General features: G+C 39.4%; 1 protein-coding gene and 1 long non-coding RNA gene across 3 annotated transcripts; both read right to left on the bottom strand.

Annotated features, from left to right (window-relative positions):
- Window positions 1-71330: 71330 nt before the first annotated feature.
- On the bottom strand, window positions 71331-229741 carry LEKR1 (leucine, glutamate and lysine rich 1). Its single transcript, XM_088794630.1, has 13 exons — window positions 229642-229741; window positions 226459-226548; window positions 215352-215566; window positions 177064-177183; window positions 169284-169459; window positions 155818-156003; window positions 135400-135481; window positions 127516-127593; window positions 126966-127169; window positions 111906-111999; window positions 99337-99501; window positions 96446-96745; window positions 71331-82215 (listed from the first exon to the last, which is right to left on the bottom strand). Exons 2-13 carry the CDS (start codon window positions 226504-226506, stop codon window positions 81802-81804), a joined length of 2082 nt encoding a protein of 693 aa, XP_088650756.1. The 5' UTR covers window positions 226507-226548; window positions 229642-229741; the 3' UTR covers window positions 71331-81801.
- An 8100-nt stretch (window positions 229742-237841) lies between these two features.
- On the bottom strand, window positions 237842-244874 carry LOC148754747 (uncharacterized). Of its 2 annotated transcripts, none has more exons than XR_016019888.1 (4): window positions 244775-244874; window positions 243254-243305; window positions 241131-241225; window positions 237842-241012 (listed from the first exon to the last, which is right to left on the bottom strand). It is a non-coding gene; the product is annotated as an uncharacterized LOC148754747 (long non-coding RNA). The 2 variants fall into 2 exon arrangements; XR_016019887.1 differs by having other exon boundaries at window positions 241131-241209.
- Between the last annotated feature and the right edge of the window lie 22475 nt (window positions 244875-267349).

Raw genomic sequence — 267349 nt, 5'->3', positions numbered from 1 at the left:
TTCTGGGTTTCCACAGTCCCAACCCTGACCCCTCAGGGGATTGGTGAGTAGAGGTGACAGTCTAGTCTAGAACAGAGGGACTGAGAAACCTGCCCAGGAAAAGAAAGGAGCTCTCAGCAGAATGCCTTGGTCTTCTTGAGGCTGTGGATTCAGTACCTTTTTGGAAAGAGGACAAACATGGTGATTGAAAGCTGCAGAAAAAGGCTAATTCAACGAAGGCTTGCATTTGGAGGGTAGCCATGACTTTCCCCAGATTGACCGGTATATTCAGGAGCTCTGCCATAGAAGATGATTGACTTTCAGAACTGAAGAGGACTTTTAGGGTGATCTACTGTGATCCCCTCGTTTGGCACTGGAAGGGACTTTGAAGGAAATACAGTCAATCCCCAATGTGGCCCAAAGGGATGGTATGATTTGCTGCATGCCCCCAGCAGTTCGGAGGACAAGAACAGGAAGTCTTGATTTATGGCCCAGAGCTCCTGCTGGTAGATGACACCACCTTGAAAATGGAAAGTAAGGGTGACCTAGAGGAGTCCTGAGGAGTCTTGCTGAGGCCCATGGGGCAGAAGGTGCATAGTGAACCTCAATTTTAAGGCCAGACCACAAAGGGAAGTAGGCCATCAAAATGATGTGATTTATCGGAATAGCTGGAAAAATAAAACACAACCAGCTCAAGATCACATGATGGGAAGGTTGATGGGAAGAATATCTGTGACATGTTTCTGAGGTTCCTTCCATCTCCAGTGTTCTAAGACCTGCTGATCTAAGAGTCTGAGGATCCAGAAAGATTAGTGAGTCTGTGTGTCGACTTGAGAGGAGCAGGCCTGGGAGGGCCCTGACACCCCACAGGGGCTTCCCTGGACCACTCCGGTGGTGCTGAGTCAGCAGCCATTTCTGAGCAGCACTGTCACCCAAGGCCTTCAATGGTGATGCAACCGAAAGGAATAGGATGTATTGTCTTCTCTTGGAGAGACCTTTCAGCGAGAACCTCCCACCTGTGCTTTCCATGAGCCTCCTCTGTCTTTGGGAAAGTGGAGGGCTGCTTGCTTTCTTCCGAGGCTCCAACAGTATGCCTGGCAGAGACTCCTGGGCCCAGGCCGGGGCTGGGCGGCTGGCAGTGGGCCCGGAAGCATCAGTTTGGTTTCTGGGGTTAAGCAGCCAGATTTTCTTCAAATGTTTATTTTGCCAAAGACAAAAGGAGCATAGGGTTTAGATCTGGAAGGCACTTTAGAGAACAGTTCATTCTATAATTTCACAGATGAAGAAACAGGTATGGGTAGATGATGTGCTTTCCCCAAGATTACGCAGAGCAGAGCCTGTTTCCTCCAGGCCATGGCTAACCTGTAAGCAAGTGTGACGGGATTCCCTGCGGGGTGACCCACACATCCAGCTCATGTACATGAGCCTGTCCTATGGTTGGCAGAATAATGCCATACCCCCCCCAAGATGTCCATCCCCTAATTCTTAGAGCCTGTGAATATATCACTTTCCAGGGCAAAAAGCACTCTGTAAATGTGATTAAGGATACAAGATTCAAGTTACAAGATTGTTCTGGATTATCTGGATGAGTCCAGTACAGTCACAAGGGTCCTTCTCCATGAAAGGGGGAGGCAGGAGAGGCAGAGTCGGAGAGAGGTTGGCAGATGCTGTGCTGCTGGCTTTGAACCTGGGGAAGGTGCTTCCATCTAAGCAGTACAGGTGGCCTCTAGAGGCTGCAAAAGTAAGGAAACAGATTTCTCCCCAGAGCCTCCAGGAGAAATATGGCCTTGCCTACACCTTGACGTTTGCCCAGTGAAATCCATGTCAAAGTTTGGACCTCCAGAATGTAAGGTAATAAATTTGTGTCATTTTAAGCCACTTTATGGTAATTTGTTACAGCAGCAATAGGTAATTAATTCATAGCTCCTTACTTTTCCATCCCACTGATATTTATTTGTGGTTTTAAAGAATATGCTCAGGAACTAATTTGCCACCCCTTGATTTCTATTTAGTGAGATATAAAAATAAACAATTTGGAAAATTACAGTAAAATACCAAGTCCCTTTCATTCAGTAATGAAAGGTATTGATACTTAATCAAGTTGGACTCAGTTGGATATAAAAAATAAACAACTTGGGGCAGCCAGTTAGCTCAGTTGGTTAGAGTGCAGTGCTCTTAACACCAAGGTTGCCAGTTTGATCCCTACATGGGCCACTGTGAGCTGTGCCCTCCACAACTAGATTGAAACAACTACTTGACTTGGAGCTGATGGGTCCTGGAAAAACACAAATAAATGAAAGTTAAAAAAAAAAATCTGCTTAGCATTGGTATTGCTAAGGTGTCTTAACTTTAAAAAAATAAAAGAATAAACAACTTGGGGGCAGCCGGTTGGCTCAATTTGTTAGAGCATGGGCCCTGAACAACAGGGTTGCTGGTTCGATTCCCACATGGGCCAGTGAGCTGCGCCGTCCACAACTACATTGAAGACAACGAGCTACCGCTGAGCCTCTGGAGGGGCGGCCGGATGGCTCAGTTGGTTAGAGCGCCAGCTCTCAACAAGAAGGCTGCCAGTTCAATTCCCACATGGGATGATGGTGAGCTGCGCTCCCTGCAACTAAAGATTGAAAACGGCAACTGGACCTGGAGCTGAGCTGCGCCCTCCACAACTAGACTGAAGGACAATGACTTGGAGCTTATGGGCCCTGGAGAAACACACTGTCCCCCAATATTCCCCAATAAAATTTACTTTAAAAAAATTAAGTCCTCTCTGTTGATTTATTCTTCTACTTTCCTGGGTGAAATGCTGTGCATATCCTAAAGCTTTTCTGGTCACTTTCAGCTGTTAGTAAACATCTCATTTGGAGGTGTGGGAAGTCCATTCTAGTCTGATAGTAAAGCTTTAATCTCATGTAATATAATGCTTTTTGCGCCCTAGTTTGGGCCCGAATAAGACTCTGAACCCTGCAGAAGTGTAGAGGATGTGCTGGGGAGAAAGGTGGTCAACTACAGAATAATGGAATTTGTCATGTTTCCCTTTTTGCCTTAATAGTCAAGGTTGAGTTTAATACTTGTCTGAGTAGCTTCTCCTCAGCCTAGGTTTTGGAACTCCTGGACCTGACTATCCTTCTGCCTCCTCCCCGTTTTCTTCCTTCTGCTTCTGCTCATCTCTACTTGGCTTTCTTCTCTCTTCTGCTTTCTCTCTTCTGCTTTCTTCCCTACTTGGGCATTCCCTTCTGTCATTCTTCTGTCCTTGAATTGATGATCCTGTTGCTTGTTCACTTGCTTAAAAGCTGAGGCAAAGTTATCTAGAAGTAAGTGAGTTGTTAAGAAAAGAATTATAACATTTTACTGTACATTTTCCAGTGAATGGTTACACGAGGAAAACATGAGTGTTTTTCCTGGGAGAAGTTACAACACTGAAAACACACAGCTGGCATTTGTTTCACCAGAAGTTACAATGGTATTTCTCTTTAATCAGATGGTGAAAGATATATGACATTGGAGAAACATCTGATCCACAGAATTTGGAGAAACATTGAAGGCAAATGTTTAACACAAACATTTCTTATTTCCAAAAGAGAATAATGGCGGCTGAAGGAGCTGGAACAAGACACACGTACTGAAGAATTTGAGCGCTCTGGGGAGTTGCTCTATGAGAAAAAGAGGGAACTAGATAGCCATGCCTCTGAGAGTGTCAGAGTGCACATCAGGGGTCAGAGCAGAGTTATGAAGTCACTAGGAGGGATAGAGTGGCTCTATGGCTTGCGAGATCCAACTCCAACTTCCTGAACTGTATCAATCCAAGAGAAAGGCTGTGGCAATTTTGGGAAAGGGAACAGAACGGTGGGTGCAGAGAAGGAGAGTAACCAAGGCAAAGATGGCTGTACTTCTCCTACGACGTCCGGGAGAGGAAAGGCAGTCTCAGTGTCTGCGGGCCTGCAGCAGGGCAGCTCTGAGTGGAGAGATGCAGGTGGAGCCAGCAGCCAAGGGACTCTGGATAATATGGGCTCTGAGGAATTTAATATTTTTGGTTGATGGTTTTGTGACCCCCATCATGAAATATACAAATTGGGCCATCTAAGCTTGATGTCCTTCAACATGTAATAAAAAGACTTCTGATGAGGACTTGACTTAACCTGGGGCTGGGAGAGGACGAGCTGATGGAATCACAGCACATCATGCTCTACGGAGACTAGCATACTCGTGATTCACTGTTCAGTGTAAATGAATATTCAGGCAGGCTCTCTAGGTCAGTCTCAGTCTCTGGGCCTGGGATTTAGGATGAGGCAGTGTCATGCAGGGAGTGTCGTGCGGGAGACCCTGCTCACTGTGCCATTTGTCGTGCAGGGTGTCAGGCGGGGCAGCCTGTGGGGTCTCTGCTCCTGCTCCCCGCATAAGAATGCAGGATATGGTGAGGCCAAAAAGGAACACCAAGGGAGCCATAGATGGGGGAGTCATATTGCTGTATTCTCGCTGGTGTCTGGGTTGGACATACAGGAGGCAGGAGCCACACGATCCGCAATCTGCGGTCGGCTTCTCTGCCAACCGACCCCACTTACTAACAGCAATCTGCGCTTGCTAGCTCAGCCATGGCAGTTATATCAGTGGCCAATGGCTAACTGGTTACAGCTGATGGCCAACTAGTCACAGCTGACGGCCATCTACTACCGAGCCAGCACCTTTCCACATGAGGCTGAGAGCATGGAAACTGCTCCCTGGGCCTCTGTCCCCACAGGCAGTCTCTCAGAGCACTCCCTTCCCTTAGAGCAATGGTTCTCAGGCATTCGTGGACATCGGGTCACCCAGAGGACTTACTTTGCTGAGTTCTACTCCCCAAGTATCTGGGTCCAGGATAGGGCAAGCTCCGAGGTTATACTGAGCTGTAGTCCAGGGACCACACTTTGAGAACCACTAAGAACTTCCTTCCCTTCATGCCAGGCTACTCCCCAGACCAATTGAATCAGAATCTCTAGGGTGGAACACAGGGAACACAGGCATTAGTAGTTTTTAAAACTCCCTGGGCGGTTCCAAAGATGAACCCACAATCAGGTCTACCATTCCAAGTGTATTATTTCTAAGTGACAGACAGACATAAAAAACACCATCATTTGGGCAAGAAAGTAGCATTTCCTATCCTGCAATAAAATAATACTGGGATATAACTGGAGAATGATAGTTAACACGTTGAATGCTGATATTGTGTGAGGATTAACTAATTTGTTCCTTACAACTATCTCCATTTTATCGTTGTATGAAACAGGGACCCAGTGAGGTTAAGTGATTTGTCCAAGGTCATGCACCTAGTGACAGGGTTGGGACTTGAACCCAGGCATCCTGGTCTCAGAGTATCTGCATGATATAGGGCCCTGTGTGCTCAGTCCATGGAAGTGTATTAACAGCTGGGCTCTCTGTGAACAGTGTTTATAGTGAACATGGAATGAGCCCCACCATCTAGGAAACTGAGTTAGAATCCAAAATTCACCACTTAATAGTGATGTAACTTGAGCAAGCCCTTCAGCCCTTCTGAGACTGTTTTCTCATTTGGAAGAGGGGTATAAGCGTGTCTACCTCAGAGGCCTGCTGAGAAGGCGAAAAACAGTAGGCAAGTACTTGGTCCAGTGCCTGGTACATAGCTAAGGTTCAGGAAATGTTCACTCCCTTCCCCCTCTCCCTCAGCCTTTCCTCTAAGGCTCCTCAGAATCCAAGAGTTTTTCCTAGTTGTTACTGGAGTGACTTTGCAAATACTACTTTCCTCACAATTGGCAGACACCTTCGACATTCTGGGGAAATGAGAAAGTTTTCCTGCTGTATGGAAGGAAGCACAGATGTGAGGCTTTGTTGAACAATGAATTGAGCACTCACGACACTTGAAATTAAGGAAATCTGTGAGACTCCTTGAGGGAAAATAAGGAATGATTCACAAACCGTGGTGTCCCAGCCTATCTCAGAGCAGCTGCACTGCACCCAGGGTCTGGGCATTGGGTGGGGCACCCACAGCTCCAGATGTGCTGCGAGTCAGTTGTTACTAATTACAAAAGTACTGAAGCTTGTGAGTGACTCACTCATCACAGTAATACATCAGACTAGATGTGCTTTCTTGAGAGGAGAGAGAGGGGCAGAGCCTAGTATACAATTCTGGGTATCTGGGAGTCTTGCAAGTGAATGTCACCCAAATAGAGGCCAAAACTGAACGTGACTGCGTGTGCTGTTAAAGGCAGATTGAAAGAACGTTTTGAGGGAATCCAGAATAACTAATTTTCATATCCAATCATTTCTGGAAAGCGGTAGTCAATATCATGAAAGAGGATATAGGTACCTCAAACAAAGATGGGATAAATAAATCAGAGAAAGAAAAATCTGGTGATTGGGGAAAAGGGGAGATATAGAATGGGAACTAATCTAGAAAACCTAGGCTAGGGGGCATTCTTGAAACTGAACGGAAAATGAAACTCTGAGACTCTTGACAGTGAAGGCAAAAAGAACTGTACAGTGCATTCTGTGGCTTTCATTAATTGATTAAAAAACAAGCATAGCCAAATTTTATGCTAGCACTGAGGTACAAATGGAAATTTACAAGGTTTTTTTTTTTTTTTTCATATTAAGCAACATAACGAATGTCTATGGCAGTTTTACACAGAATTTAAAGTTGTTCTTCTTCTGACCATTTCTTAAAATGACATGAGATAAAAGTTTAGGGGCATAATGTTAAACGATCTGAGAAAACATCTCTATTGAGTACAAGAGTAATCTAATCCAGAAGGGAACACTGTGATTCCAGAGAAGGAAAAGTTTAGAGACTTGCAAAGTACCTTGCATGTTGCCTTTGCTGATTGTTTTGGCAACATCTAACCCTCTTTTAGATGCAAAGATAAACATTATTTGAGAGCACCATTTAACAGCTCTTTAATAAGAGTATGTTTGATGGTGAACATTTTGCTGTGTATGCAGGATATCTGAAATGCAGTCTGGAGAAGGAAAGAGAAATACAATTTTATGGTTCTATTTGGACAAAAGGTGTTGAGGCATTTGTGCAAATTCCAGAGATTTTCAAATCTAGAAAGACAAAACCTCAATTGTGGATTAAGTTCTATGTCGAACAAAAGATGGAATAGCTTGCTTTGGTTTCTGAAGTTAATAATAGCAAAAAGGAGACCTGTTTTGAATTTTAAAGGAGCAGGTGAGACAGAAGTTAAGAATCACCATTGTCTTCCTAAATTTATTATCATCAATATCATCACTAAATGTATTAGTTTCTTAAGGGTAAAGAGGGCTTTCAGATGATCAAAATTTACTTGCTAGTCACTGAACTGTGGCCCGGGACATGCTTCATTATAAACCCTGGCCTGAGGAAGCTTTAGGAACCTTCAGAGGTGAAGGCAGAACCCAGGGTTCGGCCCAAGCCACCGGCAACTCTGAGGGACTCCAGGACCTCCTGTAGTCCCTAATGCCAGCCTCTCACCCCCGCCCCCACCCACCCACCCAGCCAGGCGCCCACCACATGCAATTTCCCGATGCTGCTCAGATTGCCGAGTAAACACTGTTGTCTGCAAAAGTACAAGGGTCAATTTGTAAGTCAGGGAATACCAAACGCCGAAGTACAGGCACACGGGGCCCAGGAGCCTAGGCAAGGCTAAGGCCCGCCAGCGGCCGTTGGGGCCTCCGGGGATGCGAGGCACTCAAGCTCCTTCTGCAGCGCCAGCGCCTGAGGCCTCCAAGGGGAGCCTGACTCACGCTGCACCGGGGAAGGGAGGCTCCCTGTGACCCGGGCCGGAGGGTGGGTCCTGGTGGGGGATGCAGAGCCTGTCTAGCGGACCACGGACGAGGGAATGTGTCCCTGAGAGAACCCGCCAGACGTGCTGCGACCTCAGGCTGCCGAGCACACACCCGAGCTTGTTCCTGGTCTTTGGAGGCCGCGGGTCCTTAGGGTTCGTGGAGGGTCTCATAAATCTGAACACACCCAGCCGGCAGGTGCACCGCCTCCTCCAAAGCTGCGGCCTGGTCTTAGCCTTGTAGTGGCAAGAGAGTAGGGGGCTTTGGGCCTTGGCCACGCTCAGCTGCAGCCCTCACACCAGGCCAGTCACTCCACCTTCCTGAGGCTCATTCCTCTTCTGTGAAATGGGACTGATACCAACACTAAGCTTCCTACCCACATCAGAGGGTTATGAGGACCCTGTGAGACAATAAATATGAAAATACTTCGAAAATGGCAGCCTTGGTTGTCATAAATCAAGTCCCTTCTGAATCTCATTTCCTTCTTGACACCTTCCCAAAGTAGAGTTGATTTTGGCCATTGGGTTTTCTTAGTTTCTCTTTCCTCATATTGACTCTAATTTTAAATTTATCTTTGCTTCCCACACCTAAAAGAATCACTTGACCTGTGGTTTCATGTTTCTAATCTGCTGTTTATAAATTCCATGTCTCTTCAGGCCTAGAGGCCCAGGGTCAGATACAAAGTTTTTCTGGACAGGGCTTGCTTCAGAACCACTTTTATATTCTGTTCTCCAAACATTTAGAATTGGGGTGATGGTGAAAACAATTTCAGGTATTTTAAATTTCGCATAATAGTATTTTTCTTTTTTCTATGTATAAAAATAAGTACATAGTTGAGATTACTCCCCTCTATGTAGTTTAACTCATAGATTAACTCAATGTAATTTTGTACCCTACATTTTTCTTCAGTGTGATAACATAAATGTTAGTATTTTTCCACGTCATTTAAAAGTCTGTATGTAAATATCATTTGCAGAGGCCATTTCTACACTTTAGTAGACCATACCAGATTTTACTAACTCATTCCCCTACTGTTAGACATATGAGTGGTTTCCAGTTTTCCATTATACTATATAATACTGCAATGAACTTCTTTTTTCATAAAGCTTTTTTTGCTTTCTGTTTACTTCCTTAGAATAAATTTCTGTAAGAGGAATTCTGGGTCTAAGGTTATAAACATTTTTTGAAAGACTTTTTGATATAATGATATAGAGAGTAGCACTAAAATGATTGGAAGCAAAAGGGATTTCACCAACTAACTATGATTGATACCTGAAAAGATGACAAAAAGAAGGATGGCATGGGGAATCTTCTAGAGCATCAGGGTTTTGTTCTGAATAATGTATAGATGAGATCTGACAATTACATTCGCAATTTTGCCACCCTGCACTTACATTGGCAGCACTGTACAAGCAGCTTGGTAAGGTTTCATAACTTTGGTATATAAGTGTCTCACAGCTGTGTTCCTGTTGACATGTGGTGGTGTCTTGAGTGGCATTCATTGTTGTTGTTGCATGTATGTGTGTGCCATCGCGAGAATGTCTGAGCTTGAATTAGAGCAATGAACAAGCATTAAATTTCTTGTTAAACTTGACAAGAATTGAAGTGAAATCAGGGACATGTTAGTCCAAGTTTATGGGGATAATGCCATGAAGAAAACGGCAGTGTACAAATAGATTAAATGTTTTTCTGAGGGAAGAGAACTCATCACTGATGAAGCAAGGTCAGGGCAGCCAGTAACAAGCAGAACTGATAAAAACATTGCAAAAACTCTTGGAATTGTGCATCAAAATCGTCAGCTGACTGTGAGAACCATTGCAGACCAAGTAAAAATTGGTAGAGAAACAGGAAAATGTTAACTGAAAATCTTAGCGTGAGAAACGTGTGTGCAAAAATGGTTCCAAAGAAGCTCACCAATGAACAAAAGCAAAGGAGAGTCCAAGTTTGCCAAGACCATTTGGAGAGGCTAGACAATGTTTTGGGCCATGTTATCACTGGTGATGAATCCTGGGTGTACCAATACGGCCCTGAAACAAAGTGTCAAAGTGCACAGTGGAAGTCAGCCAATTCTCCACGATCAAGAAAGTTCTGTCAGTCCAAATCAAGAGTCAAAATGATGTTGCTAAACTTTTTTTGATACCAGAGGGATTACACATTATGAATTTGTACCAACTGGACTGTTAACCAAGTTTACTATTTGGAAGTGCTGAAAAGACTGCATGAAAAAGTTAGGTGAAAATGACCTGAACTTTTTGCTAACAATTCATGGTTCTTGCATCACAACAATGCACCAGCTCATACAGCACTGACTGTGAGGGAGTTTATAGACAGTAAATAAGTAACTGTATTGGAACATCCTCCTTACTCACCTGATCTGGCCCCCAGTGATTTCTTTCTTTATCTGAAGATAAAGGAAATATTGAAAGGAAGACATTTTGATGACATTCAGAACATCAAGGGTAATATGACGCTAGTTCTGATGGTTATTCCAGAAAAAGAGTTCCAGAATTGCTTTGAAGGGTGGACTAGGCACTGGCGTTGGTACATAGCTTCCCAAGGGGGGTACTTTGAAGGTGACTGTAGTGATATTCAGCAGTGAGGTATGTAGCTCTTTTTCTAGGATGAGTTTGCAAACTTAATTGTCAGAACTTGTGTGTGTGTGTGTGTGTGTGTGTAAAATTTTCATAAATATAAGAAATTATTGTATGCTTTAGCGTCGTATGCCTGGATGTTTAACCAGCTTCCCTTATTGCCTGTGCTTAAGTAGAAAGGAGAGTGCCTGGCATTGCGGGTGCCAACTGGGATTTCTCAAGCAGCAACGGGCCCCAGTCCGTGGTCATCACGGTTCTGGTGACTACAGAAGTAGAAAGGATCTTAGAGACGTCCATCTAAACTCCTCACTTTATAATTGAAGAAACTGAAGCTCAGTGCACCCAGTACAGTGGTTCCTAACCCTGGTTGCGTTATAATCACCTAGGGAGATTTTTAAAAGTCCAGGCTCTACCCCCAGATATTCTGATGTGTCTGAGGTGGGACCCAGGTATCCATGTTATACAGAAGCTCCTCGGAGGATACTCGTATGACCTAGGAGCAAGAAGTTCCGGTGTAGCAGGAAAAGTACAGGCTTTTGAATCACTAGTATCTGGGTCAAATCCCAGCTTTGCCATTTATTAGCTGTGTGATTTTGAGTAGATTAGTGAATGACCTCACTCCTCCTCAGGGTCCTCATTTGTACATCCTAAGATTGTCATGGGGATTAAATGAAATTACATATGTAAAGTGTGCTTCAAGGTTCCTGGCACACGGTGGGCATTCAGAAATGTTGGCTCCTTAAGTAGGTGCCTAACGTCTCATAGCTAGTTAACGGCAAATCTATGCTGGTCAGAAACATGCTGTGCACCCAGTAGGTGCTCAGTGAATGTTTGTTGACAATCCTGTGATAGGATACACTTTGAACATGAATATGGATGTTCCTGAGAAGTGCAAACTCCACATTGAGTCAATATTAGTCAGATCAGTAAGGCCTTACCTCATAGAGAGATTTATCTCATTTACGTGGCATTATTATAATTTACATCTTACTTTTAGTTCTTCAGCTAAAAAGGAGCCCATTTTTATTCTGATAAAACAATTATGTGTGAACTTCTGCTAGCAAAATAGTTATACTTTCATAATTACATAATGTATGAGAATGTTTATGTAACTCATGTAATAAGCTAAGGATATGCCAGTTAAAATGTCCTTTAACAAATTGACATGAAAATTGTAAGTAAAGCAATGAGCTGACTAATACTACTTCACTTTTCATTAACTTTAGCCTGAAGGTCTTTAGCATAATATTTTCTGTCTCTATCCTGGATGGATAGATAAATAGGTAGATAGGGCTGCATTTAATTTCTAAAGACCTGGGAGTGAGGCCTGGTTCTGTCATTCACTGTGACTAAACCTTAGATGACCATGTTTCTTTGCTCTTTTGTTTTCTCATGAATAAAATGAGGGTCTTCCAGCCTTGGCCTGGCTTTAGCACAGAGAGTCTAGAACTGTGATGCCGGTAGGACATAGTTTTAAGTATTTGTTAAGCACTTGCTGTGTGCCCAGCACGATGGTAGGAAGCCTGTGGGAATTACAAAGCCTGGACCTTTATGGGGAGTAGCTTGGAGTCTAGCTATAAGAGAAAAGTCCTACATATGAAGAACTACTAGAGACCTAAAGTTCCACCTAAGAGCTGTGATAAGTCCAGCCCAAGTGACTCATGCAAGAAATAAATGGGAACATTTAACAGATGACAATCGTGGAGAAAAAAGGAAAAGGGGTTGAAATTCAATTTCCTGCCTCTTTGCATTTTATTTCTCATCAGTCTCTGACACAAAGTCCTGTGTCATTCACAAATAGCCTGACACAAAATAGTTTTAAGCTAGTTGGAGCCAGGCATTTTCCTAACAGCACGTTCTAGCCCTTTGTCAATGTTCTACATCCTCACTACTTTGCCCGGTTTCCAGCAGGCTTTGCAAGCCCCAGTCTCGCCCCCACCCCTGTGCAGACCTCGTGTGCCTCATACAGCTCTCCACAGAGCCCACACTGTGTAGAGGACACACAAAGGGGGCACAGTATGCAAATGGCTGTGTAGGACGTGTGACAACAAGACTGTTTGAGCTGTGCCATCTCACACATGGCCACTGGGAGGGCACGTCCTGAGCTGTGTCACAACCCTTGCCAGGGATGAACAGCTGAGACTGGTGGACATTTTCGTTTGACCTCATTCTAAGCAACTCCCCAAGTACCTCAATTACCTATTTGTACCATTCTCTTCCAGCAGTCAGGAAAAACAAAACAAACAAAAAAAACAGTGGCAGCCTATATATGGAACCTCAAAAGTAAAGCTGTCTGGATTATGAAGATAGAAGAGGAAGTTTGAGAGACTCAGAATGAAAGGGTTTAACAAAAGCTGCCTGTGAAAGTGTTGATTCGGGAGCTCTGGGAGCATTGAAAATGATTTCCTTAACAACGGAAGGAAAATTGACCAGGGGCATGAGTGTTTCATTCATTTTTCAGATGAGTACAGCAGCATTGCCAAGAGAAAAAGAATGTCTGCTCTAACCCAGGGTTGTAGGCCTCGGCGCAGCCACGGACTCCCTGTGTGTTTTTGTGCAAATCATTTTCTCTCCCCGCATCTCAGTTTATCCATTGGCAAAACGATGGGTTGATCCAGGTTAAATTGTTAAGGTCCTTCCTGACTGGAACCTCCTGATGCTATGCAAGCCATCTTGAGGGTTGCTGAATTATTCATTGCTTCACTCAGAGAGATCTAACTTTGTGCAAGAGATGAATAAAGCATATTCACAGACTTTCTGACTAAGTGGGGCTGGAGCACCTCCATGCTGCTCTGCTGTGCTGTGCAAGTATGACGCGTCTCCCCGAAGGGAAGAGAGAGCTATTTTGAGGCAGGACTGATTAGAGATAAGGTGTCTCCTTTCCTCACAGGGCTCTGGCCCTGACTCACTGAAGTTGTTGGGTTTAAAGCTTAACCCTTGATGGATGGATGCAAACTAACCCCTCTGCTGGCCTATGTATTGGCGCCCAGCACACTGCTTCCTGAGCCCCAGCTTTATCAGTGTCCGTAAAGAACATTCTTTGACCAATCCTTGCTTAAAGAGCTTCTCTGAACTGCAGCCCTTGCTTGTAACCTCTCTCCTTGACGTCTCTTGTTTGCTCTTTCCTGTTAGTCCCAGAGTTTTCTGGGTTATATGAAGGGGACGTCTCAGTAATCCTCTTAATGGCAAAGAAATCCGGCTACCCCTCTTAGGTAGGGGGATGGACAAAGCTGCAAAATACATTTGCATGGGAAAGCCCAGAACATGAATGACACAAAAGACCACTAGAGTTACGCTGCTCTGAGCGCCAACAAAATTAAAAAGGCATAGTTATCCTAACATTTTAATCTTAAAACTTTAAAAAAATCAACATATGTATTTAATGTTACCATTGCTTAAGGTTTTTCTCCCTCCCCACCCCCTGCATTGATTTCTAGTCTCACTGTGTTATCTTTGACTGATTTGTTTATTTTTTTGGCTTGGGAATGTTGAAAGCACCCTTGTGACACTTGACATGACAGGACTGTGTGGCTAGGGCTGGGGCTGTGCCTGACTTTATTCAGTCACTTCATTCCTAACAAGTTGGATGCAGACGGAATGGTTAAAAACTGACTCATATTTCAGACACTTGAGAGAGTTCACCTCTTGCAAAAAATGTGCACTAAAGCCCTTTCTAATGAGAATAATCACTTTTATATTTGTTTTTAAAATTAAGGTTTTTGAATTTTAAGTTTTCTTGAAATAAGGGAGATAACCCAATGTGGAAAAACCACTGTTCTGGAGAGAGCTTTGGTGTCACAATGACCCAAGGCCATGGGAAAATTTTATTCACCTCTTTGAAGTTTTCTGTCTTTACCTGTGAAAATAGAGCCATCGGAATGTGTTGAATTCACAGCTGTGGAGCTGGATGGTGTCAGAGAACGAGGTCAGACTGGGCTCCAGAGCCTTCGTTGCAGCTTAGGTTCTGTCCTTGCCACCTGTGTGACCTTAAAGAGGTCATCGTCTTCTCTACACCTTGGTCTCCTCATCTATAACGTGAGAAGTTTGTACAGAGTGGTTTCTAAGTTCCTCTCAATTCTGATATTTTAGAATTTGAACAATTTATTGTTTGGAAGCAGCTACAAAAAAAAAAAAAGAAGTTGGTAGTATTGGTTTCAATTCAAGTTATGAAGCAGTTTGGGCACCTGTGCTGTGGTGGTGCTATGTAAGGCTTTGTGTAGGGTAGGATGTAACATTCAAGAATTCATTTGCTCAGCAAACATTTATGTGCACCTACTGTGTGCCAGGCATTGTGCTAAGGGACAGGAACACAGACATGAATAAAACCTAGCTCCTGTAGGGATCTCTCAGTTACACAAAGGAAAATAGGTACGTGAGAACTCATTTTGAAAAATAAGTTATTTACGTATTTAATCCATTAGACCCTCAGATCTTGGTTACCAAGTTATATACCAGCGAGACATTTTCACCCCACCACTCAGCTTTTTTTTGGGGGGGTGGGGGAAGGCACGGCCCACAGTGGCCCATATGGGGATCGAACCGGCAACTTTGGTATTATTAGCACCACGCTCTAACCAACTGAGCTAACCGGCCACCCCCCTCCCTCAGCTTTTACCTCATACCTCAGAGTCACTGGGTTCAGGTGAAATCAGGGCTCCCTGGTCATTGCGTAAAATTTTTATCATGGAAATTTTAAGTATGAGAAAGAGAGAAGGAGAAAATAGGAATACACAGAACCTTTATGTAAACATTACCCAGCTTCATCAACTCGTGACCAGCCTTCTTTAATCTGCACCTTCCGTCCGCTCCAGATTATTTTGAAGCAAAACCAAGACATTGTATTGTTTCATCTGTAGGCATTTAAGAATGTATTATTAGAGAACAACAGTTCTTTTTAAGAATGTACTATAATGCTTGCGGTGGTTTGTTTCTTGATCGTCAGGCTGTCAATACAGGTGTTTTCCCTTTTAAAAACTCATCACCCAGGAGGAGCGTCTACAGGTGTGCACACAGGCACGCACAGGCATGCACACGAAAGGGAGTTAGTGTGCCCTCAGAGGGCGTGGCCTCTGGTAAAGCTCTTAGTAGACATTTGGAACAGAGGAGAAAGTTCCCAGGGCTAGCTAGGGACCCTAGTGAAGGATTTCCCTGTCTGCCCACAAAAGGGCTGGCCTGGTGCTTAGCATCCTCAGAGCTACTCCAGGTGGGACCCCTCAGAGCCAGGTCCAGACTGTGTGAGTGTCTGGGCACACAGCCTGTGCAAACGCATGGCGATTCTGAGTAATGAGTGAAGACGCAGAGAAATGTAGGAAATGTATCTTTCTCACTAAGTTGTTTTCCTTCAGAGATTCCCATGTGCTCTATAATTTTTGTCTGGAATCAAAAGGCTCCCGTCTTGTTCCATACCCTCAAAAGCTTTGTGTGTGTTTCCGAAATAGTCAGGTATTTTACACTTCCTCAGCCACCACCAGCACCATCCCAACCCTTGAATTTTTCAGCCACTGGTCCAGCTTGCACTGTGGAGGCAGCTCCCTAAAGCTCCTTTCCCCACTGTTCTCCAACAATTCATTAAGGCCCAGCATTTCTGCTTGGGGTTGCCCTCTGGCCCCACTTGCTGCTGGTCCTCTGGTATCAGCTTCTTCAATAAGGCTGCAGTCAAAGCCAAAACAGTCCCCTCCCCACCCTAGGGTAGTTGGGAAGACCAAGGGGGATGACCAAGGCAATACACTTACCAGGTAAGTAAGTCTCAATCAGTTTGAACTTTTGGTATGAGTCCTTCTTATTATTTTTTTAAAATTTCTGTTGCAGGAAATTTTAACATCCACAGAGTAGAAGAGTATTATGAGGCTCATGCATTCATCACCCAGCTCCAGCAGTTATCAACTCAGGGCCAATCTTGTTTCGCCTATATCTCCTCTTCTCTCCTTCCTCCACCCCCCACTATCTCCTTCAACATTGTATGATTTTGAAGCTAATCTCAGGGAATGTAATTTAATTTTTAAGATTTGAGTTCTTTTTGAACAGGTAATATTGATACGACTCGAATTTAAAAAGTACAAAAGCCTATAAAGAGAAAAGTTTCTCCCTCCCTACCCTTGCCCCACCGTGTGGTGGTTCAAACCGATGGGCACTGTATTTTGTGAATACAGTGCCCATTGGTTTAAGAAACCCATTAAGAAATGGAATCTGTTTCTCCACCTTGGATTTGGACTTGATCGTGTGAATTGCTTTGCCCAAAGGGACTTTAACAAGTATTGTGCAAGTAAAGGCTTGAAAGTACGTGTGCACTGGGCTTGCTCTTTTGCTTCTGGAGACTCTGACATTACCATGTATAGAAGCCCCCACCAATCCAGCCAACTCACAGAAATGTGAGCTGGATAAAATGGTGGTTGTTTCAAGCTACTAAGCTTGGGCTGGGCTGCACAAGTCACCTGATACCCTCCCAGCTCCCACTCCCACTGGGGACACTCCTTCCCAGAGGAATACAATATTACCAACTTGTGAATACTTCCCAAGACAGTCTATGCATAAATATATATTCTCCTCCCTTCCTCACTCTCCCACCCCCCTTTTTTAAACAAATGATAGCTCACAGTTCTGAACCTAGTTGTGTTTGTTTGACGTAACAATGCATGTTGGAGACCTCTCCCTACCAGTGCATGAGGGGCTTCCTTTATTGTGTGCCAGTGTAGGCAGAAACTGGAAATTATTTAATCAGGTCTTTACTGAAGGCATTTAGACTGTCTCCAGCCTTCTGCTATTCCCAGCACAGCTGCAGTGAGTATTTCTGCATCGTGAATCTTAGCCGTGGCTCACAGGGTATGAGTGCAGTGGGGCCACACGTGGAATGTAATCTATATGGAAGTAAAGACTTCCTGTTCCTCGGGCGCCACCTTTTCTCTGGGCCACAGCTGTCCAGCGGCATACGCCCACAGTGTCCCTAGTTGTCTCTCTTGCTGATAGGGGTGAAGCCTCCAGTCGCAGCCTGAACCCACCTGGCCTGGCCCTCACCACCCCAGGACTAGCCCAGCACTCCATCGGCTCCACGGGGAGGGGTGGTCTGTCCCCTGCTCCCTTCCAAGCCCTAGAATGTGAAAATACTGACGTGTAAAGCTTTTGGGAACGGCATGCCTGTGATTCTGGGACAGTTCAGATGCGTTATCATTTATTAACAGACATTAACAAGGCCAGTGAAGGCATGAGTCCTTGCCATCTAATAAGTGGCTGGAGCAATAGGACAAAGGGGCTTGTGTGGAGTGAATTCTAGTTAAACACTACAGCCCCACCTCATCGCCCGGCCATTAACCCCAAGGAATACTTTGGCTGACAAACCTAAACAGACCAAAGCAGCAGTCAAAATGCAGTGTCTTTGCCTACTATGGAATAGGGAGGGGTTGGCACTCAGCAGCTGGCACGGTGTCTGGTGCCCAGGAGCAAAGAGCCCATGCCCACCGCTCAGCTTCCAGCCAGCTCCCTCACTGCCTAGTTCAGCCATCCCAAGACCCACGTCTCAAAAGATCTACCTGTGTTTAACTAGATCTCCCTGCTCCCTGGGAGGAGACCCGTTCCCGGAGAAGACTGAATCCCCACTGTGACCTGCTGCTCTTTGCTGTGTTCCCTCGAGGACCCAAGCTAGGGAGTTGCTGTCTTTCTCTGGCACCCTCCTCTCTCTCTCCTGCTTGGCAGAGCTCAGCATCTGCTCTGTTCCTTGTTAAAACACTTACGTAAACCTCCTGCTTCCTCCCCAGTTCTGGGCCTCATGGCTGCACTTGCAGACCCCTGTGGTCACTCCAGATTTGGCAGGGGCCTGCCATGTTCAGTCCCAGAGGTGCCTGGCCCCAGTGTGGGGAGAATCCTGGGCTCGGAGCTCCCAGAGCAGGGAGATGATTCTGTCCACACCTGATAAGACTGACGCCAAGGTGAGGTCAGAGTCTGGTGAGGAGGTGGCCAGGCCCGGGGACAGATAACCTGGGGATGCTCCGGGTCCTTGGTGGCTGGCTCTATGGAAGGCAAATACCTGCCCGAACAAAAAGCAAATTCCGGGGAAGGGGGAGAAAGGAACAGGGTGTGGAAGGGGACCTGATGTGGCCTCGGGGTCTCTGCCAGGGGGTGTCCTCAGGACCTCCATCTGCCCACACTCATGACCTTTATCTCCAAAGTTGCAGACACCCTGGAGCATTTTATCTCTTACTTCCTGTATCTCGGGTGCTTGAGCTGTTGGAGAGTTGCACAATGCCATGGGTTCTATTTACTCCCTGCCTAAGTCCCTCACTCCTGGAGAGGGTGGAAAAGGTTTCTCTCAATCTTCCTGTCTAAAAATAGATCTTTAATGAATACGTGTTAGTTCATGGCTTAAAAATCATGACTCCACTTCTTGGGTGGAATTTAGTTTGGATAATAATAAATGGCTACTATTGACCGAGCATCACCGTACTCCCATTAACCAGTCAAACCTCTCTGCAGAGTAGATATTGCCTCTATTTAGTGGGGGAGAAAAAGAAGCCTCAGAGAGGCTTGCCCAAGCTTACACAACTTGCAAGGTGTTGTGTGGGAGCTTGAACCCTGCCTGTAGGGCTCCAGAATCCAGGCTCCTTTCCCTCAGCAGACAAATGCTGCTATGAGGTTGAGTGGGGAAAACACTGAGGTCAGAACCAAAACACTGCCAGAGAACAAAATTTCCTCTCTGTTGCCGTGTTTCCCTGAAAATAAGACGTAGCCGGACCATTAGCTCTAATGCGTCTTTTGGAGCAAAAATTAATATAAGACCCAGTATATATTATATTATACCTTGCATTATGTTATACCCAGTATTATATTATATATTATATTATAGACCCGGTCTTATATTAAAATAAGACCAGGTCTTATATTAATTTTTGCTCCAAAAGATGTATTAGACCTGATGATCCGGCTAGGTCTTATTTTCGGGGAAACACGGTGTTTGTGAGTCGTTATCGGCCCCTGCACCAGGACCATCTCTGGGCATCATGTGAGGTAGGCATAAAAAATCCACTGCCAGTCAATATGAAGTGGGGGACAGCTGTCATCTGATTTTGCACATACCTGCCTTTCCCCAGAAGTTCACTGATGGGAGAGTAAATGAGTGCAAAGCTCTTTCCTACTCCCTTGGCATGAACTGTGGCTTGTTCTGGGTTAGTGAGAGGGAAGCTCACACAAATGAGACTGAGTATTTCTGAGGCTACTTAAATGGCACTAAAATGATAGTAAAAACAATAAACTGTCAGATTTTTTCCCCCTTTATTGTAATCCCAAAGCTCTTACAAACTGTGTGGCTGTGGGCAATTTGGGAAAGTTGTATAACCTCCCTGAGGCTCATCTCTTCACTTTTAAAACACTATAACTGTAATGTGCTATAAAACCCAGTGCTTTGCACAGTGTTTGGCACAAAGAAGGGCCTCAGTAAATGTCTGATGTTCAAATGAATGAAGTAGAGGAATTGTTCAACCTGCTTTGCGTCTCCTGTAGCACCTAGCATGTGCTGGACTTGTGTGTGATTAATGAATGCTTGCGATTTTGATGTTGTCTTTATAGTTAAGAATGAGGCCATACCCCATTTAAAAAAAAAAAAAAAAAAGAAGAACGCATTAGCTCCACTTAAACTCCTGTTAAGAGAGCCCGTGATTTGCTGCAGGACCCATGGGGAGTTGTGGTATTAGAATTAATAATAAAGATCTGTTAATTCTCTGCCTTTGCCCCGGCTGCCTTCCAAGACATGATGTGGAGTCCTGCTGTTTCTGCTCCAGATAAATCAATGATAATCTTAAACCCAGTGAGGGGCAAGTCATGGGGACGCACTCCTGTGTCAACGGCGCTGCTAAAATCAGATTTCTTGGAACGCATTTACAAGAGGCTTTGAATTTGCCAGATTGCTTGCTGCGCCTAAAATACTGCACACATGTGGTGACCTTCACTTGGCTGTTTCCATGCATCCTCTTTTCCCTTAAGCCATGGCCGACATTTCCAAGTCACACTGCAGGGATCCGGCTTCAGTCTCTGTCTTTCCACTAATGGTCATTGTCCAGGTCTGGCCCGTTCTCTGTGCCCCATTCACTTCCTGGCATTGATTCTACTCCGATGGGAGCAGAGAGGGCTGTGCAGGGAAGGAAGATGTAGGCTGCCCGTGCCTTCTGAGGGCTGAAGCTTTCTCTTTTCTTCTTGACTCCTATGCTGGGGCAAGTTTTGGATAGGAGAATGTTTTTCTTCCACCTTCCTGTCTATTTATCTATTTGTTTTTTCCTTTGTGTATTCACTCACTTATTGAAAATGCAGGGACTGAGTCCTGGTGCAATGGGAAGCATTGTGGTGGCTGTGGGAGGGCACAAAGAGGAGGTGAGATTCACACTTGGCTTTTGAAGAGCTGAATGTAGGCGGCGACAAAAGACATGAACCTAGGCCGTGATAACACCCCAAATGCCAACAGTGATTATCTCTAGGTGGCAGATTTAAGAGTGGTTTTTATTTTCTTCTTTGTGGGTGTTTGTGTTTCTAATTTTCCCTTCAATGAGCATACATTAGTATTTGTGTAATAAAAGTTATTCAAAAAGTGACTACATGGTAAACTGGTTCTAAGTGCACAAGGGAGGTACAGATGAAAATCCTGGGAGTGTAGAGAGGAAGAAAATGTTATTTTCTGCCATCACTGGAGAAGGTCATGGTTGAGTGGGCCTTGAAGTTGGAGGGAGACCTGGCAGTGAGGCCTTGGGAGGGTCTGCCCAGCACTGCTCTCTTCTCTTCTACCTCCTCTCTCTTCAGCCCATAAGGAGCTGCCTGGTTATCAGATGACCTCGCCCTCATTCCCACGGTATCGTGTTGCTCCTTAAGAAAGATCCTTGTCTGAAAGCTTAGAAGGGCTCATCTTGGAAGGAAGCGGGACAGCTAGAGGCACAGATTTCAGAGATGAGGCTTGGAGGCCCTCCCCACTGTCCTCTAATTCTATAGATGCTTCTGAGGCAGCTAGAAGCCAGGCCTTGGACAATTTCAGCCTTGTCACATACTGATGACTGGCATGCTCAAGTCATTTCCATATCTCGTCCTCTGTGCCCCATCCCAGCCTGGCTTCAACATCTTGTCTGCCCAGGAAGAGTGTTCGAAGAATCTCAACTGCCACACAGCTCAGGCACTTCTCCGCAGGGGGCCCCAACTCCAAAACACATACTCAGCCCAAATCAATGAGCCTGACTAGGGCTTTCTGGCTGAGATGGGGATTGTTTGGCCATGTGGGTGGAGGCAGCAAGACCACATGCGCTATTTTCTGTTTTATGCTCACCCAGTTACCTTAGCAACAGAAACCAGAGGAGGCAAAGTGCCACCTACCACGGCCTCAGTCAGTGGAGAAGTCCGGGGGGTGGAGGGAGCACGGGAAGTCAGGCCAGGTTCCCACCTGGCTCTGCTGGCCAGCGGCTGGCTGCTCCTCCCTGTACCTGTTCTCAATAGAATGGGGACTGAGGGCTCTATGGATGCCCTCAGGGTGCCCTGGAGGGACGCAATCCTCTGGGGAGAAGACCTACGGTGTCTGCTCTCAGTGGTTGCAGGGAGCAACCATCTGCCAGTCAGTCTCCTGTGACTTCACTGGTCACTTGCCACCTCTGTGATGCAGAAGTGTTTGCAGACCGTTGAGCTCCAAGGAGGCTGGTGCTCGGCAGGTCTCCCAGGATGGATATTCCTTTAGCCAGGGTAGGAGGTAAACCTGGCTTTGGTCCTGGAACGTGAACCTGTAGAAGAAAAGAGATCGAGGAAGTCAAACATAATGATGAACGGCTCAACTCTACAAATATCTGTAATAATAAAAATGATAAAAACAATACCTTCAGCATGATCTTTGGAATTTTCAGAGACCTTTGCATCCGTCCTTTTGTCACATTCTCATTACCATCCAGTGAGGCAGGCAGAGCGGACATTAGGACCTCTGTGTCGCAGTCGAGGACACTGAGATGCAGGGGGGCTGAGGGTCCTGGGGTGTCTTGGGCAGTGGCTGAGCCAGACCTGGACCCCTGTCCTTTGCCTCCTGGCCTCGGACCTTTTCTGGTGGACATGACTCATGAGAGCTATTATGAAGCAGAAGGATCTTCCAACCTTGTTTGTGGCCATGATTCTTAGACTTACATGTCAGACACCTTTCTGAAGAAAGAAAACCAAAATTCACTCATTTAACAAATGATTTTATTGAGCACGTACTATTTGCCAAGCTCTGGGCTGGGCCCTGAGGATTCAAAAGTGAAAGATGTGGTCTCAATTCCTGAACAGTTCCATCTGTTAGGCGCTTACTCGTGCTTAATTAAATCTCCCATGGTGACACTGGATAGAAATCACCAACCATGAGATCCCCAAATTGACACATCCCCCCTTGCCACCATTTTTGTACCCCAACAGAATTCCACCAGGCTGCATCTATGATAGGAAAAGGCACACTGCTCCTAAAATTGGTGGAAAGATAACCAGGAGCAAAGGTAAAAAAGCTTTAAGCAAATGTTAAAGCCACTGTTGGCTCAGGGGCCTGGCCTGGGCTGCAGGGAGATGAGAGAGGCTGGGTGAGGAAGTGCTTCCAGGAAAGCAGCTGGGGGCGGCCTCCTGGACAAAGGCTAGGGGCTGACAGGGAGTTGAAAAGGCAGCCTTGAGAACAGCAGGTGCAAATGGACGTTGGAGGGAAACCTGAAGCTCTTTCTTTGAATACACTCAGCCATTAAGTTCCTGTTTCCACAGCTGGGGACTTAGGGGCCACACCCCATCTACAGCAAATCATTTTCTGAATTGATGAGTAAAATCTTAAAGCCAGAGGCCTAAAAGTCCAAACCAGCTTGATGATGGTGGGGGTGGGGGGGAGTAAGGAGGAAGTGTGGGGGTGAGGGGGTGGGAAGGGTGAAGGGATGGGGGATGAGGTGTGGGGGTGGTCCATGACTAAAGTCTGAAGAAAACATTTTAGCATTTTACCTCTTTCCCTACCCTGGCCCAACCATGCCTTGTTCTATAAACATAAAAAGTGTTCAATCGTGTTTTAGACTCTCTTAAAGCAGCTTTTATCTACTCAGTGAAATGAATGCAAAGGGACAAATTTCCACATAAAAAACCCAGACTTTCCAGGCTTAAATAAGGTTCTAGTAATACACTCTTAACTCACAGCAAACAACCTCTTAGATTTCTGCTTTTCTCTACAGATTTTGTAGCCCAAACATCGACTGTGGGTTAAACTCAGCAAACCTGAAGACTCGAGTGAAAGGGATTCAGAAGAACCCATGGCTGAGTGAAGTCATGATACAAACAGAAACATCAGTAGGCAAATTAAGGCCCACATGGTTTCAGTTTTATTGTACAGGGACGTAACCCACAACAGAGGAAAATAAGTTACTTGCTTTATTTTGTTTTGCTGATTAAGATCACCTTTACATTAGCTCATCTTTAAAACAGCAAAGAAATGTTTTAAGAGCCAGACCATTTGTGCAAGTGACAAGTGGAGTTGAATTGCCCTCATATTATAAACAGAAAATTAGACCTGGAAATTGGACAAGGCTTTAGAAATCATCTAATTCACTGACTGTATTTTTCCATGAAGAATCTGAAGCCTCCATGGTAAAGATGGCAAGTACTGTTAGCTACCACTCTGAGTCTTCCACTCAGACTGTGGCATTTGTGGAAGGAACTTGTATTAGTTTGCTAGGGTGGCTGTAACAGGGGACCACGAACTTGGTGGCTTGAAGGACAGAAATTTGTCTCACAGTGCTGGGGGCTAGAAGCTCGAGGTAAAGGTATTGTGAGGGTTAGTTCCTTCTGAGAGCTGGATGAGAAAACCAGTTCTATGACTGTCTCTCCTACCTTCTGGTGCTCTGCCGGCAGTCTTGGGCATCTCTTGGCTTGTAGAACCATCACCCTGATCTCTGTCTTCATCTTCACGTGGCATTCTCCCTGCGTACATGTCTCTTCCCTCTGCGTCCAAACTTCTTTTTTAAATAAGGACACCAGTCATATTGGATCAGGGCCCATCCTAATGAACTCATCTTTATTTAACTAATTGTATCTGCAGTGATCCTATTTCCATATAAGGTTCTATTCTGAGATATTGGGCACTTCAACATATGAATTTGGCGGAGACACAATTCAATCCATAACAGAACTCTGCCGACATTGTATGTGGTCCTCACAGCAGGGCTGTAAGCTTGGCGTAATTCACATTCTACCAATGGGTCAGGTCCCAAGAGGTGGGCAATACAGAGGGGCAGAGCCAGGAGGATGTGAAGAGCGTGGACTCCAGAGCCAGGCTGCCTGGACTGGCAGCCCAACACCCCCTTCCATGAGTTAATGAACATGGGTAAGTTGTTTAACCTCCCCGGGCCTCAGTTTCTTCATCTGTAAGACAGGGACAATACAGGTCCACAGTTACAAAACCTTAAGACTCCAAATACCAAAAATTGTATTTGTAACTCATTGGGCAGCACAACCTAACTTGAAATAAGCTCATTTGATACAAAAACTTGTCTTGAGTTGACACAAGGCACTTATACCCTTTATTTATACAACATATACATGTTACTGCAGAAATAGTAGTGTGTTTGATTACAGGCCACTGTCGCAGATACTGCAGGTTGTCATGTAGTTTATAGTGCAAGTGCATACACTGTATTACCTTTCTCAAATCCCCAAATGCTGACATGCCACGCACTGCTGGCCCTAAGGGTTTTGAAGAAGGGACTGTGGGTCTGCAGTGTACATACACACATCACAGGGTTGTAACGAGGATGAAGTGAGGTAGCATTTGTACAGTGCTCAGAATACCACCTGGCACATAGTAAGCCCTTTGTACATATTTGCGACATAAAATAATAATAATAATAATCATTGTCTAAAGTCATCCAGGTGGTAAGCCAGGAAAGAAGGTGCTGGTCTTTGTGTGCCGGAATGTCTGACAGTGGAAGCTGTGCTTTCTGAGTAGGTGGAGCCACCTCTGTGCCTCCAGGCCTGGGGTTCATGTCCTTTGCTTCATAAACCAACCTTGTTTATACAATGCATTGAAGCCCTCTCTACCTTCTGAGACGACTGTCGACTGTCAAGTGAAAGCAGGTTCCTATTTTTATTCATCTGCTAGGACTGTGATAATAAAGGACCACAGAGTGGGTGGCTCAAACAACAGAAATTTATTTTCTCATAATAATTCACTCTCTCACCATAAAGAACAAGGTGCTGGCAGGTTTTTTTCTGAGGCTTCTCTCCTTGGCTTGTGGATGACTGTCTTCTCACTGTGTCCTTACATGGTCTTCCCTCCGTGAGTGATGTGTCCTACTCTCCTCTTCTCAGAGGGACACCAGTCATATAGGTTTAGGGTCCACCTTAATGACCTCATTTTAACTTAACGACACCTGTAAAGGCCCTGTCTCCAAATACGGTCACATTCTGAGGTACTTACTGGTCACTAGGACTTCAACATACGAATTTGGGGTTTGGAGCACAATTCAGCCCATAACACTAGGTTAAGAAACTCGATGAGTCACCAGTCAGACCAGACATATCTCATCCATTTGGAGACTTAGTTCTGCCCCAGAGTTTTTCCAAGTGTAATCCAGGGTCACCTGCAATCGATTGTCCTGGGACTTTAATAAAACAAGCCTGCCCAAGCCCCTGAGTCAGAATTTAGGGGAGGGCGCCACAGGGCCCCAGGTATGGAATGTGCTCGTTTTTTACATTTACTTGAAGATTTAGTTTAATTAAGGGGATTCAGGAAAAGGTAGATAGTAAAGTAGTCAACTCACTCCCCATAGCCACTGCAGGCCTCCAGGTAAGAGCAGGTGAAAGAGGAGCAGGGGAGAGGGAAGCAGCCCCGTGGGAAGTCTGAGTGGGGAGCACAGTTCCTTCCATGGCTCCTACGGGGCGGTTTACCCTGGAGGGTGACAATCAAACCTACTTTCCTGCTCAAAACTAGCCTCCCAGTACCGATGAGCGCCCCTCTTCAGTGCATATACACAGAGCGTTGGAGTACAGATACCAGCAGGGGAGGCCGTCCTCCAAGGCCAAGCCGGGCTATGGAATGCAGCCTGGAACAATGGGTTCCAGGCATTTCCCCTGGGCAGCACACCCGCCTCCCTCCCCAGCTTCCCCCGCCTCTGAGAAGGGCGTTAGACCTGAGTCTTGAATCATGTTGAAGGGAATGGCGGTGGTGGCATTTTCAAATGCTGAAGCAGGGAGCAGAGGTTGAGGTGGTTCAGGCAGTCACTGACTCTGCTCCCAAACTTCCCAGAATGTCATGGGAGGAGGTGACTGGCGGGGTCACGTGCCTCTCTGCAAGCTGATCTAGAAGGAACAGGTTCGCCATCCACAGGAGTTACAGTGGTAACCACAACCCAAATAACCAATGTGAGCCCTGCAGAGCGGGTGTCTGCTGCGGGTATACGTGACTGCACACACCCCCGTGGGCCACACCTACACTGGGGTGGCCTCCAGCCTCCCAGGTCAAAAATCCTAGCAAAACAGAGGTGCGTGAGACTCTAATTGAAAACAGCTTTCCCAGCACCATGACAAGACACCATCAAAGCTAATGGCGATAATCCATCCTTCACCTTTCTCTGTCTGTTCTGGCTTAGATTTCTCTGTGTCTTAAAATACTTGCCTGGCTGAAAATGCAGTGACTCACCTGGACTGGGATTGAACAGAACAGGCAGGAGGTGCTTTCTTCTGAAGGAATGTCAAAATCCAGCACAGCACCTGAGGTCTTTCATGTCACACATTGTTCCTGTCAAGGGGAAGACGTATTTCTTGCTCTCTTGTCAAAACTGGAGTTGTCAAAGAAAGTAAAGCAGTTAGGATGTGTCAAACTTTGGTGCTTGTATTAAACAGAGTTTCAGGAAATCAGGCAGGTTCACCTGAGAATCTCCTCCTCGTCCTCTACCCTGTACATGATGGGCCCCTTTCTGGATCAGGCACTGTCAAAGACAAGAAAGTTCATATGTAGAATCACTCAGCTCCATGCCAAGTCCTCTGGCGACATCTCAGTTGGTGTCCAGTTCTAATTGTTGGGATTTCATGTATCCTGAGTCCTGTAATGATTTAAGAACTCTGAAGCTAGTGATTTGGAAACTGTATGGTTTGTAAACTTGAATGAATAAAAACTAAGATCAAGAATTTTACTGTCAAAAAAAAAAAAAGAATTTTACTGTCAATTAGACTGTGTTTAATGGTCCTCTCTTAACTCCACCTGAATTCCATAGGCTATAAATTGTGAAACACTGGAAAATACTCTGAAGTCAGACCTGGATTCAAATCTTAGGTTAGCCACTTATTAGCTGTGTGACTTTGTCCAAGTTACCTACCTCTCTGAACGTCTGTTTCAACTGCCAAAGTGGAGCTGATATCATCTTCCACATTACATTGTAGTGAATGCTAAAAGAGATCATGAATGTGAAAGGTGCCAGTATAGACTCTGGCCCATAAAAGCTCATTTCTTTTCCTCTCTTTTCTGTGTTTTTCTGTTTTTTTGTTTTTTGTTTTTTGTTTTTCCTGCAGTTTGAAAAGAGCATCAACATGTCTGGCTAACTAACATTGTAATATTGGCACATTTCAGTGTGAGGCTTTGCATACTTCTAGAATGTCATAAATAAGACATTCTCTAAGGAGAATTAGAAATGACGGGATACAGACCCTGAGACCAGCAGTTGCCAAAGTCATGAGAGGTGATTTTGATGACCCAGACAGCCGTAGGAGCAAAGCCTCTGTTGTGACTTTTGGAGATGTGGGGTGAGTGAGTTGCAGTTTCCTTTTGAAAGGTCTGTAAATATTCTCTGTGAAATGTGACAAGCCTGGGCAGCTCCAGGGAACACGCAAGGCCCCCTGGGAGCCCATCCTCCCACGTGCTGTCTCCTTTCCTATACCCTCCATCTGGTTAGATCCAGCTCCAGGCCCAGCTAACGTCTGCCAGATGTTCTGTGGCTCTTCTAGTCAGAACCTCAGGTTTTAGTATTTGCTAGGCTTTCCCCTCATTGGTTTATTTGTATGGTTTCAGTTTCCCACCAAAGAAAGAGAACAGGTTTGAGTCCAGCTGTACCCTTCCTGGTTGGCATATTATGAATAAATGACTTAACCTCTTTGAAACTCAATATTTCCATTTGTAAATGGGGATCCTTCATAGTTTGTTTGTTGTGAAGACCAATGTGAATAAAATGCATATTAAAATATTTTGTAAACTGTAAAGTCCTGAGGAAGAAAATAATTCACTTCCCTCTTAGCATGTATACCTTACTGGCGCACAGGAAGTGTACAAGATTCCCTCACTTGTGTGGGGCAAATGAAGCCATGTCAAGGCTGATAATCCAAATGTCAGTTTGTTACCACCATCTTTCCCATAGAACTTAATCCCAGCAAAGCATCTTCCCCTCTGCACTTTTGGGGAGCCCCTGGGGTAGGATGTCTTACATATATTCACCCAAATCACTGCCTAGCACCAGGCACTGTCCCGCTCCCTGCACTGTGTCCAGCTCTGGCAAAGCTTCCTTGTGGAGAAGACGCCTTTCTCTCCTGTTCTGTTCATTTACGGAGGTTCCATCACAGTGACCCTCTACTAAAGTGTCTTTTAAAGTAGTTAGCAAATAACCCTGCTAACTTTTCATGAGAGCTCTGTTCAGGAATGGACCCAACATGGGGTAGGGCCAAGGCGAGATGAGTCACTGCTACCCCAGTGCACTCAGAACAGCTTCTTCCTCCGACATGGACTCTTTGCCATTTGGTGAGCTCACTGTGCTCGGCTTTGTACTTGGCTTAAGAGAGGCAGGTTCCCCGGCCCCCGTGGGGTTTTCCCACCAGTGCACCAGACATGACCAAATCCTAGAGCAGGCTCCAGTTCGCACCCTCCCACTATACAGATGAAGAAACGAAGGCTCACAGGGTCAAGAAACTTATCCAAGGTCATGAAGCCTACAGGTGGCAGAGATAAGAGCCAAACCCAGAGTGAAGTCCAAATCCCGTTCTTTCTGATCCAAATCCCATGATCAAAGTGGCAACATGACACGTTGTTCTAACCCTGATGTCCATATGGGAGAGTCACTGTTTGCCATATATAATTTTATCCCCAAGGGCTTACATCACTTTCTGCTTGGTTTCTGTTGGGGATTATGCTTTAGTCATGAAAAATTGGGGATTCCTTGTCATTTCACCTTCCCTACAATCCCTAGCTGCCCTCCCAATAGACCTGCAATTTATTTCAGTGTTATTTGGCTCATGGTTAAAAGCGCCATGGTGCTTATACAGATGACACAGCAAGCAAGTCTTGGCTACTGCAAAAAGCCGAGAGCCACCTAGCCTGTGTTAGAAGATCTGAGCAAAACACAAATCCCTTGACTTGGTTCCCAAAGCCCCTACAATCTGGCCACCTTACACCGACCCTCTGCTCCAACCTAAAGGTCCTGATCCAGAGTTCTTATTCTGCCCCCAGTTGTAGTCTGGTGCCCAGTGGGGGGTAAGGTGGTCTGTGCCCGCCCCCCCCGCCCCCCCACAACACAGCTGTCCCTCCCAGCCCATTCCAATGACCTGGCATCTACCCCCTTCCTGATTGACACTCCAGTTTCCAGAGGGGGCCTGAACCCTGTCCTGGCCTTACCCCACTTGGCCAGGGCTTGACCTTCTATCTTGGCTTTGCTAAGCCCTCCTTGGGGAGCTGGATGCCCTTTTGCTCCAAATGCTGCCAGAGGACCTGCCTACATCTAAACAAACCTTCCCCTCACCTCCAGAATAAATCACCCCATTTCCACTCCAGGATTGAGCTCCCAGACTCTGGTTGTACCAGCTCCACTCAGCAGATGAGAAAACTCTCTGGGGAGGGGGCAGGCACACCAGCCTGTGTTGGCCTGAGCTGGCTACTTCCCAGGAATTCTGCGGTTCGGTGCCTTGCCACTTTCTTTGGCAGGCTCCTAATGCACAACCAGCTGGGGTTCTTGGGTGCTCAGGTAACTGGGGGAACTGAGGCTTCAGGCTGGATTTCTTAGAGACCCTATTTTATACCATAGAACTCCCACGCCACATTCTCTGTCCTATTTTTGCTTTCTTTTTCTCCATAGCACTTACTACCATTTCGATATACTGATACACTCCCTGAGAGTTTAGTCTGCTTTGCTTGAACAGTGTCTGGCCCATGGTTGGTGCTCAATAACTATCTGTTCAATGAATGACTGGAACAGCCACGGCCTTGGCAGGCAGTGCCAGAGCACACATACTGAGGTGTTGGGCAAACCAGGCGTTCTCGTTTCTCAACTGTCACAGAGCCCAGCTGCCTCAAGGCTGCCAAAGAGGATTTCCAAACCTCCTCCGTCTTAGCCAGGGTAATAAAATGTCTACAAGTACTTCCCCAGCACCGCTCTGGGCACTGTGAGACATGCCAAGCCTTCAGGCTGCTTATTATTCCGGCTCGCCTCTGAGCCATCCGCCCTGCTGAAAACATTGACTGTTCCCAACTGCAAGTGCTCAGTACACCTGCACATCTCCGTGGAACTCAGTGCTACCCGCCTGTTTCCTTCCTTCGCAGACATGATCCTGTCTTACTCATCCTCACATCCCAGGTGCCCAGCACAGTGTGGAGAAGCTACAAAGGGTGTGATAAATATTTGATGAATGAATGAATGACTGGATTCCACACGCAGAGAAAACCAGCCCTTTCTGAATTAACTGTGTGACTCAAAGGACATGATGAATTTATTTCTCCTTATGCTGTGATTAATGATTTCTTCCCCCAAAGAGTTTTTCAATTCTGAGATTTAAGTTTTATATTGTAAATTTTAAGATATCCCTTATGGAATAATACTATTTCCAAAAAGACACAACATAACTTTTACAGTTAAATTGATGATCATGTTTCCTTTCCCTAGACCTTAAAGATCTCTTTTTACTTAGGGCTGATTTTTTTTTTTAATTATGTGGAGTGTTCTATTGAAAATAAAAGTGTTTCTATATTGAAAATGAAAGTCTGTGAAGAAAAGCTGATGCTGCCTTTACTATCTCTCCTGGAATAAATAAACTTTTTATTTATTACAAAAAGTTTCCCCCCCCTTTTTTTAAACAGGCAAAACCTACTGATTATCCAGTTTCTCTTGGATGGAGGAGAGGGTGATTTACTTTAAAAAGAGGAAATACTACACAAAGAAAAAAGAAAACAGTTGTTGTTTTCACATCCACACGAGGAGAGACTGAACATTTTCTAAATGGAACTATTTATGGATTGCGTTAGGCTTTAAACCAGGCTGGACATTTAGTTGATTTTATTTCTCAATTCAATTATTAAAAATTAATCACTGTGGTAAGAAAATTTAAGAGGAGGAAAAAAATCTTTCATTTATGATTTTTAACATTAGTTATCTACACCGATCAACCTATGGATAAGTGCTTAGGTGCCAATTTACTTCATGCTATGGAGACACTGCACTCATCCCTGAGAGTTTTAGAAAGTTAAACCCCATAAGGCAACAGTGGTGGGGCTCTTTTGTGCTTGCCTGACCAACAGCCAGTACCCCATTTTCTACTAACGGCATCCCTGTTTTCCTTTGGGAAGCCATGCACCTCTTCACTCTCAGTTCATGAGGTTAGAAATAGTCATGTGAACTGGGCTTGGCCTATCAAGGATGGGCTCAGAGATGGGTATGTGAATAAAGCTGAACCAATAAGAACCTGACCTGGGATTTTTGCTGTTGCTATTGTGAAAGGCGTGCTTTGACCTTTGGGATTGCTAACAGCTGCCTGAGAGTGAAGTCAACATAAGGGAAACAGAGGGGTGGTAAATTCAACTCACACTGTAACATTTTATGTATCAATAAAATGTAATTTCTCTGGTGTGTCCATAATCAATCTGGCTCTCCACTGGTTAGTAGGAGGAGAAACTGGTTTAAATCTTGATCCAATCCAATAATTTCAATATCCCCACAGAGAACATGCTCAGTTTCTCAGGTGACCTCCCGCTTCTCTTGCTCCTCCCTAAAGAAGCTGCTGTCTGGATGCATGGCTGATATTCACCTGTACACACCGTTATGGCTGACCTGGTTAATAAAAAAAAAAAAAGTGCTGAACTGGTTAATAAAAAAAAAAAAAGCACACTGAAAATTTCAAAACATTATCCATACTGTTCCTGACATTTTTTTTAAAGCATCTGAAATCTAACCATGCCTAAAGGCAGTCTACCCAGGTTAGCAAACAAATGCATTCCATTTTAGGTTTAGCTGGTTAGAGCTGGGTTTCAGGCACTTGCTACATGGAGTCCTAATGGACATGGTAATGACAGCATCTATTTCACAGTATTTGTGTGGCATTGGTCAGAGCTCCACATGCAAATGGGGCTGATTAAATACATTTGATGGTCAGATTGCTGCCATGGCTAGATCCTGACACAGGCAAAGCTTGTTTTGAAGAACTCCCCAAGTCTATTCCTAAACCTTCCAAGTGCATTGCCTCCTCTCACGTGGTAGAAGAAAAAGAACGAAGTAAGAGGAATCCTTCCTTTAGGTTAGCTGGAGTCGAATGCCCTCTCTTCCCATTCACTCCTGTGGAGGTTGTGCTGGGATCCCATCTTATTTCTCCCTGTTAAACCCTCCTGCTTCTCCCTACCCTAGAAGTATGTTTCAGTTTCCCATAGTACAAAAGACTGACAACAACACTCACCCAGCTTCCCAGCTGTAACTTTCCCTTCCCCGCCCAACCAACTCTTCTAAAGCAGTGGCTATACCCACTACCCCTGCTGCTTCTCCTCCCTGACTCTGCTGACTTCTAAGCCAGTGTGACTTGGTTTCAGCTCTCTTCTCCCCGCCGAAACTGGGCTTACAGGAATCATCAATGACTTCCTCATTGTCAAATTCAATGGGTACATTCCAGTGCCTGTGTGCTGGACATTTCCGTAGCATTTCTCGCTCTCACCATTTCCTCACCCTAGAGAATCTCTTCGTTTGGACAGCTTCATGCCACGTTTCCTTCTGATTTTCTTCCCACTTCCCTGCCCCCTCCTCAGGAGCCCTATTTAACCCTCGAAGCTGGTATCTGTCAGGGTTCCGTGCTCATCCATCCCTTGATCTTCTCATCCTGCTGGTTGTTTCTGGGCAATTTCAGACTCACCCCAGCTTCAGTGATCACCTCTATGTTGACCCTTCCCCAATAGGCACCCCAGGCGTCTCTCCTGCACTTGGCACCCAGGTTCCTAATTGCTTCCTGGGGTCTTTCCTGGACGTCCCACAGCACATAAAAAATATATTCAAACACACCATCTTCCTCTAAGACCAGTTTGTATTTCCCTACTTGCTCTCACAGTGAATGGTGTCACCATCCATGCTGCACAAAGAACCTGGGAGTCTTCCTGGATTCCTATATTCCTTTCCCTACTCCCTGCTTTCTGAGACAGAACCTTGTACCCGGCAGTGCCTAATGTATCACCCAAAGCTGTCTGTGTAAGTGGATGAATGAACTATGGGACACAGAAAACCAGGGCTCTAACTTGAGTCTAAAACTTGATGACCTTTTACCTTTCAGTTTTTCTTTGCTTCTTTATTAGCATGAGGGATCATCATTGCCCCAGATGGTCTCCAACTGTGATGATGTATGATTCCAGATGACTCTAACCTGACACCCGAGGCTCTTCACCACCATTCCTTCTATGTACTTAACCCCATTGCTCCTTCTTTCTGCCTGTCCTGCCTGGGAAGAGAGAAGAGAGAGGCCCCTGTGATAAAGTGGGACTTCAAACATAAATTACACCACCTTGCAGAACACATTTCACCCTGATAAGAAGTCTCCATGTATCTTTCCAGCCACCATGAGTCACAGTGAGAATTGGGAGGGGAGGCAGGGAGAGTGTGGGGGAAGGGCGGGAACAGCTGGAGGAAAGATAAACAGGCTATTTCCTCCTTTCCCTGTCTTGCCAGGTCATGCAACCCCGCCTGCATCTCCCCAAATGCAGCACATGGGAAAGTACCTTCCCTCTTCTTCCGCAAGAATTCTGTCTGATAATGTGTACTGTGATTGTCTGGTGAAGGCCTATGTCCCTAGCCCTTTCTACTTCTCAAGAAATTGCACGAATATTTGAGTGACTTCCACGAGCTGGCATTGTGCTAAGCAATATGCACCTTACCTCATTTAAACCAAGCAGGTAGGTCTTATTTTTATTTTCATTTTGCAGATCAGGAAACTAGGGCTCAGAGAGGCCCTTCACTAAGGCCATCCAGCTAGTAGTACAGTCCTGCAAATCATCAACTCAAATCCGGGTGCGTCTTATTCTATGCCCAAGTCTGGAGCGGCCATGGTAGCATTGCTTCCCCTGTATTCGTTGTTCTCTTGCATGGCATACATACATTTAGTACATAGTATCCAGGAGCTTGATAAATGCTCACTGAAGGAGTGCTTAAACCACGTCAATAAGAGCTGGATCTGATCCCAGCTGCCAGAATCCAGAAATGCAGCATTGGTCATTTCCCACTGCTTCTTGGGACCTCTATTTCCTCATCTGTAAAATGGAGGCATAAAGTAGGTGTTCTATAAAGAGCCTGTGCCTTTAGCATTCTGCGGCTCTCAAACAATGGTGCAGTGTCCCCAACCTGCTGCTAGGACATGGGACAGAGAGCCAAACTAATGCAGCTCGACTCTCAGGGAGGGGCCTCCGACCCTCCGGGGGCTTCACAGCTGACACATGCAGCATCGCCAGGCGAGGGAGCACCAGAGCCAGAGCGGACGCGGCCCTGCTCCGCGCATGCGCATGCCCTGGACGTCGGAACGCCTGAGCTGGATGCAGAGGCGACTCCTTCTTCCCGGCGCTGGAGAAATCTGTGCCTCTAGTAGGGTTGGGGTGATCCTGCCAGGAACGAGTTGGGGCCCACGGGGGAGGTGCCTGGGCCTCGTTAGGAAAAGCCAGATCCTCTCTCAAGGGCCCTGGAAAAGCTGTTCCCGGTGCAGGACAGCGTGTTCCAGCCTCCTAGCCTTGGTGTGTCGGACGTGCTGGGCAGCACAGAGAGGCGGTTCTTTCACAGCACAGATGAACCGGGCTCCTGGCGCTGCGGCCTGCGGTGTGGAGGAGGGGAGGGCCCTGCGCCCTGCCTGACTCGGAAAGCCGGGGAGCAGTTTCCTCTCAAAACGATACTGCTGGTTAAAGTACAAACAACGAAGGTCACCGAGGACATTTATCTCACTAGTGGTGGGGAATGGGAGGTGTGAGGCATCACCTACTTAGTGTAAGCTGCTAAAAGGCAGCGACCTCCGCAGGGAGGCCTACCCTGCATTGCTGCTGAAGGATGAATAAAACCTGGGCAGCTATTTTTACACTGCGTGAAACACGGAGCGCGCGCGTGCGTGTCTGTGTGCTGGGGAGGGGGTGACGCGCGAGGACGCGTGCAGCCTTTGCCTTACTCATCCCATGATCTTATTCCTCTTCCCACTGCAGAGTCCCTCCTCAGAATGTAAGGTTTTCTTTTTCCTTCCTTTCTTTTTTAAATCAGGGAAGGAAAAAGGATGGTAATCAAAAAGTTCCCTCAGTGGTAAAAATAAATCAGGTATCAGCATTCTGAATTTGCCCCTGTGGATCTCCTCAACTCTTCCTCCCCTTCTTTGCCATCTTTTGAATGTCCAAGTGGGAGGTTATCGAGCTGAGTTTTCTGTGCCCTCCTCAGAGAATGTGGAATGTCCTCTAGGAAATTTGGATCCGTGCGCTGGAGGAGGCAGGGGAAAGGGGAGCCCTTCTACCAAGATGCCATTCAGGGTGTCACTGTTAAGTGTATGACATACTTCTGTTAGGGCCGAAAGTTCTTACTTTCCAAACAGGGAGTTTTTCAGCCCGTGTAAGTGCTGGGAAGACAGAAAGTTGTCCAGAAAGGGTGGTTGCTTTGAGTTTTCAGCTAATCTGGGCCAGCCGGAGCCTCTGACTATGCTTTTCCTCTGTTAGAACAAATGCGGTGCTGCTGAACTCACCACTCCCAAGAGATGTGATGTGGGAGAGAGCAGCTTGGGGAATCACTGCTGACATCAGTTCACTTCACATGACTCAATTCACTTTGGTTTCAGTTAACTTCATGTTCTTCTCAAGCCCTGGGAAGTATGGATAAGGAGAAACTGAAAACAATTTAAAAAATTAAATAAGGCATTAAATAACCCCTAAAATGTAAGTGAAGTTGTAGAGAGTCACCATTTTAAGGGTTTGCTGAGATGACCTTTTAGCAGTTTTCCTTTTGAGAATTATGGAGACAAAAAACACACAAAAAAAAGACAACTGTCACCTAGGAGGAAAGGTTACCTGGAAAAGTCTTTAATTTGTCACTTCTACGATTCACCAGATCAGAATAAGAGAATAAGGATAGAGTGGGAATGTGTGATGTGTGTGTGTGTGTGTGTGTGTGTGTGTTAAATGTCGTTTTTCTGTCATTAATGTCTCCAACAATGAGAAGAAAGTAAAGGGAAGTTGGAATTCAAACCATCCTACCCCAGAAGCCACAACAGCCGCCTAGGTTCCAGCACAGCTGGGCTATTAGATATTCATCTACTTCTTCCAAAGGCAGGTTAAAGATGACAGTGTTTTATTAAGGAGATAATACAATTCAGGGGCTCTTTCATAGCAGAAAAAAAACAAAACCCCAAACACCCTCATTATCTGTATACCAGTTTCTTCTTAGCCAAATTTGAGGGGAGATCCCCAAATTATCATTATTTTTGTTTGCTTATTTTCATGTATATTTGTTTATTCTGTTTTGCTTTTAAAAATCAGAATTGCTATGTTTATGGATGCAGACTCTGAGAGCTTTCAGACCACCAAAAAAAGTGGGAGCAGAGCCACCGATATACATCCCAGGGGACAATTCTGCACTAGGCCCCTCTCCTCCACCTAGGGTTTCCAGGCGGGAATTCCGCCCATTCTCAGGATTTTTTTTACTTTCCTGTTCCCGAATCCTGAGATATAAACTGTTTTCTGTTCTCCACGATGAATTGTTTCCACAAAGTAATGGCCAATACTACCAACGACCTGGGTTCAAGGAGCCAATTTTCCCGATTTCCCGACCAACTTTTCTCAGGATTCGGGAATGGAAAAGCAAAAACATTTCACGAGAACGGGCGGGAATTCCCGCCCGGAAACCCTACCTCCACCTACCACAGAATATATGACATGGTATACTTCAAATGTGGGCAAGTTGCTCTGCCCCCCAGGTCACCTTTACTGACCTGTCACTCCACGTCCGTAGCAACTAACCCAAGTCTGAAAATCAGAAAAACAGGTTCCTGAAGAGGTTAGGTCTCACAAGATATTGGTATCAATAATCTGCCTTTGTGGCTCTTCTATCAGCAATCTCATTTATTTTTAAGAAACAAAAATCTAAACTGTAAGAGTGCAAAAATCACTTTCCTTTTTGTAATATAGTACAGGAGAAAGGGTTCCGGAAGTGGCAACTTAATTTGTATCTAATTTCAGCAAAATAATTGCAGACTGCTTCCAGCTTGAATGAGCAGAGAGGTATAGCTCCCAGTAGTTACTTATTTTAGTAGAACCCCCTCAGGATGAATGCCAGCTATTTTCAGTTGCATGTGGGAAAACCAAGGGCGCTGCCAAGCTGTGGCAAGTTGGCACCCAGTGTATGAGCTGTCAACCGTGATACTTAGTTCCACTCAGATTCATTTCTAATTTTTAGCTGGCGTATGACCTTTTTCTTGATTTAATTTGGGGTCTTGATCACTTCCTTTCTCTACCTCCCTACCGTCCTACCTATCTGTACCCACACAGGCGGCTTTTGGCTGAATCCATCTAATAATAACATCATGAGAGCCAAGTGGGTTGTATAAAATCCTTAGGGAGAGATGTGGAATGAAGCACACTGTTCTTTAGCGCTCCGAGGGACCACAGTGTACCCATCAGCAAAACACAAACTAATATGGAGTGAAATTATACGTCTCTGTCTATAATTTATGCAGAATGGGACAATGCCAAGATCATGCCTTAAATAGCTCTGGTGTATGTGGTAGGCCACCTCGCAAAGGGCCCCAATGATCAACACTTGCTAGTATTCATGCGCTGCGTAAACCGCCCCCTGCCGTGTGGGCTGGACCTAGTGAGTCTGTAACAAGCGGAATACAACAAAAGCAATGGGAGTCACTTCCGAGATGAGGAAAGACTATGTTCTTCCCTCTCGCTCATATTCCTCTCTCTCTCTTTCTGTCTCTCTGTCTCTCTCTCTGTCTCTCTCTCTCTCTCTCTCTCGCTCATTCTCTTTCTGTCTCTGTGCCAGCTGCCACGTTGTGAGCTGCCCTATGGGGAGCCCCATGTGGCAAGGAACTGATGTCTCCAGGCAGGAGCGCGGGGAGGACCTGAGACCCTCCAACAGCCACATGAGTGAGTGTGGAAGGTGATCGCCCCCCACAGTCAGACCTTGAGATGACTTCGGTCTGGCTGATACCTTGATTGCTGCCCGTGAGACCCTGAGCCAGAGGACCGCTAAGCTGTGTCCAGATTCCTGATCCACAGAAACTGTGAAGATAACACATGCTTGTTGTTTTAAGCACCTAAGTTTTAGAGAAATTTGTTATACTGCAAGAGAAATACTAATACTAATAGTCCCTAAAGCAGGTAGTTAAAAACCTCCAGTGACCCCACCAGAGCTCTGCCTCCAGTCTCACATCCTGCTACAGCCTCCACTGTTACCCCTGGGGCACTTTTTGACCACACCTCACTCCCAGGTGTCTTTGTATCTTGTATCTCCTGTTCCTTCAGCCTGAAACAACTAGTCTCCTCTTCTCCAATAAATTTCTGCTCACCCTTTGACACCTGCTCAGATGTGCCCTCTGGAAAAGCTTTCTAACTCAACCAGGCAGAGCTCCTGTTCTCTGCGTTGGGCTCCCACAGCACTTTGCCTCTGCCTGTGCTGTAGCACATCACTCTGTGCCATCCTGACTGGAAGACCTGCAAGGCTGCAACTCCTGGAAGGCAGGAAACTTTCCCTTATCTTCCAACCCCTGGTGCCTAGCACAGTGCAGCGATGAAACACCATTCCTGGAACGGATCTATGACGGTTTTGCAGAAGCAAGAATCCTAGGCAGAAGAGGGCTAGTTCCTCTCCCAGCTAATGCAGGAATCTTACCACAGCATCTTGTAAATACGTGGAGGAAGAATACTTTGATTAATTGGACAATGCACGGATTTGGAACACTCAGTCAGCAGATCTGGTGCTATAGCAACCCACAGTGTTGTAAAGCTCTGGTCCCCACCCCTCCACCCTTCAGTTAAGGTCATGGGAGCTTGGCAGTTGACAGTCCTGTAATCTGAGTTGTTATCATTTCAACCTATGACCTTTGAGTTGATATGTTCCAGGTGTCACGGACATTCTTTCCATTCATTTTTAGAGAAAGCTAGAAAGAAACCATGAAGGCACCCTTAGGGATGACCTGATAGGGGAAAATTGTATTGCTATCTCAGATGGTAATCTAGCCCATGAAGAGAGGGGCTCCTTGCAGGGGAGGTTGTTGGACGACTGTGCAGGTGTGGAATATTTTGTAAGCCTGTCTACTCCACCACCACGTCCTGGCAATTGTGCCTCCTAAATAGAATCTCTCCACTTTCTCTCCTCTGTTGCTCTTCTCCTAGTCTTGAACTCACCTGGAACAACTTCCTAACTGGTCTCATGATATCCACTTCTGACCCTTCCAAGCTTTTGTCTATAGGGAGACTGAAATGCACATGGGATCACATCACCTGCTCACTTAAACACGTCCGTGGCTCTCTGTGCATGGTCTGTCCTGAGTCAGCCTTGCGGTGCATCCTGCTCCCCTCGCTGACTGAGCTTTGGTCACATTTGCATCTTCTATGGCTTGGAAGGTGCTGGCCCCATCCCACCACATTGATGCCTGGGACCTGCCTGGCCTAGTTAATCCTATTGTTCCTCCAGATTTCGTTTCGCTCATTTCCTCAGAAATTTCCCTGACATCCTTTACTAAATCAAACCCCTTGTTATATACTCAGGGAACCCCACATGGCAATGTTATGTTAATTTGTGTGGGTATTTGATCAAGCTCCTCTCCTTCTCTACTGTATAAGTTCCACGGGGGCAGAGACCATGTCTGTTTTTGTCGACTTTATATTCTTGGTACCTAGTATGACCCATTCAATCAGTATTTGTTCAGTGAATGAACGAGTTATGGGGGCTACTGAGGGCACATGGAAGGAAAACAGAAATGCAGGAAGAATGAGAATTTAATGGAACCCAAAGCTGGGGCGCAGGAAGAGAATTTGAATGTACACAGTCTTAAAATGGGATATTGGAGTTTCTTTAGACTAATTACAAAATTTGCAGAGTGCACACCATTTATACTAATATGTAGCTCCTCTTCCCCCAGGCCACAACAGCCCCAGGGAAAACCAAGGATTTGGGGTCAATTCCCAGAAGGCCTTGGCTCTGCCTTCCCACCCCTTCTATCCAATCCTCCCTGGGGACTCAGGCCAGCTCTCCTTTGCAGAGGGGGGAAGGCCTGAGCTGGGGACAAAACCCTCCTGGGCCCTGTGTTGCTGTCACCACAGCAGGGCCTGCAGCCTTTCCTCAGACACCTTGTCCTGCTGACCCACAGCTCCCTTCTTCTCTGCAGGGCATGCGACAGCCGCACTTGCTGTGGCTGCCGTGCTGGTACCTCTGTCCCCCACGGATCTAGAGTGATGATCCATTCGCCTCTCCTCTCCCTCAGGTGATTCCCATCCTTCTTGGTCATCTCTCTAGGCAGTTTTGAAGCAGGCAAGTCATTTCCCCTACTTTGCTCAGGAATCTTAAGTCTAGGGATCTAGGGTCTGCCAGTTGGTTTCATTTCCCAACCCCTGTTTCTTCCAGGGCCCAGGGGGCCTGACAGAACTTGAGGTGGCAATGATTCATCCCACAAACATCGTCTGCCTCGGAGAGAGATGAGGAAGATGCTGCCCTCACCCTAGGAACGTGCCATCTTCTGGGGCTCTTTACAGGAATCTTCCTCTCCAGATGTGGTGTTCAGCTGTCAGGCCAGGGCTGAGAATGGGTCTTCCCTGCGATAATTTTTGCCAACAGCTGTGAGTTCAGAAGATCTGTTTTCCTTCCAGCATTTCCTACACAGATGACAATATTATTAAGCTCAGCTCTTAATGTGGAAGTCTGTATACAGGTCACAGAGGCCAGGAGGGCTCCTGAGTTATTTGAGACAATTCCCCCTTTTTTTCTTTCTAGGTCTTCCATATCTGTGAATCGGCAATGTGGAAAACGGGGGCTTCAGAAAAACTATAAAGGAAGCTTGAAGTGAGCAAAGCAGAGTGTTGGCAGGAGCCGAGGGCTGCCACAGTGGGGAAAGCAGGCAGTGTGTCACTGAAGGGAGCACATGCTGATGTCTGCCTCATCTGAGCAGTAGCCACACAGGCTGGGACAGTCAGATCACTGTGACTTGGGCAGGGATGAAAAGACCCAGCACAGCCAGGGTATTCTAGAGACGTGTGCTGTCAGGATGGCCTGCCACATTGATTTTCCTGAGTCACAGTTGCTGGGCTAACCCTGTGCTGTCAAGAACCCACAGCAAATCCAGTGCCTCTTCTCCCACAGCCTTCACTCCTGCAGCACGGCACGGGCTGATGTCTTTTTAGCATCGTGGACCTTATCACGTGGCAGCTGATGGATGAGCTGTTCCTTCTCTGGGCTGTGAGCTCCTCCAGGCAGGAACCTTGGCTTACTTTCTTCTGTGTCTCCAGAGCCCGGCACATAGGTTTCTGTGAATAAATGAATGGTATAGGGGCACGTAGGAGGCAAGCGACACCCGTATGGAAACCTGTTCAATGGCAGAGTACTCTGTTGGTTCTGTACAGTTTGCAGGACACAAAGAAGGAAAAATTTGTCCTTTCCAGAAAAGGTGTGTCTCTTGTGGGGACTGCAGGAGGGAAAGTGTTTGTAAATTGGGGATCAGGGCAGGCTGAGGTACATGAAGGCCCCAGGAAAATGACACAGGAGATGGAGGTGTTTATCCTAGGTAGACTTCAGAGCATCCCAGGCAGAGCACTGATTCTCCAGGAAATCCACAGACAGTGCCTCGGAACAGGGTTGGGGGAGGCCGACTGGCAGGGAAGGATGTTTCAGTCCCTACGACCTCCCAGGCGGCCTCCCACGCTTTCCCGTAGATGTCCACTAGGGGGCAGGAGGAGGCAGGAGAAGAGGTGAGGCGGCGGCGAGCGTGCTCTGGGCTGCACTCATCAGGCTGAAGTACACCGAGGCTCACATCCAACACACAGGGCTGTTTGTTATTACTCAGACAACAAGGCCGGGCCTCTCTTCCTGCCGGTCGTGGCCTCTGTGATTTTATATGGTGTGGCCTGTGACATCAGACCATGGTAACCGAACTACACAGCTCAGTGTGAATGTTAATAAACAGGAAAAAAAGTGATGGCTGGTTTTCTTATTCTACTAAGCGCTTGTGGTGTTTCTGTCCATGCCTCATGCCCCTTTATTACACGGAACAATCAAGATGTACCTGAGTCCCGCTACTTTTTAAAAGGAAAAGATAAATGGGGAAAATGTGCACTGGACTTCTGTTCATCTAGCCTTGAAAAGAGTAATTCGTTTCCTCATGCTGGAGTTACCACTTCCTCTTGATAGCTTGCCCACACATCATTTTAAGGGAAAATCATTTTCGTGATACTTCCCACACCCCTTGAAAGGTCTTTCCTCCTAAGAACCTCCAGGGGATGGGACCCCTCATTGGGTTGAAGTTTTTTCTACTCCTCAAGGATTCACTAAAAACAGCACAACTGCTCTCTTATGCAAATCACCGTCCTATACAAATCATCAGACGGGTAGACCTGGGCCTACAACAAACCAGACTGAGCATAAAGGAATCAGCACTGTATCAGGCCAGACCACAGAAATGAAAGTCTTTGTGTAGAAATGAGAGTTGCTTCATACAAAATCAGAGTTTGAAAGTAGAGTTCTCCAGCCTGCAGAGAATGTCCGATTAGAAACCATCAATGTTTGATAACATTAATAGAAAGCTTTGCCTGAATGAATTTAAAGACTCTTTAATGAATTGCATCTTTAATTGGAATGAGAACAAACCAACCATATTACATCAACCAATGGGAAATGGTGAAACCATTCTAAAAGAAATGGATTGCTAGTGGAATCAGAATTCTTATGCAAACCTTTTCATGCTGCAGACTTTTATGAATGCTACCCCTGATTTCATTCCAATAGTAATCACAACTGAGAAATATGTTTTAAAGCTACAGTAGGATGTCAAGTTACTTTAATGGTTTGCAAAATGCTCCCAAGAGTTACCTAAAACTATGCATTTTCAATGATACCATAGATTAGTTCATCTAAAATGGTTTGATTTTCAATTAACAACATAAACAGGCTTAGATATATTTGGACACAGATGCTGCTGGAGTTTCCAGATTCCATTGTTTAAAGGTATGCCGTAAATATGACAAAAAGTGTTGAGAAGGCATCCATCTGATTGGGTATTCAGGCTTACAAAGAAAATAATTACAGGGCCAGAGACTGGGAGTCAGCCCTCATTCATCTAAATTCCCTTTCGCATATCAACATAGCTTGACCTTGATTTTTTAGATGCAAGTAAAGGACATTGATGTAATTTGAATAAACCAGTCTTTTAGATACCCTGAGGAGTCTGGAATCAGAAATGACAGACTTGACAGCAGTTTGAAGGAGTAACCAACTCTTAGGTAATTACAGTAGCTTTAAAAACAGTGTCATCCCTTCTTATGGAGCTAAATTTTCGTCTGCTTTCTAGGGAACACTTGTTTGCCAGGTCTTCTGGAAAATGCCCCAATGCCGGCTTTCCCCCTGCCCTCACTGCCTGTCTGCTTTGGAGTCTCCCCATTGCCATTCTCACCAGGCCCTTGGTGCCTCCATGACGGCCTCTGTGGTCAGCAGCCGTCTCTGTCACTGAAGTGACCTCCAACCTTCCTCGCCTTTCTCTGAGGGCAGGGGCCTCGCGTCTCTCCCTGACAAAGCACTTTCAGTCAGCTCTTGGATTTCTTCATGGTTGATTAAACTGTCTGTGTATATTCAGGACCCTTCTCCTCTTTCTGTGTCCGGCGGCTGACCTTTCTGTGAGTTCATTGTAGAGGAGAAAGCTCACAGGGAGTCCATATGACTGCTTGCTGGCAGCCCTGGTACAGATTTAGTCCTGGGAGATGTAGGCTGTTGAAATATTAGTACATCTTCAAAGCATGTGACTTTTTCCCTGGTTAGTTTTCTGAGTTGCTGTCGCTGGGGGAGGCCAGAGGCGTGTGAAAGAGGACAACACTAGATAGCCTGCGAGCTACAGCCACTAGCATCTCCCTTGAACCTCACCAGTGTGGATCACCTCACCGTTAAGCTCCACAGGCCTTCACACAGTGCAGAGTTCTTAGGAAGAGTAGATCTGGGTTTTCTGCTTGGAAAGGGGAAGGAGAGAGAAAACGAAGCAGAGTGTTTTTGCTGAGGGAACTAAAAATCAAGCCAGGACAAATACCTTAAGCCAGAACCCCCTTTACAGAGGTTCTTGTCGCCATGACAACTAGCCAGCCCCTCACCGATAACCCTGGTCTGGGGCTTTCAGGCAAGCTCAGCACCACACTCGAAGGCACAGGTCAAATGCAGTTTCCACCGTGTGCCAGCATCACTCCTGTCACTGAACACAAACGTGTACTTGCAGTACCTCTCAAAATGACATGTTTGTATTTTGCTTATTTGCGTATGAATCTTATCAGCCTGACTCGACCACAAGTGCTTGGAGCGCCTGGACTGCGCCTTCTGTATCTCTGCATGGCTGGAAGCATGCAGTGCATATTTTAGTGAAAGTACGGATAAGTGGAGGTGCCGATGGACACTCTCCCCAGGCCGTCTCTTACATTCCTTTAATGCCACCTTACTTACCTGTGATAACTCGATCCTCCCTCACCGTTTCTCAGAGTATACTCAGCTCCTCCTGATACAGTGGGCATGGCCTTATTTTTCACTTTCGTCGTTTGTCCTTCTCACCTTATATCCCTTCTTCATCATTGCTATTCATTTCATATTATAAACTCTTAGGGGACTGGGTTCCTTTGAACTCCTTTTGCCTATCACTTCCCAGTACCACAGTGAAAGGTTAGGCAATGAATGGATTTCAGAGGTTCGTGATCGTGATCAGAGAGAAGGGAATCACGGGAGCTCGTCACTCGTCCTCCTGGTGTCAGTGTTTGCCATCCAGGACTTGGCGTCTGTGCCCGGTCCCTGTTGTACCTTCCCTCGTTATGAATCCCCGATATACGTGGAGTTTGGTTTAGCTGCCAGTGAGTTTGTGGGAGATCAGGAGAATCATTCTCTATAGGCGAGGTTTCTCAACAGTGACACTTTGACATTTGGGGCGGGATAATTCTTTGTCTTGCGGGGCTGCCGTGTTTGCTGTAGGATATATAGCAGCATCCCTGATCACTACCTGACTGGATGCCAGAAGCATCCCCCAATCACAGCAACTAGAAATGTCTCCGTTGGGAGGGGCAAAGGTCCCCTTTGGGAGGGGGCCAAACGTGCTAGTTGGGGAGCTATTCTCCTAATGGATGGAGGTTGGAGGCCACAGCCACAGCAGGAACGGATGCGCATCACAACCAGGGTTTCTTCCTCTCTTTGAAGGTTTTTTTTATTTTGTTATTTTTAATGTAACCAGTGTGGTGTTCTGCCCTAGCTGGTTCAGGAAGTGTCTCTCAAAATGTCTCTAAATTATACAATACTTTACTGCTTGGCCCTTTTTTCCCCTTAGGGACTTTTCTTTTTTTTTTTTTTCTTTCTTTTTTTTTTTTTGCCATTGTCAATGGGCTGGTCTCTACTTTCTGTGGCTTGATCCCATCTTGTTTTAGAAATCCCACTGGCTTTCAGAAAATTCTGAGGGGCACCGGGCCTGTCCCCGGGCCTGGACACTGTGTTGTGAGGACACTGTGTTTGAGGAACTGCTCCTCTGCTTTGCCCATCCAGGAACTAGATTTTTATGTCTTTCCTGGGAATTAATAAACCACTGGGAGCAATAATTCACATAAACTGAACTCACCAGCAGCTAGACTACAAACCAGACTGTGACAGTATTGCTTTAAAATGCGTATCTCCCCAGAGTTCTCACCAGGGTTTGGAACACAGGGCAGGCAGCATGAAATGTGGTCCAGAGTGCACGTAGGGCCCCGAGGCCAGCAGGCTCCAGGCCTGGCCGGGTATCTGGCCCCTTCTGTCTGTCTCAGCTGCCAAGGGAGTAATCCTTGCGGGCTGGGAGGGGTGGGGGTGGGCGGAGAGAGGGGAGGCTGGGATCTGAGAAGACAGGGAGAGATGAAAGAGGTACATACTCTTTAGAAATCATTTACAGTTTCTGCTTCATTTCAATGTCAGTGTCCTGAGGCTGAGGGCCCATTGCCCTGCCTGAGTGGACTCTTTTCCAGCATGGCTGCCTGTTATCAGGATGCCCGAGAAATTGCAATAGCTAAGGCAGATGTGGAATCAGGTCAGAGGGAGTCAGGGGACTCTCTGGGCTGTGGAAAAGCCTGATGAAATAGCCCTACTTCTGAGGAAAGCTCATCTCCCTAGGGATGGGAACAGTCACTGCTGCCCCATGGGAGCTGCTCTTGCTGAAGCTGGGGGGGGGGGGGGGGGCACAGTCTGCCCCTGGCTGTGGTTCTCTGGATCTCCTTGCCCTCCTTCCCTTGTGGACCGGGTTCCTCTGTCATCACAGGCTGTAGTTAAGGGTCTGGGCACCCATGTTGGGTAACACCGAGTCTTCCAGGAGTGACATTTGGTGTTCTGTGTACAGTTTCTAGAACCCAGTGGTTGGTAGAGAATTTTCCTGGATGAAGCTGCAGCCTCATGGCTGCCCTCAGCAATAACGTCGGGTCAGATGTGCTCTCCATCTTGTCACTTGGCAGGACTCCCTGGGACACACCTTCGCAAGAGATGTCTTCTTGACCATAGTCTAACTTGGATCGATATTTCTGCTAAGTGGACAGTGGACAGTCACTGCCTTTGTCAAGTTTGTATTTCTCCTAATAGAGAGGCAGGGAAAAGAAAGGGACATTGCAATCTCCATGTTTTCAACCAATGAAAGCAGAAAGCCATCTCTTTCTCCGTGCTGCCAAGGTCCCTGGTGCTGTATTTTGAGACCTGTTCATCAGAAGCTCTGCTCTCTCTGGATCAGGTCCTGGTGGGAGTGCAGCTCTGCTGGGCTGGCAGTGGGTCCTCAGGGCGTGGAAACACATGGGCTCCACCTGCTTTTCTGTCACGAATCAAGTGGGTACAATAAGCAAACCACATCGAGAAAGCCTGTTTGCCACTTGAGTCATTCTCACTCCTATTGCTGGGCCTTTGTCAGAGAGTCCTTTGTCACCTTTGAAAATGTTATTTCTAGGAAATAAAAGAACAGTATGGCCATGGTTAGTGTTGTTGGTAAGTTCTATTACTTCATGCACACTTAACTGTAACAGAAACATATGAATCTGATCAGTGTGTTACGAAGCCCGTTACTACCACAACCATCATCTTTGTCCTCAAACACCACGGTACCTGCACTTCAAAAGGATGTTCTTCAAAAGCCATTGTGTTGGGGAAACAGGACACACAGTGCTTGCATGACTCTGGTTTCTTTCAAAAAGGAAAGAGGAGAATGAAAAAGAGCCGTGCAGTCCCTACAGGGCTCTCAGCAAGTGTTTCCACCCTGGTCTGGTTCATTGCTGATTTGGTCAGTCACGTTCCGTGTTTTCTCTGTGTATTTAATTCGCATGGCTTCTAGTCCATTCCTAAGCCAATGTTTTCTATGCTTGTTGAGGCTAAATGAGCCTCGTCCCCTTACAGGTGTGTCTGCTTTTCAGGGCTTTCACATTTGGTATGATCAGCCTCTAAAGCCATGGGAAGATGTGGGCAGCGCCTGGCAACAGGGTCCCAGATCCCTAGGGTCATCGTGGAGCAGCTTTCTGGACCTCTAATTTTGTTCAGACTTTTGGGGACTGTTGTTTTTACATCAAACAGTGATGTAACAATGCAGTTGAATGCTCAATCTGCATGAATTTTAAAGGTAATGCACAACGCTTCAAAGACATTTTATGCTTGCAGCAAATGCCATAAGCTACCCCCTCAGACTCTCAAAGTAGGTGGTATTATGGGGTGAATTGTGTCCCCCCTCGCCCCGAAATATGTGGAAGTACTAATCCTAGTACCTCAGATGTGAACTTATTTGGAAATAGGGTCATTGCAAATTTAATTAGTTTAGGTGAGGTCATACTGGAGTAAGGTGGCCCCGTAATCCAATGTGACTGGTGTTCTTATAAAAAGAGAAAATTTGGGCATAGACATGCACATAGGGAAGACACCATGTGAAGACGGAGGGAGAGATGGGAGTGACGTTGTCATGCAGGGTCTCTACTCCGCTCCCCACATAAGCACGCAGGACATGGTGAGGCCAAAAAGGAACACCCACGGAGCCATAGAGAGGGGAGTCACAACGCTATAGTCTCGCTGGCAGCTGGGTTGGAGACACAGGAAGCGGGAGCCACATGATGTGCAATCCGTCGTCCGCTTCTCTGCCAAACAACCCCACTTGCTAGCTGCAATCAGCTCTTGCTAGCGTAGCCACAGCAGTTATATTAGCAGCCAATGGCTAACCAGTAACAGCTGATGGCCAACTAGTTATAGCTGATGGCCATCTAATAACAGAGCCAGCACCTTTCCACGTGAGGCCGAGAGTCTGGAAACTGCTCTCCTGGCTCTGTCCCCACTGATGTGCCTACAAGCCAAGGAACGGCAAAGATTGCCAGCAAAGCACCAGAAGCTAGAGGATGGGTATGGAGTAGATTCTCTCTCAGCCTCAGAAGGAACCAACCCTGTTCATGCCTTGGCCTCAGACTCTGGTCTCCAGAACTGTAGACAATCCATTTCAGCTGGGTAAGCCACCCGATCTGTGGTGCTTTGCTAGGGGAGCTCTGAGCAAACTCATCCAAGGAGTCGATCTTTTTTCTTGCTGGAGGTCTTCACTGGCAGAATTGAAGAAGCACTGAACTGTATCATGGAATGAGCTCACTGTTAGTGCCTGACAGACCCAGCTTTGGATTCTGGCCTTGCCCCCTACAAGCTGGGTGGCCTGGGGCATGGATCCAAATGTCCCCCTGTGAGGATTAGATGAGAGGATTCTCAGTAAGATGTTATTCTTGTTTCCTTTTCCCTTCTGACCTTCCTGTCCCAGAGGTCATTTTGTCTGAGCGATGAGGAGCTCAGGGTCTGAAGAGGTAAGGTGACTTGTCCTCAGTCACACCGTGACCCTGGTGCGAGGCTGGTGATCAAATCCACTCAGCTCCACATCTATCCTGTGGTTCCCCTTGTTGTTGTCTTTCAGGGGCTCCCCTATTATAAAAATTCTGCATGCATTGTGTCCCCCAAACAGTTGTAAAGGTGATGAAATAGGTGAGCTTCTAGGTCCTGGATGCTCTTTATACCATTTAGTGAGAATACCTGCTATGGCAAGTTTCTGGCAGTACCCAGAAGCCTCCTTAACAAAAGAAACGCCTGTTACTTTATTGCTTACTTTGGTCTTTTTACATATTGTTAACATGTAATTATTAGCGTGAAGTAATTATTGCCTCATTAAAAGGTTATATTTTGTTCAAAAGTATTTTGCAATATTCATTACAGGAAAAAAGGGCTTGGGCCTTTAAAGAAGGAACCAATTAGAGTCTGAGGGCTGATCAAGGTGGTAACCACTGATGCTACAGGAACACAGCCTAACCCATGGTAATGAGGCATCGATAAGCAAATTAGATGGTGTGACTAATTGCTGTTGCAAAATGGCCCGAGTTACATCTTCCTGATAGAACAAAGGCATTGGGGAGAAATCCATTGGCAGATTGAGGAAGGCTGCCTAAGTTTTCATCCAATATCGATAAAGGTTAAGGGCTGGGGTGAAACCTGCACAGATCTTCTTACCCCAGGAAAGTCAGACACTCTCTGAGTAGACTGCAGGACCCCACAAGATGCCCCCATGCACCTCTCTACACAGTGTTGCAAACAATGGCAGGGTGTTCAGGTTTCCCTTCTGCTATGCACTCTGACGTCCCCATCCCCAGGTTAAGAGACATTACCACCTATCATTACCTGGTCCTTTGAAAAAACTAAGTGCTAGGTTAAATGGACATTTATAACGTTTTCTTTTCTTTTTCTTTTTCTTTTTTTTTAATTTAATGACTAGAGCTCACTTGAAAAAAAAAATTATCTGTCCTGGAGTGTAAAATAGTTATTGGTATATTGGTATTGGTGGGAGAAACTAAAAATCAAAGTTTACTGAATGAAAAGAACAGAGTCGGGAAACCCTGGGTGGGTTTTAGGCTGTCGATGTCTGGTCATGTGGCGTCAAATTAGGCCTGGGCCTTGCTCAGCCTCAGCTTTCTTGTGAGCACCACGGAAGGAACAGTGCTGCCCTCACCGCTCCTGTGTGAGCCATCAATCGGAAAATGCCCTGGATCACTCTGTAAACTGTCATATGAATAGAAGGTGATGTTAATATGAAAAATAAATGTAGTGACAAAAATATGCAAGCATTTATATTTTTAGAACTTTGTTCTGAATGTTGAGAATTGTAATACAGTCTAATAGAAAGTACATTTCATGAAAAAAAAGGGGTGGGATCCCGTTCTATCCTGTTTGAGTTTTTACATCTAGCAGAAAGCCTAACCTAGAAGTTGCAAACCAGCCCACAAACGTGTTATTTCGCCTGCAGGATGTTAAATGAGTTTCTTTCTTTCCTTTCCTTTCCTTTCCTCTTTCTTTCTTTCTTTCTTTCTTTCTTTCTTTCTTTCTTTCTTTCTTTCTTTCTTTCTTTCTTTCTTTCTTTCTTTTCTTTCTTTCCCCTCTCTCTCTCTCCCCCCTTCCTTCCTTCCTTTAAATCAATTATCAACATTTACAACTAGATTTCCCATTAAAAAAACAAACGAAAAACACAAGAAAACACCCATACCTAGATTTCAGCTTCTCTCAGGACACTAGAAGAACTGCTTTTGCCGGCATCCTGGTGGGGATTCCCCCACTGCTCCCCACTCCCCCAGGCCAGCCACACCCCAGGCATCCCAAGGTGTCACTTTCCTACCAGGAGGCCTAGAATTTCAAATAGCAACTTCCTTGAAAGAAATCAAACCCATAAGGAGATAGCAAATGCTTGATAGATGCTCAAACAGGGGTGTGTAGGCTCCTACCTGTAACTGATTCTACCTGGCTCAAGTGTGGTGAGTATGAATTTCTTTCTTGTAAAATGAGCACAGGGTCCTTTTGAACTCCTTGCAAGAGTCAACCGTTGGTTGTCAGCGCATGGTAGCTCTGAGCGGGAGCGGACCAGACTACTCAGGACATCACAAAGATTCTGATGAATAATTCACAGTTCAAATTTCAGGAGTGATAGTCCCAGTGGGGCCTGGAGTCCCTATAGCAGCTGAGCTCCTTAGAGGGTCAGGCTGAGGAAGAAGATGCTCCCTGAGACCGTGGTCTCTGACCACAAGGACGAAGTCCCCCCGACTTGCACCAGAAGACCTGGAACCCAAGGTGGGTACAGACCCTTAGGGTAACACAGGTGCCCTTTGCCTGCGATGAATCACTCCTATGTCACCAGTAGTGCTAGAAAGCTTGGCGACATGTGACAAGCCAAGAAATGTGTCTTTGTGTTAACAAGGCCACACGTAGCAGATTTGATGTGTACTTGCGTCTGCTTCAAAGAAACGTGAACCAGTGGCAGCCTGGTGCATTTGCCCCGCTCACTTCCAGCGCAAATACACAACTGAATTCCTGTGGCGAGCCAGTGGCCAGGAGTCTGAAGACCTGTAGGGTGGCCTGGGCTTCTGTGGGGTGAGAGGGAGGCAGCTGCCGGGCATTGCTCTAACCCCGATTGGCGTTATCTCCAAGGATATCTCCAATCCCTGGAAGCCATGCCCAGAAATGATCTCATGGCTGGCTGTCTTCTCCCTGCCAAGGATTCCACACAAGCCTGTTTTATAGGAAGTTGCCTGTCTTGTGAGCCGAAGGGAATCATCCCTGGATCGAGGAAAAGACAAGCAAATGACTACTGGCTGCCATAAGAGGATATTGTAAAGCATTTGTGTTGGCCCACGAAAAGCATCTGATTTTTACACATCTGTCTTTAGTTTGTTTGTTGCAGGTAGAACACGGCCAAAGTCATTTAACGATGCTTGCTTTAGGAACTGGGCTAGCTAAGGATTTGGGATTTCCCCACAGCTTCCTCCTCCATCTCAGGACCTGACAAAAGCAATTCTGAGTCACACACTGAGTGGACTTGTATTGAGGAAATAATCCATTTGCTGTTGTAAACTAGGGAGATCCCTTAGAAAGAAAATCAGGGCTCTTTTCCTCGGTGAGCCTTGCCCTGGAGTGGGGTAAATGATGCAGTAATAAGCCCCACACGGGATGTTGAACTGAAAAGGGGGGCACTTTTGACAAGTAAACTTGAGGTCCTCTAGGTCTAAGCTGTAACCATGGCTGAGATTCTGAACCAGGGTGGGAGCGTCCCCAGGGAGTTAGGATTCAGGAAAGTCTGTGCTGGAGCTGGTGGCCACAGGCAGTCAGGGTCCCTGGGGGAGATCCCCACCACCCCCACCCAAGGGAAGCTGTCTACTCTGCCAAAAGGCCTGAATTTCCTAAAACGGCTCCAATCTCCAAGAAGTCCCTGGACAGACACTCTCTCCAGATTGACTCTGGCTTCTGACTATTAATAATCCTGACTGCTGCTTACAGCTGCTTCTGGGAGATCTCACTGGTTCTGGTCCCTCAACTGGTCCAGAAATGAGGACACCCCCACCCCATAAATCTTAAGCTTGGATGGCTTCTTGTTGCCTTTTAGGTCTGCTCACACACACACACACACACACACACACACACACACACACACCCTAAGATTATCTCCTTGATCTCTGGGGCAATTGACTCTGAGTAGAACCACTTGGACAATGGTTACTCTCTCCCCCAAATCTGGAGAACTGCACTCTTTAGCAAATGCCCTGATTAAAAAGCAAACAAAACAAAACATCCTGCCATTTAATATGGGCTTCTTTTCTGCCTGAAATGTGCAGAAATGTAATTGTCTCCTTTATGAAATGGTGTTGACCAGAGCTTACTGGCCAGACTGGACAAAACCAATCCAGAGCATTTCTTGAGGTCTCTTCCATCCCTAGAATCCATGATTCTGAGATCCTTCCAAATACACACAAAAAGTGAGTTTTCCTAAAAACAAACACAGAATTCCTAGTGACTGAACTAAGTACAGAATCTATTCAGTCCTGCTCCCAGGAGTAACTTTATAATTCACTTTTTAGGTGAAAACTCTTTTCCCCATTAAACACTGCATAAAAATGACACGATTCTCCACTGCATGTTCATGTTACCATAGCAAACGAAGGCGGAGACGACGGAAATCTGAAATGGAAATATGTGGCCTGTGATTTAAAAAATGTCAATGCGACTGAAAGAAAAAGTTGGCCTCGTCCCCCATCCAGATGCACCAAGCTACCCGGGGCCGGCCACCAGCATAGCCCCACTGGTCGTCTCCCCCTGGACAGGTCTTTGCTCCGTCTTCCCAGGGCCTTCAGGGCTTCCCTTCCCACTGCCAGCTGAGGTTTCCTTGTCCATAAAGTCCTCACAGAGCACATCTTCCTTTCAGAAAACTCGCAGCTGGAAAATTGCTTCATCTCTTCCTCTCAGATTCCCAGCCCTTCCTGTGCCGAGACAGCTCTCTGGCTTATATAACGTTGTGTAGTTTGTATAGGCGTCTGTGTCCACCACTGGACTTAAGTTTCTGGAAGGGAGAGACGTTCTCCAATCTGTCATCGTTACCCCATGGGCCCTTACACAGTTGAGACTCATTCCATACATTTGTATGAAGTTTAAGCGAATGGAAGGATGACAATTCGCCCACTCCAGATGTGTCTGTATCTACCACAGATCACTGAAATGTCTGTGCAAGTGGGCGTGCCTTACTTGATGTCATCAGGGTTTCTCAGCCTGGGTACTACTGACATTGGGGGCTGGACCATTACTGGATGTTTAACAGCATCCTATGATGGATGCCAGTGGCGCTCCCCGACTTCCCGAGTTGTGACAACCAACAATATCACCAGACACTGTTAATGTCCCCTGAGGGTAGAACTGGCCCCAGTCGGGAACCACTGATGGAGATTCCTGAAGGAAGCTGAGAGGAAATGTCAGACGCCTTGCCTGTGAGGATCCGACACAGATTTGCTCCTTACTCTATAGTCATTATGTTAGTACAGCGGCACAAGGCAGCTACTTATACGTTCTGGCCAAATATTGTACCCTGGTGGGCTGTCACAGTGCTACTCAAACGCTGGAATTTTCTTAAGTCAGGTGGGGAAAGAGAGAACTGGGTAAGGCCCATCCCCTGAGAAATATGAATATCTTTTAGGGGGAGGTCACAGTCTTGGAGACAGCACAGCAGCTACCAGGAGGTGCCTGAGGTTACACCAGGACGACCACAGAGGCAGAAAGTAGCAACAAGAGAAGCTGAAATGAAAGACATATTTTTCCTCAGTGAGTTAGGGGGGACCATCACCACTTAATAACTTCACACATACAAACCCAAGGAAGGTGTGCACTGATTTTGGCACAAGCCCTAGAGCTGTGAGTGAAGATGGCTTGACTGTTTTGGCAAATGCACGGAGGTAACCCCATGTATTGTCACCCGGCTGCCTGGGGCTTGGGCCATCTATCAGGACGGAGCAGCCCGCAGGCCGGCGGAGCTGTGAATTTGGTAGTTTGCTCAAATATGGCAAATGGTGTTCAAAGCTGCTTTTCTTTGAAGCTATTACACTTTGTCATGTCAGGGAGCTAAGTCGGAGCGATGCCCAAGTGGCCAGAAGAGACTCATGGTCCAGGGCCTGGGGGAGCTGTGGGATTGTTTTCTCCTCCTCATTGAGGTAGTCAAGATTGATTTTTGAGGCAGTAACTGAGGCATTACACACTAATGACTACACGGGGACTGTCATTTCACATATTGTGCACGGACAGTGGAAACGAGGGCAGTTACGTAAGGCGCTGGCTCGATGCCCTTCCAGACATGACTCCTTCCTCATCACATCATTTACCTGCCGGAAGGCTGAGGCCTGCAGAGTCGTGGGAACGGTTGACTAAGGGCCTGTGGTCTGGTGCAGAGCAGCTCAGGCTGCAATATGAAAAGGACTGACGCAGCTGCCAAGGTAAGGAGGTCTGCTTGTGGTGGTAATAACCAACTGTCTGCTCTCACATTCCACTTTGTGTTGTCTGAATTCAGCTTTGGGGAACCAGCTGGGGGCCTCTGATTAGAAAAATCAAAGATTCGAGGCAATAAGCCGGTTGTCGGTTATCCCGTTCTCCTCTCTGACATCAGGAGAAACTCACTTAAGTCCTGGCAAGAAATGCAGTTAGTTGGACTTTGCAAAGCACTGTTTCATCAAAAGCCAAACATCGTAGCAAGGGCAAGAATTACAAGAATTAGTTTCTGCTCTGATGCGCAGGTATTGACAGATGAGGCATTTACCATGTTGATTTTGCACTTCTAAGGGCAAATCTGCAAAATAGCTATCGAAAGAGACATGGAACCTGGGCAAGAAGCCACAGCAATTTGCCACTCAGAGCAGCCTGGAGGAGTCTCTCTCTCCCAACCAAGAAGGTAATGATCACAGTACCTGTGGCAGCTGCCTGGCAGCATGGTTGAAAGAAGCAGTTTAAACATTTGCTCTTAGCTTGGAGCCAATGGCTGGACAGGTTTCATGGGGGCTGTGAGGCCCTGAAATTAGCAGGAGCATTTTGTCTGACTCGTTTATGTGCATCTTGCTAGAGGAAAAGTAGCAGCTTTCACTGTATTCTCGAAGAATATAGTTACTCTTAAAAGATGAAGAACCACTGCTTTAGGTAATGTGTGAAAGTGATATATAACCCTAAGCACCCCCAAATTAAGCTATCATCAGCAAAGATTTTGGGGGAAAAGGGGGCACAGAGGAGCACCTACTATGTGTTAGGGGCTGTGTGGGGCTCATAGAGAAGGAGTAACATAGGATCCTTGGTCTCTGAGCATGTGACAGACACTTGGACATGAGACCAAACGAGTCAAAAGCTGGAAAGAAAAGGTAACTATAGACAACACGGGCCGAGAGGTCAGAAGACTTTAAATGCCTCTTAAATTTGGAAATGGAACATGGACTTGTGGCAGTGGCAGCATCAGGGCTGGGCTGGAGCGAGCGCAGGATGGAGCTCCTGGAAAAGGCCGTGAAGGGCTTGGGGGTGTGGAGAGAAAGGCCGGCTGCAAGAGAGTCCATGGCAGAGCTAGCAGGTGCCTGTAGACACACTCTGGACGTGGGGCTCTCTGAGCGGGACTAGGGGTCATGGAGGAGGAGATGGTCCCTCCCGGATGTCCCTTCAGTCGCTTGGCCTACTCTTGGTCCTTCAGCCTTCACCCCCCACCCCGGGGCTGAGGGGTTCCCTGGGGTTGCCTGGTGGGGAGAACACAGCCCGCCTGGGACAGACATGCTCCTCCTTGGGGACACACCCGGGTGACTCACCATTTCCAGGCAGGAAGCCTTCCACCTCTAGTCTTAGATCTTGTCGTGATGTGTCCAGGCTGCTTCCACACGGTTAGCAAAGCCCCGCTAGTCAGGGACTCATGGTTAGTTACCCCCAAACACACCAAACATACAAAATACTGGAAAATGGGGGTACTGGAAATAATTTGATACTTCAGAAAAAATAATTTGTGTTCATCATGGGAAAAATCAGAACATTTTTAATGTCTCTGCCCTTATCCTATGGTTGCAGCTTCTAAATTCTGCAGGTGGGGGCCAGTATACCCCTTCCTGTGCCCGGCTCCCTTCGGTCCTGCTCTGGCTCTCGCCCCACTGATGGACTAGGCCACCCCTCCCCAACTCAGCAAGGTCCTGGAACAAATTGCCGTCTCGCAACACCTCTCCGAGGTGCTGGAAGGGCTTTCTCAGGAACTCCTGGGATCTTACACAGCCCGGCAGATGTAAAGATTCTGGACCCTTTTCTAGAATGTGCTCTTGAAGGCAGAAGTTGACTCTGGCAATGGAGTGCAGGACCCTTCTCCCCACCTTGTGCCCCAACACCCGCTTCCCAGTCCTGATCTCTGGAAAGGAAAGTTTTAATCAGCCCCATCTGCCTCACCCTAAGATGATTCTCCCAGTAAGGGAAGCAAGGGGCTCTGAGGCCAGGGCTGCTGGCCTCTTTCCGGAAAGGGAGATTCGGCCATTCCTGAGCACCCTGTTGTCCTTGGGCACCTCTTCCCCTCTATGACACTCTCCCACCCTAGGAATGCCTCCTTGACGCTGTGGCTTTTCATGTCTCCAAGTGCAATGAGACTGGTGTCACCTTGCTTCTTTCCCTGAAACGTTCCTGTCCTCTTTTCCATCCGGTCACTGCCTGGCTGAATCATGAGAGTGTCTGGTTTCTTCTTCCTGTTCCCCAGTACCAGGGGAACTTCAGGGCCAATGGCCTCATTTTCATCCACTGGGGTGAGGAGTGGTTCCTACCAGCTGGCAGGGGAAGACAGGCTGGGAGCTACTGCCTGAAGGGGGAGACCACTGAGGGAAAGCCAGCCTCCTGAAGTGACCCCATGTCCTGAGCCCTGTTCAGCATTCCCCTCTCGCGCAGCCAGGTGATGATATTTTGGGGCTTTTCTCTTCTGCTTCAGGCTCACCAGGCGGAGGAGGGGACTCCAGCTGAACAGAAGGCAGCTGGGGGGCGCTGGCTCTGACCCTCCGTCAAGGCTTCTTCCAGTCCACTTGTTCCCTGGCTGCTTTTAATAAGTCAAAGCCCAGAGTTCCAGATAAAAAAAAGGGGGAGAGGGGGAGAGGCTAAGACTCATTTCAAATTAAAGCAGGATTATTTATTAATTAGCTATTCATATACCGACTTCCAGCAGGCACCTCATACATTGTCACTCATATTTAGTTTCTCATTCATCTCTCACCAAAGCCTAACAGTCCCTGGGGCTCTTCATTTCCACAGACGCCTCCTTCAGTGGGGTGGGGAGGCCGGGGCTCAGTTCTGTAAATTAATTTGCGCTCAGGGATTAACAACGGTGAAGTAGTAGTGTACCTCCCCTGCCAGGTAACATGGGTTGGTAGATAGTTTTGGCTTGGGCTGGCTGTGCCCTGATTTACATTGGGGAATCACTTCTTCCACATATGGGAAGCTCTTAAAGTGTCTGCCTGTCCCTGGCCCAAGGGCAGGCACGCAGACCTTGCGAGGTCAGTCAGATCCACCTTCCCAGGAATCTGAAATTTGAGCAAAGTTATCAAAAGACATCAATTAAGCTCATTCATTCATTCATTATTCACAGCGGTTTACCCAGGTGACCCTGGTGAGGAGTCCTGGGTCTTAGACCCTTCATTCTATGCTGCTTTCTGCCTGCGGAGTTCCTAGTTCAAGTGCATTCTGTCCCAGTTTCTGAGCCTGGTTCCCGAATCACTGAAAAATCAGCTGTTTTTTCCAGGAAATTCCCTTTTGGTTTAGAGTAGCCAGGGTTGGTTTCTATGGCTTGTCGCCCAAGGATCCCTAACGCAGACCCACGGTGAAGCTGGGCTTCTGAGCGGCCCTAAATCACACCTGGTCTCATAATGTTGTCCCAAAGCTGTGTTAGAAGCCAATTGAAGCCTTTTCCTTTATCCCAACTCTACAGTAATTATTTCATAGAATCCATCTCTTTAGTTGCCAAGCCCATGTTGGTCATTAGATGATTGTGGTTTATCACTTGCCTTTTGCTTTCTTTCAGTATTGTTCATTTCAGTTCAGGCTGGGCTAAATCTCTCCACTTGGGGAACAACAGCCTGGCTTCCTACCATGGTCCGCTGCTCGATGCTCCTCAAACACAAGCTGGGGAAATGCAAACTGGGACAGCATTTTTGCAAACCAAATTGGGAAATGATAATCAAGAGCTTCTGAAATGTTCTTTCAATGAATTTACCCAAAAAAAAAAAATGGCCAGAGAAGTGGAAACATGAGCAAGCATATTTATTATAGTATTATTTTGTAGTAGCAAAAACTTGAAGACAACCTAAACGTCCAGCAGCAGGAAATGGTTAAACAAACACTGGTCTATTCCTATGTCATACGTGCATTCAAAATCACAATTTTATAGAATATTTAATAATGTGAGAAAAATTCTCACACTGTCTTGTGTATTGAGGGAAACAAATAAACCAGGACACAAAACTATGCATACAGAATAATCTCAATTTGTTTTACTCAAATTAGGTAGGACTGCACCAACATAATGGCAGTGACATCACTTGATGGGGAGGCGGGTACCATGGGCGGGTTAGTAGGTTGTAAACAAATTTGAGGGTAGGAACTGTGTCTTCCTTAACGCTATAGCTCTAACTCCTAGCTCAGGTCCAGGCACATAGCTTGCTGGGGAAATAATGAATGAGTTTCTTTATATTAGTCCATAGTTTTAAAATAATGAATATACATTCCATGTAAAATCAGGAAAAAATATTTTAGGCAAAAAGCTCTAGTGCATGAGCTTTATTGAAATCCTATTTGTGCTTCAAGGTCCTGGAGTGGTTTTTTCAACAGCAGTAGATACCGAAAGAGTCTTACTCAGATTTCTGCATCTTTGTGAAACCTTCCCAGATCTGCCTTGCCCTTTCCACAGTCCTAAGCCCCAAATTAAAATTAGTCATCCTTGTCTCCCAGAGCCCTTCTTTGTACCTCTATCAGAGTCGTGACTCATCTTGTCTTTCTCCAGGAGAGGATGAGTTGCTTAAGGAAAGCAAGACCGTGAGTCATTTTTGGGTTTTCAGAGCACCTAGCACAGTGTCCAACATGCTGAGTCTAATTAATGGTCCTTCTATTCTTTCTGCTATTACTATAATACACAAGAGAGATGGAAATAGACAGACAAGTGAAAATCGGTGTGTAGCTCAGGCTTTCATGGAAGTCTGGCTATCTCCATGTTTCTGGGTTGCAACTGGCTATCACAATGGGATGGCATTATACTTGTAAACCATTGCAATGTCTTGTCAGTTTGGGCTGCCGTAACAAAATAACACAGACTGGGTAGCTTAAACAACAGAAATTTCTCACAGTTCTGGAGGCTGCAAGTCCAAGATCAAGGTTTGGTTTCTCCTGAGGCCTTCCTCCTTCGTTTGCAGTTGGTAAGTCTTCTCACTGTGATCTCACATGGTTTTTCCTCTGGGCATACACATCTCTCATGTTTCTTCCTTTTCTTATAGGGACACCAGTCCTACCGGATAAAATGATGACCTCCTGTAACTTTACCTCTTTAAAGGCCCGATCTCCAAATACTGTTATATCAGGGATTTAGGCTTCAACACATGAATTTTGGGTGGAAGGAGACATAATTCAGTCCATAACATCAAGGGACACAGTGGATTCTTAGTAATGTTTACACTCCAGGTAGTTGTAGTCAGTGAACAGAATTAATGAAATCAGTGATCCATATTCTATCCATAAACACGTTCCTGGCTGTACGTTCCCGGCTTATGCTGTTCTTGCTGTCACGCCCCTTGAAATAATGACCTGCTTAGGTGACAGAAGTCTGTGCTAACTTGCCCTTCCCCACAGCCAATGACAAGGTCTGATTTCAGGTAGGTTTTGTTTGCTTGCTTGTTTTTTTGTTTGGTGCTCAAGGAAACCTCAAACAAATCTTCAGTGTCATTGTCAGCCACAACTCAGCGACGAGTGCAAAGTGACGCACGGCACGTCACTGTGTGCACGCAGGCATTCTTCCATCGCAAGCCTGTCAGTTTACTGAAGCTGAATAAAGAGCATCCGGAAGGGAGCTGGGGAGAGTCAATGCTGTAAGCAGTCGGAGGATGACTTCAGCACATGCAGCAGTGCCAGGAGCTAGGGTGACGAGCAACTACTGTTTCGAATTTTCTTCTCAAATTAATTCCTAGCAATTTCTGTTTTTGTCAATCTCTGTTTTTATTATTTTATATCATATTTCAAATATGAGAGAGAGAGAGAGAGAGAGAGAGAGAGAGAGAGAGAGAGAGAGAGAGAGAGAGAGACTGAGAAATACCATCTTCTACTGAGTTAAATTGGATTTGGGACTATTTTATGCCCATATCTGTGAGATACAGATGCTGAATAAGGGAATAAAGCACAGAGCAAATATTCAAGGTCACAGTTGCTGTTTGCAATTCAAATTAAAGTGCACCTATACTGCAATGTTTGCCCCTTGTTTTCAGTTGGTCTTTGTCACACTACCTTACTGTCAAACCAGCCCTCACCCAACCCCTCCTCCCACCTTTCACTACTTAAGGAATGAGAACATGTTTCTTGTTCTGGTTCATGCTATCCCTAACACACGAGCCACGTGAATCAAGCAGCTTTTATTTTCACATAAGGTAGAATGTTTACACAATTACCACCCGGTCTGCATGGAGTGTTCTTATATCTTTAGGTGAAACTCAGTTCTGAAATACATTTTATCTGTCAGTTTTAACTGGTAAGAATTTTGTTCCAATCTGTAAGAAGGCTTAACCCCTGCTCGATACTATGAAGCCCTTAAGATTTTATCTTTCTTGAGTTATCTAAAGGTAGGAAGAGATTCAGTTTGCTAAGAGAGTCCTTGTTTTTGACACAAAGACAAACATCCGCTCTTGCTCTGTACTTCACAAAGCAATGATTCACATTACAAAACCTGTCAGGATCATGTATTCTCCAGGTAAAATGAGCCCAAGTCTAGCTTTCTTCATTAATTTTAGTGCATGTTCTCTCTGCTGCTTCATTTTAAAAAACAGGTATAATTATTATCTTTATGAGTCAGACTCATAGTCCTGCACCTGTTAGGAAATTAAAAAAAAAAAATGTTCCCCACATCGCATTACAAAGTGAGGCCCATTGTTTTCATGCAGTTGTTAGTGTTCACTCATTTGACAAAATGACTCTAGTGGAGGCTTTAAAAGCCATAGTGATAATGACAAACAATGACTAGAGACAGTTCCAAATGCCAATACATGAAGATAGCAGCATGAACTTGATAAACTCAGATTTTTATTCTTTTAAAATTGTTGGTAGATTAATAAAGGAAAGTCTGTTTCTTACAGGCACGACAAAGCAGCAGATGTAGGCAGTTAAGAATTGTTTTCTTAAAAAGACCCCATGTAGTTACTTAGGTATTAGATATGGAATTCAGTCAGTGCTAACTATGGAAGGAGATTCAATATGTTTGAATACGTTATTGACATAAAGATTAAAGAACAATTATAAGTAAGTAAAACTGATGTCATGACTTCAAAACTATCCAGCTCAGGAAGGGGCCGGGTGTGATTAAAAAAAATCTTTACACAGTCAATCTCTTGCCTAAATGCTTCATAAAGAGATAAAGGTCAAAAATACTATTGTTCTGCCGATGACAGATGCAGTGTTTGATCCCAACGCCAAACAAAAGACAGTGTTAGAACGTCAACTTTCTCAACCAGCCATACTTTCCCAGTGACTTCAAAGGGCGTTTATGTACAAAACTTGAAATTTAGTTTGAATTCAACATACATGCTGCACAGTCACAGATTGTTTGGTGTACAGCAGGGAGAGTTCTGCTAACACTCACGCCCAGCCCAATGTACAGGTAACATTTCCAGACCTTCCTGTGTGCCAAGAGGGAAAAGCAAACAGAGGAGAGAGGTGGTCGGTGCCCTTGGCCAGTGGTGATAGTATAAGTCAAACACAGAGTGTGGAAATGCCCTCAAAATGAGGGATTTTTTTTTTTTTTTTAGTTATAAAATAATTCTTTTTTTTCTTTTTTTAATTTATTGGGGTGACAATTGTTAGTAAAATTACATAGATTTCAGGTGTACAATTCTGTATTACATCATCTTCAAAACTAGGGATATTAATACAAGTTTTTGTCCTTTTAATGTAGGCCTTTTTGGTTGGAGTTATTTTTTTATATTCTTCTCCTTGTCTAGAAGGCTTCATCAATATTGAATGAATTATTGAAGAATTGATTCAACAGGCAATATGTAACTTATGTGCATCATCTCTTGAAGAAATTCCTTGTTTCATCCATTTCTTTGTAAAATAATCATGAGTTCAACGGTTTATTAATGACATGATCCCTGAGCTCCTGGAGTTCATTCAAACACGTATTGGAGAATTGTTTAGGAGCAATTTGAAATCAGGCCAACCAATACTTTATGGTCAAATATTGAGTTGTTATATGCAGAAAAGCAGGGTTTTGATATTCCTCTCTAAAAACTTTTACAGTATTTAATGCAAGGAATTAACTATCTGGTAGAGATGTTCCTTAATTCATTACCTCAGCATAACGATTAGCACAGAGAACTTAATAAATGTTTGTTGAATGAATAAAAAATGAAGAGACAATGATATAAAATTAAAAAGTATTGACAACTATTTTACTTAAAAATCAACATTACTTTTCAGGATTAATTTTAGTTAGCAGTGTTTGTCCCAATTTGCTATGGACTAAAAATAACCCAAAAATTGAAATAAATAAAGCTTATATCCTGGGGTTTTTCCAAACAGAAAGGTATACTCTCCATTAAGCACTCTATTAGTTTGTTTCTCCCAGAAGCAGATGACTAGAGGAATTTTCTAGCTTTGAATTTCTAGATTAGAAAAAAAAAGAAAGTTTTAAAATAATTACACTACGCTTGCACCTTTCTTTATAAGCAGGAAAGAGAAGAAAAATTAAAGACAAAATATATAAAAGGAAGCCAATAATAAAGTTAAAATGCAGGTACTCTGGGAAGTAGAAACAAGACAGAATGCAAAATGCATGTGATTTATTGGGGGGAAATTCCTATAAAAAGTAAAGCGGAGAGGGAGAAAGAGCAGGCGGAGAAAAGAGCAGGACGCAGGTCTGACACCTGTGAATGGAGAGGGAGCTGTAACGAGGGGCTTGTAGTGAGAGCTCCAGACTGTGGTGCAGGTCTGAGCAAGTCTCAGCTAGCCCCGTGGGAACAAGTCACTGGCCAGGAAGTACAGCTCTCTCATTGCCTGGGGCCTGCCTCTGGGAAGCACATGGCTTCAGCTTGAAAACTGAGGCAGGTCCTTAAGGCTCCCACCACTAGAAAGGCTGTTGGTGAACCTGTACTGTTTGGGGCAGGTACAGGCAAACCTCGGAAATATTGAGCGTTCCATTCCAGACCACCACAATAAAGCAAGTGTTGTAACAAAGTGAGTCATATTTTTTTGCCGGCGGAAGATCTTGTCTTCAGTTTGTAAAAAACACAACATCTGTGAAGTGCAATAAAAATGAAGTATGCCTGTACTCACTTGGAGATTTGAGCAGCATACGTCTGTAGACTGCCACGGTCTGCCCCTTGTGCCGTACAGATCTACCTCCTTTATACATTTGGGGCACAGATTCACCATGGTTCCTGTATTAGTCATCTATTGCTGTGTAACAAATTATCCCCAACTTTAGCAACTTAAAGAACACACATTGTTATTTCACAGTTTCTAAGACCAAGGAATCTGGGAATAGCTTAACTGCACGGTTTTGACTCAAATTTTCTCACAAAGTTGCAATCGAGCTGGTGGACAGACCTGGAGTCATCCCAAGACTTGACTGGAGCTAAAGAATCTGCTTCCCTTTTAGAAACAATCAACGAATACAGTAAAGTTGCTGGCTACAAAATCAACGCACAAAAGTCCATTGCCTTCCTGTATACTAACAATGAAATCTCAGAAAAAGAAATACAAAAAACAATTCCTTTTGCAATTGCAGCAAAAAGAATAAAATACCTAGGAATAAACTTAACCAAGGATGTGCAAGACCTATATGCTGAAAACTATAAGACATTTTTGAAAGAAATTGAAGAAGACACAAAGAAATGGAAAGACATTCCGTGCTCATGGATTGGAAGAATCAACATAGTTAAAATGGCCATGTTACCCAAAGCAATATACAGATTCAATGCAATCCCCATCAAAATCCCAATGGCATATTTTAAAGAAATAGAACAAAAAATCATCAGATTTGTTTGGAACCACAAAAGACCCCGAATAGCCAAAGCAATCTTAAGAAAAAAGAACAATAATGGAGGTATCACACTTCCTGACTTTGGCTTGTACTACAGGGCTACAATAATCAAAACAGCATGGTATTGGCAGAAAAACAGACACATAGACCAATGGAATAGAATTGAGAACCCAGAAATAAAACCACATAAATATGGACAGATAATTTTTGACAAAGAAGCTAAAAACATACAATGGAGGAAAGACAGCCTCTTCAATAAATGGTGCTGGGAGAATTGGATAGCCACGTGCAAAAGAATGAAACTGGAATGCTATTTGTCACCATGTACCAAAGTTAATTCAAAATGGATCAAAGACTTAAGCATAAGACCTGACACAATAAACTGCATAGAAGAAAACATAGGTACTAAACTTATGGACCTTGGGTTCAAAGAGCATTTTATGAACTTGACTCCAAAGGCAATGGAAGTAAAAGCTAAAATAAACGAATGGGACTATATGAAACTTAAAAGCTTCCGCACAGCAAAAGAAACCATTGACAAAATAAAGAGGCCACCAACCGAATGGGAGAAGATTTTTGCAAACAGTGCCTCCGATAAGGGGCTAGTATCCATAATATACAAGGAACTCATGCAACTCAACAACGAAAAAACAACCCAATTGAAAAATGGGCAGAGGGCTTGAAGAGACATTTCTCCAAAGAGGACATACAAATGGCAAATAGACATATGAAAAAATGCTCAACATCACTAATCATCAGAGAAATGCAAATCAAAACCACAATGAGATATCACCTCACCCCAGTCAGAATGGCTATCATCAACAAGACAAATAGTAACAAATGTTGGAGAGGCTGTGGAGAAAAAGGAACCCTCATACACTGTTGGTGGGAATGCAGACTGGTGCAGCCGTTATGGAAGGCAGTGTGGAGGTTCCTCAAAAAATTACGAATAGAATTGCCATATGACCCAGCAATTCCTCTCCTGGGTATCTACCCAAAAAATCTGAAAACATTTAGAGATAAAGACACGTGTGCTCCAATGTTCATTGCAGCTTTGTTTACAGTGGCCAAGACATGGAAACAACCAAAATGTCCTTTGATAGATGAATGGATAAAGAAGTTGTGGTATATATACACAATGGAATACTATTCGGTGGTAAGAAAAGATGATATAGGGACATTTGTGACAACATGGATGGATCTTGAGAGAGTATGATGCTAAGCGAAATAAGTCAGACAGAAAAAGCAGAGAACCATGTGATTTCACTGATATGTGGTATATAAACCAAAAACAACAAAAGAACAAGACAAACAAATGAGAAACAGAAACTCATAGACACAGATAATAGTTTAGTGGTTGCCAGAGGGTAAGGGGGGTGGGGGGTGGGGGGTGGGAGATGAGGGTAAGGGGGATCGACTATATGGTGATGGAAGGAGAACTGACTCTGGGTGATGAACACACAATGGGATTTATAGATGATGTAATACAGAATTGTACACCTGAAATCTATGTAATTTTACTAACAATTGTCACCCCAATAAATTTAATAAAAACAAACAAACAAACAAAAAGAAGAATCTGCTTCCAAGCTCACTCATGGGTTGCTGGCTGGCCTCAGTTTCTTGCTGGCCTGAGGTCTCCATTCTTCCTGTAGGCGTTTTGAAAGCTGTCTGAGTGCATGCATGACAATGGCAGCTGCAAGTCTTTTATAACCTAATCTTGGAAGTGACATAACATCCTTTCTACCATATTCTATTGGTTGCCCAGAACAACCTTGATACAATGTGGGAGGCACACACACTAGCATATAAATATCAAGGAGCAGGGATCCTTGAGGGCTGTCTTGGAAGCTGGGAACTGCTACAGTTCCCATGGACTTCCCTTCCTGAGGGCAAACTTGGAGAAGGGCAAGTAGTGGGACAAATGAAAGCTCATGTCACATCAATTGGTGTTGGGTCACAACTGTACTCATTGTGTCCCTTCTCTACTAACCATTCTAAACTCCCCCACTCCCCACTAGCACCGCTGCTGGTCTTGGTGATTGCCAGTATGGTGACTCCTTTTCTCACTTACTGGTACCTGGGCACAGAGTCTCCAAAGTGCCCTGATGGCATCTGTAGCTTGTAATTCAATGGGTCTCTTGAGGTACTTTAGGTGAGACGCACCCCCTATGGGGATCAGGACTTCTAACTCTGCAGAGCCCAGAGTTGTAGAAGCAGGCCAGAAAACGTATGCCAGTGGGTCATTGGAATGATGGTAAGCGAGGCCACTCCTGTTTCTACCCTTTGGTTCCCAGACTTTTTGTATTCTTCTGACACAGTGCTTTACAGAGGTCTTCAATTCAGCCCATATGCTGCCTCCTGGAGGTTGGCACCCCATCTCTACAAACTAAGGAGCACTGCCTTTAGTTTGTTGAACTAGATATGCTAAAAGATTTACCCAATAAAAACAACCAAGATGCTAGATAAAATAACAAAGGAAACACTTTAAAAAGGCATCTCTAAGATGGCACAAAAGTAAGGAATCTGTCAAGATCACAAATAAGACAAAAGTCACAACTTTGGGAGAAGAGAACCAAAGCCAGCTCTCTTGGTGTTTCTGCCCAAACTTGGAACCATGAACTTTTGAAAACTTTTTTGATATTAGAGAACAGGTGATAAAGGCTTGGGCCCGTGCAAAATTAGAAGTCTTAGGAAACTCACATAAAGCTGGAATCTCAAAGAATTTTCCTTTCAATCTAAGGGTGAGTGAAAAATAAACTGCTGTGCAGAAGGGGAGAGCAACACATCTGATTTGATCTCGATGCTGAGAAGGGGTGGTAGGAAATCTCACTTGAGAATTTGTAACTACAACCTGGCACTCATGTGCCTTTTAATATGAATTTCTCATTAAAGTGCCCCCAGAATGTGTGTATATAATCAGCTGGAAGGAGCAAATGCAAATATTTTCTGGAAGAATGCAATCTCAACCCAGGTCTCAAAAAATTCCTATAAAGATATAAAGTTCCAAAGAACATAAGCTGACATAAAAACACATGTAGGCATTATCCACTCCCCCCGCCCCACCCCCGCCACACAAATAAAGCCCTGGGAGTGAGAACTGGCAGAAACAATAGGCAGCAAAATCAGATCTGTAAGGATGATCAGACACAGAGCATAAAATAAGTATGCTTGGTATCTGTCACGCAGGGTGTCAGGCGGGGTCCCATCTGGGGTCTCTAGTCCCGCTCCCCATATAAGAACGCAGGACATGGTGAGGCCAAAAAGGAACACCCACGGAGCCATAGATGGGGGAGTCATACCACTATAGTCTCACTGGCGGCTGGGTTGGAGACACAGGAGGCAGGAGCCACACGATCTGCAACCTGCCGTCCACTTCTCTGCAACCCGCAACCCACACTCCGCCGTGCTAACTGCAATCTGCTGCTTGCCAGCCGCCATCTTCTTGCTAGCCCCCATTTTTTCCTGCTAGCGTAGCCACGGCAGTTATATTAGTGGCCAATGGCTCACTGGTTACAGCTGACAGCCAACTAGCCACAGCTGATGGCCATTCGATCACAGTTGATGGCCATTTACTACCTGAGCCAGTACCTTTCCACGTGAGGCCGAGAGCCTGGAAACTGCCCTCTGGGGCTTTGTCCCCACAGTATGGTAAAGGCATGAACATTTGTGAGCAAGGAATAAGAGCTATCTTAAAAAAAAAGAAAAAAGAAAAACAAATCAGGCCAATTGAAGAAAAATTGAATAAAAATTTTAGAAATGAAAAACTGCTTTATGCAGAAAGATTCTGAGGTCAAATGGACGAAGCTCTGAGATGCAAGAGGAAATGGTGAGCAAAGAAATTTATAAATATGTTGGGTGAATCTAAATTAACATTGGCTACATATAACAATAATAATAATGTCTAATTTGTGATGTTACACAAGCAAGATAGAACTCAAATAACAGTTAACTATAATCTAAAAACTATAATATAAATTGGAAAGGTGTGAAAAACTGTAGTTAAAATAGTCGAAGCTTCTTGTATTGTTTGGGTGGAGCATCAAGAAATTAAGTAAGCATGTGAAAATGTCTAAAGTAACTCCTAAAAATAGACAGAGATCATTACTCCCAAAGGAGCAGAAATAGGGGGTGGGGAAGGAATAAGCAAAAGAGGAAAAAAATACAACATCTATTCAGAAGATGGCAAGAAAGAGGGAAAAAATAGAGACATGGAAAGCACATAACAGATGGTGGAAATAAATCAAAGGAAGAAGAGCAGGACAGTCTTAAGATCTCCTGCCCTCAAACAAAACGATGGGGATTTGTACACACTCTAAAATGATGGGTGTTGATTTCATACTGCTATTAACAATGAAAAATGACCATAAATGACTTTTGAGAATAAAAGGCATATTCCACAAAAGCAACTTTAACTATTGAAGACCTTTGTCTCAAAAATGGACTTTTATAGGCAATTTCTGGGAGCACTCTTATAATTACTAAATTTAGAACATGTTTTTTATTCTTGTAAATTTTGGCCTTTGGCTTTATTTGGAGAGTTTTTTCTTGTGAACAACTGCATCATTTGTTATTTCTTTCTCTTTTGTATCAGTCTTAATACTTTTTTTCTTGTTTGTACTTAGAAGGACTTGCTTTTTTAAGGATATGGCTAGGACACCACATTCTAGAAATAAATCAGAAAGCACAGGACCTGAAGACTTACTATAAAAAACAACACATTTTATTAATAAAAAAAAGGAATACGAGGCCTATAATATTCTGCTGCTACAGATCCTACATAGCTTCCTAAAGCATCCTTTTAAGATTCTGCAACTTATCCTTCCCGTAGGTCTGTTTCGTCTTTTTTTTTTTTTTCCTACATAATACTTCCTTTCTTTTGTTCTATAATGCTTTTTGTACAGGTTCTAAGCTGTTTCTTCTTGTTTCTTTCTTTCTTTTTTTTAAAAAAGATTTTATTGGGGAAGGGGAACAGGACTTTATTGGGGAACAGTGTGTACTTCCAGGCCTTTTTTCCAAGTCAAGCTGTTGTCCTTTCAATCTTAGTTGTGGAGGGTGCCGTTCAGCTTCAAGTTGTCCTTTCAGTCTTAGTTGTGGAGGGCACAGGTCAGCTCCAGGTCCAGTTGCTGTTTCTAGTTGCAGGGGGCGCAGCCCACCATCCCTTGCGGGAGTCGAGGAATCGAACTGGCAACCTTGTGGTTGAGAGGACGTGCTCCAACCAACTGAGCCATCCAAGAGGCAGCTGAGCTCAAGGTGCCGTATTCAATCTTAGTTGCAGGGGGCAGAGCCCACCATCCCTTGCGGGACTCGAGGGATTGAACCGGCAACCTTGTGGTTGGGAGCCCACTGGCCCATGTGGGAATTGAACCAGCAGCCTTCGGAGTTAGGAGCATGGAGCTCTAACCACCTGAGCCACCGGGCCGGCCCCTTTCTTCTTTATTTCTTTTTTCTTGATTGCTCATCCTCAAATGAGGCTGAATCTTTGTCAACAGACAGGGTACAGCAAGGTCTCTTAAATTTGCTCTGGGGGTCATATCTCTTCTCAGAGAGACAACTGGAGGGCAAAGTGATGTGCCTGGCCCCCAGTCCAATTACCAGTTAATAAGTCCCTATTTGCCAATCCAGGCTTTGCCACTTATTGGCTGTGTGACTTTGGGTGAGTTGCTGAACCTCTCCGTCTTGGTTTTCTCATCTGTGGAAAAAAAAGCTAATAGCCACACTAACCTCATAGGTTCTTGGATTAAATGAAATACTTGGAAAGCCCTGAGTGCTGTACATTGACCATCATAAAAACTAAATATCACCTATTATCATCATTGCTACTACTAGTAGTCCCGCTACTACTACTAGTAATGCGGTGAGAGTGTGCTCTTCTGACGGGGCACACTTCTCTACCAGTGCTGCTTGGGAGCTGACAGGCTGAGCCACTGTTGTATGGGAGAGAATTCTGCTTCCCAGGGTCTAACGCGCCACTGCCCACCTCTCCCCACGCCCCCCCACGCCCCCCCACACACACCACAACCCACACAGCCTTCTTCTTTAGCCTTTTTTAGGAGTTGCCATCTGAGAATGTTCCCAGCAAAGTGGCTCGGGTGCCCTGAGGGGCAGCACCCATGTAGCACACCAGTGGGGGGTCCAGGTTCTCGGTGTGACAGTGTTGCCTGTGAGCTGTGACTTTTCTTTTCCATCACAGGGCTTTTTAATGGGATGCTGGATGGGGCTGCTCCAAAGCCTGTTAGCCAGATGCCAGCCATGCCATTTTCCCTTGGAAATCTAGTTCCTGCTTTGAAACTGGGAACACAAAGTGAGGACATAAGCCTGGTGCTGGTGAAGACAGCCCTGCCAGCAGGCAAGGAGGACGCCATGGCTTTTGTATTCGTGCCCTTTGGGCAACGAAGGAAAATTCCTCAGTCAGACCAGCAGTCAGACCTGGATCCTAACCTGAGTTGGCGAAGGGAGTATAATAGCCCCGTTTTTACACACTTAGGTAAGTTAGGAGATTGAGGCTACACTATCCCCTCAGGTGTGCTAAGATCAAATCCAAAGATGGCCAAGGAAAACTGCTGAGACAATATCCTTATGATGTTTCCAGGGAAATTCAGAACCTTGATGAAAAGAGCTACATACTGAAACACTTGGACTAAGCATCACATTTGGACTAAGGTTTGTATTAAACCTTTAATGACTGAGTTTCAATAGCATATGAATACACAGCTCTTCTTCAAAGGCTCAGCTACTTTTGCACTAAGGAAGGCCAGAAGAGGCACAAATAATACAAATACGAACAGCTCATAGAGATTCTGTGGTTAAAATACAATCAGGATCACACAATCTGGTCACATGCCTTCAGAACCAGTTGGGCACACACCCTTCCCTGTGCCCTTCCAACAGCTGTCCCGGTTCTCAGAGGCGTGGGGATGGGGGCAGGAACTCTGGGTATCTGGGGGCCATTAATAATTAAGAGTGTACCTATGAAGTTAGCATGAGAAATATTTAGGACATTGGTAACTAAGTAAGAACAGCAAAATAAACTCTACACACATATGTGTACAGACTCTACAGACATATGCTACTGAAATGCATCATGACCAGTTTAAAGCACCAAATTACAGATGGTTTGATAAACATTTTCAAGAGCCTTTAATACATAAGCAAAACAAACTCTAATATTGATTGTAAGACTATATCTGAGTCATGAATAATAACATTAAAACATGGAAACATATTTCCTTCCGTTATATAAGGCTATCTCTCCCTACCAATGTACGATGTCCAGGGCGCAAATGTAAAAACAAGTATAATCTCTTTTTCCTCAACTTAATGAGTCATGCAGATATCAACAAGTTGTTGACATTAACAATAATAATTATCGAATCAGAGTTCGAACCTTGTTAGTTACAAAGAATTTAAGCCCTGCCTGACCCCAAACTTGATCTTTGGCTCACGCTTCTCTTCACTACTTCTCCTACTGTTGCCAGGACCTGGATATTGAAGGAGAACTGTCTTCTTGGTGATTACAGGTCTGCCTCAGATTGCATAGTGGATGGGTTTCGCCTGTTCTGGGGTCCCTGTGGTTGAGTGCACTAAGGATTCCAAGGGGACATGGTCACAGAGAATCACAAGACCACCACCAATGCTGCACTCACACATTTTCCTCTTCTGTGATCTGGGGCTCAAGGCCAGAAGAGGCATGAGGTGGCTTTCCAGGTCTTCTCCCTGACTCTGTACTTTTGGCTGGAGGCAGGCTGAGGATCTGAGGTCTGGGAGGCCAGCCTTCTGACCTGAGGTACTCTGATTACGCCCAAAAGGTCTAATGTTAGAATGCAAACAAGATTCTGGTTGACTTGACTTGCTAACTTAGAATAGCGGCCTTTAACATGGAATATACGTACCCCAGGGGTACTTGAAGGGATTGGTGATCTTAAGTCTGTGAGGTTTCCTGTATTTCTCTGATTTATAAATATTCCTGTTCAAGTAAAGTGTCATGCTAGAAACATGATATTTTATTCCATGTTGGGATTTTTCTGAGTTCACATACAAAGTAGATTGCAGTGTTGGGAGTTAGACAGTTTTAGACTAACGATTCTCTTCTTCTATGCCCTGGCTTTGTCAAAACATACATTTGAGGGACAGTTTCATGAAAACATGGCAAGGCAAAAATAACACCGTGTTGCCCTGAAAACAAGACCTAGCCGGACGATCACCTCTAATGTGTCTTTTGGAGCAAAAATTAATATAAGCCCCGGTTTTATTTTACTATAAGACTCGGTTAATATAATATAATATAATATAATATAATATAATATAATATAATATAATATAATATAATATAATACTGGGTCTTATATTAAATTTTGCTCCAAAAGACGCATTAGAGCTGATTGCCCAGCTAGGTCTTATTTTTGGGGAAACAAGCCATTAGTAAGAAATGCTACTGTAGAAAATGTAATACATTTAAATATAAGCAATTCTTTTTGATATTTATTCCTAGGACACATCATTAGCTCAAAGAACAGAAACTTTAAATAGCAAAGCAGTATAGGGTAGTGTCACTATTTTAAACGCAACTAGAATATTTTCTTAAACTATTAAAATTTTTAAGATATACTAGATACAAGTTCTATGAAATCTTTCCTCTTGGCACTTTTTATTCAATGAAGTAGTTAAAACATTTTTTATTAGATTGAAATGTTTGAAATGATTGTTAAAATACAGTAAAATCCTCATCTTATTGCATATTAAAATGTTTAATATTTTCTACCTCCTATTGATAAAAAGTAAATAAGATAATACGCACAGACCAATTATTTTTGACTACATCTGCTTCTTTTTCATTAAATGTAAAAGGAAACGTTAAATATTGATTCATCTCATCAAGCAAAGCAGTGTCCATAAAATTTAACTTTTATGCTTAATAATTATCAAAATTTGTAATATAGTTATGTTTTAAATAGTAGTATATTAATAATTATAATAATTCCATCCAGAAGAACTTTACAAAATTATATATATGTTTTTGTAGTAACTTAATAGCTCAATAAAAGGTTTATAATATTAATAATATCTAAAGTAACAGTTTTAGTTTTAAATGTCCATATTTACAATATACTGGTTATCTTTACAACATCCTTTGCAACTATTTAAATTTATGAGAAAATATTTTAGATGTCAACCTAAAAATGTACAAGAGGTACATGGTTAAAAAATTTTTTTTCAGGGCACATTGGCAAAAACATTGACTCACAATTCTGGAGGGAACATGTAGATTAAGTCTTTACCTAATAACTGTTATTAAATAAAGTAGTGGATTTTTTTTTCCCCATCCCCACCTTTTGTCACTAACTTCAGGTCTATACTGAGTACTGTGTATCCTTTCAAAAAATAAAATGATTGTAGTTTTGAGATCCTATGAGATCCCTGCTTAAACCTCAACTATTTTAATAGTCTAGTAACAGAATGGAAACTTGGCTGCCCCGATTTTTAAGAAATTCTGCTTTATATCCATGAAAAGTATTCAAGTAGTCACTTGAATCTTGGCAGTAACCTTAATTCCCTAGATATTTAAGGTTCCAGACAAAAAATTACAACTGTAGAACTGTCTTCTTTAAGAAGACAGAAGGTATCTTTTTAGATTAATATTTTAGACCATACCAAGCTCTCTTGGGAGAAAGGTGGGTATATATGAAAATGGTGCACAATGCAAAACAAGGTGTTCATGTTTTTCAGAAAACAAATACATTTCCAGTGTTAAATCTTATGAAAGCCTCTATTTAAAAGTGCTTCAATATTATAAAATACACGTCTATTTCTTGGGTTTGAATTATTATTTATGAGAATAATTAGCAGTAATATCAAATAACCATACAACTAAATAGCAGCAGTATGTTAATAAAAGATATTCAAAAACTCTGCAATGGCAAATGAAATCAATCCCTTTCATAATTTTCTGAATTACAAAAGTTTGAAGACTGTGGCCACCTGTGGTGTAGTGAGATGAGCTGACGATGACTACAGGCAAGTGAGCTTAGTGCCTTCTTGTGTTAAACACAGATTTTGAAATTGAGAATCTGAATCAAATTCTCATTCAATTGTTCTTAGTTCTACCTTAAAAAGATAAATTGATTTAAGCGTAATACCACAAGTTACAGTTTTATATTTAAGTGATTAAGAACTACTTTCAGGGGGAACTAATGGTACTTTAATTTGTCCTTCATAATTCTAGTAAGTTATGTAAGTATTCTATGTTTCACAAGCCTCAAAAGACAAACAACATTATCAGATTTTCTTTTGGGAATCAGATATCCAAATAGCTACCGTAAAGAGATTAAAATTTAAGATTATTCTATGAGTTGCCAGTGATCAAAACGAAAGTGTTTCTATTGGATTTTTTTTTTTTTAAATAACAAGTCCCAGTTCTTTGTGGGCTCAGAAACTTGGGTGATGGTCTAAAATGTTCATGAATATTAATTGAATATTGATTTAATTTAATTCACTAGTTTCCTGGAGAGTTGCAGATTCACAATCAATAGGTGAATAAAATTTGAGTGCATTGGGAGCTGAGGTGTTGAATGGGTCAACATGTGGGGGGTGGGGATGGGTCTCAGAGCACCACTGTCTCAGTTGGGCATGAGGAGACTGAGTATAGCAAAGCTGTTTCTGTTCAACACTAATGCATAGCTCTTATATGTGAAATCCGCCAGAGCCGCTGATGTTCACATACACATCACCTGAGGGTCTCATTCAAATTCAATAGGTTTGGGTGTGAGGTGAATATTCTGCATTTATAACAAGCTCCCAGGAGACACGGATCCTGCTGGAGCACTTTGAATAGCAAAACTTTAGAGCACTGATACTGTTCTTCCAGTCTAGAAATGAAATGCGTGACCAAGAGTTGGAGGCCCAGGTTCTCTCATCAAGTCGACTGTTAAGCTGCTATAAGAATGGAAAGTTATTTAACCTTTAAGAGACCTATTATCTCCTATAAAACTACAGGTATGTACCAGATGGTGTGTCAGGTCCCTTCAGAACTATAGAAGGATTTTAAGAAAAACCTTATTTTTATTTTGGCTTCCATCTTCTATATTTTTCCTCGTAAATAGCAAAAATCAGAAAGAAGTTTTATTGCATTATAAAACTTGCATTATATTATTCCCAAAGGTCGCCATCGAGTTGTGTTTTGCATGCTTTGAGCTAAGATGACAGCTTTTTTTTTTTAAGTCACTGTCCACATTCTTTCCCCATAATTCTTAGAACACTATTCAGATTTTTACTTTCCTTTAACTTTAAGGCGAATTCTTACGAATACTAAGTCTGTGTGGTTATTTATCTGTTGCCCAAATGAAAATGTAGTTCTTATTATTTTATGTCTTTTTTTTTTCTAGAGAAGCTCTACTATTCTTAAATAGAGAGTAATGCTTTAATTGGAGCCAATCTCATACATTGCACCCCTGCTAAGTGCAATGGCTGGTAATGGTTTCAAAGTGCATTTAACACAGAACAAATTTTTTCCTTTTACTGAATAGAATTTGAGTCAGCTGCTTCCTGTTTATTCCCACTATCAACACTATTCAGAACTTGATTAAGTCTTTTCTGGACAACTGTACTAATCTACCAACTGGTGTTCCACCTCCAGCCTTTCCACCCTGTAATTATTCCAATACCTCCCGGCCAGAGTAATGTTTCCAAATCTCAACAAAGTGCATGCCATTTCCAGTCAAAATCCTGCACCGGGCCCTTATTTAACACCTTCATACTATGGGGTCAACCCACCCTTTTCAGGTTCCCACCACTTCCCATAACCAAGTATTTTCTACACTTGCCATATCCATGATTCTGTTTATACATCTCTGCTACCTGGTATACTTCTATAAAACCCTACTCCATTCTTTAAGACCTACTGTAAATTCCAATTCTTGCTTAAATGTTCCTTGATTCTTCCAGCAAGAAGCTGAACTTAATATAACACCTTCCTTTTGATTCTCTTCTCTACTTAATACCTAGTGCCTTATATTATAATTTCTTCATACGCTTACTTGCTGCCCTCGACTATACAATTGTTGGGCTTCTGTAGTATGTTTCAGAAAACTTGTTGCATAATCAAAGAAATCAGCTATAATTTACCTGTAGCTCTCACAGTGCTTTTTACATTTTCCATATCTGCTGAAGAAACGAGTGAATGTATCTATAGCTTCAGTATTAATCTATAGGTAAAGATGCTCAGAAATCGCAGAAGTTTTTAAAAATATTCATTAATCTTACCTAGTATTTATTTTGGGCAAATTACTTAATCTCTGTGACCAAGTATCCTTTTATATATATATTTTTGGTGGGGGAAGGACATTTTTTTTACTCAGTGACGATAAAGGACTGTGCTGTATAAATGCCGAAGAAGAAATATCTTTTGACTTGCAAGACCATGGTAAATATTGTCATAGAATAATTGTGTTTCTGATTCAACTACTGTGTTGTTAAGAAAATTTTATATGCGAATTCAGAATATACAAACATGATATATTCATGCTTAAGATTCTACAGATTTAATACCATTACATTGGCTTTACAATTTATTACTACACAGCGTTAATATTTCTAAAGTAAAAGTGGAATTTCTTCCTTAAGATACCACAGACACCACCTTAGGAATTATCCCATTATTGCCTATCATGGTTTGGGGACAATTAAAGGTATCCTGTGCAAGAGACAGTGTACATTCATTGTTTTCTAAAAACGTGAAAGTAAAAATGTTTTAAAAATCCACGATCATTATAGGATTTGTGAACCTTGGAAACATACCGAAGTGATAGCAAAGTAAGGTACAGCACGATAACTAAGAATTTTCCGCTGCAGTGCAGTAACCCTTTTAGGTTACCAGGCTGTCCTCTCAGTGCAATATTGTAATAATCATAAGAACTTTAAAACTGAAGCTTGAGAAAACTTGTTCCATAATCAAAGAAATTAGCTGTAATTTATCTGTAATATTACAAAAAGTTTTAAGACTAATAGAACATTAAAATATCTTAATCTTATATAATTTTCATTATGATTGTATCTTCCAGTCAATGCCATTGCCAGAAAACATAATTTGTAAGTAGCTCTAACTATAAATATAGTAATTTAATTCAAGACTTTAACAAAATTGCTTGAGAAATCTATGTTAATAGAGAAGAATTCTCCCATCTTGGTCCTCCAGTAGGACTTTAAGAAGAAAAACAAATATGTTTATAATTCTCTAAGGATTATTTTCTGTGATATTCTTTGGGCACTGATGAATCCTTCCACTAAGGTCATGGAAAAGGTATGTGTATAGAGAAATTAAAACTTAATATACATTCTGTGATTTTAAGAGCCTCATTTTGCCGTAACATTTACTACTTTCTTAACATGGTTGACACGGTTTCATGCCAGGAGTTTGTACATCAGTGAGAAAATAAAGGAAAATATGAATGTGTTCTTAACCTCAACTTACATACCCTAATGTTATTCTCTTTTATTTAAGTGTCTTTCTTCAAAAGATATACAAGGTCTGACAATTAAGTTCACGACCTCATCCTAGAAAAACTGCTACATACCTCATTGCTGAATATCACTATAGTCACCTTCAAAGTACTCCCCCTGGGAAGCTATGCACAGATGCCAGTGCCTACTCCACCCTTCAAAGCAATTTGGGAACTCTTTTTCTGGAATGGCCATCAGAGCTGTCCTCGTATTACCCTAGATATCCCGAATGTCATCAAAATGTCTTCCTTTCAATATTTCCTTTATCTTTGGGTAAAGAAAAGTCATTGGGGGCCAGATCAGGTGAGTAGGGAGGGTGTTCAATACAGTTATTTGTTTACTGGCTACAAACTCCCTCACAGATAATGCCATGTGAGCTGGTGCATTGTCGTGATGCAAGATCCATGAATTGTTGGCGAAAAGTTCAGGTCATCTAACATTTTCATGCAGCCTTTTCAGCACTTCCAAATAGTAAACTTGGTTAACTGTTTGTCCAGTTGGTACAAATTCATAATGAATAATCCCTTCAATATCAAAAAAAGGTTAGCAACATCGTTGCAACAAGTTCTCGAACTTAATTGTCCAACCTCAGAAGATTAGACTGTACCATTCAAACGGTCTAGGTTGAAATAAATGTCAGTACTGTCTCTCTGTTTATCCATGGAATTACTGCTCTGAAATACTGTGGAATATAACACAGCCTTACTTACTGCAGCTCATGATTCTATTCTCAGAGGGATTATTTACAGAATTATTCATTGTAAAGGCAAGAGTGTAGCAACAGACCAAGAAACCAGGTTTTGCACTGACAGTCTTTACGTCACTTTAGAAAAGAGTACATCTGACTTTCTTTACAAATTTAAATATGGTCATAATTTAGGAAAAATGTATCCCTATGGTTCCTGAAGAGAGAGCTGCAATTGCAAGACTGTGGAAAAGCATGTATAATCAGATAACAAAGACTGCTGCCCCAAATATTCTCTTAGGCTTTTACTAAAGCTTTCAGTAGCTTTTGCCATCTACTTTATATCATGAGCACTTATTGTTTAAACATGCAAACACCAGATCAGAAACATTGAGGTCTAGGGCAGTTGTCTCCAGAGTGTGGCATGACTACTGCAGGCATTATATGAGATGATTTTAGGGGGTATACCAACTAACAGTATTTTAATACATACACATTTATTTTAAAGTGTTAAAAATATATAACTAGCAAATCAACCTCATTACTTTACACTTATTTTCCCTTGGGTCAAGTTTCCTATTTATATAAATTTAAGTTTAAAAAATGAGTTCATTTAAAGAAAATATTTGGCAAATACAGTGTAGGTGTTTCTGACCAAAGTTATGACTGAGGCTGGGGAACCTCTGGTGAGTGACAAGTGAGATAGGAAGGCTGGGGTCAGGTCACAGGTTCTGGTGCTAGCTCTGTCACTAACCAGCTGACAGGTCAGATTTGGGCATCTATCCTTCATTGGTAAAGAGATTGTTGGGGTGACCTGTCAGATCCACCCCAGCAACATCATTCTATGACGTTATGTTCTGTTGTCAAACGCCATTATAAAGAACAGCGATCTCTGTAAAACAAAAGTAAGCATTCTAAGCCTTAACACAAGATGTGCTCACTTCAACTAGTGAAGGAAACCCGTGGACTGAGGTGGAATTTTTTTTTTTTGTTAGGTTAAAAAAAAAAAATCTACTGGTAAATTAGACCAAGTCTTTGAAAGATTGGAGATAAACTTGATTTTGCTTTGTATCTTTAGTTGGTTTTGCACAGGGGAAGGATTCCAAGTACCTTTGGATTCTCTCATCAATATGATAGCCAAATAGCAGAGGGTTTTACCTGCCATATTTCACATGTCTTACTATCATTCTAACCTGGGAGTAAGAAGCCTAAATGTCCTAGATGCAGACAGATGAAGGATGTAAAGCCAGAAAAATACTTCTATCAGACAGAGAAAAAGATAGATGAACACTGGCATAAGGTAAAGAGTTGTGTTTTGAGAAACAGAAGGAGCCTGAAGCTTTAAGACAACTTAAAATAGTGGTCCCAGTTTCTGGTTTTAATTTTTTCACTCTGAAAATAGGAAACATGTTAACCAATGACCCATTTTCAAGGGTGATAAAATTTGAACCCCAAATTAGTGCTACGTGCCTCTACTAGGCTGTCTTGAATTAGTTCTCTTCTCAATGGCTTGAGAATACAAGTTCATATGAAAACCTAACTCTGAATACGAAAAATCAATGAAGGTAGAAAATCTCTACTGGGTAATATTTTTATGGCCAGGCTTTCTGTTTTCTGAAATAATCTCTATAGTTTGAAGAGTAAACCATCTTTTCCTTGAATTAGAGTTGCTTGTCCCCTTTTCTAGAAGATTCCCCAGCCTCACAGGAAAGGCTGTCTTCCTACAGGTTACCCACCATTACTTCTGACCTCACCTAAAAATAAATTAGATTAACCAATTACATTCTAGGGTGAAAAGAGAATGATGATGAACACTGAATATTTGAACTAAGCATTTTGGAAATTACCTAATTAAGGATTAGAGGACTTTCGTTTTCTATTTGGAATACTAATTACATCCATTTAACCTATTCAGCTTAACAAACAAATGAAAACACACCAACAAAACCAATAAAGTCTATTTTCTGTGGGGATATCTCTGCTTGTAATAGTGCAAAACATATATATAGAAAGGACGCTATCTATGGGTGAACGATTTTACCTATGATCTCTAAAAGAGCAAGTTCATAGAGCACATCTAAATATACATACAATACGTAAATATAGAAATTAGCCTCCTGGAATACCAACAACTTCATTATCTGTTGCAATTTCAAAGGCCTCTTGGAAAATGCGGCTTCACAATTTCTGAGTGTTTCCAATTCTCTTGTTACAAATACCTATGGACATGCTTCTGAATCTGTGATGCAAACTTGATCTTTGTCATCCCCAGGGGCAGTGAGTGCCGGCACTCTGGGAAAGATTCGGCATCAATCACTGCTGACTCAGTCTCCTCCCCAGAAGGGCAGCCAGTCTTTGTCTGGTCTCACTTACTGAAGGCGCCCGGCCCTTGGGAGGATGAGGCTGGGGGAGACTGGGCAAACCCGAGCTGCTGACCCTCCTGGGCTGAGCCGAGGCGGCGGAAGCAGTGGGTTTGGACACTCCGTGCAGGCTGGGGATTTTGATTCCCTTTTCAGAGTTCAGTCCTGCAGGGCTTCTCTCTCTCTGATTAGCGACCACAGCAGCAGAGGCGGTTAAGCTGCCCTGGTTGAGGGAACACGGTGACAATGGGAAACTTCCACTGAGCTTCTTGAGCGCCAGGAGCTGTTCTCTGGCTTGACTCAAAGCCTCCGTCAGTTCAAAGCGTTCTTCACACTCTCTACGCACTGTTTCCTGAAGAAAAGTGTTCTGAAATGAGAAAAAGGAGGGAGGGGGAAGCATCCCTAACTTTAAACAGTGTACATATGGGTAGTTCTTGGCAATATATACTGAGAACTGGACTGGAAATCAAAGGCCTGTGTTCTTGGTCTTTGGGATACTCTACCATGTGGGACACGCAAGTCAAACATGCAAATAATTTGTGAAGCTGGAAGGAACTTGAAGAGAACATTTGATTCAATTCTTGCAGTTTGCAGAAGAGGAACCAAGAGCCAGGGTCACTCAGATGGCGGTGGGGCTGGGGCTAAAACCCGGAACTTCTAACGCCTCCTTCAGTGGAGTTGCAACTTCTCTGTGCTTGTGTTTCAGACACTGGGTCATGCACATGTGATGTCTAATAGTCACTGTCTGTAGTGTCATTAAATGTGTTAAATATGTTATTTTATGATACAGGTAAACTGCAATACATAAGACAAACAGATAAAACTGCTTGAATTTTAAGATTGAAAAAATAAAATGTATCAGCTATAGCATTTAAACAATAAAATCAGTTACTCTGTGTGATGCCTTCTCCATGGAACTCAAATATACTGATTATTTTATGTTCTGTAAGATATATATCAAAATAACGAACAGTAGCTCCTGCTTTTAACTCCATTCAGCAATCACTGATCCAGTTACTAGAAGTTGTAGTGGATACAGGTCCCGCCCTCAAGAAGTTTGCAGCCTCATCAGTTTGAGCAGAGTTGCTTTTCTTGTCCCTAATAGAATTTGGAGCCAAGGGTGGAAGCTATGGGGTTTAAGTCAAGGAAGAACTTTGCAATAGCCAGAGCTCTCTGGGGATACCCTGAAAAGTGGAATCTCACTTGACTGGGATGTATTGGAGAAAACGTAAGCTTCAAATGTATGACTGGACTAGAGATTATTAAGGACCCTTCAAATTCTGAGCCTCTGCATTTCTAGCTGAAGAGTTACCCATCTTTCATCTATGGAATTCATCAAAATTACTTTAAGGCCTATGGTCAGAACTAGGTCTTGGATCTGCCTAATGTCTTGCCATTCACGTCTGCAGGTTGTCAAAAAAAACAAAAGTCTGAAACGTAACAATTCAAAGTGGTATCCAAATAAGTAAACACAATTAAAAATGACTGTGGTATAGAATCCTTCAACTGAAAACAAACTTCCATCAGGTTAGCTTGTTTGTAAAAACAGCCAAGACATTCCCAAGTCTGACTCTCAGTGGAAAGCATTCTCCTAAGGGTTTAGTGACTAATCTGCTGTCAGTGGAACGAAATAACAAAGCATCAGGGAAAATAGCATCTTCCTGTATTTGAGTTTCTTGTGATTATGGTCAGAACTTCATTCAACTCCAAATTTGGTAATTAATATTGAAGAATGTGGAGCAATTCCAGATTAACAGTTGCACAGTAATTTTCTATGAAATCAGAGGTGTGTCTGGGTCACACAAACATCATTTACATGTATTATAAACATACAGACATGATCCATATAGCCACATCTTTTTTAAAAATCATGAAGGTTAATTACTTGCTTCTAGTTATTTCCTTCCTTCCTTCCTTCCTTCCTTCCTTCCTTCCTTCCTTCCTTCCTTCCTTCCTTCCTTCCTTCCCTTCTTCTTCTTCTTCTTCTTCTTCTTCTTCTTCTTCTTCTTCTTCTTCTTCTTCTTCTTCTTCTTCTTCTTCTTCTTCCTTCTCTCTCTCTCTCTCTCTCTCTCTCTCTCTCTCTCTCTCTCTCTCTCTCTTTCTAAAAATAGGAGACCAAGGATTCCTGGTTTTATCATCTGGTTCTCATTAACTCTACCTGAAATATTGTTGAAAAGGCAAGGGCAGGAGGGCTAGAGAAGAAGATTAATAAGGTGTTACATTAGGTGCCATCTTATTTCCTGCACCCAACAACTATATTTGACAAAGAAAGACACTGAATCTCAGGCTGATTGTGTAACTAACTGAGAGTAACCCAGCTCTAAAGCCGTGGGGCCCTGCCTGCTTCTAGAGACCTGTTCCAGGCTGCCTATGCCGAAATGACTGTCTAATTAATTAGATCAAGCATGCAGGGACCATTTTGTTCCAGGACACCGAAGCAATAAAAAACAGTAAGATACTTCATTTGTTTTTTGCCCAAGTTTTCTAAACTTAATCTAAATCCTATCTACTAGTAGAGTAAGCTGCCAAAATATGTTAAAGTGATGAGATTTAATAGGCTTTCAATAACTTACTATAAAAATTCCCTTGATTAAGAAAGCTATGAGAAATGGTTAATTTTGTTTGAATATACAAAAGAAAAAAAATGGATAGCAGTTAACAAGGAGGTCAACAAATTGGTGACATGAATAATACATGCACCAATATGGAGGGATAAAATAATGGGTGATGTGATGACAAGAGCTCTCATTAAAAGAAAAATAAAATCCAATCCATTTACTAAAATTAAATCCGAATCTCAAAGGAAATGAGTAGTGCTCTACAAAAAATATCCATAAAGCAAGTCACTTAAAAGCTATTTCAGGCAAGAAACACTCCCCTAAAAGAGGAAATGAAAAGGTAGAACGAACCCAAAGATGTCCTCATTAACAAGTACAATGGAAGCAAAGAGCCCACCAACTCCAGACGGAACTTGGAAAGGCTGCCGACCATCTCAGGCTGGGGCCCACTGCTCTGGAACTCATCCTTCCTCAATGTTATTTCATCCAGAAAAAGGATGAATTCTCCTTCTTCTATTTTTACCCAAACCAGGAGGATCTCTGAACTGAAGAAAGCAGGATCCAAAGTTAGGACTTCTATTTTTGTCTGTTCCACAAACACTATGAAATCTCAGGTGAATCCTATAATATCTGCATATCCTCTGACACCATTATCTCCTTTAAAATTGAGATTATAATTGTTTTGTATAACAAGCCGTTCATATATTATCATTTATTCAATGATGGAGAAAAAAAAAGGAAATAGAACACATTAAGTTAGGGCATTGCTATTTCAGGGGTGGAGTGTGTGTGACAGGGCAGGACAAGAGTACACGTGGATATGGCCAGAGTCAGTAAGACACATTAGTGGAAAATTCCACTGTATGTGGAAAAGAATCACTCACTCGTGGTTAGATTACTTTCAGCAATTTAGGCAAAATGTTCGTCTTTTTGAGTTGTCTTTTTGGAAGTTTGTGTTGTTGCAGAATTTTAATATATGTTTTCATTAAACAATATGGGAAAATGCGTAAAATGGAATATGTTCAGTAAGATTGAAAATCATGGGCAAACATGAGAATAATCAGTGAAGCCAGAGCATTCTAAGTGTTTCAGGCAAAATTATCTCTGGCTATATTTTAGCATGGTAAAATAGAATCACTGCATTGCAACTAAACTAAGTCAAGATGAAAAGGGAGGCATGAGCCAGGTGAAGAAAGGGCGGTGGGTTTTCCAGGCCTAGTGGGCAGTGAGTGCAAACACCTGGCAGTGAGAGAGGGAGAGGCACATCTTGGGGTGACATATGACTTAGAATGACTCAAGTGCAGAGTGCACAAGGGGAGAAGAGACCAGGACTGAGGCAGGGGGAGGAGTGAGCAAGGTCAGGTCAAGGACAACTTTGGTAACATGCTAACACTAGAGTTGTAACTTAATTTCGAGTGCCATATGTAGTCACTGAAAGGTTGACTTCAACCAGGGGGTTGCACAGTCAAATGTGCCTTAAAGGAAGGTGTCTTTGCCAGCTGTGTGGAAAACGGCCCTGAGTGGGGCAAGATGGGAGGAAGGGATCGTAGGAGGCCAAAGCTTTCATATAGAAGGTTCTTATCCTGAGTGGCCCTTGGTTAGGTTGGTCTGGGGGAGGGAGAACCAATGTTTCTGGATCCTTAAGCTGTGCTGATGGCTGAAGAGCATTACCTATAGATATGTCTACAGTATTTTCAGATGGAAGGCCACTTTGGGCTTAAAACATGGCTTAATTTACTTCCAATGGGTAAGTAAATGTCAATATAAAAATACAAATTATCTCACCATCTGTTTGAAATTTTTAATATTAAAAATGGCTAATTTCCTCCACTCTTTGCAATGTAAGAGTTGTTTATTTTTATGTTTTCATTTTTATCCTTAGAGACAGCTGGATTACTTTCAACAGTGGAAGGAGCAAGAAAAGCCTTTGCTGAGTAACTTGATCATTCTGAAGGTGAGAATCCTATTTGTGATGGAAATCAGCTATATTTGGCATCATTTGGGGGGAATATGCCAGGAAAGCAAGTCCTCAGTGAAGAATAAGCACAGATGGGTGGCTTTGTTCCTGTTTTACACGCAGTGGGGTCTGCACCAGTCGTGGAATGATCAGCTTACAGTTTCCACCAACCCAAACTAGATATATCCCAGGGTGAGTAGATGGCCAGCCAGCTGGGTGTGGGGCGCTGAGGTGAAAGGAAACTGTGGAAAAGGTGTGGCAACCAGAACGATGAGTGGGAGTTAGCAAAGGATGTGCCCAAACTTCCATTTAAGGCTTCTCTTCAACGAATCTGATCAGCCCAAAGTAGTGCAGAAAAACAGTGGAAATGGCCCTTTGGTGAGGCAGGAATGAGAATCTGAGTAGATTTCCAGGGAAGAAGATGGATATCACGCAAGCTGTTCTTAAAATTGTACTGCTCTGTTTGCAAACATGATGGATATGATGAGACAAGTACTGGAGACAATGTCCAAACAGAAATAGAAACAGAGGGCAATAACCCTTGGACTGATCTGCCTTTTCAGAATGGGGAGGAAGAGCCCATGAAGACGAAAGGATCAGGATTTACTTTAAGTCAATAAGCTAACTAGAATTAAGGTTTAATTAGTGTGGGGACAGAGCCCCAGAGAGCAGTTTCCAGGCTCTCAGCCTCACATAGAAAGGTGCTGGCTCGGGTAGTAAGTGGCCATCAGCTGTGGCTAGTTGGCCGTCAGCTGTAACCAGTGAGCCATTGGCCACTAATATAACTGCCATGGCTTCGCTAGCAGAAAAATGGGGGCTAGCAAGAAGATGGTGGCTGTGCCTGCAAGCGGAGCAGTGAGGGCTGCGAACAGTGTGGCTCCTGCTTCCTGTGTCTCCAACCCAGCCACCGGCGAGAATATAGTAGTATGACTCCCCTACCTATGGCTCCGTGGGTGTTCCTTTTTGGCCTCACCATGTCCTGCGTTCTTATGTGGGGAGCGGGAGCTGAGACCCTGCCTGATACCCCACACGACCATTAGTATTTAATTAAATACTACGAAAACAATTTCTCCCTATTTTTTCTCTGCCTATCAATTTTCTGGCATCTATACTCTGCATCAGGATTGACTGTCTCCAACATATGAAAGACAGTCTTGCCTGGGTCTCCGTCAGCATGGCTGGAGACTCAGTCTGAGCGCCCCCTTCCCCCCCCCCCCCCTGTCTGCTTCATGCCCTAAGGCTAAGGTTCTCAGGTTGTCAGCTCAACCATCCTCCCTGCTAACCGGACCTCCATTTGCCCCTTTACTCTTTGGAAGAGACTCAGATGTTCTAAATTTATTTAATCCCAAAGTTGAGAACCACTTGTTCATAATTTACTAAGTGCTACATTGGTTTCTCATAAATGGAATTAACAGAGAAATGTATGCCATTGTCTCTATAGCAAGCAAACATACAAATACTGTAAATGCATATCCTAAATGCATCAATTAAACATACAAATATCCTAAACATATCCTAAAACTAAGCAAATCCGTCGTGCAAAAAAGCTATTTGTGTTTGTAATTGCCATGTACGTATTCCTAAAATTTAATCTTAGAGTTTACATAAATCTATCCTTGCCAGATTTATTAGTAAGCTTTCCCTAATAAATGGTTTTCCTTCTTTTTTTTTTTTAATTGATTTTTACATTGGGAAAGTATTCAAAAACATCAAACAGTTTTAAAGTCATCCACAATCCCCCAAATTTAAAAAAGTGTATAAGAAGTAAAACCCCTGCTCATTTCTTCCTACCCCACAGTGGTACCCACTGTACATAAGTTGGGGAGAATTTTTCCTTCACTTTTTCCTATCATCTCTCTGTGTCTGTAATGCTATAGAGAAACATAGGTGCTCTCCTTCCTTAATTTTTAAACAAGAACAGATCCAAGATGCCAAGAGATGGTCAGGTGAACCAACGAAAACAGCTGTTGTAAAGAAAGCAAATACTCATCTATGATCCATGAGCCACAATTTTGATATCCAAAAAGCTCTGAAAAGAAAAGTCAGTGTAACTCATAACATTGGTACTAAAATCTGATTGGGTTGATAGTCTATTTATTTCACTCAGTGGGGCCCTTCCTGTGCTTCACCCAGAAATACTAATGTCACTGCACAGGAGGGGCTGCCCTAGATGTCCAGGGGGATATACACTTCACTAACTGTCTAAAATTCAATATGATCTGAATTCCAAAACCTATGTGAAGCCACAGTTTTTGTACAGGGGCTTGTGGCCCTGTATAAGTTCCATGCTCCCTTTTTAAATACTTTCTTTCCTTAGAGTCCTTGCTAGTATTCTCTTCCACTTTTCCTCCGACCTCAGTAGATGGATGTTCCTTGTCTGTCACCATTGCTGGATTCTCCTCCTCCTCCCACCTTCTAAAAGTTGGATGCCTGTTCTCAACTCCCTTCTCTACTACCTCATTACCTGGATGATCTCATTCAGTCCCAAGGCTTAAATATCAGCTACATGCAGATGTCTCCAAAGTCAGTATCTCTACTCAGCCTTGCCCTTGAACAGACGGCTCAGTCAACACCTAATTTTTGATATCTAATAGACATATTAACATTAACATGTCCCAAGTCAAATTCTTGATATCCCTCTCCACATGTATTCCTTTACCAGTGTTTCCTTCTCAGTAAATGGCACTGTCACTCACCCAGTTGCTGAGATTCCAAACTTTGGAGTTATCCTTGACCTCTTAATGTTTTCACATCGTTCAATCCACCAGCAATTTCTGTTGTTTCTACTTTGAAAATATATCCTGAATCTGGCCACTTCTAACCTTCTTCACCACTATGCCTATCAGTGTTTTTCTAGGCTTTTTCGAGAGTGTTGTAACAGGTCTCTCTGCCTTCATTTTTGGCCCCCTTCAACCCATTTTCCACACAGCAGAGTTATTTTCTTAAAATAAGTTAGATCATGTCACTTCCTTGTTCAAAATTCCCAGTTGCCTTTCTGTCACCCTTAGAAAACAATCCAAAGGCCGTACTGCAGCCTATAGAAACTCCTCATGAATTGCCCCTCCAACCTGGCTTCCTACCGCTGTCATCCTTGCTCACTGAGCTCCAGTAATGTTTGCTCACTTCCTTGTGCTTTCTCCAAGGTTCCCAGGGTGCTCTCTGCTCTTCCTACTCCTTCTGCTTGGAATGTGCTTTTCCTCACTCCAGTTCTGCTTGAACATTACCTCCTCAGAGAGTCCTCTGGCCAACTCATCTGATGCAGCACCTGTCCTTCAGAAAGTATCCCTTTACCCTGTGTTATTTTTCTTCTTAGCATCTAGTAAAAAAAAAACCACCCAAAAAACACTTTACATGTAAAACGAATGCGTCAACAAATGTGGTGGGTGCATAGATGATACCTAAGCTTGTCTCTGGGATTTTGTGGGCTCATGGAGGAGCTCTCCTTTTGTTCAGAATAAAAGAATAAATAGAATAAATAAATAGAATAAATAGAAGTGTGTCAGGCATCTGTTATTAAAATTTAAGCTAGAATCTCCTTTGTTTGAATTCTTGTATTTCTCATAAGCTTAAAAAAGACCTCAAGGTTCTTCTATAAACTTGTCCTCTATCCTTCGCTTTGCTACCATCTCTATCAGGTCCTTTTTACAATTTACTCTTTCCTATTATGTTAAATTATTTTTTTAAATTAAAGTAATATATTATACATAGTTAAAAATTAAAACAATACTATCAAATTACAATAAAAAAGCACTTCTCCATACTTCCAAGTCCTGTCTCCCAGAAACAACCATATTCAGGTTTTTAAGCTGTCTCTTCTGATATTTTTTACCATATTCGTAAATCACGACATAGCTATCCATTTTAATTTTGAAGTCATTGCCTACTGACTTCACAGAATGGAAGACGATGATTTAGCTTCCTATTCCAACTCCCAACAGATATGTCTCCTCCCCCTTCAAGAGATGTTTCTCCTCCCCCATTATATTTCTATTCCAGTCTTTAATTAAATCATATTCTGCTTTATATGATTATAGTATGTAAATATTATGCACAACTGAGCCATGTAGTGTACTATAATTACATTTCCTTTCTTGCTCAGCTTCCTTCCAGAGTTAATCATTGTTTCATTATTTATCTGCTTAGATTTTAGGTGTTGATTACTAATTTTTCACCAAACCTACTTACAGAAGTATGAATATCCTCTCAATATGTTCAAGCTCTCCTTGTAATCTCTTAGCTTCTCTTTGTTCTTGGAGATATACTTTTAAAAACTCTCCGTTCTTCTGCTGAACCTAGCCTGGTTGTTCTCTAAATCTGTTGCACTGCTGTTATCTTTGGATTTCTTCCTACCGTCATCTTGGGGATTCTGTCCACCTCTCTCCTGTGCTGGAACTCTCATTTCCTGATTCCTGTCTCTTCTCCTTTCTTAGTTTACTCCCTCACTGTGGTATCATATATCCCCTAACAGTTTCCTGAGTAAGACTTCAAGGGAAGTATCATTTTTGAGAACTCTAATGTCTGACGATATCCTTATTTGACACTTGCACTTGATTGATCATTTGGCACGATATAGAATTCTAGGTGGGAAATAATTTTCCTTCAGGATTTGGAAGCCAGTGTCTTCTAGTTTCTACTGTTGCTGTTAAGAATTCTAAAACAATTTTGATTCCTGACCCTTTTTAAGTGACCCTTTTTTATTCTTTGGAAGCTCTTCAATACTTATGTTTATCTTTAAGGTATTGATATTTCATGATGAGGTGCTTTGTTGTGTTTGCTTTGCCATCCATTATGCTGGGTGGGCCCTTTCAATACAGACTTGCATGTACCTTCAGTACTTGGAAATATTCTTGAACTAGTCCCTGGATAGTTTCATCCCTTCCATTTTCTCCATTCTCTCTTTCTTGAATGCCTATTAGTAGGGTATTAGATATCCTGGCTTGATCCTCTAATTTTCTTCTCTCCATCTTTTTGCTTTTTCTTCTACTTTCTGGGAGATTTCTTCATCTTTATCATCTAACCCAAATATTAAAATTTTCTACTTCAGTTCTTATATTTTAATACTTGTTCTTTTTTCATAGCTCCCTATTCATGTTTCATGGATGCGATATCTTCTCTTTCCTCTCTAGGGATATTAATTACGCTCTTTTTTGATGTTCACTTTTGCTTCCCGCATTGTTTTGTATCTGTTTCTCACAAATTTTTTTTTTCTTACTTGTTTGCTCCTGGTTTCTGTCTGTCATATTAGAGGTGTTCCTCAAATGTTTGGTGATCCTTTTTTTGAGTTTAAAAATGAGTCTCCAAAAAGTTAGTGGAAGTTCTGTGTGCCTAGGTAAGAGCTTATTGACTAGCATACTTCTCAGTGGGTAGACTGGACAAGGATATAGCCATTTCATTGGGAGACCCCAACTGTCAGTATCCATAGGTCTTTTCTTTTGAGCAAGCTCATTTCTCCACAGAGGACTCTTCCAATTTCCTGGCTAGTGATATATTAGACTCGTTGTCTGTGTTCTGGGAAGTGAGTGGGTGAAGTAGGCTGGGAGGTCATATCCTTTAATATATACTTTCACTCTAGCCTTATCCCATACTCTGCTGCTGTGTATTCTCTGGTCCAAAGCCTCTCACGTTCAGGTTTTCTAGAGTGTAAACCTTTGGTATCCTTCTGGCACGTGGGTCAGGGCAGCTTGGGATTTAGGGGGGGCATGTGAGCATCTATCTGCTCCTTTTATAATCATTTGAACAGTTCTGTTTTCAGACCCACTCTACTCTCCCTCTTTCAGAGGTATCTGGTATCTCCAATCCCTGAGCTTTTCCAATGTCATGGCAAATAATTAGGTTTTCTCCTTTCAGGATTCCACTCCACTCCCCCGCTGTCCCATAGGCATTAGGTTTCAATGTTTCTATAGTCTGCTAATTACCTCTCACCTGTACCCTGCTTTCCATTTTTCAAATTTAGTTGACATCTTTTTCACCTAGTGTCAACACTCTCTTGTTTTCTTTTCCTTATGAATTTATTCACTTTTTATCAACTTACTGTCATCTTAGTGGTATTTTGGGATGAAGCAGAGATAAACATATGTATTCAGTTCTCCATGTTTAACAAAAGCATTCTTTTCTATTTTTGAAGATCTTTCATCTTCATTAGACGACTACAGGAATTGGCACAATTGAAAACTTCTTCCCCTTTGTTTTCTTTACCTATAGTCTTAAGACAACAACAATATTGAATTCTTTGCACTGGTTTTCCTTTGGTAGTTGTACATAAACTGTTTTTGTTGTTATTGTTGTCTTTAATTCACCACATCCTTTTTCTGGGTCACAATAATGCCATGACAGTGGGGCCACACTGTCTTGATAGGACTCACATGGAAATAGTAGGAAGGAAAATGGCAGCAAAAAGCATGTGATCTATTTTAACCTGGTCTTCAATGATTACATCCTATTCTCTAACATATTATGCTCCTTTTCTGGATTCCCCCCCCCCTTTTTTTTTTTTTTTTTTGATGTTCCAATTTTTTTATGTGTGTGTGCTCCCTAGGAAGAATTTTCAGAGGCCCCCTTTTCACATTTACATTTCCCAGACAGTTTTATTTTCCATTTTCTCTTCTTATTGACCTGCGCCTTTTGTTGCTTCACCTTCTTGACCCTTGTTTCTGGGGCTGCTCTCCAATAATCCCTGCTCCATGCAGGAATGCCTATTTTGCCCTTTGGAGGCTATGGCTTTCCTTCTATCCTTGAGAACTTTCTTCATACAAAGAAAAACAAAGTCCACCCATTCTCTGGCCTCTTGAACAAGAGCAGGGCTTTCCTTTCCTTAATTAGCTTCCTTATTAGACCTTTAATTTATCTTCATTCTAATGGGAATTTGTTCTCCACTTAAATGTGGCTTTCTTTCTCCAGAACCTGAGAAATTTCAAGTGTCTGGAATGCCTCGTCAGAATAGTAGTGCTTTTCAGTTCACATGCTGCAACGTCTATTCTTTCTGGCTCATAACTCCTATCACTTTTATTGGCTCATTTTCCTATTTTTATAAGAATTTCTGGATTTTGGCATGCTTAACCAAAGAAGCAGCCTTAATTACTTACTCTTACAGTTCAGCTGTAATTATTTAATTTCCAATGGAAAATCTAGCTTACCCTCCCTCCCCCTACCCCAGCAGAAGGAAATCTGCCCCCTGGCATGTCCTCAGGCAACTTTTCCTGTGGAATGATCCCCTTCTATCCCCCAGTAATGATTCATAATCATTTATATACCATCTCAGTGTCTTGTATCTTTCGAAAGTCCATATTAAAAAAAAAAATAAAACTTCATCTCTAAGTGGCTTCCTTTTACAACTAATGAGCAGGAAGAGCTCCAAATGTAGCTCTTTTTTGAAAAAGATATTCACTCTTCACTTTTCCTCTAGCTGCTCTTGCCAAAATTACTTCCAGAGGCCGTGAGATTGGTGGCCCTAAAACGGCCCCTTTATCCCTGCCTGCCTGCTATTGACACTCTTCTGCAATCCCTTTGCTTTGACTATGGGCTGGACTTATCAACACATTTATAATGAGTAGAAAACAGCAGGAGCAACGGGATGTAAATTCCAAGATTAGGTTACAAAAAAGACTGTGGCTTCTATCTTGGGCACCCTCCTTTGCACTCTCATTCTTGTTCACATGCTTGCTCTGAGGCAAGCCAGCTGCTATATGGAAAGCTGTTCTGTGGAGAGGTCCACGTAGTAAGGAACTGGTGAAGACCTCAGACGAATAGCCAGCAGGGAGTTGAGGCTCTCAGCCAAAGGGCCCGTGAGGAAATAAATCCTGCTAGTAACCACAGAGTGAGCCTGGAAGCCAATCCTCCCCCAGTTGAGCCTTTGGATGAGTCTGCAGCCCCTGACAACCTGACACCAACCTCATGAGAGGCTTTGAGTCAGAGGTACCCAGCTCTGCCACCTTCAGTTCCCTGACCCACAGAAATTATGAGATCATAGATATTGGTTGTTTGAAGTCACTGAATTTGAGGATAACTTATTGTGCAGCAATGAAAAACTAATATAAGCCCTCAAGACCAATTTTTTAGCTTTCAGTCTGTGCTTTTTATATGAAGTTTCTGTTTAGGTCATTCTTTCCTCTTGATGTCAATTTAATTACTCATATGAGACTTTAAATTTCTCTTCGAGAGCAGGGAATGGCAGTTGTCAGTCTTGTTCTTAATTACATATCTAGTGCCTGGCACCTGGGTAGATCCTCAGCGTGTATTTGCTGGATTTAACCCTTCTATCTTTTCCTACTGGTCTTAGTTTATACGTTACTCCTCACTTTCCATCTTGCCATTTCTTTCGGGGTTTAAGAGTTAGAAAACCTGCTGGTCTAGTCGCCCTGATCTTTCTCTCTTTCAACCTGCTGTCCCTCTGCTAGCCGCCAATGCTGCTGTCTCATTTAAGACAAATATGCATCACCTGTTTCCTTCTCGGGGTTTCTTCAGCAAAGCTGAGTCCATGTGTGCGCTCCTTTCCCACTCCTGCCTGGACGGGGAAGCTGTGCTGCTGTGTTCCAACAGGAGACACTCAATCATCTGACCCCCTCACCATCTGGCAGAGTAAGTGGTGTGTTTATTGTTATTTTTAAAGTGAAAAAAAAAAAAATGAGGCCTGGAGATGAGTGCTAAGATTGAGGATCACTTTGAAATTTTGAAGTGGAATCACTAGAACTCAGGCTTCCTGAAAGAGGAAACGTCATATCACAGAGATTCAAATTTGAATCTTGGCTCCACCACGCTGTGTGACCTTATGGAAGTTATTTAACCTTCTTGAGTCAGTTCCTCATCTGTAACATGGAAATCATTTCTACTTTATAAGATTGTTTTTGATCCAGTATTCTATCCATGCCTCATTTTAACTTATATTTATAATTTCTTTGCAATAAGTTCACTTCATAACTACAGTGATGGCATAAACTCTTAATTTGGGTTCATAATTTAAATATAGCAAGAGCATAGTATATTTAATTGTTAATAATCAATATTACTAGTACTTTTCTTTTATTCCCTTATTAAGATGTCCATAAAACCAACAAAAATATTACTTGTTATTATCCAGAATTTTCTCCACTTGTCTTTATTTGCTGTACTGTCATAAACGGGACATAGCTTTGGTGGTTAGAGAATAGAGAACTGCGCCACCATTTTAGTCCAGGCTATCACAACAAAGGACCACAGACTGGGTGGCTCAAACAACAAATGAAATTTATGTCTCACAGTTGTGGAGGCAGGGCCGGCAGATTTGGTATCTGGTGAGGACCCTGTTCCTGGTCCACAGGTGTCCTCTCACGGTGTCCTCACGTGGTGGAAGGGATGAGGGAGCACGCCAGGAGCTCTTTCATTACGGTACTAATCCCATTCATGAGGGATCTGCCTTCATGACATAAATACCTTCCCAAAGTCCCCACCTCCAAATATCATTGCATTGAGGATTAGGTTTCAACGTACAGATTTTTAGGGGACAAAAACATCTAGTCTATAGCATCCACTGTTTCTAAACTGCTTAGCAGCTCAGAAATAAGACTTTGTTAGAAAATATTTTTTCACATCAAAGTGTCTCTACTCCAGTTTAAATAAAACCATTGCTGAAATAATGATGCTTACATAAGAAAGAACACCACATGTAAATGACCTTATAAGTTTAGGTTGATAAAAAGACAAATCCCTAAAGAAAAATTACATTTAAGATACATTGTCCAAATATTATTTGAACTTACGCAGCAAGTGCTCTAAAAGTTTTTGGCAAAGATTTAATGCAAAAACAAGTAAGACATAAATAGATAAAGATTACTAATCTTTGAGGTTTTAAATGGTCATTTGCAACAAAGTAGAACAGTGCTGAGAAAACCTTAGAGATTCAATGTATCCATTTTACAAAGAAGGAAGCCAGGTCCAGAAAGGTTAAGTGACTGTCTAGTCAAGGACAAAACCAGGATGTGATCTCAGGTCCCTGACGAGCAGTACAGAACTCTTTGCAGGACACTGAGCTGCCTTTCATGTTTTTGTTTGTTTGTTTATGTTTTGAAAGAACATGTGCTCTTTCACTATGTGCAATGGTGCCATCCTACCTCTTCCTGAGACTGGTTAAATTGCTGTAGCAGTTGTGTTTGTGCCAGCATTACTCTTTCCAGCTCATCTGACTTCTGTTTCATTTCCTTCTTCAAGTCCTCAGAAACAGAATCACTATTGTCAATTTCCTTCTTCAGGCGAGATTCAAATTCTGCAACCAAATTTTTGAGGTTTTCAATTTCCTTCTCTTTTGACTCAGATTCTTCAGTATATTGGACTTGGGATTCATTGAGTTTTTTTTCAAGAGTGGCTACTTCCAGCCTTACATCTCTAGTAGCGTCCGCGATTAAGTCAGATATCTGTAAGATAAATCTTGAATTAGTTTTTAGGCAATAAATCTAGGTAACTACAGAGTTCTTATGGTTTTATGAGGCTTATTCTAAATAATCAGTGCACTCTTCTGATCAGAGGAATACAAATCCTATGACACGTGTAGGCCTCCAAGATTTACTTTTTAAAGGTAAAAGACTATGACTTTTATTTTTACCACCTAAGTGGAATGGCATTAATCACAGCATCCTCAGAAATATATGAATCTCTGGGTCTGGACTGAGCTACCAAGAATGGCTCAAGTCTTGATCAGATTCCTATCCAGACTCACTATAGGGTGGTTTTGGGAGCTAGAAATTCCTGATGCTTGGGAATGCACGTAGGAGAACGGCACTATTAGATTTTGCTCATACCATACCAATAAGTTTCCCGTTGCATTGTTTTTCTGTCTTGTATATGATAGTTGGGGTACCCCAGGTACTACACCTTCTAGAGCAGCACTGCGCAATAGGTCTTTCTGTGACGATAGAAACATTCTGTGATGTTTAGTATGGAAGCCACCAGCCCCACGTGGCTATTGACAGTGCTGTGCTGGTGAATGTTTAACTACTGACTCACAAGCACACAACAAGCCAGATTTGTATCTAATTTCCATGGTGCAAATACTCTCACCATGACCAGTTCCAAGCTACCAAGGTGACATCACCGATCTCTGGGTTGGTACAATAGGCTCTCATTTCCCAGGACTGACTAATGAACATTTGAAATGTGACTGATGTGACTGATGAGCTGAATTTTAAATTTGGTTTAATTTTAATTAACTGATATTGAAGTAGGCACATGTGCCTACCATATTAGTGCAGTTCTAGAGAATACTTTAAAAATATACTGCTTCTCAAGGTGGTACCTCTAGATAAAGAGATGAGAGAATAACTTGGGGAAGTTTTTCCTCATTGTCATGAAAGTCTTTAGAAGGAAAAAGACTGCTTGTTTTCTCTCCCCTTAAAAAACAAAGAGCAGAAAACAAAGCAGGAAGAGCAAGGCTGCTTCTGATGAAACATACACTTACTATTTATGCTACGGTGATTGTCATATAATAAACATTAGTACAACAAGAAACCGGCCCATGGAGAATCTGGAAATCATTCAGAGACCAAAGTTCCAAGGATTTTGTGAACAGTTACTTAAGAATTAAGTATCCAAAATTCGTTCCAAATGTTAACTTTACATTAGGAATAACTTTTACAAGAAACATATTCACCACACTTAGTAATTTTATAAATTAATATTCCATTATCTTCAAATAATCCAGGAAGGAAGAGGGTCAGTGCTGCGTTTGGACAATAGATTCCATCATCCTGAAGAGAGGTGACACTGAAACGGAGCAGGTTTTCCTTGGGAGGGGGCGCTCACATAACCACAGATATGTTTTGATTATTTTGAAAAAGGGGACCAACATTTACAAATCAAAATAATTGATTTACAAAATCTGGACTGATGACTCGTCTTGAAAATCTGCAATCCATGGCAAGTTGGGGTCTGCCTTTTGGCGTCCCCCTGCTGATGGGACGCTGAGACATCCAGGATTGCAACAGCAGTCCAGAGGTGAGGGGGAGGACGCGAAGGCACGCCAAGGGGGTGGAGTGGGGTGGGGTGGTGGTGAAGGGCTAGGAAGCAAGAGGCCTGCACAGGAGAGAACCTGTCTAGGGGAGGTGGAGGCTCCAAAGTTCCCAGTATGTGTTCCATTGTCTCAACAGGACTTCACTTACAAAACACAAATTGAAAGAGAAAATTATGAAGAATTTCAAAACAGCATTTGCAGAGCATTAAACCCAAAGCATGAGGCCTTTTTTAGTGTGAGGCCCTGTGATACTGCACTTGCCGTACACTCACGTAGCTGGCCCTGCCTACTGTTCACAGTGAACTATTAAAAAGCCTGTCTCATCCCCCGTGCAACAAACAGAGGCCCTTAAGTCTCATTTAATGCTTAATTTACACAGACTGTTAATGAGTTTATTCAAATGTGTTTTCCCCACTGTATCTTGGTTAACACACACACACACACACACACACACATACACACACACACACCCCATATATACGACAATCAGGTCCTATAAAAATGGGAACCTTAACAAAACCTTAAATTCTGTTTAGGACACACTGTTTCAAAAATTATGGAGATGGTTACATTTTAAAAATATTTCCCTTCATTCAAAAAGATTTAGAATTGAAAATATTTTTAATTAAAGGAGATAGGCTTTAGTTGGAAAATTTTTAATTATGTAAAACACTTCATTATCTTTTGATGTTGGATATTTGATGTGTCCAGATAGCTAACCGTGCTGATTATTAGTTATATAAATAATTTCTGCTGTTTTAAAAAGGTTATTTTAATAGAAAAAATTCCATGCATAGCTGGATTGTATGTGTGTACAATTTATCACAGTTATTCATTCTGGAGAGTAGCCAAACCATTCTACCTATGTGACTGAAACCAAGCCACAGTGACCACAGGAAAGTTACTGGAGTTATAAACACTGCAGAGCTCTTAGGAGGAAGTAACCAACATCTATAGTTTTAAACCTGTTGAATAATAATGAAAATCATAACGACTGACCTTCATTTGTAGTTCCTCTTGTTCTTTCTTATACTTTTGGATTATTTCTTGGTGTTTTTCCTTTTCAATATCAAGTTCCAGTTTAGCTTCTTCCTTAAAGAGAAGAACTTGCTCCTCAAATTCAACTAAATATTGGGCCCTTTCCTTGGCGAGTTCAGCTTCAATCTAGAAAACAGCATTTAACGCACATATAAAGCCATTTTACCTTAAAATAAGTAAATTAAGGTTATTTTCAGACTAATATTTTTTAAATTCTAATGTTAATTTTAAACATTAATCCAATTTTTAAGTTCTAATATTTAAAAAAACATTTGACCCAGAACTTAGGCCCGAAAAATTGAACTTGAATCAAATATGTCAAGGTCTTCTAAGACCTTCTAAAACATAGAAAATGAGTAGAGATGTTAGGACAATATATTATGACAGTTTTGAGAAATACTAAAAGCTTTGTCTTCCGTACCTTTATACTGTAAACTCAGTCTTTGCCAGCAACCCTATTAAAAAAAAAAGACTTCGAGGCCCTCAGACTAAGTTCTGCTAAAAGCTCAGAGGGGATACAAAGTACAAATGTTGAGGTTTTTTAAAAGTTTTATTATTTAAAAAAATATTTTTATTAAAAATCTAGTTAGCATGCAATACTATATTAGTTTCAGGTATACACCATAGTTATTCAACATTTATTACATACCTAAAGAAGTGATCACCATGGTAAGTCCAGCAACCATCTGACACCATACTATGCTATCACAGTATTATTGACTATATTCCCCATGCTGTACGTTACATCCCTATGACTTGCTCGTTATTTAACTGGAAATTTGGACCAGTTATTGCCCTTTACATTTCCCCCCTTTTTAATTTTTCAGTTACGTTGACATTCAATGTATTTTATATTTCAAGTGTACAGCATAGTATTTAGACATTTATATAATTTAAGAAGTGATCCAGTTGACTAGTCTAGTACCCACCTGGCACTCTCCATAGTTATAGTGATTATATTCCTCATGCTTTACATCCCCGTGACTATTTTGTAACTACCAGTTTGTACTTCTTAATCCCTTCACCTTTTTCACCCCACCCTCTACGCCCCCTCCCATCTATCACTCTGATAATCTAGTACCCATCTGATACCATATGTAGTTATTACAGTATTATTGACTATATCCATATGCTATACCCTACATCTTCATAACTACTTTGTAACAACCAATTTGTACTTCTTAATGCCTTCCCCCTTTTCACCCACCCCTTTAACCCCCCACCCATCTGATAACCATCAAAATGATCTCTGTATCTACGAGTTTGTTTCTGTTTTATTTGTTTATTTTGTTCTTTAGATTCCACATATAAGTAAAGTCCTATTGCATCTGTCTTTCTCTGTCTGACACTCCACTCAGCACAATTCCCTTAGGGTCCATTCTTGCCACTGCAGATGACTACAACTCATTCCCTTCCATGGCTGAGCAATATTCTACTGTATATATGTACTTCCTCCTCTTTATCCATTCTTCTATCAACAGACACCCAGGCTGCCTCCACATCTTGGCCATTGTAAACAATGCTGCAATGAACATATGGATGCACACATCCCATCGAAGTAGCATTTGGGTTTCTTTGGATAATTACTAGGAAGTGGGCTTACTGGGTCTTCCTTTGTCTCTTGTTATAGCCTTTGTTTTAAAGTCTTTTGTCTGGTATAAGTACTGTTATCCCAGCTTTTTTGTTTTCATTTGCATGAAATATCTTTTTACATCCCTTTACTTTCAGTCTGTGTGTGTTTGTCAATCTGAAGTGGGTCTCTTGTAGGCAGCATATGTAAGCGTTTTGTTTTCTTATCTATTCAACCACCCCATATTTTTGATTGGAGCATTTAATCTACTTACATTGAAAGCAATTGTTGATAGATATGTAGTTAATGCCATTTTATTATTTATATTTTTGATAGTTTTTGGCCCATTTTAAAGAAGTCCCTCTAGCATTCCTTGTAATACTGGTTTAGTGGTGATGAACTCCTTTAGTTCTCTTGTCTGGGATGCTCTTTCTCTATCCTTCGATTTTAAATGATAGCCTTGCTGGCTAGAGTATCCTTGATTGTAGGTCGTTATCTTTCATCACTTTGAAAATTTTGTGCCAATCTCTTCTGGCCTGCAAAGTTTCTGTTAAGACATCAGCTGACAGTCTTATGGGAGTTCCCTTATATGTAACTAACTGCTTTTCTCTTGCTGCTTTTAGGATTCTCTCTTTGTCTTTAACCTTTGCCATTTTAATTATAATGTGTCTTGGTGTGGGCCTGTTTGGGTTCAGCCTTTTTGGGACAATCTGTGCTTCCTGGACTTCTATGTCTATTTCCTTCACCAGGTTAGGAAAGTTTTCAGTCATTATTTCTTCAAAAAGATTCTCAATCCCTTGCTTTCTCTCTTCTCCTTCTGCTACTCCCTACGATAAGAATGGTGTTACGCTTGATGTTGTCCCAGAGGTCTCTTAAACTATCCTCATTTTTATTTTGATTCTTTTTTCTTTTTGCTGTTTCGATTGGGTGTTTTCTGCTACCTTGTCTTCCAAATTGCTGATTCGATCCTATGCTTTACCCATCTGGTCTACTGGTGATTCCTTCTAGTAAATTCTTCATTTCAGTTATTGTATTCTTCACTTCTGACTGGTTCTTTTTTATGGGTTCTATGTCCTTTTTTATGCTTTCTATCTCTTTGTTGAAGTCCTCACTAAGTTCCTTGAGCATCCTTATAACCATTGTTTTGAACTCTGTCTCTGGTGGGTTGCTTGCCTCCATTTTGTTTAGTTCTTTTTCTGGAGTTTTCTCCTGTCCTTTCATTTGGAATGTATTTCTTTGTTTCCTCATTTTGACTGCCTCTTTGCATTTGTTTCTGTGTTAGATAGAGCTGCTATGTTTCCCAACCTTGCTGGGTGGCCTTATGTAGTAGGGGTCCTGTGGGGCCCAGTGGCACAGTCTCTCTGGTCACCTGCTCCAGGAGTGTCCCTTGTGTGGGTTGTGTGTGCCCTCCTGTTATAGTTGAGCCTTGATTGATGTTGGTATGTCAGTGGGTGGTATTGACCCTCAGACTAACTGGCTGTGAGGTTTGGCCACATTCACAGCTTATGGGCTGCTGTACGGGGGGCTTACCCCACAGAGTAGGATTCACTTCAGTGGGCTCTGGTGCCTGTTGAGACCACCCTTTGTGTGTGCTATTTGTGCAGCTAATTGGGTGGTGCTGTGCTGTGGTCTGAAACCAACTTCCAAGTATGTGTGTTCTGAAGCCTCTTGAGAAGGGCTCTGGTGCAGGCCCCTGTCAGCCACTGCCTGTGACTGCTGGTGAGTACCTGGTAGGAGCTACCAAGTGATCCATGGTTGTTTTCTGCCTGTGCTATACATGGAGGTGCATGGGAGAGGCCACACTGCAAACTGAGGACAGCTGCCAGCAGTACCAGGTCTGGGGTAGCTCTGCAAAAAGTCAGGACACTCCAAGGCTTGCTGCCATCTGCTGGCTCCCATAAGATTCAGCCAATGATAAAGCCTCCTGCAGTATGCAAGTTGGGTGAGGGAGGGTCTCAGTGAGTCAGCAGGGTGGAGCAGTGGAGCTCACCAGGACAATCAGATTCAGATTTGGCCTGTGCAGGCAAGCTCAGCACAGGAAAGATGGTGCCTGCCTGCAGGTTGCATAGGAAGAGGGCCCCACACAGGGAAAATGGGGACTGTCCCTCAAGTCGTCGCCCAAAATGTATACAACTCTGTCTTTCCCATATGTCTCCGACATCCCTAGAGTCACCATACCTCCTCTGGAGTCCAGGGTGTGTCTGTGTGGGCCATTTAAGAGGATGTCTGGGTTTCCTGCAACCTTCCATCCCACCCAGATGGTCAGAATCACCTGTTTTTCATAGCCAGAAGTTGTGGGGGCTCCTCTTCCCAGCACCAGTACTCTGGGCTGGGGAGCCCGGTGTGGGGGGCTGGGGTCCCTCGCTGCTTCGTGGGGAACCTCTGTAGTTATCTCTCCCGATTTTCAAATTCTGGTCCCTAGGTGAGGGTCAGCCCATTTCACGTCTTTGCCCCTCTTACCAGTCTCGACATGGCTTCTTCTTTATATTGATAGTTATACAACTTCTGTTCAGCTAGACTTCAGATGGTTCTCCAAGTTGGTTGTTCTATAATTCAGTTGTAATTTTGATGTGTTCACAGGATGAGGCAAGCACGGCCTCATCTACTCTGCCATCTTGGATCTCTTCCAAATGTTGAATTTTTAATGTTCCTTTCTTGATGGAGACCATAGAAAGTTTTAGAGTCACAGATGATCACTTTACTGTGATTGAGGCCAGAAGGTTAAGGAAAATATAGGTCAGTGATGCCTGTATCCATATTTTACTCAAATAGAATCATAGCACAGGAAGAGACCTTAGAAACCCCCTACTTCAATTTCTCAAGCTCCCATGAATTGTGTAAAAAATAAACAAGAACTTTGGATTCAGACGAAGTTGAATTTAAATCCTGGCTCTGTCACTTTCTAGTTGTGTGATCTTAAGTTGTGACTGTAATCTCTCCTGGTGGGGTTATAACTAGTCCCCTTGGGGGTTGTTATGAAGATTAAATGGACAAAACGTCTGTAAGGCACCAGCACAAGCAGGCATCAATAGTCAGTGGAGATAACTTCCATGTTGACCCTTCAGTCTCTACCATGGAATCTGCACCAAACGACTGTCCGCTCTGTGCCTCAACACCACCAGAAACCATAACTCACTCCTTCCCCAACAGGCGTTTCCATTTTCAGACAGCACTAAGCATTAGGCAGTTTTTCCTTCAGCTGAGCCAACATCTTTCTCCCTGTGGTTTTTAACCATTGGTTTGGCTCTGCCTATCGGAACAAGAGAGACAGCAAATCTATGAGTCCTGGAGTTACTCAGGCCTGGGAGTTCATCTAGTGAGATTAGAGAAGGGATCCCAGTGACAGGCTGGCTCTAGATTTACACTGTGCAATGATTATAAATTCTAAGAGGGAGTAAATGCCAGATAACTTGGGAGAAAGACTGTCAAACTTGACTTCCTGTGACTCTATGATTCAGGTTACTATAAGAGGAGGAGAGTGTTCAACCTGAATTTCTCAAGGGAACAGTGAAACCAGGGAACCAGGAAACAGAAAGTTCTCTAGGAAGGTTTTTGGGAAATCCTTTAAATTAAATAAAATGAGATAGACGACCAGCCCCAGTGTGAGGTCAGTTGGATTTATAGCACTGGGCATAGGTCTGAGCATTTGCCCCAAGGTAAAACAATTATATTTATACTCAATGCAAAGAGTTATTTTGGCTCTCTCAAAACAAATTTCTGGATTGTTTGGGGGAAATGATGCTGATGATCATTTAGGAACACGATAGAATTGTTCAGATGTGTTTTTCTTAGACTGCTAAAGATGAGGAAAGCCTCAGGGGCACTCAGAAGAAAGAACTGATGTTCTTCTGAATTCCAGGCACTTACATCCACCTGCCTCCTGGTAGCCATTTAGGCACTTCACAGGTGTCTCAAAGTGTCTGAACCAGAAATCTTGATGCAACCCCCACCCTACCTGTCTCTCCCCATTTCAAGACACAGCACTACCGTCCATCTAGTTAGTCAAGTCAATAACTTGAGCCAGGTGGGTACTAGACTAATGGGGGGAATCACTTCATAAATTACATAGATGTCTAACCACTGTGCTCTACACCTGAAAACTAATATAAAATCATATTGAATGTCAACTTTAATTGAAAAAAAAAGTTATTTTAATTTATTATGGGGAAGAGGCCACTTAAGAAATTGGTAAACCTGTCCATCTATGAAGATGAAACAAAGGAAGAATCAGGGAAGAAAAGGGGGTGGCTCACTGTTTGAATGACTAGGATGCTCTGTTCTACCTGAGTCAGGAAGCAAGAGCTTCCTGCCCTTGAACTACTCCTTGAAATGAACTATTGTAGGTAAAGAGAGAAAAAGGGGAAGGAATAGATGGAAGGTGGGAAAGAAAACAGCACTGTAAATAGAAGGGAGAAGAGTGATTTACTATTAATGATTTAATTTTTAATTTGTACAACCTGAGAAAGAGAAGCAAAGTGATGAGCTTCAGGTGGGACGTCTAAACGTTTACGGAAGCTGCAATGAGATGCCAAGAACAATCTGAAGGTGTTGACACTGTAGCACAGAGGAATGACCCTACTGGTTCCTCCATGATCTGCATCATTAGAACAAAATGATGAGCCCACAAACACGACGATTTGCTTAAGCCAGTATATTATTTGTCATTGAGAAGATGAATTCATACCAAATTGTCATGTTTATGTTTTTTACATGTTGGTAAGAGTTGTTTGTTTAAAATATCTTAGATGGCAGGACTTACGTTTATGCAAAATAAATGAATTTAGTGATGATGCATACAGAAAATATGACCTGCTTTATACAATAACTAATAGTAATTTTAATAATCATGAGGAAATTCTCATTTAAAAAAAAAGCATAAGTAACATAGGAGCTCAAGAGCTACACAAGGTAAAATAAATTACCCGTGTACACATTGCAGGTTTCAATTCTTTTTCCTTTCCATTTATGCAAAATAAATAGGTCAAACTCTATCTACTTGGTAAATGCCTACTGATGCCTCCAGAGCATTCTGAGTATGTTGTTTTTTAAAAAACTCCTTCTATATTTGTTGTTGACATGCATAATTAGTATTTTGTAACATGTCTAATACTGATGTGCAAAATACTGTCTTTTCACTAAGTATTTTCCAAGTGCGATCTTTCTAGTTAATTTGTATATCATTTTCTAACTGTCCATGGAGCCAAATGCCATGTTATAACATAATTACCTGTTATGTGATGACCCCTTTAAAACAAAAGGAATTTCAGATGCTAAAGTAGAAATCAGATCATTTGTTTATATTTGATGTATATGTATCGTTTTTGAAAATATGTCTCCTAAAAATAAATTATTATACTATTTTCTAAATGTTAAAAACAAATACTGGTTGAAAACTAACACTTCAGATTATTTCTGAATTAACTACCTTTATATATGATAACAGTAGATGATTATTCTAATACACAGACTTCATAGTAAAAAAACAACCATGTTAAGGAATCAAGCATATGTATCGAAGCCCTGCCAAGAGCTCTGCAAACTTAAGATGGAAGGGAGAACGTCCACTGTGTACCACGGAGTATGCAAGCTAGCGTGGTATGGAACAGAACACTTTTCATATATTAACTCACTTAATCTTACAAGCCCGGGAAGAACATACAATAATTATTATTCCCGCTGTCTAGATTAAGAAATAGTGTCAGCGAGATTAAGTTCCTTCACCAAGATCTTAGCGCCATGATGAGGTGGAGCAGGCTTCACACGCAGATGTCTCTGGTGGGCACCGTGGCTCAGCGTGTTTAGTTTTTCCATGCAGCCCGTCTCCCCACACGTGTACATAGCATAGTGGTTAAGTGCATGGATTAGGTATTTATTAAGTGGCAAAATATTTGGAAGTTTATCCAGATAACTTTCTGTTAATAAATTCTAATTTAATTCCATTGTGGTCAGAGAAAATACTTTGTATTGCTTGAATCCTTTTAAATTTATTGAGATTTATTTATGCCTCAGAAGATGATCTATTTTAGTATATGTCCCATGTGCACTTGAAAAAAATGTGAATTCTGTAAAATGGAGAATTCTATAATACAGTAGTCTCGTTTATCCTTGGGGGACATGTTACAAGACCCCCATTGGATGCCTGAAAACTTGAATAGTACTGAACCCTATATATACTATGTTTTTCCCTATGCATACATATCAGTGATAAAGTTTAATTTATAAATTTGTCACAGTATTAATAACATCAATAACTAATAATAAAATAGAAAGTTATAACACTACACTGTAATAAAAGTTATATGAGTGTGGTCTCTTTCAAAGTATCTCAATGTATTGTACTCACCTTTCACTTAAAGGAAGCATTTTACAGCTTCTCTTTGGCATATCTGAATTGTCAGCATCACCACTCTTGCACTTTGGGGGGCATTATTAAGTAAAATAAGGGTTACTTGAACATAAGCATTGCAATCGATCTCATAACTGACAGCTATGAAGTGACTAATGGGTGGGTAGTGTACACAGCATGAATATGCTGGACAAAGGAATGATTCACATTCTAGGCTGGATGAAGTGGGATGGTGTGGGGTTTCATCACAATACACAGAATGACATGCAATTTAAAATGTATGAATTTTTATTTCCGGAATTTTCCATTTAATATTTTCAGAATGAGGTTGACCATGGGTAACTAAAACCACAGAAAACAAAACCACAAGTAAGGGGGAAGTACTTTAGTGTTTTTCAATATATGTCTTAATAAACTATTGTACTATTTTTCATAGTATATATCCTTACTGATTTTCTAGATATTTTTCTATCAATTATTGAGGGAAGGCTATTGACATCTAATTACGGATTTGTCTTTTTGTCCTTGCAGTTCTATCAGTTTTTGTTTAATTTTTAAGTTCTATTATTAGATCCTCTTGGTGAATTGATCCCTTTATCATTATGAAATTACCTTCTTTATCCCTGGAAATACTCTAAATACAGTTGATCCTTAAACAATGTAGGAGTTATGGGCACTGACCTCCCCCTCACAATCAAAAATCTGTGTATAATTTTTGACTCCCCCAAAACTTAACTACTTACCAATAACATAAACAGTTGATTAACACATATTTTGTATGTTGTATGTATTATATACGGTATTCTTACTATAAAGTAAGGTAAAGGCAAGAAAATTTTATTAAGAAAATCATAAGGAAGAGAAAATATATTTATAGTATTTATTGAAAACAGTCTGTGTGTAAGTGGATCCATGCAATTCAAATCTGTGTTGTTCAAGGGTCAACTGTATTCTGATTTCTTTGCTCTGAAGTCTGCTTTGTCTGGTAGTAGATCTAGCTTTCTCTGGCCACTCTGGCTTTCCTTTGATTTGTGTTGGCATATCTTTTTCCATGCTTTACTTTTCACATATTTGCTAAAATATTTCTTTATATTAAAGTGCATTTCTTGTAGGCACGTATATATAGTAAAATCTTGCATTTTTACCCAACATGACAATCTTGGTATTTTAATGGGGATACTTAGACCAGAGCTTGGCAAACTATGGTCCACAGGCTAAATTCAGTCATGTCCACTCATATCGTCTATGGCTGCTTTTAAGTCACAATAGCAGAGTTGAGTGGTTGCAACAGAGATTACTTGTCCCATAAATGTAAATTTTTGCTAACTAGTCCTTTATAAAAAAAATTTTTGACCCCTGGTTTAGATCATTTACTTTTAATTTGATTAGCTTTAAATCTGTCTTGCTGTGTTTTCTATTTGGCCCATCTCATCTTTTTTCTCTTTTTCTATCTTCTTTTGGACTGAGTATTTTTAAATTCAATTTTATATCCTTTGTTGGCTTATTAACTGTAAGTCTTTGTTTTTCTATTTTTGTGTTTGCTTTTAGGTATATAGACTAGATCTTTCACTACATCTTTATCTCCCAGTAATATATTACTTCATGTATTGTATAAGAATCTCACAATAGTATATTTTCATTTCTCCCCCGCTATTGTGCTATTGTTATACATTTTGCTTCTACTTATTATTAACAATCTCATATTAGATTGTTAATATTTTTTGTTTAAATAGTCAATTATATTTTAAAATATTTAAATGACAAGAAAACATATTTATCCATATTGTTACCATTTCTAGTGCAGATACATATTTCCATCTGGTATAATTTCCTTTTCGATTAAAGAACTTCTTTTAACATTTCTTATAATATGTATGTGCTGGTGATATATTTTCCAGCCTTTGTATTTCCGAGAAAGTCTTTATTTCATCCTCATATTTGAAAGATATTTTCACTTTATATAGAATTCTAGATCTGCCCACCTCCAACACTATTTTAGTACTTCCCGTCTCACTCTTCCTGCTTACATTGTTTCTGATGGAAAATCTGCTGTCATCCTTTTCCTTGTTCCTCTATTCTCTTGTATTCTCTCTCTCTCTCTTTTTCTCTCTCTCCTTTTTTTTTTGGTGTCATTTTAAAAATTATTATTAGTTTCAGATGTACAAGACAACATAGTGATTAGACATTTATATACCTCACAAAGGAATAACCCCAATAAGTCTATTACCCATCTGATACTGTACATAATTGTTAGAATATTATTGACTATATTCCCTATGCTGTACTATATATCCTTGTGACTATTTTTTAAATTATAGTTGACATTCAATATTATTTTGTATTAGTTTCAGGTGTACAGCATAGTGGTTAGACATTTATATACTTTATGAAGTTATCCCCTCAATAAGTATACTACCCATCTGACATCATACATAGTTCTCACAATATTATTGACTATATTCCCCATACTGTACTTTACATCCCTATGACTCTTTCCTAACTACCAATTTGCACTTCTTAATCCCCTTATGCTTCTTACCCAGCCCCCCAATGCCTCTCCCATCTAACAATCATCAGTCTGTTCCCTGCATCCATGGGTCCGTCTCTGTTCTGTTTGTTCATTTATTTTGTTCTTTAGATTTCACATATAAGTGAGATTATATGGCATTTGTCTTTCTCAGTATGACTTATTTCACTTAGCATAATGCCCTCTAGGTCCATCCATGTTGTCGCACGCAAATGGTATGATTCTTTTTTATGGCAGAGTAATATAATATTCCATTGTATATATGTACCACCTTCTTCTTTATCCACTTCTCTATTGATGGACATTTCAGTTGTTTCCATATTTTGGCTATTGTAAATAGTGCTTCAGTGAACATAGGGGTGCATATATTAATATTTTTTTAAGCAAAGGCAGGAAAGTTCCCTCTCTCAGTTTAAGAGGAGCCAAGGCTTTTGAGGGAAGGGAAAGACTAATGAATCTCTATCCCTACTGATTTCATTAGAGAAATTTCTGAATAAAACATGGGACGTTTACAATATCTCTTTATACAAGTGCCAAATGGCTCTCCGAAACTTTGCTGTAATTTCTAGTCCCTTAAATGGTAAATATGAAAGACTAGCTCACTAGACCTTTCTCACAGTACAAAATCCACTCTATCCATTGGATGAGTGAAAAATAATCTCTCATTGTTTTAATTTGCATTTTTTGGATTGCTAGTTAGGTTGATCATCTTTTTGTATTTTTAAACACGGCTTGGTAAAGATAGGGGAAGTAAAGAATAGACTAGCCAACTGAGTACTCATGCTAATAAAAATTAGAAAGAATTAAAGAAGTGTGGGTTTTAGAGAAGAAGGAAAAGCCCATGCTACAAAGTAAAACAAAGTAAGAATAAGGCACTTTAGCAACTTTAATATACATTCTGAAATTTTATAATTGTTGCCCCTATGAAACTATTGTCCTAGCGATCATTTTTGTTACAGCCTGAATGTGCTGTCCCCGAGGGACAAGGGGAGCGGACTGGTTGGTGGAGGGCCAGTACTGGCTGAGTATGGCCAACTGTGTGAAGACTGGAAACGAAAGTGACAAACTTAGAACTGACCCGAGCCAGCAACAATACCTAAGGGTTTCAATCTGGTGGGTGGTACAGTAGGGGATTCCAAGTGGAGATGTTGGTTTGAAAGTAGCCGCTGCTTGTTGCTTGAGGTTAAAAGTTATAGGGTCTCATTACCAAGGAAAAGAGTCTGATAATAACCAAGCAATCTGGATTTTCACAGCCAGCTCTAGTTCTAGATGCAAATTTAAGATAATCAGAAAAGCAAAGCAGAAGGTTAGTGCTAGGGATAGGTACGAGCTGGGGAAGAGAAAGAGTTGGGAAGGCTTTAGTGCATTGGGCAGGATAAGGCCCAGGGATCAATCAAGGAGTATCGGAAGTTCATGACAGGGAGATAGATGATGGCTGTGCCTCAATCACTAGAGCTGTGCATGGCCTGAGAAGGTAGGGACTAACAATTCTTAAATACTACACACTCGTATTCTTTAAAGGCAGCGCATATTCACTGTTGAAGCTTTGAAAAATATAGAAAAGTCCAGAGACAAAAATCAATACAATTTTTTTCATACTCTAAGAGCAAACATTTTCTTTGTAAATAGTGAGCTAAATAAAATGAGTAATCATTTTACACTGTCAAAGTTCATAATGGAATAATTTTGTTTTCCATTCTCTTATATTATCTTATATAAGCAGAGCAATTATAAGAACGAATTAATAGAACCTTGCTTTTAAGGATGTGGTCAAATGCAGTTTCTGTCATTTTATGAGGCAAAAAGGTAAATATTTAAAAATAAAAATTTTGCTTTTACGTGAGAACTGAGGGATATCTTAATCTTAGAAGATTTCAAATTCTGGTCTTACCTTTTTATTTTCATTATGTTGTCTAATATTTTGGAAAAGACACACATTATAAACATGTTTGGTCTAGGAAATTCCAGAAAGAATCAAACGTGTGCATAGACACAAAGACATCTATTTGGAACAGTCTTCTGGCCAATGAACAGAATTTTTGAACAGCAAATAAGACACATGCTGATGAAAGCCACATTATCATTACCTTCTCCCGCCAGTTATCATCATCCAGCAGCTTCTGTCTAAAGGTTTCCTGCAGCTGCTCGACGTTTTTCTGATGTGAAATCAGCATCAATTCCCTGAAAACAATAAACCCGACAAATGAGTCAAGACTCGCCCCTAACACTCTTCCTAAATTGCACACCTGGCTCAAAGAATACAATCTCAAACTTAGTCTGTTTATTCTCTTGAGCAATATATATACCTCTTCTAGGTACCATTTTAACTGTTAACAGCAGTTTACAAATACTGCAAATATTTTCACAGGCTTAATTTTTGCATAATTAGTAATATTTTTGCATGAAATAGTAACAACATATGTGGAGTCACAAATATAATAAAATGTTATACATTGTAGTTCCAAAGTTTATGACTAAATTCTAACACTAGACAATATTTTGTTCCTTAAACAAAGGAAAATATGTTGAGATATGCCATAAAATCACAATGTTTGTGGTTCCTGCTAGATTTCCTTTTCTTTTACTTATCTCAAATATGGACAAGAACAAACCCAACTAAGTAGAGGGTAATGTCTGAGACGTGGTACAGTACAAAACATATTAGAAAATTAAAAATACAAAGAATATTTTAATATTTTAATCCACATAAATGGATCTTAAAGCTTAGTCTGTGATCCTCTGGGGGAGGTAAATGTGGGAGATTCATGAGAACCTTCCATAGGGGCACCAAAATTAAGCCTTTGACTATCACAAGTAGAGGCTAAAAGCATGCTTGTCAGTCAGGGTTCCTTCCCCCTTCTATGAAACCATGACTCTTATTTTCTTTGTAGGTGATTCTACTCCATTGCTTATTCCTCTTTCTAATATCTGTTTCCTATCATCTGCCTCTTCCTTTCAGCTCCGACCCTTTCTCTCAGACTTGGAACTCTCATTTACAACTGCTGTTAGACATCTCCACCCTAGTGATCCATCAACACCAAAGATTCCACACATCAAAAAACAAACCCACCAGCATCTCCAACAATCTTGCCTTTCCCTTTGACTTCTGAAAATCTTTAACAGTCAAAATCTTTGGCTTGAAATCCCTGAGTCATCTCTGACTCTTCCTTCTCTTTATCCTACCACATCCATGTAATAAAAAGTTCTATGTATTCTGTTTCCTTGGTGTGGGTCAAACTACCCTGTTTCCCCGAAAATAAGACCTAGTCTGACAATCAGCTCTAATGCATCTTTTGGAGCAAAAATTAATTTAAGACCCAGTATTATACTATATTATAATATATTATATTGTATAATATTATATTATATTATATTATATTATATTATATTATATTATATTATATAAGACCCGGTCTTGTACTATAGAAAAACAAGACTGGGTCTTGTATTAATTTTTGCTCCAAAAGACACATCACAGCTGATTGTCCGGCTAGGACTTATTTTTGGGAAACAGGGTATTTCCTCCCTTCCTTTCTCACTACCAAAAACCGCATTAATGTTCTTAATGTTCTGTCTCACCTAGAGTGTTGTAATAGGCTCTCAGTCCATCTCATTATCTCTCTTCTAGTCTCAATCTCATAATATTATTAAATGTAATAATATTTTTATACCATAATGAAAATGTCCACATTTCTAGTCTGGACATTTTTAAGGACACAAATGTATGAAGACACATTTGACTTGACAACCAAGATTATGAATATCCTTTCAGGGAAATTAATTGAAAAAAAAACAAAAAAAATTCTCCAGACTTCTCTTTCCAGAAGTGTGTCAGATGAGGTACTTTGACAACTTTCCCGCTGAAAAATAACTAAATTATTCTTTTTTACTTATAAGAAAATCTTAAAATTCATCAATAAGCTGGACAAAAAGTGGGAAAGATATGGAGAACAAAACTCAGGTGAAAGAACAAAAAAAGGATAGCAGTGGAAAACTAGTGAAATCTAAATGAAGTCTGTAGGTTAATTAAGTGTATTATACTAATGTTAATTCCTTAGTTTTTACAGAAAACTGGTTATGCCATGGTCATGAAAGATGGGCTAAAAAGAAACATAACCTCTCTGTACTGTCTTTGTCTTTTCTGTAAATATAAAATTATTCCAAACTAAAGGTTAAAAATAATGAAATGTAAAGAGCCCCCACAAAAAAGAACATGGAAGCCAACCCTCACCTTGAAGGTACTTTCCAAATTTGATGAACTTGAGCTTTAAACGTGGCAGCTGTGAAGGGCACAGGAATCAACAGACAAAGGAAGAGTCTAAGAGGAAACTCACCTGCATGAAGCTGCATCTCAAAGAGCTACTTATGCAGCATCTGTGTGACATTCACACTCAGTATGTGTAAAATACAAATAATATCTCCTCTCAAGGAACAAAAAGAAAACTTGGCTTTGAATTTTGATGCTAGGTAGAGAGGAAAATACAAATCTCCCATAAGAATTTGTAAACACAAACCAACCTTAATGCAGGTTTGTATCCTGAATTCATATTACCTGAGTGGTCCCAAAAGCTTCATCCTGAGAAGGTATCTTAAAGTAGTGCTAGGTTAACCTTGCCTCCAATGCCTGCTAGGAAAAGCACCAATATTTTTGGGAGAAACCTATCTTCAACGTGGGACTGAAAGAATTCCTACAGATAATGATTCAAGACCTATGAGATCATAGTTTTAAAAATCACAGAAGTATTTTTTAAAAGCCAGTCAGAGGAAGAATGAGCAGACACAAATGACAGCATAATTGAACTCACAAATCCTAAAGTATTGAATTTTCAGATATTGAATATAAAATAAGGATGTTCAATATGGTAAAAAAAAAAAAAAAAAATAGAAGATTGATGTAAATGACTAATTAAATTTAAAAAAGAACCAAAATGAAGTTGTAGAAATGACAAAAATTGTAACTGAAATTGAAAACTCAGTGGATGGCCCTGTAGATTATTCACAGCTGAAAAATGAAGTAATAAACTGAAAGGGATATTCAAAGAAATTATACAGAGTGCAGTACAAGGAGTCAAAAAAAATATAGAAACTATAAAAGAGAAGTGGATATATGGAGAACTGAGTGAAAAGATCTTATATCTATCTATTCAACATTTCAGAAGCAAAGGAGAAAGGGAGGAAACAATATCTGAGGAGAATATTCCAGATGGATGAAAAACAACAACCCACAAATCTAGAAGCCCAATGGATTCCAAGTAAAATAAATAAAAATAATCTCACATCTGAGCACCTGGTAGTGAAAACGAAGAACATAAAAGTTAAAGGGATCTTAAAAGAAGCTGAAAAGAAAAACCAACCAACCAAACAAACAAAATATCTTCAAAGGGACCCAAACAAACTGAATGCTTATTTACCAAAAGAAAGAAACTAAAGGAGGCAAAGACAGCAAAATGATATGTTCAAAGGCCTATGAGAAAATAGGTTGGGTACCCAGCAAACTATCTTTAAGAAGGAGGCTAACTAAAACATTCTCAGATAAATAAAATCTGAGTGCTTACCACCAGCTAAAGGACCTTTACTCCAGGACCTTCAAAGATTATGCTTTTCAGGAAGGAATACATTCAGAAGGAAGGTCAGACATGCCAGACGAAATGGTGAGGAAAGCAACTGGCAAACACACCGGCCTGGAAGGCTTCTTGGGCACGTGATCAGGATCACCACACAGGGCCCGTTCTCAGGAGGAGGCCCTGCACTTCAGGTTTAATGCTCTGTGGTCTCTATCGAGACATTCTTAATTATTTCATCTTTGAACTTGTGTTTTGTAAGTGAGGTCTGATGGGACAATGAGCATGTACCAGGGGCTCAGGCATAGGCTTCCCAGGATGGTTCTCAAGCCCCTGCTCCCTGGCCATTGCTTAGTATCTGCTTGGGGTGGGGGCTCCGGCAGAGTACACGCCTGGGAGGTGTGGAGGTTGGGCATGTGCATTCCCTGTGCTGAGTGAATCATGGGGCCCCGGGTGCCTGTGAGAGCCTGCACCCACGCCGTGATTTCCCCCTGCCCAAGGGAGCACAGCATTTCATAGCAAACAGGCACAAAATCGCCATGAAGGGTTGAGAGAGACTGTGAAAGAAAGGAAAAACTTCTCTCCGGCTTTTTGAACAAGAGGCCCTACATTTTCATTTTGCGCTGGGCCCTGAAAATTAGGCAGCCAGCCCTGCACGTAGGTAATTGAAAGCAAATATCATCTGTATGAAATAATAGTTTTGACTATATGCAATTAATGGGGCTAACCAAAGGATGGAACTAGAACACTAGACAAAAAATGTAAAATGTTACGTGAGAGTGGCAACTATCAGAGCTCAAGTGTTCTTTGGTCCTTGCATTATTCAAGAGGAGTCTGAAATATTAATTTAGATTTCACTAAGTATGCACTAAAATTTCAAGAGTAACCACTAAAAGAATCTAAATAGAATATACTATCAGAGGGAAAATGCACTAAGAAAATAAATGAACTCCAACAATACTCCTCCCACCCCAACCACCAAGTGGCCCAAAAGGAGAAAATAGGGAAGGAATACAAAGCTTAAAGTAACAATTACAATAATGATAAACTAAAATTATGAGTTAAAAGAGAAACAGGCTTGATAACAACAAACAAACCTTAGCTATATGCTCTTTATGAGAGACTTTACTAAAATATAAGGACATGGAAGATTTCTTTCTTTCTTTTTTTGGAAAAGATATAACAGAAATAGTGAAAAAATAAAAAAGTATGCAATTATGTTAATGACAGACAAAACAGATTTTAAGACAAAAGTCATTATTCTGGGTTGATGATGAAATAGGTTAATTCACCATGCATATTCTAAACTTATACACACTTATTAAAATAGTCTCAAACTATACAAATAAAAATTTTATAGAACTGTAAAGAGAAATTGTCCAATCCACACCACAGTGGTTGAATTCAACACAGCTCCCCCAGTTATAGGAAGCCAATCTGGGATCACCATATAAGTCCATGGAAATGTACACCACACAAGTCCAGGCTGTTATGTGAACGGCTCTCCTGTAATGTATCAAGAGTCAAGTAGACAAATAATTCAGTAAAAATATAGAGGATTTAAACAATGCAAATAATGAAACTGAAGTACATATATAGAACTCTGCACCCAATCAGTGGAAAAATACATAATTATATTCCAGCTCACGTGGCATCGACCACATACAAGTCAGAAAGTAAATTTCAGCAGATTTAAAATAGTTGTACTATACGCTTATATAGTCCAGTATGGTAGCCACTGGCCACATGTAGCTACTGAGCATTTAAAGTATAACTAGTCCAAATTAGAAGGTGCTGTAAATGCAAACCACACACCAGATTTGAAAACTTAGTACAGAAAATACCTAAAATGTCTGTGATGAGTTTCAAAGATGATTATGTATTTAAATGATAATTTGGATTATATTGGATTAAGTAAAATATATTATTAAGATAGATTTTGCCTGTTTATCTTTACTCTTAATGTGGCAATTAAAAAATTCTAAGTTACACTTGTGACTCACATTATACGTCTACTAAACAGCAGCACCATTATTATCCGCATTCTCTGAAAACAAAGGAATGTTAGTAACAAAAGACATCATATTTTTATGTATTTGGAAATTTAAACATGGATCTCTGAACGCCTGGTTGAATAAAAAATCATAATTGATATCAAAAAAAAAACTTAGATGTGAACAACAATGAAGTTGCTACATATCAAAACTTATGGAATACAGCTATCGCAGAGAGGCTGAGTAAATTGTGGTATACTTTAGAATGCAATATCGATGAAGAAATGAATGATTCGCAGCCACATGCCCTATTATGGACAAATCCCAGGAACATAATCTTGAGCACAAAGAAAAAAATTACTGAGTAATACATATAGCATAATTTTATTTCTATGAAGATAAAATATAAGCAAAATCAAACAATTTTTAGAAATACAAATATACTTGGTAAAATTATCAAGTGAAGCCCCCCCAAAAAAAACCCAGGTTTTACTGTGGTTTTTGTAGATGCTCTTTATTCCCACTTTGCTGAGAACCATAAAATAAATGCGGGTTGGTGGTTTTCTCTGAGGGAAGATGCAAAGTGATAGAATTGAGGAGAAGTATAAGTAATACAAGGGCCTTCAAGAGAACGTTAGGGTTCTTTTCCTAAACTGGGTGAGTGACACATGGATGTTCATTGTATTGTACTTCTTTATACTTTACACCTGTAGAAACCTCCTGTGTATAGGCTCAGCATTTATAAAAACAACCAATGATAAAGCCTGAGCATCAAGTAGAATGGGTATGTGGAGGAAAGAGAATTAAGGGAAAGACCAAGGTGAGGGAATGGGCGGTGAATTAGCAAGGCAGGGTCCCTGTCCAAATGGTGCTCAAAATCCAGCAATGTAAAAGGAAGATTTGTCTTTCAAAATTGAGGTAGACCTAGCGGGTCCTGAGGCTTGCTCCCCAGTCTTTAGGCTGGAGGAAAGGAAGTGAAGCGAAAGGAACCGTGGAAGAGGACAGCAAAAGTGGGATTACATTAAAAACCTCCTTTGTGGCTTTCGTCCAAAGATACGGCCACGCCTATCTTCTTTGTAGACTCATCTTCAGCACTTTGTTCTGGACCTCTTTTTTTCCTCTTTCTCTGTTGATCTTATCTATTCTTATGGTTAAAAAGCAATACGGGTGCTGATGGCTTCAAAATTTTATCTCTAGCTCATATCTGTTCTCTAAATATCTGACTCATGTATCCAACACTCCACCTGACTGCTCTACTTTTAAATTTCAGAGACATCTCAAACTTAATATGTCTGTAATCCAAGAGGTTACAATATCAAAGTCTATTTTTTTGTTTGTTACAGGTCATCTGCTGCTCTGCTCTACATGTTTTGTTCCAGGATGCGGCTGAAGGAGCAGCTCTGACCCGGGAATACCGATTTGTGTGTGTCACAAAAAGAAACATTGGCCAAACATGGGATCTATTAAAGCTTCTGCTCAGAATTGGTGCATATCTCTTCTCTCACATTTCAGTGGCAAGAACAAAGTCAAACAGCCAAGTCTGATGTCAGTCAGGTGTGGGCAGTACAGTCCTCTCACTGGAAGGGGCACAGTACACCTGGCACCAGGTGGAATCCATTGCAACTCTGAAATCCCACTGGCAACCACCATGAGGATTCCTGCCCTGGTGCTGGGGGACATTCTTTGCTTAGACTATGGTTCTTTCACAGGGGAGTGATTTCTCAGTCCAGTTTTCTCCATAGCTCCTGGATTTCTTCTCTGATGTGCACTTTCTTTTCCATTGTCTGTCTTGGCCACATTAGAAGAGAGCATTAGAGATTTTGCCCTGTCGGGAAACAGCATTCTCAACTTCTTTCTTATCCACAGAAAATTCAGCGTGTGTGGGGTATGGTTTCAAGAGGATTAAAAAAAAAATTTCTTGAGATATAATTGACGATAAACTGCAAGTTTAAAGTATATACTGGGATGAATTTTGACACATGTATAAACCTGTGAAACCATCACTGCAATCGATATGACAAATATATCCATCATCCTTCCCAGTTTCCCCATGCCCTTTTCTAACCCCTCACCTCTCACCCCAGGTAATCCAGGGTTTACTTTTTGTCACTATAGGTTAGCTTGCATTTTCAGAATTCTATATAAAATTCTCTGTATCACATATAGTATATTCTTTTATTCTGTCTGGCATCTTTCACTCAGCATAACTCCTTTGAGATTCCTTCATGCTGTACCATAGTGCATTGATTTTATTGCTCAGTAGTATTGCATTGTATGGATGTACCACAATTTGTTTATCTGCTAACCTGTCGATGAACATTTAGGTTGTTTCACAGGTTGGGGCTATTACAGATGACTCTGCTATCCAGCTCTGTGTACAGGGTTTTGTATGGATATTCCCCTTCATTTCTCTTGGGTAAATTCCAAGGAATGAAATGGCTGAGTAACAAGGTTAAGTGTATGTTTAATTTATCCAGAAACTTCCAAACTGTTTTCCAAAGAAGTTGTACTGCTTACAATTAGGTTGATTGAAAGTTCAAGTCTTCTGTAGCTTGACTGATTTTTCTATTATTGAGAGAAGGCTCAACCTCTAACAATAATTGTGAATTTTTTCTACTTCTTATAGTTCTATCAGTTTTTGCTTCATGTATTTTTAACCTATGTTATTAGATGCACAAACATTTAGGATTGTTGTGTTCTCTGGATGAATTGATCCATTTATCAGTTTGAAAAAAAATTTCCTTATCTCTGGTAATATTCTTTGTTCTAAAAATCTACTTTGTCTGATATTAACAGACATATTCCAGCTTTCTTTTGATTAGTGTCATCATGGTATATATTTTTCCATTCATTCACTTTTAAGCTAATTGTCTTTACATTTTTATGACATTTCCTTTAGACAGTGTATAGCTGAATCTTACTTATTTATATAACCTGATAATCTCTTTTAATTGGAATGTTTAGACAATTTACATTTAATTGAATTGTTGATATGATTAGGCTTCTATCCTTTTGCTATTTGTTTCCTATTTGTCTCAGGTATTATTTCCTTTTTCTGCTCTCTCTGCCTTCTTTTGGATTTTGTATATGTCTTAGGATTTAATTTTATCTGGTTTGTTGGCTTACTAGCTGTACCTCTTTAATTTTATTTTAGTGGTTGCTATAGGGTTGTAACAGCCATTTTTAACTTATTATCACAGTTGCAGTAGGCTGAACAATTGCTTTCGAAGCTTTCCATGCCCTAATCCCCACAGTCTGTACATATGTCACACTATGTGGCAAAAGAGACTTTGCAGGTGTGATTCAATTAAGGATTTGGGGATGAGGCGATTATCCTGGATTACCTGGATGTACCCTAAATGTAATTACCAAGGTCTTTATATGTGAGAGAGGAAAGAAGGTTAATGTGGGGTCAGGCGATGATGTGACAACAGAAGCAGAGATCAGATTTATGGAGCCAGGATCCAAGGAATGCCAGCAGCCTCTGAAAACTGGAAGAGGAAAGGAATGGGTTCTCCTCTGAGCCTCCAGAAAGAACCAGCTCTACTGTTGCTTTGATTTTAGTCCCTTAACTCTAATTTGGACTTTCAAACTCCAGAACAGTAAGATAAAAAATGTGTGTTGTTTTAAGCCACTAAGTTTGTGGCAATTTGTAACAGCAGCAATAGGAAACTAATACAACGGTCTGCCTTCAAGTGATATTACAAAACTTCATGTATAAGATTAGAATCTGATGACAGTAAACTTGATCAAATACGGAGCACTGCTCAATGGAAATAAAGTAGCACTTCACCTGGTTTTCAAAATGCCACTATCATAGAATGGATGTGGCTGGCCATGTGCTTGTTAGAAGTGTCCGGACAGCAGAGCTCTGGCATCCACTTTCTTTCTTAAGCTACATTTCTTATTTGAAAAGAGTTCTTACTGATTAGAAAATTCTGATGAGCATTTCCAGATGGGTGCCTGTGAGTACGTTATAAATGACCTTTCCTATAAAATGGATGGTACTGAATATTTGAGATGCTCGAATTTCAATCTCCCTGGAAATAGTTATAATTTTGATACCACCAAAAGTAGAATCCATTCCACATACATTCCTCTGATGGACCCAGCACAAAACACCACTGTTATACATATCTTTTTAGAACAAAACTGGGGAAGTCTAGTAGATTATGGAAGCTAAAGTATAGTAGGCCAAGGTTTAAACAAGGTTAATGAAGTGATCATTATTCACTGAATTTTCAAAGAATTATGAAGTCCCTTATGATATTTGTACAAAGTATAAGGTGTTTTGAGTGAACTGTGATAAAAATTATGAACTTGTATCTGTGATGGTTAAGTTTGCTTGATAGTTACGGCTACGGAAATAAGAAGGGCTTACACACGTCGTTGATTCATGCTGAACCTCTGTTCCTGACTCAAAGAACTCCAGTGTGATTCTTTCATGGGACAAGGCAGAAAGAATAATTATACATGATTTTACAAACACTTACTGACCTCGATGAACATGGAATGCGCATTAAGTAATGCATACAGAGATGACCGTGTGTGTTAAAAGGTAATTCTGATTCCCCAAATAAAAGCTACACGTACATAGTACACCAGTGGAAGAGCTTGCACATTGCTCAGGAACACAAAACCATCTTAAGACATAGATAAAGAAACAGCAATCTTGTGTTGGAAGGAACCATAAAGGATCAACTTTGACTCTAGTGAGACTTTCTGCTAGAAATCTAGAGGAATTTATTTCTTACCAGAAATAAAACATAACTGTTAAAAGCATATTCCATACTTTCCACATTAGATGTGAAAACCTGGAAATGTGCAGCTATTTTTGTATCACACAGATATCCAATTTCCTGTTCAGAACCAGTTCTAGAGATATTGCTGCTTTAGAACTATAGGAAACAAAACAGAGTTGGGTCTGAAATTTGGATTTTACTAAGAATCCAATAAAGAAGATTATCACTACAATCCAAAAGTTTGAATTATATGCCCAGCTCTGATTTTTGGCAAATCAGAAACTCTCTGGGCCGGAGAGAAACATTGGGAGTTTTAAGTCCTGTCATCACGATTTGATTGGGATTAAATTCATTCCCATCCATCCATCCAAGAAATATTTATTGAGTACCTGCTATGTGTCAGGCACTGTTTTAGTCTCTACGGATACAGTAGTTTTTTTCTTGCCAGTCTTTGGAAATACATTAATGCAATCCTCTAATTTTTAGAAGAAACAAAGATGCGGACTGGTAAACGACTATCTGAGGTGATGTTATTCACCAGAGGAAAAGCTGCTCCAGCTTATACAGCCTAGGGGCTCTTTGCTGTATGTTACGCTGCTTTTGCTTTTCACATTTTAGAGAAAGGGACGGTAATCTGTAATATTTTACGCTGCAATTTCACCAGATGTTTTTTTTTTTTTTTCCTAATAATGTTTTGGGAGTTGGCACATAGGCAAATTAGGATCTACTCACAATTAAGAGTGTTTATTTTTAAAACTATCACTTTAAAATTCTTAAACCAAAAAGAAAATGAGAATCTAATTTCTCATACAGATGCCAAAACTGAGATTCCTTTAATCATAGTTTAAAATGTAGCTGCAAACGAATGTCAAACCATAATGCCAAATGACAGCTTCAACTTTGCTTTCACAAGTTGTTCTAAAAGAGACGTCTTCACGTTATCAATCAAAGAGATCATTTTGATTTTGCACAACTCCTGCCTCCATTAGAAGCAGTTAAGTCTGTGATAGCATCAGAAGTCAAGCCTCTTGTTTTGAGAGCTGTTGATGGACAGGAAATCAAAGAAGTTGGTCTTGGAAAAAAACCTGATGAGGTTTATTATTTTAGAATGATATTACTTAGGACACTGCATTTCATAATGCTACATCCCCAGTGCAGGGTATAAAAATTAATAAGATATGATGCTGTAAGGGTTAGCAGAGGAAAAGATGAAATAGAGGGAACTAATACGTTCTCATCATTTACAGCCTGCCAGGCACAATACTGAATGCGTCAATCTTCACAAGAAAGAAAATAGCTATTACCAATATACCCATTTTACAGATAAAGAAAAGCAACCTTAACGTGGTTAATTGTCCAAACTTGAGACTAGTCAAGTTGGGATAGAAATCTATGTTTGCCTAACTCTAAAGTCCATTTTTTAAAAAACTAAGCCACACTACCACAAGGTAACAGAAACTTAAAATATTGCTTCCAAATCCCTTTCTATAGTCTACACTTCTTATTGCTTCTAGCCTTCATGAAAAACGGACAGGCCTCAATCAAGTAACTAAACACTAGGCTTCTCTTCCTCTAGAATGTGTTGTGACATTTTTGTATTCTATTTTCATTCTGAAGATAAAGCTCCACTTCGGATTTTGCCAAGGCCCCTTAGAGTAGAAGACAAAACTCACCGTCCTATATTTATCAAGTGAATGGGAGAACCCTTCCAGTGTGGGTGGGGTAAAAAAGAGAGGGGAGGGGACACAAAGGAGCCACTGAGTTTTTCTGCTTTCTGCAAGGCTGGGAATTCCCTGAAGATTCAGTGTTACAACCAGGTTGAGAAAGGGAAGTCACACTGAGAGAAGTTGACAAACTGAGCCCTTCAAGGCAGATGCTGAGGGCAGGTACAAACTGTGGTGGAGGGAACACGGATTATAAGATTAGACACAGCGGAGCTTGTTTTCTGTCTTTGCCAGCCATGTGACTCTGAGCAAGAAATCCCTTCAATGGTTTCTTTTCATTGCACTACAAATAATCTCCAAGCCCCTGAAGGCCTGCGTGCCCGCAGGTTTGGCCCTGCCTGCCTCACTCATTTGTTGGGTCTCCAGTCACACTGCCATTTCTGAGAACTCACCAAGCTCCTTCTTTGCTTGGGAAGCTCTTCCCTGGCTCTTGGCCTGGTAACTTCTACTTGTCTTCCTTTTATGTATCATCTTGGAAGTCACTTTTATGACCACTCTTTCTGAAACAGACACCTCTCTATCAGTCTCTACTGTAATACTCCTTTACTTACTTTATATCCATTATCACAATCTATAATATTCTAGTTAGTTCTCTACTCCTTTTTTTTGTTTTTGTTTTTACTGGCTTTGTCTCGCCCATTAGAATGTAAGCTTCATGAGAACAGAGACTGTTCTGATTCATCGTATCCTCGGGGTACGTAGTACCTGGCATATAGTAAATACTCAACAAATAGTGGTTGACTGACTGAATTACCCAAAGCAAGTCATTCATTCAGTCAACAAATACACATTGAGAAGATACACCTCCCATACTCCGAGGATACAATAGAGAAGAAGGCAGAAAAAAATCTGCAAGTGGCCGAGGACAAAAAAAGGACAATGCTGTGACTAGGAGTAATCCTCTGATAATATAACTTACTGGTCCATAAGTACATTTGATGTTTTTATGTGATAAATATTATGTCAATAAGCTTAGCTCTACCAAATGACTACGTAACCCCATGCCTGCTTTTGGATAGACTAAAGACAGAGAGCAAAGAAGGGAAAAGGGCAAGGCAGGAGAGAACAGGTCGGGGGCGGAGAAGAGGAGAAGGTAGTTCAGTGACATCGCTATTCTCTGAAAACTTAAAGAAATTATCTTTCTTGTTCAGCGCTTATAACAGAAGGTAAGATTAGAATCACACTAAAATTTTTTAAAAACATGATGCAAAACATATAAATCCAGGAGAGTGTGCTATTTCAAAGCTATCCCCCAAGAAAGCTCTGTATTTATTCTAATGATGTTGCTAATTCTCAAAACACTCATAAAACTGCCTTCTTCAAATTGCAGTCAGAGATAATTTATTAAGCACATTAAAAAAGAAAACATTTTATTTTTTATCCCAACTGGTATTTGCAAGATTGATTCCCATCATATTCACTGCACTTGCTTTCACTAGACCTACTGACATCATTTTAAAAATTAAATTCATTCTTAAAGGGCAAAGATTCATCATCCTGAGGATATTCTAAAGCATATACACTTAAGCCAATCCTCAGAAAAGAGTTCCAGAAACATTTGAACAAAGATAGGATCTTCTCAATGACTACTATGAAGGAGATGGCATTCATCTGGATAAATGTTTGAATCTAATCAATCTGACATTGAATTGGAATATTCTAGACAATATAAAAATATAAGAATATTGCTCAGATAACCAAAGTTCTAAACCGAAGACTTAAAATTTTAATTTATTTCATAGTGTCCTAAGACATGTGATTCTGTACCTTTCATATAAAGTGTATGGCTGATTTTAATCTTTCTGACCCAGGGCCATCATCATGGCCATCAACTATTAACCTATGTTATAAATATAGGGACGCTCAAGGTTATTGATGTGTGTAGGTATGTATATTTGTCCCCATTGTATACTGGGCCAAATTGCAATGCTTTTGAATTTTTTGCTTACATTTATAGTTTTTCTCTCTTTTTATGAATTGTCGATCTTTCAGCTGCCATTCCTTCTTGTTATTAGTAAACCTGGCTCATGCAAATTGCCTGCATATAAAATTGCTGCTTCTGACATGCTTGGGCTGAGCAACTACATAATTGCGGTGGTGGGGTGGAATGAAGAGTCGTATAACTACAAAGTCTATCACCTTTGCAAAAAGCAGGTTATTGGTGTGGAGATTATAAATCTTCTAAATTAGAAATCAGCCAAATACTCACAAAATCCAATGAATAAAATAAAAAATAAACTAAAAGATAAAATGATAGAGAGAATAAAAAGCAAATAGCCTATAGTGCTTTCTGTGCACAGAGACTACTACAAAACAAAAATTCTTGCCCTTATGGAACGTGTGCTCTTCTGGGATGTAATAATTATATTAATACATGTAAAAGGATAATATCTCCTATTAAGGACTCCCAGACTTGATACAAACCAATAAAAACAAAAACCCCAAATTTGTGCTATGTTATCAAATATGCATTAAAACGAAAGGACTTGGAGAGAATGAACAAAGACATGCCAAGCAAATGAGAACAAAAAAGAAGAAAGGAGGGCTGAGATATTAAGTATCTCATAAGGTTAATTTAATAACCAATTAACAGCCAAAATATCTAGGAAGCTTGAACAAATATGCATCTTAGCATCCATGAAAGTACCCTCAATACCAGAGGTATCTTTGCTTATGGAGAGCCGTCAGCAAGATGTGCTGACAAACAGCAAAGAGAAGAAAGGTAAAAGCCAGTAAAAGGGAAATGTGATATAAAAAGACTTTTTTTCTGTTGGAAAATGACAGACTCTACCAATCATTGGCCAGGTGAAATTCAGTAGTATTAGTCCCACACATGGTCTTTTTGAGTCTTTTCAATAAAAAAATCTAACACCAAATGCAATGTGGGTTCCATCTCTACTTTCATTTACTAATTGTGTGGCTTGAAGCAAGTAATTTAACCAATTTAAGCTTTAGTTTGATGCCTGTAAGATGAGGTGATGGGATATAATAACCTTGTAGGTAAAATATATCTTTGATCCTGTGTTTCATTATTAGTAAAATATATGGGACCTTGATGTTTCAAATATAGATGCAATGCTAATATAAACATAAAATATTTTTGGAAGAAATTATTCTTGACTGTACCTTTCATTTTTCAGCGTTACAACCTCTTCCTTTGTCTGATTCAGAAGAGCACTGGTTATCTGTAGTTCGTTTTCTGCAAGGTTAATTCTTTTTTTCATGTCTTCTTCTTGCCGTTTTTTTGCAGTCAGTTCTTCCTGTAAAGTTTTATATATTTGTTGACAAGCCATTAAAGAGTCTTCTTTTTCTTTAAGCAATCTCGTGTTCCTAAAAAGAATAGAAAAAAAACATCCATCGATATGCATTAGATACTATATTTTTATGTTTATCAAAGATATAAGAAAATCCAATTTGAAACTATAGAATATAACTTTAACTTATAAAAATTGAAAATGTTAAGAAAATAGATAGTTCTGTGATATGAAAATTTTCCCATCTAGGCAGAGGCAAAAATCAATGAACAGCTTCAAGATATTATAAACTCAAATTCGGTATTGTATATGTAAACAATACAATGAAAAAAGCTAAGTACATTTTAAATAAAATGTTATTTAAAATATAGTTTCAAATTAAATTACTAAAAGATATTAATTAAAATATTTGTAATGCATACCGTGACTCAAAAATAATGGATTCAAATTTTAGTTTTCTAAGTTCTCTTTGACAGTCAGCAGCTTCATTAGATTTATTCCTAAAATAATACAAAGAGATTCAAATATTTTATTTCAAAATGATTCAAGTACAACTGTTTTCCTTTTTTAAAACATGGCTTTCCTTTACTACTTTTCTTATCTTTATACACATATTCTATTGTGGTTATAGATGCAGATTTCCTTGAAATTAGAACTATATTATCGAAGGGTTTTTCTTTGCCAAAAAAATATCTAATCTGTTAGTCTGACTATATGTGTTTTTCTATATCCTTATGTTATTTAGAAAAAAATTCTTCCCATAGTCGTATTATTATTTCTTTAAAGAAATAAATATTAGTTTACTCTTACAACGGCCAAGCATGCTTCTATGTGACTGAGCTGCATTTAAGTAAAAAGTGTAAACTTTGGATAACATTTGAAAAAAAAAAAAAATCCCCAGTGAAGGTAATGGAAAGTGACCAAAAGCAAGCACATTATGGAGGGAAGTTAACACTTGGAGTGAGATGGTATCAGGTGTTTTTTTCTTTGTTTTGGTTTGTTTGTTTGCTTAATGATTTTCAACCTGATGGCAGGCACAGTCTGCACCATGTTAGGGGAACTAAAATTCTCATAGAAAACTGGTAGCAAACTCCCAGTTATTCTGGCCTGAAGAACTAGAGGGCCGTGTTTGAGGCAAGCTGTTAAGGGGTAACCCTGAATATGAGGGAGCCAAGGAGAGGAAGTCCCAAGAACTGAAGTAAGACTAGAGCTGCTGCCCTAGAGAGAGTCTGCAGATTGAAGCTAACCAAATTAATTGCCTGCGTAAAACAATACCACCCCATCATTGTTTGGAGAAATATAATAGAATCCCGAATCTCCATAACATAACATTCACAACATCCAGAATAAAAATTACTCAACATAAGAAGAAACAGAAAATCATGACTCTTCAAGAGAAAAGACAGTGAATAGGGACTGACTTTGAGAAGACCCAACTATTAAAATTAGCAGATGAGGATTGCTAAAGGAGCAAATATAATTCTGCTCAAAGACATAAAGGAAACTCTAATTAACGAGAAGAGGAAAAATCTTAGCAGAGAAATAGAAACTATTAAAAAGAACCAAATGGAAATTCTAAAACTGAAATAAGCATTTGTCTTGATCTTATATGATTGGGTTTTGTAACAATATTAAAAAAGTTAATACATTAAGAAAGATTAATATTCCAATTTAAGTTTAAATAGACTGTTCATGAAGTCATTATCTAAACGTACCTTAAAATAGCTTATACACTGTACAATGAAATATGTTAGTTAGATTATCAATTGGTTTGCCCTACTTGCATAACTTTAGATTCTAACAAGTAATAATTTAGAAAGCATCATGAACATGAATTACATTCATTTACTTTTAAACCTTTTTATTGTAAAATATGATAAAATTGTAAGATATAGAAAATTATATGCATACTATAATTAATATAAGGAGAACTTGTAACCACCCTCCAGGTCAAAAAGAAAACTTTACCAACTACCCGAGATGCTTCATGTCCCTGTTCCCAACACAACCAAGCCCCTTCCCCCTAAAAAAAACATTCTCATGAATTTTACGGTAATCACTTTGGTTTTCTTTGGAGTTTTATTACCCAAGTTTTATCCCTGAACACTATATTTCAGTTTTCCTTTTTGTTTTTGTAAAAAAAAAAGTGTCTTTATAGAACATTATTTCCTTTATTATGTCATGTTTGTAAAATGCCTTTATTAAGGTATTGTATTAACATATAATAAACTGCATACAATTTGATAGGTTTGATGTATGTAGAAGCCCATGAAACCATTACCAGAATCAAGTGGCACATGAGCATACTGAGAGCTTAGATCTTGGTCTCTAATACTGTGCCCCATTCGAGGGAAGCAGGACTACTCAGAGAAATGGCTGAGTCCGAGGGTGGAGCAGTGTAGGTGTATCTGAAATATTTTGTTATGCCAGAAAGTAAGGCAGCGCTTATAAAAGATGATGGGATCATGTTCCAATGTCACATGAGCCACCTTGAAGGGGCTCCCACTAAGCTTAGGACAGTTTGTGTACCAAAATAATTAAATACAGTAATGAATTATAAGTCATTGAAAAAATAGGAATTCATGACTCCATACCAATGATAATTTTTTTTTTTTTTTTTTAATGGGAAGAAGGGAGGCTCTTGCTTACAGTGAAATGCTGAGGGCTGACTAATAAGTGGAGAGGGAGGGCTGGAGTTAGAAAATCATCATTTAGCAACCACTAAGGTAAAGATCGGATAAGGCAAAAATCATTAATGGCTGCTATAGCTAGGTATAAATTTTGGTGAGAAGCAGAATATTTGGAAATTATTTCCAAATAAAACATTAGAAAACAAGGAATCAGGGAAAGATTAACATGCCATGAGAAAAGTGGGCAAAGGCTCTGCTCAGGCCAGTCACAGAGGATGGATTACAAAGAGCAAAATATGCAGGGATAGAAATTTTTCATCAATTAAACTAGTAACTTTATTTTTTCAGTTATAATACCCAGTATTGGCTAGAAAGTGAAGAGATGGGGATTTACAAACACTGCTGAGATTGAAAATCAGTATAATCTTATTGGAGGGCAATGAGTCATTATGCATTAAAAGCCTTAAAAATATGCAAGTTTGATTCTAGCAAAAAAGGAAATAATTGTGTGTGAGTGGAACGATTTATCTATATTAATCTCAAAATACCTTACTTATAAAAGTGATAAATTCTGAAAAACATGGGATTAGTAAATAAATTATGGTTCATCCACAGATTGGAATACTATATACCCATTTCATAATAATCAATAAATGTATCATGTAATGACATGGGAAAATGTCCAGGATATATCACTAAGTGAAAATAGGTTTAAAAACAAATATATATATATATATATATATATTTGTTTTTAAACCTATTTTAGGTTTATATATATATATAAATATATATATATATATATATATATACATATATATATATATATTTGTATTTAAACCTATATATAGTAATATATATATATATTACTATAACTATAATGTTCTTTTTTTATATGCCTATCTTTTCCAAGTTTTATACATTTGTTTTCAAAATGTATGAAAAGGTTATTTTTAAAAATGCTTTGAGATTCAGCAGCCCCACCACAACTTTTATTCTATGTTCAGACTCTTGTACACACTTTTCCAAATCTAGAGGCAGGGACAGTAGAAATCCTGTTAGTGGTTATTTACTAACTATGTGAACAATTAATTGTGGCTGCATATTTTTAAGCCTGCTCCCCAGGGAGCCTACCATCCCAAGAATTCCCCTCACCACGGTAAGCTCCCACCCCCCACTCCAGTTAAGCCACTTTTTCTATGGTCTACTCTTCACTATCCAATTGTTATCTTCACCTTCATTAGGATGGGAGCAATTGGAAGGAACAGAAAGAATGCCTATGTCTCTTTCAACACCGCATTCCTTCTTTTACTCTCAGCAAATAGTGTTAATCCTTTCTCTTCAACTGCTTTGAATAAGCCTTCAGAAAGCCCCCTGCTGCTTCTGCCAATCAAAGCAAAGGAAATCAGATGAAATAATTGGATATTTTCCCCTAATCTGAAAGGCAAGGGTCAATACCATTCCACCCCTTTACGTAGAAGAAATAGCCACTCTCAAACCGTCTCCTTGAAAGTTCCACTTTGCTGTCCAAAAGGCGTCTTAAATCTAACAGATGTAAAGCATTGTTTTTTACCTCCCTCACCCCTATATCTACTTCTTTTACAGATTTCCCACTTCAATAAATAATAGGTAACACCTTATATATCTACTGCAACCCTCAAAGAGGCCCTTATTCCCTTGTTGGAATTGAGAGAACAGAGACCAGCGAGATACGTAACATGTGTGACACAGCTCCTAACCAGCAGTCTGCATCTGAAGTCTCGGCTCTTAGTGACTATACTTACTGCCTCTCAGCTGATGTGGAAAACTCCAAACCCCATCTATTCTATCAGCAAATCCTGTCAGATTAACCTCCAAAATATACTTCTATCCCCCTCCACACTACAGCCTTACACTAAACCAGTCACTTCTCACTTGCATGAATGCACAGCTTCCCACCTACTCTTCCCTGATTGTTCCTGTACTCCTGCTCCAGGCCATTCGCCACGTAGCAGCATGCTGACTGCTCGAAAGAAATCAGATTAGTTCACTCTCTTGCCCCAAATCCTCCAACAGTTTCCCACTGCCCTCTGAATAAATCCAAATGCCTCACTAGGGGCTCATCCTGATATATTTATTTCACATGGCTGCTGTCACAAATTACCACAAACTTAGTGGTTTAAAACAACCCAAGTTTATTATCTTACAGTTCTAAGGTCACAAGTCCTAATCAAGATGTCACCAGGGCTGTGTTCCTTCTGGCAACTTCAAGGGGAGAACCCATTTCCTTGACTTTCTAGCTTCTAGAGACTATCTGGCATCTTTGGCTTGTGGCCCCTTCTTCCATATTCAAATCACATCGCTCCAACCTCTGCTTTCATCCTCACATCTGTCTGTGACTTTGACCCTTTTGCTTTCCTCTTAAAAGGACCTTTTCAATTATATTGGGCCTGCACAAATAATTCAGGATCATCTCCCCATCTCAAAATTCTTAATTTAATCACATGTGCAAAAGTCCTTTTTGCCATGTAAGGTAATGTACTTATAGATTCCAGGGATTAGAACATGAAAATCTTCAGAAGCCATTAGTCTGTCTACCACAACGGGCCTTCTCATGTTTGTTGAACTTGCAAAACTAACTCTCAAGAATATAGGGCCTTGTCCTTGATCTCTCTGTTTCCAGATGTTAGCGTCTTAGCACTGCCAGTTCCTTTCTGTTTCTCAGTTCTTAACTCAAAGGCCATCTGCTCAGGGAAGTCACGCTATCAAAAGTATAGCACCCCACTCCCTCGCTCACATTCTGTTATGCCTGTTTTATATGTTTGCAGCACTTACCATTACCTGAAATCACCTAAACTGCTCTACTGGGGCTTGTCGATCTTGTTACTCCAATATCTAGTGCCTGTGCACAAGTCATGGCACATGATCCCCACTCAGTTAGCATTTTGGATTGAATGAATGAATGAAGTAAACCTAGCCTGTTCAGTCTCAGCTCATGTGAAACGTGGACCTGTATTCTGACATTGGAATGCCACCAGGCCACCTACTTGAGAGGCAAAAATTTCTCTTTAATGACCAGAGAGGTAATCAATCAATCAGGAGGCAATAATAGAGAAGGTTCCAAGAACAGATTGGTCAGCTGTGTCGGATATTGCTGAGAGGTCAAGTAAGAGCTTTACAAAGTAGGAATTTATCATGGTCATAAGCTGATCATTGCTCAAATTATAGGAAAGGGGTGGCTGCAAATAAAATGTCAGGTTAAAAAGGTGTCTAAATTAGAAATGCATTTTGTGTAAACACTCTATAGACATATTCATTACTAACTACTCAATTGTAAATCATTTTAAGTGAATTTTGTTCTTTTTATTACATACATGAAAGTGAAGACATTCACACTGTGAGCGATTTAAACAATATATACATATGCAGAGTTAAATGCAAGTCTCCATACACCCCCACTCTCACTTGCAGAGGGAACTGTTGAAATCCTGCTAGTCATTTATTCAGTGCATTTAAATCCATATATATGTGTGTGTATGTTCATCACATTTTTACATAAATGGAATCATTTTTCTAATCATATGTTTAATCTCTCAAATTCTTAATAGCTTCCTTTTCATAACAGCCTATTCTTCTTTTGTGGCTACAATCCTGCTGATGGGAGGGGGTTTGGTGAGGGGCCACTGGTTCCAAATGTGATTCCTGGGACTTGGCAGAATCCGAGGGGACCACCCGCGGCAGAATCACGTGGGGAGTGCATTACAAACGCAGACTACTCGGAGCCACCCCAGGCCCAAATGTAAAACCATTGTGTCTGTGGGGATGAAGCCCAGCCACAGTCTGTGGGGGAGTCACCCTGTCATTTACAGTTTCAGTAAGCTCCCTGGGATTCTCCTGCAGACCGGAGTGGCAGACCACCTTGTGATGCTTCACCAGGGCCTCCTACCTTCTCTTTAAGTGATTCTAAGTGAGGTCCTGCCTGTTGTACACCCACCACACAACCGGTTTTCCTCCGGTTTAGTCCTCTGTCGAGTTGACCCTTTTTGTAAACCTTCCTGTGTATTCTCCTTCCGGAATTCCTCAAAATTTCTCACCATCTACAGCAGTCTTGCTTATGAGTCTTATTTGTCTATGTTTATCCTGATATATATGTATGTAATAGAAGTCTATTTCTAAGCCATATACATATATATATATATATATATATATATATATATATATATATATACTTAAAAGTAATACAATTGCATTTCATAGTATCCATATTTTTCATCACTTCAGGGAGGTCTTCTCTAAATTAATCTTGACGTTATGACACAAATAAAATTTGGAGAAAATTTCCTCATCCACTTTTCAGAGCATCACTAACACTCTACCTCTTTGGCGAACACTACTGTTTACCCACTGACCATGCACTAGAGCTTCCTTCCTGGCCATCAGAGCCCCACTATCATCTGCTGTGAGGATAAATCCTGCTTGGTCTAAACTGACTGTGGGTGTCCCATTCCCTTGCATGACTCATTTAGGAGAGTGTATGTAAAGGGTTCTAGTCAAAGGGATAGAAGGAGAGGGCTGTTTGGTGGCTTCTGGGAAATTTTTTTTCTCACTTCTGGTGAGACACCAGAAAAACAGACCCTTCCTTCCCCTGGGGTGGTTACATTTGGATGTGGTACCTGGAACTGCAGCCATCTCATGATAACAAGGGACCTCGACTTGGGGTGAAGCCGATGCTGAGGGCAGCAGGATGAAGACAGAAGGAACATCAAGACCCGTGGAAATATTGCTGAGCTGCTGGAGTGACTAAACTTGAAACCACTCTACCTCTGTTACTCGCAGCCCAAAGCATCCTAACTGATACAATCTATTTTCAAAAATAAACCTTGGGAAACATTTTCTTATAAACCATAGGAAAAAAAGAACCCCAAGTTCATCCATTTAAAAACTTAAACTCTTCCCCGTAAAGAAAAATCCACAAAATTTATATAGAAACATTTAAAAATCTTTAAACAACAAAAGAATGGTGTTAAGTTGGATAGGTGAAACCCACTCCCAATCCTAACCCCCACGAAGAGTGAGAATTAAGAATTTAAACAAACCTGATTTCACAGCACTGTCCAATTTCTGGATGTTCAAAAGGTTTGGATATATAGTAAATATTCAATTTATTAACAAACTGTATGTCAAAATTATTAGGTAAATTATTTGGACTTCAAACTTAATTTGACATACAACAATGGCCAATTCACAAATTTAGTTTTCATGGACCTCCTGTGCTCTAAGCAGCCTGAGCAGTCCTCGGCTCTGATCCTAAATGCCCACCCTACTGCTCTTCATCCTAGTAGTGAGGGAGGGGAGATGCCATAGAGATGGAAACGCTGGGTACAGGCAGCATAGAGAAATGTCTCCGGCAGCTGGGGCCATATAAGTGGTTCAGAGACTATTTCACATTAACTAACTACATTGGAACAACCAGGGAAAGCGTTCATGCATGGGTAGGTAAGTTTCTGACGGAGGGAAAGAAACATCTCATGTAGTTAAAAATATTTACAGGTCCTTCAATGTACAATCTAGGCTAGAAGAGTAGCCAAGAAAAGCAGCAGACCAGACCCACACAACTGAGTCACTACCAAAGGGGTCACAGAGAACACATCAGGGGGTCCTTCTGAAATCTTACAGGTTGTGTGACGGTCACCATCTTACATGAGCTTTTCTTTATAGTTGTCCAGCTCGGTCACTGCCTTCTGAAGTTTTAGCCCAAGTGCCTCTACCTGACATTGCAAATCTGAAATGACACAACGTATTCATCTGGTTAGGACATTTTAAGGGTCCAGATATTTTCCTAGAGCAAATCCTATTCTTTTAGAGTTGCCATACAGCTCCTTGAAGAATAAGGCAGCTGTTTATTCCATGTTGCCTGGATGACCGTCTACAGCTTGTCCCTACTCTGAAATCCCGTGGAATTAATGGGTTTTGACAGACCCAACTGATTGACCTCTTTCTGCCTCCAACATCACGCTAATTTTCAAACAGCTAATAGGCTAAATTTTACTAATGTTTTCAATGGAAATTTATGTAGCTGACACATATCTGAATTTCTGGTCATATGGCTCACGTGTGAAACACTTGACTGCCTGAGCTAGCTCTTGTGGCCTGGAACTGAAAAGCATTGCTGAGGCCTCCTGGTAGACGTGAAACAGACAAACCAGGTACAAGGCTCCAGGCAAAGAATTTGTTAACTCTGGGTAGCATCTAATGGGCATTTTAATGACTTTCAAAGCCAAGAAAATACAAGCAAGAAATTGGCTTCCATAGAATCTGGAACTGGAGAATTCAAACAGTATATGAAGAAGATTATTCAAACAGCCGGTCTAACGTGTGTGGATGCAGAACGGAAACTAAAGCAGAAAGAACAAATGCTTGATTTATCTGAGTCCTGCCATTAGCCTGTGTGTGGGTGCTGTGATCTGAATTGCAGCCCCAGTGATAACCTTGGTTGGCGTTCTTGGGAAAAAGGTGGAAAACAAATTTACACAGAGGGACTACCGGGTTTCTATGAAAAAAATATTTAAAACACTGGAATTATAAAATTCCTATGTTATATCTGCTCAGGTATTTTAATAATAAACTTTAAAATCTTTATGCATGCAAATACATAAAATTTCTATATATATCTTCAATCTGCCTTCTTAACTTTGCTTTATGAAGAAGAGCCATTTCCTTAAGTCAGAAAATAAAGTAACATTAAACAAATGCTTTCATTAGAATTTATCAGGTATTGGCATAAATTTTGTTTATTCAGTACTGTCACACACATTAATTTTGTCCCTCCGTCTGCCTTTTAGGTGCTAATAGCCCCATTTTTCAGATGAGGAAAACATGAGATCCTCTCTGATTCTCTTGCCTGGTAAGAGAATGAGTAAATTTACAATGAGTAAATGCGTTAGCCCACAGCCAAACTCACTGAAGATTTTAATCTTGGTCAAGGGGATCAATTTGAGAGGATGGCCCCTGAAATAAGATTCAATAAAGACTTACTTGACTTACTTGATAGATAATATTTGGGGGGTACATCTTTTCCATTTATCAAGTGATAGCATTATATGAGAGAAAATAAAATAGCATACATATAGAGAATTTCTTTTTGAGTAGAACCTTTGGAAACAAGGCAATCTCATAGTTGCATGATGTGTTGCTTTGTTATTAAGTTCGTGTGGGCTTGCAGAGGGGGTCCATTCACATGGGCACAGCTATAAGATTCCCACCCATCCTCTGAAGAATAAGCAGGGAAAGAAGTTGATGTTTGTTGATGGTGTACTATGTGTAGGCGTTGGGCAGAGTACTTTCTCCTATATCATTAATTCATAGACACAACTACCATGAAAAGCAGTTCCACGTTTTATTTTTACCAGTGAAGACTCTAAAGATCAGAATAATTAACTAACTTATCAAAGGTCACATAACTAGTTAGAAGGGATCCCGTGATTCAAACTCAGGTTGGCCTCATCCCACCATCCTTATCTTTTTTATTTTCCTTTTGTGGGGGGCATACTGGAGAACAGTGTGTCTTTCCAGGACCCAGCAGTTCCATGTCAAGTCGCTCAGCCCCAAGTCAAGTCATTATTTTCAATCTAGTTGTGAAGGGTGCAGTTCACTGGCCCATGTGGGAATGGAACCCACGACCTTGGTGTTAGGAGTACTGTGCTCTAACCACTGAGGAAACAGGCCACACTCTTCCTAACTCTCTTACACTGACTCTCAAACTAGAAAAGCTAGACAGGTTTATGATATTTGTCCATGGACGTGTGGTTAGTGTGACTACAGATCTGCTTAGCATATCCCAGAATCTTTGGAGAGTTATACTGAAAACAAATGGAAAGTATTCTTTTACATAAAATACATAGTAAATCAGTGAAATGTCTAACTCCAAGAGGTGGTTTAGATTTTAATTTTTGAAAGTTTAAAAATTAATGTAGTGTAATTAATGAAAGACACTAAGACAAAGTAGTGTCATTGTGACTGACTTTATGCGACTGACATCAGAGAGACCAACTTGCCCTCCCAGTAAGTGTTCCTTGGTGCTTTGGTCAGGATCTGAGCTGAAACTAGACGAAGCATAGGTCTGAACCAATTTGATAAATTTTATGATCTTACTTCGAAATGTAGTCATTAAGAGGAAGAATTGATTATCTTAAAAATAAATTCCAAACAAGTGATACTTGATAAGTGAATTTTATGCAATTAATTCTCAATTACCCGATAATCAGTAGAATAGCAGACAGTAAAAATGGCAACTAATTCAAAACCATTTTTGTAGTATTAGAAATACTCATAGGCATCACAGTTCTAGAATTTTTAAATAGGTTTAAAGGAAAATAAACTACACAATCATGACCCAAGTCAAGAAAGGAAAATCAATTATACTCTCTAGTATTATTCTCTCTGCATACCCACCTAAATCTCCCTTTCTCCCTATTTCAAGATAAGCATAGATATCTCAGTTTTTAATTCACAGTACCCAATGAGTACAGAAGCCACTTCCTTCAGATTATTCACTATGTATTTATAGCATCTCTGAGTAAAAATAAGGAAAACAAATAAATGTTTTACTTTAAAACACAGAAACCTCTGAAGGTTGTCATGTGAAGTAAATAGAACCAGGAAAAACAAGTAATGTCAACAAATAAATCACTTTATATAAGCAGAGAAGGTACCACACAGAATTGAGAAAAAAGATTCATTATGAATGATCCATAAGGTAAATAGCCACCAGTGTATAAAAATTAGGCGTTAATTAATATATTTTCACAGCTGGGTTTTTTTGTTTTTGTTTTTTCACTTTTGGTTAATTTTCTCTCAAAAAGGAGGGCTAAGAATTGTTTTTCAAACACACAGGCCATATATTTACTGTTCTGAATGAGGCGTAAGCATCCTATTGGTTTATTATTGGTCTGGTAGACTAGTAGGGTCCCTTTGTTTCTGGAAGCGGAGTGCCCAGTTCCTGTCCTTAGTAAATAAAGGAACACAGTTAGGATAAGCAGCAGAGAGGTTAAGCCACCTGCACTAGACAGCTCCTTCAGTTTCTGAGGCAAGGAGTTCTTAAATAAATGTATTGTTCTGTGCAGTCCTTCTCTATAGATAAATAAATTCAACTTCAATTTTCTGTCATTCAGCACGACATTGGATTACAAGGCAACAGGCCCTGAATGCCTACAAAAAGAAAGGAAGCACTGGCTTCAAACACCGTGCAGATGTAAGGCGGAACCCATGGACACAATCCAAAATTTACAACGGCAAATTCTGCTATGATGTGACTGTGTTCTTTGCAGATTATTAAATAGGAAGCAAATGATTTTAAATGAACAAGACAAAAGAGCTCTTAGCCTCTCTTCACACGAAGCCAGCTGCTTGCTGGATAACATTATGTAGACATCAGATTTGGAGTCATTAGTCATTTAAGAGAATCCTGGTATTCTGAAAGGTTTCTAGAAACTACAAATACAAAAGGTATTCATAGTTAGCTATTTTATAGAAGAATATAAAAAATTTTATAGTCATTTAGAAGGTATATTAAGTTAGTATAATGTTTGAGAAAACAATAAATAAAACTTTTATAGTGGAAAGACATTTCCAGCTTAAAATTTCTGGATAAAGAAAGCATCAAAAAATATTTAAAATATGATTCAAGGTGCTATATATGGAAGAAAATGATTCCAGTTTCCAGTAACAGAATGGAAAAACAAGAAGGCAGAAGAATTGGTACCCAGAGATCCAGATCCAGAGGAGGATTTTTTTTTTCAGTGAGAAATTGAAGGCTGTATATAATTTTTAAATGGTGGAAATAATTGAAGAAAAGGAAAAACAAAGGCTCACCACTGTTAAAATGCACTCTTCAAACAGGATAACACAGAGATGTTGTGCATGACCTTGAAAGCCAGAAAGCTTCACTTCACATTCTGGCTCTGTGACTTTAGGTGCTTTAGTTTCCTCATCTGTAAAATGGTTACCACAGCACAGGATTGTTCTGAGAATTAAGTGACTTCATACACGTAAAGAGGACAACGGTGTCAGGCACTCGTAACTGCTAGCTATTATCATACGTGGTGCCAGTAAACCCTCCCCAACTGCCACCAACTTCTGCTCAGAAGCTCACCACTGTCACCTCGAGGAACTGGTTGGGGCTGGCGTTACCAGCGGTTATCTTTGTGTGGGGAAGAATGAAAATGAAGGTTTTAACGGCATAGTTTTCGTTAACAATCTAGAGAGTAACTATGGCAAAATGTTAAACCTAGTTCAATTGGGGTGATGTCACACACATTTGTTATTCTCTGTGTTTGACATATTTTATAGATGTATTGTTTAGAGTGGAGTCTTGATTGCACAGGTCAAGGATGTAGCATGTTCTACACTGAGTCTAATCAACTCAGTTCCGTCTGTCCAAGGTACAAAAGGAAACAAGAGGAAGAGAACTTGGTGGGGGTGAGGAATGAGGTTGAAACTGTAATTAAAGACAATCCATTTGATTCTGTGAATAGGGAACAGAGAAATTCAATTGTAGCTGGAGGGGGACATGGTAACAAGGAGGGTTGTTGATTTTGTTTTTGTTTTAAGGTGCTGGGACATATTTATTTGCATTTGGGAATAATCCATTCCAGAGGGCACCCACACTTGCGAATTTAATGTACGCCTTCTAACCTGCTTATGTGTGAAAAAAAAATAGTCCTTTTTGCAGTATTTTTAACACAGTGTTAAGCTTTAAATCTCATTTTAGTTCATACTTTTTTCAAAGTACATTATGTTTTTAAGACTTAGCCAAGTAACTATACAATACATATGATTCCCTCCTTCCGACTGTTATATGGTATAAAATCATGTGCACATATTGCATTTTACTGATCTAGTCCTACAGCGATGGAACCTAGGTTCCTTGCAATTTTGTGTCACCACAAATGATCCTTCAATCAAAGATTTCTACCCATCTTCTTATGTACGGACAGAGGCGTGTTTCTGCAGGACAACACCAGTGTGAACTCATGAAGTCATAGGTATACACATACTTAAATAATGCCAAATGGTCCCAGGATGGAGGCATCAGCTACACTCCCACCTCACTGAATGATGGTGCCTGCCTTCCTAATACTCATTGGAAAGAGCTATTTAATTTTTCGTTTTCTTTCCCAATCCATAGGGTACAAAGTAGTGTCTCATCGCTGGTGTAATTGGCAGTTTTTCTATTCACTATCGAAGCTGATCGTCTTATTTTATGCTACTTAGTCATCCATATTTCGTTTTTTAATGATCTGCCTTTCGCCAGTCTCTTTTGTACCCACTCCAGTCGAGCTTTCCCCTATACTCCTCCACAGAAATCCCTTTTTTCAAGGTTATGAATGACCTTTCTATTTTGGCAATTCCAAAATGGAATTATCTGTTGTTATCTAATTCAAACTTTCAGCAGCATTTCGCATTCTTTGTGAACACTCGTCTTGTTTCCATTGCCCTGTACTCGCTTGTGTTTTTTCCTACCTTGTTGGTTATTGCTCCTAAGTCTCTATTGATGATCCTCATTCTGATGATTCACTAAACCGTTGGGAAGCACCAAGGGTTCAGTCCTAAGCACCTTTTCTCTACTTGCATTTTCTCCCTGGCTGATCTCATCTAGTCTCGTGGCTTTGAACAGCATTTATACACCCGAGTCTTCCATCATCATCATCACAGCTAATCAGGGTTGAGTACTTACTATGTGCCAGGCACTATAGTCTAAGTGTATTACACTTGTTTAATCTTCACCGTGGGAAACTAACTAGAATGTAAGTTCCATGAGAACAGGAACGTTACCTGTTATATTCATAGTGTTTGAGACATGGAAGGTGCCCAAAAAATAATTGTTGAAAGAATGAATGAAATTTTGCAGATATTAGAAATAAAAATATCAGCAAATAAATGTTTAAAATTATGGTTAATCTTTAACCTAAGATTAAAATGCATGGAACAGAAAGAGTTGTGCAGTTTTCATTGATAATCTCTAATATGTATCTTGGCATTACAAGTCAGTTATCTTATAAACATGTTCTTTTATTTCAATAGACACCTGTTAAGTACCTACTCTGTTATAGGTAGGGTCCATGCTAGATAGACTCAGTGTATAAATACCAATAAGACAATTCCCTTGTCCTTAGAGAAGTTAGAATCAAGTGCCTCATTTTGCCTTCAGGAATGATAAATTAGGTTTCAGATAACAAATCAGTAGCTATTTTAAACTTAAACGTTTTATTTTTCCAAGATTTTAAATCATTTTATTTAGTTAGATGGTTAGTTAATTATGTGGCTGAAATGATGGGATTTTTATCAGACATAATTCATGTGAATGAACATAATCAGTATGCTGGATTTATATGTATGTATTACACTATTGTGCCAAAATTTGACGAGCTTAGCCTTTTACAAAAGTCACATCTCACTTAATTTTTTTAAACGAGCGTTAACAGAGGAAACCTTTGCAAATGTAAGAATATATACCAATAATAAAGTTTTCAAATGAGTATTCAACTCTATCAATTGCAAATTAACAGGTTTTAACTGTAGCAAACATTTTACAAAGCTCAGATGGTAATACAGCCACTTGGAAAATTCATTTCATTTTAGGATTTATATTTCAGAGGTTTAATTCACATCTACTTTGAAACAAGAACACTTGAAGTACATTAACATTTTCTGCATAACGCCAGAAGGGACTGAAATAAGATTTGGCAATTTTTATAAATCAGATGCTAGAACAGGTGTGAATATACATACAGCTAAAAAACTTGCAGTTCAGTCCAGATGTAGTTATATCAGAACCGTAAAATTATTTAGCTGAGTATGTGTGAGGTGGAGAGAGCGGGGGAGTGGATTAAATCAAGCTAAGGAGATAATCAGATATATAAAATTTGGAAATAAATTACATTTTAATATTAAAGACCAAGCATTTACTTCAGAATGCAAAGAAATGCTTCTAAGCCTTCATTGTATTTTTATGTTCTGAGCATGAAACCAACCCAATATAGCATGAAGATTAACTGTAACTTGTAGGGGCTTAAAAATATTATAAATTATGGATGAATAAGATAGGAAGAGTGTTAATTTTTTTTTTACCCTGGTTAAATCATTTAACCACTCTTTTTCGACTGAGAAAATGAAGACAATACTTTGTCTATCTCATAGGAACAATCCTGATGGATTCATAAACTTCTGAGTATTTTAGAACAGTGCCTTGTTTTCTGACGAATTTGTACAAATAAATTCACACAAATACATATATGTAAAATGAGATTTTTCAAGACTGAAAAAGTCTAGAGTTAACTAAGTAGCAAGGGTCAGGGAATACAATGAACAGAATATTAGCTGAAAAAATTTATGGGATAAAACAGAAAAAGACTTAGGGTTAATAATAAAGTAAATGAATAAAGGGAAGATAGGAAAGTTTAGATCTAAAAATATTTAAGACCTTTTCAAACAGAGTCACATAACCTTACAACCACATAAATATCAACTTGCTTTAATGAATTGGAGTGTTCGACAACCGAATGCTTACAGAGGTTCCTGTACGCAGGACTAACTCTGTGCACAACTGAAGGGGATGGAGGCATCTTCAGCCACACAGAGCATCCTTTCTCCTTGTTGTGCTGGGATGGCAATGAAATAGGCAAAGGGCAAGAATTTCCACAAAACAGCGCTTTCATGCTACAAAAGTACTTTGTGCCAATTGAATTTAAAAAAAAAAAAAAATCTACCACACAACAATAGTTTAAAAGTAGCAAGCAAAAACCCAAAAACATTTTATAATTTTAAGACTGAAGATATCTGAAGGCAACACACAGAAATGTGAAAAGATTTAGCTATGAGGATGTTTATCACAATATCATTTTAACAGAAAAATAGTGAAAACAACTGGCCAAAAATTGCATATGATCAAGTAAATCATGATTCATCCCAAATTAGAATACTATGAATATTTTTAACATGGAAAGATTTCATAACAGAGAAAATGGAGGGGATAGAAAGTATAAAACTCTATTATTCCATTCTTATAATAATATGTATTAAAAACTGAAAATCCAGAAGGATATGCTCATACCTCAAATGTTTATAACTCTAGTTGCATTGCCTAGTTAATATTGATGAATGAACAAAATTGGTGGTTGGTGATCAAATGAGCAGAAGAGAACTTACATTAAGCGGGTGGGGAAGGGGAATGCAGTCATTATTAGGCCACGTGTGAATGTTGGAATTTCCTACTCAGTAGTAACATGGCTTATTCTGGTAACAGGAAACAAAAACTCACGCTGCAGTAGCCTGACACTGAGCCATGCAATGTACCCAGACCCATCTTACAACCCATTTCATAACCTATCAATGGCTCGTACGGCCCATCACCAGGTGTCTACTGTTCTCAGGACCTCTTCTGTTGTCCCCTTGTGGAGATTTTGTGTTTACTACAAGTACTGGAAGTGGCCTAGGATAGCACAGTAGCTTCCTCTGAAGTAAAATTGATGATAATGATGTATATGATTGATGTTCACAGGCAATGGAGGCCAGAGGTTAAGAACCCAAGTTTGGCAGCACAGTTCCTGGCTCAGACTCCAATCCTGCTGATTAGTAGCTGCATGGCTTCGTGCAACTTAATTCCTCTAATCCTCAGTAATCTCATTGGTAAACTGGAGACATAAAAGTGCTTAACCTAGGAGACAGGAGAGTGATAATAAGTGAGCACACTGTGGCTGCACTATGTCTGGCATGTGGTTGGCACTTCATGAATGTTAGCTGCTACTTAGAATGTAGCAGGACAGTTACCTAAACTCATAGGAAATCTATTTTTTAATGACGTAAGGACAGTATTAGTGATTAGGTAGTGGGAAAGAGATGCTGGTAAGAGGTAAGAAACATTGGACACTGTGGTGGGGGGAGGTCTCTGGGGGGATGGGTCATTTATTTATCATTTAGACAGTGTGGCTAGTGCTCATGTTATTGGCCCATAAATGAGGATGATGTGAAATGTCTATGTGCAGCAGGTACATTGTGTGCCTGGGTGAGTCCATGTGTGAAAGAGTGACAAGCTGTGAGTGTAGGCAGGAGTGTGTCCATGCGAGTGTTAGGCGCCCTCTTTCTCCTCACTGCTTGGCTGGAGCTGCACCTGAGGATGCTACATGCTCATATAGAAGCCATATACGACACAGGAGCTCTGCTCCTGATCAAGCCTACACTTCATTATGATAGGCGCCTAGCTAATATTGCTGAAGGAACAAAATGTGATTGGGGACTGAATGAGCAAAAGAGAACTTATGTTTTAAAGGGGTGGGGAAGGGGAATGCAGTCATATTAGACCACAAGTACACAATGGGAGAAAGAATGAAAGAGCAAGTAAGTCCACAGAGTTTAAAAAAAAAAGAAGAAGAAAAGAAAAGAAAAAGAAAATGTGAACTGTAAAATGTATCCCAAGGTCCTGAGAGGGATGGTGCCAGTCAAAGACAAGGCAGAGAAAGTGGCTAGGCTGATAGACTTAGAAAAGGAAACCCACACTGGAAGGAAAGAACGAAGAGAGAAGCTTGCAGTGGCATTAAGTGAGAAATGACTGGAGAATAAACAAGAATAACAGCTCTCTCAAAGGAGAGATATCCATCCTAAGTGGTGCATGCCTAACTATGATCACTGTAGAAAATTCCTCTAAGATTCAAACATTTCTAAAATGGAGATAATGTATATAGTACTGATAACTTTATATGAAAGCTCAAAGTTGGGAGTAAATGAAAAAGGAAACAAAGATAATCTTACAATACTCCACTGATCAAAGACCAAGTGGAGACTCCTTTATTATATTCCATATTTCATTGGTGACCTGGTCCTATAAAAGAACTTGCTGGGTTCCAGTTAAGACTATCTGGCTTGCAAGTTGTCTACGGACCCTAGGAAAACCGTGTATTTTTTTTGTTCCCCTGCTTTTGATTATAAGAAGCAGCCTGCAGTGTCCCAATATCAAGCTGGTCTCTTTCAAGGGCTGTTGGATTTAGTATAACTAAGGATTGCTGAAAACCTCCTTCGTTTTCTGTTTATAAAATCATCACTTCTCCCCTTTTATTGGAAGCCAAAGTGACATTATTCCTACTGGAGTCTAAGCGTCCACAGGAATCATAAAGGCTGGTCAATTCACCGCAGTGAGCTCCTTCTGAAAATCACAGCTTGCAGGAAAGGTCACAGTAGAATTCTGCTCATAGATGCCTTTATCCACTGCATAATAGTGACTCTTGAATTAATCCTTGCCACTCCCTTCTTCAGCAACCTGTTCTAAGAGCAGGCAGACCACCGACTGTTACAGCTAACCAAGGCTGACGGAAAGATACAGGGGAGGCAAATGGACCTTGGGGCAAACGGGAATTAAAATTCATCATTGTCCTTTGTTATTAAAGGAGCATTTAAGAAAATTCTAATACTGGGATACGAGATATAATAATTTGGTTTGCTGTTACCCTCGGAAAACCACTGGAAATGTAGTTTCGTATTTCTATCGCTCTTTAAGGGTTCCTAAATTTTATCTTGCTGATTTTCCTAACACTCGAAGGCAGGTAAGGAAGGCTATTTATTTCCATTTTACCGATGAAGTACCTGAGTCAAAGAAATTAATAATGTGTCCAAAGGGTCTGTAAAAGGCATAGACAGGGCCAGAAAGCAGAAGTGCTTGACTCCGCGATCAATATTTTTTTCAACTGAACATTACTGATTTTGATTTTTTTCACTTAATAAAGAAGCTACTAATTAAGGAATACAGTACTCATACATGCTACAACAAGGATGAAACTCAAAAATATTACACTAAGTCAAAGAAGATGGACATGAAAGATCACATACTGTATGTATAGTTCTATTTATATGAAATGCCCAGAATAGGCAAATCTACAGAAACAGAAAATAGATTAATGATTGGTGGGGGAGCGGCGGAATGGTAAGGGGAGTGACTGTTAATGACTATGAGATTTGTTCTTAGGGTGATAGAAATAGTCTAAAATAAGATTGTGGGGATGATTATACAACTCCATAAATATACTAAAAACCATTGAATTATACACTTAAAATAGGTGAATTTTATATTTAAATTATTTCTCATTAAGGCTATTTTAAAGAATTAAATAAAGATGTTAAAATACTACATGCAAAATAATTTTATTAAAATATTTCTGTGTTCTTTATTATATCAAAGAGCATACTGAAAGAAAAACCATTAACGTTTTATCACTTGGAATAAATTTTAAAGTTGGTCAAATAAATTTTTGGAAAGACATTAATGCTGAAATGATTTGTCTGAACTCTGTCTTCTAATATTTGTGACTACTGACAAAAGTAAAGGACATTTCATTCTGTGATGTGGAAGGAAAATCATTTAAGTGGACTGATTTTGTGGGTCACAATGACCTATTGGAGGAATATTGTCAATTGAGATAATTGTGCACTTTGGAGGTTATATTAGTGTGAGCTAAACATAAAATTATAAAACTTATTTAAATAGATCTTTAAAAGAGAACCAAGAATTTAGTCTTTAAATTTTTATTTTATATGCCTACTTTGCTATCAATAAGATTAAATTTTGCCATTAAGAGTTAGGCTGCTATTGACAACCTATTATTTACTCCTAAACCAGTATTAAACTATGTGGACCAGAATTATCACTTCTATTTAAATTTCTGAGTATCTGTATTTCAAAGGATAAATAAAGGGAAAATGTGGCAAAAACAAAATTAAAAGTTTTCATATAGAAAAGTAATGATCTTAAAGACTACATACTTTAATCAAAGTTGAAATTGTTCAGGGTCTCTTTAAAAGAAAAAAATCAAAATGTAAAAATCTGAAGATTTATTTAGCTTTGGAAACATGCAAATTGCATCTAAATTAGAATCAGAATTATAGCATATTATAGCCAAAATGGGCCTCCGAAGCCTTAGCCCAACGCATCTTGCCTAGGTGTAAACACATATTCATCAGGGCTACGTGGCATGTCAGAATCATCTGGCTAACGTATGGAAGGTCATCATCTAATTCTCGGCCTAGAGTGTTTTCAATTAATACCAATTAGAGGGGAATGTTGGGGTAGAGGCTGGAAGACACAACAGAGAGATAGTTATATAGTTCAAAATGGTGAAAGATAAGTTTATTCTAAAAGTGAATTCTAAAAGTAAGAGATATGGAAATATAAAATATTAGAACAACTTTAAAATTGTATTTTTAAGGAAACACAATAATGATGTAGTATTCAGCATAAGTTTAAAATTTCAGGGTATAAAGAAATATATTCCTTTAGATTCATTTTACTAGGCCAGCATTACCCTGATACTAACCAGATGAGGACACTTCTAGAAAAGAAAATAATGTGTCAATATCTCTGATGAACACAGAAGAAAAAATCCTCAATAAAATATTAGCAAATGGTGGGATTTATTCCAGGGATGTAAGGATGTTTCAACATCTGCAAATCACTCAATGTGATCCACCACATTAATAAAATGAAGACCGAAAATCATACGATCATCTCAGTAGATGCAGAAAAAGCATCTGAAAAAATTCAACATCATCCATTTATGATAAAAACTCTCATTAAAGTGGGGATAGAGGGAACATACCTCAATATAATAAGGGCCATATATGATAAGCTCACAGCTAACATCACAGTGAAAAGCTGACAGCTTTCCTCTAAGATCAGGAATAAGATAAGGATGCCCACTTTTGCCACTTTTATTCAACATAGTATTGGAAATCCAAGTCAGAAAAATTTGGTAAGAAAAAGAAATAGAAGGCATTTAAATTGGAAAGGAAGAACTAAAACTATCACTATATGCAGATGACATAATATTGTATATAGTAAATCCTAAAGATTCCACCAAAAAACTGTCAGAATTAATAAACAAATTCAGTAAAGTTGTAGGATACAAAGTCAATATGCAAAAATCTGTTGTTTCTATACATATGTATTAATAACAAATCATCAGAAAGAGAAATTAGGAAAAACATTGCATTTTCATTTGCATCAAAAAGAATAAAATACCTAGGAATAAATTTAACAAAGGAGGTAAAAAAAAACCTGTACACTTAAAACTATAAGACATTAATGAAAGCTATTGAAGAAGATGCAAATAAATGGAAAGATATTCCATGCTCATGGATTAGAATTAATATAGTTAAAATGTCCATACTACCCAAAGCAATCTACAGATTCAATGCAACCTCTATCAAAATTCAATGACATTTTTCACAGAAATAGAATAAACAATCTTAAAATTTGTATGGAACCACAAAAGACCCCAAATAGCCCAAGCAATCTTAAGAAGAACAAAGCTGGAAGAACATCACATTCCCCAATTTCAAACTGTACTGCAAAGCTACAGTCATCAAAACAGTATGGTACCGGCACAAAAACAGACCCATAGACAAATAGAACAGAATCAAAAGTCCAAAAATAAACCCAAACATACATATATAGTCAATTAATTTATGACAAGGAGCCAAGAATATACAATGGTGAAAGGACAGTCTCTTCGATAAGTCGTGTTGGGAAAATTGGACAGCCATGTGCAAAAGTATGAAACTGGGCCACTATCTTAAACTTTACACAAAAATTATCTCAAAATGGATTAAGGACTTAAATGTAATATCTGAAACCATAAAACTCCTGGAAGAAAACATAGACATTAAGCTCCCCGACATCAGACTTGACAATGACTTTTTTTTATTTGACTCCAAACACAAAGGCAACAAAAGCAAAAATAATCAAGTGGGACTACATTAAACTAAAACACTTCCGCATGGCAAAGAAAACCATTAATAAATTGAAAAAGCAAGCTACCAAATGGGAAAATATATTTGCAAATCAAATATCTGATAAGGGGCTAATTCTCAAATTATATAAAGAGCTCACACAACTCAACAGCAAACAAACAAACAAACAATCCAATTGAAAAACAGGCAGAGGATCTGAATAGACATTTTCCCGAAGAGGACATACAAATGGCCAAGAGGTATATACAAAAGTGCTCAACATCACTGATCATCAGGAAAATGCAAATCAAAACCACAATATCATTTCATTAGAATGGTTATTATCAAAAAGAAAAGAAATAACAAGTGTTGACAAGGATGTGGAGAAAAGGACCTTTCATTGTTGGTGGGAATGTTAATTGGTGTAGCCACTATGGAAAACAGTCTGCAGGCTCCTCAAAAAAAAAGAAGAAAAAAAAAAAGGACTACCATATGATCCATCAATTCTACTTCTGAGTATTTATACAAAGAAAATGAAAATACTAACTCAAAAAGATATATTGCAGCATCATTTACAATAGCCAAGATATGGAAGCCACCTAAATGCTGATCAATGGAAGAGTGGATAAAGAAAAATGCGGTATATATACACATAAAATGGAATATAATTTATCCATAAAAAAGAATGAAATCTTGTTATTCGGGACATGGATGGACCTTGAGGGCATTATGCTAAGTGAAATAAGTCAGACAGAGAGGCTTATCACTTAAAGCTGGTTTTACCAGTACAACTGTGGAGAAGACAGCAAAATAACTCCTAGGAAGGAGTATAAACCATGCAAATGCTTAGAATTAGATTTAAGATTACTAAATATTATAAGCTATTTACAAAGTTTATATCAAAAAGTGAATTTAAACACCTTATATTGTATTCTTTAAACAAATAATTATATTTCTTAAAAACAAAACACAGAAAGAGTTGAGATGGGTGATGTATCAGTCTGCTCTTATTTTAATTTGCCAAAGAAAATCTAAAATGCTATGCCCATTATTTTAATCCAATGATATATCTGGCTAGAAGTTATTCACTGTAATGTAATGGTTTTTCCTCTTTTCAAATGCTTGACATGATTTCTGAGAGGACATTAAGAAGCTGTAAAAGCCATAGATGATGATTATCTTAACATTATAGAATATCTTAAGGACATTAATTGATTAGTAGAAAAATTACACATGCATTTAAAAGAAAGCAGAATAAGAAGACTGCTGAAGTTCAGCAAAATTATAAGAGTAAATGTCATGAGATGGTAGGGAAAGTAAAACTAAACAACATAAGTTGAACGGCAACAAAATTGGAGTTAGAAAAATTGGTAGACTATTCTTAACATAGAGGACAAAAAAAAAATCTGTCAAGAATGGCTAACGTTAAGGGTGCTGGCACGTATGAGTACAACCAGTGTGGGGCTAGGAGGTCATTAAGTCCCATGAAGACCCGTGAAGAGCTGGAGAACACCTGCACATCAGGAAGTCAAAGAGAAGACGAGACCAGTTGACTGGCACACGGTAGATGGCCAATAAATACTTGCTGAAAAAATTAAGCTACTCCCAGTCAGCCCAGAGCCAAGACATGAAAACAGACGAGTTGCGGTAAGAGGCTGGTGAATATGTTCATGGATAGTGGTCAGAGATAAAATTAGATTATAATAAATAGAAAATATATAGGTCATGAGAGGAGGGGAGCAGAGGGGCACGCATGGACCACGGAGGTGGGAGCACGTAAGAAAGTCCTCCGTGGACCCTAGAGGGGAAAAGAAAGTGTGCCAAGTTTGGGATACAACACCACCAAGACCTAAAATTGAAACTGCTGCCTTTCTTATACTCGTAGTTTTTTGAGACCATTGTAACCATTTTTGTAAAATAAAGAAACAGTATGTCAGTGTAATTAGTTCACTGGAAGGGTTATCTGTGGATAAAGAAAGAGGTGCATTTATCAAAATTTTTCTAAATGTTCTGAAAATTTCCACACTGAGACTCTCAGGCAGGAATAAGATTGTTGTGTGATTAAAAACTACAAAAACAAAACCCGGTACTCTTCATGGATAAGTTCATAGGAAATAGTACAGCAGTCTCCGCTTATCCGTGTGGGATATGTTCCAAGACCACCAGTGGATGCCTGAAACCACGTTAATACAAAACCCTATATATGCTGTTTTTTCCTCTACGTAACAATATATTTCCTATATATTACAACTATTACATAGTTGTGATAAGGTTTAATTTATAAATTAGGCACAGTAAGAGATTAAAAATTAATAAAATAGAAGCATTATAACAATATACTGCAATAAAAGTTATGTGAATGTGGTCTCTCTGTCTCTCTCTCTAATTTTCCTTTTAATGTTTTCGGACTTCAGTTCACCACAGGTAACTGAAACCACAGAAAGTGAAATCACGGATAAGAGGGAACCACTGTACTTGTCATCACTCGTTGAGAGTAGCTTTAATGACCCTGTCCACTCGATCTACCAACTTTAAATGCTTTCAACCAAGGGAGATGGAACAGATAGCCTTTTAAAATGGTTTCTTTCTCTGTTAACATAGTTTGAGTGTTACCCATGGAGGGAATCTATTTAACATCAGCAGCAAAAATGAAACTCTAATTTAGTCTTGAAATTATGTGCCACTTTGCTCTGCAATTACACTGTCTTGCAGATGAGCCTGTATTACATTTACAACTACACAGCCTCTACATGAAGCACGAAATAGATCCGTCTGCAGCTGCACTTTGATTTGAATATAGATTGCACTTAACCAAGGTGAGGCCCTGAGTGTAAAAACGGTGGCTTATTAGAACTATATTGTTTGGCTGAGGGTTTTTTGTTTTTGTTTTTTTTTAACTATCGGAGGTGAAATGTGAGCTAAGTCATGAAAAATGAGTAGACTTTCATTCTCTTTTAAAGAAAATTTATTTATTGTTAAAATAAATAACACCAGAAAAAAATTTAAAAAGGGGGAAAATAATAACAAATATTTCCATAACCCTAAAATTTATGTTCATATCTTACCTTCATGTTCCCTTCTGGTTTCCATTCACAAATACACCTATTTTGACGTAATCATAATTATAATGTATATACAATTTTGTGGATTTTTTTACTATGTAATATGATAAATTACTATATAATTTTAAAATTATAATATTACACAGTATTTTCCCATGTTGACACCCAGTGTTCACATTGTCATTAATAAAGTCTGAATAATGTTCCAAGTGATAGGGTATGATAATTTATTATCCATCATTATGTTTGGGATAAATTATTTCTAATTATTTACTACTAAAAATATGATCTTTGCATATAAATAATTTTCTTCTGTTGATTTCCTAAGCATAAATTCTCAAGAAGATTACTTGATCACAAACATTTCTTTGGGTTAAAAAATACAATAATTTTCATCGCCAAACAAAAGGAAGCTTTATCATTAAAGTCTTGTACTAATTTCAAAAAAGGTAAATGTTTTATTTTTGTTTATTTAGTTATTAGTAATTAAACATTTTGTGCTTGTTTATCATATTTCCTGTGTTAATTGTCTGTGTCTGTTTTTTCAATCACATGCCTGCCTGAGGTCTTGGGAGTTTTTTTCACATAGTTGAATAAATTCTTTATATGGTGTAGATATTAACCCTTTGCATATATGATACAAATATTTTCTGTCTATCTTTTATTTTTAGGTTCTTTGGCAGTTTTTGAAATCAGAGATTCTACCTTTTCTTTAGAGGCAAAATCTGTCAGTCTTACCCTTTGCAATTTTTAAAGTGCTGCTTTATCTCTCCATGATTAAGTTCTGTATCTCCTTTTGGTGCTAGTTTTTCCCATGATTGTGTCTTACTTAATCTGAGGTCTATTTTGGTGTCTTTGGTTTATTTTGTTTTAGTTACCCCCACATTACTTATTACATAATTTTGCTTTTCCCATTTGTTAATGGTTCTTATATTAAAATCTGATTCTTCGTCTGCATTTGCTATTCTGTTCTACCGTGTTTCCCCAAAAATAGGACCAGGCCTTATATTCATTTTTGCTCCAAAAGACGCATTAGGGCTTATGTTCAGGGGATGTCATCCTGAAAAATCATGCTAGGGCTTATTTTCCCATTAGGTATTTTTTTCGGAGAAACACGGTAAAACTACAAATCACCATTTTTACAGCTGCCACACACTCCTACAATAACACACTCTAAATATGCTAGGGCTAGGTGGTCAAACATGGTTCTTACTTTCCAGACTATTTAAAAAAAATATTTTCCCCAAGACCTGATCAGAAAACTACTGACACATAGCAGCAGAAGCAGAGATAACCGGTATTCAGGACCAGAGGAGGAGGTGGGGGATCAGATGGGGTGTCCAATGTCAACTGCATCCTCACAAGATGGCTCTTGGGGCATAATCTGGGCTATGATTCTGGCAGCCTCGCTTCACTGTGTTCCTGAGCATTTTCTAAGCCTGGTTCTTCCAACTTCCCAGAGAGGCTGAATATCTAAATGATATCCTTTCAATAAATTCCTTTGCTGATTAAATTAGAGTCAGTTTCTCCTACTTACAACTAAGAAAACTCACTATTGCACTTCTATTTTAAAATTGAGCCACTTCCAATTTTTAACTATGCTACAGTAAGAACCTCCTTTTTCCTATGTTCCTCATTTTTCTATGCTAGTAAATTTGCCTCATCATAGGAGCCACCTGGACCACTTATTAAATTTTGGCATTTAGAGTTAGGCTGCTGGGGCCAGCCCGGTGGCTCAGGCTGTTGGAGCTCCGTGCTCCTAACTCCGAAGGCTGCCGGTTAGATTCGCATATGGGCCAGTGGGCTCTCAGCCACAAGGTTGCTGGTTCGATTCCTCGAGTCCCGCAAGGGATGGTGGGCTCCGCCCCCTGCAACTAACAACAGCAACTGGACCTGGAGCTGAGCTGCGCCCTCCACAACTAAGATTGAAAAGGACAACAACTTCACTTGGAAAAAAGTCCTGGAAGTACACACTGTTCCCCAATTAAATCCTGTCCCCCTTCCCCAATAAAATCTTAAAAAAAAAAAAAAAAAAAGAGTTAGGCTGCTATTGACAGCACATTATTTATTCCTAAACTAGTATTAAACTACGTGGACCAGAGTTACCACTTATATTTAAATTTATGAGTGTCTATATTTCAAAGGATAAATAAATGGAAAATGTGGCAAAAACAAAGTTAAAAGTTTTCATATAGGAAAGTAATGATCATAAAGACTATATGCTTGAATCAAAGTTGAAATTGTTCAGGGTCTCTTTAAAAGAAAAAAATCAAAATGTAAAAATATGAAGATTTTTTTTCACCTCTGTGATTTCCTTCTCTCCCTTCCACTCAGCCAAGGTAGTCCTCTCAACACTGCTTCTATCTTAGCCTTTCCACTGTGGCCGCGGAGCGGGCCAAGACAAACATGGGCTTTCATTTGCTTTCACTCCCTGCCATTTTCCAGCTTTGTGGGAATAGGCATGCTACCTTTGGGGCCTTGATTCTCTCCTCTGTAAGAAGGGATAGTTATACCTGCTGTTCCTGGTCACTAGGGAATGGACAGAAGTAACCAATACACAGTGCTAGCATTGTGTCTAGTACTCACTAGGACCTTATAAATATTATTCCCTTCCCTACTTCAGTTTCCTACGGTTAGTCTAGGGACTGGGTGGATACCAGCAAAGTCATTTTCTAAATGGCTACCTGGCTCTAATCACTTCATGTTTGGAATACCTCTATTCACTACTAACAGCTTAATTTTGCTAAAACACTGTTTTTTATTGTATCATGCTCCAGATTATCAATCTCCAGTGATTCCTTACTGCCTTCAGGAAAAAAATGCATACTGTATACCCTTCCTGCCAAGATACTCATTTCTCTGAGGTAGAGAGAAATTTAAAAACCTTGCCCAAGGTGCCCCAAACACAATTTTTAATCTTTTCATTTGGGAAAATGCAGAAGTGCCTAAAAATTTGGATTCACTTTATGTAACAGCATATATTGTCTTTTCCTTCAGTACACTAAACCACCAATCCACCGGGATAATGATATACTAAAGTAAATTCCACTTTGCTTTCCTGAAATCTTATTTTATACTTAAAACATCTTTAATATCTCTATCATTCTAAATGGCAGAACAAGGGATGACAGTAAACACTGACCACAGACAGTTACTGACATAGCTATTACTAATTAGGCATATTTGCAACACAAAATAATTAAAACAAGATTTTTGTTGTGATTATAAGAGAAAAATTTAGACGTTATGGCTAGTTGCTAAGAATTCCAAATTAAATCTCTTTTACCTAGTACTTCTCTTTGCAAGTCATGGCATCTGGTTTGCAAGTTTACTTCCTGTTGTTTGGATGTCTGAATCTGCTGAGACCTCAGGATGGCCTCATCCCACAACAACTTCAGATTTTTCATTTCCTCTTCAAGGCATACCTTATTTCTTTGGGATACTGTCAAACTTTTATTTAGCATCTCTATTTCTGTAAAAAAAAATCAAAGTTTACAAATAAACAACACTGAATCATAAAACAATTTTCCAAAAAATGATTATTTCTTTTTAGAAAAGCCAAGATGATTTTTCGGAGACTATAATGATACCTAACCAAAAGGTTAAATTTAAATTTTGTGGTTATTCTGAAAAAGAAATGAGAAAAGGATTGTATTGCTTAACTATGCATGAAAACTTTTAGGTTTTTTTTGTTTAGCCTTTAAATTGTACTAAATGGCAATTCAGCCTGCTTTTTAAATACATAAATGAATAACATATCTGTGTAATGTTCTGGGTTTTATTGAAATTAAATTGGTTTTTTGGCAACATGATTCAGAAAAGTAAATTTAAATGTGCTGGCATGAGTTGGCTGGATGGCATTTCTAGGGAGAGTAACTAGGATACATTCTATACAAATTATGAAGAAAGGTGGTCGGGTTGGAGAGGAACAAAAGGGTGTTGTGTCTAAAACTAATACATTTATGAGCAGAAAGCATTAGTTAACAGAGCTTAATGATTCTAACAATACTCTGTCCCCTCAAAACGAGACCAGAATTTTCTCATAGCAATCACTGGTCATTGTTCTATCTACTTAGATTAAGTTTAGTAAAAAGATGCCTTCACAGCATTATGTAGGCTTAAATGTATTAATTTTATATAACTTTATGAGAAATGCACAGAGCACACTATCCTTCAGAATGGTAATTATCAAGCTCCCCCTTTATCGGCTTTTTCAACACTGCTGCTTTAAACCAGCATTAAAATACACAAACACACTCAATAATGATAAAAATACTATAAAATTTGTAAAACTACAATTGAAATGATGAGGATGTGATCTACATGAAAATCCGGACAGCCTGCTTTTCCAGAGAGTTCACCTGGCATTCCTTTCCCTCAGTAAGTCACTCTGGGCCAAGTGATGGGTTTAGCCTGTGATTAGGTGTCAAAGGAGGTTGGCTTGGTGCATTGGTCTTGGAGCCACCACAGCAAAAACAGCAGCCTTAGCTCACCCCTTCCCTTCAGAGGCAAGTGAAGACCAGAAGTAGAGACCAATACGACAGACATGGCAGCAGAGGCAATATGGCAAGTAAATGGTTACAGGAGAAGGAAAGCGGTATGCTAGGACAGGGTACAGACACGAGAGCGCGTCTGAAAGGACCAGGAACATGGCCCAAAGAGAGACACACAAAATGTCTTCCTGTGGGATAAAAGTATGTCCAGAAGAAAACACAGCATTTAAGACAGACCTAGGTCATGAGCACAAGGGATCTGGCACCTTCCTCACTTTTAATTCCTGCTCAAAATGGAAAACCTGGAGAAATAAATTGGCAGGGACCAAACAAGTTGGGGGTCTACCATAGTCCAATAATTACTTTATAGAGAAATACTTTTCCTAAGAACAGTCATATGCTTCTAAAAACTTATGGATACACACACATTCGTGTGAGACAAAATAACACACTAGTACATAAAGCTTCAAAAAGAATGTAGTTAAAGCAAATAAGGAAGTAGCAATTTTTCTTCAGATCTAAAAAGTCTTCCTGGGTATTTCTGTAGCCATAAAGGTGGCTTCTTACGACTGAATAAGCTGTACTATACTGTAACTGTACCATACTCTAACCATATCCATCTATGGCTAAGTCAGAATGACACTGCAGAGGAGCACATGTCTATTTATGTCACCTATTTATGGTTTGCCAGAATGACATGCTTAGGTTAGCAGGCTGACTCTGATAGTGTATACTACTATCTGTCTCTAAAATAACTATTCATGTCAACGTGACTTTCTATCTTATATTAAAAGAGTAAGAATCTGCAACACAGATTAATTTGTGAAATATAGTCTAACACATGGAAAAGTACAGCAACATTTCAAAATAACAGGAGCTACAAAGTTTCCAACATAGAATTAGGACAGTAAATTCAAGGGAGGTGAATTAACTCACCCATGGTAAACTACACATCCCCTGTCCCTATGGCAATCCTGGTGTCAAATATTCAATCCTATCTTTGTCATTAACACAATTTCACACTTGTCAGTTACGTGTCCCAATTTGGGGTTCAGAAATTATGATCTCCATCAGACCCACCTTTTCCAGTCATGGTTCCCACCTTGTGCTTTCCTTGTTTCAGCACCACCCATGAAGAAGGTCATCCTGACCTTCCACAGCTCATATTCTACCACAGCTCATACTTGTACGCTACTTCTGGCCAATTTACACAATTTATATTGCACCAGTCCTAGGCATACATGTGATCTACTACTGGACCATAAATTATTTTAGGCATTATATTATTTAGGTAACATCTTATTCATTTATTGCTCCCAAAATTTCTACCACGACATCCTAGCGTTAACAGGAGCTCAATAAAAACCAGCTAAAGGAGTAAAGGCATCACTGAGTAAAGCTTCTCAATAACTAGTTGAAGATCCTGAATAGGTGCTTGCCTTACCTCACCCTTCACTTCAGAGGCGAACATTTTGAGCCCCACATTACTTAAGGTCAGACTAGGAAAGGGTAAGTACACACATCAAAAAGAAGGAAACATTTTTAATAGGATAAGCAAATAGGCCTATTCTATCCTTAATTTCATCCATTTTATGAAAAATGTGGACTAGACTTCTAAGCCAAATTCAGGACTTGAATTTTAAAAGTTCAAGAGCTATTCAGTCAATAGTTATTTTGAGAGTGGAAGCAAATGGATTCTATACTTAACATATTCTGCCTTGGCAAAATATTTTTTTCTGAAATCTTTTACTAAAATAGGTATGCTCTGGTTTAAGAAAACCTAATCTATGAACATTTAAACTTAACAATGTCGATGACATCGAGTGATACCCACTCATTAGAAGAGCAGGAAATATTGCACTTATATATGCTATTTAATAGTCAGCATACTTGTGTCGGCAAGAAAATATTTAGCAATGCCCTTTTCTAGGAATGTTGTTTCTGTTTTGAATTTTGGTTTTAAAACCTAAATTAATTTCAATGTGAAAGTCTTTCAAAGTATCTGAATAATATTGTGCAATGTATACGGGGTTTAATATATTATTAGTTTGCTAGGGCTTCCATAACAAAGTACCACAGACTGGTACTTAACTCTAGTGGCTTCACCAACAGAAAATTATTTTCTCCCAGTTCTGGAGGCTGGACGTCTGAGAGCATGGTGTCAGCTGGGTTGGTTTCTTCTGAGGGCTGTGAGGAACGGATCTGTTCCAGGCCTCTTTACTTGGCTTATAGATGGTCATCTTCTCCCTGTGTTGCCACATCATCTTCCCTCTGTATGGGCCTGTTTCCAAATTTCCTCTTCTTAGAAGGGTACCCATCATTTGGAAATAGAGCCCACCCATTTAAATTTCATAATTACTTTTAGGGACCCTTGACCCGTTGTAGGACATTGGGTTTGTTTTATACTTTTGGCTAGTATGAATAAAGCTCTTATGAACATTTATGTACAGGTTTTTGCACGAACATAGGTTTTCATTTCTCTTGGATAAATTCCCAAGACTATAATTGATGGGTAAGTGCATCTTTAGTGTTAAAGGAAATTGTGAAATTATTTTCTAGAATGGCTGCACCGTTTTACATTCCTACCAGTAATGTTGAGTAATCCACTTTTTCTAATCATTGTCAACACTTAGTATGGTCAATTAAAATTTTAGATATTCTAATAGATGTGTAGTAGTAGTATTCCATTATGGTTGTAATTTCCATTTCCCTAATTAGCTAATGAATTGAACATTTTTTCATGTTCCTCCTTGGAAAAATTTTTGCTCATATATTTTGTCCATTTCCTAATCTGTTTTTTAAAATGTAGAGTTTTGAGGATTTTTATATATTCTAGATACAAGTTCTTTGTGGGATATATGGTTTGCAAATATTTTCTCCCAGTGTGTAACTTGTCTTTTTAGCCTCTTAACAGGCTCTTTCACAGAACAAAAGTTCCTAATTTTGTTGAGGTCCACTATCAATTTTTCCTTTTATGTATCATGCTTTTAGTTCAAGTTTAAGAATTCTGGTTCCCAAAGAAATTCTTGTTTTATAGTTTTACATTTTACGTTTAGGTCTATGGTCCATTTTGAGTTAATTTTTGTATAAGGCTCAGGCCTTATACAAAGGTAAAGGTTGTTTTTATTATTGCTGTTTTCTTTTGCCTGTGGATATCCAATTACTTCAGCACCATTTGTTGAAAACGCTAGGTGATTCTTCCTCCATTGAATTGCTTGTAAACCCTTGTCAAAAATCAGTTGGGCATATGTGGGTCTAAATATGTATACTTCAATTTTTTAAAAATTTTAAAATTAAATACATGTATATATACACATATATTTGAACCATAGGTGAAGAGCATTAATTTTGTTCCCTTATTTAGGGCTACAAGGCCACCACAATGAATATTTGCATAGGATAAATGAGAATTTAATAGAACAGAAGGAACATGGCCTTTGAATAAAATAACAACATCTTGATTCCATAACCACTGTGCTATGCATATTGTTGTGTGTCTGTATGTATGCGCACTCACACACACACAAAAACACACGCACGCGTGCGCATTCCCTCATTTTATAGATGAGGACACAGAGACCCAGGGCTTTGTAAGCGGTAGAGTCAGGATGTGAACTTCGGCTCTCTGGCTTTGGAGCCCTGCCCTTAGGACTCCTATATAACTCCAAGTATTCCAGAATTGAAGCCCACAGCACAGAGAAGCCAGTACAGGCTGGCACAGACACCCTGGCTGGCCGCGTGGTCCTTCTCCAGATCCTGCAGTCAGGTTTGTAAAAGGGCAGAGCTACCAACAATCCCACATTCCCCTCCAGATCCTTCCTGATTTCTGCCTCAAGTGCTAATTACTGACTTTGATAGAGTTGGTTTAATAAACTTAAGTAAAAGCCGAATTAATAGCCAAGACAACAAACTAGAAATAAAAAACATTAACAAGCTAAGATTAAGAAAGTGACTGTTTAAGGTATTTGTCAGCTGTAATTTACATTAAGTCCTTATAATGTTTGAAAATAGCTAATAAACTGAAATGTAATTATAGCATTTTAAAAGTGTGAAAAAGCTCATCTCACTAATTATACCAGTGTTGCCCAACAGAAATATAATGCAAACAACACATACTTTAAAATTTCTAGCAGCCACATCAAAAATGTAAAAAGAAACAGACAAAATTAATATTATTAATTTTATTTAACGCCACATATCCAAAATATTACCATTTAAAATAAGAGGCTAGAGCCACATATCAGGTGCTTGAAAGCTATGTGTTCTTGGTAGTTACTGTGTTGGACAGTGTGGATCTACACGATTCTTAGGCTCTTGGCCATCTTTTTAAATAGATGTGATAGTTCCTCAGTCTTCATAAAAATTAACATTGAAAAGCATCACAGTCAATTTATTTTCTCTGAATCTAAATTTAAGATATATTTACTTAAAATTCTGTGTTGTGAAATGAGCATGTTTATATATTTACTACTGCTAAATTCAAAGTGTGTCCAAGTTGATCCAAGAAATTGTTGAAAGGCAAACATCGGCATCTTTGGAGTTTTGCATATACTTGTACATGTTTCAATAACTATGCCCTGGGGCTTTGACAACGCTGACAACATTGAGTAAGGAGAAAGTTTTTAAAAGGAGGAAAAAAATCCTTACAATAATAAAGCATTAGTTTCACACACCCTGTTGTGCTCACTAAGCTCTTGGGATGCAGAAGTGATGTGATTTACTATCATGGTAAATGTTAAACTTATGGGTTGAAAACAACTCCTGTCTCTTCATGTCAGATAAAAATGTAAAATGTAATATTACCTGTAAATGAAAAGCAAAATGGGCACACACTTTGACTGTTCAATACCACTTTTAGAAATTAACTTATGTTAAAAAATGGGACAAGGTCATAAATATGCATGTGTAAAGATGTTCACCAAAGTCTTATTTATAAAAGCAAAACTATGATCAACCTAAATGTCCATGAATAGAAAACCAGTTAAATAGGTTAAGACATATTCCTATTATGAGATACTGTCAACATAGTTTACATGGTTAATTGGCAGACTATGTTTCCATGCTATATTAAGTGTATACATCTATGAACAAAAAAAAAAGTTTAGAAAGTTTATACCAAATGTTAATAGCGAATGTCTCATGTATTGAGCTGATGTTCACTTCCTTCTTTGATCTTCTGTTACTTTCTCTGTTTTACATTGATGCTGTTTTATGGTTATGGTCAGAAGAGAACTTAAAGGCACTTGAATTTGGGGAAAAATAATTATTAAGTGTTTGTCTTTGCCTCCTTGTAAGTTTGATAAACAACTTTCAAACTAGTTTTAAAAATCAGATTAAGAATTTTCCTACTGAGAGTAACTGATGGTCAGGCAAGTATAGCTCATAAATAAGGCCTCTCCTCTCTCCTCACTTCCTGTCCCCAGATTGTGGAAGTAATACCTGAGCATTATGAAAAACATTTAGAAAATACTCAGAGGTTTAAAACAGGAACATAAACATCAGTAACCTCAATATTCAAATTTGGATGTATCTTTACTTCCATTTCAATTCCACAATGGTTACTGAGCACCTATTATGTGACAGGCACAATTCTCTTAAAACAGTAGAAATACAGTATTCAGCAAGACAGTCAAATTTCCTATTCTCTTAGAGAGTACAGCCTGGAAGAGGAAACTGGCAATAAACACATAAATCTTTGTGACAGTGATAAATGTTATTAAAAATGAAAATAGGACAAAGACATGTAAGGGAAGACTACGCTAACGAGGGTGGTCAGCAAAGACCTCTCTGCAGAGCTGACACTCGAAATAAGACCTAAATCGTAACATAGGGCAACTACTTGTTCTGGGAGACCCTTAACCCATTTCCCCTTCATGCACCTCAAGTGCCTCCCTGTCTATACAGCACAGTCATGGCCATGGGTCACATTCAGGGAGAATAACATGAGTGGGATTTTCTAAGAGAGGAGTATTATTCCTCTTTGCTTTTTCTGTCCCTTTCCGTGATTGTGATATATGGCAGTTTATGTGCTCCTATGAGGTTTACCTAAACTAACAGTCCTGAAGTGGATGACTGGCTTAAAAAATACCCCCAAAGAAATTATGGATGACAGAAGACAATAATAATGTAACATACATGGAAACAAAAACTGGTAGAGCTGATGCCTCTCCTATTCTGGTATGACTCAGTTACTCGTTACTGACGTTACGAGGTAAATATTCTATAATAAGATGCGAAAGGACTCTCAAAAATGAGAAATTATCAAGAAGACTATTTGCAATGTGGATTAATATCTTCTACGCATCTCCCATTAAAGTGGCTAAAATTTTCAAAACCTGACAATACAAAGTCTTGACAAGTCTTAACTAGAACTCTCATACATTGCTGGCAGGAATCTGAAAGGAACAACCACTTTGGAAAACCACTGGATAGTTTCTTATAAAGTTAAATATACCCTACCATGTGACATAGCCATTCCATTCCTAGGTATTTAGCAGAAAGAACAAAAAGATATATCCAGAAAAGGACATACATGAATGTCCAAATGAAAACCATGCCTAAAACAAAATATAGTTGACCCTTGAACAACACAGGTTTGAATTGCACAGGCCATTTTTTTCAATAAATCCCTGTACTGCTTTCAGTCTGTGTTTGGGAGTCTGCAGACGTGAAGGGCAGATTGTAATGCGCTGATCTAAGCTACTTTATACAGGGGACTTGAGCATCCCAGGATTTGGGTATCCACGGGGGTCCTAGAACCAATTCCCTGCAGATACAAAGGAAAGCAAGTTTTGGGGGAGTCAAAAGTTATACGTGGGTTTTCTGATGCATGGGTCAGCGTGCCATGTTGTTCAATGGTCAACTGTATATTTATGTGATGAAAGACAGCTCTGTAAAGTATATTAATACTATTAAAACTGTAGCAGACACTGTGAGTGCCCTGCTCGGATACCCTGGACCTTTCAGTGTTCTTCTACTGACTTCCAACTCCCAGGATCTGCCTCTTTGTGCTGGAGGAATCTTTGTCCTGGACCTGCAGGAAGCAGCCCTGCCCACCACATGGCAGGCTAGAAGTGCCAAGGAATTTCCACTGCTGGGGAGCAGCCCTTTGCCAATAACTCCTGGGAGTGCATGCCAAGCTCACTCACTCATTGAGTGTGGAATTCTGAGACATATTTCAAACCATTTCTCAGAGTTCCCTCCTGGGAGTAAGCTCCAGTTGCCCACTGCAATAGGGCAACTTTTGTTATCTGCTTTTTCTTCCCTAGATCTGGGTTATTTTCACTTCCGAAATAAACCATCTGCACTCACATCTTTGATTCAATGCCTGCCTCTGGGAGAACTAAGATACTAATATATATGTAGTATTTATGTATGTAAATATTGATCTCAAAAACATCACTGAATGAAAAAAGCAAGTTCACAGTATACCAAAAAGTATGATACCATCTATATAAAATTTTCAAATCTAATGGAAAAAGAATAAATATAATTCATGCATGCATTCATATTAAAGTAGAAACAATTATATTTTAAATATATTTTTCTTTTTTAAAAGATAAAGTATTAAAACTTGTTAATTTTTGCAGTTGAAAACATGGTTGTTGTAATATTCACCTGTCTTTGTCTAAACTTAACTCTTAAAATTACTTTTTAAGAATTAAACTCATTTCCTGAAGGCATACATTATGTAACAAAATTAGGAAATTGAAGTTGTATGGTTAGAATTTATTTTTTTCTAACATTTAACTATAAAAATTTTTAAATATAGAGAAAAGTTGGAAGGATTATACAGTGAACACAAATATATATACCACCTAGATTCTTCAGTTAACATTTTACTACACTTACTTTATCAGATATCTATCCACCTATCCATCTTATATTTTTATGCACGTCAAGATAAGTTGCAGACATCAATACACTACACTCCTAAACACTTCAGCATGCACATCAATAATTAGCGTTCAATATATAAATGTCTTATTTTTTAGTACAACTTACAAATAAATGCACAAATCTTAAATGTACCATTAGATAAGTTTTGACAAATGCATCCCCTGTGTAACCCAAACCCCAATCAAAACAGAGAGCACTACCATCACCACAGACAGTGCCCTCGTGCCCCTTTTCCAGTACAGCCTCCCTTCCAACATAACTAATGCTCTGATTTTTTCCCCACTATAGATTAGTTTTGCCTACTCTAAAATGTCATACAACATGTATTATTTGTGTAGGCTAACTTTCAGGAATTACAATATATTTGAGATTTATCTAAGTTAATTGCATTACCTGCCATTCCTTCTATATTTCATGGTTTATTCAGGTTTGTATTTTTTGTTTTTTTAATAATCCATTCTATTGATCTAACTTCTGGGCTTTTTCCAGTTTAAGGCTATTTTAAATACAGCTTAAATAAAATTGGTGAATATTCTTATACAAGTATTTTTATGAACATATGTTTTCATTTGGGGAGTATAAATACCAGAGAAGAATTTCAGAGTCATCAGATAGATGTATATTTAGTTTTATAATAAAACATCAGATCTTTTCTCAAAGTGGCTATAGCATTTTATACTCTCATGCATTTGTAAGAGTGTTCCCATTATGCTCCTTCCTCACCAACATTTACTGTTGTCAATCTTTTTCATTTATAACCAATCTGGTGAGTACCAGCATGTACTGGTGACACCTGCATTTCCCTTATGACTGATAATGTTGAGCACTTTTTCATGTTCTTATTGGCCATTTGTATATCTTTCCTCATAAAGTGTCCGGTTAAATCTTTTGGCCATTTTTGATAGGATTGTTTGTACTTTTATTATTGACTTGTAGGTGTTTTTACGTAACCTGGACAGCAGTCCTTTGTCACATATATTGTGAATATCTTTTCTGTCTGTGGCTTATCCATTTTCTTAATGGCATCTTTCAATGAGAAGTTTTTAATTTTGATAAAGTCAAATTCATCAATTTTTGTTCTTACTTCTTTGTTCTACCCAAAAAACCTTTATTTACTACCAATTTATGAAGACATTTTCCTATGTTTCTTCTTTTATATTTTTAGCTTTTATATTTAGTTTTATGATTTATCTTGAATTAATTTTTATGTACAATGTGATGTAGAACTCAAGGTATATTTTCCCATATGGGTATTCAGTTGTTCTGGCACAATTTGTTGAGACTGTCTTTTTCCCATTGGATTGTTTCAGTGCCTTTGTCAAAAGTGAAATGATCATATAAATAGGGGTCATCAGGGGTTACCAGGGTCAGCAGGGGTCACCAGACTATTTTGTTCGATTGATCTATTGTTGATCCATAGGCTAGTACTACACTGACTTGATTACTGTAATGTTATAATAAATCTTAGAGTTAGGTGATATTAATTCTCCATTGTTTGAATATTTTTAAAGAGTTACCTTTTAAATTTACTTATTAGCTTTTTACCTATATCTTTTTATGCTTAAGTTTTTGTGGTTGCTCTCTCAGAATTATACATCTTTAACCTTTTAGTCTACACAAAATGGATGTTGCACTCCATCACATAAAATACAAAGAGTCTACCCATATGGCTCTGTTTACCTCCTCCTGCCATCTTTATGCTCTAGTTGTCATATGTTAAATCAATACACTATAAATCCCACAATATGTTATGATTCTTACTTTAAATAAGCATGTGAATGTTTTAAAACTTCAAAGGAAAAAAGAGTCTTTTATATTTACCCATATTTATCATTTATGGTGCATTTTAATCTTTCCTGAGGACCCTGAGGCTCTGTTCATTTTTTTCAATGTTTATTTTATCTCTCTTCTTCAAATTAAATAATTTCTATTGATCTATCTTAAAGTTTACTGTTCCTTTTTTCTGTAATTACAATATGCTATGAAAGTCCATCCAGTAAACATTTATTTGCAGATATTATAATTTTCAGTTCTTGAATTTCCAACTTTTAGTAATTTCTTGTTGTGATTTTTCTACTTTTTCATTCATCACTATCTTATTTTCTTTAATAGATGATTTAAACACCTGGTCAGCTAATTATTTTATCCTGATAAACTGAGGATTGGTCTCTATTGACTGTCTATTCTTTTGAGTATGGGCCATATTTTCCTGTTTCTTCCCAGGGCAAGTAATTTTGGATTGTATCATGAACATTGTGTATGTTATGTTATAAATACTCTAGATTCTGTTATGTTCCTCTAAATAATATTGATTTGCTATATTGTTTTGTTTTGATAAGCAGTTATCTTGGCTGATCTTAAACTGTAAAATCTGTCTACCCTGGGATAAGTGGCAGCTAAGATATCAATTATTTAGCCTTAGATAGGTTTAGAGTCTTCCCCTATACACATGTATTTCAAGCATATAAAGTCTGACAATTAAGTTCTCTAACTTGTTGCAACAATGTTGCTAACATTTTTTGATATCAGAGGCATTATTCATTACAAATTTGTACCAACTGGACAAACAGTTAACCAAGTTTACTACTTGGAAGTGCTGAAAAAGCTGCGTGGAAAAAGTTAGACTACCTGAACTTTTTGTCAACAATTCCTGGCTCTTGCATTATGACAATACACCAGCTCACGCGGCATTGTCTGTACGGGAGTTCTTAGCCAGCAAACAAATGACTGTATTGGAACACCCTCCCTACTCACCTGATCTGGCCCCCAATGACTTCTTTCTTTATCCAAAGATAAAGGAAATATTGAAAGGAAGACATTTTGACGACATTCTGGACATCAAGGATAATACAACAACAGCTCTGATGGCCATTTCAGAAAAAGAGTTCCAAAATTTCTTTGAAGGGTGGACTAGGCACTGGTGTCGGTGCATAGCTTCTCAAGGGGAGTACTTCAAAGGTGACTGCAGTGCTACTTAGCAATGACGTATGTAACACTTTTTCTAGGATGAGTTTGCAAATTGTTGTAAGCCAGAGAGTTGGAAAGTGTATATATGCAAAATCTGTACTCTTCCTCTCTGACTAAGTTTCTTCTGGGGTAACCCTCCTACTTCTCAGAGGCTGGGGCTGACTTGATCTCTGTCCTCCAGTTTTCAAGCCAAATTGACTACAGATTTCTATGAGAGTTTTAGCTTCACTGCATGGAACACACTGTACTTTCCCTCAATCTAACAGCCTTCGAAAAACAAAACAAATAAATAAACAACAAAAAAATCCCAGGGAATTCTTCCAATACCATTCCCTTCTTTTAATTTAAAAACATTTTTAAAATATATGGTGATGGAAGGAGAACTGACTCTGGTGGTGAATATACAATGTGATATATAGATAATGTATTACAGAATTGTACACCTGAAATCTATGTAACTTTACTAACAATTGTCACCCCAATAAACTTTAATTAAAAAATTTTTTTAAATTTTTAAATAGACTTGTTTATAGATCAGTTTTAGGTTTATAGCAAAATTAAGCAGAAAAGTACAGAGATTTCCCATATAACCCCTGCCCCAACATATGCACAGCCGCTCCCACCATCAGCATTCTGCATCAGAGTGGTACATTTCTTATAATCAATGATCCTACATTGTTGGCACATCATTAGTACCCCAAATTCACAGGTTACATTATCCATTCTTGGTGTTATACATTCTATGGGTTTTGATAAATGTAGAATGACATGTATCCATTCTTATAGTATCACACAAAATAGTAAGTACCCTAAAAATCTTCCGTGTTCTACCTAATCATTCTTCTCTCCCACCCTGGCAACTACTGATCTCTTTACTATTTTGACAGTTTCACCTTTTTCAGAATGTCATTTAGTTGGAATCTTACAGTACGTGGACTTTTAGATTGGCTTCTTTCACTTAGTAATACGCCTTCCTTCAATTTTTGACATTCCTTCTATATGTGCTTGGTTTTGGTCACTATCCAGTGTTTTTAGGTAATTATTTTATCCAGAATTTATTGTTGTTACCTGTGGGAAAGCTGATCTAATAGGAGCTACTCAGCCACTAACAGAAGAAAAAGTTTTAAAACATAAATTGATACATTTGACAGGAACAACGAGACTTCTGGTTACAGCTCAAGAATATATGTATCAGCACTTATCTTAGGTCAGCCTATACTTACTGGTTTTCAGGGTTCAAATAGATCATAAGTACCATCTAGTCTGCCAACCAATAACAAGTTTAAAAGTTAATCATAAGTCCCATCACATAAAATGAAATATCATTATTTCATCATCTGTGATGTACAATTACAAAGAAAAAACAATTACGTTCTTTATGTATGTAACAAACCTGTCAAGGCTGTTTCACTTATGGATTTAATTTGAAGAAAAAGTTCTCCTTTCAGTGAAGTCCAGTTTTGAAAATTATCATATACTTCATTTTTAATACTGGTTAGCTCCCTTTTAGTAAAAGTAAGTAATGAAAGAGTCTTATTCCAGAAATATTTGTATTCCGTCAATCTTTGACTGCAAGGTAGCAAAAACAAAAAATTAGGATTTTTAAAAATAGTAAGCATAATAACAAATATTTCTTTGAAAAAAAATAGTTTTCTTTGAGAAAAGATTTTAGAGTGTGACCACATAATCTACTGTCTAAATGGAGACAATTTTGAAAGTGAAAGAAGTAATATTTGTATTTTGCTGACGTGACAGGTATGAACTGGAAGTATCTGAGGCTGACAGAGGTAAATGGTCACCCCACTTCATTCCATTATGTTATCATTTTAACTCTAAAGAAAGATAGCTATTTTCATACACATTTATTCTATTATTCTTTTAAAATTAATTTAACAGCAAACATTTAGTGAACACAATTAGGTCAAAAGTGACTGAGTTGTGAGGGGTGTAAACGTCTAACAAGTACGTTGCTTTCTACACCTGAAACTAATAAAAAATAATAGTAATGTAAAAAAAAAGTCACTTGGTCACAGAGCCTAAATAAGAATCTCAAGATTCTTAGCCAACATCCTTCCTGCACACCATGGTTTTACAGGCAGTTTAAAACCTGCAGTCATAATAAATGAAACCTTTAAAAGTGACTGATCCAATGCTTTTGCTTCATGAAATGCCCTGGTTCTAAGAAATCACATTATTTGTTTTGCCATCTCAGTGATTTTTATTACTTCAGATGTCCTGGCTATCATTTACCTAATAATCAAGCAAGATGCAGACATAGACCTAGGAGTTATCAGCAAAAAGATGACTGAAGCCACGGGACGATAATTATTTGGTTACTATTTAGCGCCCTGGGTAGACTGGGATTCATGATGCAGAGACTGTACCTGTCTTGTTCATCACAGTCTCTCTAGCACCCACCACAGTACCTACCACAGAGTATGTGCTCAGCAAATACTGACAAATAAATGAATGAGTGAAAAAATAGATCACTCAGTTGGAGGAACAAAAACGTGAGAAGTGCTAAGGGTAAAACCCTGAACAACATAACATTTATGGGACTAAAACAGAAAAGAATCCCTCACAGGAGACTAGGGAGGAACAATCAGTGAGTTAGAAGTAAACCCAATTGAATACTATCAGAAAAGCCAGGGGATGAGAGGATTTAAAGGAGACTGGTGGTCAGTGTTTAAGGCTTAGATAAAGGTTGAAGAGAGTCCATTGTACCTGGTACTAAGGGGGCATTTGGTGAGCTCAGCGACGCATTCGGCAGGAGAGAACGGAGCAGTAAAACAGAAGTGAGTCAACAGGGGTTATGTGATACCAACAGTTAAGAACCTGGACTGAGGTGGCAAGGAGAGAAAGAGGAAGCTACAGAGTAGAATGGTTTGCTAGGATGGAAGACACCTGAATATGTACACAGTGGTGCAGACCTTATGAGCGCAGTAGCAGAGGTTAAAAACACATACAAGAGATGCGCGCAAAGTCCTTTCTTGTGCAAAGTCCTAGAAAGGATGGATGTAAAGCAAAGGCTGAAAGATTAGCCTTTCCCAGGAAGAAGAAGGGTGGTGTCATTCTGTGTGGGAATTAAGGTCCACCTGAGTCATCAGAAGCCACAGGGCTTGCCTCAATCAGCAGGCAGAGCTGGGAGCCAGGAGCGATGTGGATTTGAAAAAAGCAGAGTCCAAATAGATCACTAAATGAAGAAGACCAAAAGTGACGATGGCAAGTCTGAATGTGGAGCCAGGAACTGGTAAAAGTAGGAGACAAATGGTATGAATTAAGTCAAGGTTAAGGGGCTAATGCGCCCAGTGTAAGGCAGCTGCCAGGAGCAAGCTATGTACAGGGCCTACAGAGACGTTTCAATAGAAAAGGCTGGATGTGGATGCAGGTGCCTCTGTAGGGGGAAAGACAAGAAACAGAAAATTCAAGCTTCTGAGCTAAGAGCTAACAAGATCCATTTTTATAAGGCCTAAATCTTATATGATTGGTGATGGGTGGGGGGGAGGCCTTTCTTAAAAGAATCAAAAATAATGACTGACAAAATTGGTCATTTAAAAAATTTTTTATTAAAAGTATAGCTAGTTTCAGGTGTACAACATAGTGATTCAATAGTACCCACCTGGCACTATACATATGTAAAGTTAGTCATGTTTTAAAGTGTGCAATTATTTATAGAATGAGAAAAATCATTAAATTAAAAAATCAAAAATTTTAAGATGATAAATTCCATCACAAAAAACAACAACAGGAAAACAACATAACTTTGTAATAAGTAACAGCTCTAAAATACTTTTTGCCTACAATTTTTGGCTACATGTTCTACAAATACCTCTTCATATGAGAACCATTTTATAATAACACTTTATGTGAAGAAAATATAAAGGTTATACAGCCTTTCATCTATCATGGCCATTAGTTTTTTACTATTAATAGTTTAGAAAGATTCTTTCAGCTTCGTAGCTCATTACTGGTAATGCCATGCAAATACGAAGTGCTGCCAAATTTGGAAAAATTTTTTATCAAACTTTTTTTCATATGTGATTTTAAGATTTTGGGCATTTCAAGTTTTCTAGGAAAATGACTAGCCTTAAATTATCTTTGAAATAATGAAACTCATGAACCAGTTTATCTTAGATGTCCCTAAAGTGGTACAGTATGAGTTTTATGTTGTATTCAGCGATGTTAGTAGCTTTTGTCAAATAAGCAAGAAACTTAAATATTTCTCCAATGTATTCAAATAATTAACTCTTATTCATTGAATGGATTATGAAATAATCCAAGAGCTTTCATTGAAAATATGTCTCTTTATCTAAATTAATTTGCTTGTGATCTGAAAAAAAATTGTTACAATTTGTTTCTTTACGCCAGAATAATTTCTGTTGTTTAAATTGCTCATATTCATTGCTTTTATTACATTAATTTTTAAAAATTCATACTCATCCAAATGTTTAGTCTATAATTCCTTACTTGTGTTATTGATTTATTCTACAATGTCTTTCCAAATGGCAGTTATAATAGTGTATTCCCAAGTCAACTTTCCCTTACTCAGATCCCCCAAATGCTTATGAATATTCCAGGGATATACTGACATCAGAAGTGCTAAGAGAGGGGAAATCAGAGTGGAAAAAGAAAGAATTTTTAACCAATTACAATTAAACCAGCTTACTTTTGCCAGGGGTCCTCCGAGAACCTCGGAAGAGGGTCTGAGTGAGAAACTCTGAGTGAGAGGTTCTGAAACTTAAGTATAATTTGATTTGCAGTAAATCTATCTGTGTTGATAACTTTCTGTGTAAAATATGAGGCAAAACACACAGCTGCTGAGTGATGAGTAATGAGTAACACAGGAAAGTCTAAGCAAAAATAGTGAGGATTTAGAATAGTATTAGAAGACTTGAGGGCCCGATGTTTAACAATCTGTAAGTAGGTATGAAGACTGAGGGGTTTAAGGGTAATTACAAGTAAATGAGCAGAGGTAAAAGGAGTTAGAGTATAGATACCCCTCCAGGCAAAAATCCTCTATATAGAAACATGCTCTATATAGAAACATCCTAATACACACACATACACACACACACACACACACACACACACACACACTAGAACTAATAAATGGGTTCATCAAGGTCACATGCATACATGATCCATATGCAAAAATCAATTTTATGTCTAAATACCAACAATGATCAACCCCCCCAAAAAAATTAAGAAAATAATCCCTCTCATAACCTAACATCCAAAAGAATAAAATATTTAGAAATAAATTTAGTAAAAGAAGTGCAGACTTGTATACTAAAACAAAACATTTCTCAGAGAACTGAAGCTCTTGATGGAAAGACATACCATGTTCATGAATTTAAAGTTTCTATATTTTGAAGAAGGCAATTCTCCCCAAATTGATATAGAGAGTCAAGGCTATACCTATCAAAGTCCTAGCAGGCTATTTTTCAAAAATTAACAAGCTGATCCTAAATTCAGTTGGAAATGCAAGGGACCCAGAATAGCCAAAATAATCTTGAAAACAAAGGAATTTAGAGGACTTACATTTCTTGCTTTCAAAATTTACTGAAAACTATTCTAGAGATTGTGGTTCAATTCCCACATGGGCCAGTGGGCTCTCAACCACAAGGTTGCCAGTTCAATTCCTCGAGTCCCACAAGGGATGGTGGGCTCCGCCCCCTGCAACTAAGATTGAACACAGCACCTTGAGCTGAGCTGCCTCCGGGATGGCTAGGTTGGAGTGTGGGCTCTCAACCACAAGGTTGCCGGTTCGACTCTTGCAAGGGATGGTGGGCTGTGCCCCCTGCAACTAGAAATGGCAACTGGACCCAGAGCTGAGCTGCGTCTTCCACAACTAAGACAGAAAGGACAACTTGAAGCTGAACGGCACCCTCTACGACTAAGATTGAAAGGACAACAACTTGACTTGGAAAAAAGGCCTGGAAGTACACACTGTTCCCAATAAAGTCCTGCTCCCCTTCCCCAATAAAATCTTAAAAAAAAAAAAGAGAGACATAAATATATGGTGATGGAAGGAGAACTGACTCTGGGTGGTGAACATACAATGGGATTTATAGATGATGTAATACAGAATTGTACACCTGAAATTTCTGTAATTTTACTAACAATTGGCATCCCAATAAATAAATAAATAAAAAGACAGATAATAAAAAGTGTTGGCAAGAATTCAGAGAAACTAGAATCCTCATGTCTGGTAGGAATATAAAATGATGCAGCCACTTGGAAAATAGTTTAGCAGCTTCTTAGAAAGTTAAATTTAAAATTTCCATATGATTCAGTAATTCCACACTTAGAGATTTACCCCAAAGAAATGAAACCTACATCCACACAAAGACTTGTATGTGAATGTTTATAGCAGCATTATTTATAAGTGCTAAGTGGAAACAATCCAAATGGCCATCAACAGTAAATGGATAAAAAATGTGGTCTATCCATACAATGGAATACTGTTAAGCAATAAAAAAGAACAAAGTACTCATACATGATACAACATGGAAGGATCTCAAAAATGTAAGTGACAGAAGCCTGATGTAAACGACCACAGATCGTATAATTCCATTTATCTGAAATGTTCAGAAAAATGCAAATGTATAGAAATAGAAAGGTTAGTGTTGCCTAGGACTTGCGGTGAGAACGGAGATTAATTGCAAATGGCATGAGGCTCTTTGTGGGTGATTCAAATGTTCTAATATTGCATGTGGTAAAGGTTGCACAACTCAGTAGGCTTACTAAAAATCAGTACACTGTCATTTAAATTGTGTGGGTTTTGTAGCATGTAATTATATCTCAATAAAGCTGTTTAAAAAAAGATGCGAGGCAATTTAACTATGGGGTCAAGGCTAAAAAACAAAGCCCGAAAATGGTTGGGAAAATCGGCAAAAATACTGGAAGCCTTAATGGGGCTGAAGAGTGAAAGTGAGAGAGCTAGGAGGAGAGATTTTGGGGGGTTGATGCTGAAAATTTCACAGATGACAGTTTAGATTTACAAATAAGAAAAATTAAAGGATAAGTACTTTATATTTCAAATAAGTTATGGCAGATTCACAACAAGAATCTTCCAAAAGTAAACACTGATAAACATGGATTGATTTGGAATATTGGATTTATACACTTTACATGACGTGAAGTATACCCATATTCCATACTGTCTATTTAGTGTCTGTTTTACAGGTCTTCTAAAGTTCATCTCCATTTTCAAAAGACAGAATTCTGAACAGCAGATGTGCTGAGCCAACTGAGGCATACCACACCTACCCCTGGTCACTCCCTTGCAAGAGACAGGTTGGAAATGATGGTCAGGAAAAACACAGAGCATGAAAAACACTTTGCTGGAGGCTAAGTGATTAAGCCCAATTGCAATTAAACAACTGAGAGAATAATTTAAGAAGAGCAATATGACTCAGAGACATAGTTCATTGATCTATTGAAAGTTCCTTTTGAGCTCCATAAATATACTTATATCTGAGTAGCTAAAGCTCATGCTTCTTTACCACATAAAGAGAGATTATAAGCTCCTTTTCTTTATCCACAGTAATTACTAAATTTTATGTTCTAGTAGATATTTTTTAAATAACCAGTAACGTAGTTTAAAATCAGCTTTAAGTAATGCAACAAAATCACAGAACTGAACAACCTTTTTTTATTTTATTTTCACCACTCTTTTCCCATGCAATGTACCTAGTAGTGAGAGTATCGAAAAAAACAGTAATTATTTCCATCTATCAAAAAAAAATAAAAGTCTATCAAAACTTTTATTTATACTAAATGTCTAGTTAGTTAGATGGTTACTTCCAAAACTGTTTTTAGTATACTTTTTATATAAATCAGATCCCAGAATCCCAATGTGTGATCTTTTAGCTAAAAATAAACAAAATCACAGATCTGTTTAAAACATTTGAAAAAAATAAGCAGTTAAAAGTATACCTCAGAATGATGGCAAAATTAGAACATAGAATAAAAATAACAACTAAGCATGTATATGTTTCTTCAAGAATTTAAAATACTACAAATCACATGTAAAATGTGAATAATGATAATTGACTGTATTAGTCCATAATATCCTGAAGAAGCATTAATTATTTACTCTAGTCTTGGTCTAACCTTTAAAATTTAGTCAATCCTACCACCCATGATCACATTCGTGAATAAAACAAATGGGATCTCCTTAGCAGACATGGGCCAAAGCTATTGCAGAAGCCAAGCTTAAATACTGATGTCCTGACTAAAATGGAGAGCTGGGTTTGCCTGGGGGGTATCCTGCTAGTTCAATAGCAGATTTCTAGAAGAAGGCAGAGAAAATTTCTGATGACACAAATGGTCGTCTGTTTTGTGAGTAGACTCATTCATTCATTCAAAGATTATTTATTGAGCATCATTTATGTGCAAGGCATTTATGAAAGGTCAATGGTCAACAGGTAATCACCAGATGGTGCATAAAAAATTATTATCCTGGATAATTATTTTAACAGAACAATGTTTCTGGCAATAACTAGTAGAATGAAAAAAAGAAAAACAACATAACGTTCAAAATATTCAACTGGTATATTTTTTAGTCATCCCGAACCTGTGTCTATTTGTAATGTTCATTTAACTTATTTCCCTTTTCTAAGGGTTAAAATTTACTCAATTCAAAAAGGAATAATTCTTTCTTATTTTCTCAATATATTCTTTTCCATTTTTAGAGTTAGGAAAGAAAATGTACTTCCTAGTTTCTTTAGAACATTGGTTCGTAACTCAAGGTATCATAAACCCTCCAAAAATTATATAAAATCAGAATTAACACGATTTATATTGAAGATTTCTAAATTTAGGTTTATTACTATCATTTAGAAAGTTTCCCTATTCTATTATTTTTTGTATGTGTTAGGGGATCAAATATACCAAGAAATACTGACCAAGAGGAAAATGTATTAGCTATTGTGCTTTCATTCTAAATGTCGCTGCAAAATAAAAATGTGCTTGCCTGATTTAAATTTTATTGGTAAAACTATTCAGTTGTGATAATGGTTTAAAAAAAAAAAGTGAAGTTTTTTTTTAACCATACCAAACCAAACATAGAAACTATAGTACTAAAATATGTTTGTATATTTATAAAGTTAGTATTAAATGTATCTTTTCAATATATATAATTTTCAATTCTTTAAAGATAATCTTACCTGAAGACTTGTGATTGTCTCTGTTTAATTTTTAACTCATGTTGCAAATGACTCAGTTCTTTCTGTACTCTCTGAAATTCATTTTGTTGACTTTTTAACTGCATCCTTGCATCTCGAATTCTAAAAATACAAACAAACATCCATTAGAAGCATAAATATTCCCTCATGAGTACTTCCTTAAATTAAAATTTCAATACACTTTTAAGAAAAAATAAATGAAAGAAGAAAACCCATCTTTACATATGCTAAATGAATGTATAGAAAATGTATGGAGAACAAACAGCAAACAACCATTACTCCTGGCAAGGTGAGTGGAACTGATGGACAGGGAAATGGCAAAGAATACTGAAGGAAAGCATAATTTTCACTCTCTATCTTTTGTACTGTTTGAATTTTTACAATAAACATGTATTTTTACTTGAAATTCTAATCTAAATGCAACTAAACAAATATAAATTTAATTTTTATTAAAGACATGCACATAATTTAAAGTGCCAAATATTACTAAGAGTTATAAGAAAAAATAGTAATTGTTTGCTTTTACCCTAATTCCCACTGCCCAAAAACTTCCTTTCAATTCTGTGTGTGTAGGAAATGTTAAATGAGGGGCTTTACTGCGGAATAATCGGGGGGTGGGGTGGGGTGGGGGAGCTATCTGCTTTGATTGCACAACAGCCATGTGCCAGAATCAAAACAAGGCAATAATTATAAGTCTCGGGGGAGGTAGTGTGGAAAGAGGTCCTGAAAGCCTAAATGCACCTTTAAAATATTTTTAATGAGTCTTTCTATTTTCAGTCCCACTTTGTACCCTGACAAGTATTTCTCTTAGCATACTAACAGAAAAAGAAAATTAGCCAAATGTTATTTTCAGGAGTCGTATTTAAAAAAAAAAAAAAAATAACAGAGGAATGTGAAAACAAAAGGTTAGGAAAATATGTGCCAGACAGATGCTTTAAAAACAATGAAAATACATATCAATATTATAACTAGCAAAACATTAAATGTATCAACAACCCTTTCATTTTGATAAAAATTCCAATCTACCAAGAAAAATGATAATCATGAACTTTTATATATACAAAACATACCGTGTTTCCCCCAAAATAATACCTAACCAGAAAATAAGCCCTAGCATGATTTTTCAGGATGATATCCCCAAACATAAGCCCTAATGCATCTTTTGGAGCAAAAATTAATATAAGACCCGGTCTTATTTTCGGGGAAACATGGTAGCTCCAAAATATGTAAAGAAAAATCTGTTAGAAATCCATTGAGAACAAATTAATGATCATAGTGGAAGGTATTAACATATTTCTCACAAAAATGGAATGGTCACAATGATATGAAAACTAAGGATTTGAATAAAATAGTTAACAAGCTTGATGTATAGATATAATTGGAATTTATATCTAATGATCATTTCTTCCAAACACACGATGGTATAATCATAAAAACTGACGATTAATCAGCCACAATTGAAATTTTAATACATTCTTAAAAAGAAAAAAACAAAAAACCCACATACCCACATTCATTGCCCAAAATAAAATAACATGAAAAATTTACAACAAAAAGACAGTCAAAAAACCTACAAACATGGAAACATACATCTAATAAACCTTGGGCCAAAAAGAAAATAAAAATGGAAGTTATAAACTATTCAGAAATAAATGATAATGAAAACACCATATATCAAAGTACTCAGAGGAAAACGTACAGCTTTAAATGCATTTATTAAAAAACAATGAGTGTTCTGAATGTCATGATCCAGGAGAAAGGTCCAAAGACAAAACGACGAATGCTCAGAAGCAAGGCTAACCCAGCAGCAATGCCCAGATTTTGGTTTCTAAATGCCATTCTCCAATAAAAGAAACCAAGCATCTTAGACAACTGGTTGATTACAGGGCCGGGCCAGGGAAAATTTAAGATGAGCTGAGAACATTTTGTGGTGCCAGAAAGGAAGGAAGAGCTCAAAGGGAGATAGGGGCATGTTGAAAGGGCACAGGTACCGTCTGAGAGAGTTCCTTGTGGCCCAACTGGAACAACTGAGTAACAAAATAAATAACAATAGCACAGGATTATCACCCACAAAATAAAAGTGAATGAGTCCATACTGATAGGAATAAATAACAGACTAGATAAATAAATGGGAGACAAGAAACTGCTCTTCCTCACAGAGAACTTTCAACTAATAAATGTAGAAGGAATGAGGGAAAGAGAAAACCATATTTAGAAGGGCACATTAATAACTACTGCAGGCAAAATCTACGGATAGTTGCTTAAAAAATGGGTGAAAGTTGGAGGAGAAACAGAATATTTCAATATTTTCAAAGTATCTACCCCAAAATACTTATTAAAATTGCAAAGGGAAAAATAATAATTTTACAGTGGAAGAACCTGGCAGACACCACCTTAGTCAAGTGATCAAGGCTAAAATCACCTGTAATAAGACATATTGATATCACATGCACTCTGGTATGGTACACCGAGAAGGGCACATCACGCCCGCCAAAAATGAGTAATCTAATATAATCATGAATAAACATCAGAAAAACCCAAATGGAGGGGTATTCTACAAAATAACTGACCAGTCCTCTTCAAAAGCTTTGGGTCATAAAAGACAGAGTGAGGAACTGCCACAGATCAAAGAGAACTAAGAAGATATAAGCTCTAAATGCAACGTGTGATTCCAGATTGAATCCTGGACTGGAAAAAAAGACGTTAGTGGCAACACTGATTAAATCCCATAAAGCATGTAGGTTAGTTAATAGTATTGTGCCAATGTTAATTTCTTAGTGTTTATAATTGTACCATAATTATGTAAGGTGTTAACATTAGGGGAAGCTGGGTATATGGGAATTCTCTGTACTACTTTTATAACTTTCTATATGGCGAAAATCGTTTAAAAATAAAAAGTTTAAAAAAATCACTTCTACAGATACAATGGATAATACGCATGTGTCAAATGTATCTGTAGTATAAACTATGGTATAAATAGGTGGGTGCATTTTAAATTTTGGGAGTTATGCAATATTTTAATAGCAGAAATAAAAGGAAATAAACTTCATGGTCAATGTTAAAGGAACACTAAATAATCTATGTTTCTGTGGAATACTATATAAAAAATAAAAAAAGAATGAAATAAACCTATGACCTAGCATGGAAAGAATACCAAGACATATCAAGGAAAAAGAAAAGCAAACTGTAATCTTGCTCAATATTAGCTCTCAAACACTCCTAGTAGGAATGCAAATTAACACAACTACTTTGAATAAATAGTAGGATCTACTAAACCTGGCCATATGTATAATCCCATGACCCAAAATTTCCATAGCTAGCACGAAGGTCAGACAATTAAGTTCGCGAACCCATCCTAGAAAAAGTGCTACATACCTCATTGCTGAATTTCACTATGGTCACCTTTGAAGTACTCCCCTTGGGAAGTTATGCACCGATGTCAGCACCTAGTCCACCCTTCAAAGCAATTTTGGAACTCTTTTTCTGGAATGGCCATCAGAGCTGTCATTGTATTACCCTTGATGTCCTGAATGTCATCAAATGTTTTCCTTTCAACATTTCCTTTATCTTCAGGTAAAAAAAGAAGTCATTGGGGGCCAGATCAGGTGAGTAGGGAGGGTGTTCCAATAGTTATTTGTTTACTGGCTAAAAACTCCCTCATAGACAGTGCCGTGTGAGCTGGTGCATTGTCGTGATGCAAGAGTCAGGAACTGTTGGCGAAAAGTTCAGGTCATCTAACTTTTTTGTGCAACCTTTTCAGCGCTTCCAAATAGTAAACTTGGTTAACTGCTTGTCCAGTTGGTACAAATTCATAATGACTAACCCCTCTGATATCAGAAAAGGTTAGCAACAGCGTTGCAACAAGTTCGTGAACTTACCTGTCAGCCCGTACACAAGCATACGCATCTTCACCGAAGATGTACCCAAGCATGTTCCTGGCAGCACTGAGTATAACAGCCTCGCGTTGGAAACAGTCCAAATGTCCACCCACAGAACAGATAAACCCACTGTGGTGTATGCATACCATGGAAAACTGAACAGCAATAGAAATGAACAAACAGCAGCTACGCACACATGGATGCATCTCACAAACATAATGTTGAATGAAGAAAACAAAAAAAAGAATATACACCATATAATTCCATTTATATAAAGTTCAAAAACAGGCAAAATTAATCTATGGTGTTAGAAGTCAAGATAGTAGCTTCCTTTGGGTAGGTGACAGTAAGAGAAGTACAAGAGAGCTTCTAGAGAATGTTAATGTGCTGATTACATGGGAAATTCACTTGGTGAAATTTAATTTAGCTGTGCTTGTCTTATCTGTGCATTTTTCTCTATATGCATTATACTTCAATAAAAATTTATAAAAAATAAAATAAAATTAGAATTTAAAAAACACCTAGGCAGCCTCATTATGTGTATATAAGCACGTCCAAGGTTGATAAGTGGGGAAAAATACAGAAATGTTAGAAGGAAATTTAAGCTTACAGAGTATACTGCTGGAGTAAATAAAATTTGTATTAAACATTCCTTAATAAAAACCCACTCCAATTGTTAAGATTTGCCCAAAAAAGAATTCTAAGCCTGTGTTTTTACAAAACATTTCCTTTCTATAATTTTTAAAAAACATGCACATTAAAACACTTTCCAAGGGCACTTCTCTTAATATATCCTCAAATGAATGTTACATATAAATACCATCTCAAGCCCTCTAACAATACTCCCTGAGAAGTGAGGTCACATTAGTTCACTCTGTCCTAGCTATGCTAAGAGCCTACTTTACTTCTTTCAAATCAAACTAATGTGGTTAAAAATGAATGACATGCCAGATGGGCACTAATGTTCACTTCTGCTGTACATATTATATCAACTTTATGAAATAAACGACTCAAAAATATTGCAATGCAGCATGTACTGTGCAAGCACACCGTTTTCTCTAACAGTCATAATTCTGCACAGAATTTGAACACTATGTTGATGTGAGGACATGCTGTTGTCTACTCAGAGGGTGTTCCGAAAACAGTGGGGACAACAACATGTTCTAGTGGATAGAGTCCCGTACTGGGAATTAGATGACTTGTATTATAACCCTCTTGCCAACGCAACCACGAAAACACCACATTTATTACCCTTGTCTATTTCCCAGTTTATCTCTTAGCCAAGTTGATTAAAATAAATTATGTAAGAATCACAGAGTTGTAAAACACATTTGGGAAAGGTATTATAGTCTTCTTAATTATTGTCATTTGGATCATCTATTAATATTACTCATAATGCAAATATTCTAAAATACTGTAAAACCTCCTTTTATCGTCCCTCCACTTTATAATCAAACATTTTAGAAAACACAAGAAAGCTGATCACCTCATTGGAGATTTTACCACCTGTAACCTATGCTCTTTTTTGTCCAGCTCCTGGTTCTAAGGATTCACTTATTTTCAGTCTTCCTTTCAAACTGGTTTTGCAGCAATCTAAGGTGACAAGTGGAAGTTCAGGGTCTGAAAAAACGAAGCGAAGGATTTTCAGGATTGTATCCTATCAAGATCTGACAGGCAAAGGCATCTAAATATCAAGGAGAAAATTAGGACTGCAACGAAGAAATCAATCAAAACAAGACAGGACTTCAAGAGTTCTTAGGAAACGGATTTCAGAAATTGATGTAATGACCGCCAATTAGAAGTGGTTTCTATTCTTCTGTAACTGCACCCTTGGAATTAACCCCTACTTAAATGCATCCAGAAAATTAAGTTACCTTCCAAGAAAATAGAAACTTGGGGGTCGGGAGCCTACATATATAGATAGATAAATCACTTAGGATTCAATAAAACCAGAAGGGAACTCTTATTTTGCAGAGGAAAGTCATAAGCACTTTGTAAAACCCTGGTGGCAGAAACCAAACTTCTTTACCTATCTCCAGGAGCTATGGCAATGTCAAAAATGTCAACAGAAGACTAACAGGACCAAAAATGTCACTAAAAAAGTGTTAGCAATATTTAATAGCAGCAATATTTAAAACAAAATTATTTGTGAATACAAACAATTTCCTCTTGAGTGGTATTCTATTGCTTTTGTTTAGAAGATTAGTGATAGCTACTTGTAACCTTCTACAAAAGTTCTAACTTAGTTTCTAAAATATATCCTTTTGTTAAGGTGATTTTAATTTTATCCCAAAAAGTCATTATCCTGATAATAAATGTACTCCTTAATAGCTTGATTCCTTCTAAATGGTGCTTGCCCCATTGAGTTAAGGATCAGGAATGGTCTCAAAAGTCTAACAATAATAAGCCATTGTCTTGACTTGGATACCACACATTCATACTCCCTCCTCTCTGCTCTTCCATCTCCTCTCCCTTCTGGCATGGTCTGTCTCTATCTCTCCCCACCCTCCCCCAACAAGGTAGGAGAATGGTACTTTGCATTGGACTGAATCAGCAGTGCTTTTTAAATTAACCTCATTTAATTAATCTCATTTGAGCTTTATTCAGTCTTTGATTATTCACTTATTTTCCCCCGATCTCTTTACTATGTGGAGTCTATTAAAATAATAGATTTTCCTTTGACTAAATATAATACCCTTAAGCTTTACTAGTGCAGAAGCAGAAGTTAAAAATCTTAACCCTGACTTAATAAAAAAACCCAAATACATCATTCTGTATTGTAGGGTTGATGTGTAATTTCACAAAATGAAGGCAAAATGTTTTCCTGTATTTTTCTTAAAGGTCAGGAGATAAAAGACAATTTGGAGAAAAACTGAAATCTCCACTGTTTTAAAGTGCTCTTAATAAAATCACATTGTTTATATAAAACACTGTTTTAAATATTACTACCATCATTTAAAAGTACTCAATAAAAATTACATTATTTATTCCTCACTGCAAGAACTTATGTTTCTTACTTCCCTATTTATTTTCTCCCGGTTCTGGTAACATAGCAGGCATTGATAAATATTCTTCTACTGATTAATTCTAAAGGATGGAAAGCACATAAACTTCTCACATATTCTCTGTTGTTCACGTAGTGGTTACTGCTGTTTTGTTCACCCTGTATAACTCCCTTTTTTTTGGAGCATCATCAACCCTTTATGCAAGGAATCATTTCTTTTCCACCCCACTCTTACAGCTCCAACCAATCATAGGACTGCCCCAGATCAAACCTCTGTTTCCATGTCCTATGCCAACGCAACCACAGGAACACATTTATTACCCTTATCTATTTCCCAGTTTTTCCCAACCCCACTGACAAAACCCCTGCCCCCAATGGATCAGTCAGAGCTCTTCTCTGAGAATTCTTCTTTTTGGAGGACTAGAGAAACAACAGACAGTCCCTCTCAGGTGCTAATAGAAGTTAAGAAGTAAAACTCAGGCATTATGGGCAAGCGCTTTTCCTTCTAAGTGGAGAAAACAGGCCTCCAGCTTGAGAGAATAAAGCTAACATGCAAAGAAAAGCAGAGATGAAAGACAAAAATAAAATCTTAGCGGTGGTCATGTCCTTTGTTCGGGTTATCCCTGAGGCCCAGCTTCATAGCCCTTCACAGTTCAGTTTTTCCTTGAAATCTGTGATCTATTAAACACTTTTTTGTCTAAACTAGTTCAAGCTAGATTTTAGTCACAAACAAGAGTCCTAGCTAATAGTGTATGGCCCAGGATCTATCATACAGCAACTTTAAAATTAACTTCAAAGAGGTTTGTTTGAAGACGATGCTTTCTACCAATCCTTAAGAATGGAAAACATATACTTAAATAGGCAGATGACAATAAATAGGCAATTCAGAGAAAAGAAATATCCTGAGTAAGAAACTGCAAAAAAATTGTACATCACTAAAATCCAGAGAAATGGAAACTGAAACAGTATTTTAATCTCTTAAATTAACAAAGATTTAACAAAAATGAGTTTGTCCAGTATTGGAAAATTACAATGAAATAGTATTCTCTTACATCATTTGTGGGAGTACAAATTTTTATAGATTGTTTTCATAAAGCACTTGGAAACTATGCATTAAGAAGCTTAAAAATATTCATATTCTTTGACCCAGGAGTTTCACTGCTGGGATCTAGCCTGAGGAAATAGACCCAAATACAGAAAACTTTTTTGTTTGCTTTGGCTTTGAAGAAAGCCAATCACCACAGTAATTTGCAGTAGCAAAAGTCTGAGAGTAATACAAACGTTCAGTAAGAAAATGGTTAAAGCAATTTACTCAATGCAATAATGGTCATTAAAAATAATTTTACAGTGGGTAGATAGAACAGAAAAATGCTTACATTATGGTGTTAGATTTTTTAAAACTCAGAATGTCAAATTGCATAATTAAATGTTTTTAAACTATATAAACAATCAAAATAATTGATGCATTTCTTTAACTATGAAAAATTTGATAATATAAACTGGATATCATTCCATAGGTTAAGAGGGAATATGATTTGCAATCTGAAGACTTGTGTTAGTAAAAAAGTTGATCTCTATAGGTACTAGTAGCCTGAGTGAAGGGACAAAAGCTGTTTGTTGTTCTCCAAATCTAGGAACACACAGCTACTCTGTTTTAAGGGGCTGGCTGCTCAGTTGGCCTTGCCTGCTTTCTTTACTGTTGGTGGTTACGACACGTAGAACAATTTCTAGAAACCCAATTTTATTTAGTGTTATAGTCTTACATGCTGTTCAGGATGTCCTTAATGATATTTAGGTATATGTCTGTCCCTTAGCTAAATTACATTTATTTATTATTTTTACCCTCTAATAGCAAAGTATCTTTAAAAGATTATAGAACTTTTATTAAAATTCTTATAGAAAAAATATTTGGATTGTGAAATTCTCAGTTTCTAAATCTCTTTTTTAATTGAATAAACTTTTTTTAAAATGTGACTTTTGAGGCTCTTTGGGTAATATAAAGAACACATTTAAAAAGTTAATCAGTTACCTTAGGAAGTAGGAACTTAGGGCAATCTTTTTCACCTACTTTCCACTTTCCAAATATCCCACCATGTACACAGTGAAAACAGGAGACTTAATTTTTGTTAAAGAATAGATAATAGATTAGCAAATAATTTATAAATTAATGTTTGAAATAATGAAAATAATAAGTGCATTTGAAACACAATATGAAATGCACCCCAAATCATTAGATTTCATTGTTTTTTTTGTGTGTGTGTGTTTTTTAAAGATTTTATTGGGGAAGGGGAACAGGACTTTATTGGGGAACAGTATGTACTTCCAGGCCTTTTTTCCAAGTCAATTTGTTGTCCTTTCAATCTTAGTTGTGGAGGGTGCCATTCAGCTTCAAGTTGTTGTTCTTTCAGTCTTAGTTGTGGAGGGCACAGCTCACCTCCAGGTCCAGTTTCCATTTCTAGTTCCCATTTCTAGTTCCCATTTCTAGTTGCAGGGGGTACAGCCCACCATCCCTTGCGGGAGTCGAACCAGCAACCTGGTGGTTGAGAGGACGTGCTCCAACAAACTGAGCCATCCGGGAGGCAGCTCAGCTCAAGGTGCCGTGTTCAATCTTAGTTGCAGGGGTCACTGCCCACCATCCCTTGTGGAACTCGAGGAATCGAACTGGCAACCTTGTGGTTGAGAGCCCACTGGACCATGTGGGAATCGAACCGGCAGCCTTCGGAGTTAGGAGCATAGAGCTCTAACAGCCTGAGCCACCAGGCTGGCCCCTCATTAGTTGTTTTAAACACTGGTCTATACAACTGTTTTTCTTTGAAAAGATTCAAGAGAGCTGTATGGACAGTTATAAAATAATGCATGGAACTGTAAGATATCCACAGAATCATTAAAATTTGAGGTTTCCTTTACTTCCCATTTTTAAGTTTGAAGCAATAATAACTTTGGTTCAATAAAAGGAAAAGAACATGTGACAGTTTGGGGGTCACTATTTTTATATTCTGATAAAATTGTAATTACACTAGGGAGAAAAAACAAAAGTAAAAATCATTCACACAATAATATGTATTACATCCCCACTATGTGCATGATACTATACCTGGAACCATTAAATTTGGAAATAAAAGAAAATGATCTCAACTGACTCATGGCTAGATGTGGGAGAGTAAAAAAGGAAGACAGTTACATTATAGTGCGATAAAGAGGGTAAAGAAAGAAGGCACATGAGAGGGGGCAGAGAGAGGCCGATAACCAGCTACTCTTTGCGAGACCTGGAAAGTATTTAGGACTTTCTGATTAGGGAAGTCTCTGGCTGTGTCGTAAATGATGTTGAAAACAGGCAAAGAGGGAGGGGAGAGAAAAAGAGGGAGGAGGTTGTCCAGGATAATGGGAGGGAAGAAAAGGAAATTTGTTAGAAAGACTTTTATTTTATTTTCAAAATATTTAATAATCAAGGGAAAGATGTGAGTTATTAAGTTACTTCCAAATCAAAGATCATTCAAAGAGTTTCATTGATAATGCAATGATATTTAAAAATATCCGAAGACTCCTTTCGACAAGATATTATGTGCTCTTCATTTCGCCACTCAAAGAAAATAAGGAAAAGAAACGTAGTAGCATTTATTCAAAATGTAACTTGTTTCTGGATATACGCTAAGAAAATAGTTATCAAATATTCTTCAACTATAAATTATTAAATCACATAAAAACGTAATTGTAAAACTATTCTTACAGTTAAGAAACCTATTTTATTTTTGGCCAGTTTTTCCGCTAGCAGTATTTTATTAAATATTTTCTAACCCAAATCCTGCAATGCCATCAGGAAATGTAATATGACTTTTTCAGATCATCAAATAATGGTACTGTGGTCTTAAATTAATTCTAAGCATAAATTTACAAGGTTCACACAAACACCTCAGTTATGGGGTTGGCTAGGAACATCGCTATACTAGCTTCTTTGTCGTGTTCAGTGACAAATAGAAGCCAGAACTGAGCTGGTATGAAGACTCACCTGACTTCAGCTGTGCAGTCTTACATTTCCCTAATTTAGAAGTTGCAAACTGATCCCTGAACATGCTTTATTTGATTTGCAGAATGTTTTCTGTTTTTGTTTTTTTAAATGAGTACCACCATTTAAAATTTCAGAGCTTTTACATAAAGATCCGGATTCCCTGCTTTATTTTAAAAATTGAGTAATTAAAAAACGATGGGCCCCACGTTCGCCCAAAAAACCGTCTCCTGGAGCAGCTGCCTCCATTAATGAGCAGGCATTTTTCGGTTTACTGTAGTGTATGCTCAGCCAGTTCCCACTCACTTATTCTGGACACCTGCTTCACCCAAAGGCATTTGTGTTTGCCATCCCACTTAATTCGAAAATTTGATAGATGGACTTCAGAGGCTTTTATAAGCCATTAAAACCCAGCTGAATGAATGTGGCTACCTCAAATATCTTTTCTCTGAAAATTACAAAGGGTGCTGCCTGCTGCCTGCTGCTCACTTGAGCAAGTTCTTTTCAGAATAAATAAATTCTATTTTTATTTTGCATAATAAATAAAATACATATATACAGAGAGAAATATCTATCTATCTATCTATCTATCTATCTATCTATCTATCTATCTGTATATATATAAAATACAGAACCTGAAACCTCCCCTGACAGCAAACAGGCATAACTAGGATTCCAGAGCACCTCGATAACAGAGATTCTCCTATATATCCTGACCTTATAAGGTTCCAGTATCCCACAAAGGGCTCTATTGACAAACAGAAGCCAACTAAGGAAGATCACTTCAAAGGTTTTGGATAACTCCCCCACTGCAAATAGGAAGCCATCATTAACAGGCCCGAGTCACTTCAAACAAGTTGACACCAAATTGGGCTAAACCTTAGCAATAATTCTCTCCACTCAGAGTCTCATCTGAGCCATGTATTTATTCACTCATCAAAGAACTTCAGTTAATGCCAAAGATTGGCTGTTTGGTCAACCAGCACTGGAGGTTAGTGCTCTACGTGCAGGCACCACAGATTTGTATGTGAGCACAGAGGAAGATTCGGTCAACGCCGACGAATGGTAAAGGAGGAGTTAGTGTCAGTGTGAGGCAGAGGAGGGCATTACAAGCCAGGAATTCTGGAAGGGCATTGGCCAAAACACAGAGGCTTCAGCGAAGATGGCATTTTCTGGTTAAGCCTTAGGGTTGACATGAAGTAACAAGAACTGAAGGCAAGCTGGAGGTTGTGTGAGCCATGGTAAGGAATCTGTACTTTTCGCTCAGTGTTATGGGGCCCCTGGAGGGTTTGAAGCAGGAATCCTACTTGCATTTTAGAAAGACGGCTCGATCTGAAATTACCTAAGAAACTTCCACCAAGACTTCCGCGCAGGAATGTTTGTCACTGAGACCCTCCTCTCCCATCAGTCTATCCTCCTTCAGAATGCTCACCTTATAGCTGCTCTCATTGATAAGAACATCAATTACTTCCCCTCAGTATTGCAGTGCTTAGTCTACCTCACAGCTACGGCCATATGATTTCCTCACTTAGAGACTCAACCCCCCATCCTCATGCCTTTCTCTTTCTCCCCTCTCTCTTGCTTGTGAGGACAAATTCTGACTTCAGGCCTGAGTTCAACAGCCTCTGTCCAATTGTCTGCACCAATTCATTCCTGTTGATTTTTTACCTTCCTTTAATAAACAGGCTTATGTCTTGCTTCCTTATAATCTTGTATTCTATTGGTAACTACCCCCTCACTCTACCCCCCCCCCCCACACACACACACCTAATACTAGATCATTAACATTCTCTTTCCAGGCTAGGACCACAGCCTTGCAATTCAGCTTCTCTAATTGTCGCTGATTGAGTGATTAGACTTTTGGATTCTCCAACATGAGCCCTGTTATTGCTGGGGCAAATTATTAGTTTTGCCTTGAATATCTCTTGTTAACTACTTTTCCAGACACATCAACCCTCTTGAAAATTCAAGGGGTGCATGTGTGGGTGTAGGTGGTAGTGGAAGACTGTACCTATACAGCACACAAGGCTGAGGTTGTTTTCTTTAGCACCTGTTCTAGCCAATGGATGGATGTAATTCCAGGTCCCAGCCCCCTCTAGTAAGCTATGTACTTGTCATAAGAAACTGAGCCAGGCTCAGTTCAGTTCAGGAAGGTGACAAGTACAATTTATTCCCACTGTTCTCTGAGGATAACCTGGTCCCTCAGATTGATCCTCACCGACACTACCTCGTATGTCGCATGTTTTTCTCTTAATAACCCTTTAAGACTTGCCTGCCTTCATCCAGATTAAAAAGATTCATGAGCCCTTCAATTTTTCCCCTCTTAGAAATCGGACAATGTTAAGGCCTGTCTTGTAGTATTAATAATTTATTAAGTATAGAACTGTGTAACCCCAAAAGATAAATGTATATACTTTTTTGTTTCCCTTTAAGGAATCTTGGGTTGCGTTATAGTTCCCAAAATGAAAATTCTCCTGGAGTGTAATCGTGTAAACGAACACAAATATGCTTATCCAGCTTGCCATAAATACTTCAGTCCTCTTTGTTAAAAAGAAATATGGCTTTTAGATCCTAACTGCCCATATCTAAAGTTGCTGCCTCTTTTGTCATCCACACTTGTGTCAAAGCAATGCTGGTACAGCGAGACTCTGGGGTAGGCTGATCGTGCCCTCCCAACAGCACAGAGAGGCCTCAGAGTTGCCTGGGGAATATAATGCTATATCACATTACAATCTGACTGATTCCCAATATACTAACAGGGAATTTCTGATAGAACAAAAGGCTGGACTAAAGTTTGTCTGAATTACTTATTGTAGAAATATAATTCCTGTTTACAAGCTTAAGAAAAAAATACTTAAGTATGAACTGTTTATATTTAGAAATAATTAAAAATTATAACATTAGGTTTGGGGGTTTAGTAAAGCAAATCCACTAAGTGTTACATCACACAATGCTTTTTTGTCCTGGTTTTATTAATTACATGTACTTAAATGAATTAAAACTGAGCATTTATAAAATATGCTATCATTTATTCTATCATTTAGATATTTACTAATTTAGATTGCTTTTGGCAAACAATGTTGAATTGTGACGTCATACAGTATACATTGAGTCAATTACGTTAAAACTCAGATTTTACTTCTCTCCATTTGGGCATTTAAATAAATGAATTAGTTCAGATGCTACTTTATATGTTGGCATGTTATTGATATTAAAATGTTAATTTTTCAAGATCATATTTTCCTACAGTGAAGAAAACTTTTATAACAATAACAACAACAAAAATGATAATGAACTCTGCTCAGCACTTACCAAGTGCCAGACACTCTGCTTAATAATTTATATGAGCTGTCATATTTAAACGTCACAATATTCCTATGAGATAGATCCATTGTCAGCCTCATTTGACAGATGAGGGAATGGAGAGGCAAGCTGAATGAAGCCATGCAACCAGCAAGTGATGGAGCTGGGATTTGAACCCAGGCAGCCTGACTTACCCGGATACTAATGTACTTGTCTGGTTGACTGTACTTAGCTCTGACTTTGTACTTTTGATTATTTCTTTGCATATAATTTTAGAGGATGGGGTTTTATTTGCATACTGCACTTTGAATTCTGCCTTGATTAAATTGATACTGAATAGCAATTGACAGGTCAACTGAGGAGTTTGGAATAACATTACCAAGAAAGGGAAGTGAGCAGCAGTTAAAAACCACAAATGTTATGCACTGAAGAAAATTTAAGCAGAAGATTAACTTTACACATATGTCCAAATATATGTTGTTTTAAAAATCCCCTAGCGAAACCCAGGGGTTCACAGAGGGAAAGAGTTCGGCGGTAATTCTCACAAATCTTTGTTTTCATGGGCATAAAATGTTTTCAGAATCAACCCCAGTTAGTCTCTGTCTTTCAGCATGGTAAGGATTTGGCATGCTGCTCCTTTCCTCCTGAGAGTGCAATCCGAATGCTTGCCAGAGCGCTTAATATTCTAGCATCCACAGCAAATCGCTTTCATCTCCTTCTAACTGCCTCCAAACTGACTTCAGATTTGGGCAAAAGAGAGAAAGGCAGTGAAGGAAAGAGACACAGGGGTGATTGTTGTTATTGCTATTTTTTCTCACTTCAACAAACAAAACATGCTTATAATTATGTGAAACATATTCTTTTTTAGTATTATTCTTGCTATCAACCCTAGAAAGCTCTCTAGTTGTAGTCTTCCACAATAACATAAAATACCAGGCCAATATTATAGTGTAAATGAGCTACTAAATAACTGGCTTCTAACTCATTGACAATTTGGAGTTTTACTTCAATAGCCTACTATTTTTTTTCCTTTCAAAGAGGATAGAAAATGGAGAAAATTATAACCTAATTTTCTAGATATAAAGACACGAGTGAATAAAATATCTAGCCAAAGAAAAGCAGATGAATAAAGAAGTCTATCATTTTGCATTTATAAGAAAATAAACTTCCCTTTTTAGAAAATAAGAGCTATAAAACAGGTTATGCTAACATTAATTTTTCAAAGGTATAAATGTTAATATGTTTTTCAACTCATATTCTAATTAGTTTTTAAGTTAAAAAAAGAAGGAAAGACAGGCTTAGAATGTGATGCTTGTGAGAAAGACCTAAGAACACTGGACAAAGTCGGACATAGAAGAACAATGATGACAAATATTTCAAGGAAATGCTGCTTTTAACAGGCACAGTTTAAAACATAAAGACAGGCTGAAAGCAAAAGAAAGGAAGCCATAGAACACGACACGTTTAATTAGTTGTCTCTTTCCTCAGATTAACAGCCGCTCCAAATATGCTGGACACTGTTAACAGACATTTCAATCTTTTTCTTTTTGTTTCTCTCTCTCTGTGCCTCTCCAGAATTTTCTGGCTTAATATCAGAAGAAAGCCATTAGCTCTATTATATAAATTTAGTTATTTTGCAAAAATGAAGTTATTAACCAAAGGATAATGAAAACTTAAATCACAGACCTATGTATGGCTCAGTGAGAAAGTGTTGTCGATTTGACATTAGTTCTTTTATTTGGAAATGTTCTGCTTCCAGTCTAAGCTTGAACCTGAAATATTTTTTGTTGTTAAGATTGGTCATAAATACTACCATGTCTCTGAACGGAACACTTGCTTTTGAACAGAGGTGTTGACCAACTGCTTTGTTTTACCTTTTTGTCCCTTCCCTCTCCCAATTCTCTCTTCACTCTTAACTCTTCTAACTTTTTTGACAATCTCTTAATGCAATCACATTCAACTGGATCGTTTCATTAGACAAAGTGAAAAGCTACATGAACTGAGACCACATATTCAACACAATTACATATTGAAAAACATAGGTATTTTTTCCCTTCCCTGATTATGTCATTCTGTTCACTGTTATTATGACTTTATTTGCATGCACTTTAATACAATAATTATGTCCCAATTTTAATTTTAAAAATTTTTATAGATAAAATGACTCTAAATTAGATCAACAATAGGATTAAAACTCATATGATTTACTATTTGATTGTTCTACCCCTGAGCAATTAGCGGGAGATGTTCATCAAGACACAAATAAAGCAGAATGTATACATTGTTCATTCAAATACTTTCAAAAGAAAATTCAGAATTCAAAGCTACCATTCTGATAGCCACACAAAACATCTAAAAAAATCCATAAAATTTATGAACACATTTCTAAATACGAACTCCTGTTTAAAAAAAAAAAAATCTATTATTTACCAATATAAAATTTGTGGAAAGAAATGTTCTCTATGAAAATAAATGTGATTTTCTTTTACCTTTATCTCATGTACAGTATGAGTCTTTTGAACACAAAGGATCCTGAAGGGAGAAAAACAGCTTTAAAAAAATGTTTGTTTGTCAAGCTCATCTACGTAATTATTGACACAACAAAAAACATATAATAATTTAAAAAATGAAATTCTTCTCCTCTGAGCCCTGATTAACTAAAAGCTACTGCCACATTTAAATATGCATTCCCTTGTTCCCAACCACCCTGCCACACTGCACCTCCAACTTGGGCAAGGGAAAGGTCATAAACCGCTTCCGTTTTCCTCTCTGCTTCTCCTCCCCTCAGGCACAGCCTCCCACATGGCGCCCAGCAGCAGGTGAGATACATCCCTCCTCTTCTGAGAGCAGGCGGTGATGATGAAACCCAGGAGTAATCATACACGGGTGACAAAATTCCATATGAAAATAGACGTCCATGAACCGAAAGATGGAACATAAATTCTAGGAAATTATTGTGATTCGATATTTTACATTATGTTTGAATGATCTATTTCCAATGTGTCATTGACATTCACCTGAAACCACGTAGGAAGCCAAGCCAGAGTATCTTTCACAGCTCTCTAAGTATTTATCTGGGTACAAATATTAGAGAATTCAGCACCAGTGAGGATGCTTGCTGAGAACAGAAACTGAAATGCCAGGGGGCATATTAAAAGCCAGTGTAAGTGATGCAATTCATGACAGACAGCCATCTCTGGCCTGCATGCGTTTATCATTAATAGAAAACAGAGGTGGCAGCAAGAGCTACACCGTTCCATTTCTCCACTCTTGACATAGATATTGTTTATAATATACAGCAGTGCATAAGCTTGAGTACCTTCCAGGAGGTGTGTAAACATTCCTAGATTATGTACAGTGGGAACATCAAAATGAAATGTCATATGAAAACCTTGGCTTCGTGATGCACGTCATACATTTCAATCACTCAGTAAATAAGCAAATACCTCCCATGCGCCCACTGCTGTGCTAGGTCCTATGGGTAACAGGGGAAGATGAAGACAGTCCCGTTCTCAAGGATTTTTACATATTGAAAAGGCAAGACTTAAGAACAAACACCAACAAAAACACAAAATAAGACAGCACATACACAACTGCTAAACGGTTCATTTAAAAAGATAAACGCTATATGACACCAAAAAGAGATCATCTTGGGCAGGAGTAACTGGAGGTAACCTCATAAAAAAGGAGGATCTTGAAGAATCAAACGAATCTGACCACAAAGAAAGAAATGAAATGGGTACTTTAGTTTGGCTAGAACAACAACAACAAAAATGTGCAAACACAATGAAATGAGAATGGCCTCAGAGAGTTTTACACTGAATCAAATCTGTATCAAAATCATAGACTTTTTTACATATATAAATGAGTTATTTTCTTAAAATTAGTCATAAGTCCTAGGACAGTTCCAGTTTAAGCTTACTGTTGAAGAATAATTATTGAGGGCAGGAAAATCTGAAATGCAGTTGACAAATTCACTGGAGGCTCACTGTGGACAACTCTGCGAGTTAAAAACTCCAGGGGAACCCAGTCATAGTGTGGCCTCCACAGCCTTGTGAGATTTACCTTTAGGAACTTGATCAGGTTCCCATAGAAAATGTTGAAGAAAAATCCCCTTGTGATTCCAGCATTAGAAGGGAAAAGGAATAGGCCAGGCCTGCCCTCAGGGGAAACTAGTTAAGTTTAATACAGCCTAACCTACTGGGCTATTATCAGGGCCTAACCGGCCTAGCAAAGGGAAATACCCAACTCCAGCGCGCTCTAGCCATCCTGTCCCACCTAAGGGCTGGGGGGGGGGGGGGGGGGGGGTGTAGGAGGAAGACAGGCAGGAGCAGAGCTGAGACACCTTGTGAAGTTCACAAGACTGAGACTTAATCACAGGACTATAAATCGCGTCGTCTCCTCCCACAGCTCCACAGTACATTACTATACTACAGACCTACTGACAACAGTTCCTTTTACCCAGTACGTCATGTCCAGCTACCATGAAAAAATTACAAGGCATACCAAAAGGCAAAAAAAAAAATCGAAAAGACAGAGAAAGCATCAGAATCGGACACAGAAGGGATGCTGGAATTATCAGAACATGAATTTAAAAGAACTATGATGAGTATGCTACGGGGTGTAATGGATAAAGTAGAGAGCAGGCAGGAACAGAGGGGCAATGTAAGCAGAAATGGAAAACCTAAGTACCAAAAAGAAATCTAGAGATCAAAAACACTGTAATAGAAATGAAGAATGCCTTTGATGGGCTTACCAGGACACAACACAGCTGAAGAAAGGATATCTGAGCTAAAGGATATATCAATAGAATCCCTGAAACCTGAAAAAAAAAACCAAAGAGAACCCAAACTGAAAAAAATTGAACAGAATGTCCAAGGATTGTGGAACAAACACAAAAGGTATAACACATTGGGAATGCCAGAAGAAGAGAGAAGGAATAGAAGAAATATTTGAAACAATAATGACAGAATTTCCCCAAATTAATGTCAGATATCAAAGCAAATCCAGGAACTTCAGAGAACACCAACCAGGATAAATGCCAAAACAATCACAGCTAAACATATCAGAAGAAAAGGGGGGGGGGGGGGGGGAAGATACTTGCTTTTCTAAATTATCTGGGATGTACCACAAATTGATCCAAATCCTTATGAATCTCTTTAGATTGTGAAAATGCTTATGGATCTCTTTAGATTGTGAAAGTCCAGAAGCTGCCTTCTTAAGGGATTTCATTTTTAGAATCCAAATTAAATCTGTAACTCAGAGCCCTCCCTAACGAATAACATCTTCAATCCAACATCATCATTGACAAACATTTGTTGGACTTCTATTACATGCAGGACAGTGTGCAAGGTGGATAGAGTTGGGGGGAGGGGTGATACAAAAAATATAAGATATGGTCAGTTTATAAGCTAGTGGTTGCTTTTTAACCACCCATATAGCCATCCGTCCATCCATCGATCCATCCATCCATCCATCCATTTACCCACTCTCATAAAATTGTACGTGCTAGGTACCAATCAATAAGTGAAGTGATGTTGGCAGTAAGTTTATGTATCAGGGATTATAGATAGTTACATATATAAGAAACCAGACTACTGTATATTAACCATATACATAGTGGTATATCACAAAGCAAGAAGCCTGGAGAGAGGCATTTCATGGATGGTAGAAGAGCACCAAGATGTCATCAATGACCCAGGTTCCTTCTCTCTTCTTTAGAACGTCAGGTTCATCCTCACAGTAACCTAACCATTTTGAGAAGGCTGATTTACCTCTAGCCTGCACTCTGAATTTCACTCAGGAAGAATAAGAAGGAAACTACAAAGGAGAGGAATGGTGCAAAATTTCCCACAAATGCCCAGAAGATTTTCATTGACATCTAATTTGATAAAGCTTTCACAGAAAGTCACCCTTAATTGCAAGTGAGGCTGAGAAAGTGTCTGGCAACTACAGAGAAAGGTCAGTTCTACTGCTTACAAGAATCAGAGAGCAGAGAATTTCTCTAACATAGGAAGCCACCATACTCTTTTCATAGCTGCTTATAAATTGATCAATCTAACAAATATTTTTCAAGTACCAGTGTGCCAGGTGCCGGGGATAGGTACGAGTAAAGCAAAGGATACAACTGGTTCGTGGAACTTACATTATTACCAAAAATGCAAACATTAAATAATTGTGAGCATGAAAAGCACTATAAAATGGAAAATGAAGAATGTCATGGAGCCCCTTCTGGGTCAGGAAACACCTTCCTGAGGATGTGACTTTTTAGCTAAGACCTGCAAAAGGAAGTAGAAAAAAGGGGGTGGAAGAGGGAAGAGTCCCCAACAGAAGATCAAAAGGTCAGAGTTGAGAGTATGGTGACTTTTAGGAATTGAAAAAAAAAACATCTAATGTGACTAGAACTCAGAGAGCAAGGCTGGAGGGATAGCGAGGGGTCATAGATCATACAGAGTCTCAAACCACAAAGAGGATTTTGCACTTTATTTAAGGGCAATGAAAACCTGTGGCAGGTAAAGTGACAGAGTGTAATGATCAGATACGTACTTTGACAAAATCCCCTGGGCTGCAAACTAAAGAATGGATTAGAAATGGGCAACATTTCTAATGTAGGGTCATGTAGGGTAGATGTCCAAACAGAGATGGACCAAGAGGGTGACGGCCGTATGGACGGAGAGACATATGGACGGATGCAAGAGATATTCAGGAGGAAGGAGATAAAACAGGAAGAATCAGGATTGATAATCATAATTACAGTGTGTTATAGAAGTTGTTCATATATTTTATTAAATTTACACATATATAAACCTCACAACAGCCCTATTTAACACTCAGAATAATTACTATTATCCCCATTTTGTAGTCTAGGAACTTGAGGCCAAAAGTATGTAAGTAATTTGCCCAAGTCCATACCACTAATAACTTGTGGAGCCAAGATTGAATCCAGGCAGCCTCACTACAGAACCCATGCTTTCAGCACTACCTTAATGCTGCACAGTGAAGATGGGGATAACATTTCCTGACGTTAAGAACACAAAGAGCAGCAGGTGTGGAAGGTGGCTGACAAGTTCACCGTGGGGCATTGTAGAAGCCCATGATGCAGCCAGGTGATACTGAATGGAGAGCTGCGTACATTACTCTGGAGGTCTACAACACGAAGAAGGCAACTGAAGCTTTGGAACTGGGTTAGGACCAACTGGAAACTGAAGAAAGAGTGTGGAATGAAAATAGAAGAGCGCTATGGACAGTGTCCTGGAAGGCTCCAGTATTCACAGGGCAGGAAGAAGGAGGAGGCCAGGAAAGGAGAAGGAGAAGGAACAGGTATCATGAGGGGGCCCCACAAAAACCAGAAGAATATGATATCATAGAATAAGAGTATTTGGGGTGGGAGGGTTAAAATACTGTTTTGATGCTGAGAAGAAGTCAAGAAACATACAGAACAAGCATGTTTTAGATTTAGTAACATGAAAGTAACTTGCGACCTGAATTAGAACATTTTCTTTGAAAGGATGCTGAGGGAGCCAGATTACAATGAACCAGGATGTATGTGGAAGTGAGAAAATGGAGACAGTAAGTCCAGATGACTTATTTGATAAGGCTAGCATGGAAGGGAAGAGGGAGCCAAGGCAGCAGCTGGAAGAAGCCATGGATTAAGTGCAGGTTTCGTTCGTTTGGAGAGTCTTGAGGAAATGCTGTTGGAAAGGAAAACCTATGTAGAGAAAGAGAAGGGAAAAATATTATAGAAAGAAGAAGAATAGGTAGTATCAGGTTTCTGGAAACTAGGGTACCAGTACAAAGAGTGTGGTTAGTTGGAGTTATCCGCATTAGGGGTTTTCCAGCCTGATACGATGGGAGGAGAACAGAACAAGGGACTTTAAGATACTGTCAAGGGACTGGGTGACATCATAGATCGTGGAAAGTAAGTCATATTTTGAAAGAAAGTGATAACAGAACGAGACAGAGAGAAGGAGGGATAGCGGCATTAACAGACGTCAGGCCTCAGTGAAACTGACCAAGTTGGAAGGTGAGGAGCCTATAAAGAAAAACACGGAGGTCCAAATCAGTAATTTCAGAGATGGAGCTACTTTGGCCAATGGAAAGAATTTTCCATTCTCACATCTTCTGTTTACTTTAAAATAAGGCCAGTAGCACATGAAGATTTCTTGTTGAGTGTTTTACATTGTTTCCGGGGACAGTGTCCCTGATAGTTCTGTGAACTCAAGAACTCAACCAACCTGTCTCTTGCTAATACTGGACGTCTGTTTGTCCAATCGGGTTTCTTCAGTCCAAGACAAAGGGCAAGAGGTGGTGTGCCCTGTCCCTTCAAAACAGTCCTCCAATGACAGTGTCTTCATGCCATCGCTTGCCATACCCACATTTGTTTGGTTTCTTCAACTAATCCAACAAGTGACATTGCAGAAAAGACAGAGAAGTTAATAAGCTGTGTGAGCACTGTTATTTAATCTTTTTGTTTGTTTCGCCATCTATAAACTAGATATAACAGGAGTTGTTGATCAGCCCTCACTCCTTTTCCCCCAATTTGACACTGTTCCCATTTAGAAACACAGAAATAATATACAAAGAATCGGAGAAGAAATCAAACTGTACACTTTTTTGAAGATGCATGAATTCAAACCTGCAACAAAAGTCATCCTATTCCTAAGCTAAAATAACACGACCTGACTTGTTGGTGGAGGCCTGGTAAGTGAAGCAGTAAGGAGGTGAATGGAGAGAAAGCGAACAGAACGGTAATCCGGGGCCGTGTTCCTTAGAACAGTTTTGCTGCGTCCTCAGTGCGTCAGCAGCATGGAGCCCGGCTTCAGAGGGGAGTCATCTAATGCCCATTAAGATTCGCCTCAGACACACACATAGTGCCGGTTCTCACTAAAGCCTGACTGTCCTCCCAATTATCTCTTGCAGACCTCTTAGAGATTTCTTCTAGTGCTTAAGTCAGCCTTGCTAAATAAATATATAAACACCCTAAATAAATAAAACCCACCTTCTCAACCCCTACTCCTACAAAAAGGCTATGAGTACAGAAACGCCTGAAGCTCAGCTAAAATGAGTTGCAGGAAAGCTGTGCTTACCTGCTGACCCTCGGGGTTTTTGTCCAACACCTATCTAACCTCCCTTTTTCCCCTTATGTTGCTAATTTTATTATGTTCTTTAAAACACCTCATATCCTTTTCGGAAAGAAGGGGACATAAGAAATAAAAGTAACAATTAACTTCTAAAGTCATGTTTTCTATCAAATCTCTACTCCACTGAGCAGAAACCCAGGGCGTGGACCTAATCAAAGTTTGGCTAGGCATTTTAAAACCCCAATTCCATTGGAATCAATTGTTGTAGTAGGGCTGAAATCAGGGTCTTCCTTCCTTCCTTCCTTCCTTCCTTCCTTCCTTCCTTCCTTCCTTCCTTCCTTCCTTCCTTCCTTCCTTCCTTCCTTCCTTCCTTCCTTCCTTCCTTCCTTCCTTCCTTCCTTCCTTCCTTCCTTCCTTCCTTCCTTCCTTCCTTCCTTCCTTCCTTCCTTCCTTCCTTCCTTCCTTCCTTCCTTCCTTCCTTCCTTCCTTCCTTCCTTCCTTTCTTTCTTTCTTTCCAGGGTATTTCTTAGACCCAAGAATTTCCCATCTTATACTAGGCAATGTGTAGCTATCCAAGGTAGGTGGGAAGTTGGTGATATCTATGGGGGAAAGAAAAAACGATATGCTAGTAATATGGACCTTAGTTAACAAACATGGAAAAGAAAAAAGAGGAAGGGAAGTAAAACATAACTGAATTCCTACCAGGCACAGAGAAATGTGTATGCCATCCATGTGAAGTAGCTGTTTCTCTGACCATTTTACAGATGAAGAAGCAAAGGTGTAAAAAGATTATAAGACAAGGTCATGGGACCAAGTAATAGCAGAGCCTCTACTGTTTACACTGTATCATACACTGCTTCCCTTCATTCTTATAATTGCCACGAGGATTTAGTCCATTAAAAATTATATTTTATGTTACAATGATAAGTAACTAATTTTAAGTAAGGGAAATTCAAGGGGAAAAGATGAATAGAAAGAATTCTGAATGTCTGGGACTGCAACTCTACAATGCAGATTTAGAAGATTGAGGGGGAAAAAGACAAAGCAGGAAAAATGTACCTTATTTTGGTAACCATGTTGCTATAGTAACAATATAATGATACACAGAAGGGCTTTCAGAGTTATACTGGCAACAAAAGATATACATATATATGTAGGTCTATCAATGTTGTTGAATACATATCAGTCTCTATAACCTTGCCAGATCTAGTTACAAGGAAACCCATGTAAACATTATTTATGCCAATAGTAAAAACACCTGTCAACTTCTATTTACTGTTTGCCTGTGTCCACAGAGAGAAGAAATAAAGGCAAACAGTACGCTTTATACCTAAGAACTTTGGTCTGGAACACAATCTCGGGCTGGTGTGGGAGAAAAAATGAAACGATAAAAGGATTCGCTGGTCTTAGAACTACATGATGTGAATAAACTTATTTAGGTTTCTCAACGTTTCAGTCTTGTATATGGTACAAATATCAATATCATAAATGCATATTTATACATCTAGACTAAGAAAAACCTTATATGAACTTCCAGGTTTAATTTATTTGCTAACAACCCTGTGTCTATTGGAGCCATGTCCCAGTGACCTGGAAAAGAATAAATGCTTTTCCAAGTGGTGGTCAACCTTTTCTGTCCTGCCTTCCCCATGTTCACATGCCCAGTTACACTTGCATCAGCAACGGCTCACATTTCATGGCAGAGATTCTCACTCTGCCCCAAAAGGGACAAATCAGAATTTTAGGAGAGAGGGGAGGGTTTGAGAAGGCCCCCAGAGATTTGAGATGATTCCCTAAGAAGTATGCCGCACCCCATGAGAACCATACTTCTACTTCAGTTCTTTGTGCTATAAAATCTTGATTATTCCAAAGGCAGTTGTCCCCCACATTTTTAACAAGAATGTCTCTTACACTACTTCCATAAATACCAGAGTACTGCAAAAGCAGAAAAGCAGAGCCCAGACGGGATATGTACAGAACACAAGACCTTTTCAAAAGGGAGCCCATGCCATTATTCTTTTCTGGAGACACTATTGTTTCTTCCTCTCAAGGAACTAAAGTAAGCATGCGCATGCTATTTTCTGGAGGAAAACATAATGGTCAAGTGAGGCAGGCCATGCTGGCGTCTTCTTCCTTACAACAGAACCTGGTATTACTTCAGGAAGCAGTGAGCCCACTCCCTGCAGTTTAAATGGGAGTGGGCTCACTGCAGTCTGTTCCCCCAGACTCCCCTGCACTGTGGGAAAGGTTTTGATCTCCTAATATAGGCATTTCCCTACCTGCTTCCCCTTTCATATTCCTGCCTTCTCACAGTGCAGAAGCCATCTTGAGATCCTGAGGAAACCAGCGGGAGGCTAAGGGCCTGCTCACTGAGAAAGACGCAGTGAGACACGGAAAGGGGCTGCGTCCCTGGTGATATCGCTGAGCTGCCTATACCCCTTCTTCTTGTCCATTTAAGCCACTTGCTGCAGAATGCATCCTGTCTGATATAACTGGGCTATGCGAGAGGTAGGTCTCACAGGAGATTACAACTAACAAAATCAGCCTTGTTTGCCCCATCACGCTCTACTCCAGCCAGGTACACCTGTATCCTCCAATTTTCTTCATTTATAAACTCAGAGACACTCACTGTATTAATCTGATCCCAAGCTGTGTACTCAGTCTGGCACTGTGAACCCTTGGTACCTACCTATGCCCCTTCCTTGGGCTGACTGTTCTACACTTGACTTACACGTATATGGCTCTTCTGATTTGTGAGAATAGCTAACCATTATCAACAGAACTCTTACTCTGATTCCTCATGGACAGGCCTATCCTACTGCTGCTTAAATCTCCGCACACAGTCTCACTTTGGCATGAGCAGGAGAGATGTCAAAGAGGAAATGCTTAGCAGGCACACAGATGCATTTATATAACTACTGACTTTTGTGAGCTAGAAATTGACATTTGTGAACATTTAATCAATTACTTTTTTCAAAAAAATGTCCTTAGTTATTTGAAACAATACTGAATTTGACTCAAAAAATCAACCCAAGATCACAACCAAGATGGAGGTAGCCCCATGACTCCCAAACCCTCCCTCTTACAACTGAAAATCCTGATCATAACACGACCCACACATAGGAAGACTCTGAAAAGTGAAAAGAAGAAAGCAGATGGCCTAGGGGCCTCGGGACTTGAGAATCACCAAGGCAATGAGATCCCTGAGTTTCCTTATTGTCTCCCACATATCCCAGATGTCTTGGGGAGATGTTGCACCACCAAGCAAACCTCCCCAAAAAGTCTGATCTCCTTAGCTGATCGGGGAAAGGGTGACTTAAACAACAGAAAACATTCTTGACAATATCCTCTCTAGCCAAACATCCAAGGTAAAAGCCATACCATCCCAGTTTCAGCAGGGCTGCGGCCGAGCAGAGAGTTGATCTTCCAGCCCCGCCCCACCCCACCCCTGCCCCTTGGAAACAGGTGTGCATCCCTGTGTCAGAGGGGCAAGCTAGAGCTGATCTGTCATTCCCCTCTTGCAAAAGCAAAATATGCTTCAAACTTTCCCACCAGAGTAGTGTCAGCGAGGCCAGTAGGGAGTTGACCCTCAACCCCCACTCTGCATCATGAGTCTAAATAAATCAGTACAAGTTGATAGTAGTAAGCACTCTACTTTCCTTCTACTCCTCACGTCACCGAAACCTTCATACCTAACTGGCAGCAAAGAGGCCAAACGAGGCAGTGAAAAACAGGGCTGGCAGCCCTCCTAATATGGTTCTACACCCTTGTCCTGTGTCAGAGGATCTCAGCTGGGAGCCGTCAGCATCACTGCTGTCTACTAGACTCAGCCTATGTTCAATGACAGGTAGGTTAATAGTAAAAGAATGGAAATAATACTAGATAAAGTAGACTTCAGAGCAAAGAAATTTACTAGAGACAACGAAGGACATTATATCGTGCTAAAAGGACCAATCCACCAGGAAGGCACAACAATCCTAAATGTGTTCATACCAAACAACAGAGCGACAAAATTTGTGAAGCAAAAATGACAGCACTCAAAGAGAAATAAATCCACAATTAGAGTCGGGGACTTCCAATACTCCACCCTTAGCAACTGATAGAATCATTAGACAGAAAATCAATCAGGACGTCGTTGAACTCATCAGCATCATCAATCAGCGGACATAACTGACATCTATGGACGACTTCATCCAACAGCAGCAGAATACACATTCTTCTCAAGTTCACATGGAGCATTCACCAAGACAGACCACACTCTGGACCATAAAACACCGCTGAACAAATTTAAAATAAAAATCACACGATGTCTGTGCTCAGACCGCAATGAAATTAAACTAGAAACCAAACAGAAAGAGCTGGGAAACCCCAAAATACTTGGAGATTGAACAACACACTTGTGAATAACATATGGGTCAAAGAAAAAATTGCAAGAGAAAGTTTAAAAACTTTGAACTAAATGAAAATAAAAATACAACTTACTGAAATTTGTGGGATGCAGCAAAGCAGTGAGTGCTTAGAGAGAAATGTGGAGCATTGAATGAATTTATTAGAAAAAAATTCTAAAATCAATAATCTAAGCTTCCACTTTAGTAAACTACTAAAAGAGCAAATTAAATCAAAGTAAGCAAAGGAAAATAAGTAATAATAATTAGAGCAGAAATTAATGAAATTGAAACAGGAAATCAATAGAGAAAATCAACAAAACTAAAAGCTGGTTCTTTGAAAAGATCAATAAAATTGATAATCTTCAAACAAGGCTAACAAAGAGAAAAGACAGAAATTGCTAATATCAGAAATGAAAAGGAAACATCACTAGAGATCCCATGAACATTAAAAGATTAATAAAGGAACACTATGAATAACTCTACGTCTACAAATTTGATACGAATGGTGGGCATATGTTATATCAAATGGAGCAATTCCTTGAAAGAAATACCAAACTCACACAAACATAAATAGATTATCTGTATAGGACTATATCTGTTAAAGAAATTGCATTGATAATTAATAAACTTCTAAAATAGAAAGCACTAGGCCAAGATGAGTTCATTGGTAAATTTTACCAAAAGTGTAAGGAAAAAAATTATCATTTCTCTCTTCCAGAAGATAGAAGCAAAGAAAATACTTCCAAACTCATTCAATAAAGCCAGCATTACCCAAATAGCAAAACCAAGCAGACATTACAAGAGAACTACAAATCAATCTCTCTCATGAACATGGATGCAAGAATCTTCAACAAAATATTAGCAAACGAAATTTAAAAATACATAAAAATAATTAAATACCAAAACCACGTGGGATTTATTCCAGGTATGCAAAGCTGGTTCAATATTCAAAAATCAATAAATGTAATCTATCACATCAACAGGCAAAAGAAAAAAAATCACATGATCATATCAACAGATGCAGAGAAAACATTTGACAAAATCTAACATCCATTCATGATTACAAACTCTCAGCAAACTAGGACTAGAAAGGAACTTCCTCAAGTTTACAAGGAACATTTCCAAAAAACACACAGCTAACATCATACTTAATAGTGAGAAACTTGAAGCCGTCCTGCTAAGATCTAGAACAAGACAAGGATGCCCCTCTCACCACTGCTACTTAACATCGTACTGGAAGTCTTAGCTAATACAATAAGACAGGAAAAGGAAGTAAAGGCATACAAATTGGGACGGAAGACATAAAACTGTCTTTTTTCATAGATGATCTGATCATCTATGTAGAACATCTGAAAGAATCAACCAAAAACTCTTGGGACTAATAAGCAATCATAGCAAGGTTGTAAGACACAAAGTCAGTAAGTTTCCTATACCATGAACACGTGGAATCTGAAATGAAAAACACATTAACATTTACATTAGAGCCCCCAAAATGAAATACCTAGGTATAACCCTAATAAAAATCTAATAAAATGTGTACAAGACCTATATGAGAAAGACTACATAATTTGGATGAGTGAAAACAAAGAACTAAATAAATGGAGGGATATTGCATGTTTCTGGATAGGAAGATTCAATTTTGTCAATGTATCAATTCTTCCCAATTTGATCTATAAATAATTCAATCCAATCAAAAGCCCAGCTAGTTATTTTGTAGATATGGACAGATTCTGAAGTGTATATGGAGTGACAAAAGACCCAGAATAGCCAACTCAATATTAAAGAACAACAAACAAAGTTGGAGGACTGACAGTACCTGGCTTTGAGACGTATTATAAATAAAGCTAAAATAATCAAGATAGCATGGCACCGGTAAAAGAACAGGCAAAGAGATTAATAGAACAGAATAGTGAGTCCAGAAATAGATCCACATCAATACAGTCAACTGATCTTTGGAAAAAGCAAAGACAATATTATGGAGCGAACATAGTCTCTTTAACACATGGCACTGGACAACTGGACATCCACATGTGAGGAATCTAGACACAGACCTTATATCCTTGGCAAAAATTAAATGGATCATAGGCCTAAATGCAAAATGCAAAACTATAAAACTCCTAGAAAGTATCACAGGACAAAATCTAGATAACCTTAGGTATGGCAATGACTTTTTAGGTACAACATCAATGGCAAAATTCATGAAAGAAACAATTGATAAGCTTGACTTCATTAAATTTAAAAACTTCTATTCTACAAAAGAGAATGTCAAGAGAATTGGAAGACAAGCACAGACTGAAAGAAAATATTTGCAAAAGACACATCTGATAACGTACTGTTATCCAAAATATACAAAGAATTCTTAAAACTCAACAGTAAAAAACACAATCTGATTTAAAAATGGGCAAAGGATCTGAACAAACACTTCAGCAAAGAAGATATACAGATAGCAAGCATATGAAAAGATGTTCAATATCATCTGTCATCAGCAAAATGCAAATTAAAACAATGAGATATTACTACACACCTGTTAGAAAGGCCAAAATCCAACACCAACACCACCAAATGCACCACTGTGAATGCAAAGTGATAGAGCCACTTCAGAAGACAGTTTGGTGATTTTTTTTTAAACTATACATACCATATGATCCAGTAATCATACTCTTTGGTATTTACCCAAAGGAGTTGAAAATGTATGTGTACACAAAAAGTTGCGCATAGATATTTATACCAGCTTTATTCAAAATTGCCACAACTTGGAAGCAACCAAGATGTCCCTTAGTGGATGAATGAATAAACAAACTGTGGGACATCCAAACAATGGGATATTATTCAGTGCTAAAAAGAAACTATCAAGCCATGAAAAGACATGGAGGAAACTCAAATGCATGTTACTAAGTGAAAAGAAGCTAATCTGAAAAAGGCTACATACTATCTGATTCCAACTGTATGACATTCTGGGAAAGGAAAAGCTATAGTGACAGCAAATGGATAAATGGTTGCCAGTCCTTAGAGGGGAGGCAGGAAGAGGCGGAGTACAGGAATTTTAGGGCAGTGTTACTATTCTGTATAATACTATGGTGGTGGACAGCTGGTATTACACATTTGTCAAAACCCACAGAATGTACACATTAATGTAAACTATGGATTTGGGATGTTAATGAGGTGTCAGTATAGGTCCTCTGATTGTAACAAATGTATCACTGTGGTGTGGGATGTAGATAGTGGGGCAAGTTGTGGGTTAGTAGGAGCCCGGGGTATCTGGGAACTCTTTACTTTCCACTAGACTTTCCTTCGAACCTAAAACTGCTCTAAAAATTAAAGTTTATTAATTTTTTTAAAAGTCATTATAAAATATTTGTGAAGTGTGAGGATACAAAAATGTAATTTTAAAAATCAAATGTTAGAAAAATTGAAGCAGGTCAAGAAGAATATTCTATATTAAAATATATGTAATCCGAAAAGATAGGTCCTATATATATTCCATCAACTTAACTTTGAAATAGACAAAAACTGAAAAATCCATATTCATTTTGGAAAATTTTAATATTCTCTTATGATTTGTCAAATGAAATAGTCAAAAATAAGTAAAGACATATAGAATTTGAATAGCACATTAACCAGTATAACTGAATGGATCTATTAAAAATTATATCCCTAAAACAAAGAGTATGCATCCTTTTCAGGTAGCTATAGAGTATCTCCAAAAACTCACTGTTTATTAAATTCTCAATAAGTTCTTCTAAATAAGTCACATTCTATGTCCACAATGGAATAAAAATAGACATTGAAAAAACTATCCATTTAGAAACGGAAAGATAGTCTCCCAAGAATTTCTTAGATTAAAAAGGAACTAAATAACGGTGATGTGAAGTACAGTATGGGGAATACAGTAAATAATATTGTAAAAAAACTATGTATAATGTCAGATGGGTACTATTATTAAGTGGGGGGATCACTTCATAAATTACATGAATGCCTAACCATTACACTGTACACCTGACACTAATATAAAATAATATTGAATATCAACTATAATTTAAAAAAATTTATATAGTCACAGGACGTAAAAGTACAGAATAGGGGGTGTAGTCAATGGTATTGCAATAGTTCCATATGGTGTCAGATGGATAGTAGACTTGGTGGGGTTATCACTTTATGAGGGGGTAAATGTCTGATCATTATGTTGTTTTGTACACCTGAAACTAATAAGAAAATGAAATCAAAACTGAACTTTCAACTTATTTAAAAGTAAATGAAAATAAAACACTGTTACCAAAATGTTTGCTGTTGCTAAAGCTTGTTCCCACAGGAAAACTTGATAATTTTAAATGTAATTACAAGAAAAAGAAACTAAAACAAACTAATGAAGTCTTTGATGAAGTAACTAGTAATAAAACTAAAAAATGTTAAAGGATAATAAATAAATAAATGTAAATAAGAATACAAATTCATGAAATAGAAAAAAACAGATTTGATCAATTAAGCTAAAAATCCTAGAAAAGTTTTCTCTTTCCTTTATTCTTCTCTCTCTCTCCCTCCCTCCCTCACACACACACACACACACACACACACACACACACACACACACAAATTATCAACCCCAAAAAAGAAGGGGGTCAAAATATACAGAGGAAAACTTTTAAACAAGAAAATACTACATATTACTAAATACCAAGAAATTTGAAAATGTTAGTGAAATGCTTGATTTTCTAGGAAAATATCAATTTCCAAAATTGATTCAACAAGAGGTAAAATCCATAAATGAACCAATAATTATAGGGAAACATAATAAGTCATCAAAATTCTACTACCCCAAAAAGATACAAGCCACATTTTTTATGAAGGAGATCTACCAAAGCGACAAGGAACAGGCAAGTCAGGTGTTACTCAAAATGTCTGGTACACACAAAAGATGGTAGCTTTCTTAACTTTTTTTAAGAGACTGGTATAAGCCAGTCTTTATACTATAAAAAAAGGAAAATTACAGGCCAACATCACCTGTGAACATATATGCAGAAAACTATGTAAAATATTAACAAATTAATCCAGCACCATATTAAAAAAATACTCTTCATAAACTCTTTCACATATAACTAATAACATATAACTAGTAATAAGGGCAATTACTTTAGTGGTACAGAGACAAAATACATTTTATTCTAACAAGTATATATTTATTTCTTTATCTTCTATTTATGGCAAGTGATAGTTTTCCTACTATTCTCTTTAAAAATGTCCTTTAAGTATTTATGGGAAACTAGTACAGAGTGCTCACAGCTGTGGAAAAAATCATGAAGAAGTAAGCAAATACATAAATTAGGGAACCCTGAAAAATATACCATGATCAAAATACCAAAAATGCAAGTATAGTTTCATATTTAAAAATGTAAGGGGCTAATATCCACAATATATAAGCAACTCATATAACTCAACAACAGAAAAACAAACAACCCAATTGAAAAATGCGCAGAGGACCTGAATAGACATTTCTCCAAAGAGGACATACAGATGACCAATAGGCATCTGAAAAGATGCTCAACATCACTAATCATCAGAGAAATGCAAATAAAAACCACAGTATCACCTCACCCCAGTTAGAATGTCTATCATCAACAAGACAAATGATAACAAGTGGTGGAGAAGCTGTGGAGAAAAAGGAACCCTCATACACTGTTGGTGGGAATGCAGACTGGTGCAGCCGTTATGGCGGGCAGTGTGGAGGTTCCTCAAAGAATTAAGAATAGAATTACCACATGACCCAGCAATCCCTCTCCTGGATATCTACCCAAAAAATCTGAAAACATTTATCTGTAAAGATATACTAGGTATGACAATTAAGTTTGTGAACTTGTTGCAACGATGTTGCTAAACTTTTTTTGGTATCAGAGGGATTATTCATTATGAGTTTGTACCAACTGCACAAACAGTTAACCAAGTTTACTATTTGAAAGTGCTGAAAAGGCTGCGTGAAAAACTTAGACGACCTGAACTTTTTGCCAACGATTCATGGCTCTTGCATCACGACACTGCACCAGCTCACATAGCACTGTCTGTGAGGGAGTTTTTAGCCAGTAAACAAATAACTGTATTGGAACACCCTCTGTACTCACCTGATCTGGCCTCCAACGACTTCTTTCTTTACCTGAAGATAAAGGAAATATTGAAAGGAAGACATTTTGACGACATTCCAGACATCAAGGGTAATACGACGACAGCTCTGATGGCCATTCCAGAAAAACAGTTCCAAAATTGCTTTGAAAGGTGGACTAGCGGCTGGCATCAGTGCATAGCTTCCCAAGGGGAGTACTTCGAAGGTGACCATAATGATATTCAGCAATGATGTATGTAGCACTTTTTCTACGATGAGTTCGTGAACTTAATTGTCAGAACTCATATGTGCTCCGATGTTCACTGCAGCTTCATTTATGGTGGCCAAGATATGGAAACAACTGGTTTTTTTCAGTAGATGATTGGATGAAAAAGATGTGGTATACATACATACACAAGGGAATACTATTCTCCCATAAGAAAAGATGAAATAGTGCCATTTGCGACAACATGTATGGATCCTGAGATTATTATGCTAAGCGAAATAAGTCAGACAGAAAAAGTTGAGAACCATAAGATTTCACTGACATGTGGGATATAAAACTGAAAGCAACAAAGGAACAAGACAAACAAATAAAAAAACAAAAACTCATAGACATATAGTTTAGTGGTTACCAGAGTGTAAGGGGTTAGGGGGTGGTAAAAGAGGGTAAGGAGGATCAAATATATGGTGATGGAAGGAGAACTGACTCTGGGTGGTGAACACACAATGTGATACATAGAGGATGTGTTACAGAATTGTACACTTGAAACCTATGTAACTTTACCAACCATTGTCACCCCAATAAACTTTAATTTAAAAAAAGAAAGAAACTCTATGAGTATTACTTACTGCATTAACAGATTAAAGGAGAAAAAAAATCTTCTGATTGTCCCAACAGAAGATGGAAAAACATTTATTAAAATTCAATACCTAGTCCTGATTTTAAAAAACCTTAAAGATCTAGAAATATAAGGTGAATTCCTTTATCTGATAAAAGACATCTTTAAGAAACCATTAGCAAATACCCTATTTAACAAAGAAACACACTGGACAGGTTCACATTCAATCAGAAATAGGACCCAGATATACTCTATGAGTTACTATTCCACACTGTTCTAAAGGTCTGATCAAGTTAATGAAACAAAAAGTGGGGTAGAGTGGAAAGGTATAACTATTAGAAACAAAAAGGTAAGACAGTTACTATCTGCATATAAGGTGACTGTTTTATATATGTGTGTGTATATATGTATTAATATATTTAAGAAAATCAACTGAAAAACAAATACAAGTAATAAAAGAATTAAGGGAGCTAGATACAAAATCAATACATAAAAATCACTAACATTCAGAAAAATTAAAATGTAATAAAAAATCCCATTCCCAATATCAACAAAAATTGTAAGTCTAGGAATTAAACTAATATGAAATGTGCAAGAAAATTATAAAACTTTACTGAGGGATTTAAAGAAAACAAACTCATAGATACAGACAACAGATTGGTGGTTACCAAAAGGAAAGAGAGGGGAGGGCGACATAGGGAAAGGGGGTCAAATATATAGTGATGGATGAAAACTAGGCTTTTGGTGGTGAGCATGCTATAGTGTATACAGATATCGAATTATAATGTACACCTGACACTTATATAATGTTATTAACAATGTTATTAACCAGTTACCTCAATTGTTTAAATAATAAAATAAAGAAGACCTGAATAAATGAGGGAAAAAGATCATGTTCCAGGGTAAGAAGATTCAAGATTATGAAGACGTCAATTCTCAAAATGTCAAATTGCTCTAGAAAGTAAATGCAACTCCAATCTCAATCATAATATTGAATGTTTTATGGAATCTGGTAAGTTGATTAAAGTTCATCCAGGAGAGAAAGTATGCTAGAAAAGCCAGAATAACCTGAAAAGCAAAGCAAACACTTGCCCTACAAAATATCAAAACACATAAAGCTAAAGTAGTTCAAAGTGTGGTGATGACCTGTTCCTACCCACACACTGAATATTTGTGTCCCCCAAAACTCGTAAGTTGTAACCCATTCCCCAATGGCATATGGAGGTAGGGCCTTTGGAAGGTGAGTAAGCCATAAGGATGAAGACCTCCTGAATGGGACTAGCCCCTTATAAAAGAATTCCCAGAGAGCCCCCCTGCTTCTTCTGCCATATGAGGACACAGCAAGAAGACAGCTGTTTATGAGCCAGAAAGGGGCTCTCACCAGACACCAAATACACCAGTACCTTGATCTTCACTTCCCAGCCTCTAGAACTGTGAGAGATAAATAATGTTGGTTATAAGCCACCCAACCAATGGTACTTTGTTACAGCAGCCCGAACAGACTAAGACACCCATTGATAAACAGATCAATAGCATAAAACAGAGTCCAGAAATAGGCTAGAATAGAAATTAATTCATGGCCTTTCAAATAAAGGGAAAAGGGATGAAGAAATTAATAAATGACAGTGCAACAACAAGCCATAGATTTAGAAAACAACCATAAAAAACATGAAATTATAAATCTACCCTATAAAAACTAATTCCAAATAGATTACATAGATTAACTAAAATAACAATATTATAAAACTTTTAAACATATGTTGTTTTTTTCAACTTGCCTGAATCTAACACCAGGTTAGTGTTAGCCAGAGTAAGTTTCTGTTTGTAACCAAAAGAACTCAATACAGAACCCTGACCAGAATTTGGCAAAAAAAAAAACAAAAAACAAAAAACAACTCAATACAGAAAAAAATAAAGGTAAGCAACCACGAGAAAATATTAGCAACATACATAAAGTATAAAATGTTTAATAAACATGAAACAAACTGTTCAATCTCATTAGCAATGAACACAAATTAAATATTAAAGTAACATTTTTTCATTCAAAAAAATAATAATTTGAGAAAAATTAAGAAGACTCCAGTATTAACAAGATATAGGAAAATAACCACTTTATAAACTATTGGCCAAATATAAGTTAACACTATCTTCTAAGACAATTTGGTATGATACCGATAAAAATTTTAAATTGGCATGTTACTTCTTTTCAGCAATTTCACTTCCAGGCATTTACCCTATGGAAACCATACACGTATGTACACATGAATATAAATTTAAATACTATGTTGAAAAGAGAAATGGTTAAGTAAATTTGGCATATTGTTAGTAAGGAAATGTTGCAGCAGTTAAGAATAAGAGAGATCTATATGCATTAACATGGAAAAATTTCCAAAATATATAGGTAAGTGGCAAGAGTCACAGAATGATATATTTAATATATTGGTGATGTTAAAAGCTAGTGTATTGTAAGATAAAGATTTTTAAAATTACATGGTTTATATGTAAAATACATTACATATATTAAAGAAATATATCTGTAATAAACATAAAGGCACAATGAAGAATCTAGAAAGAGATAAACCAAACCATTAAAAATGGTTTTTATCTCCAGTAAGAAGAAAGCAATCAGCAGGATAAAAAGGGACTTTCTTGCCTTTTCTTCTAATTTCTTTCATTTTGTGTGTTTATGTAAGTATATAATACAATATTGTATTATGGAAAGTAAAGTATGAATAACACCAAACAAAAGAATCGCTGACAAGGAAAAATACCCTCCAAATTTAAAATTCTACACTGAATACTTCAAATTTTTTATTTTTTCCACTCAGATAGTATGAAATAGTTTATTATTCAGATTTGAAATTCAAAAAACTGTAACAAAATTTTTTTGCTAAAGAACTAAGAATTATTCAATTGACATTTAGTGCAATTATTAAAATTTGCAATAGAATTTAATACAAGTACTTAATCCTAAGAGGTTTCAGAAAGTTTCTATTTTTATAAAGACATGATATTCATTAAATTCATTAATTTGAGGCTTACTACTACCAACTGTCGATATTTTAAATAGAGAAATATTCATTCATAGGAAAAAGGTAAAGCTACAAAACACCAGCAAAAACCCTTCTACAGAACTGTCTGTATAAATAAGCTCATTGAAGTGTCTTTAGGCAGACTAAATTGTTGATTAGATTGGACAGCATAAGGAACTCTTTATTTAAATTTATTCCAATTTCAGTGACTTAGAATCATGTACCAATTTTAAAGTTTTGAAATTCTTTTGAAAACATTACCTTATAAATCCAAAATATTAAAATATTCAAGGCCATTTAAAATAAATGTTAGATATCAAAAACTACAAAAATTCACCTGATTATTGAAAGATAAAGCTTCCTAATGATAAAAGTAAGATATATATTTAAATAAATAAAACTTGACCCATCTCAATGGATAGTTACTGAATTAATTGGTTTTTAATCATTCAGAAAGTAAAGTATGTCTCAGAGAATGTTCAAACTATAATGAAGAATTATACTCAGTAATTATTAATAATAAACAAACTCAAATGTATTAAACTATAAATTATACCTGCTATAAATTCTAGAAGAATACTGAAAGTCTATTTATTGTCTGTACTTTTCTTTCAAACTAAATAAATGACAGAAAAGAATAATGTACTCTAACCTTTCTGTTTTGGATTCGTTGTCAATTTTGTACTGTTCAAAATCTTGGCTAAGAGACTGTAGCTTTTCTTGAAGTCTCTTTTCACGTTCTACACTTCCTTGATAAAATTTCATCTCTTTTTCCATCGCTTTCACTTTTTCTTCCATAGCTTTAAACTCATGAAGTATTAGATAGCTGACTCCACAGTACTTACAAACTTTTTCTTCAGGGGACATCTAGAAAATAGAACATACATTTACTGAAATGATTTTTTTAATTCTGAAAAACAAAGTTCAACTGAAGATGTTACTGCAACCATGCTGGTCAAATGAAGTAAATGTATACTGTACTATGTCATGGAGTAATAATAATGACGTTACCTACAGCTGGATAAAATTTTTAAAATTGGCATGATGTTGACTCTGACACAAAATCTTGGAATTAGAAAAGATTCTTTCAGAGTAATTATTTCTCCACGGTACCTCTAAGAAAGATTTACTCTTGAAATGTTTTCCATAAAATAAAACTAAAAATGATGAAAACATCTTTATAATTCTTGTTTTAAGATGAGTTTTCCATGAAGTGGGAAAAGTCACTGGCCTTTCACTTAACTGCACTATGATCCTGGAGATGCCGCTTGGCTTTTTCAGATTTATGTTCCTCATCTATAAAATTAGGGCATTGGACCAAATGAACTCCAAGTTCCTGTTCAGTTTTGACATTTTATGATTTTCATAGCACTTAACATTCTGTCATAAAATCACAAATAGGAAAAACACTTTGAACCTAATTTCTTCTGCCTACATTAGTTCTTTTCCCCTCCGGTTGTTATGGCTATACCCGCTTTCATAGACAAGAAGACTATTGGAGTCAAACCAGCTAATAGGTAGAGAATTTGGGATTAAACCCAGATCTGTTTAAAACAAGCACCTATGCCTGTAACCATTTGTATCATATTTATCTCCACAGTGTACTTCAGCTAAATCCTCTTACTTTCTTCAGATATAACGTTCACACATCTGTGGCCAACATTAAGGCAGTGGAAAATAGAATTTAAGCAAAGTCAAGAGAGAGGTAATTCTTTTTTTCTGTCTCAAGTACATAAATATTCCTCAAGTAGCCTCTACTTGTCTTGCTATTCAAAGGAAAAGAGACAGCTTCATTAAATATTTGCTCAAGGGCACTAAAATGCAAACAACACTTGGATTATTGGAGGAGCACTTACTCTTAAGGCAACCTCTCTTAAGACTGTAGAAATGGCTCCTGTAACTAAGTGTGACACCACCATATCTGCCTATCAATGCTATTACACAAGAGTAGGTTGAAACTAATAATAAATTTTTACACAGTAAAAATTTCCTCATTTAAACTTGAATAATAAAAATTCAAATGAGAAACCATAATACTGTGAGACACAGATGAATGAATACCTAAGTCATCTAACTGCCACTGATACCAAATTCACAGATTTATAAAACAATAGGTTTGAAAGAAATCACAGGGGTGCCCAGTTAGCTCAGCTGGTTAGAGCGTGGTGCTAATAACACCAAGGTTGCCTTCAATTCCCGCATGGGCCACTGTGAGCTGAGCCCTTCTTAAAAGAAAAGAAAGAAATCACAAGTACAAGCTGGTTCAAACTCTGGATGGGTTCACAGAGTCTATTGCAACCTCGTGTAGTTGTTATCCAGTCTATCTCAGCACCCCAAATGACGCAAAAAGACTTTGTAAAGCAGCCTGTTGCGTCTTCTCACGGTTTTGTCTGTCAGGAAATTTTTTGTCACACTGATCCCAAATCTGCCTCCCTGCAGTGTCCACTGGTCCTCGCCCTCCTAGAAAGCATGTGGAAGAACCCCCGACCTCTTTATGATATTTGAAGACAGCTGCCAGGAACACTCCATGTCTTCCTTCTCCAGGTCAACACTTCCAGTTCCGTCAGCTGTTTCCCCTGTGACATGACTTTGAATTTCTTCCTCATTCTAAATAATTTTCTCTGAACGTGCTCCTGTGTTCTACATCTGTTTCAAAGTACGGTGTGCCCAGAATTGAATACTTCAGTGTGGCTGATCTCAGTAAAACAGAATAAGAGAGGCCTCCAACTTCCCTCATTTTAATATCTCACTAGTAATATCATTAGTAATAACTTCTAATGCAACCTTAAATTACAATGGTCTTTTGTATTTTTAATAATTATATGTTGCCATTATATACTATAACTGTCTTTTATGTTAAAGAAAGCCCCCCATTTAAAAAATACATATATACTGCAATGCAAAACAATGTCTCATTCTATTGAATAGACCAATCCATTCCTTCCGTTTTCCAGAAATTTGCCTTTCACAGTCCTGGCTGCTCTGTTTGGTAATGTGATTAAACCCCCCTCCAGCCATCCACCCTGCCCATGGCTGATTGGTGGAAGAGCACTGGACATCACGCCCAGAAGAACCAAGCCCTAAGCTGAGATGAGCCCACTAGGCCTTTAAGTGCTGACCACTAGGAAACCTTTAGGGCTAACCACCCAAATATCTCTGTAACCCAGCCTATAGATATTCATATTGTCTTCAGGAACATTATGACAACATTTGTCAAATACCCTTATAAAGTCCGTATATTCTGTGCCTACTACAGTTCTTGGATCTAGTAACTACACAAAACGAATGACAAGGCCTACTTGCTGGTTCTAATGGCGAACATAAAATTGGCCCAATTTTATTGGTTCCCTAACAGCTAGATCCTCACAAATCACCCTTCGATACAATATTCTGCAATCCTGTCTGGGATTGAAACTGAGTTCACTGGTTGTAATTTATGGTCATTTCATACCTGCAAAGACATTTGTGCGTTATCCTCTTCCTCCCTCCTTGTCCTCAAACGTCACCTAGAGTGAGTGGCTCTGCAATCCCATTCAAAGTACTGTCAGTCCCCGGGCATATAATTCATCCACATCAAGAAACCCGAACTAACTCAGACCAGATGGGCATTTTCTTACGATCCCTTTGCCCATCGTGAGTTTTGATTCCTTCCTTCTCATCAATTTGAAAACTATATTGCTTACTCCCAGGCACTTTCATCCTTAACCTTTTGCCTATTAATCACAGTTCTCGTCCTGCTCCTGGCAAAGTGCCCTATTCTTAATCTAAAGAAAACTCTTGCTGGGCGAAGCTTATTTGCAGCCTGATGTACAAAACAGAAATAGCATAAACTTCACAGTTGTGAAAGCTATTAGAATGTTATTCCAGCATAGCAATCAGGAGGGAAAGCTGAAGTAATGCATTTTATAGAACAGGTCTTCTGGAAGTTTAGCAAAGAAAAACAAAGCATGACATCATTGTAATCTAGAAAATAAGACAATCAGGTTATAAAATAATAGGTCCATAAGAGTAGTCTCCAGACTTCGTCTAGTCCTTATCACTGAGTGATCTATGTTAATGAACAAAAGTTTTCAATGCTATTAAACTGTAAGTAATTTTCTATAAGTAAAACTTCAACAGAAAATATATAATAACACTTTCAAATTCATGTCTATATGGGCTAATTACCTAGGACATTTTTGTGAAACTTGAGAAGATATGAAATCCTATAATTATGTTCCCAAATGAAGTAAAAGTTATCTCTTTTTTTGTGAAATATAATTTGTGTTTCATCCTTATAACTTGGTGTTATACCGTCTCCTCATTTTGTAAGTAAAATAATGACATCCTGTCATCCTTGACAAAAGGGCTATCATTAGCAGGATGCTTTTGCTTCCTGTAAGATGTACTTTGGAAGAGGCATCAACAAATGCAGTAGATTAAACAAATGCAGAGCCATTTAAAAATAAATCATAAAATAAAATTCTCAAATGTAGTGTTTGTACTTCTTAAATTATAGTTATTTAATATAAAAGTTTATATTTAAATTAGGCTTCAGATTCTTTTCAATACTCCTGTCTGTGCTTCAACTAGAAAAGGCACTCAGTAACCTTCTGCCGCCCAAATGAGGCTTTCTCTGCTCCAAACATTGTTCCTCCTTTCTTCCTCTACCCCTTCCATGCTTTTCATACTTGGATAAGGAGGAAATAGATAGATAAACTATTCCACAAAAGGTAAGAGTAACAGCAGTATAAAATGATAAACCTTCCAAGAGGATGAGCATTAAAAATATGCCTGGACTCAAAACAATGAGTACCTAGCTAGTGAATTGCACTCAGACTGGGAGAAACATTTTGAGAGAGGAAAGTTGACCTTTTGAGCCACACAGACTGCCTGACCCTTTTATAAGGATGTCAGGACACTTCTTCATCAATAAGTCAACTTGCTTCACCACCAATTTAAAAATCAATCTGGTAAAGAAGCATCTACAAAAACCCCTACACCTACATTATATTTAATGGTGAAAGTTTGAGTGCTTTTTCCCCTAAGATAAGGAAGGCAAGGACAGCCACTCTCTCTGCTCTTAATGCAACATAATACTGGAAGTTCAAGCCAGAGCAAGAAGAGGAAATAAAGGACATGCACATCAGAAAGGAAGAAATAAAACTGTCCCTAACTGAGATGACATGATTGCCTACATAGAAAATCGCAAGGAATCCACAATAAAACTCCTAGGACTAATAAGTTCAGAAAGGTCAATGATTCAAAATAAACATGCAAAAACCAACTGTATCTCTATATACTGCCAATGAATGCATGGCAGTGAAATTAAAAACACAATACCAATTACAATTGCTCAAAAAAATGAAATACGGAGCTATAAATCTAACAAAACATGTACAGGACTTGTATGCTAAAAACTACAAAACACTGATATAAGAAACCAAAGATCTAAATAAATGGAGAGACATACTATGCTTATGAGTTGGAAGGCACAAAATATTAAAGATATCAATTCTTCCCAAATTTATATATAGGTTTAATGTAATTCATATCAAAATTCCAGCCAGATGTTTTTTAGATAAGACAAGATTGTTCTCAAATCTATATGAAAAGGCAAAAGAACCAGAAGAGCTAAAGCAATCTTGAAAAAGAAGAATAAAGTGGGAGGGAATCATTTTACCTGATTTCAAGACATACTGTATTGTTACAGTAATCAAGACTATGTTGTATTGGCAGAATGATAGACACATAGATCAACGGAATAGGATAGAGAACCCAAAAATAAATCTATATAAATATGCCAAAATGACTTTTTGGCAAAGGTGCAAAAGCAATTCAATGAAGGAAAGATAGCCTGTTTAACAAATTGTGCTGGAACAATTGAAAAATCCATAGGGTGAAAAAAAAAAAAAAAAATGAACCCCAATCTAAACTTTACACCCTATATAAAAAATAACTCAAAATGGATCATGGACCTAAATGTAAACATAAAAAGTGATTTTACAAGAAAAAAAACCTAGCAGAAAATCTCTAGGAGCTAAACTAGACAGAGTTCTTATACAGGATACCAAAAGCATGATCCATAAATGGAAAAACTGATAATCTGAATTCCATCAATATGTAAAACTTTTGTTGTGGAAAAGACCCTGTGAAGAGGATAAAAGGATATGCTACAGACCGGAGGAAAAATATGTGCAATACACATTTCTGACAAAGGACTATACATATCTAGATTATATGAAGAACTCTCAAAACTCAACAGTAAAAAAAATAAAAACTCCAATTAGAAAAAGGTCAAAAGACATGAAGAAACATTTCACCTAAGAGGATATACAGACGCCAAATAAGTACATGAAAAGATATTCAACATCATTAGCTATTAGGAAAATGCAAATCAAAACCACAATGAGATATCATTGCACACCTATCAGAAGGACTAAAATAAAAACTAATGGCGACATCAAATGCTGGTAAAGATGCAGAGAAACTGGATCACTCATACATTGCTGGTGAGAATGTAAAATGGTACAGCCTCTGGAAAAGTTTGGCAGTGTCTTAAAAAACTAAACATTCAACTACCGTACAACCTAGCAATTGCATTCGGGCATTTATCCCAGGAAAATGAAAACATATGTTCACATAAAAACCTATATGGGAATATTTATAGCAGCTTTATACTTAATAGCCAAAAACTGGGGAAAAAAACAGATGTTCTTCAACAAACTATAGTACTTTCATACCATGTAATACTGCTCAGCAATAAAAAGGAATAAGCTATTGATACATGCAACAACCTGAACAAAGTTCCAGAGAATTACTCTGAGTGAAAAAAAACGAATCCCAAAAGTTACATATTGCATGATTCCATTTATATAACATTCTTGAAATGACAAAATTATTGGAGTCCAGATCAATGGTTGCCAGAGGTCATGGACTAGGGTGGGGGGTGGAGTGGTGGAAGTGTATAAAGCGGGAGGTTGAGGTGAATGTGGCTATAAAAGGGCAACAGAAGGAATCCTTGTAATAAACTGCTCTGTGTCTTGACCGGATCAATGTAGATGTCCTGGCTGTGACACCTTAGTATATATAGTTTTGCCCGATGTTACCACTGAGGGAAGCGTATATCGGATCCCTTAGTATTATTTCTTACAAACGCATGTGAATGTACAATGATCTCAAAATAAGAAGTTTAATAAGGAAATAATAAAAATAAATCAACCTGGGACTAAAATACCAAAGATTAATCCATAAAGAAATTTTATTGAGTAATTTCAAGAAATGTTGGCCTCATACGTGAATTATACATGACACTCTATGCTTATCTACATATGCTTTCAAAGTACATTTCCTCCAATCCCTGTTTTTCCACTGGGAAACCTCACCTTAGTAAAAACTCTATGACCCTCTAATGGCGAGCCAGCAAAAGTGTTTTGGACAACAAATTCACAAATGCAGATCTTTCAAGATTCATAGTAACATTTTTTAAAAAACTGTTTTCCTAATGAACTATCTTGGGTCACAATAGTAAGTTAATAGTCTCTCCCAAAATTGCAGCTTCCTATTTCTTCTGTCATTAGGTTTTAACACTGTAATTCCTCTAAAACACAACACACATACCCACACACACATACACATATCATTACTTTTCCAGGATGCTAATGCTAACATTTCTATGACCATTTTCGTATTCTTTTTCCTCTACTTTAACTCAACACAGAATTTGACCCTAGCCACAGTGGCCCAGGATGACCTGGAAAATTAGGTTTATTTTTTCTGGCAAAGACAATCTGTGCTTGGAAATATAAAACTGTTATTCTGAATAAATTTCAAAGTTTCAAAGTACTAAAATTACTACACTGAAACAGGACAAAATGAGCTGTTACTGCTAGGGAAAGGGATTGTTATCCCAGAAAGAACAGTGTGCTGCTCTCCAACCCTTGCACCACCACTTCTGTTTTATAAAATAAACAACTCTGGTCTCTTTATTTTACTTTGTGGTAATAAATATCTCCTGAAGCTAAAATCCTATTACAAGTGCATTTTGTCACCATTTTAAAAAGATAAAGAAATCAGCTTTACTTTTGCAAAATAACTGATTTTTCCACTAATTTGTTACAGTTGTTTTGATTTCTGTATATGTCCCCAAGCAAAAACAGCAAAAGGAAGGTTGTTCATTGCTTTTTTTTTTTCTTAAAAAAGGAAGTCCATATGTCTCTAAAATAGGTTGACATTCGGGAAGGAAAGAGGTATAATTATTACTTTGCTGATCTATAAGTGTTCTTTTAAATTGTGGCAATAAAATACCAAACACAGAACTGTACTATTATTACAAGTGCATTCTGCTTTCAGAACGCTGGATGAAAATTCTAGCAAAGCTGCAGGTTATTAGAGGTCAGAGACAGGTAGGAGTCAGGTCTGTCTAGAGAGAGCAGATTTTAAAATGTGGTCTAAGTACATCTAGAAGTAACCTGTAGAGTTTAGCAGCAGACAACAGGGATGAGTGTGGTCTCGCTGTCCAGCCCATGGGTCTGTTTTACATTTTGTGCCACGTGGGGGGATGGAAGTCTGAGGTGTGTTTTATGCTCAGTCAGAAATTGTGATAAAAAGCAAAAAGATGCAGGAATGGAAGTCAAAAGATTATCTTATTCTTTCTTCCCGTAGAGTCCCTAAGACGATGAGACCAGGGGGGAGGTAATTTAACAATCTTAGCCTTCTAGTATGGCAATGGATTCTCTAACTGTAGCTCAGTATCATGAGCGTTCTTTTCCACACTTTCCCTTCGGTGGCCATCTCGCTCACCACCCCTACTTTTTCTTGCAACTTTTCTACTACTACCTATTTTGCCATTATGAGTACAGCACAGTACAGTTATTTTCATGTTCTTATCAAGTATCTTTCATGTAATTTGTCAACCATCCCACATCCACATCGTATAGCAAAATTACAGAAAGAAACAAAGAGGAAGGATTCCCCTCACCTTCTCTTCCCTGATTTCTACACTAACCTTCCTTGCCTACATGGGGTGGGGGAGGGGAAGAAGGGCGGCCAGATGGCTCAGTTGATTAGAGCGTGAGCTCTCAACAAGGTTGCCGGTTCAATTCCCTCATGGGATGGTGGGCTGTGACCCCTGCAACTAACTGGACTTGGAGCTGAGCTGCACCCTCCACAACTAGAATGAAGGACAACAACTTGGAGCTGATGGGTCCTGGAGAAACACACTGTTCCCCAATATTCCCCAATTAAAAAAATGTAAAAACAAAAACAACAACAACAAAAAAACACAGCAGGGACTTCTCTAGAAAGAAGAGCCAGCATAAAAACCAACACAAAACGTTAACAGCAGAATGGGGGCAGTGGGGCGGTAGGAGCCTTTGAAAGAACTTTCTGTCACCGTACACTGATCCAACCACCTCACATCCTCTTTTGCCCAATAAAGAAATGGAGCACAATTTCTAAGCCATTATGGAAAGAAATGATTTGTTTTCTTCACTTCAATAGTGAAGTATTATTGAATTATTCTAATCCAAAGTATTCCTATTACTGTTATAAGCTATACATCTATTTAATATGATTCTGTATAGAATGACGTATGCAAGCTGAGTAGGTAGACGGAGTAGGTAACTGCCTGATCACTAGGTGATTTAACAAGCATATTACGGGCCACCTAGATGAATCAAACATAGGAAAAAGTTATGGAAAACAAATAACTGACTTAGACTGCATTCTAATAGGCTGTGGGATACATGGACACGTTTTGGTTGCTTTCTAATCTAGTACCCAGAACAGTGTCTGGCACCTACTAGGCACAGGATAAACATCCGTGGTATAAATGTATCTAACTTAGGTCTGAAAAAGTGCAAAGCTGCACTGCATATTCTAAACATTGAGCAGGACAAAGGCTCCAATCAGAATACGTGTCCAGGGCCTTGGGCAGCTGAGCTTCTCCTGGTGTCCCCACTTCTCTGCTTGCCATTCCTGCTTTGAGAACATAACTGTAGATTTACGAAATGCTTGTATGAGCATTTTTTTAAACAATTTACTTATAAAGTACCTTAAACATGAGGGGGAAAAAAAACATTCTACAACTCTCGTAAAAACTTTGTAAACATAAATACACACTTTCATATATTCCAAACATTTACATTGTTAAACATTCTCTAACTTGGCCAGCTTTTTCTCACCAGTAAGCTTTCTGTTCCCTTGGCCTCGCATGCTCTATTGCCTAGCGGTCCATAGAAATACTCCACCTTAAAGGGCCAGTCCCAGTTCTATCTCCTGCATAAAGCTTCTCCCTTGACCATCCCAATACTCGGGGAATTTCTCTCCCCACCTTCTCCTTTCTCAGATACTGTCTTATATGACATTTAAATCATACACTATCTTTTAGAGTTTTTCATATCATTATATATCATCTTCCTGACAAATGACTGGGATCTAAAGTATGGGTATTGTGTCTTGAAGATTGTTTTGTTTTGCTTCTTTTAATCTCTACCACACAGGTTAGTACATAGAAGGAACTCAGCTGAGGGAGAGAGAAAGGACTTCCATGTCTACCAACACATAAAAGGACCATTTCTCATCGCTGAGCTCTCTCTGTGCTTACTATCTCATAGACCTAACTTAAAAGGTGAAGTGAATTAAATGCAATAGTTGAAAAGGTCTTTTTTGGTAACTGGACCTTCCCTTCCAGTTCCTGCTAGGTTGCAGTTTCCATAAATCTAAAGAACACGCAGTAATATTATAGTAAGCATCCAATTAAGTCAATGGCGTGGTTAATACTGACAGGCAGCCCACAGCAACATGCACAAAGGATAAAAGAATACCTGAAAGTTGACTGCAATTTTTTATTAACTACCAATCTGTTACTTTTAAATTAAGAGTGGACTACAGATTTACCAAAAAACCTGAATGATTAATAATAGCTAAGGTCTCAGGTTTTAATTCAGTTTATCGATCAGTTTCAGAGATATTTTTTGAGTTATATTGTTAACGATGCATGCATTGCCCAACTAAATATGGAAGAAATGCTTTTGCCTGAGGACAGATGTGAACATGGAAAAGAGTAGCATGGACTCTGTGAAGAATTGATTGTTAACCAGATTAAATGAGTTGATATACATGAAAGGGCTTAAAACAGTGCCTGGTACAGTAAGTGGCAAGAATTAAGGTAAAACTGAAATGGACCCTTATAGAGAGAGAGACACAAAAATTTAGCATAAGCTACAAACTTATTGTACTATAAAATCTTACATAAGACCTGGTCTTATATTAATTTTTGCTCCAAAAAAAGCATTAGAGCTAACTGTCTGGCTAGGTCTTATTTTCAGGAAAACACGGTAATTGTAATTTCTGTAGTGGTTTACTACCAATTATTTGTTTTGCAAATACAGACTAAGGATCACTTAAAATTTTAAACACCCATTTATTTCAGGGTTTTTTTTAACTTATTTTTACTGACAAGCTGCTACGAAAAATATCTAACTATACTATTTGGATATCCCCAGGGCCCTCTTTTCACAGGAGCTCCACAAACACCTGGTCAAATACTGTGCTAGAATTGTGTATTTGTCTTCTTTCACAGGCCAAACACTCTTTGCACGAAATTGAATTCCACAATTCTGACAATTAAGATTATTCCCTGCCCCACCCCACCAACTCAATGCAGATGCATTGACCAAAAAAATACAAAACCGCTGAATTTACTCTCCCAGGTTTTAGAATTATCTACCTGTTAAAATGCTCCTAATGTTATGCTATAACACAATATAACATCATACCTTTTGGATTTCTTCAGGTAACGCATGCATGGGAATATGACGATCCATAATTTCCCAAAATATACTGAGGGAGCACTGTAGTAAAATAACCTAAAAATATTGATGGCAATAGTCAGAATTAAAATAACGTGAAAATTTTCCAATTAAAAGATATAAATTCTTGGTAGTATTTGGAGATTAATGGTGATAACACTTTCAACAGATGTTTGCTTCATCAACTCAACGTTGAAAGGTACAAGCGGGGTTTTCTCAGTTATTAGGGCCAATAGAACAGGAAAGACCTAGAGAAACTACTGACAGTAGTTAGAAATGATTCTTTCTTTGTTTACAAATAATAGTCTAATTGTAAGTTCTGTGGTGGTTTACTACTAATTATTTGTTTCGCAAATATAGAATAAGGATCACTTGACATTTTAAACAGACCCATTTATTTGAGGTGTTTTTTTTTTTCCAAAAAGCTGCTAGAAAAATATCTAAATATGATATTTTAGTTCAGCAATAAGATATGATATTTTAGTTCAGCAATTGTGAGGGTGGCCGGTTAGCTCAGTTGGTTAGCGCACATGCTACTAACACCAACGTTGCTGGTTTGATCCCCACATGGGCCACTTTGAGCTGCGCCCTTCTTTAAAAAATAAAGGGGAAAAAAAAAGCAATTGTGATATGAATGCTGGTTTACATGATGATGTACAGGAAAAAATATTCAGACTTATCAGATTAAATATGATATGCAGGCACTGAACAGAAGAGTCATCAAAGCATGAGAAGCCATAATTTTTATGCAGATATTTAATTTTAATAGATTTTCATTTTACAATAAAACAAAATATAAAACTCTATGACTACTTTCATAAAATCACACAGGATGAATGGAGTTGGACTTTGGGTTCTTTTTTTTTTTTTTTTAAATATTCCCCAACTTGGAGAAAGAATAGACAGTCCAGTTTCAAAAGTGAGAGATGTTTATATATACCCAAGCAGTGAGGGGTAGAAGAGGGGCAGCAGAGTAAGATGATACAGGCACAATTCCACAGCAGGGAAGAAGGCCTGCTGCCCTAAAGTTGTAGACAGAAACAATCTAGGAGTTCAGGAAAGAAAAATGTTTTGGAGTGGGAAATTAGTGAAAGCTTCCAGAGGTTGTTTGCTTTTGACCAGGGTAGGATTTTGACAAAGAGGCATACTACCCTATCAGAGACAGCAACCCCAGCCATGCCGAGGTAGCAGGGAAATTATAGTTAACAAAAATTGCTGGAGTGGCAGTATTTTTTTTAATTGTGCAACCACTGGCAGAAGAGAGGATTCCCTATTCCCTCTGTTAGCACAAAACCTCTTGTTTTAATGAGCTGCTGTTTAAACCAAACAACTAATGAGCTGTCTTCTCATATAAACATTACTACGAGTGTGTGTGTGTGTGTGTGTGTGTGTGTGTGTGTGTGTGTACAGGTTTGGTAAAGTTAATTGCAGTTAACTATGAGGGTAAAGTTAACTGACATAGTTAACATAGGAGCACATGGCCAACTACATAATAATCTGACGTTTGTCAGACTATCACCGTGATGTGGTAAGAGCTCATTGTTCACAGAAGGCTCATTATTCTCATCTCCGCCATTTTACAATGGGCTCACCATCGGTAAAGTAAGATGGCATCAGCTTAATTAAACTCTATTGGGAGTAGAATTTCTCCTAAATTATCAACTAAATCTCCTTTTAAAATTCCACCCACAAAATTATTTGAGAGCATGGATCTAGTGACAGTATAAACAAGGCACCAGTGGAACAGCTTTTATTTAATACCTTCATTGTCTGTAAATCTATTCCAACGTTGTGGCCTTACTATATACCAAAGGAGAATTACCAGGTTCTGATTGAGGAAAAATTAAAGATAAAATATCCTGCCAACCAAGAAAAATCTCTCTATAGTGCAGAAAGATAACAGTGGTATTATTGTAATATACATTTAACTAGACTGTCATGTACATCACAGCCAATCTGCTAATGAGATTACAAAGACAGAAAGAAACCCCCCCTTTTTAAGACAGCCAGGCAGATACAGTCCATTACATACATGTTCTCAAGACAAATGGTAACTTGTCCTCAATACAGCTTGCTATCACTGTCATAGTTCCTTTTAAATTCACCTGGTAATTGAAGTAGCCGTCTATGCTAGCTAATTGCGTTTGTGCTAAGAAATGCATATTTCTATGACAAAGTAGGGGTTACTAGAAGTAAGGCACATAGGCTAAACTCCCAAGGAGATATGGAAATAGGGGAGCTAGCTTCCTTGTTGCTTACATTTTAAAGAAACAGCTCCCAGGTCCTCAAGAAAAACATTCTGGGTCTTTAAAAGATTTGCATACACATTAAAGGAATGGAGGAAGCATTCACAGTTAAGAGGTTTCTCAAGAAAGAGAGGGCGGCGGAGGTCTCTTTCCCTTTTGGCAACAGGGAAACGTTTTCATTTTAATTTACCCTTATATTATTTTGCGTGTTTTACCAAACGAGTCCCTTTTATTCTTTCACATTACACACGTGACTGCCCTTCGGCAAGAGGTGCGGTGACAGCTGGCAGCAGCTAGGTAGGTATTTGTGAACTTGCTGTCTAACAGCATCACGAGGAAGGCTCACAAAAACACTGAAACGTCCTGGATTGTTCACGTCCAATTCCCTTCCTCACACCAGTGTCCTATTGAGCCGTTGACTCACATTCAGCTTTCAGGCCCTTTCATAAAGAACTCTTCCCCCGGTGTGAATCACCCACAAATGAGTGGGTCAGGGTCAGGTGAAGCGGGAGGTCACGTCCCAAGACTTTCCAGAAGCGGCACGATTTTCCAAATAGAAATCGACTGCAAAGGCAGCCAAAACTGCTGGAAGGGTTTTGAAATCTGTCCCTTTCTAACCCCGTTCCCTCGGGACCTGCCGTGGCAGGAAGAAGAGGGAGGAGGGTGCGGGGGTGAGGATGAGCCGCGCACGGGGGTGAGACAAAAGGGGGTGCTTGGGCCCGGCAAGCTCGCGGGGAGTAGGCAAGGGGCACAGAAGGGAGCGGAGGCGAGGCACGGGGCCCCATCCCGTCGCTGCGCTGTTCCCCGGCCCTCTCCCCGGGTGCCTGCACCCCTCCGCTCCGGAACTGCGACCTGGAGCACCCGGGCGTCCGGGGGCACAAGGAAGCTATACATTGTCTCTCACCTAGACCACGACTCCGCCGCGTGCGAAACGGCTTTCCCGGTCTCCCGGGAGACCGTGCTGCACGTCGGCCTGACGTTAGGGCGCGGTGACGTCATGGCCCACGCCTCTCGCCGACGCGGAAGCTACCGTAGGCACCCCTCCCCCTCCCGGGGGCCTCAAACGCCCAGCGGAAGCGGGGAAGCTCGTGGCGGGATCCGAGGAAAGGGCTCATTTTACGCGCCAAGTGCTGTGAGAGGCAGGAAAGGGGCGAGGCGGGGGAGGGCAGGCTGGAGTTGTGGTAGCCAGTGATGGGACGGAGGGAGACTTCCGCAGCGCTGCGGCGGGTTGCAGAGACCCTGCGGTGGGTGGAGGCCTGAGTCCGTCTGCCTCTCAACGCTGGCCCTAGGGTCCCTGTGGAGGACGCGGCCGTGGGCAGTTATTGTTCTTGAGCGGAAGGAGGAGAGACGCCTGTAGAGGTCTTGGGTGTAAAGGAAGTCTCTGGTCTCAGTGATTGCAGCGAAGGCAGGTGAATTGGAAAGGCGTTGGTAAAATTTACATCCAAGTCCAAGAATAGTCAAGACGAAGGGCTTAGTTCAAAAAGTATCTTGAGACCCTTAGTCCATAGTTTATTTATAGAAGGCCGACCACCCGTACATTTGACTGACTTTCCTTCTTTTATGGACAAATATTGATGGCCTGCTGTGCAACAAGCACTGCATACCAAGTGCAGTGAACAACAAGGATGGGGTGAAGCTCACTGACTGATTAATCCAGGCAGGGGCAGCCATTAGTATGGTTTGCAGGTGACTCATTTGCAGTCCAGATCTCTCCTTTTTGAGGATTTTATGAAGTCCAAAATGCATCTCCTCCAAGAAACAAAATATTCACTGCCTGCTTGCAGGGAAAGAGACTTGCTGCTATTGACTGAAGTAAGGTTGATTACGTACAAAGAAAATTAATTAAAACCTGTAGATTTAGAGAAGAATCAAATGATGCAGAGCATTGCTGGAACAGTAGTCAGACTGCTGATTGATAGCTGTTTGTTAGTGAAAGTGAAAGCATAAAGTACTAAACACTTCTAAAAGCCTTGTTCCTGAAAGCGCTAAAAGTCTTGGAAATAGATGTACCCTGTACGCTTTAACCTGTTTTTGCCCCAGTGCCTACCAGCGACTTTCTGTTTATACCTCAAAGAGCGTCTTTATTCATTTGGCAAAGAAAATAATAATTAGAGGACTGAAGAAAAGATTAAGGGGAGCTGAGGACAGCCAATGAGGTGGTCAGGTACAGGATGCTTATGAGAAGAGCAAAGACCTTTCAGAGCTATTCATCATGTTTCTTTGAGGGACAATGAAGGTAGGACTGTTCCATTTTATGACAATGGGAGTTTAGACATAAGGCACAGAAAACAGTTCATCCAGATTCATTGAGTTTATATCTGGAACAGGAATTGCACACCTAAAGCAAGATCACGCTGTTCTGAGGCTAGTTTGGCTAATATGATTATTAGCAATAATAATGTTTATTGAGTACTTTGTGTATATGATAAAGATAGGAAACAATTTAAGGTTGGAAGAAGATCCAGCTGAAAGGCTGTAATTCATTCTGTGGTTTAACTTCATCTGTGCTTGTTCATCTCTAGTTGGCCTTGAGGCCAGTTTTCCTCCCACTGTAAATGTCTTGTAGACCTTCACTGTCCAATAAGAGCCACATGTGACTGTTTAGTTAAAATGAAATAAAATAAAAACTCCAATTCCTTTTTTGCAGTGGCCATATTTCACGTGCTCAGTAATTACATGTTGCTACAGTATGAGACAGCACATACTCATATGTATAAACATTTTCATCGTGAAGAAAGTTCTGTTGAACCAGTAGTAAGCACTAAGAATTTCAAGGATAGAGAGTTGATAAATTGTGAAGAGTAGCCTTTGTTAAAGAGTAGCAGGGAAAAGTGTTATTCCTGAAGACCATAGAACAGATGCAGAGTTGTGACAGTGTTTGTTACAAAATAGGTTTTAAAAAAAAGGGGAAAAAATCTAATAAGCCTCTCCCCATGTGGGTGTGTGTTTTTCTTGGCTCTCTGTTGGTCTCAGTCTCACCCTCTGTCTCTGTCCAGGTTTTTTTTCCTTGTCCTTTTTTCACTTCTTACCCCATTATTGGCCATACTAACTGAAGTAGAATTTTAAATATTCCCATCATTGGACATATTGAATAGTTTTATGTTCTCCTGTTCTTAAATTTTATATTAGCTAAATTTCACTTTTACTGTGACCTTTAAAAATAATCCACTGATAACCAAATTAAGTTCCTTTTAACCTTTCTGTGACCCTTTATTATTCTTTTTCCCCTGTGGGTCAATGACCCCTGAAAGGAAGGGGAAAAAAAGCTCCCTAGTTTTGGAAGTAGAATCTCTGTGAACTGCCTAACTAGGGCTTTCCACATGGTCCGCAGACCTTTGTGTTGTAGTATTACCGTTTATGAGAACACAGTGTCTGTACTTTTGTTTTTTTAATAAATTTACCTAAGATATTTATCCCACAGGGCATTGTCATTCATCCCATTCATTTTGGTTAGTAGTGTGTCCCTTTCCCTTCCAGCCCCTTTCCCCCATGAAAAGCATGTGGGAGAATACATACTTTGTCTGCAAGTCTGATAAAAATATTAGAAAATCTACCCAAGATTGCTAATTTCAGAGTGAGCTCAACTGTACAAAGTGAGCATGGCAAAACCAGTTAGCCCAACTTTATTTTTATCCCGTGAACCAGAGCACAGTACCATGCTATCCCCTCAAAAGTCTGAATAAAATGGTTGCAGATGGGCCTCCCAGGTTGGCAACCACAGCTTTCACTGCTATTTCTGGGTTCCATCCAATGCAAGTACAGAATTTTTTTAAAAGCTGACATTTATTGGGCTCGTTCTATTTGCCAGGTACTTCGTACACAATGTCTTATTTATTGAGAACCATCCCAAACAACTCAGTCAGATCCTACTTATTGTTTATTTTCACCCAAAAGATGGAAGTGGCCAAGGGCATGGCCTAACCTGTGAGCACAGAAGTGTACTTGGACTGAATGTGAGTGTAAGCAGAAGCACCTGGGTCTCATGTATTATGTTAGTTGATGCTGCCAGCCAACCAGTACCCACGGGGCATCAGCTTACTGTGAATTCAGTAACATTATGTAAATATCCAAAAATTTAATTCTGGAAACTTAACTTTGTCTTAGACTTACTTTCTTCATCACTTTTCCCAAACAGCAGTCCAGATTTCAAAACAGAGATCAGCTACAAGTGACCACTTGCTTTGTTGTGTTTACCCCAACACATTTTATTCCCACCAAGATGTGGATTGGATTTTCCTAATATTTTTTTAATTGGTAATCAACACTTAAAAGTTGTAGACTCCTTGGTATATTTTGAACCCCAAATAACTGGTTTAGATGGGCTTTGGCTACAAAATACTTATCTGTGGGTTTAGTTCTATACATTTTTTAATCTCTCATGTGCAGTATAAACATGAATACTTAATAAAGTGAAGGTCACAATGTTTAAATAGCATCTCTCTCTAGGAAGTGAAATATTTTGTCATCTGTAGAGGAATAACTTATGTACTGAATTCCCAGTGAGACAAGTCAGGCCTTTAAGTGATAAACATCTTCTCTCAAATATTAAGCACTATAGTGAAACCTTTTATGATTATAAACGTATTCTATTGTGGCTGGTTCATTACTGATAAGAACTTACCTAAAAATGTACTACATGCCAAATACAGTTTAATATTTGTTACATGAATATATATTTCATTGAAATTTAATTGACACATAACTATATTAATTCCAGGTGTACAATATAATTCAATATTTGTATTCAATATTGTGAAATAATTAGCACAGTAAGTCCAGTTAAAATCCATCACCACACAGTTAAAATTTTCTTATAATGAGAGCTTTTAAGATCTCTCCTAGCAACTTTCAAATATACAATACAGTATTACTAACGATAGTCATTATGCTGTACTTTACATCCCCAGGACTTATTTTCACGAATATATTTAAAAACAAAAGAGTAAAGCTCTAATGACACTGACTTAAAATTCTTGTGATGAATTTGATGGTCAAAAATATGGCACTAATAGTTCTTTAAACTCTCAGCATCTAATAGCTAGCCTGTTATAAATGTTAATTCAGACTGAAAATTGGTAACTTCCTTATGCATTTAAAAAACAACTTTTGTAGTATTTGCTAGTTTAATGAAATGATTGCTTATTTCTGAGATTTCCATAGGATTCTAATGAAACATCTAAGAGTCTAACTCACATTTATTCATAAGTGATTGGCAGAAGTGATTTCATTCTACCTTTATAGAGATGAAGTTCATGTTTCTGTACCTATAATTTTCGGTAACTATGGAATTTACAGGTATCAAATTACAACAGTTTGCCTGTCATTTTGTTGCATCTCTATTAATAAAATGTTTTAATTAAATGTTTTCATTAAATAAGGAGTTGTGAATCATCTTAAAGATATTTTCTTACAAACTATTGATTAAAAAAATCAAACATGTACACCTGAAATCTATGTAATTTTACTAACAATTGTTACCCCAATAAATTTTTTTAAAAACTGGGAAAAAATCAAACATTATCAGTGCTATCAAATAGATGGAAAAAATTAATTATAGTAGTCCTGGTTTGCAAGGGTGTAGAGCAACTAGCACGCTTAAACATTGCTTTTAGGGTCAAAAATATGTTCTAAACACTTTAAAATATTCAAAACTATTGTAGTGGACACCTTATCCCTCCTCTTTTTGTTCAGGAATCCAGACCTCCTTACCCTCCCCTCCCCCTGCCCCCAAATACACGTAAATCAGCCCAACTCCAGTAATGAATTCAGATTAGGTCCGCTAGTCCCTTCCCCTTTACCAGTGATTTAAATAGGGAATGGGCCTCTGACCCAATTCTGACCAAACAGGCTGCAAGAGAAGGTTGCTGGAAGCTTCTGGAAAAATCTTATTAGCACATATAGTGTTCATCACAGTATTGTTTATGTTTAAATATGAGAAATACTAAAATGAAATAAATTGATTTAAAAAACAACACAGTTGTGCAGCTATTAGAAATGATGTAAGTTCTTTGATGATGAATGTCTGATGGGTTGTTCTGTAAAAAAGCAAGTTAAAAATAGTATAATTTTTTTAAAAAATATACTCCAAATAGCATTCTAAACATACATTTTATTAATTATTTCTGTCAACATATTAGGATACTTGTGTACCTCACAGAATCAACATATAAGAGTTGAATAACGAAGCTTCAATAAAGCAGGACACAGAACTGCTATGAGAACTTCAGATATGAATTCTGGAATTCTCAAAAGACATGGAGAGTCTCAGCCCTTTGAATCTACCACTTAATGAAAGTTGATCCCATTCTCTTTTACTGTCTCTGCACATGGCAGGGCAGTGGTGGCTAACAATCCAGTTTTGCCACCAAGGAAAAGAGAGGAGCCTTCTGTTCTCAACCTCGTTACAAAAATGCCAGGAAATGACTGGCACACCTTGAGTTATGTATCAATCCTTGACCAAATCCCTGAAGCCAGGAGTTAGGTACATGCCTCCTGACCAATTGGGGACCAGGAAATCAAGGTCACACATGATGACACCTCCCTTTCTAATTAAATGTCTAGAAGAGTAGGGGCAGAATTCCAAGGAACAGTTCTGTCACAAGAGTGCTAAACAGACAAACATTCCTACATACACTTAAGTGAGAATCAGCTGGGGAAACATTTTACAATTAAGCGGTAAATCTTGCTCTCTCTTACCTCATAAATAGAGGTGAACGTGTATTTTGGAAAACCTTCCTCCGAGTTTTTGGTAGATATCCTAACCCCAGGAGAATCCCCCTCCTCAATCATGGTGTTACTTATAAAATAAAAATAAATTGTGTGCGTGTGTAAGTGTAACTATGCATCATAGACCTAAGGGTAATCATAAGGAAATGAGTGTAGACCCACCAAATTAAAAGTTTAAATAATTAGGAAACAAACTTGCGGAATTTTGCAAGCTTTCAATTGACTGGAGTGGTGTTCAGTTGTCTTGGTGTTACTATTTTTGTTTGCCCTCCAAATTTGATTTATCTACAAATCTACAAACATTTGAATTATACAGATATCTGAACGAAAAACATTCCACTCACGCGATCTTGTGAAGGAACTTAGATTCTGGCCTCTTACAACATCTGTAACTTTTTTTTTTGTAATGCCCTTGGGACTCTGGAGAAGCCACATAAGAGGCCTCTCCAGTTAGCATGCCAGGGAAATGAGGCACCTCTGATTTTAAAACACTGGAAAGAACGCTTCTAGGAAGAATGACAACATGCACAGAATCATGACTGTGATTAATCTTTGTACAGAGTGGGGGAGAAAACTTGCATCTCCCAAAGCCGGCAGTCCTTGCATCGGTTCCTTTCTGTGTAAGCATAGCACACGAACCGCACCTGCGCGTAATGCCTTGGTTTAAAGCTTGCCTTGGAAAGTTTCCCCGGCATGATTATTGATAGAGCAGTTCTGGTTCCCAGTTCTTTTCATACATCCTGTCTGAGCGGGCTTTATTACTGAATGTTACCCACGTTCTGATAACAAGGAGACTCTGTGTCCTCCCGGGTGAACTCACTCCCCATCCCAGAAATATAGCGTGACTACCCTCCCCGCTGGGGTTGTAAAAGTGGAAACCCGGCACCGCCCTCTAGCACCTGCGCCTCCCGCCCCGCGGCGACCGCGGCGGCCCAGGCTGGGGAGGGCTGCTCCCGGCACGAAGTGCGTGCGGCCGCCGGGCCGGCAGGTCACGCAATCCCGGGCGGGACGCCCCGCCGCTTCCGTGCAGACTCGGGGCTTCCTGGCGGGTCCGGAACCCTCCTCGCGTGCCGCCCCGGCCGCCTGACCCGGCCAGGAATCCGTGATTCCGCCCGGCCCCCGAAGCCCCGCGCCCTCCGCTGACTTTAGCCTTTAGTCCGAGAGGGTGATGCCCTCAACGCCGAAAAGTTTCAAGTTCCGTTGCTGTAAAGCAAACCCCTCGGCGGCGGAACGAGGACGGAGGGGCACGCGGGCGAGGAATCGGTGTCGCCCCGCGGCCCCACCCAGCTCTCAGCGGCCTTGGCGCCTGTGGTGCCTGGCCGCTCGGTCGCCGGGTCTCGGGCCGGGCGGCCGCAACACCTCGGCGGCCTCGCGCCCTGCCCGGAAGGCGTACAAGGGGGCGCAGGCGGCCTGCCCCGGACGGCGACAACCGGGAAGTGACCCCACCCCCACCCCCGGTGGCCGCCTCAGCCCCGACTGCCCGGAATCTGGCGTGCAATGACGCCTGCGGGGCACTGCAGCCGAGTAGCGCTGCCGGGCGACTGACCCCAGCGACCCGGCGTCTCCTCCCGAACTCGGAGCGGGGGTGGCAGCTGTGAGTCGCGGGGCGGTGAGGGGCAGCCCCGCTGAGGCTAAATAGAGCGAAGGCCAACGCTTGACAGGGTAGGTTAGTTGTTGACGTCCGGGGGCCACCTTTTTGACGCCTGAGAGCGGCGGCCTCACTAGCAGCAGAACGGGCTTCCTGCCTGTCCGGCCTCAGCGGGCCGGCGGGCGTGTCTGCACGCAGCCCAGGGGTGGGCCGCCGGCTGCGCGGTGCCTCTCACGCTACGCCGCGTGCAGCCGAGGAAGCGCGTGTCGTGACGACCGGCGATGAGATCAGTTTGAATTACCACAGCGTGGGGCTGGGAAGTGCTGCCTGTCACGCAGCCAGTGCCTGGGCCAGGCGCCGGCTCTGCCCAGGTGGCGGTGGCCGCAGCCTCCCCGCGGGCCGAGTCCGGCAGAGGGAGCTGGGAGCCAATCAGCCTCTTGCCGGCGGTCGCTGTGGGGAACTATTCCCGGAGTGGCGAGGGGTGGGGGAGCCCGAGAAGAAAATTACAAAATGCAACTTGCACACTTGGGGGGTTGGAATCTGTGAGCAAACCGATTTTCGAGGCGCACACTGAATATTACCTCTGAATCAGTGTCTTACACTGTGCACAGTAGGTAACCGTTTACAAACCACTGTAACGTGGAACTCAAAGGTCATTAAAATGTGCCTTTAGTTTGTTTATATTACTTCGTTTAACTGCACACGGCTTGCATATGCGTGCATGAAATTGAATTTATACAGTCAAGTCTGAAGGCATGGTTTGGTGAGAGGAATAATTGTGAATTCAGTAAGAGAGTCGGTACAAACAGTAAGATTACTTAAAAGGACAAATGAACTGAAAATTCAGACCATGACACGAGGAAGCCATTACATTCATCTTTTCATGGTCTTGAACATCTTGTAGCAACTCAACTATATAATACATGGCAGAAACTTCTAGACACAGAACACGCAAGTATTTAACTGTACCAGACAAACATTGAAAAAAATAAGCCTTATGAACACGATTAATATCCGTAACATAAGAGAGAAGTATATCTTTAAATTTTTTGTATTTCAGTCATTTCCTTGGTATATGTGTGACTCACTGGTAGGTATGTCACTATGAAACAATGACTAATCACCATGTGCAGAAAAAATTTTACCCTGAATTTTAAATAACGTGTTACGAGAATTTTTTTTTACAGGTTGTAATGTTTATATCATGTGAGTTGAGTAGGGAAATAGAGACTGAGCCTAACTGCCTAACAAACTGCATCAAATGAATATTCTGAATGAAGGGAGGAATAAATGAGTGAATGAATGTGTAGGCAGTACTCTGATGGATTAAAGCTGTGAACTAAAGTGTCATGAATGAGTAATTCCAGCCCGATAGTTGACTCAGGTGTGATCCTGGTATGATGGAAATAATGCTTGTAGCGTACCCACTTCACCAGAGGTATGGGGGGAACTATTCCTTACTCACCAAAAGTGCTTTGAGATCTTTGGAGGAAGATAATATATTCAATTATTATAAATAAAAATTTATTTGGGTTATTATGACAAGTTTAATATTTAAATACAACTGTGCCACCAATTTTTTTTGTTTACACTTAGTCTGTCAAGTAATGAAATATAGTGTGGGAGGCTGCCTCCTTCCATAAAATAGTTGGCTTTAGATGTTTCACTGTCAGTGGACAAATATTTCATGATGTGCAATGGAAGTTTGTAATTAATCAGTATTTGAGTGATATTTGTGGTGATGGTGAGACCTCTGGCCGATGAAGTGCCAAGGAGAACACTAATTTTTTATTAATTCCTAATTTGATTTGTGGAATCTTAAAGACGAGAGACCTTGGTGTCATTTCCTATTGATCAATGACTGAAAGTCTAGGATTAGAGATTTACTCAGTCAACCTATTAAGGGACCTACTGTGTGTCGGGCATTGTTCTAGGTGATGCGGATGGAGTAGTGAACAAAGTGACTTAATATTGAAATGTTTTTGGTCCCTATTTAAATGCAGATCACTATAATAATAGTAATAAATTACATACATCTTTGGGCCCTGGTCTTTAGAAGCAATCTCTTGGAAAAAGTCACCACAGAGTGGTAAGTGGTTTTAACTTGCATCAGAAGGAAGATACCAGCCTTAATCAGTCTATTCTGTTGAGAAAATCCTAAGACAAAACCACACAATACTGCCTGATTGCCATCATTCTCCATATCAAAGTTGCCCTCATCTTTCTTAATGCCCTCTCCATCAATTTACGGCTATGCATGCTCCTTTTTGCCAAGGCACCATACACTGTGCAGTTTGTTGACTGTATAATAGTGCCTGGCAACGGAGGTGAGTAGGTCTGGAACTCTAGCCGGTAGATTCACCTGTGAAAACGTGTTTTACATATACCTCAGAAAGGGGTGTCTTTCTAATTTGAACAAAACACCCCAGACTCTCAGTGGCTCTCTTTGTTCTTCAGAGTTCTAAGACAACTAGCTCCCATTATCCCCTTTACTTGTATTTTCATGTATTTAATAGCATTGCTTTGTTATGAATCGTAAGATGGAGCATCGGGGAAGGGGAAGAAGCCAAGGCGGAAGGAGAAGTGAACCAACACCTATCAGCGTCCAAGATGTCCAAAGGGAAGACTAGCTGAGGCATGGTGCTGCGTGAAACGTTCTGCAGCAAAAAAGGAAGCACTGATAGAACAACAACTTGCCTTTTCAATTTTAGCAATCTTGGAAGAACTGTCAACTCACAACAGGTTGCCTCAGTATTGCATTGCAACTAGAGAACATGATACAGTCAGACAGCATGGCTCAACCCTTTGGCCGAGCTCATTTGTAGGCTTTGATATCAGATGATTTGATACAGGATATATGTCCTGCTGAACCCTGAGGATGGCTTTGGGTATTAAAGCATTTTCCTTTTCCTGTTGCTACCTTGCCTGTGGTCTGTTGACCTTATGTCCTGCTGCAAACAATAAGTGATAAAGACAGCAATGTCAGGATGTAGTGACCTGATTATTTCAAACTCCTGCAGGGGAGACATGCAAATAGATGCGCCCCAACAGGACGTGATGAACTGTGTGGTTTTGAAATCCTGGGTGGATGGGCCACGCCCTATATATACACCTTTAAATCTCCTGGTGATTTGAAGGTATAATTATTGCTCAACAACTCCCAGGATACAGTTAATTAGATAGTCCTATGATTCGATTATAATAAAAAGAGTTAAAATATAATTAAAATGCGCAAATGTGTGCATAATATAAATATATTTTTAAAACTTGGAATTCATTTCATATAAGCATAAAAATCCAATTGCATTAACACTTTTAAAATATAGTCTCTTCTAACAATAGCTAAGCAGTTAGCTTTGTAGCTTAATATATAGGCCTAAAGCAAATGAAATATGAAGGAATATGATTGCACTGCACAATTTATCATTTTGCTTATCAAGAAAAGATTCCCATGGTATTAATTAATTATTATTACTTACAAAAGTCTTTAGAAAGTATTGCTTTCAATTTTACGTAATTTCAAGGTGGGGAAACAAAGAGATTAAGTAAAATAGTCCATAAACCTTATACCTACCAAAGATAAGAGTTAAAGCAATTGCGGAACTTTAGACAGAGAAGACACTGGTAAATATATAGTTTATTACTATATACTAATATAATTCCCTATCTTGAGATGATAAATGCAGCATGCAATAGATTGTGTCCTGTTTTAAGGACAGCAACTTCAGCAGCTTATTTGCATTGCTGGTACCACCCAGTACATGATGATGGTTGAATGAATCAATTAATGAACGTGTATGAGAGAAATCCCATAAGAACTAACCTCCAAGTGCTCCATTCTAATCCCTAGACCCTCCCAGTTTCTGTCTTGCTAAATGCCTTCCCAGATTATTGATGCTTTATGCGAGCAATCAGGAAAAAGGAAGCAATCCAGATGGAGGCTAGCTCTGGTCAGATGCCTCTGAAATGAAAAAAGTATTTGCAGATGTTTCAACAAGTGGAGGGGTTGGGCTGAGTCTAGGCCACAGGAAACAACTTCCACACCTTGGGGCTACTACAATAAAGGTATCATCACTCACCAGCACAGCACTCCATTGGAAACTTGAAAAGGCACTCAGGGTTGGAATGCTGCATGAATCCAGACTTGCCCCAGGAATGCTATAAGTGATCAGAACTAAGTATAGAAATTAATATGATTTGTAAAAATAGCAATAAGGATCACAGTTATCTGAGAATCAAATCCTTTAATCACTTTAGACAGAACTAATGCAACTAGAAGAAACCATCATTGATTTTGAGAGTCTCCTTCTAAATTAGTTGGCCTTTGGCTCCTGGAGAGCAAAGTTCAAATTCCAGTTCCTGTCTGGCAGGAAAATAAGTCAGACACAAAGTAGACAGATAGTCTTTTAGACTCCAAACTGAAACAGCAGGCCATAAAGGAGATCTGAGTCTTTAAGAACCTTTGTTTTCAGAGTTGCTGAATTCATTCACTTAATGTGGTATTTTTCACTGTGCCTTTTGAGGCTGTTCACTTTAGATTTATGATATTTGCTTTTGTTGGCAAATATGTTCAAATGTAAATAAGAAATTTTATATTGTCTAATGAAAAAGTTCTGAATTCAACTGTTTTGTGCATGCCCTCTTCTGGAGCATGTAAACTTTATAGCTGCTTAGTAGATGATGGGGCACTTGGTTATAAGTACCAGTCACTTATAAGATAATAATAAGATATAAAGGCATCTTAAAAAGTGCTCAGAACTAGGCTTAACTATTTACAAGCTCCATATCTGGTCATATTAGTACCTGAGCCTATTTTCTCACTTCTAGTATGATAACAATTGAAGAATGGTTTTGGTTTTGGCCCAGTGGGCAAGGAAGAGATTATTTTCTAACACAATTATCTGAATGCTTTGTGACATTGGGTTTTTCCATAAAATCCTAATTAAAGTGAGAAGACCTTATAATAGCATAGCTATGGGTACTTGACTAATAGAGATATGCTTTTTATCACCCCAAAATGAAAGTTTTCTTTAAAAAATTATAAGGAATGGAAGAAAATGCTAGCATTATTACTAAAATTGACCAGGATAGTTGGCAGACAGAGAAAAATTAATTAACCCTAACATTATTAGAGAATTATACATATGTTACTATTCTGAATGAATTGCCCTTTCTGAATATTGGATTTCATTGTAGAAACACTAAATGCCAATACTGACAGCAAATCCTTTTGTCTTTATAAAACAACAACAACAAAAAATCACGGAGGTGTATCAGACTTGCCAATTCTCCCTAACTCTTATAGAATTAGATAATTAGAGCTAGGAAGAAATTTAAATGTTACTAAGATCAAATATCTCATTTTATGGATGAGGAAACATATTCAGAGAGGATAATTAATTATTTTAAAACATTGTTATTGTTGTTGTTGATATTATTATTGTAAGTGCTATGCAAGGTACCACTCTGGGTTCTAAGGACTCAGCAGTGGAGAAGACAGATGTGATCTCTTGCTCTGAATCACACAGTTAATGGAGGAGCTGGGACCAGGAATGAGTCAGTGGATTTCTAATTAAAAGAGCTTCCATTAATCAAGTACTGACTCTAGACTGGGCTGTGTTTCACCCACATTAAGTCATGTAATCGTCACTAACTTATCACGGGGTGGGACATTTCTTTCCACTCCTGATGTCTCCTTCCATGTGGAGGGAGTTCCATTAATGTAATAATTTTGACTCCTCTGGCTGCCGTATTTACTCTGCCCCAGGGAAGATAAGGTGACATCTGAGTTGGGATAGAGTAACAGCATGAGTAGCCTAGCCTGTTCCCTTCTCTTTCCTTAGGACTGAGCTGCCTGAAAGGAATATTTCTTCTTTGCTTTTCCTGGCCCAAAGATGAACAAAACAGAAGAGGACGTTTCAGGTCTTTTGAGTAAGGAGACAAGTCTCATACGGAGGTTTTAAATTAGGAAACCCACTTTCCCACAGATACCAGTTTTCTCATCAATAAAATCTGTGTGCATGTATGCCAGAGAGAAGCATTCATCAAATAAAAGAGTAAATAAGCAAGTATGCACTATCTATCATATTTGTACCATCCAAAACCAACCAGGTTCTATCCAGTGTGCATATCTGTGCCCCACATTCTGACCCCCCTGCCACAGCATCCTGGCAATCGTGTCTTAAAATAATATCAACATAACCTTCTGGGATCATATGCTCAAGCAGTAGAACAGCTTGCACAGCAGCCTGAACCTGTTGCAGATGGCACATAAAATTAACCATTACACCTTCTAAACAAATTTGGCCCAGCTTCCCCAATTTCTAAAATTGTGAAGGTTTACTGTTGTGCGTTTGGGAGGAGACAATGGTGAAATGAAAAGAACATGGGATTTATAGAATTGAGAGACCTAGATTTGCATCTACTCTAAGTCTCTCTAACTTTGAACCTCTGTTTTCCCTTTAAATAACAACACAGATTACTTTACCAAGCTCACACTGTTGTTTACGACTCAAAGAGGAAAATGGATGTGCAAGTACTTGGTAAACTGTAAAGAACTACAAAAAAAAAAAAATGTTAGTTGTTTTACAGGCTTAAAGGGCAATCCTCTAAATAATAGTTCTCACTTTTACCATGGATTTTAAGCTTGACTTTATAGAAAGGTGGTTGTATGGTTAGGTGGTTGATTGACAGTGGCCTAGATGTTTATTATTTAAAGGCAAAGGACCACTCGTCCAACTAAGCTCTCCCCGCTCCCAACCAACATTGCCTAACTAATATAATTAAAAAATAAAATGCTCTCTTCCATTGCTGTCTGCAGTTTTACCATCGTCTTTTGCATTAGACAATGCCTCATTCAATGACCTCCTTTGAATTTTGAGCAGGTTTGTAAAATACTTTCCCACTAGGAAGAAGCTGCAATACACGTAAGAATTGGAGTAGAGTTGGGGAAGGAAAAAAGAAAGGCTGAAGGCACAGAATATTCCTTACTATAAGTTTCAACCAAAAATGCTTGATAAGGAAACTGAAGAGGGAGCAGAACGTAGCTGGGAGCAAGGGAACATTGTTTCAAAGTGGCACTTTTTCCATAAATTGTTGTAAGGCTTGCTCCCTCTGATCAATCAATCTACCCTATCTCAGCCTGAAAGTCAGAAGAAATGGATTCCAACCATGTTTTGTGACCATCCAGCTGTGTGACCTTGGGTATGTAACTTTGCCTCCCTGGGTTTCATTTTCCTTATCTGTTAACTGAAAGCTTTGGACAAATATTCTATAATCCTAGCAAAGAACCCATGAATTTCCTCCTCTTTCAAGAGCCTTATCTTCCTCCAGGAGAAAAAAATTATCTTAGAAATGTGCTAAGAAATAGGGGTGTGTGTGTGTGTGTGTGTGTGTACACCAATCGTAAAGTTATATCAGAACATCATAGGCCAGAGAGAAAGCATTTCATAAAAATTAAAAACAGTAATCAAGAAGCTGTACACTATCATATTTAAACCATTTCTCTTACAAGCAAAGAAACTCCCAAAGAAGTTGTTCCAATTACAGTTGTATTCAGACATGTTCACAGTTCAATTAAAAAGCATCATTGAGCTCTGCAAATCATGCTTGACCTACTAAAGAATACATACCAGCATGTAAAGCAGGCCTCCAGCCTAAAAGCAGGCAGGCTTCTTGATAATTACTTTAAGTTACTAAAAGAATAAATGAATAAAATACATACAACAGCTGTTAAATCCTCAAAACAATACATTTTTCTCCTCAGTGTGGGGATGGACTCTCCGTGTTTTTCTTCCTGGTGATAATTCTGTTCATTGCATAAGTAGGTTTAAGCAAAAGGAATAACAGAAAGAGGTCAGCTACAGGACCTTGGACATTAAAAACAAAACAATTTGGGGAGGATTCACTGGCTCGGGATTAATCATTATGAGAATCTGGTGGACTCAAAGGCATCCCAGTGTCTTTCATGTACTTTAAAATTTAATAAGCTGTTAATAACTTTGGCATCGACATATAAGATTCCACTCTCAGAATGAAGAGCTAGTAATACTATTGTCATTTTTCTCATTGATACAGACAATCTATCCCAATCCCTCTTTTCTATTAAACACAACTACTGCTTCCAGAACTAAAGACTGCAAGCATGACTATCCATCTAGAGAGGAGAGACCAGAGAAAATCAAAGAGTTTGGGGAGGGAAGAGAGTACACGGGAAAGGCCACAATCTTTGAACAGAGACTTGGGCTCAAATCCTTGTTCTACTAAAGTCTAGGCGCTTAACCTCTCTAGGTTTGACTTTTCTCATCTATAAAATGGGATTAATATGTACCTTGCAATTGTGAGGCATCATACTACTACTTGTGAGGCTTCCAGCAGGCACTCAGGACACAGTTATCGTTATTCCTTTGTCTCGGTGGGGCAAATAACTGTCCTCCCTGTTTTAAACTGGAAATCATGTTCCTTCCAGGTTTTAACTCCTATGAGAGACTGTGCTATTTCAGGAAAGTTATGTACTATTCTTAAGACTACCTGGGAAAGTAATGATGGTCTTCAGAATAGAATCTATCTTCTGACATTAAAAAAAAGAAGAAGGAGAAGAAGAAGAAAAGAAAAAATAGAGGAGGAAGGAAAAGAGGAGAAGGATTAAAGAAAAAGTATAAGAAGTGAAAAGAAGAAAGTGAGCAGAAACGAAAGGAAAGAGGAGACCCAGGTCTTTACACTGGCATTTAGCCACATTCAAGAGTTACTTTAGATTTTCATGAAAATCTCAAGGCTTCTCTTGCTTGACTCATCCAATTATAATCATCCTTTGCATTGAAGTGCTGTTTTCTGAGACTTTTTCCAGACTATCAAATTTCTATTCATTTTTCAAAACTCTCATTCACTCACCAACATATGTGAAGCACACACTATGTGCCCAGCATCTCGCTAGGAGCTTTGAGTTTCCTCCTTTACAATGGTCAGTAGCCCTGAAAGGTGGATATTATCAACACTTTCTACAAGGAAGCAATGAGGGATTAAGTCACTTAGCCAGAAAGAGTGAAGCCAGGAATGGATCCCAGCACTGGGAGATCCCAAAGCCTTCATTTTGTTCTTCTCCATCACAACACACATATCCTTGGTCAGAACTCATGCGCCCTTCCTCCACTCTCTTTCAGCCCTGGCCTATCCTTTTATCATAACAATGCTTTCACTCCATTTTTGTATTAGGTTGGTGCAAAAGTAATTGCGGTTTTTGCCATTGTTTTTAACCTTTTAAACCGCAATTACTTTTGCACCAACCTAATATTTTAACTTATTCTTTTCATTCTCTCTTCTGCCAGTTCTATTCCATTTATCAGACATTTGTCAAGCATCATCTAGGGTAAAACACTGGACTATATCCAGGCTCTAAGTAGACTGAAAATACATTTTTTAAAAATTTCCTTGTTTTATTATCTTGTTTTTTAAATTGTGGTAAAAATTTTTTGAAAACATAACATTTACCATCTTTACCATTTTTAAGAGTAACATTCAGTATTGTTAAGCATATTCACATTGTTGTTCAACTGTAAATTATTTTTATTAATGTCAGGAATCCCCATAGTGCCTAGCACATGTTTGCTGAATAGTCAGGCCTTTATCACCCAATCCCAAAAGTGCCAGTCCCAGGGGATCTCAATGTTCCTGAGTCCCACGTGCCGCAGGGGATCCTAGTGGCCCTATTAGCAAGAATAGAGTTAATATTTCTAAGGCAAATTTTAAAAAAATATTTCCTACCTAAGAGCTGTTATGCATCCCAGACCTTTAGTTTTATTTACTAATTTTCAAAACAGGTTATAAATTCACATGGTTCAAAATTGAACAAGTATAAAAGAGTGCACAGTGAAAATTCTCCAATTCATTCCCCCGCCATCCAATTTCCCTCCCCAGAGGCAATCTTTTATCCTTATTTTATGCCTATACAAGCAAAACCACACATTTCCTCTGCCCCACCTTTTTTTTTAAATTAAAGTTTATTGGGGTGACAATTGTTAGTAAAGTTACATAGATTTCAGGTGTACAATTCTGTATTACATCATCTATGAATCCCATTGTGTGTTCACCAGCCAGAGTCAGTTCTCCTTCCATCATCATATATTTGCTGTGCCACTTTTTATACAAATTGTAGCATACTGTTTATATACTCTAGTATATTTTTCACTTAATGTACCTTGCTTTTTTTCACCTAGTATATCTTGAAGGTCATTCCATTTAGTAGTACATTTACTTTTTACACTTTATGGATACATACTTAATAACATATAACTTAATAAGTTCCCTATTGATCAACATTTAGGGTTCTTTTTTTTTTTTTGGAGGGAGCCAATCTTTTGCTAGTAAAACATTACTGCAATGAATAGCCTCTGCACAGATCATTTTGCAAGTGTGCAAATATATGTGTTGGATAAATTTCTAGATTTGAAATTATTTGGTCAAGGTCATTTCTAGATTTGAAATTACATTTGTGGTTTTAGCAGACATTGTTGGAGATTTTTAGATTGCTGCTTCCCCTCCCCACTCCTTAGCAGTTGAGAACTGTAGTGTAATGACAGATGTTACAGACAGTGGGAGTGTGTTCCACATGTTAACAGTGTGGAGACAAAAGAACAAAAAATAGAATCCTTTGCACCCTGGCTTCTTTTGGTCTCTCTTTCCAATTCATGAAAGAGAAAATCTGCCTGACCAGATTTGCCATGTCCAGATTTGCCATGCAAGATCTCTGCTCCCGCTCCCTGTACAAGAATGCAGAATATGGTGAGGCCAAAAAGGAACAACAACAGAGCCATAGATTGGGGGTCATACCTCTATATTCTCGCTGGCGGCTGGGTTGGAGATACAGGAAGCAAGAGCTGCAATCTGCCATTTGCTTCTTTCTGCCAACCAACCAACCCTCTAGTGTAGCCACGGCAGTTATATCGGTGGCTAATAGCTAACCGGTAACAACTGATGGCCAGCTAGTCACAGCTGATGGCCATCTACTCCCCGAGCCAGCACCTCTCCATGTGAGGCCGAGAACCTGGAAACTGCTCTCTGGGACTCTGTCTCCACACCAGCCAAGCCTCATCAAAGTCTCCCCCAGAGTCACTAGCCTCGGGTTACTTACCAGCCTTGGGGCATGTGCTCAGCTAGACTCCAGCCTGGTGGCGCAGGGTCAGCCTGATGAACTGGAGGCTGCGTCTCCAGCAGGGAGTGGGGACTGCACAGGATCCCTTGGGAAGGAGCCTTGGGCAGGCAAGCAGTGGGAACAGAATACCCATAGGATGACTATAATCCCAGTCTTCCCAGGACCGTCCCAGGTGATGTCTGTTGTCCGGCATAATTACCAGTCGTGCTCCCTTTCATGTTGAAAAGTGTCCCAATTTGGGCTATATCTTACTAACATTGCATAAGGTAGGGCAGTGCTGTTCATACTGTTGTAAGGAGCCCTGGGGTTTGTCAAGGTACCTGGGAAGAGGCTTTCAGAGGGAAAGGGAGGGGCCAGGCAGGTGGGATTTGGGTCCCATCACCACTGTCTCGTGTGACTAAGAGGAGTTTAAGCTTATAATAAAGGAACACATTTCTACCTAACTGGAGTTACATGGCTCTCAAAACTTTTCAATTAGATGCACTTGTCCTCTCTGCTGACACATATGTACTATTGGGCATTTTCTTCTGCAAAATAGATAAGTGAAAATCTCTTGAGGCAGTAATCCCTTGACCTCAGGAGATAGAATATCTGCACTTACTACTCATTTGTCAGTGCAGATGGGGCCAGGCCTTGAACTAATGGACCACGCATGGCTTTTAACAAGAGCTTCTTTGGCAGCACTTTCACCCCGTGCAGTCAGAACATGGGGTCTGGTCTAGGTGAGAGAATGGGCAAGAATGACATTGTGTCTTCAGTTCAAAGATGCTGCACTTTGATTCATTTCCAAAGCAGCATGTAAAGCAGAGCAGAGGAGAGACATGAGGTAAGGCAGAGGCAGCTTGCCATTCCCTCCTTTGTTTTTCAGAGATGCCATAAATTTGATGGTTTTGGCAGCCTGAAAAGAGTGAGAAGTCTGGGGGGTCAGGGGAGCACAGAAGTGTGGGCTCACTATCTTCCATACCTCCAGCCACATTAGCTGAAACAATTTATATTACCATATAAGGCAAAAATGTAGTTACTAGCAAGCCGCTGCATTCAGGCTAATGTCCAGATTCCAGACCTTGAAATGCTTGCTGTGCCCAGCCTGGGGCCATCTCGCCTTATCTACACCTGGGCAGCAGGGTGTAGGAGTTTTCCACTTATTTTGCAGGCAGGCCTGGCCTTGGTCTACCACAAACATATTTAGCCTTTAAGGTCTCAAACAAACTCTTGGCCTTCTCCTGAATTAACACAGGCTAAAGGACATCTGTGTTGATTCTGATCATCTAACTCGTGGGCCAGGCTTTCCATTTTGTTAATCACTTCGCCTCATCTCCTGCTGATTACTCTTGATTGCAAAAGCCCAGCTCTTCAATTGCTGCCTGATTCTTTTTGTCCTTCAGAACTTTTCCTTCTGTGAAACAATTCATCCCTTACACACATGCAACTCTCATCATTTTCTCCTCATTTAAAATGCTTCTTCTCTCCACTTTTGTTTCCATCACAGCCATTTGTGTCTTCTTACTAGGTCTGCAACAGCCTCGCAGCCTTTGTACTTTCTGACACAAAAGAGTCAAGAGTGTCCATAAAGTACCCTCAAATCTATGCACAACCACAATAAGCATGACCAGTGACTAAAAATGGCCACTGACGATTGGTAATGTCATTAGTCATTGCCAAGCAGGGCAGATGAACTTTTCCCCAGGAGCGAAGTTTTTTTCTAACCTGTGGAAGTATGTTGGTCTAAGGTTCTTAAGTAGCCTCTTTTCCTCTTTCTTCCTGCTTCACTTCTTTCTTCTTTCTCAGCCTCGCAACCAAAGATGGTTTAAGATCATTTGTAGAGTCTAAAGAAGCTGATTATGGCTCAAGTGACAGAAAGAAAATGAGTACAGTGGACAATGAAAACAGGGAGGCTGCAAAAGTAAACAGAGAAGGGTGAAGCCAATCACTACGAACTTGGATCTCCTAGATGCCCATAAAGTTAGAATTCAATTTGTATCAGTTTTCTAAAGCAAATACAAGTCCAGCTCCTCCCAACAGGGGAGGGCTATACTATAGGAGGGATTACACTAAAAGAAGATTATACTTCCCACGCACCAATATTAGGCTTGGCTTTCTGGCTTGCTTTGACTAATGAAATGTGAGCAGAAGGGACATGTGACACTTCTAGCAGAAGCTTTAAAAGCCATAGCATGGGGCCGGCCCGGTGGCTCAGGCGGTTGGAGCTCCATGCTCCTAACTCCAAAGGCTGCCGGTTCAATTCCCGCATGGCCCAGTGGGCTCTCAACCACAAGGTTGCCAGTTCAATTCCTCGACTCCCGCAAGGGATGGTGGGCTCCGCCCCCTGCAACTAAGATTGAACATGGCACCTTGATCTGAGCTGCTGCTGAACTCCTGGATTACTCAGTGGTTGGAGCGCGTCCTCAACCACAAGGTTGCCGGTTCAACTGCCACAAGGGATGGTGGGCTGTGCCCCCTGCAACTAGCAATGGCAACTGGACCTGGAGCTGAGCTGTGCCCTCCACAACTAAGACTGAAAGGACAACAACTTGAAGCTGAACAGCACCCTCCACAACTAAGATTGAAAGGACAACAACTTGACTTGGAAAAAAAGGCCTGGAAGTACACACTGTTCCCCAATAAAGTCCTGTTCCCCTTCCCCAATAAAATCTTTAAAAAAGAAAAAAAAAGCCATAGCATGGTTCTTCCATTGTTTTTCTTTCTGCTCTAAGGTGACTAATGTGTCACAGGTAGGGCTTGCTCCTTTAGTCTAAGTCCCAAAATAAAGATGACATGGAACAGAACTGAAGCTGACCTGCTATTAACATGAATGAGAAACTGAAATGAATCAGAAGACAACTTTTGTTGTGACCCACAGAAATATCAGGGTTGTTTGTTATTGCAGCATAATTTAGTTTGACCTGACTGGTAAAGCCCTGAATTCCAGAAAGCAAAGAGACAGCAGCCGTAGGGATGTTTGGAAGGGGAAAAAAACAGTCAAGGAGATTGTATCACAATGAGAAAGGAGATTTAGGTGCCAGCCAGACATCAAGAAAACTTCCAAGGAGAACAATATGGGCTCTGACAGGGTGATACAAGATCATAGGCACCAAATGGAGCAAGCCTGCACATTGACTTTCCTTCAGGAAGTAGGAAGGGAGAAAAAGGACACAATTCAGAATGCATTCAAGAACAAAAGTACCGTATTCTTAGCTGTCTATAGAGTAGAAATGAAATAGTCTTCTGGGGCTAGGACAAAGGGAAACTCCAAGACTTTTTTTTCCTCGGGGCCATATTTAACTGCCTGCAGTATGATTGAAAGCCCCAGATGGAATTTTTATGGCATCCCACACAAATATCCAGGAGGAAGGGTACCACTTTAGAGAAAACATGGGAGTTGTGATAACTCAGGTCCCGCCTGCAACCTGGGCCCAGTTTCTATGGTTCGACCTAATTAAGGAGGATGCAGGGATCCTGGCTGAGGAGACCAGGCCCTGGGTTGGTATATAGCTCAGGGAGAGGTGTGAGCGTAGTTTCCAATTTCCTATATTCTTCATTTCATCTATGATTTGGATTTCAATGGAAAGCCAGCATTCTAAGTTTCTCTCTGGAGCTGAGAGAAGTTGTACGTACAGGTGGGTTTTCCCCACAGGTGCAGGATGTTGTATTCATTGTTAGCATTCTTCCTGACATAGACAACTACAGGTACAGAATATGATGTCCCAGTCACACATACGGCCTGCCTCTCTGGGGTGTAGGAGGGCAGGAATCCCCTGGAAGTGTGGTCCTCGGAGCATCAACAGGACCTGGAAACTTGTTAGGATGTGAATTCTTGGGCCTCATCCAACATCTCCTGAATTTAAAATTCTGCGGGGGTTGGGGTGCAGCAACCTATGCTTTAACAAGCCTTCCAGGGTATTCTGATGGACACTTAAATTTGAGAACCACTGAATTAGGGTCATTAGTTTTTCTCAAGGCAAGTGTTACTAGCCGGAGGTTGACTTGGATCAACTCCACACCCTTCTCTGAACTTATTAAATGATCATCCACGCCAGGCTGCCAGGCAGGCCTCACTGTCTCCACAGCACATCTCAGCACAGGAGGCAAGCGCCGAGTTCAGGCCTTCCTGGGGTGCTGTATTGAGCGTCTTAGCCCGCACCTCTTAGGCCAGCCAGCTCTGGGAACCATAGACAAACGTAACTTTCTCCCTACTGTCTCCCTTTACCTAAGACTAAAGAGGCCACTGATGAAATCAGCCCTGTGAGGTCAATATTATCTCCAGTTATACCCAAGAAAACAGTGATGTGGAGATTTAAACAACTTGCCGCAATCACAAAGTTAGAAAGTGATGGAATCAGATTCAAATCCAGTCAGTCTAACTTCAGAACCCACTGGGAAATTGTTTGGAACATTCTCGGATGCACAGTTGGAGAATCCTGCTCTGAGAAATACTATCTATACTGATTTGACAGCAAATGTCGAACGTGTCCTCTCATATCAACCTGCTGTCACTAGTCATTTGCTTCCCAAAATGAGGCAGGTGACCCAAACATGAATAAATGAAGATATTCTCATTTCAAAATAGATGTATTGTTATTTCTCTTAAGCTATTGTCGAAATAGCTTGATAGAAAGGAAATGAAATTAAAGAGATTTTTAATTGCATCATCTCTTTCTCTCCAATGCATTTGTACATCGTTCTATGTCACTGATGTCAGTTTTTTATCAGTGCAGTGGCTGAGACATTAGACTCCAATAGCCCTGTATTTATATTCCAGCTGTAGCATGCCCTTGCTGAGTGAGTCACTTAATCTCTCTGAGCCAAGCTTTTCTCATCTGTAAAACAGGGGCCATAGGATTGTTGTAAAGATAAAATGAGACAATGTATGAAAAACATCTGGCACGAAGTAATATACAGTGCCCAGTCCTAGTAATTATTATTAATTAAATTCAGTTAGTAAATATTTACCATGTGTTTTTGGCCTGTTAGGCATTGTTCTAGGCACTAGGGGAGGGCATCAGGGCTGCCTGTGAGACTGCACAGGTTGTGCACAGAGCAAACGCACAGGCCACCATTTGCATCATCATCCAACAGGACCAGTGCACCCCGGGCTGGTAGGATACAACCCGGCAGCCATAAGAGTGGAAAATAAAATGGGTAAAGCTTACACTCTAATGAAAAGAATCATATTTACTATTATGACTTCATACTTTATAAAAACCCTATCATTCAGCATAAGAATAACTAATTAGTAAACCAGTAACTACTACGTAAGCATTTACCAAACGGTCAGTGCTATGCTAGGTAGAGTAGATAGTATAGAAGGCGTAGAGGGTTTGCCTTATTTCCACAGTTAAGCAATTTAAAATTCAGTTGAGGAGTCAAGTACACAAAATGGGGACAAAATGTATTTCAGTGCTAATTTGCATGATATATTAAGTACAGGCAGATCTCACTTTTAATGGTAGTGTGGGACTGTCACATGACTATGCAAGCTGAAGCCACGCAAAGTGATCTTAATAATCAATAGGAAAAATTATGGTTATTTCACGCCCTTTAGAAAGTTTTGTGAAAACATTAAAACCTCTGTAAGGCCAGTTACAAATGTATAGGCAAATTAAGAAAATACTAAAAACTAACACTGAGTAAACTAGAACTTAAAACATTAGAAAATTGAGGGTTCGACTATTTTACTTCCTTGTAAAAATGTGTCAAGGGTGATTTCAAAAGTACTTGCCTTCTTCTCATGACATAACTAACCATACATCTTTTCTACGTCTTGGCAAAATTGTTCTATTTCTTTCCAAGTCTGGATCAGCTTCTATTATTTTATCTGTTGCATGTCCAATGTCATGCAATATCTTTAAGAGTTTATTTAATATGAAGTATTTTCCTGGAGTCACTTCCTCTGGGTCATAGTCACCCTTTTTATCACAGCCACTTTCCTCATTAATGTCGATAAGTTTGCCTTCACTAAGTGTGTCTGGCTGCATATCTGGAGGGGTTCACACTGTAGCAGTGTCAACATTCCATGGTCAGCTATTTCTTCTGTAACTCCATTTACACTGGATTTGAATTCCACTTCCTGTATTATCTCTTTTTGTTATTTTGGTGCACTTTCATCTTTGTTGGTTAATTCACTCTTTCGATTAACCATTCTGTAAAACGTCATGGATGTTTATCACTGAGAAACAAGGAGTCAATGCAACTACATACTTTGCTATCTGTGGGAGAACTGAATCACAGATGCGAGGTGACCATACAGACTTTAGAGGAAGTGACATGATTGGTCATGGATCGTGATGCACATCTGTTATTTACTTAATGATTTGTGTACTGAAACGCTAGGAGCAAAGTTTGTACTTAATGCAATTCCTCACAGTTAATATACCGGATGGCACAGTAACTAAAATGTGAACTATGTTATGGGGGGATTGTGTTATTTAATTAAAATGTGTCAACTGAAATTCATGTATATCAGAACCATGCAGAGGACTGCTACTTCTACATTATCTTTGTTAGTTTTTAGCATATATCAATGGAAAATATGTTCTCATGATAGAAAGCAATCTTATGTTATAACTGAATTGGATTAAACATGGAAGGTTAATGAGGATAATCCATCACAATGAAATGTTAAACATGTAACTTAACATCACATAAAAAAGCTAATAAGTACCTACTAAGTCATAAAGGTTAGTATACCTAGCATATAGCAGCATGGCACTAGAGGACAAAGTCTAATGGCTTCTGGTGTTTTCTGACAGAAAACACCAGAATTCCACCTTTCATTCCCTTCTATTTTTGCCTTTTCTTTTTCCTTTTTGTCTATTGAAATTCAGATACAATTGAATGTAATAGATTTTATTAAAAATAGCAACACAGCGCTATTATAAAACTATTCTTTACCTTCCTATTCCTTTTGTACCCTTCTATCTGTGTAAATGTCTAGAAAACATCTGGATAATGTTGTTCTTCTTTTAATAATGATAAATCATTATGAAGCGATGGAAAATGAGGCAAATTTTTTCATGTTCGTATTTGTACTATGTATACTGTGTGTACATTGTTTGAATTCTTCATGATGAGCATGGATGAACATGTTTAAAGTTTACAAAGGCAACAGTGATTTTTCTCAAAATCAAAACAAAAAATCGGAAGCCTTTTAAAAATAGTTGAAATAGATCCTTTAGAATTTCCCTAAATCACCTAATTATCTCAGAATTTCCTCAAGAAAGGCACAATTGGGCATTTTGAATGGCAAAATTGGTCCTTGATCGTTTCTACTACATTTAGTTTACAAACTTGATTCTTCTTTTTAAGAGGAATTGACAATGGCCAAGGATGCTACTACAAAACAATCAATTGCTTCTTCTTTAAATTAGCCCGTTGTATGTTCTGTTAAAGCAGTTATTCCTCTACTATTGAAGAGCTTATCAAATTTCGTTTTTGTTGATTAAATTGTAAGCTTCATGAGAGCAGGGCCATGTCTTCTTCATTCTTGCATACTCAATAAATATTTGTGGGTATAAATTTTTTTTTAATTTTTGTTAAAAGGTAAAATTAAGGCTGTGCTACATTAAGAGTTAAGATTTAAAATTCTGCCTGAATTCTTGTTTTGCTTTGTTTTCAAACTCAGAACATTCAAGTTCAGGACTATCAGCCTTCCTGGACTGTGGAGAGGCTGCAGGTTCTCGAAAAACACTCAAATTTACATTTAAACATGAAGTAATCATCAATAGTATAGAGAAGCCAGCCAACTGAGTCTAAGCTTTATGTTTCTTTAAATTTGGCTTCGAATGAACACTTTCTTATAGTAAAACATATTAGTGTTTATTACTTTGATATAGGACGGATGCCTGCTTCTAGCAAGCTATTTTTCTTTTCCAAACCCAAGGTGACAAAGGGGCTTTGTGCTTTTTACCTTGGACTTGTCCAACAGCCTTCACCCAGAGCTCCTGACCCCAACCCATTCTGCACTCGGCAGATAGAAGACTCTTACCCACCACTTACATCATTGTTCCTCTGCCCACTGGCATATACAGCATCTCCCCAAAACTGAATGTATTTCATCAGCTTTTGGTTAAGAACTTCCAATATCTACCTCCTTTTCTTATCAAATTTGCTAACTTCTTGTTGGAAACTGCCCATTTTTAATCAAATTATGCACTTCCTGTGTGAAAATTCATTTCATTCCAGACTCTTTACCAAAGCATAATAAGTATCTGCCTGTCTTTCTCACCTCACTTCCTACCACCTTTGCCACAGCTCACTCTGCTATAGCTCACTCATTTCTGTTCCTCCCCATCCAGGGCCCTTTGCAGTAGCTTTGCCCTCTGCCTTGAAAGCTCTTTGCATGGCAGGCTTCTTCCCATCATGTGGGACTCAGTGCAAATGCCATCTCCTCATAGAGGCCTTCCCTGTGTATGTACATTCACAGCTGCTACTGGTCCATCTCTTAGTTTTATTTTATTTATAGTACTTTGTATTACTTTTTACTTGTTTATTATCTATTTGTGTCACTGGAAAAAACGACCCATAAGAACCCAGACTTTGGCTTTCTTGTTCACAGCTGTATCCCTAGGGTCTAAAACAGTGCCTGGCCCACAGTCAGAACTCAAGAAAAGAATTACAGTGACATAATTTGTACTCCCTGATTAGGCCAATCCATTTTCTGTGCTGTTTGGCCTGTCCATTTGCATACTCTTAGTTATATGTTTTCTTCATTCTATTCCCCTCTACCGAAGTCCCCTTACTGTTCCTATTTATTAATTTTTATCAGTCATTTCCTTTAAGGACTAGCTCAAGTGGTCTCCTCAAAGCCTTCTTGAAGCCTTCTCAAATTCACTCTATTATTTCTCCTCCCCACAAGATTTACCACCATCATTTTCATGTTATTTTGTGCTTTTTAGAAAAAAATTTAACATGTTGTTTTATAACTACATTTCTTTTTTCTTTTTGAGTCATCTAATTATTTTCTTGTTGAGAGGTGTGGTTAAGTGATGAAAACTTTGGACTAGGAATCCTGGAGAACAGTTCCAGACTTTGGACAGGCCATTTCCCACATCTGTGAAATGGAAGAGTTAGTCTAGACCAGAGATTGTAAAATGGCAGCCCACAGGTTGAATAAGGCCCACAGATGTGTTTCATTTGGCCTTAGTAAGACTCAGATTAGTTGGCAATGTTTAAAAATTAGGACATTCTTAGAGAACTTGGATTGGAGGGAATTCTACCCTCTCTAACAACAACAACAACAACAACAACAAATCAACAGATCAGACAACAAGAGAACTACATTTCTGCATGGCAGCAAACCCACTGAGAAGGGGGAGGGACTCTCTGACATGACATGGTGCCCAACTGTCCCGGGTAATTCACTTGTTTATGTTAACTCTCTGTTGGAGTTTGAATATATAGTTCCAAGACTGTATCATCTCTGAAGTCCCTTTCAATTCTGTATATCTATGATTCTGGATAAATATATCTTGTTTCTGTAACAGAATTAAACTTCTTGAAGGGCAGTGCCTGGTGCTTTTCCTTTGCTTATGCAGATAGTCCTGGGCAAAAAGCAGATGCTTAAAAGTTTTTTTGTTGAACATTAAGTTTAGTTACGTATACAAAAATATGCAGTAAAATCCAGATACCATCTAATAAAAAATTTATTACAAATGTTTGGTTCGTTTTTATAAAGAAATACATCCTATCGAAATGGAATTAAAATATTGACAGAGTTTATGTGACATGGAAAATTTAACTCTGGACAGATATCAACCAAATGAAGTTTCAGTTAGGCAGTAGAAAAGAAATGTAGTCCTTCAATCTCCTTTCTCTGTGTGTAACTCCCATTAATTGTTCATTGTAGTTATGCAGACATATTAAGAGCAGAACGTACTGTAGAGATGGAAAAACATTACTATTTGTCCTCCCAAGTAATGTTCATGTGTTCAACAGCTGGGACTTGCTGAGACCCTCACTTATTACAATACCAATAATTACCTTTGCTATTCCCACAAAACCACAAAATATTTGGCATGGTTCAGGACCACCATATTTAATAAATTTCATTATTCTTTTTGCAACAGTTCATTAACTCTTGAGGAGAACGCATCACACTAAAATATTTCCATGGATTAACAGCAATAGCTCAGAGATTCCACATCCAGATTGGTACCATGCATGGTACACCAAAGTGAATGAAGTCACAGGTCTGTAACTGAGGGCAAATTTAGTACTAGTTTTGTCCAAGACTGTAGTCTGAATGCTTTTCTCTCCATTTTTCCATTTTCTCCTATAAAGAGTATTTATAAATGACATAAATATTTCATTTACGAAAAGACTGTATTCCTCAAAAGCTGTCTACAGTAACAAAGGACATAGCTTATACTATGCCATTCCTATTAATACCAAAATAAGTCTTTTTTAATAAAGTTTGGATAACTGTAATATTTGAAAAACATTTTAGAAGTTTACATTTATTCAGAACATTATGTATGCTAAAGAATTAAACGACAAATACATTAAGCTGATCAAAAATTTTAACATTTAATTTGGACATTTTTAATCTCTAATTTTTTTATCATGTGTGCAGGGACTGGGCTAGAGTGTACTTTTGTACTATCTATGAAAAAAATGGCTTAGTAAGTAAATAAATAGTATAAATAATATTTTAAAGGAAACATTTACTTACCAAAGAAAATCATTTGTTTTCCAACACTTGAGATTTCTTTTATAAAACACTCTACTCCAAGTGTATGCAAGACCAGAGCTTCTTAGATACGCTAATCGCCTTTATCTCTTCAGTAAATATAGACCTGACCTGCCAGCAGTTGTAAGTCATTTTTCTGGTTACTGTATGTACTTGAAAGTAATAAAGCTTCACTTTCTTTGAAATGGCCCAGTTGGTTCATATTAGTGAGTGTTTCTATATGTGTTTATATTTTGGGTTTGGATAATTTTCATATTCCATTGATGTCTAAACCATAGCAAATTACACAGTTTACATATTACAGAAATCTAGTTGCACCCAACAGTGAAAAGTATTGTAGGAGAAATCTTTCTTCAAGCTGGGTGATCTTAACCTTGCTTAGCGTGAGTGTCCTCAATTGTAAAATGGAGATCATTATAGTACCTATTTCATAAGGATATAGAGACGATTAATAGCGATAAGGCAAGCATTCTTATGAGAATAGAGATAAGGGCCACATTATGATCATTCCTAATATGTCTTGAAGATCCTATGTAATGAATTATGTATGCATTTTCTAATTTATATAGCTTTATCCCCATTTTGCAGATGAAGTCACCGAGGCTCTGAAAATTAAAAAACTTGCTCCAGATCACATGTGTTGAAGAACCATTCTCCTAACTGCTTCTGCTTGTAAACTGGCTGTGAGCAGGGCACTCTTCTGCTACAAAAGCAATCTTAGAAATTAACTAGCACAGAGTTAATGATCAACCATGAGTAGTGACTAATTCTTAGATGAGGTTTCAGATATGCTTTGTAGGATCAGCCTCACTATTCTCAGGTTGTACCCCATGCAGGAAACATAGTCATCGCCTACCCATCCTCTCCTCCACACTCTTACGCTCTCCATTATAAATTAAGTCCTAAGAATTTCTGTCTCATTACTCCCCAATGATTTTCAACCACAGTCATGTCTGACTTGTATTTTCACCCTCCTAGTTAATTGCTTTCTTAGACTCTTCTATTAGGCTAGTCAGTGTCTACCTCAGCAAATAATTTTGCATCATTATCAAGGAGCAAGAAATTGTTTGGATTGTAGAGTGGTTAACAAATACTGCACTTTCCAATTCATACCATTTCATGACCCAGTAACCTGTGGGAGAACATGGCCCTGAGAAGAAAGGAAACTCCCCATAAAACAGAGTGTCCTTAGGTCTTTTGCCCAACTACCTGAAGGTTAATGGGAGGAGAGGCATGTTGGTGGTGGTGGTGGTGGTGGTGGTGGTGACGGTGGTGACAAAGGTGGTGGTAATGGTGGTGGTGATGGTGGTGGTGGTGGTGATGGTGGTGGTGGTGGTGGTGGTGGTGGTGGTGGTGGTGGTGTTGGCAGTGATATTGATAGTTGTGGTAACAGTGATGGTGGATTGTGTTCAAACATGTTGTCGCCTCACCCAGCAAATAATTGTATGAGTGTAGGATGTCATTCTACTCTGACAATTTAACCTTGTCAATGTTTCATAATTTATCAGGAGCTTATGAGGTTAAAATTGAGGGTTCCCAAATAAACAATATCTCTATTTTCCTTAGTAGTATAGGTCTTTATATGAGTTGTTGTATTTTTTTTTCCTTTAAAATTTAAAATATAGCCTACCATTTGCATAAAACATGCTTTTAATTTCAGGCCAGGGATAAAATGAAACTATGTCACATGAATTCAGATAACTTCTCAATTCTTGGGAATTTTCGGCATGGTACTTTTGCTAAACAAAATGTAAATTCACAAATCGATTATAAGTATCTGAGGGAGAAAATAATATTATGTTTGTCATATTGGTTAACTGAAAAATTTAGAAGAAGAAATGTAATTCTGAAAGATACTTTACATCAAAATGTTTCTGGAATCCAAGCTGCTCTGCCTGGGAGCAGAAGGAGTTTTAAGTGTTTAATCTCACTTAGGAGGGGTAGGCCAGGAGGAGAATAGGACCTCACCCGGTAGAAAAGCCTTAGAAAGGTCTCAAAAAGCACCTAAAGAACTGTGAATAAAGTTTGAGCAGAGTGAGGAACAACATTCCCTGGGTTCTTTTATGGCTTCATCTGTCCTTGTAGTCTGTGACCTCAGGCTCTCTGTGGCCTCCAGCATCTGTAAAATGGAGTATTGCAACTCCAGAACCTCTACTCTGCCTTTCTCCCCCAAGGGGCCGGGAGACTGCCCAAGCAACTCACTAGAATACTTACAGATCCTTTGCTCTAGGTGTGGTTAAAAGAACAAAATTATTGTAATTATTGGGCGTAACTTTAGTCACTCTGTATCATATGTTCCCCTAAATGGGCACCCTGGGTCTGCAGGTCTGTTACCAAGAAAAGAAGGTAACTGCGGGAATAGGAAAAGACTTCCTCTGAAACGCTGAATTTTACACTGTTTTCTACAGTCTGTCTTAATAATCACCTGCAAAGCTACAATTTTGGCCGCATGAGCTGGCAGCCTAACCTAACGTCACTGTATCTGGGATTATCGAGGTGTCTCCCTACTTGCCCAAACCTGCTGAATTCTCTTCCACCCTTCGTCAGCATTGTTCACCTCATTCAAACACCTGAGTGAGTCTCCATGAGCAGTGCCCAATACAGCAGCCAGGAGCCAGCCTGGCCACAGAGCATGAGAAATAAAGCCAGTCTGAAGTGAGTGTAAAATACACATTGTGTTACCAAGACTTACGTAGTATAAAAAGAAGAATGTAAAATATCTCATTAATAATTTTTAATATTACCTATAGTTTGAAATGATCATGTTTGGGGTATATTGAGTTAAATAAAATGTATGATTAAAATTAGTTTTACCTGTTTCTTTTTACTGTTTTTAAATGTGGCTGGTAGAAAGTTTTAAATCACAAATGTGGCTTGCATTTGTAGCTCACATTGTATGTCTATTTTATAGTGGTTTAGTCCAGTCCTTTGTATTAGTATGCTCTGTTTAAGAAAAAAACAAAAACAAAAAACGTATCTTTAGACAATAGTGTCTAAAAATATTCAGTCTCTTAATATATATATCAAAAAGTTTCATATGGATTATCAACTAAATTCTGAATTTTTAATGTTTTAAAAGAATGAATTTATATATCCAAAACAAAGTCAGCTGTACTAGAAATTCAAATCTATTAAACCATAGGACAGATAATAGGACAAGCTATAACAACACAGGCATGTAATAAAAATAGTGGTACTAATACTTTTTTGATGAACCATATTGTTCATTGAACAAATATTTATCATGTGCCTGCTGTATTAAAGACTGTGCCAGGCTCTGGAAACACAGCTGATAAATCTGGTAAAATCTTAAATACTTTCCCCAGAAAAAATGCCATATATACATATATACCGAGTTACAGATTTGCATTCAATTTTAGGCTCTTGAGAATCTTCTGAAGCCCATCCGTGAATCCTACCTAGATTAACAAGTTCTAAATTTAAGAAAAGAGCATGGGCTTTAGGGCTAGGCAGATCTGGGTTAGAATTCGACTCCACTAGGTACTAAAGTAACATTGGGCAGCAGTTTATCTTCTCTAAGTTACAGTTTTTTTGTCTACAAGACAGGAAGATATGGAACAAATAGTGGGGTGTTATGAGGATTAGTCTTGTGATATACTCGTAAGAAGGCCTTCCTTACACTTTCCTTCCTAAGCATCTAAGTAGGTGCTTAATAGATCATAACTATTCATAACTATTATTTCTCATCTTGTCTTCTATGACAAAGTGGCTCAGAAGGAAAAGTTAGGGCACAGATACTTTGTGTCTGAATCTTTCTTTCTATGTCCTGTCCTTAAATTACATAGTAGCCCTGGATGTTAGCTGCTGAAACAAAAACAAAAGTTTGGTTCTCCAATCAAACCATGACCTTCAAATAATATGCCCAAAAATGGTGTGTGAGTCATCTGGGGTAATATGACTACAGAACTGAGAACACATCTGCCCACACCTTGACAGATGCTATGTGGTACATATGTTTTCTGTGGTTTGAAAACAAATTTGTGTCTATAAATCATACAGATGGGTTTCTGTTTGTTGGGGTGGGTGGGGAGAGGAACCACATTTTGGGGGAAAGGAAGTTGTTTTAGAAAACCATCCTGGTATATATATATACTCACACTTCTTACAGGTAAACTGAAGGCAACCTCCAGTTAGCACAAGCCAACTTGGGGTTGAAAGTAGCCTGAAATGAATAATAACTTAGGCTAAGAAGCTGTATGTCACGCTATTCTCGTACTGCTCATCATTCCAGTGCCACACTCTGGAATGATCCATCCTCCAGATCATTAAGTTCAAGGCAGGGTGACTCACCAACTACCATTCTACCAGGAGGTGAGAATAAACCAGCCTTGTCATGATTTTTCAGACTCCTCTTTCCACTCATGAAAACAAGTTATGCATGGTATTTACGTACATCTGTGTTGCTGGGCATTTTCCAAATGCCTCTTGGAGAACATTAAACAGGAAATTGATGCCACCGGGCAAATATTCATTCTTCCCATCCTCTCTCACAAAAACAAGTACAGATTTGCTGTGGCTAGACTGACTTCCTGTAGTGTACTGTTGCTTATTCGATTTTGCACTAGAAGGAAAAAAACACATTTCTCTGTTTCAATTTAGAGTATCTTGAAAATAGCTAAAATACATAAACAAAAAAGCTTCCCTCATGAGAGCACTGAAGTATAGAATTCAATGCTTTAAAAAAATCACAAAATTCAAGGGTAATGATTGTTCTTCACGCCTATTGATGAAAGTCAATTTGTATCACATTAGACACATCAAATTTGGTTTAAACAGCATGTGCTCTAGTTCTCAAATAGAAAAAAAAATCTTTAAGCATTTGGCTACTGCAGCTTTTTACACAAGTATAGCATCTCTTTCTAACCTGTTATATTGGTCTTTGGTTAGTGGCCTCCTCAGCTTACATTTCTCCCTACTCACTTCTGTATCAGCCCAGGATCTGTTTTCAGATTCATGAAGTTCTAGAAAAACTGAATCTATTTCCAGCCCCAGGATTAGAGGATGTGACTTAGGTTAAACCATTCAATGCATTCTTTCTCCTGGCCAGATACTTTTCAAAGGGGCACGTGACCTAAGCTCATCCAACCAAAGAGAATCTTAAAATTTTGCTGGGGAAAAACGTCATTCTCTTTTTCCTGATGGACAAGAACACTGAAGAAGTTGGCAGTCATCTTAGGGTCGTAATGGGGACTAGTCTTTAAAATAAAGCAAATACTAAATAGAGAAAGTAAAATAAGCCAAGTCCCACATGTCATAATTTTATTGCTAGATCAAGCTTTGCCTGACGATGTCTCTCTGGACCATTTAGTAATATAAACCATTAAAACATGTCCACTGTTTAAACTAACTTGCGCATTTTCTATAATTTGTAACCAAACGTTTTTAACTATCATACCTATCTCTTGGAAAATATTTTAAAAAGAAAGGGAAGAAGACAAAAAGAGAATTAATGGACTATTTTTAAGATCAATTTTATAACTAAATATAGAAGATCTAGACCAATAAGGAATAAAAGAATGGAATGATTGTTAATGAAAATAGGATGAGGAAAAAAATGTCTCAAAGTGATGAGTAACTACCATAGTGATATGGTGTAGGAGAAGACGCAATCCGGGCACTTCACCCTGGGCACAGGCAGAGCCATGGGGGAGGGAGGGAGACAGGAGGGTTTGGCGCAGAGAGAACCCACTGCCAGCCAAGGCCATTCTTATCTACTTCTCCTTCAGCTCCCAGATTGAACTACTTAGCAACATATGTAGCTTGCAATTGTCAGTCATTTGACCTGCATCCTCTCAGTTAGTTCTTACCACTGCCTTCTAAAGAATTGTATGTTATCATCGTTATCATCATCATCATCATGTTCCATGTTATAGATGGGAAAAATGAGGCCCAGAGACCCCCAAGTAATCCAGATAATAAACAAGTAGTAGAGAACAAACTCAGAGCTCAGATCTTATTCCAAATCCTATAATCGTTGTCATACAACATACATTATCCTAGATGGTTGTCCTTTTGGTATTGTATTTGGTATCTGGGGTCATCTAGACTGACACCCAGAGGTATTGGACATCTGGCTTCATCCTTATAATTTCCTTCACTCTTCCCTTCACCAAGAATAACAAGAACTGATGTTGTCCACATAGTCACCATAATTTCCTTCAGCATTGGTTCTGCTCTGAAAGTATCCTCTCTCTACTCCCCATGACCTGACATCATCAAAACTGCCATTTCCTGAAGACAACAATCGGTTCAGGACTGGGTTTGCTGAATGAATGCACAGTAAGATGTGACATGCTGATAACAGCGGTCAGTGTTAACCCCATCTCTGAACATAGCTACTCTACAAGTGGAAACTTGGAGAGATATTGCCTTCCATTGAAGAAGTTAAACTCCAGTCTGAATTGTAGGTGGTGTGGCAAATGGGAAGCAAAACTCTTTGTGGTAGGGACCTTTCCTGGTAATTTTCCTACATAACCCACTCCTTTTTTCACCTACCCACAAGAGTTCACTCTGCTCCAACCCACAAGTTTTCAGATAACTTTGGATACACCTTGATCCTTTCACAAAACTACTCTTTCACCAACCTAATATGGACTCGAACATTCCCAAAGTAATTCCGAACATCTCACCGCACCACTCAACAAACATTATCGAATGCTTACTGTATGTCAGCACTGCACTTACGGGCATTTTGACAGCTTGCGGTGTGGATTCAACGAAGACACCACGTTATTTAGGGTCTTTCAAGTGGCAAAGTACAGAGGCCTACTCAGGATACTTCAGGAGCTGGAAATTACTGCAAAGATAGACGGGGAACTATGGAACTCACAAAGCAGCTTTTACCCATCTCAGTCTCACAGGGAACTAGAACAGAGTGCAGGATGCAGCAGGAATTTCTGATGCCTCCAGGATACAATGAGAGCGCTGGTCATTGCCTCAGCCTTGTTTCTTTTTCCTTGCTCTAGTGAGTCCACTATTACCCCAGCTACTATTTATCTTCATTAATTATTCTCCCTTTTCTGAGTACTTTTCTCCACTTCATGACTTCTACTACCTCATTGCTTCTGATTCGAGCCTTTGAATAACATGTGTCTGGTCTGTACTGCTCTCTCCTGCCTGTAGCCCACTCTTTGGGACTCCATTCAAAGGCTCCAAGAGAGAGCATCTGTTTGAGTCTGTTGGTTGCTGTCTAGTCCTGAGACTCGATTTTGGGCTAAGTTCTCAAACAAGGCCACTCCCATTAGTTTCCTATGGATCAGGCACCAACCTCTGGTTTAAACAGTCATGGGGGTGTAAGCATGCAACATTCAGCAGGGCCCTGGGATTCTGAGCAGTCCACCTGGGAGATTTCTTTCTTTGCTGGTTTTAGAAACAACCCTTTCCTAAGCAAAAACAAAAACAACAAGACTAGACTCGCCAGAGCAGAATGACAGGTCACTGTATATTTAGTGGTAATTTGGAAGACAAGAAGAGAACATTAGATGGTTAGGGCACCAAGCACTGAAAGCCACATTTGAAAAATACGGGAGCAGAATTGACTAGTTTACTCAAAAACATGATCTCATTTAATCAAGACCTAAAAGGAGTATTATATGTTACAAATGCACCTTAAAGACAAGATAATTGGGAATACCAATGATAGTTCATAGAAACATGAAATATAAGAGCTTATAAGTACATAGCAAGCCCCTTGGCCAACACTCTCATTTTGTAATTGGGGAAAGCTCATAGAAGTTAATTGACCAATTAATTAATTCACACAATTATGGGTGGAGCACTGACTCATGAGTGATGACCAATAAACCACCAGTCTATATTTCTGAGCTAGTGTGGAATTTCTTTCCTAAAGATAGAGTAGATCACATTCAATGCTCAAAGGACACTACTGATTGTCCCAGTGAATGTGGACAAGAGAATGTAATGAAGTCAGGGCATAGTAGTTTAAAGTACATATCCACACAAGATGAAGGTTCTGTTTTCTATAGAGGTACAGGATGTAGTGAGATGTAGCAGAAAAAAGCAAAAAAAAAAAAAAGTGTTTGAAATTCAAGTCTCATTCCTGACCCCAACCAGCTGTATGTGCCTGGACTACTCTCTGGGCCTCAGGGCCGTCATCTGTCTAAGGAAAAATTAGGCCACAGGACCACTCAGGTCCCACGTACCCATGACTCCCTTAGTTTTGCCCATTCTCCGAATGACAGCATCTACCTTTGGGGTTAAGCCCAGTGGACCAGGAGTAACTGATTGGACCAAACCACCTGATTGACAGTCAACTAAATTGAGAATTTAATAGAATGTTCTCAAAATTATTTATAGGTAAGTGGACTAAGGAATGGATTTGCCGTTTCATGGAATCTTGACTTAGATTTATTGCAAATACCCAGAAAGTCATGTAAAATCATAGTATTTCACATAGAAAAACTGTAACTCTATAGTGCACGATA

Source organism: Rhinolophus sinicus, chromosome 17, assembly GCF_057876585.1.
Source record: "Rhinolophus sinicus isolate RSI-liver-muscle chromosome 17, RSI-T2T, whole genome shotgun sequence".
NCBI lineage: Eukaryota > Metazoa > Chordata > Mammalia > Chiroptera > Rhinolophidae > Rhinolophus > Rhinolophus sinicus.
The sequence above is the reverse complement of the archived record's forward strand: the minus strand, read 5'-3'. Positions and strand labels throughout refer to the sequence as shown.

Excerpts from the sequence above, each read along its gene's own strand:
- LEKR1 (XM_088794630.1), bottom strand. The coding sequence starts at position 226,506 with ATGGATCGTCATATTCCCATGCATGCGTTACCTGAAGAAATCCAAAAG. Across the intron at positions 127,170-127,515 it reads TCCATTATTTTTGAGTCACG|GAACACGAGATTGCTTAAAG; the intron begins GTATGCATTACA and ends TATTCTTTTTAG. Across the intron at positions 96,746-99,336 it reads AAGAGGAACTACAAATGAAG|ATATCTGACTTAATCGCGGA; the intron begins GTCAGTCGTTAT and ends TTTATCTTACAG.